This window comes from Spermophilus citellus (assembly GCF_964194105.1).
Source record: "Spermophilus citellus genome assembly, chromosome: 2".
In the NCBI taxonomy this organism is placed as follows: domain Eukaryota; kingdom Metazoa; phylum Chordata; class Mammalia; order Rodentia; family Sciuridae; genus Spermophilus; species Spermophilus citellus.
The window spans coordinates 138130831-138377495 of NC_138183.1; the positions used below are offsets into that span (position 1 = coordinate 138130831).

The window sequence follows — 246665 nt, forward strand, 5'->3', positions numbered from 1 at the left end:
TTTATTAGTTCTAGTAGTTTCTTTGTAGACCCTTTTGGGTCTTCTAGGTATACAATCATGTTGTCTGCAAATGGTGATAATTTAAGTTCTTCTTTTCCTATTTTTATGCCTTTAATTTCTTTTGTCTGTTTAATTGCTCTGACTAGTATTTCAAGGACTAAATTAAATAGAAGTGGTGAGAGAGGACATCCCTGTCTTGTTCCAGATTTTAGAGGGAATGCCTTCAACTTTTCTCCATTCAGAATGATGCTAGCCTGAGGCTTAGCATAGATAGCTTTTACAATGTCAAGGTAAGTTCCTGTTATCCCTAGTTTTTCTAATGTTTTGAACATAAAGGGATGCTGTACTTTGTTGAATGCTTTCTCTGCATCTATCGAGATGATCATATGGTTCTTATCTTTAACACTATTGATGTGGTGAAAAACATTTATTGATTTCTGTATATTGAACCATCCTTGCATCCCAGGGATGAATCCCACTTGATCATGGTGCACAATTTTTTTGATGTGTTTTTGTATTCGATTCGCCAGAATTTTATTGAGGATTTTTGCATCTAGGTTCATTAGAGATATTGGTCTGTAGTTTTCTTTCTTTGAGGTATCTTTGTCTGGTTTCGGAATCAGGGTGATGTTGGCCTCATAGAATGAATTTGGAAGAGCTCCCTCTTTTTCTATTTCCTGAAATAACTTGAAAAGTATTGGTATTAATTCTTCTTTAAAGGTTTTGTAAAACTCCACTGTATACCCATCCGGTCCTTGGCTTTTCTTGGTTGGTAGTCTTTTGATGGCTTCTTCAATTTCATTCATTGATATTGGTCTGTTCAAATTGTGTGTATCCTCCTGACTCAGTCTGGGCAAATCATATGACTTAAGAAATTGATTGATGTCTTCACTATCTTCTATTTTATTGGAATATAGGTTTTCAAAATAATTTCTAATTGTCTTCTGTATTTCTGTAGCATCTGTTGTAATATTGCCTTTTTCGTCCCGTATGTTAGTAATTTGAGTTCTCTCTCTTCTTCTCTTCGTTAGCATGGCTAAAGGTCTGTTGATCTTATTTATTTTTTCGAAGAACCAACTTTTAGTTTTGTTAATTTTTTCAATAGTTTCTTTTGTTTCAATTTAATTGATTTCCTGTCTGATTTTAATTATTTCTTGCCTTCTGCTACATTTGCTATTGTTTTGCTCTTCCTTTTCTAGGGCTTTGAGATGAAGTGTGAGCTCATTTATTTGTTGGTTTTTCCTTTTTTTGAGGAATGACCTCCAGGCAATGAATTTCCCTCTTAAAACTGCTTTCATTGTGTCCCATAGATTCCGATATATTGTGACTGTATTTTCATTTATCTCTAAGAATTTTTTGATTTCCTCCTTTATGTCTTCTGTAACCCATTGATCATTCAGTAACATATTGTTCATTTTTCATGTGATGTAGGATTTTTCCTTCCTTCTTTTATCATTGATTTCCAGTTTCATTCCATTATGATCAGATAAAATGCATGGTATTATCTCCACCCCTTTAAATTTACTGAGGGTTGCCCTATGGCATAATATATGGTCTATTTTTGAGAAGGATCCATGTGCTGCTGAGAAAAAAGTATATCCATTTGATGATGTGCCGCAGTCTGGCTGGGCACAATTCAGGAGCCACTTGTCAAAAGAAACAAACTTTATTTTTAGAACTACAAACGCCAAACAAAACAGCTCCTCAGGAAAAACCCCTCAGAGCCCAACTGCCACCACCGGCTTCCCACAAGCCTCTCACCCCCACACAAACCTCACCACCTCCCACAATCCTCCTGTTCTTGAGGCCGATTGGCTAGATTGTGTGGGCGGAGCCAAAGAAGTCCCCCAATGAGCAGCTCCGTGGAGGAGCCAATCAGCTAGATGTTGCTGGGGCCGCTGTGAGCCAATCATCAGCTGGCAGTCTGAAGGGCAGGGAAACAGCCCAATGAACATCACCGCAGAGGAGCCAATCAGCTAGATGTTGCTGGGGCCGCTGTGAGCCAATCATCAGCTGGCAGCTGGTTGCTGGCAGCTGGAAGTTTGCTGGGGCCCCTTTGGCTGTGGCTCTCAACATCTCCCCCTCTCTGTTTAAACAACAAGCATGTGGCTTGGGGACCGTGCCTGCCTTAGGTTGTCCAATACTACATATGGTCCTTACCCGTCTTCGGATGAGCTGACCTCAGGGCGTCAGCCTCCTGTCTTAGGTTGGTACCATTGTAATTGGATCTTACCCGTCATTGACTACCGGTCCAGTATACAGCCACACCTGTGGAGAGGTCTTTGTCATGACAAGCAGAAGGGAGGAAGATACACCACGCCAATTGACGGCTCTTGTTGGAAAAATTGTACAATCGATGACATCATCAGTATAAATACTCCAACACTACCACAAGTCGCTGCACCAACAGATAGTTCACAATGCATACAAGTGAGTTCATAATGCATACAAGTGACACATAGTTTAGGCAAGTTCTGCAAGCAGTTCAGTGATGGCTATTGCAGAAACTGTAGATTAGTTTTATCTTTGTCTTCACCGGCACTGGGATGAAGATAGGAATTCTGGCAATAATGGCTAAAGAAAAAATTATGTAACATTCCAGAAGGCACTAAAAGAAAACAATTTTCTTAACAATTTACATTATCTTGAAGAGAAAAGAAAACAATTTTGTTAACAATTTACATTATCTTGAAGAGGATTATTAAATATAATGAAAAGGAAAGGTGAAAGTAAACAAACAGATCTGTTAACCTTAATTTTTGTTTACATATTAAAACAATTCTTAATAGTTATTTACCCAATTTAAATTAAACCATTTAAATCACGTGAATAAAAAAAAATAAATTTGGATCCATTTTTTCATGAGCGCTCATCATATATGATATATGGACATACGTACATTCAAACATATAACACAAAACACAAGTGTGCACACATAATATAATACATATAACACATAACATAATAGTAAAGGCCTTATAACTTTTTACAGGTGAAATCTCCATTGCAATGTTTAAAACTCTATAGTCAAAAAAAAAAAAATTGAACTGATCAGCAAAACATTAACTTAGGTCTGTATGAGCTCAAAAACCAAAATAGAACTTCATGATATGGGAAAGGGCAATAATAAAATAGATATTGAAAAAAGCATCCTGGTTCTGTCGCAGATGTAAGGATAGCTAAATTGGTGTTTTGGATATCAGCTGTTATGGATTTGAGCCAAATCATCTTCTTTTTGGTCTGTAGAAATCGCTTTAGTTAATCTCTCTGGAATCCAAATCGGCTGCTGTTCTCCCTGTGGAAACACACAAACAGGCCCCCGACTCCAGACAATCACTGGGTCAGGATTTTAGTTAATCTTTCCGGAACCCAAATCGGCTGCTGTTCTTCCTGTGGAAACACACAAACAGACCCCCGACTCCAGACAATTACTGGGTCAGGACCTTTCCATTGTCCTGTTAGAATATCTTTCCAAAGTACCTTGGGCTTATGTACATTTTTTGGACACATATGCCTTTCTGCAGCACTAAGTCCTGATGAATCCAAATTTAAAAAGTTTAGAGTAAAAAGGGTTATTTTAAGTATATCTTTGGGGAATATATACCCCTTCCCAATTCCGTCTTTTTGCTTTAATAAGTACATTTTAATAGTTTGATGAGCTCTTTCAACTATGCCTTGTCCCTGTGGATTGTATGGGATTCCTGTTATATGAGTAATGCCAAATGATGCGCAAAATTGTTTAAAAGAGGTAGAAGTATAACCAGGGGCATTATCTGTTTTTAACTGTTTTGGAATGCCCACAGTGGCAAAATTTTGTAAGCAATGAGCTATAACATCTTTAGTTTTTTCTCCGGCATGAAGGGAGCCCATCAAAAATCCAGAAGAAGTATCAACTGTAACATGCAAATATTTTAATTTTCCAAATTCTGGCAAATGTGTGACGTCCATCTGCCAAATATGGTTAGGTATCAATCCTCTAGGATTGACTCCAAGATTAACTTGTGGTAAAAAGGTCACACAATTTTGACATTGTTTTATTATTTGTCTAGCTTGTTCCTTAGTTATTTTAAAATGCTTTTGTAAAGTATTAGCATTGACATGGAACCTTTTATGAAAATTTATAGCTTCTTCTAGTGTAGAGAAAATATGTATGTCATGTGTAGTTTTATCTGCTAAATCATTGCCCAAACTAAGGGCTCCAGGCAATCCTGTATGTGCCCTGATATGTCCTATAAAGAATGGATCTTTTCTGTCCCAGATTAAACTTTGTATAGTGGAAAACAAAGAGAAAACAGTAGAAGAAGGTGAAATCCTACCAGCATCTTCAAGGGATATTATAGCATTAACTATATACTGACTATCAGAAAATAAATTAAATACAGAATCTTTAAACATCACAAAAGCTTGTAATACTGCATTAAGCTCTACCTTTTGAGCTGATTGTTTGGGTACTAAAAATGTAAAAGTTTGATCAGGTGTAACTATTGCTGCTGTACCATTATTTGACCCATCAGTGAATATATTTGGAGCATTCATGATAGGTGTTTTTCTTGTCATTTTTGGAAAAATTACAGGATGCAATGACCAAAAAGACAATAAAGGATTAGATGGTAAGTGGTTATCAAATGAAACATTAGATTTGCACATGATTATTGCCCAAGTATTTAACTCATTAGCTAATTCATCAATTTGATTCATAGTATATGGAGTAATAATTTTATTGGGAGAAATTCCAAATACTCCCTTTGCTGTTTTTATTCCTTTGAGTATTAATTGTCCTACAGCCTCAGGATACCTAGTAAGAATAGTGTTAGGAGAATAAGATAAATGTATCCATAATAATGGACCTTCTTGCCAAAATACTCCTGTAGGAATATTTTTTGTTGGTAGTACAATAAATAATAAAGGCAAACTTATATCAATTCTATCCAAAAGCATATTTTCCATATATGTTTCAATGATTTTTAATGCCTTTCTTGCTTCAGGCGTTAACATTCGGGGTGAATTTGGATCTGATGGACCTTTTAAGATATCAAATAAAGGTCCTAATTCTCCTGTTGGAATACCTAGATAAGGCCTTATCCAATTTATGTCTCCTAATAACTTTTGAAAGTCATTAAGTGATTTGAGTTGATCTACTCGTATTTGAATTTTTGGTGGATGGACCATGGCTGAGGATAATAGAACTCCTAAATAATTAATTGGAAAATTTAATTGTACTTTATCTATTGCTATCTCTAGATTATAATTTTTTTAATAAATTTGTAAGTGTGGCATAACATTCTAGCAATGTGTTTTTATCTTTGTGTGCTAATAATACATCATCCATATAGTGAAATATTTGTAGTTCAGGATTTTGATTTCTAAGTGGCTGGATTACTTTGTTAACATAAATTTGACACATAGTTGGGCTGTTAGCCATCCCTTGAGGGAGTACTTTCCATTCATATCTCTGATCAGGACCTTCATGATTTAGTGCAGGGATAGTAAATGCAAAACGTGGACTATCCTCAGGATGAATTGGAATTGAAAAAAAACAATCTTTAATATCTATAACTAAAACATACCAAGTTTTTGGCAAAGCAGACAATTGAGGAATCCCTGATTGAGCAGGTCCCATAATGACCATTTCATTATTAATGGCTCTTAAATCTTGCAATTATCTCCATTTACCAGATTTCTTTTTGATGACAAAAATGGGAGTATTATGGGGAGATACAGAAGGTTGTATATGTCCTTCCACTAATTGTTGTTTGACCAGATCATGGGCTACTTGTATCTTTTCTTTAGTCAAGGGCCACTGAGGAACCCATACTGGTCTTTCTGATTTCCATGTAATTTTTATTGTCTCAGTGGCCCTTGGTGAAAATCCAACCCATGTCTGTCTGTTCCTTGATCTATTTGTATTGGTGCTGCTAAACCTTGTTCTTGTTTTTCTAATCTTTTTCCTTTCCTAAAACCTTGTCTAGCCATAATAGTGGGTGCATTTTGATTGATGTTATTTGTTAATGTCAAACCTAATTGATCTAAGACATCTCGTCCCCATAAATTTACGGGAAGATGATCCAATACATATGGCTGTATAGTTCCTTCACATCCTTCAGGATCCTTCCAATCTAATACCATTGCGCTTCTATAGGGATTAGTCGCCACTCCTAGGCCTCGAAGCGTTTGAGTGGCTTGTTGTAATGGCCAATGTTTTGGCCATTCTTGACGAGAGATGATGCTAAGGTCTGCACCTGTATCCAGTAGCCCATTAAATTCATGTCCTTGAATATTTAGTTTTAGCATGGGGCGAGAATCTAAATTTAAAGAAAGCATAGCCCAATCTACACCTGTGGAGCCTAATCCCTTGGAACCTCTTTCTACAGCATGACTGGAAAATTTATCATGTAGGCTTGGAATTATTAGTAATTGTGCTATTCTATCTCCTGGTGAAATTATTGATATACCCTTTGGAGAACTGGCTATAATTTTTATTTCACCTTCATAATCGGGATCAATTACCCCAGGACTTATCAAAAATCCTTTTAGAGTAGAAGAGCTCCGTCCCAATAATAAGCCTACTGTTCCTTTGGGAAGAGGTCCTTTTACCCCTGTGGGAATGATTTGAACTCCCATCTCTGGAGTTAGTACTGATCTGGTGGAGGCGCAGATGTCCAACCCTGCACTCCCTCTGGTTTCTCTGATGAGGGATCTGATGGACAATGTGTCCTGGGCACTACCCTGATGGGGTTGCTGGGTTCCTCCAGTGCTCCGTATATTTGTGGTTTGGGACCCCGGAGCATTGGGGCCCCCTGTCCGTTTTTGGCAACGGAGCCCGATGCCTTTGTCCACGATATTGTGGATAAACACCTTGTCCTTGTTCGTTTTTTAATGGAGTACCCTCTATGGTGGTTTGAGAACGGTATTCATTAGCCCAATGTAATGGAGTACCCTCTAGGGTGGTTTGAGAACCGCATTCATTAGCCCAATGTCTCCCTCTACGGCATCGTGGGCAAATACCCGGTATTCTACTCCTTTGATACCTAGTTTTGTTAAACCCTCCTCCTATGGGGCAATTCCTTTTAAAATGTCCTGTTTGTTGACAATTGTAACATGTTCTTGGCCTGGTATATAAAGCCTGTTTTACTGCAGCTGCCACAATTTGCCCTTGTTCATTAATGTCTCTGGCATCTAAAGCCTGTTTTACTGCAGCTGCCATGAGTTGCTCTTTTTCATTAATGTCTCTACATAATTTAATATATGTATTTAAATCTTCCTGTTTCCATGGTCTAATGATATCTCTGCACCAACGATTCACTTGGTCATAAGCCAGTTGTTTTATTAATGGCATTGCTTGTTCTGTATTCCCAAAAATTCTGGTAGCTGTTTGAATAAGCCTATCTACAAATTCAGCGTAAGGTTCATTAGCTCCTTGTATTATCTTAGATAATTGACCTTGTAAACCTCCATGTCCTTGTAAAGTCTTCCATGCCTTAACTGCATCTACAGCAATTTGTGAGTATACGCCAGGATCATATGCAATTTGTTGCTGCGGATCCTCATAAGGTCCCTTTCCTAACAACATATCTATATTTCTCTGAGAATAACCAGCTGCTGCATTTCGCCTAGCCGTCTCCTTGCAAAATTCCTCATTGGCAACCTTCCATAACAGGTATTGTCCTCCATTTAGCACAGCTTTACACATATTAGCCCAATCTGCTGGCGTCATGCTTAAGTTGGTAATGGATTCGACTAAGCTTACAGTGAAGGGTGCTTGAGGACCATAGGTTGTTACAGCCTCTTTTAGCTCCTTTACTGTTTTGAAATTTAAACCCTGGTAAATTCGCTGCCCTCCTACCTCAAATACAGGGCATACTTGAGATCCTGTCTCAGGATCCCAACTATCAACTGCGGGGGTTGGGAGTCTCCTAGCATATGGAGGTGGTGCTGTTGATATGTCCTCTGGTGATAGAATGCTGTTAGTAGCAGTCTCCTGTAGAGGTTATGCTGATGGTTGGACACTTACGCTCTCTGATAGAAAGGTGTTATTAGCAGTCTCCTGTTGTAACTTTTCCCCTGATGGCTTTTTCTGCTCTAAACTTCCTTCCTCTGACTCACTAGCTCGAAAGACCTTCTCTTTTACTTGAATCTTTATGTCTTCTCCTTCCTCTACCTTTGTCTGAACTGAAGGCTTTGGACAAAGTAAACCAGATACGAACGTCCACAATGGCAATGTGCCAACTGGCAGAGTCCCTGGGTTGTTCTTTTCTATTCTTTTTAAATCTTCACCATGATGGTTCCATTGTGATATATCTAACAACTCCTCCTTAAAAAGCCATGGGCTACATTGTTGTATTGTATCAACGTATGCCCTGACTGTTCTTGATTTTACTGCGATGCCTCCTTCCTCTAACAATTTACTTAACAGTCTTTCGGTTTGTTTTTTACTAATTGCTGATCCCGTATTTCTACTATAATACAACCCAACAAGATAACCCCAAACAAAACTGAGACAGAATGAAATAAAAATGGAACCACACAAAATCATTATGACAGCCTTTCTATCCTCCTGACATGTGCATCCGTCCTTTCTCCCTATCTGTTCCTCAGACTCAAATAGTTTTTCCTCAGACGCAAATAGTTTTTCCTCAGACGCAAATAGTTTTTCCTCAGATGTGAGCGGTTTTTCTTCTGTCTCACTCATCTCCAGGGACAGGCAATTTAAAACAAAAATGAAGCAAAACAAAAGAGGAATCTTAGAATGGCTACCCATCCTCTCGCCCTGCCCTCAGGGGCGAGCAGTTTACTTAACCTCAGTCGCTCCCCGTGCGAGCCACCAAATGCCGCAGTCTGGCTGGGCACAATTCAGGAGCCACTTGTCAAAAGAAACAAACTTTATTTTTAGAACTACAAACACCAAACAAAACAGCTCCTCAGGAAAAACCCCTCAGAGCCCAACTGCCACCACCGGCTTCCCACAAGCCTCTCACCCCCACACAAACCTCACCACCTCCCACAATCCTCCTGTTCTTGAGGCCGATTGGCTGGGTTGTGTGGGCGGAGCCAAAGAAGTCCCCCAATGAGCAGCTCCGTGGAGGAGCCAGTCAGCTAGATGTTGCTGGGGCCGCTGTGAGCCAATCATCAGCTGGCAGTCTGAAGGGCAGGGAAACAGCCCAATGAACATCACCGCAGAGGAGCCAATCAGCTAGATGTTGCTGGGGCCGCTGTGAGCCAATCATCAGCTGGCAGCTGGTTGCTGGCAGCTGGAAGTTTGCTGGGGCCCCTTTGGCTGTGGCTCTCAACAATGATGGTTGATATATTCTATATATGTCAGTTAAATCTAGGTTATTGATTGTGATATTGAGTTCTATAGTTTCTTTATTCAACTTTTGTTTGGAGGATCTGTCCAATGGTGAGAGAGGTGTGTTGAAGTCACCCATAATTATTGTGTTGTGGTCTATTTGATTCTTGAATTTGAGGAGAATTTGTTTTATGAATGTCGCAGCACCATTATTTTGTGCATAAATATTGATAATTGTTATGTCTTGTTGGTGAATGGTTCCTTTTAACAGTATATAATGTCCTTCCTTATCCCTTTTGATTAACTTAGTCTTGAAGTCGATTTTATTCGATATGAGGATGGCCACCCCTGCTTGCTTACGAGGACCATGTGCGTGGTATATTTTTTGCCATCCTTTCACCTTCAGCCTGTGTATGTCTTTTCCAATCAGATGTGTCTCCTGGAGGCAGCATATTGTTGGATTTGTTTTTTTAATCCATGATACCAGCCTATGTCGCTTTATTGGAGAGTTTAAGCTATTAACATATAGAGTTACTATTGATATATGGTTTGTACTTCCAGCCATGTTTGATTATTTATCCTTTTTTAAAAAAAATTTAGTTTGTTTCTCCATGATTATCTTTCCCCTTGCCCTCTGTCTTTACCGAGGCACATCCCACTGATGGTTTGGGTTATTGTTTTTCATTTCTTCCTTGTGTAGTGTTTTGCTCAAAATGCTTTGCAATGCTGGTTTTCTGGCTGCAAATTCTTTTAACTTTTGTTTATCATGAAAGATTTTTATTTCGTTGTCATACCTGAAGCTTAACTTTTCTGGATACAGAATTCTTGGTTGGCATCCATTGTCTTTCAGTGTTTGAAATACATTGTTCCATGACCTTCTTGCTTTCAGTGTCTGTGATGAAAAATCCGTTGTTAACCTTATTGGTTTACCCCTGAATGTGATCTGCCTCCTTTCTCTTGTAGCTTTTAATATTTTCTCTTTGTTCTGTATATTGGATATCTTCATAACAATGTGTCTTGGCATTGGTCTAGTGTGATTTTGTGTGCTCGGTGTCCTGTATGCATCTTCAATTTGTATATATGTTTCCTTTTTTATTTCTGGAAAGTTTTCTGTAATTATTTCATTCAGCAGGTTACTCATTCCCTTGGTTTGAATCTCTGTACCTTCTTCTATCCCGATGACTCGTAAATTTGTTTTTTTTATGTTATCCCATAACTCTTGGATTTTTTTTCTCATGATTTTTTACCAGCCTTTCTGAGTTGGCTAGACTCTTTTCAAGATGATATATTTTGTCTTCATTATCTGACATTCTGGCTTCTACTTGCTCCACTCTGTTAGTGATACTCTCAATTGAGTTTTTAATTTGGTTTATCGTTTCCTTCATTTCTAGAATTATTGTTTGATTATTTTTTATAATCTCTATCTCCTGATAAAGATGCTTAACTTCTTCTTTTATCTGTTTATGTAATTCATTCTCAATGTGTTCTTTCGCTGCTTGAATTTGCTGTCTCGTATCCTCTTTAAGGTTCCATTTCATCTGTCTAAGGTATTCCTTGAGTTCTTTATATGACCATTTTTCTGATGACTCTAGGTCCTCCTGAATATTTAGGCTGTCCTGCATTGTTGGTACTCCTTTTCTTCCTTGCTTTTTAATGCTGCTCATGTTACTTCTTGTTCTGTTTGACTGCTGAGTTACTGTTTACTCCTATAGATTTATTTGATGCTGTAGCCGCAGGTTTCAATGAAGTTATCTCCTCCGCCGCAGTCTGGTGACGTCAGTTCTCTGCCATGGTGGTATCTCTTGCAAATGGCGACAGTTTGTTTCCCTTTGCCGGGTGACCAATGCAATGGGTGGGTCCTTACTGTCTCTCCCAAGCCCCATTTCAAACCTGTGGCCACTACCTATGAAGGCTCGGTTGGCATTTACCTCCGTAGGATCAGAAGGGCTGACCAGTTGTTTCAGCAGGATGGATTAGTGCTGAGACACAGCTGTTTGTCTGCGGGAAGCAGGCAAACGGGAGCTTGAATTCAGCCGATCCGGGCTCAGTGTGTTCTGAGAGGCCCAGACTGTTCGCCCCAGATCCACGTCAGCTCAGCATTGCCTAGTGATCCTGAGCAAACAGAATTTAGATTGTTTACGACTCCCTATGCCCGCACAGCTAAAGAGGTCAGAGACTTGACCTCTCCGCGCCCGCCGCCATGTTGGAATATCAGTTTTGTAGTTTTCATTGTAGAGGACTTTCACTTCTTCTGTTAGATTTGTTACATTGATTCCCAAGTCCCCCCCCCACACCCACTCCTAGGCTATTGTGAATTGGGTAGTTTCCTAATTTCTCTTTCAGTGGATTCATCACTGATGCATAGAAATGCATTTGATTTATGGGTATTGATTTTATATCCTGCTACTTTACTAAATTCATTTATTAGTTTTAGAAGTTTTCTGGTGGAATTTTTTGGATCTTCTAAATATAGAATCATGTCATTGGCAAATAGTGATAGTTTGAATTCTTCTTTACGTATTTGTATCCCTTTAATTTCTTTCTTCTAATTGCTCTGGTTAGAGTTTCAAGGACGATGTTGAATAAAAGTGGTGAAACAGGACATCCTTGTCTTGTTCCAGTTTTTAGAGAGAATGCTTTCAATTTTTCTCTGTTTAGAATTATGCTGGCCTTGGATTTAGCATATATAGCTTTTATGATGTTGAGGTGTATGTTCCTACTATCCCTAGTTTTTCTAGTGTTTTGAACATTAAGGGGTGCAGTATTTTTTAAAATGCTTTTTCTGCATCTATTGAGATAATCATATGGTTCTTGTTTTTAATTCTATTGATAAGATGAATTGTGTTTATTGATTTCCATATGTTGAACCAACCCTGCATTACTGGAATGAACTCCACTTGATTGTGGTGCACTATCTTTTCAGTATGTTTTTGTATGTGATTTGCCAGAATTGTAATGAGAATTTTTGCATCTATGTTCACCAGGGATTCTGAAGTTTTTTTTCCTTTATGTGCCTTTGTCTGGTTTTGGTATCAGGGTGATATTCGCCTCATAGAATGAATTTGGAAGTGTTTCCTCCTCAACTATTTCATGGAATACTTTGAGAAGTATTGGTGTTAATTCTTCTAAAGGTCTTATAGAAATTGATTGAGAATCCATTAGGTCCTGGGCTTTTATTGGTTGGTAGGATTTTTATGGCATTTTCTATTTTATTACTTGAAATTGATCTGTTTAAATTGGGTAGGTCTTTCAGTTTGGGTAGGTCATATGTCTCTAGAAATTTGTTGATGTCTTTGATATTTTCTATTTTATTGCTGTATAGATTTTCAAAATAGGTTCTAATTATCTTCTTATTCAGATGTGTTCATTGTGATCTTTCCTTAGACAGGGTCTCAATGAGTTGCTTAGTGCCTCACTTTTGCTTAGGATGGCTTTGAACTTGCCATACTCCTGCCTCAGCTCCAGAGCCTCTGGGATTACAGGCATGCGTCACTGAGCCTGGCTATATAACCATTTTTAAGTATGCTATTTCGCTAGGTGAAAAGATAGATTATGTGAGACTCAATGGCACAAGCCTATAATTCCAGCAACTCAAGAGGGTAAGGCAGGAAGATCATAAGTTCAAAGCCAGCCTCAGCAACTCAGAGAGACCTTATATCGAAATAAAATAAAACAGCTGGGAATGTATCTCAGTGGTGCTAGAGTGCTTACCTAGCAAACCTGAGACCCTGACTTCAATCCTCAGTGCTGGAAAAAAAAGAGTTATTATAATGAGTTTATTTAATATGATCCTATTTTGAAGAGGATCTGAATGTGAATGTGACTTGTATGAATGTCCATGTGTCTTCTTACAAAAAGATTTAGGAGAAAATATATATAAAAGGTCTTGCTAGTAGTCAGTGAGATTTAACTATATTTAGTATATTTGGATAAATAGAAAAAAAATAATAGTTTAAAAAGAGAAAATAATATATAACTGCAATGTAACAGAGACAGTCATGAGTGAATGAGTAGTTCCACCTCAGATTTGTGAGAGAAGGCTTCATGGACAAGGTGTCCTTGGCTTGGGAGAGGATAATCAGAGTTGTTTGTTTTCCTGTTTCTGCCCAGCTTGGATCTCCTCTTCCATGTAGAAATAAGAAACATTATGATGAAGGTCTAGGCCATTTCCATAAGCCTTTCAGCCTGTTTGCTTGCTGGTCATAAAATATTCATGCCAATTCATTTTAAACCAGATGACAGGAAGTGGAAGTTTAGAGCTGCCCAAAGCTCACTCCACCACAGCTTCGATCAGTGTCCAGCACAGTCACTTTTCCACTCTTTTGCTCATCCCTTGACAGTTGGGATTTCATCCTCATTTGCAGTGGCGGTGACATTCCTGGGTGTTAGATTACCAGCCCTTTCCATTTCCTTGGTTACTATCTTGGATCTTTGAACAAAGAATCACTTTCAGTTCACATTTTTCTAAACTTGGTTTTAGAAATTATGCAGCTTCTTACCCAAGGGCCCTTGGCGGGGGGGTGGGGGGGTCTTAAATAAGTACTGATACAATCTAGTCACTTTTTGGAGAAGCTGACAGTGTAACAGAACTGGATGACCCTGCCTTGATTTGGAAATAAAACTTAATTAGTGGTCAGATGCTAAAGAAATGCAGATTTGGAATTTGAGGACTGGCATGAGCGCTGGGTTAACAGGGCAAGTCCTGGTTCCTTCTGTAAGGAGCTGTGTGACTTTGGACATATCATAAGGTGCTTTTGTTATTTCAGCTTTAAAATATGACAAAATGAGGTTCTGAGGTCACAGTACAGTGAGGGAACTTACACCAGCCTCCCCCCAAAATGTAATGGGGGCACTGAGAGGGGGTGGTGGGCAAAGTGGATGAGCATTTTAAATGTCAAGAGTTATCTATTATAGTAAAAATTAGAAAAAGGTATATAAACAGCACCTCAAACCTGTGACTTCATGGATATTTGTATGTAGAATGGTTATAAGTATAAACTGAGTTGTTAACATCCCCTTTGTATCTACAGAATCCATTTTCAGTTGCAAGACTACCTTTCACTAGGCGCGGGCGGTGGGGGGCACAGAAAAGAAGCTGTAGAAATTTTTTAAAATAATAAAAATCCCTTAAAAATAAAGTTAAACAAGAATATATGAATTGCTTTGGAAAAGTTAATGATAGTAGAAGCAACCCATGGATATGGTAAAAAATGTGATGTTGGTGCCCAAATTACTGCATCAAGCCTTGGATGGATCACTAAGCCTTATCGAGCTACAGTTTTCTCAGCTGTAAAAATCTCCCAGGGTGTTTATGAGGATCATGAGATAATGTCTGCAGATATTATCAGCTCAATGGCTGTCACTTAGTAGGGACTCAAATGTATGAGTTTCCTTTTCTTTCCATACCCTCTTTTTTTTTTTAAGTTAAAATAATATCTGTGATAGGCTGGTCGGTTTTCTTATTTTCCAGATGAGGTAGCAGATCCCAACTGGGGAAGGACAGTCAAAGGGCTGAGGTTGCCTGCTCTTCACTCGGCCAGGCTCAGGTGTAGCCAGTGAGGGCAAAGATCAGACCTCAGACCCAAAGAGCTTGGGGAAACTGACCAAGCTGAGAGAACGAAATAAAGCAACCAAGGCAACAATCCTGCTCTACCACCAGGGGCCAGAGAGGGAGAATCATAATCTGCTGGGCACTGAGTACTTTTAAATTGTATGGATTTGTATAGCCCCTGCTCTGAAAAGAGCTGAACTCCATGTATACAAGAAAATAAGTTTGGAAAAGTATCCCAGAATGTTGGAAGGAAGTATGTTGAGGTTGCAGCCCTTTTCTTTGCTCTATTTCTTCTGGTTTCTTAGTGGCCTTTCACAGATTAACATCTATGAAAAATAAACATAAGTGCCCAAATGATGGGAAGGCTCAATTTTCTGTCCTGGGAGTTGGGCACCATTGGCATCCGGGCTTGCAACATAACTATTAATTACCATGCTTAATTTTTTATGATCACACTTCATTTTCTGAATAGTTCCCTTGCAACCCATGACCATTGGCAATTTCCTCTGCTCCATGGGATCATGGAGAGTTGGTAGCCAACATTAGGTATAAAATCAGTGATGCATTTTAGTCCAGAGGACTCAAGGGATTAATTGTGATTGTCTTCTTGTTTTGCAGATGGAAATTTTGAGAATCAGAGAGGGCTGGTGATCTCTCAGACGCTTGGTCAGTAGGTAAGTGATGATAAAAGACAGTCTGAAACAAAATATGCTTCTAAGCTCTATGACCTAACCTCCGCCAGACCCAGTGGCTCCTGTTTTGTGACTTTTCTATTTTGCACAATTCAAGTAAGGAATAAGATGAGCTGGTTTGAGGCCTTTGCAACATTGTGTGCACTTGTTTCTGGTTGTTCCCTTCGTGGAGTTGGAATGAATGTTCAAGTCGAGTTTGTGAAGACCTCCTAGGCATTGCCTGGCCTGTAATGGGACTTTTCCTGGGAATGGTAGACCCATTAGATTCTGGCCTGCACTGTGGCTGGTGTGACACTCACTGACTGTCCCTGCAATAGACCTGAGTGTTTGATGAATGTAGCACTGATCCAAGGGGTCAGAGGGTGTTGACCTCAGCCCCACAATGACCTGCTCTGTGACCTTCAGTACACAACTTCATGCAAGGTTGCCTTCATTTTGCCTGCCTTCTTCCCAACTGTTTTACTACAGAAAATTTGGTGCTAGTCTCTGTTCCAGGTACTGGAGATGACAAGCTAAATACAGCATAGATTTTGCCCTTGAGGAGCTCACGGCCCAATGGCCCCTTTCCTTGATAGTTTCTCATTATGAGAATTTCTCACATCTGCTTTGGAGTTTGTAGTTGGTGGAGTGTTTTGTGACCTTCACAAAACTATGTAAGATAGAAAGAAGTTGTGACTTCCATCCACAGAGGAGAGACCCGCGGCTCAGGTTGGCCAAGGCTATCCAGGAAGTAGGACTCAGAGCTGGACTCCAGATCCTTGCTAACTTCAAGGTTGGTTTCTAATCCCAGCAAAAGGTTCCACCTGACAGTTTTAGCATGTGTGTTTGTATTGCTGTGCCCTAACCCTCAGCAGCAGGGATGAGGTTGGGGAGACAGGCTCTTGGGTGGAGCCCACGTTGATATGGGAATAATTTTCTGCAAGTCGTTCTTTCCCTGTCTAGCTGATAGGTGCAGAAGTAATGCTTTGCCTCCCTGGCAATAAAAGCAGCCATCGGATCTGGGTGAGTTGGTAACCAGAGGGAAATCTGCCCAGGGCCAGGGTTGCCTCCTCCAAGTGACTGGAACTTAACATATCAGAGAGAATCTGGCGGAGGAGGAGGGCGCGTCGCCGGCGTGGGACCTGGACCTGCCAGGACGCGGCGCCGAGTCGTCCACGGCGCCCGCGCCGAGGAGTCCGCGGCGCCCGCGCCGAGTGGCCCCCGCCGCTCGAGTGGCCCCGAGGTCCCTGGGCGGCTGAGTGTGGTTTCGCCGCCGCCGCCAGGCCCGCACCGCCGGAGCCCCGCGGAGCCGCTGCCTGAGACGGAGCCCAGGCCTGTGATTGAAAACATCAAGTCATGAGCCAAGGTGGAGGGAATCCATCACGACTTCAGCGGGAGCAGTAAGGCTGCAGCCCCAGGTGCACGGCTCTATCGGCCCCATCTCCTTCTCCTCTCCGCCTCTCCGCCTTGCTTCTCCCCAGCCGTCTCTCCTCCCAAGCTCAGTCTCTAAATCTAGATTTCAATTTCTTTCCCCCACCCCGCCCGCTCTCCCGCGTGTCCGGTACCCGAGGCGCCGCCTCCCCTCCCCCAACCCGCACCCCCTCTCCGGGTCCCGAAGGCCGCTGCCGCCGCGGCTGCTGCCGCCGCCTCCCACAGAGCACCATAGAACAGACTCTTCACCACGCGAATGAGCTGCCGAATTAAATGAAACAGCTGATAAGATGAGAGACAATTTAAAATCCAAGTGAACCGAGAACACGCACTGAGCCCTGATCCGCTGAATTCAAACTCCCGGTCACCTGCTTCCCGCAGACAAACAGCGATGACTCGGCATTAATCCATCCGGCTGAAACAACTGGTCAGCCCTTCTCATCATACGAAGGTAAATGCCTACCGAGTCTTCATAAGTAGTGGCCACAGGTTTGAAACGGGGCTTGGGAGAGAAGGACCCACCCGTTGCATTGGTAGCCCAGCAAAGGGAAACAACGTCAACAGACTGCTGTGGAGGAGATAACTTCGTTGAAACCAACAGCTACAGGTGTGTGATCCCACAGCCTTCCCTCTCCACACATCGGGAAAACCTTAAGGGCCACTCCCAGCTCTCCCGTAAGGGCCCCTCCCAGCTCTCCCACGAGTGCTACAGCCAGCCCGAGGGAATCAGAGGTGGTGCGGGCCCCGCGGCGCGGATCTACCGCTCCCACCAGGGCTGACTGCTGAGGTCTCTTGCACCAGCTACGGGGAAGTGGATACCGGAGGGCAAGTAAAATCTGCTGAGGATTCTCAGCCCCAAGCTCTACAAACTTAGGGTCTGAGGGAATGGCAAACTGGAAGAGTGTGCCCGGTCGTTCATGAAAACAGGGCTCCTGGGAGCAGCAGACCTGGCTTGTAGCCAGTATTGTGGTGAGAGGGGCCTGGCTAGAGAAAAAGTGGGAAGTGACTAGACACAAGAGAAGGCCCTAGACACTCAGGATTGGAGACTCGCCCAGTCTGGGAGGAGCTGCTGCACAGTGATTGGTTCCCGCGTATTGACAGGAGAAACTTGGCCTGGTGGACAAAGTGCCACCTACTGGAAGAGAAGTTAATCAAACTCTAAGACGGCATTTATTAGGTTTTTTTGTTTTTGTTTTTGTTTTTTTTTTTCTTTTTCTTTTTCTTTTCTCTCTCTTTTTTTTTTTTTTTTGATTTGGGTTTTTCTTTCAGTTGCATTTTTTTCTTTCCTGTTGTTTAATTAATTTTTTTTTTACAAAATATTTTTTTAAAAACTTTTTTCTACTAATTTTAATTTAAATTTCTTTTAATTATTATTAGTATTTTTTTTCATTATTATTATTTTTTTAATTATTATTATTTTTTTTAATTTTTTTTTCTTTTTTAGTTCCTATTTTTTTCTTCTTTAGTCTTTTTATTTCTCTTATCCCCCCTTTCCTTGAATTCTACCTGCCTACTCTCATTCTCTTTAGTGACTTCACCCCTTCCCTTCAAATACCTTTCCTCCCAAACATCAAATTAATTTATAGGAGTAAACAGTAACCCAGCAGTCAAACAGAACAAGAAGTAACATGAGCAGCTTCAAAAAACAAGGAAGAAAAGGACTACAAACAATGCAGGACAGCCTAAATATTCAGGAGGACCTAGAGTCATCAGAAAAATGGTCATATAAAGAACTCAAGGAACACCTTAGACAGATGGAATGGAACCTTAAGGAGGATACAAGACAGCAAATTCAAGCAGTGAAAGAACACATTGAGAATGAATTTCATAAACAGATAAAAGAAGAAGTTGAGCATCTCTATCAGGAGATAGAGATTATAAAAAATAATCAAACAATAATTCTAGAAATGAAGGAAACGATAAACCAAATTAAAAACTCAATTGAGAGTATCACTAACAGAGTGGAGCAAGTAGAAACCAGAACGTCAGATAATGAAGACAAAATATACCATCTTGAAAAGAGTCTAGCCAACTCAGAAAGGCTGGTAAAAAATCACGAGACAAACATCCAAGAGTTATGGGATAACATGAAGAAACCAAACTTACGAGTCATCGGGATAGAAGAAGGTACAGAGATTCAAACCAAGGGAATGAGTAACCTGCTGAATGAAATAATTACAGAAAACTTTCCAGAAATAAAAAAGGAAACATATATACAAATTGAAGATTCATACAGGACACCAAGCACACAAAATCACAGTAGACCAACGCCAAGACACATTGTTATGAAGATATCCAATATACAGAACAAAGAGAAAATATTAAAAGCTACAAGAGAAAGGAGACAGATTACATTTAGGGGTAAACCAATACGGTTAACAATGGATTTTTCATCACAGACACTGAAAGCAAGAAGGTCATGGAACAATGTATTTCAAACACTGAAAGACAATGGATGCCAACCAAGAATCCTGTATCCAGCAAAATTAAGCTTCAGGTATGACAACGAAATAAAAAACTTTCATGATAAACAAAAGTTAAAAGAATTTGCAGCCAGAAAACCAGCATTGCAAAGCATTTTGAGCAAAACACTACACGAAGAAGAAATGAAAAACAATAACCAAAACCATCAGTGGGAAGTGCCTCAGTAAAGACAGAGGGCAAGGGGAAAGACAATCATGGAGAGACAAACTAATTTTTTTTTTTAAAAAAAGGATAAACAATCAAACATGGATGGAAGTTCAAACCACATATCAATAGTAACTCTGAATGTTAATGGCTTAAACTCTCCAATAAAGCGACATAGGCTGGTATCATGGATTAAAAAAACAAATCCAACAATATGCTGCCTCCAGGAGACACATCTGATGGGAAAAGACATACACAGGCTGAAGGTGAAAGGATGGGAAAAAATATACCACGCACATGGTCCTCGTAAGCAAGCAGGGGTGGCCATCCTCATATCGAATAAAATCGACTTCAAGACTCAGTTAATCAAAAGGGATAAAGAAGGTCATTATATACTGTTAAAAGGAACCATTCACCAACAAGACATAACAATTATCAATATTTACGCACCAAATAATGGTGCTGCGACATTCACAAAACAAATTCTCCTCAAATTCAAGAATCAAATAGACCACAACACAATAATTATGGGAGACTTCAACACACCTCTCTCACCATTGGACAGATCCTCCAAACAAAAGTTAAATAAAGAAACTATAGAACTCAATACCACAATCAATAACCTAGACTTAACTGACTTATATAGAATATATCAACCATCATCAAATGGATATACTTTCTTCTCAGCAGCACATGGATCCTTCTCAAAAATAGACCATATATTATGCCATAGGGCAACCCTCAGTAAATATAAAGGGGTGGGGATAATACCATGCATTTTATCTGATCATAATGGAATGAAACTGGAAATCAATGATAAAAGAAGGAAGGAAAAATCCTACATCACATGGAAAATGAACAATATGTTACTGAATGATCAATGGGTTACAGAAGACATAAAGGAGGAAATCAAAAAATTCTTAGAGATAAACGAAAATACAGACACAACATATCGGAATCTATGGGACACAATGAAAGCAGTTTTAAGAGGAAAGTTCATCGCCTGGTGGTCATTCCTCAAAAAAAGAAGAAACCAACAAATAAATGAGCTCACACTCCAACTCAAAGCCCTAGAAAAGGAAGAGCAAAACAACAGCAAATGTAGCAGAAGGCAAGAAATAATTAAAATCAGAGCGGAAATTAATGAAACTGAAACAAAAGAAACTATTGAAAAAATTAACAAAACTAAAAGTTGGTTCTTCGAAAAAATAAATAAGATCGACAGACCTTTAGCCATGCTAACGAAGAGAAGAAGAGAGAAAACTCAAATTACTAACATACGGGATGAAAAAGGCAATATCACAACAGATGCTACAGAAATACAGAAGACAATTAGAAATTATTTTGAAAACCTATATTCCAATAAAATAGAGGATAGTGAAGACATCGATAAATTTCTTAAGTCATATGATTTGCCCAGACTGAGTCACGAGGATACACACAATCTGAACAGACCAATATCAATGGATGAAATTGAAGAAACCATCAAAAGACTACCAACCAAGAAAAGTCCAGGACCGGATGGGTATACAGCGGAGTTTTACAAAACCTTCAAAGAAGAATTAAAACCAATACTTTTCAAGTTATTTCAGGAAATAGAAAAAGAGGGAGCTCTTCCAAATTCATTCTATGAGGCCAACATCACCCTGATTCCGAAACCAGACAAAGACACCTCAAAGAAAGAAAACTACAGACCAATATCTCTAATGAACCTAGATGCAAAAATCCTCAATAAAATTCTGGCGAATCGAATACAAAAACACATCAAAAAAATAGTGCACCATGATCAAGTAGGATTCATCCCTGGGATGCAAGGATGGTTCAACATACGGAAATCAATAAATGTTATTCACGACATCAATAGACTTAAAGATAAGAACCATATGATCATCTCGATAGATGCAGAGAAAGCATTCGACAAAATACAGCATCCCTTTATGTTCAAAACATTAGAAAAACTAGGGATAACAGGAACTTACCTTAACATTGTAAAAGCTATCTATGCTAAGCCTCAGGCTAGCATTATTCTGAATGGACAAAAGTTGAAGGCATTCCCTCTAAAATCCGGAACAAGACAGGGATGCCCTTTATCTCCACTTCTATTCAATATAGTTCTCGAAACACTGGCCAGAGCAATTAGACAGATGAAAGTAATTAAAGGCATAAAAATTGGAAAAGAAGAACTTAAATTATCACTATTTGCAGATGACATGATTCTATACCTAGAATACCCAAAAGGGTCTACAAAGAAACTACTAGAACTAATAAATGAATTCAGCAAAGTGGCAGGATATAAAATCAACACGCATAAATCAAAGGCATTTCTATATATCAGCGACAAAACTTCTGAAATGGAAATGAGGAGAAATACTCCATTCACAATATCCTCAAAAAAAATAAAATACTTGGGAATCAACCTAACAAAAGAGGTGAAAGATTTATACAATGAAAACTACAGAACCCTAAAGAGAGAAGTAGAAGAAGATCTTAGAAGATGGAAAAGTATACCCTGTTCATGGATAGGCAGAACTAACATCATCAAAATGGCGATATTACCAAAAGTTCTCTATAGATTTAATGCAATGCCAATCAAAATCCCAACGGCATTTCTTGTAGAAATAGATAAAGCAATCATGAAATTCATATGGAAAAATAAAAGACCCAGAATAGCAAAAGCAATTCTAAGCAGGAAGTGTGAATCAGGCGGTATAGCAATACCAGATTTCAAACTATATTACAGAGCAATAGTGACAAAAACAGCATGGTACTGGTACCAAAACAGACGGGTGGACCAATGGTATAAAATAGAGGACACAGAGACTAATCCACAAAGCTACAACTATCTTATATTTGATAAAGGGGCTATAAGCATGCAATGGAGGAAGGATAGCATCTTCAACAAATGGTGTTGGGAAAACTGGAAATCCATATGCAACAAAATGAAACTGAACCCTTTCTCTCGCCATGCACAAAAGTTAACTCAAAATGGATCAAGGAGCTTGATATCAAATCAGAAACTCTGCGTCTGATAGAAGAAAAAGTTGGCTCCAATCTACAGATTGTGGGGTCGGGCTCCAAATTCCTTAATAGGTCACCCATAGCACAAGAGTTAACAACTAGAATCAACAAATGGGACTTAATTAAACTTAAAAGTTTTTTCTCAGCAAAAGAAACAATAAGAGAGGTAAATAGGGAGCCTACATCCTGGGAACAAATTTTTACTCCTCACACCTCAGATAGAGCCCTAATATCCAGAGTATACAAAGAACTCAAAAAATTAGACAATAAAATAACAAATAACCCAATCAACAAATGGGCCAAGGACCTGAACGGACACTTCTCAGAGGAGGATATACAATCAATCAACAAGTACATGAAAAAATGCTCTCCATCTCTAGCAGTCAGAGAAATGCAAATCAAAACCACACTAAGATACCATCTCACCCCAGTAAGATTGGCAGCCACTATGAAGTCAAACAACAACAAGTGCTGGCGAGGATGTGGAGAAAAGGGTACACTTGTACATTGCTGGTGGGACTGCAAATTGGTGCGGCCAATTTGGAAAGCAGTTTGGAGATTCCTGGGAAAGCTGGGAATGGAACCACCATTTGACCCAGCTATTGCCCTACTCGGACTATTCCCTGAAGACCTTAAAAAAGCATGCTACAGGGATACTGCCACATCGATGTTCATAGCAGCACAATTCACAATAGCTAGACTGTGGAACCAACCCAGATGCCCTTCAATAGATGAATGGATAAAAAAAATGTGGCATCTATACACAATGGAGTACTATGCAGCAATAAAAAATGACAAAATCATAGAATTTGCAGGGAAATGGATGGCACTAGAGCAGATTATGCTTAGTGAAGCTAGCCAATCCCTAAAAAACAAATACCAAATGTCTTCTTTGATATAATGAGAGCAACTATGAACAGAGTAGGGAGGAAGAGCAGGAAGAAAAGAATAACTTTAAACAGAGACATGAGGTGGGAGGGGAAGGGAGAGAAAAGGGAAATTGCATGGAAATGGAGGGAGACCCTCATTGCTATACAAAATTACATATAAGAGGTTGTGAGGGGAATGGGAAAATAAACAAGGAGAGAAATGAACTACAGTAGATGGGGTAGAGAGAGAAGTTGGGAGGGGAGGGGAGGGGGGATAGTAGGGGATAGGAAATGTAGCAGAATACAACAATTACTAATAGGGCATTATGTAAAATTGTGGATGTGTAACCGACGTGATTCTGCAATCTGCATTGGGGGTAAAATTGGGGGTTCATAACCCACTTCAATCTAATATATGAAGTATGATATGTCAAGAGCTTTGTAATGTTGTGAACAACCAATAAAAAAGTAAAAAAAAAAAAAAAGAGAGAATCTGGCAAGGTGGGGGGGGGGAGGGATACAGCCCCCTTCTTGTGCGGTGACCCTGCCCTGCTGAAGACTGCTGCTTCCCACCAAAGCTTAATGATCCTGGACTAAAGAAAGCTGGTAGCTTCTGCCTTTGCAGAGCTGCCTTGCCTCAGGCGCAGCGTGGAGAATGATAGGGATCAGAGGCTGTGCTGTTTGTTTATGTGGAGGACAGCTCCTTGTGGAGGAAGTTCTTGGATTGCCTCAAAGTCTGGAATTTCAAAGGGTGCAGAACTAACCTCTGGGACTAGACCTGCTGCAGTTTGTGTGTGTGCAGGGAATGGTGGCATCCTTGAGGTAGATATGCCTGGAGTGTGGGAATGTAAAGGATGGCAGGATTTGTGGGCAATGTGTGAATTTGTCGGAATGGGGTGTGTGTGTGTGTGTGTATGTGTGTGTGTGTGTGTGTGTGTGAGAGAGAGAGAAAGAGAGAGAGAGAGAGAGAGAGAGAGAGAGAGAGAGAGAGAGAGAGAGAGAGAGAGAGAGAGATCCCTAGGAAGCAATTCTTATGGGAAAAAAATAAAACTTGCTAGTATTATTTTTCAGCAGGACCCCAAAATAGGCTTTAAATAAGTCTCATTAAACTCTTTCATGACTAGGGGAGGCTGGCCCTTCTTTCACTCTGGCTGGGATCACCCAGTTCTCCCTGGCCATCTTCTTTGGGGTCAGATAACAATGTCGGTTATTTGTTTTCATCTCTCCAAAGCCCTTCCCCCTCCCTGCCCTCCACAGCCCCCACTCCCACCCCAGTGCTGTGTGATCTCTCCACCTGCCCCTCACCTGGACCTCAACAGGGACAGGGGCTGGTGTTGGAACTGACAGATAATAGCTGCTGGAGTGCCCTGTGTCTCTCATTGTCCCAGCAGGGAACTTTAAGGTCTTTGTGCAGGAGGTACACTGAGCTGGGAGTTCCGGGGCACCTTCCTTTCCCTGAGGGTCACTTATGGTTGCAGATGCTCGGCAGGACTGTGTGTGTGCAAACCCTTCCCTTCAAGGGTTCGGTTTCCTCTTGTCCGACATGGGAAGAGGTGAAGTCCTGTTGAAAGGCAGGTTTCACCCTAGACTGCAAGCAATCTGCCAGGTCTCCTGAGCAGAGCCGTTTCCCAGAGTGATTATCTTTCCTGAGCTGAGAGCCAGGTGCTCTGCAACAGGAAGCCAGGCAGGCTTAGCAACAGACTTATCAGGCTACGCTACAAGAATGTTCCTTCGTGTAAACAGGTCTGGGTCTGTACACTTCTGTTCCTCTCTCTGCATTGGCTCAGCTCTGAGGCTGGTGCATCGTGATTCACAGGGCTCCTTCGCAGTGGTAAAGCACTCCCTGAGGTGTGCGGCTCTTCTGCATCATTCTTGTTCCTCCCCACACAGAGCTGCAAGTGGCTGAGTGTGTAGGAAGGACAACCAGTGTTTGTGGTCACCACAAAGAAGCCACTGGCTCAGGGTGGGCGGCGGACAATTGTCCCCCTGGGGTGCTCATGACTTGTATAATATAGCAGGCCTTCATCTGAGTCCTAGTTTGGCCTTTATTGAACCAATTGACTCAACATTTTTCTCCCGTCATTGCAACCTATTGTTGAAGATGTGTCATTCGTACTGCTGTCTAGTCAAGGGTGAGTGGGAATTCACCATCATCCTGCGTCCATTCTGCTTGCCAAATTACCTGTCTCAGAGCTGCTGCAGCTGACTAAGGGATGAGGTGTCTTTCCTGAATTCACAGAGGCAATAAAGGGATTAGTGGGGGCCATGACTCTTTCAGCCTCAGTTTCTTCATTTCTTAGGTAATAGGTTGTAGGATCGATTAATGATAATCCACAACACAAAGGAAAAGACTGATACACAGCAGGAGTAATCGTAGTAGTAATGATGACAGTAATGATAATGCATTATTTTGTGGTACTGTATATTTCTTAAGGTTCTTTTATATTTGATTCTCTCAGCAACCCTGTGTTAAAGGCAGGATTGGGATTACTCTCTCAATTAGACAGATGAGGAAATTGGGGAAAAGAGAAATGTGATGTGACTTGTCTACTGCCAGCTCAGAAGGCCTGGTCTGGAGTCAGCATAAGCCATCGTGGCCACAGTGTGGGCTTGGGGAAATGCTGGCTTGGGGATGCCTGGTAGAACCAGAGCATCCAGCCTGGTTGGAGCAGGAAGTACTTCCTCCCCAGACCCTTCTGCCTTTTATCCACCTTGGTCCTGAAGAGCCTGCTGTTTGGAACATTCTGCTTGGTTCTTGTCAGCAACTGCACCCTAGTGGTCATTCTCAAGTTATCGTGGCTACAGTCTTTGGCTCGAATTGGCTCTAAACCAGAAAAGCCACCTGGGCATCAATCCTGTCACATGCCCCAGGTGAACTCGTTGCCTGACTTCAAAACTTCCTAGACAGATTCTCGAGGGGTGGGAGAAAGCAGCCACCCAATATCTGCCTTCTATGTGCTCTTAGTCACTGATCAAAAATGCTCATTCAAACACTCTGATCAATAGACATTTAGTAAGCAACTGCATGTGCAAGGTACTCTGGGGATAGGTATATATTTTTTTCTAACTTTTATCTTTTTCACAATAACTAAGTTTCAAAGAAGTTAGTTAACATGCCCAAGATTACATAATGATTTAATAAAAATGCTGGGATTTGAACCCAGATTCTAGGGCTAGAAAGCTTACACTTTGATTTAAATAAAGCATGTAGCACAGAGTGGCTAGCAAGAAACAGTGGTCATTTATTAGTGAGAGTTCTTTTTAAAAATAATCATTAACAAAGCACTCACCATACTACATTCTAATTGTTGGTTCTTTGTGGTTCTCTTCCACTGGACCATGCAGTTCCTGAGGGTAGAAACTGGCAGATCCAGCCCCTAGCAATGTATATGTTTTATAGCAACTGATCAATAAATGTTTGAATGGTTAACAATATTAATAATGAGTGAACTATTGACTACATGCTAGGCATAGTGCTAAGTGCTTTATGTATAGTTTTGGGTCTCTTAACTTTGGGATTCTGAGAACTATTCTGAGAACTGTGAGGTTAGGGAATTTCATCATTTTGTGAACATCATCAGATATATTTACACAAACCAGGTGGTCTCAGTCAATCAAGGGACACAGTAATCATGAGATGCATAAAGCTGCTGCTGGCATGACACAGCATGCTGTTTTATGGTAAACTGATCTCTTGTAAGTATTACATTCTAAAATCATGTTAAAATACAGTATAGTAATTACATAAACCAGTAACATCATTGCTTATTATCATGATAAAATATCATGTGCTCTACATAATTGTATGTGCTGCACTTCTATATGACTGGCCGTGAAGTATAGATTTTTCTATACCAACGTCATCATAAATATGTGGGTAATGCATCATGCTATGATGTGATAATATTTATGTCAGTAGGCTGTAATAACTTTTTATTTTCTATGTGACCACTGTCTGTCATTGATAAAAAAAAAACATCCTTATGTGATGCATGATTATATTATTTTGCTTAATTTTTACAGCAACCCTATAGGATACTAAAGAAAAGGTGTTGGAAGATTTTTGAGTCACTTTACCAGGTTGCATGGCTGGCTGAAGTGGCAGGACTAGGAGGGGATCTGGGCTAACTGATATAAGATTTGGTGCTCAGTGGATATCCTGTGTCGTTCAGATGCACTAGTCTCCCCAATTGTCCCCATGTACTTCATAGCCACAGCTGATTCTCATGGCTCCTTCCGTAAATTCCTGTGAAGCTGTCACTCAAATGCAGGACCTGCTAATCTTGAGCTGTATGAGGTTTCCATGGAGAAGAGATAAAGCTAGTGAAGGCTGGAGATTCATAATCATATATGAAAAACAGAATGAAAATCCACTAACAAAACTAATGGGAAAGGGGTGTCTTTCCCCGGTAGTAGATTCGATTTGTAAGATACAAGTGGGGGCAAGGTCAACGTCAAGAGGCACAATCTTTTGAGTTCTGTGAACAGTGGGGAAGTATTTCAGCAGCATTCTCTGGTGTAACTTTTGGTTTGGCAAGTCCACCACAGCAAACTCATTGGTGGGTGAGACTGAATGAAAGGGAAAGAACAGTCTTGGTGCATTGCTCTCAGGGGAGGGCCTTTACTTCTAGTACCTTCCCACTGGACCTCATGGACCAATGACTTGTTTCATCATGTGGAGCTTCATCTTATGCAAGCCTAAGAAATGGTACTCTAGTTTCCATGCCACAAATAATTGACCCCTTGTGACTTTGTCCAAAAGGTAGCAGGAGCATATGCTTTCTGTGAAAGTAAAGCAGCAGACAGGTAGATCCAGCTGGGAAAGAGAGGGGCTAGGAGTGGCTCTGGGGGCTACCTAGACAGAACAAGGATTCCGATGGAATTTCTGACAGGCCAGAGCTCATGTTGCATGATTCCAGGCAACATGCTGAATCCTGGGGACAGCAGTGAGGAGCGCTGGTGCCACCGTCTATAAGCACAAGCACCTATCTTGTGAGGCTGCAAATGAGCACTCCTGCCAAAGGGAAAGGTAAGAAGAGTAACTTTCTGACAGTCTATCAGTTGGAGCCTCATAGGCATGTCTTCAGGTAGAATCAGGGCTTTGCTGTTTTGGAGGCTAGTCCTGTGCGCCCAGGGCGGGTGATGTTGCTAGGTCTTGAAGTTGGACCTGGAAGGTACTTACTCTTTTCTGTACTCCAATGGCTTTTGAACTATGCTCTGCAGAGCCCAGGGGGTTTAGGGAATCCTCTCTGGGACTTCCATATGAGATAAGCAGACAATTCTCTGTTGACTCCTGTCCCTCCAATCTGTGGCTCCTCTTCTGTTTGCAAACTGGGCTTCCTTGCTGCCAAGGCAAAGGTTCAGCCAGGATGCACCCCAGGGCCCTGCTGTTTGCAGCTGATGTTCATTTTCACTGCAGTGTCTGATCTGATTGGTCACTGCCTGTGCCAATCAGTTGTTAAATATTTTGAATTTTACTATTCCCTACAAGCCTTCCTTTGTGCAACAGAGGGATGGCCTGTACTAGCTGCATCCTAAAGTAGTACCATCTGCAAGGGTCCAACCTTGAAGCCACTGCTGCACAGAGCAATGGTCGCATTATCTTTGAGAAGTGCTTATCAGTCCATCTTGGGGCCACAAAGTCACTGTTCATGTGGAGGTGGTGACTTTTCTATTCCATCCCTCCCCCTATTAAAGCAAAAGCTGGATTTGGTTGCAGTGGCAGATCTGGGAACCTGAATCGGTCTTTGCTCTCTCAGCCCCTGCATGTCTCTTTAGCAAGCAGGTAGCACCACGGTTTATCACCTGCATGTGAACTTGACTCCCAGACTCACTCGAATGTGATGTTGAGAACAAACAGTCTTCTCAAATGAGCAGGAAATGCCAGCTTCTCTGGCAGAATTCTACACCGGCATCTCCCACTCTGTCAAGAAAGAAAGGAAGGAAGAAAGGAAGGAAGGAAGGAAGGAAGGAAGGAAGGAAGGAAGGAAGGAAGGAAGAGGGAGGGCAAAAGGAATAGCAGAGGAGATGTTATATAAAGGAAAGTATATGCACTTGTCACTCAGGCAGGCCAGGATTTATGTCCAAGCTTTGTTCCTCATTAAGCCATTTGACCCTAGAGAATTGGTTCAATCTCTTGGTCTTAGTTTCTTGGTCTATAAAATGGGAATGATGATAAAATGGCATTTATTATTTACCATGTACCTGGCAGAATTTTAAGCATTTAGATGATAATCTCTACATTTAGATAATAATCTCTACTAGATAGCATTATTCTCTCTTCATCCAACAGATTGGGAAATTGAGGAACAGAATGACTGATTTTTCTAGGTTAACATAAATGGTAGACATGGAGTATTACGCAGCACTAAAAAATGACAAAATCACGGAATTTGCAGGGAAATGGATGGCACTAGAGCAGATTATGCTTAGTGAAGCTAGCCAATCCCTTAATAACAAATACCAAATGTCTTCTTTGATATAATGAGAGCAACTAAGAACAGAACAGGGAGGAAGAGCAGGAAGAAAAGATTAACATTAAACAGAGACATGAGGTGGGAGGGAAAGGAAAAAAAAGGGAAATCACATGGAAATGGAGAGAGACCCTCATTGTTATACAAAATTACATATAAGAGGTTATGAGAGGAATGGGATAACAAACATGGAGGGAAATGAATTACAGTAGATGGGGTAGAGAGAGAAGATGGGAGGGGAGGGGAGGGGGGACAGTAGAGGATAGGAAAGGTAGCAGAATACAACAGTCACTAATATGGCAGTATGTAAAAATGTGATGTGTAACCGATGTGATTCTGCAATTTGTATTTGGGGTAAAAATGGGAGTTCATAACCCACTTGATTCTAATGTATGAAATATGATATGTCAAGAGATTTGTAATGTTGTGAACAACCAATAAAAAAAATTAAAAAAAAACATAAATGGTAGAACAGACCTCAAATCTAGATGGTTTGGCCAAAAAGACCACACTCCAAACCTCCGTACTTCTCCAGCTTTATCTTGGTGCTGTGTAAGGACTGAGTAGTCCCTCAGGCACATGTCTGGGTCAGTGACTAGAGCTAAGCACACATTCCCTATAGCTGATTCTGTCTGCTTGTTGTGCATTTGGCAGAAATAGAAAAAAAATCTTATTCACTGAGTGCGTTCTATGTGTTTGCACCTATCATCTCTTTTAAATGGCAGTTTTCCTTTTTAGTTTTGGGAGAGGAGAATGGGATAAGCAGCCTTCTGAGTAGTGAGCTCCCCATCAATGAAATGCTCTAAACAGGAATAGGATGGCCACTTGTCCAGGTTGTAGCAGGGATTTGGGCATTGGATTGTTAGATCATCTCCTGAATTCCACGATGCTCTTCAGTGCTCAGTGCAGGATGCAAGCACTACCAAGATCCCACGGGGCCCCACAACAGTAAAAACAGAGGATGGGAGAAGACCCTTGAACTAATTATGATGTTTCAGTGTTCTCCAGAAATACTGCACTGATTTCTGAGAGAGTAGCAGAGGCCAGCAAAGCAGTTTCTGTCTGTGGCTACAATCTGTATAACTGTCTGCCAAGAAACCTAGCTACCGGTCTACATTCTGCAATGAGTTTGCTGTGTTATTTTGAAAATCATTTAACCTCTCTGTACCTTTTATCCAAAAGAAATGACAGTACCCTCAAAGAGTCACCGTGTCTACAATACTTACACATGAGTTGAAAGCATCTTGCCAGTGAGTGTCCTTAACATGTATTTCTTCTCATCCTGCTGACACCTTTGCTCTATAATGATTCCTAAAAGTGAGCTGTGGATAAAGGCTAACTATCTCTCTTAGGGTTACAGGGGGAGAGGAGGAGTGATTGAAATGAGAGGAATGGAGCCAACCTAGCCTTTATAGACTGGAGAGCCTCCAAGTCTAAAGCAAAACCTCACCTCTGACATAGGCAAAGGAGAAAGAAGGATAAGAACTTTGAGTTTCCTTGCTGCCAAGTTAAAAAGAGAAGACTAATGGACTATGTGTTTATCTCATTGGCTAATGGTGAGTCTTCATTGAAGAGTAAGTAAGCACAGATGACAAGCTATTAGCTAGGCAGAGAGGGGATAGCTTGTGCAGGAATGCAAATACATAATGTATTAGGTGGAGTTCTCCAGGGCCAGACTTTGGGACAGAAATTTGCATGCAGAAAGTTAATCAGTATGCGCTCTTAGGACCAACACCTATAAGGGGGCAAGGGAAGCAGGATTGGGTGGAGGGAAGAGTTGAGCTATAGTAGAGTCACAACAAGGACTTCCGCTGGCCCCGCTGGATCACTGGAGCTAGGATGACCCTTCACAAACCCCACACTAAGTCAAGGGCAGTTGGCTTTACTGCCCACTGCAGTGACAGCTGTACACTGCCACCAGGTGACAGCTCTCTTGGACTAAGGGTCATTCCTGGAGAGGGACTCTATTGAGAGCGGTCAGCAGCCAACAGCAACAGCCCCCAAACTGGAGGAGTGAGTGCCTGACTCCCCAAGGGGGAACCCGGCTGTAACATGACAGCATCCATCTCACATGGCCCACAGGCTGCTGGTCTTTCCCTCCTCCCCACTGCAGATACCGCCAATTAAAACAGCCTCTTTACCTTTGCATCCAGAAGAGGTCTTGGAACATTTTCAAATGCAAGGCTCCAAATAAATGTTACCAATCAGCTGAAATTCACTTGTGATAAGGAACCCATTTGCTACTTTACCCTCTACATCTGTAGGAGACATTTATTAATGGTGTAATAATAGGTCTTAAGTGTTATGATTGAGCTTTCAAGATCGAACAGCTGGTAGACCTTAGAGAATTTCCCTGGTGCGTCTACTGGAAGAAGCTATTTTCTTATATTTTCCCTTATTATGCCCTCTGACCATTTTGAGCACTAGCTTGTTTTCTTCTGTCTCTACTAAGTGCTGTTTTCCCTTGATTTATTTCTTTTTTTCCTTCTTTTCTTTTCAACATACGCTCTCTTGTCATCACACTCTCATGTCAATCATCAACAATCCTGTGATAAACCTGTCCATCTGAGTAGCTTCTGTAGCCTCCCTAACAATACATTACATCCATTTTAGCTGAAGAAGAAACTGAGACTAAGAGAGGATATCTCATCTTTGCTTCTTTTAAAAGACAAAGACAGCTTTATCTTTGGTCTATGGGTCCCTGAGTTTGTGTGCTTTCTTCTCTACCTTTGAGATGTGTGTGTTTGTTGGGGGTGGGGGTGATCTTGATGGATCTCCTTATTGAATTTTGCCTGGCTTGGATTCCTACAAGCTCCTCTTGTGAATCCATCAGGTCATTGTGAATCACTGCAGAGTGCTCTCCCTGCCCAGGGAGGTTACAGAGTTCTGGGCACAGCCTGGACCCTGAGCCTACAGTGTTCTGTTTCATTCAATTCTGGAGATATTCCAGTGAAGGGAGGCTTTAGGATCACAGGCTCACTGTCAGGAACAGTGCACTGGGACTAACACAGAAGCCAAATAATGGTCTGGTTATGGCTTTTGATAAATGAGACTGTGGTCAGATCAGCTGGCCAACTACCAAAAGCTTCGCAGCATCTCTTGGGGGGGGGAGGCTATTAGGGTCTCTGGGCAGAATGCCTATGCTCTGATCTGTCATCCTCCTCCCAGAGAGATATTTTAGGTAAAAGAAGGTCTCTTGCCTTTGCCAAGGGAAGGTTCCATCAAACCCAAGATTAGTTAGGCTGTTGTTGAGGAGGATCCACTGAAGCCCCAGTTCTGTGTCAGATATTAAGCTAAACGCTTTGGGACACACACACAAATCAGTGTCCCTACCCCCCTCACAATTTGGGCCTGTGTCTTTGTTGTGTGTGTGTGTGTGTGTGTGTGTGTGTGTGTGTGTGTATACCCTTTAACTAGCAGACATGGGCCCCACAGGTCTGTAATGTGTTACTTTTGGGCTCTCACGTCATGGTCTAAAGCGCCGGGTGCAGAATCAACAAACTGACCATGAGATCATTGGAGAAGTATTTATTAGACACTGGTGATCCACAGAACATACTTCCTTAAGGAATACATGAAATCCTTGTTGGATAATCTAGGGCCAAATGGGTCCAGGGGTTCCGTCTGACCTGCTTTCTCACTGGACACCCAAGAGGAACAAGTTACACACTTAATAACCTCCTTCCAGCCATGACTTGGGGAGAACTGTTTATTTTCTGGCACCTCACTTCTGCACCATCTTCCTTCCTCATGGTAGAACCAAAATTTTCCAGAAGAAGAGGCAGTTGAGTGGACGGGGTTTGGCCCCATGTGCTGGCTTTTGACCCTTCCTTGACTACTTTTCTGAGTTGTAAAGCAGGGTGATCATCCTTTCCTTGCTGGCATCCTCTGAGAATTGCACGTGAGGATACATATGGAATTCCACTACTGAACAGCCATGGGCCAGCATAAGGATTTGTGGTTCTGGATTCTGTCTTTCTTCTATCAGTTTTTGTTTCCTGGTCTGGGCTCCTTCACCATAAGCTCCCTTCCCAAATTCAGAAATATATTTTGTCTATGCACATAGCTTTTCCAACCAGCTATTTATAAACATCTTCACCATTACCCTTCCCAATGAACTTGTTTTAGTTATCTATGTGTCTGTCTTCCTTTCTAAACACCAATATATTTTAAAATCTTGGTTCATTTCTATCCCCCGTATACAACAGATGTTCCATAATTGTTTGAATAAATAAATGAAGATGAAGGGGAATAAGCAATATGGGCACTGCTGCATATCTTCTCTGGGTATGGAAAGCCACATACAATCCTCACAGCAGCTCTGGGAGGTTGGTGTTATGCCCACTTCTGCAAAAAGGAAACTGAGATCCAGGGAGGTGGAGTCACATACCCAAGAGCACCTACCTAGTAACTAGAAGAGAAAGGAAGAACAGACTCAGGCCTCTGGACTCAAAAGCTAGGGCCCATTTTCTATGTTGGGCTCTCTCTACCCCTCTCCTCTGTTCACATTATTATCGCACAAAACAACATTAATACAACAATAACGGGAAAGGAAATAAAATCACCTTCCATCTAACTACTTTTAGCAAGTCAGCTGTTTCCATTTTTTCCCACATTCCCTACAGTCTCTTTCTTGCATATTTTTTACAGCAGCATTATTGAGATATAATTCACATGCCATAAAATTCACCCTTTTAAAGAATACAATTCCCTGTTTTGTAGAATAATTACAGAGTTGTGCAACCATCACCACTATCTAATTTTAGAACATTTTATCACCCCTCAAAGAAACTCCATCCTCACTAGCAATTGCTCCCCATTCTTTGCTCCCCCCAGCTCTGGCTACCACTAACCTACTTTCTCTATGGACTTGGCTATTCTGAACATCTTATATAACTGGAATCATACAAGATGTTGTCTTTATTCTAGTTTCTTTCTTTTAGCATAATGGTTTCAAGGTTTGTTCATACTATAGCATGAATAAGTATTTTTTTTTTCCTTTTTCTCTCTCTTATATACACACCCTGCATTTTTTTAAACTGTCTATCAGTTGGTGATGGACATTTGGGTTGTTTCCATTTTTTGACTACTACAAGTAATGCTGTCACAAACACTTTTGTATAATTTTTGTGTGCATATATTTTCAACTCTTTTGGATATAGGTCTAAGAGTGATATTGCTAGGTCACGTGGTAACTCTGTGATTAACATTTTCAGGAGCAGGCATCCTGTTTTCAAAGGTAGCTGGTACCACACTATAGAGTCCCACTGGAAATTTATGAATTTTCCAAATTCTTTTACATTATTTATTTCCAAAATTCTAAAAAAAAATTCTGTAGTTGTGTATGGACAGCATGCCTTTATTTTGTTTGTTTATTTTTATGTGGTGCTTAGGATCAAGCCCAGTGCCGCACACATGCTAGGCAAGCAAGCATTTTGCCACTGAGCTACAGCCCTAGTCCTCCAAAATTTTTTATTATGTCTTCTTTTAGACACCCCTGTGGGTTTGAGATGGCATCTCATTGTAGCTTTAATTTGGATTTCCCTAATGACTCATAATGTTCAGCATCTTTACATGATTATTGTCAATTTAAAAAATCTCTTTGAAGAAATAGCTATTTAAATTCTTTGCCCATTTCTTCATTGAGTTGTCTTTTTATTGATAAGTTATAAGGGTTCCTTATATATTCTTGATACAAGTTACTTATCAATGATTTGCAAATATTTTCTCTCATTCTGTCTTTCTACTTTCTTGATAATGTCCTTTGTAATACAAAAGTTTTTTTTTTTATTTTAATGAAGTCCATTTTTTTATCTAATTTTTTTTCTTTTGTCACTTAAGCTTTTGGTGTCATGTCTAAGAAGCCATTGTTTAATCTAAAGGCATGAAGATTTATGCCTGTTTTTCTCTAAGAGTTTTATAGTTTTAGTTCTTACATGTAGGTCTTTGATTCACTTTAAACTAATCTTTTTATCTTGCATGGTGTTCTCAATTCAACCTTATCCTTTTGTATTTCAATATCCAGTTATTCTAGAATTATTTTTTCAAAATATTTTCTTTCCCACTGAATTGTTTTGGTACTCTTGCGCAAAATCAATTGACCATAAATATGGAAGTTTATTTCTGGATTTTCAATTCTATTCCATTGATATGTATGTATGAATATGTGTATACACATACACCACACACACACACACACACACACGCACACACACACGCACATGGATATCCTTTTGATTACTACTTCATAGTAGTTTATAAACTATTAAGTGTAGAAATGTAGATTTTCCAAACTTCTTTTCAATATTTTTTAGTTTATGTATCCTGTGCATTTCCGTATAAATTTTAGTATCCCATTGTCAATTTCTATTTGTAAAAATCCAGGGGGATTTTGATGAGAAATGTATTGAATCTGCTAGTCAATATCGCCATCTATACAATATTAAGTCTTCCAGTACATGATCTATGATTATGGCATAACTTTTCATTTATTTAAAACTTTCAAAATTTCTTTTGATGGTGTTTTATAATATTCAGAATGCAAGGATAGTACTTTTTTGGGTAAGTTATTCTAAAGTATTTTGTTCTTTTTGGATGCTATTATAGATAGAACTGTTTTCTTGGTTGTATTTTTGGATTGGTTATTGCTAGTGGATAAAACTATAATTATTGATCTTATATCCTGCAACCTTGTTCAACTTGCTTATTAATTCATAGTAGTTTTTAAATAGATTTCTTAAGATTTTTTGGATGTATAAGATCTTATTATCTATGAGTAGAGAGAGTTTCATTTCTTCTTTCCCCTAATCTGAATGTTTTCATTTATTTTTCTTAGCTAAATTCTCTTAGACGTTTCAGTCCAATATTGAATAGAAGTGATGAGAGCAGACACCTCATTTCTAATTTTTAGGGGAAAGTTCTCAGTCTTTGACAATTAAGTATAATGTTATTTGGGATTTTTTTTCAAAGAGGACTTTTATCAAGTTGAGGATTACTTCCTTTCATAGTTTTGTTGAGTTGTGTGTGTGTGTGTGTGTGTGTGTGTTATGAAGGAGGGTTGGATTTTGTTAGTTTTCTGCATCTATTGACTTGATCATGTATGTCATTTTTGTCCTTTGTTGTCTTAATATGATGTATTACATTGATTGGTTTTTGTTTGTTAAACCAACCTTACAGATCTTGATAAATCATAACTTGGTGATGGTGTATAATCCTACATGTTGCTGTTTCAGCTCAGTAGTATTTTGTTGAGAATTTTTCTGTCTATATTTATGGGGGACATTTTTCTATAATTTTTAAAAAATGATATCCAGGTCTGATTTTGGTATCAGAATCATAAAATGAACTGGGAAGTGTTCCTCCCTCTTCTATTTCTTACACGATTTTATAAAGGATTAGTGTTAATATTGCCTCTTTTTTATAAACTTTAAAAAGTGCTGATGAGCATAAAGCTTATGACAGCTTACAGTTATGTCTTTTCCCTTGTTCACATCAGAAAAAGAATCTATGAACCCTAGAAACTTGGTAGTGGATTGAAACTTGAAAATTTCCCTGTGGGGGACAGTGAATTTCTTGACACTATGCTAGAATAGGCACTGAACACTGAGGACCAAGGGTGGATAGAACAGGTACAATTTTTAACATTTTAAACATTTGAACACAAATGCCTAGATGGATGCTCCTTTGAAGCAAAACTTTCTCCTCCATAACAGATAATAGATTGGCCTCTCCACCTCATGCTGAACAAGACCAATGCTCATACCATTATCTCCCCTGGAATCCATCCTTGTCCTTCTAGAACACCAAAATATCCACCAGTATTAATAGCTCGCGGCATCCAGGAGGTTAACAAAAGAGTCCAGTGTTTGTTTTTGTTGTTTTTTAATATGTGAAATTGCGTCAAGAATATCCCTGGCTGAAATTGCTTGCAGCAGAGAAACAAAGAGTCTGAGATTACATCCTGAAATGCAGCAATTTCACTACAGTACAGATAATGATGTCAATCCTGAACACTTCTAAATGAGAGAGGCTTAGAATTGTGGCCATCCACTCATTCATACAGTGACTTCATTAGTTAATTCTGCAATTATGTATTAAGCCTCTTTCCTGTGCCAGGTCCTTTACTGGAGTGTCTGGTCACACAGAAAGGAATCCATCTGGCTTGCTGCCCCAGAGGGGCACTCAGTCTTATGGGGGGCATATTGGACTCTATTCATTGACTCACAAGCTTGAACATGGCTATAACACAGGCATGTAAGGGAAGTCACAGGAATGTGGCAGTAGGAGGGATCAAGGATGAACAATGTCAGAAGAAAGTGGTCCACACAGAGTCTTAAAGGATGCAGAGGAGTTTGCCTACTGGACTATGGAATAGGGCCATGGGGCACAAGCAGAGCCAGGAAGGCAATAAGAGTGGAGTCTATCTGCATATTCAAAGACATTCACAAGAGCTTAGAGGAACTTCTGGAAGGTGATATGGAGAGGCCCAGTGGACAGGTCTTAAAGGACCTGTATACTTTGTGAAGGAGTCTGCACTTTCCCCTGGGACATTAAAGATTTTAAGGATTTGAGACTTTGTCTCAACAGGAGTCCAGTGGTATCAAAGCAGAACTAAAATAAGATCTGATAACAAAGGCCAGGTCTAGACTTTGGAGAATCTTACTTGGATGGAATGTGGATCTCCTGGAGCCCTGTCATTGAGCACTGCCCACCCCATGGCCTTCATCTTCCCTTCCATTGCCCTAGAAAGGCCATCCCAGGTCACCAGGAGGTAGGACTTAAAAAGGTTTAATTCCAGCAGAATATAGAGATGCATGCTTATAATCTCAGTGACTGGGGAGCTGAGGCAGGAGGAGTTTTTGACAAGTCTCAACAACTTAGTGAGGCCCTGTCTCAAAATAAAAAAATGGAAAAGGGCTGGGAATGTAGCTCAGTGGTAGAGCTTCCCTGAGTTTGAACCCAATACAAAAAAAAAAAAAAATTAATTCTGATCTCAACTATTATTTACAAGCTGGGGCCGATAATACTGAGCCCCACTTTTCTCATTGGTAAAATAGGGACATTACATTAATGCTGCTTCCTAGATTTTTGTGACAGTGAAATGAAAAAGGGCTCTCCGTATTTTTAAAGAAATCCCTACCAATTGGACTGGAACATGAGTCCTAGTCTGTAATGGATGTGAGACCATCAATGCTGAGAACTAGTCACCCACTGGCTGCTTAATCCTGGACAAGTCATTTAACATTTAACTCTCTGAGTCTCAGTGTCCTCCTCTGTGGGATAAAAACTCCCTTTGCAGGTTGCAGAGGGTAGTAAGCATGAATGATCCCAGGCATGTCCCTGGTATTGAGAAAGTTCTTTAGAATCTGTGTGTGAACAAGGAAGCCCTGCTTTTTTCAACTGTGGGGCGTCTGGAGGGCTGGGCTGTGTCCCCTTCATCTCTCTATAAGCAGAGCCTATTGCCACGCTTAACCTGCGAAGACAGTTCAGTGTTTCTGCAGTTGAATTTATTTCCAGCTCCCAACCCTTTACTCATTCCACATTTCTGTCTAGTTGCTAAAATAATTGACTTTGACCTTTTAGAAATCTAAATAAATCAATAGAGAAAGAAGATTTCAAATCATTGCATTTTATATACCTTATTTTATCCAGTGGACCAACCAGGTATTAATCCATTTGGGGCTTCCCTAAGGGAGTGGGCAGGGCCCATGGCTTCAGCAACCACTAACCCAGCCTGGCTGTCCCAGTTTCCCCAGCAGAACAGCAGTGCCACATCTCTTGTGCATTGGGGAGTTAGAGTTTAGCCTGGGAGAGATGTGTTCTTAATGATGCTTTTATACCCAGGGGCATCCCAAGAAGAGAGCTTTGGGAAGGTGAAGTGGGGTAGGAGGCTGCGGGAGTCACAGGCCAGAGGGCAAAATGTGAAGGGATGGGACTCACACCCTGGAACTTGACTCTAGGGAGGGCGTGTGTTTTTGCAGCAGCCCTAAAGACAGTTTTAGTACAGAGTGTGACCTAAACTTGCTTCCTTCCTCAGTCTGGTTTCCATACCTGCCACCCACTGCTTCTTGTATTTCCACCCAAATGAAAGAAGCAAGCTAAAGTACTCACAGGCCCAAAGCCAGGCCCTGGAGCTACAGTACACTCCTTGCCTAGTCTCCCACCAGTGTCACCTACTGAATACAAGACTTTGGAATGAGTGAGCCATGGCTGGCCCCTGGAGCTGGTCCCTGTGGGAAAAGAGCCACAGAGAGATGAAGGAAGGTCTTTGGGAGCCCTTTGGAGGCTACAGTGAACTCTGACTTAGGGAAGAGAGAGGTAGAAGGAAAGAGCTTTGAAAGCTGCAAGAGATCCAAGTCTTAGTCTGTTTGTGCTATTATAACAAAACGCCTGAGAGCGGATAATTTATAGAAAGTAGAAATTTATTTCTCATGATTCTGGAGGCTGAGAAGTCCAAGACGCAGGGGTCAGTATGTTAGGTGTCTGCTGAGGGCTGCTCTTTGCTTCCAAGGTGGTACCTTGTTACTGGATCCTCTAAGGTGAATGGATGTTGTGTCCTCACATAATAGGAGGGAAGAAAGGCAAAAGAGTCTAGGTAATTTCCTCCTTTTATAAGGTGCTCATCCATTCATGAGGGCAGAACCCTCATGAATAAATCACTTCCCCAAAGCCACACCTCTTAGGATTGTTGCATTGGGGATTAAGTTTTGACATGAATTTTGAAGGGACTCAACTATTCAAACCATAGAAAGTGGGTATTTGAGGTGCATGTTGAAGGGTGAAAAGTGATTTTCCAGACATAAAAGGAATTGGAGAGTATTCCAGGTACAAGGAAAGTCTGCCCAGGTCTCATACCCGGAAGGCTCCAGAGTTTTGAAGAAATGGGATAAAATTCAGTGGAGCAAAAACAATAAATGTTGGGGCAGGAATGGGGACGGTGTGGGGACATGAAATTTTTCCTAGTTAGGAAAAGCCTGTAGGAGAGTGAACTCCATCCTGTGAGTGGTGGGGATGCCAGATAGACCAAGGAAGGTTAACCTTAAGTAGCCTTGAATTAATTCATTAAACAATCATCTGTGAAGCACTTCTTTGGTCCCCTGTTGCTTGACTCACTCTGGAGTGAAGCAGTTGGACTTGACCCAAGGAAGCTTATTCTCCATCACCCTGCCTGCCATCCTCTCCTTAATACCATCTTATCTGCTGCCCCTCTCTTGGAAGTCAAGCACTACAGTTGTGTTGCTCATTTTCTGCCTGGGTACATGTGCCAAGGGCTTCTGGGTAGAAGGTGATTAGGAAATACATAAAAAATGAACCTCTTGGCAATTTAGAAAGTTCGCTGAGGTCCTCCAGAGCCCAACAAAGAAGTTCCTAACATGATGGACTTCTAGCTTGCAAGGACCACCTTCCCTGGACCCATGCGGAATCTAAGACGTGCAGAGAGCTGATCCATAGCTGTGAGTGTGTCAGACATTGGTGGTTATGCAAATATCTGCCAGTGTAGACACATGTATATGTGCCTGCTCCACAGATGTGTGTGTATAATCTTGGATGTGAATGTTGGGTAGCTCTGTGTCCCTGGGCCCCTGTACACTTGTCTGGTTATGCTCCTGTGGACGTGTCTGTGAGAGTTCCCTTCAGACTTGGTTGGTTCTTGGAAGATACAGAACTCCTGCCTCACCTTTAAAACAACCCTTTTGTTTGTGATTTCCTGATGGTGACACTGTCGCCACGCTCGCCTGTCACTTGTGCACATGCACACACATACCCAGCACCACTTGGGAGTTGCCAGCTCTGAGAAATTCCTGAGAGACTGCCATGGGCCACTTGAGTGGGTTGCTAATGGGCCTGCCTCCTTCCTCAGAGAAATGGTCCAGGAGGGTTCTGGAAATGAGATTTTAGTATCAGCTTAACTTCAATAAAATACAACAAAGATGGAGTGGGAAAAGAAGTTGCTGCTTCAGATGCTGTTCTGGTGGGAAAGTTCCTTGTCTTGAGTCTTGGAAGAGAAGCCTTCAGAGAGGTGCTCAGGAGCTGACAACAGCTTCCTCAATACAGGCCCGCCCTGGTCTTGGGTTCTGAGTCTCTAATCCACATGCAGATGGCCATGTAGACTGCTCTAGAGGGTGCCTTTTTGCAGTTACCAGAGAATAAGCCTGTGTGACAGTCATCAGTCAGTGTGTCCAGCCAGACTTATTTTCCTGGTGGGACCCAACTTAGATCTTTGTGTTTCTAGACTCTCTCAACTGTCTTCATTGGTATCAGCAGCACCTAAATCCTTTGGCCTTGACTCCTTGTTGGAACAAGAAGGTAGGAAAATAAACAACAGAACGTGACAACATGTGTTACCACCACTCCCTTCAGATCTGCTCTCTCCTGTCTTCTCTGAGAAAACCTGGGAAGTCAGAGAATCTCATTTGCACTCTGCTGCCTTAGGCAGAATTAGGCTTGTTGTTCTCTTTTACTTTGTAGAGAGGAGTTTCAACCAGTGAGCTGATTAGAAGGCTGCTCTGGGACCTCCTGGTCAGTACATGTGCAGTTTGCTCTCTGAGCCAGGATGGAGAACTGGCTGTCAAAATAAAGAAGACCATCAGAAACAATACAGACTCTCAGAGGCAGGGCCAGAAACACTTCTGGGGTCCCTTTATCTGTACCCCAACCTAAGCTCAGATAGCCTTATCAGTTACTCCCAATAGGCCTGCCAATAGCCAGCTTGGAGTTCAAGTTCCTGACTCCAAAGCCTGCTCTCTGTCTCCCTGGCCCTAACTCTGTGCCACAGAGAGGTAGCCTGCTTTCACCATATTCAGAAGATTCTTGCAGGGTTGAAGCCAGTGGACCTGACAACATGATGAAAAACGGAGGTTTTGGAGTTACAAAGCGCTGAGTTCAAATCCCGTCTTTGCATGACTAGTCATGTGTCATAGGATAAGTTGCCTTCACTCCCTCCAGTCTCAATACCCTCATCTGTAAAATGAGAGCAATAACCCTCCTCTCCCCCAGGGCTGCTGGAAAGATTCAATGAAGTCACTTGTGCCAAATCTGTAGTAGTATCCCTGGCTCAGAGTAAATTATCAACAAATGTTATTGCCCCCTCCATCTGGAAGCTGACAAATTCAATTAACCAGAACCACCCATTTCCACCCCCACTCCCACCTGTTCCCCAGGCCTCCCAGTTCACAGAATCATGAATCTTGTGTTTGAAAAAGAACTCTATAAATCACCTGGCATAGCCCCTGGCATGGGGAGCTCTCGTGGTACTTGTTCAGTGTGTTCCTCAGTCTTGCTGGCTCAGCCTGCCTTACTATAAGCAGAATTCCCACCAGCACAGCCAAAAAAAGGGGATGATGTTCTCGGTAGATTCCACAAAAGAGCTAATATTAGCTGGGTAAGAGGATGGGGCTGCACCTATATTTAGAATCTGTGTCTTCAGCTCTTTCCTGAGGCTGCAGAAACAGGGGATGGAGAGAGGGGTGTTTGCCAGGGCAGGCAGAGCAGCTGGGCTGGGCCTCCCTGCCTCAATGCTGCTTCACTTTCTCTCTCCCAGGAAGTAGGAAGCAGAAAATGGTCACTGGGGAGGGTGGGAGACTGCAAGCAGGTGTCCAAAAAGCAGCAAGGTATACAATAGTGACAAAGGTCTTTAAGGCTCCTGTCAGGACACCAGAGCCCTTGGAACAGGGTGGTAGGGAGGCAGAGGCATGTGCTCTGGAACCTTCTACTCTAAAGATGGTATCCAGAGAGATACTGGTTTTGTCCTCCAGCACATGCTTCATATGGAAGCCCAAGTGTCACAGGACACTGGGCTCAGGCCAGAAGGGATATGCAGAAACTTCTGGCTCTGATGTGTCCCCAGGAGTGGTGCTTTGCACATGCTCTCTCACAAAGTATCTGCCCTTCCTTTCTCTGCTTGATAAACCCCTCTTGGGGCCTTGCTCCAGTCTTCTCCCTGTGACCACTTTGCAATCCTTCTAGCCCCTCTATGTAGGTAAGTCAGTCAAGTACTTCTGCCAAGCAGACATCAAGGTGCAAGGCTCAGGGAGAGCAGAGCGTGAGCAGGTCCCATTTGTTCTACAGTGGGTCCCATTGTGCAGGGCACACCCTGAACAGCCACACTGATGGCCCTGATATTCCGCCTACATGCAAGTACTGTGTTCTCAACGTGTGCTCTGCAGGTTCCTCGGCCCTTATCACAGTGTCTAGCCACCAAAATGAAGGCCACAGCTGAAGTCCCATGGCTTTGGGGCTAAGTAGGATGACCAGTGGCCTAAAGTCCAGCCTAGGTTCTGCTCCTATAGCTGGAGGAGTCCCAGCAAGGAGGTTTCACATACCCCCTTCTCTATTTTCCCATTCTTAAAAGGAGGGGGTGGTAAATCAGATGATCTCCAGGTCTTTCAGCCTTACAGTCTATTTATCTGCTCATTTTTAGGTGGCATGATGAAAATATAATCAGAAAAGCATGTGTGTTCTACCCTTCCCCCAAATAAAGTCCACATGATCCAAAGAGAAATAGAAATTACTTATGATTTTTCAGAGTCTGGCTTTCCCCTCATTGGCTCCCCTCTTCTGGAGTCTTAGGCTAGACCAGAAGGCCTGTCTATACAGGATGCCAAGGATTACCTGTCACCCAGGGAGGACTAGCCCAACTCTGCTTTGCCCTCAGGCTGTGTCTGCAGCTGTGGCATTAGGATGGGGCTGGGGCTGCAAGTTTCCCCAAACATGAACAAGCCTTTGGAAACTTTAACAAGTCAACAGCCCCTTTGGGACACGTTTTCTGGCATCACGTCACTGTCTTGAAATGGTTACTGGATAGAGTTGTCTGTCTCGCCTTTTCCTTCTTGGAGAGATGGGCAAGAATCAGGGAAGTGCTGGGGGGGCGGAGCCAGGGCAGCAGCAGGAGGAGGAGGAGGCCTGGGGTAGGTACCTGCCTTGAAGAGCTGTGTTTTTGCAGCCACTTTCCTTGTTTGCAGGCAGCAGCCTGCAGGGTCTCTTCCATCTCAGAGTGTAAAGCACATGGTTGGGCTGGCAGAGAAGCAGCCTGGCTCCACCTGGCCTGCAGGCACTTTTTGCACATAAATCACTTGAGAGCAGTCAAGGTGTCCATGTAAAATGTTTGCATGTGGTTTGTGTCTGAGCAGCAGAGGCACCCAAAAGAGAAAAGAAAAAGAAAAGGTTGAGGGATGTAAAAAACAAACAAACAAACAAAAAACTGCATGCACAAATATATTGCTCACACCTACCCAGCCCCTGGAGACTTCTTTGGGGATTGTTTGTTCCTAAGAATAGATTGAAACTTGGTGATTTTTAGAATCAGAGAATGTCAGGGCTGGGTGGAATGTAGGAGATTATTCAGTCTGGAGGATTTCAAGCTTTTATTGACCACCAAAGCCTGTCTTCAAAGAGAATTTTATAGGGGCCCACACTGTATAAAATAGAGCAAAGCAGTGCTATTCCAGATAAAGTGGAGAAGAGAAGGGAGGGGGCAACTCTGGACTCCCTTGAGCAAAGGGAAAGCCACTGAGCTCTCCAAGTTCCCTCTAGGAGACTGAGGGCTACAGTGATCTCCTCACCAATATCCCATGGCCAGTGAATGGAGAGGCCCAGATGGAACCCAAAGCTAAACTATGGGAAAGGTTGTTTCACAGCAGCAATGAGATGAAAATACAGTTACCCCTCAGGATCTGTGGGGGACTGGTTCAGGATCCCAGCCCTTCATGGATGTCAAAATCCATAGAAGCTCACATTCCTTCTAAAAATGGCATGGCATTGGCATATAACCTGGACATATCCTCCCGTCTACTTGTGTACTCTAAATCATCTCTAGATTACTTATAGTACCTAATACAATCAGTGATTATACTAGATTGTTGAAGGGTTAATGAAAAGGGGGGTGCCGCAGTCTTGGCTCGGCACAGAATCACGAGCCACCACACATCTTGTAGATTCAAACAGCAATCTTTATTCCCAAACTCACACCGGCCTCTACACACGTTCTGGGGAAATCCCAGTTCTGCCGCTGCCCAATTCACCTACCCCACAAGGCTTTCTTTTCCAATACTTTCTGAATCTCACAAGAACTCAACCGGAGCTCAGGTAGCAGGAACACCCTATTTCCAGCAGCAATAATCTTCAACATCCAACTTCCCTAAAACCCATATTGTCTTAAACCGGGAACGCCCTAAACCCAAGGACCGGGATACTCCCTCAAACCTGATCAGCTCTAAACCCGGATCCGCCCTGGTCCTTGAGCAAGGTCACCTTACATGCAATGTCAACAGTGAAATTCCAAGGCAAGTCCATTTAACTTGGGGTACACTGGCAAGGAAATTTCGATGCGTCATTCCTACTTGGCAATGGCCCTCAGCAGGGGGGAAAGTCTGTACATTTCAGAATGGATACAATATTTTTCCCCAAATATGTTTGACCTTTGGTTGATTGGATCTGCTAGTGCAGAATCTAGGGATACGGAGGACCACAGTGCTGCTTCCTTCTGAGCCACATCAGCCATCTTACTATCACAACAATCTGCCATGTTATGTAATTAAGACCCTCCCAGCAACTTATAGTGGGATCATCAAATGCCACAGCTGGTTTTTAATCTGCCCACTGCTTGGGACTGGGGTTTCACCAGGGGAGAGAAGGAAGGTGGCCTGGTGAGTCCCACTTTCTAGTCCACCAGACTGGCTCCTCTCTTACCTGTTTGACCAACTGTATCTTGAAAAACATAAAAGGAATGAAGGGAGTTACTTCAACTAAACAAAAAAGCATGAAAACCTCCCATTATGTTCGGACTTCTTCAGCCTGATTTACTTGACTCCATGGAAAGAGGCTGAACCTTCTATGGAAACTGAATCAACGAACAAAACTGCTATCTGTTAAATCACTGCAGGCCCAGCATTTGTCATCTTAGCAAACCTGAGAAAAAGCCTGATGCCTCTTCAAAAGCCAGGCATGTGGATTTGTAAGCAAATGTAGAGTCCTGAGGGGGACCTCCTTCCTTTTGTCCTTCCTTGGTCCCTGCCACCCATGTAATTGTTCGCATTTGACCTGTTTAGGACCTAAGGTAACCTCTCCCAATACTCCCACCCAACCTCACATTTCCTGCCCCTGGTCATTTCCACTTCTCACACACTGCCTATGTCCCCTCTCCAGTATGGGGTGCGCCCAAGTGTTAAATCTTTCTGACACTGAAGAGGTGGCCACCATTCTTCCCTGTGAGTGGATACTGGGTCTTAAGAGTTATGCATACCCTGTGCCCTTCCAGCCTGCTGGCCTGGACAGCCTCGCTCCACTCCTCCCTCCAGGGCTCACAAGGGTCTTCATAACCTGTTGCTTTAAGTTCTGTTCCTGGTATTAATCTCATAAGCTCATGTCTGGTGGTTTGATCTGAGCTTGTCTGAAGAGTTCAGTGCCTTTTCAGCTATCAGCAAGGTGGTCAGACAGCCTTGGGACAGAGGCCTTTGGAAATGGCATGGCTTGGTGGAGACCACAGGCCCAGGTTTCTGGTAGAGCTTTTGACATGTGCTAACTGGGTGACTTCACCTCTGAACAGCCATTTATTTCTCTTAAACATGAGTAATATACATAAAAAGACTATTTTGAGAAGTGATTGAAATAATTTAAGGGAGGTGGCTGAGCCATACTGAGGACTTAGTGAATAGCCATTCCTCTCCTTCCAGGCTCCAGGGCACCAGCAAACCCATCTCCTGATTTCATGTAATTTGATCCAGGTAAGAGCTCAGCACACTCTTTCTACAAGTTCTATTCAGTGACTCACCAGGAAAAAAGCAGTGGCCAGCAGTAGTAGTGGGGTGGGAGTGGGTGGGCACTATATTTATCACATATGTTTGATTTTAAGACCAGTAATTTAATACTTTAGTCACTCAAGTTGGGATGTATCTTATAGTTGAAGGTGGGTCATCTGGCATTGCTGTAGGAATTTTTTCCCTTTTTCAATGGTTCATGAAATTCTAGTGTCTTATTGTTTATGTAGCTATAATTGACAACACCTTCAACAATTTGATGAAATTGAGTGTTAACAACTTATCATCTTCCAGGAACAATTCTGGACCAGTTCATAGCAGCTATTTAATCAATGCAACAATTATGGATACCAAGGATTGATAGCCTTTTTTTAAGACTGAGGATCTGAGAGGTATATGGTCTTGGCCAAGACATGGATTTATTAAAGGGTGGAATCGGGATTTGAGCCAACATCTGACTGATTCCAAGCCTGTGCTTTTATGGGTGGATGTGTGACTAGGAGAGGCTGGTTTCTCTTTGCTTCCTAGGACCATCTCTGAGCAGATCCATGTCCATGTCCTAAAGTATGATTCATTTGAGCAAGTACAATCACATATACTTAGGGTGTCTCCTGTGCAAGCTTTGGAGGGTCACTAGTAAACAGATACTTGTGAATTAAAGTCTAAGAAATCCAAACAATTAGAAACACTTAATAGGTGTTTTAATAAAACCCTACAGAATGCTGTAGGAGCATGGACATATGGATAATCTGGACCTCAACTTTTCACTCTATTCCTAGGATTGGGTTTCCTTTTGAAGATTTTTTAGATCACTTACTCCAAGCAATTAACAAAGATGTGATATGTCAACTACTTTCCCTGTAAATGAGCTATGATGCTTGGTAATTTCCCCAGCTTCATTATTGATTCCTTAGATGAGAACTATCTTTAGAAAACATGGAACACTCCTGGCATTCACCACCACTTCTAGAAAAATGGCTCCTGTACCACTTGCCTTGGAATGAATGTGTAACACACAATAGAGATTCCCTTAAAACCATCTTGTTCATCTACAAATCAAAAGATTGAGAGGTAGCTGAGCAGAAACACAGGAATTTTACCAAAGCCCTCCAAGGACAGTATCTTCTAGAAGAGCAAGGAAAGCAAAAAGCAGGGAATTTTTTTGTTTTGTTTTGTTTTTCACTTTCTAAAATCAAGGAAATCCTTATAAATGACTGCAAAATAAAATAATATAGAAGGTCTTATAGTAAAAAGCAAATTCCTTCCCCAGACCCAGACCTCCTCTCCAGAGGCAACCACATTTAACTACTTTTGTTTTTAGTTCTTCTAGTGGTTACTTCCACATCACTTAAACTGCTCCACAATGATGTATCAGTTTTACACTCCATCCATTGCCTTCCTGCTGGGTCAAATGAAGGATTAGCTTACTGACATCCCACTTCCTTTCACAGTGCACATGTAATTAGGAGTCAATCTAGATCACATTTTTAGTTCTTCTTTTGGTTACCTCTGTAATTCTAAATAATGCAATTAAATAGGAATGGTTTTGAAGGGTCAGTTCTTCCGCTGCATGTATGTCTCTAAAGCTTCTCTTCCAGTCAGGGGAAGCTCTGCAGAAAGGCTCCTTATAGGAAGAATTGTTGTATAGCACCTGAGAGGTCCTCCTCAATATTTTTAGGGGGATAGCTAAATTAATTTTTTATTATTGCTAATATTTTTCTGGTTGCTTTATATATCTTAGTTACCTTCTTCTCTTGTTCATCTTTGTGATTGGATAGCTTTTGGTTTTGATAAAATTTAATTCTTTTTCTCCTTAGTGTATCTAGTTTTTTTTTTTTTTTTTTTTTTTTTTTTTTTTTTTTAGTGTATCTAGTTTACTAATGACTTTGTAATTTTGATTAATTTCATGGTGGTAGGTATCATTCTTCCACTTCTAATGCAGACTCCCTTAAACATTTCTTGTAACACTGGTCTACTGGAGATGAGATGCCACAGTTTTTGTCTCAGAAAGACTTTATTTCTTCTTCAGTTCTATGGGATAATTTTGCCAGATATAGTATTCCTGGTTGGTGGTTCTTTTCTTTCAGGACTTTGAATATCTCATCCCATTCTGTAAAGTTTCCACCGAGAAATCTATTATTAGTCTAATGGAGAGTCTTTTATATATATCTTGATGTTTTCTCTCTTGCTATTTTAAAAATCTCTCTTTTTCTTATACTTTTGACAGTTTAACTGTAATATGCCTTGAAGAGGATTTTTTATGCCTTATCTGTTTATTTTTATGTGTTGCTGGGGATCGAACCCAGTGCCTCACGCATGCTAGGCAAGCATTCTAACACTGAGCCACAATCCCAGCCCCAAGGATCCTTTTTTGCTTAAATCTATGAGGAGATTTTTGAGCTTTCTGGATGTAGAGTTCTGTATCTTTCCCAAGATTTAGAAAGTGTGTTCTTAGAAATCATTTCATTAGATAGGTTTTCTATGCCTTTTCCCATTTATTCTCCTCATAATGTATAACTATTAATATATCAGCTATTTTCTTTTTCTCATCAACCCATGAAAACAGCTTTTTGGTTCAAATAAATTTCAGTCAAAAAGTTCAATAAAGCAAAGGAAAAGAAAAAAATTACTCATAATGTACATATTTGCTTAATGATGTTACAAGAGTCTTATAGACTTTTTTCATTCTTTTTACCTTTATTTATTTCTTTCTTTCAATCTGATTGGGTTTTTTCAAACAATCTGTCTTAAGGGTCTGATTTTTTTTTCACTTATTGCCTTCCTTAATTTCAAAGTTTCTGTTTTGTTCTCCTTTACAGTCTCTTTGCTGAATCTTTTCATTCATATCATGAATTCTCTTTATAATCTCATGGGTATTTTATGTTTCTTGTATCTCATTAAGTTTTCTTAAAATAACTATTTTGGATTCTTTTTCAGGCAGTTCATTGATTTTTCACCCTCTTTGGGGTCTGTTCCTAGGGAGTTACTGTGTTGCTTTGGAGGTATCATGCTACCTTCTATTTTTATATTTCTTATATCTTTATGTTGATATTTGTACATCTGGGAGATCAATTGCCTCTACCAACTTTATGAGGTAACTTTCAATAGTGAAAGAGTTTCTCTTGGTGATGTGTCCTGGGGTATCAGTTGGGTAGACCTTATTGGTTCTGGTTCCATTTGGGTACTTTAATATTGTGTGGCTTCTTCAACTAGAATCAACTGCAGCAGTACCTGCAGATAGCTCAGTGGTCTACACTGTGAGCATTTTTGGATGGCTCTGATGGTTGGGCTGCAGGTCTCTTTGGCAGGCTGGCAGGTGACTCTGGGTATGGTTAGCCTGGATGCAAGTATATGAAGCTTATCATTCTGCAAGTCTCATGGAAATGGTGTCACGCTCATGGACCCACACAGGTATGGCACAGTGTGCCTTATAGCAGGGCAGGGGGTCTGTCATTATTTGAGGGCTGTGCAACTGACTTTGTAGAACCTCTGAGGCTATTCTGCTCAGGGTGGGCTGCCAGATGTTTTGTGAGGAAGGATGGGCAGTGGGGCTGTCTATCTGATTCCCAGAGTTTTTGTGGGCTGAGTCACTCAGTGTTGACAGCCCAGGAAGCTTCATTAGTTCTTCATCGTGCCTTATATCATAGGTAGTGATCTGGAAATCAAAGCTCACACTTCTGCCTTTCAGAAGGTGCCTCACTCCTAATGTTGTAAGGAAAGTGTTGACTATGGGACTATTGGATTGCATTAGAACACATCTTGCTAAAGTTAGGTCTTAGCTAAGGGAGCTTGCTCATCCCACAAAAGGATCTCAGAGGTCCTTTATTTTTTCTTTCGAAGAGACTAAGGTGCAGGGAGATTAGCCTGATGTAGCCAGCTTTATAAACTATTTGGAGAATGAGCAGGGCCTTGCAAATGTAACACAGGAAGTGCTACATTTCCATTGCCTTCCACTGGTCCACAAATCTGGGACTCCAGAGCCATCCTTGGGCTACAGAGGGACTAAGAGTGAAATTCAGAATTGGTTAAAATTAATTTTCCACCTAGTCCTAGAGTTAACCAAAGTCATAATAATTAAGTTGATAAAGCAATGAAATGTTAGCAAGAACAGCACTGTCTTATATTTTGTGTATGTGTGTGAGTAGGTGAAAAATCATTAATGCTAAGTTTAACTGCTAAAAAATTTTCATCTTAACTTTTAGAAAAGAAAAAACAATTCATTAGTTACCTAGAGTATATAAAGTTCTGAACACTGAGGATATAGGAACATTTAAAATATTCACGAATTTGGTACAATTTCAATAAGCAATCACTACGCATCATGAGTAATACAGGGAATCTTGGAGAGACAGCCTGAGGCTGAGGGAGTCACAGAGGACTTCCTGCAGGAGATAGTGCCTACAGAGTCTTGGAGGATGGATAGGCATTTGACTGTGAAGGAGAAGATACTGAAGGTGCTCTAGCTAGAACAGGAACAGGAAGCAGAGGTGTAGTAGAAGTGAAGAGTATGTTGGGGTTAGGGTTGGAGCCATGGTCAGTTGAACACAATGAGAAGAGATAACCTGGGGAGACAGAAGGACCCAGAATTCAGTGAAAGCCTATGTGCCCTGTGAGGTGTTCAAATTTGATCTGATGCAGATGATACCAAGTCACTTAAGAGAAGGGAAGAATAGTAATTAGATTAAAAGTATAAATATAGCATATTTAATTGTATATAATTTAGATACCATATATTATGGTAATTAGATTACAGGATTAGAAACTAGATTGCTTTGGCTACAAAATGGCATAAAACCATTTGGGGACGGCTTTGGATATCACAGTCCTGTTGCACACACTAGGTGCCAGCTATGCTCCCTTGACAACAACCCAAATCTTCCCTGTATGCTTTCAGAAGCCTCTTGGGGTGGAGGGATCATTCCAGAGTCATGAAACAGAAAGAAGCACAATTTCAAGGTTCTTGCATGTGGCCAGGCAAAGGGGAGATGCTGATCAGAAGGAGGGTGGTGCTGGGGAGTAGCAGGTATGGAGACAGAGCCAGGAGCCAAGGGGGGTCCTGACCTGGTAGGGCCTGTGCCCAGGCCTGTGCTTCCTGGAAGGTGGGAAAGGAACCTGCTGCCTGTAGAGACAGGAAGGGAGGAAGTAGGGGACAGCAGGACACCCACAGAGCTGCAGGGAGAAGAGAAAGCCCAGAAGCAGTTAATCCTGCTGGTTGAATTGTTTTTACAAACGACACTCTAAAATCAAATAGATGCAATAAAAACACAGTGGCCTTTTCATTAAACATGCCACAGAGGCCCCTTGTTCAGCAGCCATTGTCAATCAGATCTGGGCCATTGTCTCTTCCCCCAACCCCCTATAATTGGCATCTGTCTGGAAGAAAACAAATAAATACCAGGTCGGCATTTTAACTAGGGCAGCAAGGAGTGGGGGTGCTGCTTTTCAGAGTCTGCTCAACAACACGGCAAGTGAAGGCCTGAGGAGGCCTGTTCCCACTCAGGTGGGGCCTTCAGGTATAGCTCCTCATTTCCCTCCCCGAAGAGGCTGCTTGGATCTTTGCCCAAAGTTAGTGATCCTGAGACCACCTTATACTGTTTTCTGTCTACAGAAGCCTCTGGGAAACCATCTGTAGGAAAGCCTTATCTTTTTCCCTTCAGGAAGTCATGGGAAAAATAAGTGGACACATTTTCTGTCTGACTTTGGATATAACCACTTAATAACAGCAATTTAGCACTCTTGCTACAGATGGACTGATGCTAACGTAGTTAATTAGTAATAACATTAAAGTGCTGTGATTAACTAGTAATAATAGCATGTCATAGCATTTTTATTTAAAATGCTTTTTTTTTTTTTTTTTTTTGTGAGCATGGTTGGGATGGCAGGGGACCCAGGGCCTCACACATGCTGGGCAAGCACTCTGCCACTATCCCCAGCCCATAGCACTGTTATTAACTAAGAATTTTATAATAGATTGTTAACTACTACCTTGTCCCGTATATTCATGTAAGTTGTTTCTTATTATTCGTAGTAGTTATGTTGTTTGAAACAGACGTGAACACTGAATTAGTGAACATTGAGCCATTGCTTCTAGGGGAAAACAGGGTTAGGGTCCTGCTCACCTCTGGTCACTACATTTTCATCAACCCATCAATTCATTACCATTTCATGTGCGTTTCTATTTAAACATAGCTTATTTAACATATTTTTTGATTCACTGACATTGAACACACAGCCAATAGCCCAATAACGCATGTCTGAGTGAAGCTGATCTCGTGCATGAATTTTCCCTGTGAGGCACACTGTGGCTGGCACATAGGAACACTAGACGGCACTTCAGCACTATGCTTGAGGGATGTTTTACACTGTGAAATCACCAAAAAATGAAAAACAAACAAACAAACAAACAAACACACAAAAAAATATGAAAAGCATGGTACTAAATAAACTGTGACAAGGACCCTTGTCTCTAGTAGGAAAGTTGAAACAAGAAGCTGGCAGAGAACTGCTGTGCTCAAACTCAGCTGGGAATGTCACATTGGGTGACATTAGCTTTTTATCCCTCTGTGCACAGTCACAAATGACCATGAGAATATTGAGTCATTTGGGGATTACAAATAAATATAATGAACAAGCAAATTCACAAATACATTTTAGGGGAAAGGTACACAGGGAATCCATAAACAATGAGGACTGAGTTAGTTCTCACTCATGCCAATCATTCCCATATTTTGGTAGAGGAAGCAAGGTTTGAAGAGATGAAGTGAACTTACAGTGTCTGACAGCTAGTCCATAGTTCAGGGTCAGTTCACTTAGCCACTTGTTTTTGTCAACAAAATTTTATTAAGATACAAACATGATTCATTTACATATTGTCCGTGTCATTCATTTTGTGTTAAAATGAAGAGCTGAGCAGTTGCAAAGATCATGTAGCCCACAAAGTCTATATTATCTACAGTTCAACACTTTAAGGAAAAGTTTGCTGATCCATGTATTACTGCAAATTTTCTAGGTCTCCTTTTCCCTTCTGTTTCTCTCTCTGTTTCTCTCTCTGTTTCTTTCTCTCTCTCTCTCTCTCTCTCTCTCTCTCTCTCTCTCTCTCTCTCTCTCTCTCTCTCTCAGTTCAAAGTAGAGAAGTTCTCTTTAGTGAGTGACTGTGCTTTTTATAAGCAGTTCAGTTTTCCCTCTTAAACACTGGAATTTCACAACTGAGTGTTTCCTTCTTCACACTAATGTTGAGAAGCAAAAAAACTAAAAAAGCTAGGGATTCTTCACATTCATGTGATGAAATAGAAAGGATCATCTATCTAGGTTTACTTAGAAGAAGGTGAAATTTTGCCAGCACAGTTAAAAACATGATCAATTTATAGGTTATACAGACATCTGGAACTTTTCAGTGAGGAAGTGCTACATCTGGGGCAGGACCTGGGTTCTGTAGGAATTCTAGTTTTCCCTAAGGAGACAAAGACCTACTTTCCATGAGTCATCTTTTTTTCTTTTAAATCAACTACAATTTATTACAAACTTGAATTCCAGATACTTGGATAAGTTCTATCCATACCCTGAATCATTCCTTCTCTATGGCATGTACTATAAGGTCAAAAGAGGCCATACCATGGAAGTAGATACGATGATCCTCTTTTACACAAGAGGAAACCAAGAATCAGAGATAGTAAGTGATTTTTCCTAGGTTCCAAACAAGAAAGTAGCAGATTTGCAATTTGAAGCCAGACATTTCTGACTCCAAATCTTAATCTCTGTACTCTACTCTAATGTCCTCTGAAGCTTACCCAGCATTGCCCTTCATCCTCTGGCTCAGATTTAGCACCATGGTCTGAGCAGTGAGGCTTTCCCGATATCCTTCTCATGTTGAGACATTCATCTTTGAATTTAAACAGAGCAGGTGGCCTCTGCAGAACATTGTGTGTGGGGACTATGTCAAGAGAAGACACAGAGATTGCAATAGCCCTGGTGTTGATGTGATGAGGGAGGACCAGACTCCAGTGCTGGCAGTGTGGATGCAGACACTTGGCAGGGGGGGAGAGATGGCTAGGAAGTAAAACTGACCAACTGAACAACTGATGACATGTGGATGGTAAGAAAGAGTGATGGGGGGAGGCAACAGGGTTGTCTCTAGTTTCTGGATGGTTAAGTAGGTGGATGGAAAAGTCAGTCACTGAAATTGGAAACAAGCGATTATAGAGAGAAGACAAGACTCCTATGAGAGATCCAAAATGTACCCTGCGAGTGCTTAGCCCGTCACTCAACCTGGTTCGTATCTCATGACTTAATGTGTGTGCCTGTCTCTCCCACAAAACTTGGTGATACTGAATGGCAGAGAGCCTTCAGTTCAATGATCCTTCATTCATGGCTACAATGGCTTCCATTTACTTTTCTTTTGATTACTCTTTTTAGTCAATCCTGAAAGTCTTACCAATCTCCTTAGTCACTTCTGCTATGCCTGTAAGTAAAGCAAAAGCCTTGCTTTGGTCAATTCAGAGCCTCCTCTGTCTCCATCAGAACTAATAAATAGTGGCTGTCACTCTGTTATTGCACCTCCTAAACTCTTTAGTACTCAAGCGAAGGGTTGTAAAGACTCTGTTAAGGAAGTCTCTAGTGAGAGCTGTAGCAAAGATCAGGGCCTGAGTCTTGCAGAAGGATGGGCTCTGGGCATAGGAACTTCCCCTGCCCTTTCACCCTCTTCTTCTGCAGCCATGCTTATGAAGACTCATTGAACATCTGGGATCCACCATGTTGTGAGGAACATTTTTACACTGGCCTGGAAGCTCCATGAGAGCAGGCATTTTGTCTGTTTTGCTCATTGCAATATTCTCTGTGCCTAGACTGTGCTTGGTATGCTTGGTACATAGTAGAGGTTTAGTAAGTATTTGTTGAGAAAATAAAGACACCTCCCTTTGAGAAGAAGGATCCATCCATTCATCCAACATTTTGCCAAGCATCTGTCAGATCTTGAGCCAGGACTTGGGGCCACAAAGAAGAGAACACCAGTCCTGTACCTAAGAAACCTTGTGAAGGAGACCAACTGGTCCAGAGATCACACCCATTCCTGGGAGAAGCATGGCAATGGTGACCTGAGCTCAGTGACAGGAGGGACAAATTAGAGTGCTACTGACTCTATCTGCCATCAGGGAGGGCTTCACAGAGGAAGTAGCAGTTTCTCTGGGGCTTGAAGGATGAGAAGCAAATGAGAAAGGCATCAGAAAGGGAAACTTTGAGGGAAAGAACGGAGACAGTTTCCTGAGTCATTTACAAATAACCACACCCTGGGCAGAGGGAGGGAGTTAGGAACAGGTGGTGTGCCCTCCTAGCCCCAGAGGGAGACTAGTTTTTCTCTGAATCCCTATCCCGTCTCCACCTCTCATGTCTCATTATCATCCTACTTGAAGATGAGAAGGAAAAGAGAAGACAGGAGAATGGAAATTATTGGTGGCAAGAAATGTTGAAAATAAATCACACACAACATAGACATGTGTGAAAAATAAATGAAGGCAAGCTGACATCAGAGCAGCATTTTCCAAATGGAAATAAAATATTTCAAATTTTCTAACAGAGATTTTGTGTGTGTGTGTGTGTGGTGCTGGGGATTGAACCCAGGGCCTTGTACATGCGAGGCAAGCACTCTACCAACTGAGCTATATCCCTATCAAATAGGCACATTTTTAAAAGGGAAAGAAACAGGTGAGACAGATCAGTTTTAGTAAGGTATTTTATTTTACACAATATATTCAAAATTTAAACATGTAATTAACTTTAAAATTTGTAAATGAAAAACTTAGTCTGTGAAATGAGATATGTATTTTACATGTGCCACGTATTATTAGTTGGAACTAGCCATGCTTCCAGGGATGAACAGCTAGCTACACGTGGGCTGTGGTGACAGCATTGGACTATGCCGGCCTAGGCTGTCTTTATTACCCAAAGTAAAACTGAAGAATCAAGGACTGTGTGGGCTCCATGTGTTCACCCAGTCATTCTTCTACAAAGCACTTATTGAATGCCCTCTGTTTGCTTGATCCAGTTAGTGTTTACTGATTGCACAGTCAATGTTTGATTCAGTTAGCACTTACTGAATGCCCACCACTCATGCACTTGAGGCTTCCACAGGGAAGTCAGCAAGGAATGGCTGCTTCACCAGGAAGCAGCCCATTTGATGAATTATGGGCCATTGAGCTAGCCATCTGACTGGGACTAGGGTCTGTTGGTTATCAGGGCTCTCAAACTGGAGGTTGAGGGTGGTATGTGCCCTGTGCTTTTTCCGGTACTGTATCTTAAACAACAATCCAGCAGGTGTTGTGTTTCTACTCAAGACAGCATCTTTTGCCCCGTACCTGGATGACTTCTCTTACTGGGTTACCTGTGGGGCCTCTGGGGATAGTTGTGTACAAGAACCCTGGATGGGATATCTTCTAGAAATCCCAAGTGTTGACAAGTCTAAAGGCAGGTTCACAGAGGCAACCAGGCATGGCTTGCAAATTTCTTATGTTCTGGAGTCACCAGGAACCCTTCTGAAATACACTCTTTAGATATCACCCTCCAAGATTCTGATTCAGCTGGTGTGAAATGGGGGTGAGGTACAAGTACTTTGTAAAAGTTCTTCCCAGTGCATTGGTTCAGTTTCCAACACAACCACTGGGAAGCTGCTGCCCAGAGAGGCTGGATTTTTTGGCCAGGGTCTTGCAGTGCACCATTCTCCGACCTCTCCAACCACCCGTGTTTTCTCCTAACAACACCTAGGGCCAAGGACCCTCAGAACCCTCCTTGAATATTCAGGAGGCACTGCCACAAACCAGAAGCTTGGAGCAAAGGGACAGGAATCTATAACTGCTGTGTCGCCTCTTCACCAACAAAGCTCTTGTCAGTTTACCACTCTGGGAAGATTGCCAGCCTCAAGTATTAATAATAATCCCTTTGTTTTTTAAATGCCTTATAATTGCATAAATAAAACCTACTTTCTCTTCTTCAATGGTAATGAGTCTTATTGGACTGATTGGTTGATTAATAGTACTCTAATTCCTCCAGTGACAAAACACAAAGGCCAAGCGATGGATGCTGGCTCTGGTGGCTTGGAACTGTGGAGCAGCTGTTCCAGCCAGTGTTTGCAGCTGCCTTGGTAGCATGGGGAGAAAGGTGGCACCCTTTCTGCACAGTCAGACACTGGTAAGGAGGGGCTGCACTCAACATCAGGAAAATGGCCCCTGCATCTCCCATTGGGATACTGCACAGCAACACCTTTTTCTTCCCATTACACAATGTTTGTTCTCTGAGAACCTATGGAAGATATTTCTCTGGCTTAAATAATGGTGCTTGTCCTGGGTTTTTAGACATTAGGAATTGCAAAACATTTCAAAACTGATGCTGTTTACTGCTTCCTGTTGGCTGCCAGGAAGCTCAGAGTCAAACCTATATTCCACCTGCAACAGGTATAGAGGTGTCCTCAGCATACTTTTTATGTACTACCAGTAGCTCCTATTTATAGAGCATTTAGTGTCTACTCGGACTCCTGGTACCTTCCTTTCAGCAATCAGCATATTCCTGGAAAAACTGGAACACAGAAATCACTTTTGTAAATCAAGCCATGTTTTCGGTGCCCTTGGGGAATACAGACACTCATTTGAAACAGATTCCTGTATTGAGAGTAGCGACCTCCTTACTCCACCGTGTTCCTGCTGTTCACCATGTTCCTACAGAGGACGCCAGCTGAGCCCAGCTGCTGCCTCTGAATTGGCTGTGAACTCGGCTTCCTTTTCCTGAGCCCTGCAAACCCCATGCTCTTGCTACAAAGCACAAGGCGGAGCAAAGCCCAGATGGGGGCCCACCTTTGTGGACAGCTTTGCACTGTCACGCACTGGCCTGGAGTCAAAGGGAAACGGGAGGGCTTTTATTGGTCATCTGCCTCCTTGCAATGGGTGCCTGATAGATAGCAGATGGAGAGACATGGGAGTTAATGAGGTCTGCGTTCTGGCCAAATGCTTTCCATCTTCCTCTCGCCACTGAGAACACTGGAAAAGAATGTTGTGCTGGGCAGGCGGTGAGGGAGAATTAGAAAAGCCAAGTTTTCACCAAAGGTACTAGGGACGGGAGGATAATAACCAACACAAATTCAATTCAACTCTTTTTGGTGAATATTTATTAAGTGCCTTCTACATAAGTCACCTTTATGTCTCATCCCATTTATTCCTGAAGGATATCAATTTTCTCCTTTTATAGCCAAGATACTTAAGACTCAGAGATGTTGAGTAATTTGTCCAAGATTACACAGTCAGCCTAAGACTTAGCTGGGTTTGAATCTAAGTCTCTCTCTTGAATCCTAATGCACCAAGCGACTTCTCTGAGAAGCTCTACCCCTGGTAGTGCCACACATTCCTTTTTGAATTGTTTTCAGAGTTACACCTTGAGGTCTCATTTCCAAAGCAGCTCTTGCTGTCATGAGGAAATGGGGGTGGGAAAAGGGCTGATCATCAAAGCATTAAGGGAAATGTGTAGAACGAGCCGTTTACACTTATAAAATTCGTTTTCAGTTCTAGCCAGGGGTAGTAGTAATTTAATCATCAGGGCTGGCGTCCACTTCCTGGGGGCTCCCCGCACAGAGACAGATGTTCTTTGTTGAATCTGGTGATTTTCAAGGAAAGGTCCAGATTGGAGTGTCAGATCAATGGCTGGTCTCCCTGAACAGAGCTCGTAGAAGAAACTGGCCAACACAAAGCACTTCACACTGCCGCAGCAGCTTTTTCTTGCTCTTGTGGCAGCCCAGGGAGATAGGTATCATGACAGGTCCCATTGTGTGGATGAGAAAACTGAGCCTCTTGACTCTCCAGGGTTGAGTGCACACCTATCATATCTTCAGGGGACACAGGCCTGGCGCCTGGCACATACTGGATTCTTATGCACTTTCTAAACTTCAGATTCCAAACTCTGAGGGTTTATCTTCCCTCATGCCCTCTCCACTTCTGGAAAAAAGTCATCTATCTTGTAAGTCCTGTTTTCCAAAGATCAGAAAATCCTTGCAGGGCTGTGATGTCATGTTCCTCCACAGGCCCCTTTGGAGTCCCCATGGACCATGCATATAATTTGCTTTCATCCACCAAGAGGCTAGAAGAGACCAAATGTCGGCAGCATAACATCTTCGGAGGAATACTAAGCCCTGCCCCGGTATTTGTCTCTGGGGGTCAGGGAAGAAATTCAAGAGGTTGTAGAGGAAGAAGGCACTGGCTTTGTTTTGTCAAGATCTGTGCTATTAAATGGTTTCATCCTTAAACCCATACACCCTCCACCTGAAGAAAAAATAATCCAACAAAAGCATAAGCTTCCTGGTCTATAGGACCACAGAGCATTCTCTCTCTCCCTCTTGCACTCTGGCTCTCTCCCTCTTTCAGTTTGTGTATTTCCAGCCCAGCCCCCAGACTCAATGGTGGGCGGGAAAAGTCGTGCCCAGGGGTCACTGGGGTATGAGGCTCTATCCTGGGAGAGTTGAGATGGGGTTTGGATTCAGAGCTAAACCAAGCCAGTCAATATAAGACATTGAAACCTAAGAAGAAAACTAGACTCATTTCCTTTAGCCTTTCAGGGGATCATGGAGAACATTAACAGAAGAACCAGGAACAGAATTGGTGCCTAAGTAATGATGGTTGCATAAGCCCCTTGCCAAGAGCTGGGTGCAGGTTTGAGTGGTAGAAACATTAAAGCATTTGGGCTATGGCAACTCAACCCCCTTGCACAACTCTGTCACTAGCTCCATGGCCAGGTACTGCATTATCCTGGGACTGAGGCCAGGGTTCGCAGTGAGGAGATACTGCCTAGGGGCTTCCCATGCACAAGGTCCAGTTTACAAAGCTCATGGCAGAAATGACCTACTAGACAGCTTCCCACCACATACCTGCCTCATCAGACAGGAGCACTGGCCCCTGTACCTCATGGCAAATTTTTATTCAATTATAGCCTCTTTGGAGCCCAGGTGATTACAAATTGACCTGGCTGTGCTCTCTAAGCTGTCTCATTTTCTTTTTCTTTGGTTCTAGAAAGGAAAATCCAGTCTCAGGAAATGTCATTTTCATAGCCAAGTTATTCTTTGATCAAAGGGTCACAGGAAGAGGAATGGCAGGGCTGGGCAAGGCTGGGCATGGTCTGGGTCGGAGTCCCTCCAGCAAGTCTACATCTGCAGTGGGGGTGCTGGGAGGAGCGAGAGACCCTCTGGTGATAATGAGGGCATCCTAGAAGAGCTTTGAGCCAGCACCAGGAAGTACTCTGTCTGAAGAGGGAGGCGGGAGTTGAACTAAAGCAAATGGCGGTTCCCTGAATCCATAATCCTATTTCACTGCATGAGGCACAGGAGCTGCCAGCTGGGCCACAAGGAAGAATAAGGCAGCTCTCCACCTTCCCTGGAGGGCTTCACTGGATTCCAGTGGGTTTTCTATTCTATGATCATCAGTCAAATACCTTCTTTAACTGTAGTTTATTCTCTAAAATCAAGCAAATAGAAAGGATTTGTAGAGTGATTGTGAAAATTAAATAATGCATACAAAATATATCTAACACATTTGCAGGAATAAAGAGAGTTCATCAAAGGGCTGCTGGCTTGGAATGTAGCTCAGTGATGAATTTCTTGGTTCAATTCCCAACACTGAAAAAAGAAAGAAAAGAAGGAATGAAGGCAGGAAAGAAAGAAAAAAGACCAGACCTGACCTCTGGTAATTTCAAATGGACCAGAGAAGTGAAGAAAAACATCCCTGCGTGCACAGCTAGTGAATGGTAAAGCCAAGTCTGAAACTCCACTTCAGCTGCTCATCTTGGGCTTGTTTCTTTTCAGTTGAGCATGAGGCTTACCTTGACCCGTGAGTGGATGCCTCAATCTATGGACTCAGTGCAGGATCACATGCTTTAAAAGAGACCAACAGTTTTGCCTGGACCTCCCTGGTTGAAATAACTGCATCTGCCTAAACCCCCGGCTCTGTTAGAAGACAAGGATTATGTGATGTGCTGGGAAGCCTGGCCGTCTATTGGTATTTAATGGATTCACTGTCAGTAAAGATTTTGTGGGGCAAGAAGCTGATAGGATTTAGAGATGTAGGCAGGAAACTTCTCACATTTGAAAATGTATATTTTACAAGTCAAGGCCACTTTTGCCTCCTGCAAATTTGACCTCATGTAATAAAGCCCTGTCCTGGTCCTCACAGATGAAGGACCAGAGGTGGTGTAGAGTTGTTGCAAGGGGCCAACCTTTGCTTTCACAAAGACTTGAGTTGGAAAGGAGTTCCCACAGCCCAGCATGGAGAAGAAGAGAGACGGAAGGAGGCAATGCTTCTGAGCATACATCATGCCAGCTCACCTGGACCAATGTGAAGGCGCACTGGTTCTCTCAACCCTTTGCATGGTCCACAGGAGTGTGGGTGTTATCCTATTTAACCCTATTTTACACATTGAGGAAACCAAAGGTCACCAAGGTTACATGTTGTTTTTTTTAAAAGAGAGAGCGAGAGAGGGGAGGGGGAGAGAGAGAGAGAGAGAGAGAGAGAATTTTTAATATTTATTTTTTTTTTAGTTCTCGGCAGACACAACATCTTTGTTGGTATGTGGTGCTGAGGATCGAACCCGAACCCACGCATGCCAGGCGAGCGCGCTACTGCTTGAGCCACATCCCCAGCCCGGTTACATGTTTTTATATAAGGGATCATCATCAGTTACTGATAGAAAGGCCTGTTCAACTCCAGAGCCCTTTCCATCTAGGCATATGACAAGCCACCCAACCTCTATCCTCCTTTTCTCACCAATGTAAGGGAGATAACATTAATTTTTCCACTCACCCAGTCTGTATCAAGTGACCCTTCACCTCACAGGTGTCTGCAGGAAGAAGGCTAGAATTCTTCAACCTGAGCAGGCTCATGTTTTTCAGGCTGTTTGCACCCCCGATACTGGTGGATTCTCAGATGACAAGCCTTTTGAACATCCGCCAGGATCTCAACCCTTCTAATTAAAACCACATTATCCGTGATGATTCTTAATGATAGCATTTGTGGAGTCGGGATGCTCTCTGGTCTCAAGTTCAGTTTTGAAATTTTCCTTTCTGAACAGCACATGACATGGCCTTGATAATGGGTCAGGTGGAGATTCTATGTGACCTACTTTGATAGCCTGTGTGTTCTCTTTTACTTCAGAAACCTCTACTTTGGGAGGCTCATCCTGCCTGGCAGATTGTTTGGTGCACAGGTGTCAAAGATACAAGTCAATTATTTCTAGTTTATTATTATTATTATTATTATTATTTAAAGAGAGAGTGAGAGAGAGAGGAGAGAGAGAGAGAATTTTTAATATTTATTTTTTTTTAGTACTTGGCGGACACAACATCTTTGTTGGTATGTGGTGCTGAGGATCGAACCCGGGATGCATGCATGCCAGGCGAGCGCGCTACCGCTTGAGCCACATCCCCAGCCCTCTAGTTTATTATTTTTATTTTATTAGCTGGGGTCTCCTCATCCTCCACCCTTCCAAGGTATAAGTGGAAGGAAGCGAATGGATTAGGACTCACCAGCCATCATCACTATTAGGCTTCAGGGGGCACTTCTGGCTGATGTCCATTTCCTCTAGCTGAGGACCCTGACACCGGCAGGCATGTGGTAAGCTCCAGGCTCTAGGTTCACCTAAAACTGGAAGAGACTGAAGAACAGCATCCTAGGTAATGTGTCTGCAGGAATTGACCTATTTTCTTTACTTCTGAATAGGTTTGAAAAAGTTTTTAAATAAGCTCTTTAAGAAATGGCCTAACAGCCCTTTGAGACATACCATCTAGTCGAGAGGCTACTAGGCTTTTCACTTGTACCTTGGAATGGTGGAGCTTGAAGAACCCACAGCCAAGGCAATAACAATAATAAACTAGTTGACATGTATTTTTGACACCCATGTCTCCAACCCCCACCCCCCGAGGTTAGTGCCTCCTATTGGATCAACCCAACCACAAAGATTTTGTGGGGCAAGAAGCTGATAGGATTTAGGGATGCAGGCAGGAAACTTCTCACATTTGAAAATGGATGTTTTACAAGTCAAGGCCACTTTTGCCTCCTACAAATTTGACCTCATGAAATAAAGCAGAAGGAAAGGAATACTGCTGCTATTACTCCAAACGGCCAGCATCCTGGGCTCCAGAAAAGCCAGGAAAGGTAGAGCAATGTGCCAGCTTAGTAGCCTCTGAACTGTGGGCCCCAGTCTCATAATGGAGGTCTAGTTCCTTAGTGCACTGACCAAGGCCCACTGTGATTGGTCCTCATATTCCTTTCCAGTCCACCTCCTCCCACCTATGCTTAGAAATGCTGAACTACTGGCATTACCTGAACATTATCCTTCGTCAGGCCAGCTCCCCTGCCTGGAAAGCCTCTGCCTTCACTCACCACCCTGTCTCCATATCCCTACCATGCCAACTCCTACTCATCTTTTGAAACACAGCTTTCTGGAGGAAACCTTGTGATTCTGGTGAGGTGAGGTGCAGTCCACTCAGCTCACACTATAGCAGATTTCCTGCCATGTCTTGCTCATTTTGGCCACTCCGTGTGGGCTAGGACAGAGTAGTAGCTTAGTAATTGTGCCATGACTAGGTGGATGGATGAATGAGGATGTAGAAGACCTGAGCTTCTACCTTACTCATCAGAAAGTCCCAGAGCCCATTGGCAGTCATGAAATCTGAAGGTGGACCATGTGAGGTTCAGAGACCAGGCAGGAGCTTTAGGAATTGGAATCCAAGAGGCAAAATAAGTGCTCAAAGGCTGGATTCCTACTGCATCCAGACAAACCTGGTAAGGACAATCTTAAAGACCCAATCTTCTGCATCCTTTCCACTCTGAGGTAGGACTTCCCATTGGTTCTCTTGTAGTTGTTAGCATCTTGCAAATTCTTGCTGATAGGTTGGTTTCTCAGTAGTTCGATGCAGTTGTCAAACCATGCTCTAGTGTTGGGAAACCCTGGCTTGGGATTCCAGTTCTACTGATTCCTAGTAATATGATCTTAGGCAAAGAGATTATGCATGAGGTTGTTAGGGTCGATGTTCTTAGGGAGTAGCATGGAGAGATGCTTCTACTCTTATGGAAAATGAGGGCATTGAATGAAACGATAAAGCTAAGTGCAGGAAACATGGTACACTTCAAAGGGGCCCCTGAGGAGAGTTCAACAAAAGGCAGGTTGTCCAGACACCAATAAGGGAAGCAGAGCACCCCAGGATTAGCCACAGCAGGACCATCCACCACACCCAGGACTAAATGGGAAGGGGTGGGAGGAGTTACTATTCAAGAGCTGTAGCTACCGAAGATGCTGCAGAGGAGCCATGGCCTTGGGTAGAGGAAGAAGCCCCTGTCAACCTGTTAGCAGGGAAAAATTGGGAATAAATATTCTAGCTCTGTCTTCTCCAACCCCCTGAGGTTAGTGCCTCCTATTGGATCAACCCAACCACAAAGCAGAAGGAAAGGAATAACAGCCAGCATCCTGGGCGGCAGAAAAGCCAGGAAAGGTAGAGCAAGCCCTTCAAACCCAGCTCTGTCAAGTTCTCAGGCAGGGCTGTCATTCTCTCTTCTTATCAGTCCCTCCACCTTGACAGAAAAAGGGATGGAAGAGAAGATCAAAGGACTCTGAGCGTGTTCTTTATAGGTCCTCACAAGAGTATGTTAGGGATGAAGTTGAAATGGGGAGAAAGAATAAAGGATTTTTAATTTTGATTATCTGTGGATTTCTTTTATCCGTGTTATCTCTTTCCACCAGTAGCTGGGATCACTGACACCTCATTGCCTCCTTTAACTTTGGCTCTTCGAAGTGCTGAATGCACATCAAAGGTGCTTTTGTAAGGAGCTATGTGCCGTCATTTTTAATTAATTTTAGTTTTATTTTTACATTTGATCTAATAGAGTCAAATGAATCTTTATTGCTCAGATATTCCTAACTGGCTGAATAGGTCAGCTTTCCAGAAGGAGTTCTCTGAACCTCTTTGCATGTATAAATAACTTCCGTTAGCAGATTCCAGGCTCTATAGAAGACCTGGCTTCAGGGATCTGAGAGGGACACTTGAGCAAGGTGTGGGAAGCAAAGGCTACCTGGACCTCATAATGGCAGCATCCCAGGAGGCCCTTCAACGGGTCCTACTGACTGGGGGTACTGTGCTGGTGCTGAGCGGAGAAGGAGACAGAGGGATACCCATGTTGGCATCTTACAACTCCATGGGAAAATAAACTTGAACACTTGGGTTGAAAATTTAGCAGCTACCTTGTTCATTCTTCCTGAACCTACCCTAACTGTGGGAAGATTTTCCCCATGCCCATCCCTGCGTGGTAACTTAAAGAGCTTTCCTGTCACTTGTGAGCCATGCTTCGTAATCCCTGCAGGACCCTCTTACTGGGCTTTGTCCACTGTTGTCCTTGGATCCCTGCCACTTTGTGCCACCTGGAAGTTGCCTGATGCCCCTTCAGTTCCCACCACAGCTTTTGCTTTTAGGGCTGCATACAAATCCATCTGTCCTGACTTCCACCATCTCCTTCCTCGTCCCAGTTTCTTCTTTTTTCTGATTATCCCCAGGACAGAACAACCCTGGCTTGTCAAAGAAACCCACTGGAGTAATTCAAGCTCCTCCCTTCCTAGGACTCCACCCACCCACCCCACCCCTGCCACTGCCCCTCCATGTTTGATTCTCCTCTCTTCCAGCCTCTGCTGCTTCCCTGTCACCTTGCCTGCATGGCACTTGAGCAAATAATAACAAACTCCTAATATTATAGTCTGGCTGGGATTGTGGCTCAGTGGTAGAGCGCTTGACTAGCACATCTGAGGCACTGGGTTTGATCCTCAGCACATAAAAATAAATAAATAAAATAAAGGTGTTTTGTCCATCTACAACTCAAAAGAAAATTAAACAAAAATATTGTAGTAAGTTGTGACATTCGTTAGATTTTCTTAACATGTGAAAGGGTAAGAAAAATAAAAGGAATCTTTATACTTGCTGCCCTGGTAACTCCTCTTGTATAGGGGTGCAGAGGGCAGGGTTCAGGGTCAGAAAGAGCAGAGTTCAGAAAGATGCAGGGGAACGTAAGCTCAGATCAGCTTCCTAGTTGTCTACAGCTGACCATGGTAGGGGAGTTTCTTATTATTCCAAGAAAAAGAAAAGGAGAAAGTTTAGATCTGTGTTTTATTTACATCAAAGAGATGCCTCCATCCTCTGTTCTCTGCCCAGCATAGCTCCTGGACTACATACTGGGGATTATTTCACTATGGCTACCTACAGAGCTCACTCATTCCTGTGAATTGCTGTGTACTTGTCCATTGTTGGAATGTACCAGAGGTTGGTTGCACACACCTACTTAGGCATTTCTAGTTTTTTTGCTAGTATGGATAACTCTTTAATAAACTTGTAAGTCTATATTGGCATATTTTAGAGTGTGGTTATAACTGGAGAATAATTTTCTAATAATCAAGTGGATGGACCAAAATGTTTTTAATTTTGATGGATATTCCAAATTGTCCTGCAAAAAGCTTTCCCAGTGGACATCAATAATCTCTGAGAGGGCCCTTTCCTTTGGGCAAACAATGGAAATTCTCAAGCTTTTGTATTTTTGTCAACCTAACATGGAAAAAAATGGCATTTTATTGTTTTTTTGATCTGTATTTCTTTAATTATCCATGCAACCAAACATCTTTTCATATGTTTATTAGCTGTTTGTATTTGTTCTTCCCTGAATAGAATGTTTTTATCCTTTGTCTATTTTTCTTTCTACTGGATGGGAAATAAATTTTAAATTGTTTTGTGAAATCAAAAGCAGGATCCAAATCTCAAGTATTTCATCACCGATTTTATTTCAGTTTGTTTTGAGATGCCAAATCAAAGGGGGAGGGATTAGGGTCTAAACGTCTTTATATTCTGCTGCTTGAACAGGGGACCCTCTCTACCCTCTCAGCATGGCCTGTCATTCCCACACCAAGTAGAACAAGACAATGAATTATTTAGGATCCATCAGGTCAGAGGGAAAGCTATACCAATCAAACCGTTCTCTGGCAGCTGCTAAATACCAGGCACTATGACACAGATCGGCTCTGTGCCATCCATCTAGATGAGGGCTTCACCAACTGCTCACTGAGAACCTCTGGAGGTCCCATCATTGACACCATCTGATGGACCATGAAGGTCACCAGCAAGCCAAGGAGAAGTCTGACAGGCTGTGATTATTTTCCACTCCAGGGCAGCATGGTTTTCGTCCCCTGGCATGAAGGGGACTCATCTTCTGGGCAAGTTCTTGATACAGCAGAAACCTCCTAAAGGGGAAATGAGCCTCTTCCGGGACTTTGACGTGCTTGACCAGCCCTATATGGTCAGATCCTGAGGGTGAGTTTGGGTGAGTACAGGTGATGAGCTAGGCCCCGTAGATGGGTTGTTATCAGTTTGTCTACTCATTCATCTGTTCTTACATCAATACAATAAACACTGCTGAGATGCAGTTTGGTAAAGGTCTTAAATGTTCAGGTATTAGAAATAGGGTAAGTCTTAGTTCTTAAAATTTACTTGAGTGACACTGGGTAAGTAGTGTTCCTTCTTGTGGCCTTTGGGTTTTCCTTATGGCAAAATGGGGTCAGCAAAACCCACTACGGAGCTGCGTAGTTGGTTGAGCAAATACATGTATTAAGTAACTGTTGCCACAATCGTGCTGTATTAATGAGCCACTTGAAAATTCAGAGACTTAAAATGATAATTTATTCCTGCTCATGAGTCTGGGAGTCAGCTGAGGTTTGCTGATGGACAGTGGGCTTGCAGGGTTTGGCTCCAGTCTGCAGGGGGTGGATCCAGGGGCTTCATGAGATTTTTCCTCCTCCCTGGACCAATGAATCAGCAGGGGGCGTATGCTCTCATGGCAGTGGCAGGGGAACAGAGGACAAGCTCCACAGTGGAAAGTCATAAGTGTTTCCACACATTGTATCTATTAGCATCCTGTTGGCCAAAGCAAGTCACATCACTAGACCAAAGGTTAGCAGTATAAGGGTATGCACTCTGCCTCTAGTAAAAGTATTGAGAAGTCCAGGGCACAGAGCACAAGGAGAACTGTGAAGAATCAGGAATGATCATGCAGTCTGACACTCAGGTAGCTCCGGGCACCCAGCAAGTGCCCTAGTTTTCTGGCAAGTGCTCCAGAGAGAACAACTTGACAGAACTGTTCCTCCATGGATGACTGCTACCTCCTGAGCTGCTTTCAATCCATGATTCTCTTTATTTCTTCATTCTTCATTTTTCAGCTTACCAAACATTGATCCCTTTAAGACAAAGAAAGGAAACCAACACTGAGAGCTTTCACTTTTTTTTTTCTTTGCTACCTTTTGTCCATAATTTCATGTCCCTGGTCAGTTTGGACCATCCTCAGCTCTCACTTCCTCAAATCCATCCTCTCCTCCATTACTCCCTCTGAAATTGCCATGAGCTGTATATTGATCTCATTTATCCTCCTTTGTTGTAACGGATCTGTCCTGTTTTCCATCTATTCCCATGTGCTGCATTATGGGAAATTTCCACAAACCTATTTTTGAGTTCCCTAAATCTCCCTTTAGCTGTACTTAATCTGCTATTTCATTCAGCGCCTGAATTTTAATCTTAATGACTGTGGATGTTTTGTTTTTTTTTTCATTTCTTACATTTTACTTGGTTATTTTTCAAAACTGCTTTTATGTTTTCATAGTTGAAAGAACATAGTCTTGTTCTTTTAATATAATTTTATCCCTTCATTTATCTTTTTAGTCATTTAAATACATCCATAATCTCTCAGATTATTTTAGTATTTCAAGGGTGTTAGCTTCCTTGCACCTGCTGGGGAAGAGTTCTTGGGTGATTTATCATTTTCTGTAAGCTCATCTCCCGTTTCTTTTGCTTTGTTTTTTCCAGTGTGATTTTTCTACCTGCAAAGTTATAGAAATGCCCCTACAGAATCTATGGGACTATTTTCTGCCAGATTTGACCAAACACCACAGAAGAAGGTCCACTGGTTGTGGGCTGTCTTTCATGTTAACTTCTTGGTTTAGGGTGCTAGTAACTCATAGGTATTCTAAATTTGGACTTCAGAGTTTTTCTGTATTGTGGAAAAATCTTTTTCTCTATTCAAACACCTGAGCAGAAGCAAATTTCTAGTGCTCCTATGTGGCTGGATAGACAGAATCTCATACTTAGAGGGAAGAAAAGCTTCCAAGATCCAGGCCTTATGCTGGGATCTTGGCACTCTTTTCTAATTCTCTGACTCACATGATCATGTGGTCATTGATATATCCAGGTCTACATGTCATCTGTGCTGGAGGGGCCACCATGGTGTCAGATTTTTTCACCTAAGGCTCTAGTTAATTATCCCTTATTTGATTTTTTTTTCCTTTCCATTTCATTTTGTCTCAAATTTCTGGATGGTTTGATGGGAAGGGAAAGCCATACATCTAATCCTCCATATTGCCAGAACCCAACACTTACAGCTTCTCAAAAACCACTAATGGGTCCTTGTATTTTAAGCTTCTTCCCAAGACATTGCCCACAGAAATACATGTTCACTGAATAATTGACTAGCAAGGCACCTGTTGGATTTAAAAAGCAATTGAGAATTTAAGCTCTGCCTAGCAAGTTACTGTCTAGAGTTGCCTTCTATTGACTCCTGTAATAATTAGAATTTCAATTATTCATTTTCAATTAGAAGCATGGCATAATGATTACAAATGTCATTAAGAAATTTAATTGTGTCTAATGTTAGATTGATAGAAGGCAATATTTTCTGGGACAACAGGCATCCTCAATTAAAAGAGCAAAAGTTATAGGGAACTTTTGAAAAATGCTAAAAGGAATGTAGAGCCGTGGGGTTAGCCTTCAGTGGCACAAGAATGTGTGATTCTGTTTTCTAGTTAAGACAACAGTATGCAGTCTGATAACTCCCAGGTGCAACATAGAAAGTCACTACCTATAGCCTTGGCAGGTCACTTCAATCCGAACAGAAACAATGGCCGTGTGGCAACAGAAGAGACTTAAGTTGACTTAACCAAATTCCATTTGTGCCCGCCTGGTGCCTAGTGCCTTGCTTAAATCTATGCTTAGATTGCCTCAGTCTCACAACCACCTTTCTAGGCATTTTCTTAGATGAAAATTAGTGGAGACACAAATATCGTATTGGAAGTCATTGATGCATAGCAATGGTTTTAGTAATGAATGAATGATGGTGCAACTCATGCAGACAGGAATTGGTTACTCAGCTCCAACTCTGTCAGTTATGGGGACAATCAGCTTACATACATTTCTTGATTTTGTCTTCCAGTTCACTTCCTGAGATTACTCCTGTCGGAACCATGGGGGAAACTAGCTAAGAGAAGCTGGGTAAATTGCTCAAGGCCACAGAGCTAGAGAGTAACAGTTGTAAAATCTGAACCTGGATCTTTGTTGTTGTTTTGTTGTTGTTGTTTTGTTTTGTTTTGTTTTTGTTAACACTGTGTATTGAGAAAGCAAGAAAGTTGGAGTAGAGTTTTGAAATAAAGCAGATAGATGTTTTGATATGTTCATGTAGCTCAGGGATTTTTGTTTATTCGTTTTGCAGAGGGGTTGAGGGCGCATAATTCCAATTTTTCAGGAGAATTTCACATGGCTGCATTTGCTGGATAGATGGATTTGAAATATCACCCAGCACTATACTTGGCATATAGTAGGGGCTTAATAAATACTTAATGACTTCGTCATTCATTAGTGATTCAGTTGCTAGCTGAGGGGTCACACTAATTTCTTTTAAAAGATGGACTAGAATCATGATTAAAAAAAGCATGGGCTAGGTTTGGTATTAGAGAGAACTTATTTTCAAATCTTGGCTGTTGGTGTTTACTAGCTCTGTGCCTGTGACCAGGTGAATGAAATCTTTCTGTGCCTCAGTTTTCTCACCTGTAAAATGGTGCACTTAGAATAGTCTGTACAGATAGTAAGTACTAGATAAAAGTTATTGTTTTGTTGTAAGCACTCAAGAAAATGGGGCTTATAATTAACAATTGTCATGCATGCCACTAAGGTTGTGTTAATGATGCTGAAGATCAGGTACAAACCTAGATCCCACAGGTAGCATCATCAGGTTGAAACTCAGACCTTCTTCCTCTTTCCCTGTATTTCTTTCCTACTTTTCTGGAAACCTGGTAACCATTTTCTGATGTCCCAAAGAGGATGACAGGGGAGGAAACACATCAGAAGGAATGGGATAAGAGAGGGGAGACTTGTCTTCTCACAAAAGGAACAAAAATGGCCCTTTATTCAAAGTCTCTGCTGAAAGGGAAAAATCCTCTGCAGAAAAAGTTGACCACATCCAATGGAAGATGCTGTGGTTTCCATGGCAATTAATGGTGTTAAGTGCACTTCATAACTGAGAGGTCTCTGTGAAGGTGCAGGAGGAAGAGAGAGAAAGGCGTGCATGGTTTTTTAAAAATAGTATTTGAAGGTGTTTTTTTTTCCTTGAAAATCCTTTCACTGCCTCGATTGGGCAGGAATTTGATTTTCGAATTCTTGGGAGGATGTGCAAAATGACTTTAGCAACAGAATTAGAGATACAATTGAAACACCCAAAGTAGGCTTTCCTTGAGGCAAGGAGGACACTTCTGAAAGAAGCTTCCTACCTTTACTCCAGAGCTGTCCTCCAGCCCTGGTGGGAATTCTCTAACCATGGTCCCAGGCCACCAAGAGAAGGCTTCCCTTGCTCTAGTGCCCACAACTGTGGGACCTCAGCAGAGAGAAGTTTGCAGGACCCCTGCTCTAACTCCCAAGTCATGGAGGCCACTAAGTAAAAAATTCGTTAACCAGTACATACTTATGAAATGCCTACTGAGTGCCAGGTACTTTGTTTGGTACCTCTACACAGGTATTTCTACACAGGTACCTCATGTAATTCTGAAGAGAATGAGAGTCCCTCCTTTTGGAGGGGCCTGAGCCTCAGAGGAACTTAATGAAGTTCTACCAGGGACTCTGACACTTTTAGGAAGGTCACCACCAAGCTCCGGAAGAGCTTTGTCATCTGGGGCTCTTCAGTCTTCAACAAGACAACAAGTTTGACCCTGTGCCTTTATAAGGTGCCATAGGACAAACTGTGGAGGTAAGCAGGGCTTCCATGTCCAGACCAAGGTATAGGCCATTCTGCTGCCATCACCCTTCACCTCAGTTTACTTATCTATGAAGCAGAGATGAAGGAACACATAACCTGAGGCAATGTTCAAGTGCTCTGGGAGTCCAGAAAATTCCCTCATCTTAGTTCAGTCCTTTAGTTCTAAAACACATTTCTGAAGAATGTGAACCTGGTGGGGAAAAGGGACATTTAGTATAATAGAAATGGCACCAGAGCATCGCCTGGGACAGATGTGGGCTAAATCCTGGCTCTGACACTTCCTGGCTGGGAGACACTGAAAACATTCACATATTTCCACCACCGTGGAATAAATTATTAATGGCTACATTGCAATGCTTTTGTAAGGATTAGTGATAATGAACATAAACACCCAATGTGGGATCTGGACCCGCCAGGTCCTCAGGAAGCTGTAGCTGTAATGACCATGATTTCTGCTGTCAGAAACAAAAGACGGGGCCTCCGGGCCACTCTCCAGTGGAGGCCTGGAGTCAGCCCACCCTTTTGGTTGGCCAAATTCTATCTGCCCGGTGCCTAAATGTTTCAGATTAGATGGAGATATTCTAGAGTCCCCATTACAGAAGAAGCCTTGTCTTTTTGTTTTGTGGCTTTTGAATTTTTTATTGTGAAACACAATATTCATACAGAAAAATATATGCACATCTATTGCCCGGTCCAACAAATAATCACAAAGTGAGCACCTTGTCGCCACTGCCCAGGATCAAAACAGGACATTTATGATGCCCTCGGAGCTTTCTTGAGCCCCTCCCAAGAAACAAAGCTCTCATTGTCCCTCAGCCCATCCTGTGGGTGGCCACCACCCACATATTGCTTTTCTTCATTGTTTCAACATCTACCTTGTGACCCAAACAATATAACTGAGTTTTCCTGTTTCTGTACTTCCTATGAATGAAGTCACACCATGCATAGTCCTTTCTGGCCATCTTTGCTCAACTCCATGCTCTTCAGGTTCTTTCCATGTGTGCATAGTTCAGGTTGTTCCTTTGTGATATTCCATTGAACGAGTCCAGAAATTATCCATTCCACCATTGTGGGGGCATGTTTTCAGTGTAACAAATGATGGTGCTAAGGAAATTTCTGTACAAGTCTTCTCGGTATGCCTGTCTGTTTACACCTAGGAATGAAATTGCTGCTTCCTAGGCCTGGTGTCTTCAACTTTGCTGAACAACACCCAATTATTTTCCAAAGTGCATTGCCTTGTCTTTTTGTTAACTTATGCTGTAGATGAGACAGTCTCAGAGAGGCCCCAGTTTCTTCGCCTTTAAAATCTGAGAAATAGAAGTCCTCTAACAAGGTTCTCATAAAGATAGACTAAAATAACATTTTTGTGTGTGTTTAGCACATGCCCAGCACAGAGGAGGGTCTTTCATACTAGCTAACATTTATTGAGCACCCACAAATGTGGCCCCTTTGCCCTTTCTGTGCTTATCTGTGGATTTGCACCTAAAATTATGTAAAGACTTAATCTCTTCCTCTGCTTTCTTTCTCTGTTTCAGATTTAAGGTCCTCTACCCCACTACCATGATACTTTTATTTTTCTTTCTTCCTTCCATCTTTTTAAAGTATTATGATCTATGTGCTTATCATGTGGCATCCGATTTAACTTGTTCAACAATGCCATGATACCAGTTCCATTATCACCCCTGATTTTTGGGTGAAGAAACTGAGGCACAGAGAAGTGATGTGACTGGCCTAGGTCCCCCGATAGTAAGTGGTGCAGTCAGGGACCCTGTGTCACCTTCTTTTCCAGGCAGGGCAGCCAGCTAGCGCTCTGCATGAAGGATATTTGCCTACCTATCAGCCTCCTAGTTTGGGTTTGGTTATTGGAATCTTGGCTGTCACATTACAAGGTTCCCTCCTTCAGTGTGTGTAGATAGATGAGGAGACTGAGAAACGTTATTAAGGCTGTCAAATAAGCAACAGTTGTGGGGCTCTCCTGCTAATCTGCAGTGACTTAAGAATGCGGGGATACTGCATTCACCCAGCCCAGAAAATTCAGTCCAGTAGGAAAGCAGTCATGACTGTAAACAGTTGTCATAGGAGGACATAGTTTTCTGAACTCAGAGCTGACAATAAAGGGCCATGAAGTTTAAAGTCTTTCTGCCTAGAGAAATCCAGGTAGGCTTGCTGGAGGAGATGCTCTTCAAGGCCTCACTTCCCCTAGATGCCTTTTGCTGGGACAGGGTAAATCACTTTATAGAAGACTTTTTCTCTAGGCAGCCACCTCTGGGGGCTCTGCCTTCCTTCAGCCTGGAGGTCTCTGGTTGCCTAAGAAGAGTCCCAGGCAAAGACTACACTCCTTGCTATGAGTCTTCTTCCCTGACTTCCCTTCCCCCACCTCTCCCCAGGTCTGCAAGGGACACAGGTTTGTGAAAGAGATGACTGTTTGTTTTATAACAGGAGCTTAACATGATTCATTTCAGATTCCCCAAGGACTTTTGTAAAGTTTGGACTGAGTCATAATATATTTTTTATTAAACTCCAAGACCCAACAAGCAGGAAGCTCTGTTCGACAACATAATATAACTGATGTACTGCAAAGCGGCTTTTTATGGGTGAGTCCTCAAGCTGCTCCAGAAATCCTCTGGCCTCTCCTATCACCGGCTGATTCTGGAGGGAGATTAAAAGGGTTTGGGAGACTTGTCATTTCACACCCCCCCCAACCACCACCACATGCACACACGTACACATATATAACACACACGCACACATATAGAACATGCATGCACATGCTGTCCCTCTAAATGCCACAGTTGAAAGTTGAGAATCTTAGGACAGAGTGACCCCCATTCCAGACCCTTCCAAGGGCCTAATATGTTCTGCCAAACACAGAAAGGCCCAAAGGGCAACATTTGAGCAGGGAAAACTGTTCCCCACCCACCCAGAGAGTGTAGGGTTATAATGTAGGGCAATGATTCTCAAAGGGTGGTCCTGGGTCAGCAGCAGCAGCGGTGGCAATAGCTGCATCACCTTGAACTTCATTAAACACAAATTCTGAGGCCCTATCCAATACTATTCAGTCACAAGCTCTGGGGTTGAACCTAGCAATTTGTGTTTGAAGGGGATTTCCAGGAGATTTTGGTGCTTGCTAAACTTTGAGAACCACTGGTACAAGGGGCCTTCTACTCAAAGTATAGTCTCTGTACCAGCAGCCTCAGCATTGCCTGGCGACTTGTTGGAAATGCAGACACTCAGCCCTACCCCAGGCCATACAGAATCCATATTTTAGCAAGACCTCCAGTTGAATCCCATTCATATTAAAGTTTAAGAAACACTATTGTAGCCACCATTGGACTTAGGGATCTCTGCTGGGCACATAACTTCTGAGCCTTATTCTCTTGGCTGGACCCTGGATTGGTGCGTGGGAACTCTGTGCCCACTCCTGGTTGAAACCAGGGTTGGAGGGATATCTGCCTCCCACAGCCCAAGCCTCACAGAGGTGCATAGAACCTTCCTTCCTGCTTCTCCCTGGTAATCGCGTGACCTCTTGCTCATCGGACCCTCACCCTCTCTAGTGACAGGGGCTGTATTCTTGCAGCCCTCCCACTGCTTGTGTTTCTGCTCTTTCTCATGATTAAATATCCCCTGGAGCACATTGCTGAGGTTCTCTGATTGTACTGTGGAAAAGCTCACATGATTTTCACTTTGAAGTGTTTCATTTCTTTGTTTAAATCCAGCATTGCCCTCTGATTGGGGCATATCCAGTGACCTTAGAGTACAAATCATAAAGAGTTTCTCCAGGACAATTTAAAATAGACCCCAGAGTCCACTGTATGGGGATGTGTTTGAGTACAGCTGTTAGGTACGCACTCCTAAGCCTTCCCAATGCATGGTGGTACTTTAAAAAAGGAGTCTTGATGAATTGCTGAAATGAACTAAGAATAACCTCAGCAGCACAGATACCTCCTCCCCACTTTCCTGCCTCCTACCATGTCACAGATCTGTGACAAGGGGCACACAGTTGACTTAGTGCCCCATACCTAAGGTAGTGAGGCCAGAACTAAATGTGGGTCTCTAGACAGAGAAGGGGTGAGGGGAACGGAAATCCGCTATTCCCTCCTGCAGCCACCGAAGGGAAGTTAGAGGAACAAAATACTCCCAGCCTCCGGGCCCCAGACAAGCAGTTATTTCCCTTCCGGGAGCGTATGGTTTAAACATGTATCCAATCAGGGGCTGCCTTCCTGCACAGGGAAGCCCTTGCAGACTGTTAGTCAGAAAAGTAGTTTGGAAATAAGATTCAAGAACCTTGAAAACGCCTGTATCCTTTGACCCAGTAATTCTACTTCTGGGAATCTGTCCTAAGAAAATAATCTGAAATTCACACAAAAACGTGTCCACATGGTTGTTCACAGCCGCTTTATTTACCAGGGAAAAATTGGAAAACCACTAAATGCTCCACTTCAGGGAATTGGTTAGGTAAATTATGGTTCATTCAGAGAAGGGAATATTTTGTAGCCATTAAAAATGATGTTTACAGAACTTTTAATGACACGGGGAAATGTTTATGGCATCCTATCAAGCACAAAAGGCAGGATGTAAAATCCACACGTGCAGGCTGATCTCAGCCATGTGCAGCAATTATGGGGAAATGGCAGGAAGGAAAAGCACCCGCAAAAACTATTCAGAGTGGTGGTCTCAGGATTGTACGACCATGGACGATTTTTCTCTTTTCTTTCCACTTTTCTGGGGTTTTTGTCTACATTTGGAACCTATCACTGATCAGCACCAGGTATTTATTTGAGGCAATGAAACAAAAAGCAGCATTAGCCCATCAGCGAGCAAGGAATGGAACAGCCGTCTTTCCCTCCTGAACATACGTTGCTTCTGAAAATAGAGGGAAAAATAAATAAACATTATTTTCCAAACAAGAATCCAATCAAAATAAATAAATAAGGCATCCCTGTGGAGGAAGGCTCCTGTTCCTACAAGAAGTGATTGCCTGTTTCCAGCTTATCATTTTTGGGGAATCTTAGAAAACCAACCACTGTGAAATTGACTTCTTACTGATTTTAATTGAGATGGTTCCCAAATGCAAGGATCAGAAATGAAATTCAGACCGGCTGCCGGGGCAGTCAGTGACCCTGCACTGTCCCAGGTGGTAGAGGAGCTAACAGGGGTATCTCACAGTTCCAGGTCCCACTCTCGGCCTTTCAGGGGTAACTCCGAGGTCCTGCCACCCATTGGCTGAGAGCTGAGTGCCAGTTGATCTCAGGGGACCTGGGCCAGCATGTGGTTGGGCATTCACTCCCCAGTACCGCCCCACATACACTCTCTCACATGCAGACACATCGGGGTATTTCCTTCCCTCTGCACAAGGTATGTAACATTTTGTGATGTTACAAGAAGGCGCCACATTTTAGTGTGTACTTTAAATCCCACAAGGACCTAAGAAAGTGTCATCCAATCTGCTTTACAGTGTAGCAAACTCCATTAAGCATTCTTCCTTCCACCTGCTTGTGTAGCTCATGTGATTCAGGGGGAGCCTCTCTTCACTGGGATCCCCTTCAACTTTGGAGTGACTAGTTCTCTTAATGTTCCCTGCAAGCAGAGTGCCCAGGATAGTCTCAGCGTTCCTGCCACCTTTTCCTACTTGACACCTTGGTATCTGCTCTCTTTTCCTCTCATCCTCCTTTTCGGTGTCGCCCCGTCCCCCCTTCCAGCAGTCTACTGTTGGACACATCCATGGCTTTCTCAACAGAAAAATATAACTCTTCTTTGCCTAAATCCTGAAGACCTCCCATTTCATGTCCAAACAGGCTCATTATTGCTGCTCTCCCCCAACCCCCGCAAAGAGTTTTCCCTTAAAGATACACTCTGATTTCTAGCCAGTCAGCATCACTATGGCCAGTATTTTAATACCACTTTGCTTGTATAAGCTGCTTCTGGCACTGTAGGCTGTAAAATGGAGGTAATAGTGGAAAACATCTGATGTTAAAATGAAAAGGGCTAATAAATAAGAAAGGAAATAAAGCAAACTGATGTGATATAAAATCATAATAATACAATGAGCTATTGTAGGTACTCTAATGAGTTTGAAAATCTCTGTGAGACAGGCGATTTTCTGAGAAAATGTAAGTGACTCAAAGAAAAATTTTAAAAAATAAAAATAAAAATGATGCTATAGGCAAGTAGCATGTTTAAAAATGTTTTGATGGAATTATTTGTTTTAAACAGGTCTCAAGTTAAGAGGGTTTAATGGTGTCTAAGTCTCAAAGAACAGAATTTCTATGTGGGTTACATAGTAGACAATCTTTGGGATCAGAAGGTCTGAGTTTAAATCCTTAACTAGTTGTGTGATCTTGGGTATGATACTAAATCTCTCTGAATCTCAGTTTCAGTAGGAATTCAGCCAAGGAACTAGTAATGGTAAGACTGAATGGTCCACGTGTGCTTTCTGGAGGTGCTGGCCTGTGATGGATTTGATGTATCTGCCATGGTTACAGCTAGCCTTTCATGTTTTTATTGTTGTTGTTGTTGTTTTGTTTTTCATTTTTTAAAAATTTGTTCTAATTAGGCCTTTCACATTTAAGGGATGGGTTCATACATTTAAGGGATGGATTTGCAAGTTGCCTGGCCAGAGTTAGAATAGGGTCCATTACATGGAAGTGTCCAGTCTGCAAAAGCACTGTTATTCTCTATGGGCTATCTGCAGCAATACTATGTTCTACATATAGTGGTCCATTCAATCCTTACAACAACACTGTAAAATAGGTGGCAGTATCACCCGATCTGAAAGATAAGGAAACGGAGGAAAGCCAAGCTAGAGAGTGCCTCTCCCATGGTCACATAGCAAATCTAGGATTGGAACTCAGGCAGTCTTCCACAGAGTACTTGGCGACCACAGCCTTTTGTTCCCACCAGTGTCTTGCATTTATAAAGCACGATATCACAGACTTCTGCTTATGTGATCACGGCAATAGTGTTAGGTGCTCTTTTTTTTTTTTACAAAGGGGGAAACTAGAGAGTTCTGAAGTGACTTATCCAAAGTCCTACAGAACCTTAGCTCTGGGCTTGGCCATTACTCTCTTTATACCTGAGCACTCGGAGCCTCAGTTTCCTCATTCTTGGGATGGGGATAAGGATGCCCAGCTTGCCAGGCTAAGGTGAGGATGGAACATGTGAAGCCTTTAGCAGGATCCCAGGAATAGCAAGTGTTGAGTGGATTTTGGTGATTGCACTGTCATGGTGATCATTATTGTTCAATGTCGGTTAGCTCCCTTTGCTCTGTGATGCACAGACCCTAGCAATGCACCCTCCTACCAGAGTTAACCAGTGCTCCGTGTCCTGGTCAGTACAAAGGCACTAGAGTCAATACATCTAGGTCTTTGCTACCTCCTAAGTTTGTCCCACACTCTGTGATTAGCCTCTCTGAACCTCAGTTTTCTTCTCTATAAAATGAAAATGATAACATCTGTCTCAAAGGATACTTGGGAGAATTAAGTGAGCAGATGTATTTTGAAAGTGCCTGACTCAGAAAATGCAGCAGCAAATATGACTTCCTTTCCCTTCTTTGGAAGTGTTTTTCATGGAGCAGAGCCATGCGTTTGATAAAAAGCAGACATTGCAGGCTCTCAGCTGTGTTTCTTCAGTAGGAGTTTTCAAGGCTCGTCTGCTGTGAAAGTGTTACCTGAGCACCTCCTATGAACCCAGGGCTAGGTGGGGATGCAGAGGAAACATAAAATATGACCCTGTGACATTTCACCTGTGGCTTGATGGGATCCGATGCTGGTAGGAGCAGAGCTGCCCCTGCAGAGAGAGCGCTCACCTGATAACCCAACTCTTGAGTCCTGTATTAGTCACCATTATACAGAGAAATGGAACCAATAGAGAGAGATGTGAAGAGATCCTTTATGAAGCATTGATTCACACAATTATGGAGGCTGAGAAGTCCCACCATCTGCAGTCTGCCAGGAGGCCCAGGAAAGCCAGTTATGTAGTTGCAGTCCACCCAAGGACCTGAGAAAAGATATCACTGGTGTTTGAAGACAGGAGAGGATAGCTCTCTCACATGAAGCAGAGAACAAATTCACTCTTCCTCTGCTTTTTGTTCTGTTCAGGTCCTCATGGGATTGGATGATGCCCACTCACATTGATAGGGACATTGATGATGACAGTGTTTACTTAGTCTGCAGATTCAGTGCTAATCCCCTCCAGAAACACACTCATGGACACACCCAGAAGTGTTTTATCAGCTATCTGGGTACCTTCAGCCAAGTCAAGTCAACCCATAAAATTAACTATCCTCTGAGTCCCCAGGTCAGGGAGAGCTTTCAAGGAAATGTTTCTTTTCAGGTAGGTAAAGTAATACCATCTAGACAGCCCTCCCAAACTGTTAGCTGCATATTAGTCTGCAGGGACTAATATCATAACATAATTAGTATAGCAGTGCTCCCAGCTTAATTAAAAATGCTGCATATGAGGGGCAGTTAATGAGAAATGCAAGGTTTGATGATTCAGAACTGCTGAGATTTAGCAGTTTAGTGGGCGTAGCGAGGAAGCATTGAATTTATTTCCTTTTGCTGTTCTCTTTGTACATCTGGACAGGAAGGGGTCTGAAAGGAATTGCTCACAGTATGTACAGTTAGCGAACTTTGATTATCTGGAGGTCCCTCGGCTTTCTGCAGCACTGCTGGGGGCCAGCCAAGCAGGAAACAAAAAAAGCTTTGGAGCCCACAAAAAAACATTTCAATTTGTGCACCAGTCTTTTGCTTTTCTGATAACAAATCCACTCAACCCATACTTGAAAGCTATTTGTTGATGCTTACTTTATGCAAAATTTTAATAAGCAAGGTAATCTGATTTTTCAAGCATTAGCAGAACAGCAGACACTCATCTGGCCCTGGGGGACGGGGCCTGGAGAGATGCCTGGCTCTGCACCCGCATCGGGTCAGGAGCGGTCTCCCAGGCACAGGGTATGTTTTGAGCACAGGAGAGATTACTATGTAAGAATCTCTACTCTTAAGGGGCTTACAGTTTAGGAGCAGACAGATGTTGTCTCAGTCAAGGATCTTGGGTTCAGACAGCAGAATCTATTCTGGCTAGTTGGAACAGAAAAGGATTTGGTACAGGATATTAGGTGGCTTGCAAACTTTCCAGGAATGCCAGGGGCTCAAGCTTAGATGTTACAGAACTAAAGGAGCAGCTAGCACGTCATAGGACTGTTGTGATGGAATCCCCTTTGTCCTCCCTCCTGGGACTCAGAAGTCTAGGAACTAGACAGTGGAACCTACACCACTCTGTCCAGAACAACAAACTCCTCCACCAGTGTGCTGGCAGGCAGGTCTCATTTACCTGAGCATACTCACCAGCTACAAGAACACACAGCCTCCACAGCCTTGCAGGATCACCAGGAGGGATGCTGTGTCCTTGACAGTTGTCCTCCCCATAGACCAAGAGGGGGTGGAAGTGGGTGTTGAGAGTGAGTATTTGGGGTCTGCTACAGATACAGCAGATGATTGGTGGTCAGCAAGACACATCCTGTTGTAGAAGCACATTCTGAGGGCTGACTCAATGCTGGATGGGACAAAGGGGACACAAAAGGACACCTATGTCTATGTGTAGGGGAAATGGAGAGACTCTGGGGATGGAACCCAAACATGCTCTTCTTCTGAGCTACATATTCAGCCCTTTTTCTTTTATTTTGAGACAGGATCTTGTTAATTTCAGACTGGTTATAAACTCATGATCCTCCTGCCTTGGCATCCAAGGACTTGAGATTTCTGGTATTGGCCATTGTGCCCAGCTGCTGTATGTACCTACTTCTTATCCAAAGAGTCAAACAAATCTCTGCAAGTTAAATGAAAGAATGAGAAGAGGGCTGGATGTGGTGGCATTAACCTGCAATCCCAATGACTTGGGAGGCTGAGGCAAGAGGATTGCAAGGTTGAGGCCAGCTTTGGCAATTTAGCAAGACCCTACCCCAAAATAAAAATAAAAAAAATATAAAAAAGAACTGGGGATGTAGCTCAGTGGTAAAGTGCCCCTGGGTTCAATCCTCATTACAAAACAAATAAATAAATAGGGAGAGGGCCTACAGGAGGGTGCTAGTAAGAGGAAAAGGTCATTTCCACAGAGCCTCAGGCCAGTGCTCAGTGTGGAACATGACAAACTTGCTATGTGTTTGTGTGTTTGTATACTTTTTTATATCCATAGAGTCACGTTCTTATATCTATGCATAGGCTGTCACTATGGCTTCTTTCCCATTTCCTTCTCTGGCTTTCCATTCCCTTTCCTCTGCCTTCCCAAACTTTCCTGGCCTGAGTTCCATTGGAATTTGTTGATTTCATTAACAAGATCATTACCATTGATGCTGATTACTGTCATTAGTGTTATTGTTAAGGTCCCAGCTTCCCCATCCTGGTTACCTACCACACATCAGGTCACACAACCAGGAGAACGCAGGAATTCTGACTGTCCCCGTGTCCCTAGGCCTCAGCCCCACATCTCACACTTGGTTCTCTACAGTGGATCCCTCTGCCTTTTGGAATTTAATTAGAATGCTTCTCCGGGGGAACTCTGGGAAGGTTTCTGATCTTCTCCTCTTAGTATTATGACAAGGCCACATGGCTTACCCGAGCCCAACACCAGCTCTTCAGTTCCGGAAATCTTTATTGCTGCAGCAGGTGTTTCCATCTTGCCTTGCCAGTCCTCCTGGCCAGCTGCCCTCCCACAAGGGAGAAAAGCCCCCCACATGTTCCACTGGCACAGATATGGGACGAGGCTTCCTGGGTGCACTGTTTCTTTTCCTAAGGGAAAAACCAGCTTTGGGAAATAAGCCCACCTCCATTCCCACGTAGCAATTATGTGCATAATTACATTCCACCAGGTGTCACTTAAGAGGGTGAAACCCATTAAGTGTTCAAATGAGAAAACAGAAAGGAGCCTCTGAGAAAGCCCAGGAATGGTGCTCTCTGCAGGGGTGGAGGGAGTGAGCAAGCAGAGGTTTCCTGAGTGTCCACCAGGCCCCTGCTTTCCTTTAAGTGATGGCTCAGCCTGAGCATGACCCTGTGTGCAGGGGAGAGTAGGCCTGATCTGAACCAGTGAGCAAGCTGAGCTTAGCCCATGCAGTGGATCTCCCAAGGGCTGCCAGCCACAGTGAAGAACAGCCTTTACAGGAAGTGCACACACATAGCACTCTGTGGTCCATTTTAAATTCATAGAAGAATAAACCTTCTCTTTCTTATTTTTTTTTTCTTTCTCCTAACTTTCAGGGTACCCAGCACACAGCAAGTAACCAATAAATACATGACAGTCTTTGTTTTCCTCCCCCTTAGTACTAGGGATTTAATCCTAGGGCACTTTCTCATTGAGTTATATCCCTAGTCCATTTTAGTTTTCATTTTGAGACAAAATCTCACTAAGTTGCTGCTAAGATACTGAGGCTGGTCTTGACCTTGCCATCCTCCTGCTTCAGCCTCCCGAGTCTCTGGGATAGTAGGTGTGTGCCACAAGTCCAGCATGATAGGCTTCTTTATCACCATTCTCTCTCCATTGCTCTAATGATGAACAGAGTTCACAGGGAAAGAAGATCTGAGGGAAGAAAGCACCAGGCACAGGCAAGCTTATTTAAATTGACATTTACAATGGCTGCTGTAGACCTCATTTTACAGATGAGGAAACAGGCTCAGAGAAAGGAAGGGACTTACCTGAGGCCACTGAGGATTTGAACCCAGGTCTGCCCAACTTCAAAGGCTGTTCTCTTTGTACTACACTGAAGAGCCCCCTTTGGGGTGCGTCCCATGCAGAGCTGACTGTGTGTTCTCCTGTCAATGCCATGAGGGAGGAACGTTCAGAGGTGTCCAGTTCCTCGGTTCAGTCATATTGAGAGAGCCCCTTCCTTCCTGCTCACCAAAAGCTCCATACCCAAGCTGAGTCAGAAGAGCCTTCTGCTTACTCATGTGAACCCTGTCTTTGGGCCATCTTGATCAAGCTTTGTCCACTGAAGTTTCACAAAGGGCCATCTGGAGATTCAGTGAGAACACAGACTAGAGGCCTGTCAGCCTGCAGACCTGCAGACCTGCTTCCTCCGTGATTAAGCCAGACTCACCATCTCCTTTCCCTACTCACACCCCCACCAATGTGAAGTGACACCTGGGTCCCTGTCTTGCCTAAGTACACACACTGTGCCCTGTCCAGAGCTGGGGGTCAGCCTCCTCCCAACATCCCCTGACCTTTCCTCACCGGCATTTACCAGGTTCACTTAAGTCAGTGTACCAACATGGCTCCAATCCCTGCCTCCTTCCCACCTCCTACCTCCACCATCATCTAGATCACTGCACTAGTTTCTCCAGAGACCTTTATATCTCCCTTTCCGTTCCCATCTCCCACACAGTTATGGGTTAGACTTGCAAAACATTTATTTTATCCATCCAACCAACAAGCTGTCTAACCTTCCATTCATCCAGTAAGTATTTGTAGAATGTATATGTTTGCTGGGTCAGGTTTCATGCTGGACTTGGGATGAATGCAAATTTAGATAAGAAATGGTCCAATCTGTAGTGTTGAAGAGATAAATAACCAAACATCTGCTCAGGTGGAAGGCAACCCTAGGAAGGGTGTCCTACCTGGCCTAGCAGCCTTGGTGGAGGCTTCTGGAGGAGGTGGCTGGGGCGGGGCCACTGTGCACACACAAAAGCCTGACCCTGCGTTGAAGTTTGACGAACTTCAAATACCTGTCGAGGTTAGAAGGAAGGGTGCTTGCTGCAAGTGTAGAGGCCAAATCTTAAGGAGCCTTGAATTGCTGTTGGCAGTGGGATGCCCCTGAGGGCTTAATCCAGGGAGCAGATGAGCAGAGACCTCTTAACATTCCACCCGGCCTCACTTGCGCCCCCTGGTGAGCTTTTGTTCATTTCCACCCTCCAGCCAGTTCACGGATGAACCTCCTTTTCTGGGTGACTGGGGTTGTACCTGATCAACACTTTTATTCTCCTAAACACTGCTCGTGCATAAGGGTCACACTCAGAGAAATCCCTTTTTATTCTGTGTCTATTGCTGTCACAACATGGCTTGAATGTTAGCACAATTCAAGAGCAAATCATCTGGGATGTGCTCAGCCACTCCTGCCTCCCTGCCTCAGCCTATCCAGAGTGCCCTACTGGAGGGCCCAGTAGGAGCTGATCATAAACAGGCCAGCTGCTACCTCCTGCTCTTCTAATCATCTATGGGAGAAATGGAAAACCCACTCCTTTTCTTTGCTGAATACAGATGGGGTCAGTGTATCTTGGGTTTGGGAGTCAGGAAGTAGAGGGGCTCAAGCTGGGGGGTACCCATGTAGGGTTCCTGAGCCTAAAAAATTTCCCTACCTTGCATATTCAGGCCCCCCGCTGGCCCTCTTTTTTCACCTATTGCCAGTCTGCAGCCTCTGTTCATGTCCCCTATATGTTCCTGCCTCAGTAGAAAGCATGACCCGAAACCCTAAACCACTGGGTTGAAGCCCTTGGCTGTGTAACCTTGGGCCAGTCACTCACCTCTTCTGAGTTTTGGGTTCCACCTTGAATTGTGTACAGGGCTAATGTTCCCTGCCTTACTTAAGTCTCAGAGCTGGGTGAATCAAAAGTGTCAGTAAATGTGGAGAAGCTTTCTACATGTCACAACTGCCCTCAAGTAGGTCTCATGATCCCTATTTCCCAGGTAAGGAAATAGAAAACTGAGAGGTGTTAAAAAAAGTTTCCAAGCTAGAAAGAAAGTGGGTGCCCTGATGTAAGGCCCTGCAGCTAGAGATCATGTCTGTTTATTCACCCAGTATATTAGACAGTGTGACTAGTTTATAGTAAGTGCTAAATAGGTATCTTCAATGACTACCTCTAAAGATGGTAATCTTTCAATTCATCTCCAATCTTTTAAATTTAAAAGAAAAAAAATAAGCTTACTAAGTAGGTATAAAGGGGTTTTTTTTGCTCTAATTTTTATTTCTTTGATTACTAGAGAAACTGAACATTTTTTCCATGTGTGTATTCAGTCAACACACTTCTTGCATAACTGGCCCCTGCCCTTTACCAATTTATTTTGGGGCAGAGTACTAAATACTTTTCCTGATCATTTGCATAGGTTCACTATTGGATGGATAATAACCTTCTCCTATCTTCCATGCTACAAATATTTATCCAGTTTGATATCCTTTTAAAAAAAGTATGTCCTTTTTACTTTGTTTTCTTTCTTTCATGTTTTGCAGAATTATAGAATAAAATTAATTTCGTTCATGATAAGTTGTATCATTAGCATGCCAAAACCCCAGCCAAGATTTGGAAGTGAGTTTCCCCAGGCAACACATACGTCTCTCTCTTCCCCAACGAGCTGGGCAGGTTGAAGGTAGTATCAAAAGCAGACGTGAAGGTAAAAGCAGCCACAGAACGCAGCCCTAAACCCACAGGCTCTTGCTTGGCAGCCAGAAGACAAATCTTCTGTACCATAAACATATGATTGGCTTATGTGTGTTTTACTATACACACGTGGTTTTGATCTTCATCAAAAGGCCTAGTGACATGTTTTTCAAGTTCTCCTTAGTTACGCCCATCTCCCTGCACACTGCCTGTGTCACCCTTGGCCAAATGTCACAGAGTCAGAAAACATGAGACTGGGGTGAGCGGCTGATGAGAACAACAAGAATGCTCTGGGTTTGGCTTTACTGTGGCACCCCGCTTTGCTATCCATTTGTACATGGGTGCTCACAGCCACCAGTGGTAATGGTGTGGGTGACGATAGGATTTCCACTCTCTGGCAAGGGAACTGAAGCCCAAGAGCTTGTCTGTGGTCCCCGTGCCAGCCACAGGCAGAGGCTGGAGCCTTGCCCTGGGGTAACAGAGCTGCTATTGCTTCTGCTTTAACAAATGAATTCCTGAGCCAGTCTTGACCATCCAGTGATGGATGGGGCAGTGTTTTGCACCCCAAGCCCCACTCTTGAAAGAGAAGGGCCTCCCTGCGGCTGTGGAGCTCTTCAGTTCTAAACTTCTAGATATATGTGTCCCTCCAGCCACAAGGAGATGCTCCTCCAGAGAGGGTGAGGTTATGTCTTAAAGAACAAACAGAGACTAATGACAGCATTTCTGGAAATGGCCTTCAGTCCAGGACTTAAATGCCAACTTGGCCATCAAACCTTCCTTCCTTCAACAGAATCTGTCCTCTTCCTAGAAGCTTAGAGTCTATCTGAAGAGAAAGTGTCATACCTCAGTGACTATAAAAGTACACTCCAGCACCCAGCACCGCTGTTCACTCACTCAACAAATATTTATAATTGAGGAGCTACTCTGTGCCAAGCACCACCTAGTGTAACAGTGAACATAAGAGGCCACCATTATGCACTTCCACTCAGCCAGGGAGATAGACACCAAACAAGTGGATTGGCATAGAATGCTGGGATGCTGGAGCCCTGGGGTGGCGAGGAGGATGGTCAGGAGTGGGCAGGAATGTGCAGTGTGGAACAGAGAAATGAGGGGTCCATCCTGCTTGGAGTGGTGGCTCCATGAGGCTCTCAAAGGGAAGCTTTCTGTGCTAAGTAGGCCCTGACTTCTGATAGAGTTTCAGGCAGACAAGGGGAGGAACAGTATTTTTGGCAAAGTAAGAAGCAAAAGCTAGGCTTGGAGTGCTGAGAGGTGTAGGCTTGTTTGGGAAATTGCAAGCAAGTCTGTTGTGGCAAAAAGAAGGAGGAGGGAAATCCAGGACTCGATGCTGGAGAGGTTCATTGTGTCCAGACATGAGGGCTCTGTGGTGTTGCAAGAGCCGAGAACACTGATGACTCTGTAGAGGCTGCTATGACCACAGACCAGGTCTGCCATGGCTGCCTGGCCGAGCTGTTGGCCAGTGGCCCCAGCAGGCATAACAATTTCTGTGAATAAGAAATTGCTAGAAACACAAGGGACACTTCCAAAAGCCTGCACACCCCTCATCATAACCGAGAGAAGAATATTAGATGATGTCCAGTCGTGGGCATCTTTCAAAACCCTTCCAGAACTCTCCCAAACTGTCAAGATTATAAGAACAAATATGAGAAATTCACAGCCAAGAGGTACCTGAGGACACATGAGACTGAATATAATGTGATATGCATGTGGGACATTGGGACAGAAAGAGACATTAAGCAAAAACTAAAGAAATCAGAAACAACTATGGACATTAGTTTATAATAAATAGAAACCAATACTCATTCATTAATTGTAATGAATGAATCATGTTATTACAAGGTGTTATTATGGAGAAACTAGACACCAGGAATAGGACAGCTTTCTGTACTATCTTCCTTAATTTCTTTGTAAATCCTTCACTGGTTTTTAAAAAATGTGAAAGCCAGGGCATAACAAAGATTGGAAAAAAATAAAATGGGGAAACATTTGTAACCCCAAATTTCCTTGCTCCTCCCAGCTCTGGGTATAATTCTTCCCCATCCATCTTGATTCCACCCCCAACAAGGTTTTCAGCCTCTTTAAGGTAGAAATGGCACAGGTGTCCTCATGGGTGGGCACAGGAGGCTGAGAAGGTGGATGGGGACGCTGAGGCAGAGACAGGCTGTGGTGGAGCCTCAGCCCGGGCTTCCTCCCTGGGCCAATGGAGGTTTCCAGGGAGGGGAGGCATGTGGCAGTTCATTAACAGCCCTGCTGTCGCACACCTGGTGATCCTTTCCATTCCTAGGGGAGACATGGTCCGGGAAGCTTGGGTCAGTCAATAAAAGGCCACCTGTGACAAGAGCTTGAGCAGACGCAGGAAGCAAATGCATCAGGGATCCCAGAGCCCTCTGACCTGACTGTGGGAAGCTGACCTCTGCTGTGAAACTGGTCCACACCTGTGGGGCTCATTCCTGTGGACAGCTCGAAAGTCTTTGTCCCTTCCTTTCTGGTGGATTTTCTTTTTCCCTCCTGCCTGTGTCTTTCTGTTTATAGAGACTTTTTTTTTTATGTTCAAATTCTTTTTTTTTTTTTGCTAACAAAAAAACAATGTGCTCTCAGTAATTGCTAAAATGTTCTTCTTTGTATCCCTGACCATCCTCCCTCAGTAAGGAATGCTTCTCCACCCTTCTGAGCCTGGCAGGGCCAGTGCTAACCCTTCACAGTTATAAGCGTCCACAGAGACCAGACCCAAACAAGCCACATCCCAAGAAGACTTCAGTGTCTCACCAGCTCTTCCGGAAGGTGTCTTTCTTGGTCACAGTCCTTTGGGAAAGAGCTGGGTCTCTTTTCTCAGTTCCATTAAGCTAAACTGGCTTTCCTGTAGTAAGGCAGGCCTTGCCGCCCCCAACCTGCCAAAGGATTCCGAAGTTTTACCACAAAGCTGTTTGACATCACTGATTGCCTCTTCCCACGTTCACTATCAATGGATAGCAAGAAATTTACATTCGAGCCACCCCCCCCCACACACACACACACAAACACACACAAACACAGCAAAGATCTGACCTGACCGTGTCTTTACCTTTTTCCCTCCAGGGCTGCTTCCCACCCAGCACTTACTTCCTGCAGGGCTTCTCTGCCATGGTGAGTTCCTGGCAGTTCCTATGGGCTTCCTGGTCTAGGCCATGCACTGGGAGTCCAGGCAATCACTACACCAGGGAACTGCGAGTAGCAGTTCTTTCTGAAGATCCTCCCTCAGTACCAAGTCCAGCCCAAGTCCAGGTAGAAGAATAGAAGCCACTCTAAGTCTTTCAACAAAGAGAATGTAATGCAGAAAACTGACCACATAGTGGGTGATACATCCAGGAAGCTACATGGTACAGGTTGAAGCAGCCCAGGGATCAGTAGGAGCAGGCAGCCACTATCACTTCTGGGCTGGAGGGACAATGAGAGGAGGGAGTATTTCCAGATCTCAGAAACTGGGACAATCCACAGAAACTAGAACCATCTTGTAGGGTGACTGTCAGGACGTGAAACAGCAGAGATCATAGGACTGTTAACGAGCACATTGTCCGAGATGGCACAAGACTAATGGAGAAGCTGGCTGCTCTCTTTTTACTTCCAATCTTCTACCAGTGTCTCTCATTAGACAAATCTGCCTGGAATCCAGTAAGCAAGAGACGCTGAGCAGAGGAGGGTAATATAAGAGAAAGAATCTGGAAACAAACAGACAAATGACTGGCACAGTGTCCAGTCACCCTTCTCACCTGCACCTACATGCCTTTGTTAAAGGCTGTGTGGACCCACCCACCCACCCACTCCAGAAAACTCCTACACTTTTCTAATTTCTCTGATCAAGACACTTGGCATCTTAATAAAGCCATCATGTTCTTATGTGATCTCCTAGATAGAATAAATGTGGGGTGATCAGGATGCTCTTTGGCTTTGGGGAGGGGGTGGTAAGCTCTGCAGCACTCTGTGGTCATCAATCTTGCTTCCGTGTGTAATTGCACTCCTCAGTCCTTTGGAGAAGAGCTGTGTCTCTTTTCTTTCGTAAGCTCTTCCAGGCATACTGGTTCTGCTCATTCTTACAGCCCCAGAGGCTCAGCTATACCTCGAGCAATTATCTTCTGCTCTACAAGACCAAATTCATAACCCATACCCGGCTATCCAGCCACGTTCTGCCTGTGAGGGCCAGAGGGCTGCTAAATTGCATCAAGAGCTTTCAGCTCTTGTCTGAGGTGGTTAATCAGTTCCAGCCTGCCTCCCCTTACATGGCCTTTCTCCTCCTCTCCTAGCTGGGAGCCCTTGCTGCTGGTGTGGGAGCCCTGGACAGAGGCGAATGTGCAAAGGAAAAGTCCAAGGGCAGAACAGAAGAAACAAAGGCCCCTAAGTTTGTGCAGCCAAGAAAACAACAGAAAACGTGAGAAAGGATTTGGGCTGAGCTTTCTTGTTTTGTTTTGGAGCATTTCAAGGGGCCAGGCATGCAGTTATGTTTGGATTGGGAAGAAAGGCATAACTGTGCAGAAGAAAATCCTTTTCAGATTTTATTCTGGCTGTTATTGGATTAAAGAAAGCACCGAGAGGATTACTCTGGGGATGGAGGCTGTTGCAGCCAGTCAGGAGGGGCCCGTCTCTTCCTGGGCCATGTTTAGACAGCATTGGAGCCAGGGGGCTTGCTTGGTCCTTGGTCCCCAGGCTGATAAATACAGCCATAAATGGCTCCCCACTGGGAACCATTCATGTTACTCCTTTTCTTGATTTTCTTGATGGCAATGATGATTATTAAATATTAACAGCAATGCTAGTTAAGATTATTGGTTCAAGGTGGCAGAACCCCAAATCATCCTACTCAGAACAGAGGCATTGTCTGGAGTTGAATCTTCTAGTCAGAGAAAAGGCAGAGATGCAGTGGAATTGTGTGTGGACTTTCAGTTCTGTCAAATTTGCTCTGTCCCTTCTGCCGCTCTGGTCGGCTTCTCTTGGGCTGTGTGCTCGGTTCTCTCCCTGCAGACCAGCTTGCCTCCCTGTGTGAGCTTCCTAGGGCTGCCATAACAAAACATCATAAGCCTGTGGCTTTAGCGACAGAGACTTGTTGACTCACAGTTCTGGAAACAAAAGGTTGAAGTTCAAGATGACAGCAGGGTCCTGCTCCCTGGAGGGGCTAGGGAAGAACTGTTTCAGCCTGACAGCAAGGAACAGAGGAAGCTGGGGGGTCTTTCATTGGCAATTAAATCTCTCCCCATGGTGTTCTCCCTGGGTGCACAGCTGCCTCTGCCCAAATCTCCCCCTTTTCTCAGGAGAGTGGTCATACTGGATTTTAACTTGACTACCTCCATAAAGACCTCATCTCCAAATAAGGTCCCTGTCTGAGGGACTGGGGATTTAGATTCTAAATATCTGTTTTGGAAGACTCAATTAGACCATAACACCCACATGACCCACCAATACCTCTGTTTTTACCTTTTATAATTTTCACTACTGAACGCTACATTCTTTGTTGCCTCCTATTTTCAAAAATCCCAGGAAGAATTCTAATAGGTCCATTTTTAATCAAATTCTGGTCTTCTCAAGGGGAACAAGGGACCCAGAACTACAATTAAGTCACACTTCTTTTTCAGAAAAACCAGTTGATGATGGCCAGGGAGACCGAATTCTTTAAACGCATGGCAATTCTTATAGAACCCATGCACCTGCTGCATCAGCTGATTAATGCTGGGTAAAATCACCCCCCAAATCACAGTGGCCTATAACAGCAAAGGGTTCGTTCTCTCACAGTCCACATCCTGTTTGGACAGTAGAGGTGGTGGGAAGAGGAGGGGTCTCCACTCCTTCAAGTTTCCCAGGGACCAGGCTGAGGCACCACTGTGCCAATCACTGTGCTGGTGTGAAAGAGAATACTGGAAGACATTTCCCTGGCAATTAAATCTTCCACCTGGAGTTGATACAATCCTGCTTACCACTCACCAGCTGCAACTAGTGACATGGCCTTATCAGGGCATGCAGTCTCACTGTGTGCCTAGAAAATAGCCAGAATTTTGACAGAGAGCATAGATGACTCTCACAACCCCATGTTAGGAGAAGTGGGAAAGGGGGGTTCCCAGGAAAAAGGATGGGCTTCACCAGAATGAGATGGGGACCTGCACAGGTAACCTAGCAGGTCATACAGGGCATCTCAGGCCAAGGAAAGAGAACAGGAAGACAGTGTTAGGTACACTGGTTTGGCTGGAGCATAGTAGGTCTGAGGTGAGGCTGGAAAGGCAACCAGGCTGGCTGGTGAAGAGAACTTCTTGCTCCAGGGAGGAGTTTGGATTTTGTCTCAAAGACAGTGAGGGAGCAATAAGAGCTTCAAGTCAGGAATGGCAAGGTCAGCCTGCATTTTAGGAATAGCATTGGCACTCCGACAATATATAGGGTTATGCCAGGATCCAGTGGTACAATTAGCCAGACTGTGGCTAGCGTGTGAGTACAATTAGATGTGATAAGTATGGATGGCTTGGTGGAAATGCTGGGATCTGCACTGTCTCCTGAAGGGCATCCAGGAAGGTCTAGGAACCATGGAAGGAGCGAGGGTCATGGCAGGCTGACACAGTCGAGCAGAGGCCCAGAAGCCTGGGAGGACTCTGGTGGTTGAAAACCAGGGTTTGTGTATTTTCTCCTGAACTTTCAAATCCCAGAATTTTTGATGGTTTACTTGAACATTTTTAATTAGTTAAGTAAGAGCAAGTTTCAAAAAATTGATAAAACTCTCCACAGATGTCACAGACTTCATTAGGTTGCTTTTGAATACCTGTGGCTCTTTAAGAACCAAGTATTTTCTTGGCGCAGTGGTGCACACCTTTAATCCCAGTGAACTTGGAAATCCAAGGGAGGCTGAGGCAGAAGGATTGCAAGTTCAAAGCCAGCCTCAGCAACTTAGTGAGACCCTAAGCAACTTAATGGGACCCTGTCTCAAGATAAAAAATAAAAAGAGCTGGAGATGTGGCTCGGTGGTTAATCACCCCTGGATTAAATCCCTGATACATTTTTTTTTTTTATTCCCCTGCGACACACTTCCTGCCACACATGCAGGCAGAGATTCTGTGCATCTCTCGTGAGAGCCCAGGGCCTTTTCTCATACTCCCAGGCAGTGTGCTGAAGCACCTCCCCACCTGCTCCACTTGACCTTCTCTCTGACAGACGTCCCTGCAATAGCACTAATCCTCAGTTGTTTCAAAGATGAGCCTACACATGGTTCAGATTTTGGCAGCAAACCCTTGGAGGATTCATGAGCCATAGCTTGCCATGGCTGACACTGAGAACCACTTGAGTGTATCAGAGGAAGAAGAGAGAGAATATCAAGTAGAAACCTGGCCACACTCCCCAGATAGATCAGAAAACAGCCAGCGACGTCTACCCAGCTTTCCTGCACCAGCAGAGCAGACACATCCTCACCATGCCGTGTCCTGAGCTGGCTGGGTTGACCCTCTGAGGACCTGTGGATCAACTTTTCCATGCCTTTGTGAATGAGGATGCCCAATTAAAATTCACAGGAAGATTGCAAAAAGGCATCTGCTGACTTTATTTCCCTCTGTGTGCATTAAAAATATTCAGCTGCTCTACACACACAAAAAAAATTCCATTATGCCATGTGGCTCATGAGCTGGTTGTCCAAGTTCAGGGCAGAGAGAAGGTGAGGTGGAAGGGGAGGGGAGGGGAAGGGGAAGACACACTAGGATTTCAACCTGAATCTGTCTTGAGCACGGCATTGTCGAATTTTCTACCCCGTTGACATTCTTTCTGAAGGAGGTGCCATTCTGTGTATTCTGTGTCTGTGATTGAGTCCCTTGGTGAGTTTGTGGCAGGGGGTGGCATGGTGGGGTGTTTGTGTGTGTTTTTCTCTTTACTCTGAAAATTGGAGTCCACAAGCAGCAGCAGCTGCTGCAGCTGCCATAATTAAAATGAAATAACCTGCTTCCTTCAGTCCTTAGGGACAAAGGCATAAGAAAATATCCATATTGTAAATGAACTCAGGAATGTGGTGGATCTTCTTTTGTTTACTTACAACAAGTTCTATAGCTTTGCTTTTTTCTGGAGTCAGAGAGAAAGTAGGGAATTAACCTTTACTAGGCATTTATCCTGACCCCAGGCACTGTCCTGCCTGTCCCAACTGCACAAGAGAGGGTTTGGGTCCAGCTTTCCCCTTTCAGTATCTTGTTGGCCCCCAGATCTCTCCACCTGGTCCGATTTCATTCCGAGAGCTGGAAGGATTGGCATTATTAAGACGTTATTGAATACGTTGGCACATGTAATTGGCTTGGATTAGAAACCAAAGCTCTTAGCAAAGCAACAAGAAGTATTTTGTGCTAATGATTTACATGATAATGAGATGGCTTTCAGAGGATTGGATGTGTTATTGAAGGTGTTGCTTAAAGTCACTCTTCAAACCAGTCTGGGAATTGAAAATCCCAGAAGTTCTGCAGACACCGGTTTATTTGGATCTCAAAATAAGGCATCAAAGGTAGAAGAAGCCAACTCTATGCTGGGAATGGAGATAGTGTCTTGAAGGAGCTCCCAGAATGGTGGGAGGAAAGACATGAAGCCAAGTAATTATAAGACCCTGCTCATAAGGTCAAGGTCAAGGATATAAACAATTTGCTATAAGTTCAGCCTTTTTTCTCCCAAAACCCATTTCATCAGGTGATTTTGTGAGAAGAGCATCCTCACTGAGAATGCCCAGAATTTAAATATCAAATGAGAAGAAGAAATTATTACACTGTCCATTATTATATATGCACTAAGGGTCTGGTATTTGTTCTCTCTAATTCATTATTTTAATCCCTGTTTAATAATAAGAAGACATATGAAGTTTGTCCCAGGCCACATAGCTGGTGACTGACTGAGGTGTTATTCAGACCCACTCTGTTGGCTCTTGTCTGTACACCAGGCTTCGTCTCCCAAACCTACACCCTTGGTTGCCAGGCACAGCACAGGTCTCATCATGTCCCATGTTTAGAATGAGAAAGGTTTTTGTTCCAAAGAAGAAGAAAGACAGTGGGGAGAGCAGAAGCAAGAGGAGCAGGAGCAGGGAGGGAGGGGAAGGGAGGGGGATGGGGAGGGAGAGAAGGAGGGAGAGGAGGAAGAAGAAGGCAAAAGTTTTATTAGCAGGCATCTTAGTGGGAAAGATTTGCAATCATCACCTCCAGGCTGCAGGTGCAAGGACCAGACCCAAGTGCATTTTAAGTCCATTGTAAGCAGCCTTCCCTGAACAGCCCTGTCAGCCCAGAGCATGGAAATGCTGGCTTTCGCACTAATATTCTGCATGGCCCCTGCAGGTTCTGGTATGTCCAAAAGATGTTCCTCTGGATTTCCAAGTTCACTGCTCCTGTCACCACTGCTTAGCCGAGAAGGGAAAGACAAAAGTGAGCACTCCTTGCTAGGGACATGGATGGTTGTCTGCCTCCTTTGAAATTCTCTGCAAGAAATTGAAGTGTTGTTTGAGATCCAACTCCAAGGACAATTTTATCCCCTTGATCTGTGGACACTTTGGGGGAAGCTAACAGAAGCAAAGGGTTCTATGCTTAATTCCACCTGGGCTGTCCCTAAGGGCAGTCCAGGAAAAGATCAAGCTCTACACACTCCAAGGCAGGCAGAAAGTGCTCTGGGAGCAGGACAAGTGTGGCAGGCAGGCAGGTGTCATTTGCAGGGTCACAGCATGCTTTATGGCTCACCTGGAAAGGAAAAGAACATGGCTCAAATCTCATCTCAGCTGCTTCCCAGCTGGGGGATTAGGGACAAGCAGCTTAGATGCACCAAAGCCTCCTTTCCTCATCAGCAAGTCAGAAAGGATAATATGTGCTTCCTGCAATTGTTCAGAAGTTTAAATGAGATCAAAGCACCTATCAGCCTGCCAATACCAGCACCGTACAATCATGAAGTTCCTGTTTGTTATGATTTAGCTATTGTGTCCCCCAGAAGCTCAATGCAAGAAGGTTCAGAGGAGAAATTATTAGGTTGGGAGAGCCTTAACCTAGTCAGTGAGTTAATCCCTAATGGGATTAATTGGGTGGTAACTGAAGGCAGGTAGGTTTGACTGGAGAAAGTGGTTCATTGGGAGCGTGGCTACAGGGTATATATTTCGAATCTGGAGACTGATAGACCCTCTCTCTGCTTCTTGATCAACATGATGTGAGCTGCTTCCCTCTGCCACACACTCGGCCATGAAGTTAAGCTTCATCTCAAGTCCTGAGAAATGGAGCCAGCCTTCTATGGACTAGGATATCTGAAGCCCTCAAATAAATTTGTCCTTCTTTCTAGTTGTCAAAGCAATGAAAATGCTGACTAAAATGCCGCTCCAGGTGTGTCCCTTCCAGTTCCTACTGTGCAAGGCTAGCCAGATTCTGCTAACTAGTTCACATCGCCAATTATGGCACATCTTTGCTCAACAACCCTTGATGGCTAAATAATGACCATTCTCTGACTTGGCATTCAGGGCTCTCATCCTGTCGAGTGTGTGTGACGTCCTCCACTTACCTCTACATAATCCACAGACTCCAGAATAAAAGCACCCTCCTTCTTTGTCAGGGTTTCTCCTCCTGTGCCTTTACTCCATCGTGTGGAGTCCTTGCCCTGTCCCCACACCTAACACCATCTCTGGTGCAGGTGTCTGTCCATGCCCCATCCTCTCTCTAGGCCTCACCTATATCTCTCATGAAATTACAAGCAGTAGAGTTCTTTGTGGCCGTGCCTTGTTCTCCTCGACAGCCTGCAAGCTTCTTGAAGACAGGATTTGCTTATGAGTCATCAGTGTCTCCTGCAGAGCCCCTAAAACTCAGCATAGGAATGAATGAATGAGTGAGTGAGTGAATGTCCTGATCCCTTCCTGACTGAATTTCCTCTGAACAGAGTGCTAGTGTATACATACTTCTAAAACCTTTTCAGCAATCTGTGAGTATTTTGGTATTCTTAATAGTCACCATGATGCTTATGGAAGGTACTTTGAAAAAGAGGAAATTTGAGAAGGAGGACTGAAAAAGAAATAGATGAAAGAAAAAGAGGTGAGGGTCTCATGATTGTACCGCAGCCCATCAGGTCATCTGCCCTGGCTGCTCAGGAGCCTGATCCCCTAGGGTGGGGAATGGATAACCCTGCACGTGGACAGAGCTTGGCAATGGCTCCTGCCTAATAGAGTTATTCTTTGTGTAGAATAATTAGAGTTTGCTGTGAAGAAACATATGAAATATGGGTAAAGCTGGCAAAATTTCACACTTAGGAGAATTTTGCTTTTAATGGGAATTACTAGTCATTCCTCACCTTAAAAGAGACAATAATGACTTCTTAGATAGTTTCCTATGTATATTTGGCAAACATATATTCAGGGAGTTTCTCAAATACTGACTTTTTAAAAAACACCAAGGCTGTGGGGCTTTCATACAAAAAGGCATTCTGTAGTATTTGTGTGTTGATGATGGTATAGTACAGAGAAAAGTTCATAGACTACAACTCCTTGAGTTCCTGTGTTCAAATCCCTGTTCCTCCTCTTGCAATGACCTGAGACAAATGACTTAAAGCTCTTAAGCTTTTCTTTACCCTTCTTTTGAAAGGGATAAGATCTTTTATATTGATTTGACAAACCTTTATTGTATGAGGGTGTTGGCACTGGGCTCCACACCTCCTTCAAGGCACACAGTCCTGTGTTCATCAAATACTCAGTCTCTACTCTGCTCCAAGCCCTGTGCTGCATGCCTGGGTTGCAAAGAGGGCTGATCTGCAGTCCCTGTCCTGGTAGCAATAGGTCCACCTGAGAAAACATGTACATCTAAAATGACTCTAAAAGCTGGGCACAGTGGCACATGCATGTAACTCCAGCGTCTTGGAGGCTGAGGCAGGAGGGTCATGAGCAAGCCTCAGCAAAAACGAGGCACTAAGCGACTCAGTGAGACCCTGTCTCTAAATAAAATACAAAACAGACTGGGGATGTGGCTCACTGCTTGAGTGCCCCTGAGTTCAATCCCTGGTAGCCAAAACAACAACAACAACAAAAAAATGTAATGCAAGACCATGGCTCCTATAACACAAGAGAAATAGAGAAGAAAGGAAGATGCCCCTGAGCCTTCCAGAAGGCTGAGTAGAGGATGTCTGTGGGGCTTAGAATCCCACTCACTTCTAATCTAAATGGGGTGGGGTGGGCAGTCCTGTTTCCCCACTGGTGTGCATTTGCAATGACTTCTGGGGAGCGGTCTGTGAGACAGGGTGTGAGGCATCTTGCCACCTCACTTCAGTCTGATCTCTGTTTTCTGCTTCAACAGAAAGGATTCCACCTTGTCCTCCAGGATCCAATGGCCTTGGAGAGAGGGCTGCAGGGCCCACGGATACTATTAACTCTTCCAAACGTGCTGACATGGAGCCAGGTCAGTCCCCTCATTAGCTCTGACTTTCTGTTGTAAACTGCAAACTGTGGCGTTCATGAGAAATACATCTTGGAATATGAAGCATGCAAACTTTTTGGTTGAAGGCTTTTGCCACTAGGACGCCTAGGAAGTGGAAGACCTCAGCCGAGTGGACTTCTCAGGGAGCAGATGCAAGAAGAGGATTGGTGTGGGCCAAAGGCTGCTAGAAACCAAGCTGGCGACCAGCATGGTGGGAGGTCATGGTGGGCAGGTGTCAGGAGTCCAGGACTTGGAGGGGGTGGAAGGGGGATTTAAGGGAGTGGAAAGGGGCAACATGCAGATCTGCCCAAGAACACAGAGGAAGGGTGGCCATCAGACTCATTCTAGGGTCCAGGAGACCAAATTGCAGAGCCTGGAGTTGCTAGTGAGATCAAAGGCAGAGATGAGAATGGAGTGAAGGGAGTGGAGAGCTGTCAGAAGGCAGATGCTCCAGGGGCAAGGAGGGCTCTCTGAAAGCTTTTCTTCATATTTCTGTGCAGAATAGCAATTATAAAAAGCAGGAGGTGACTCCTGGGTTGTACAGGGAGAGTGCATGATCTTTAAAGCTAGAGAGAAACCCCTTCTACCCTAGAGAGGGGTAGAATCATAAATACAGGCTGATCACCATAATGGAGGCTGAGGAAGCAAGGATGGAGCGAGGGCAGAGGGAGTGTGTCGGTTATTGGAGACCTACTATGAACATACTTGGACCAAGCCCTGTTTCTTATCCTCTGAACAGTCTTGCAAGGTGAAGTATGAGTCTTGTTAGGCTGTGTTATGCTGCAGTAATAAATTAACTCTAGAATCCCAGTGGCTTAACACTGCAAAGTTATATTTCTTACTCATGCTACATGTCTAACCCAGATGGGTGGAGAGCTCTGCTCTGCTAGCATCTCAGAGCCCAGGATTATGAAATCTCTTCTCTGTTATTGTTTGCTGCCTGGAATATGTGGCTACCTTGGTCTCCATAGAAGGGGAGGAAATAGCTGGAGGTGTTGGCTGTTAACTGCTTCAGTCCAGAAGTGACACAGCCCACTGGCCACAACCAATTTCCCCAGACGCTGCCTGATTTCTACGGTTCCCAGGAATGTGGAAAAGACATGGGTATTTGATGAGCCCTAACTGTCTCTGCCAGAGTAGATTTTATTCTTTCCCTTTTGCAGTTCAGGAGAGGCTCAGAGACATTAACTCTCTTGACCAAGGTCTCCCAATTAAAGTATGCCAAGGCTTAGACCTTCCATAACCTCTGCTTCAACTACATATTTAGTTATTCACCAAAGCCAGATCTAATAGTTACCTTAGGCCTGCAAAGAACAGAAACAAAGGGAGACTCTACTCTCTGCCTGTTGTATGTTGTGTGCACACTTCTGTTTAGTGTTGTATGTCTGTATGTGTGTATGTCCATATTTCTTATATGAGGAGCGCTCATGAAAAAATGGATCCGAATTTTTTCTTTATTCACGTGATTTATATGGTTTAATTTAAATTAGGTGAACAGCTGTTTATGATTGTTTTTAAAGATGGTTAACAGATCTGTTTGTTTACTAATTTAAATTAGGTAAACAGCTGTTAAGGATTGTTTTTAAAGGAGTTTAACAGATCTGTTTGTTTACTTTCACCTTTCCTTTTCATTATATTTAATAATTCTGTTCAGGATAATGTCCCTTTAGCATCATTACCAGAATTTCCATCTCCATCCCAATTCCGGTGAAGACTGAGATAAAACCAAACTACAGCTTCTATGATGGCTATCACAATAAACTGTATAAACTGATACATCAATGAATATAACTCAACAAGTAATGCTTAATCAAGGACTTGATTTACTTTGGGAGGAAATGGACGTATTGATAGACTCCTCCAATTTGAACTGCTTGCAGAACTTGCCTGGACTATATATCAGTTACATACATTGTGAAATATCATCTGGTACACCGAATTGTGGTACTGCTGGCATATCTTTGCTGATGGTGTCACCAGTGATGCAATTTCCTTGCCAGCTCACCCCATGTTTATTGTGGTAATACTGGCATATCTTTGCTGATGGTGTCACCAATGACGCAATTTTTCCAAAGGAACCATCAATTGGCTTGGTGTCGTGGCATTTCTGTATCCGCCTCCCTTCTACTAGTGATGGTCTAAAATTTGGGGGCCAACAGAGGTGAGGCAAAGAACCTCACCCCCCCACTGGCACCAAGGCTAAATTTGGGGGCCAACAGAGGTGAGGCAAGAACCTCACCCCCCCACTGGTGCATAGGCCTATCCACAAGCATGGCTGAATGCTGGACCGGTAGTCAGTGACGGGTTGATCTGATTACAGTGGATTCAACCTAAGACAGGAAGCTGACGCCTAAAGGTCAGTTCTCCCATGACGGGTAAGAACCATATGTTAAATTGGACAACCTACCAGACACGGTCCCTAGCCACATTGCTTGTTGCTTAATTAAACAGAAGGGGGCAAATGCTAGAAGCCACAAGCAAATATACGATGTATGGCACCTTTGGTTGTAAAGTGACGCCAGCTAGCCACTGAGATGATTATGTTAAGATTTACATTCATATGGAAATTGGACTCCCGCTGTTCACCTTGGCCTGCTACCGGACTCATGTTACCAGACTCTTGGAGAGTTCCCATTGGTTGGGGAAGGATACTGGGAGGAAATTTCTGGGGGAGGTCCGGGGGACCCCAGGTTCCGGGAGACGTGCGGTTCCGGTGGACGCCCGCGTGGGAGGACCGGGTTTAGCTTGCCGGCGGCGGCTTTTTCGAAATAAAGTTTTGTTCCTGCTTGAGTGGCTCGTGATTCTGTGCCCAGCCAAAACTGCGGCATCTGCCTGAATGGTGTGTAATTGCAAACTGAATTGGATGCCCTGCCATGCAGATGGGTGATGCTGCCACAGATCCTCTGGGGGTTTTAGCTTGTTGTAAAAAGGGACGTTTATTGAAGCATTGGCCAAGTACTCGGTGTACGCATCTCACCTCCCACAACCCCATGAGGTGGTTCTTACAGCCCCATTTTTCAGATAAGAAAACTGAGTATTGCTCAGCAAGGAAAGAGCTAAAAGTCACCTTTCTTGCCCCATTCATGCTCTGTGCAATGATGTCGCAAAAGTAATACCGAGAAGGTCACTGAATCTAGTCCCCACCCCATCTAAACCAAGAAATGTGGTCTCCACTTGTCCCTCTCTGTCTTGGGTCTTCTCTGCCTGGTTCCCCAGTGCCCTGCATGTGTCATGGCTATGGAGATGCAGCCGTCAGCTCTGGCAGAGGGAGCTCCTGGAGCCCCAGACTGGCTTGCTCATATCCCCATGCTGGTGCTGCCCACAGAGCTGAGCCAGCGAGGCTTATCTCAAGCAAGCAGAGAGGACATTGTGTAAATGTGTTAAGTACAGGATCTGAGTCTGGGAGGATGGGGCCGCATCTGAGCCTTGATATCAGCAGGTTCGTCTCCTTGGAAGGTTCTCCCTCTTCTCTCAGCCTCACCTCCCACCAGCCCATCCTTTGCATAGGGTACTATATATACGCTGACCGGGCACTCTGCCCTCTGTTCTTCTCTGTGATCACCTTCTCTGTCCCCACACCAGTCCCAGTCCCAGTCTCAGTCTGGACTATTGTGGTAGCATGGTCATTGGGCTCTGCTTCCCCTTCCCATTGCATCTTGCCCATAGGCAACTGGTACAGCATCACTCAAGTCACATCACTCCCCTGCTCAGAACCCTCCTGTGACTTCCCATCTTACACGGAGGAAGAGCCAATGTCTTCCTCTCTCTTCCATACTTACATGACCCCGCCTGGCTTCCTTTCCCACCCAGCTCTCATGCTTTAGCACTGTGACCTCTTTGCTGTTCTGTGAACAATAAAAACTCTGCTGCCTCAGAGAATAAAGCATAGATACCTTTTTACAGTCTTGGGGGAAAATTCTTCTGGCAGAGGGAATAGCAGTGAAGAGATGGGACGTCATCATCCAAGTGAGCAGAGTGTGGCTGGGCTAAAAGGCCCAAGCTCCTGAATGTTCACTGATCCAGAAGCTGCAGGGGCCAGAGTAGTGGAAATGGGTGGTGGAGATGAGGGCAGGGTCTGCCCAATCAGCCAGTGCAAGGAACAGTCCTCCCAGCCCAGGTCTTCCTGAGACACTCTTCTGTTTGAACTTTAATGCAGCATTTATCTCTATCTGGTGTGTTATGAGTTCCTGGATAAGCTGCACTGTCTATTTTCTGACTTCTCCCATTAGAACATAGGTTCCATGAGGGCATGGACCTACTTTATGCCATGCTCTGCAGTGTTCTTAGGCCTGGCCCATGGTGACCCTCAGACTGAGTGAGTGAATGAACAAATAATTGAACAACACATTTCATTGTTACTTGCTTCCAAGCTATTGCTCCAACCATCCTGCTGCTACCTGTGCTGTGCCCCTTTCCCAGGATGTCCCTGCTGTCCTTCTCCCCCAGAACGCCCTCTGCCTGCCCACGAGGCTGCCTGTGTCACACTGCACAGAATAATCCATCCATGCATCCCACAAGTCCAGGGAGTTTCAAAGTCAAGTACAGCTCCTCGTCTTTGAGCCCCCAGTTCCTGCCACACAGTGAGGACCCAGTTACAGTTCATTGGCCTGCACTGAGTGGACCAGAACTTCATCCAGAATTGCAGCCAGGGGACCCTTCCCTCCTCCTCTGCATGTCCTCTTCACCTGCAGTCAGGTGGCAGAACCCTTGTTGCCAGCTCAGCCTCCTCCAGCTTAATGCCTGCCTTGGAGATCAGGATGAGGAGGTAAATGGGACACTAATGAAATTCAGAGAGAAAACTAAATTGTGAGGTGTTGCAAACAACATGCAGGAGGGAGGCATGATTTAGAAGGATCTCTCCAGAGTAGGAGAGAGAAAAAGGCGTGTAAACAGCCTGAAGTCAGCTTCCCACAGGCCCACCTCCAATTCCAGGATGCATGGTGACCTATAGGAATCCCGTTCACTCTAGGGGCTTCACTTTCCAATCTTTGCATTCCAGACCTTTTAATCAATGGACTCATTTATTCATTCATGCCTTCTGACTGGCTTGCCAAAAAGGATCTTAGTGGATTAACAATTTAAAATCAATCAATTAATGAATTAACAAAGACCAAAAGCATTAAGTGCAAAAAATTAAGGTAGAAAATAAGAAAGAAAACATGAAAATTGAAAAGAGATCAGTAGAATGGAGGAAAGGGACCAGGGGAGGGAGGAAGAGAGGAAGAGGGAAAACACTGGGGGATGGTACTGGACAAATTATATTGCTGTGTTGTGCGCATGTCCAAATGTACAGCAGCAAATTCCACCATCGTGCACAACTATAATACACTATTTAAAAAAATTGTGGGGGGAAAAAGAAAGAAATGAAGAAAATAGTGGAGGAGGGAAGATAAAGAAATGACCAGGGCCACTCCGGAGAAGGTTCCTGAGAAAGGGGTTGGAAACCAGAGCCTTGAGGATGGCAAGGGCCTATGACAAGCCAGTGGGGCCATGGACCTGGAGACTTTCAGGGCTGGAGGAGCCCTGGTCAGATACTGTAATAATGAGCAGTGTTCCAGAGACCTTCAGATCTACTGTTCATTCCCTGTGACAGGCACTGACTGTCTGCTACTTGCCAGGAACGCCACAGGTCATTTTTCCCACAGGGCATTTTTCTCTCAGTACGTCATTAAAGTCTCTCAGCATCTTGTAAGTTGTTCCTTTAAAACTCACTGTAAAGATGAAGCCACTGAGGCACAGGGACACTGAATTATCTAGTTAGCCAACAATGCCAGAACTACTGGATGCTCACATGCAAAGGCAGGAAACTGGGCCCTTCCTCACATCATAGACAAATTCTAACTCAAAAGGAACCATCAACCTAAATGTAAGTCCTAAAACCATAAATCCTTAAGGAGAAAGCATAGGCATAAATATTCATAACCTTGATTAGGCAATGGTTTGGCACATACAAAAGCGGGGAAATGGAGAATAAAATAAACAAATTGGACTTCTCGCAAATTAGAAAGTTTTTTTTGCTTCAAAGAGTATTGTCAAGAAACTGAAAAAACACCCACAAAATGGGAGAAAATATTTGCAAATCATATATCTGATAAGGGACTTAGATTTTGAATACACAAAAAACACAGCTAAGCAACAAAAAGACAAACAGCTAAATTTTAAAGTGGATGAAGAGTTTGCATAAACACTTATTCAAAGACAATACAGAAATAACCAATTCAGACATTAAAAGATGTCAACATCGTTAGCCAACAGGGAAATGCAAACCAGAGACATGGAGTCATTTGTGTGGACAAGCCTTTCTCATATCAAAGTCTCCTGATCATACACCTCCCTGAACTGGGCAAAGAGGTTACAGTGAAGAGAGAGGACCTGCGCTGCCACTGAAGTTTTTCACAGGAAGGAGGAGAGGGAGTGGCCAGGGAGTGGTAGGTCAAGACAGAAGTGTTCAGCCAGGGACGGACTGCAGGAGGCTGTTTTCTCAGTGAAAAGCATAAGTTGCTCTCTGCAAAGAATTTGCAGCAAGAGCTGTACACAGAGTCCTCTGCTGCCTTCTCCAGCACACACCTGAAAGCATCATGCTTTCTGGTTTCAGGACCATTTTACAACTCAATAGTATTGAATACCCCAAAGGAGTTTTGTCTATGTGGGTTGTATCTATGGAAATTTGTCATAGTAGTAATTAGCACTAAAAAAATGCTAAAATTGTTATAAATAAGATATTATTTAACGTACAATATTAAGCCCTTACATTAACATTGAGAACACATTTGTATGGAAATGTTTCCATAAAAACCACAATGTCCAGAGTGGTATTGTCTTGCATTTTGTCAAGTCTCTTCACTGATTGACTTACTAGGAGATGTACCTGTTTCTGCATATAGTCTGGAAACCTCCACTGTGTACTCATGAGAATAAGAATGAAAAGGGCAAAGACGTTACTGTATTATTATAAATAGTTTAGTCCTCATGGATTTTCTAAAAAGGATTGGGGGCTCTCTGGGACCCAATATGTGAGCCAACATGAAAAACTGTGGTTAAGAGGTGAGGTCCTCACTATAGAGCTGAGTGGAGGGTCGGGGGAAGCTGACAGTGAGTGCAGCAGAGAGGAAGAGAAGTGAGAAGAGGCTTAGTGGAGAGGGGACAGGAATTCAGGAATGAGGCCAGGCTGCACGAGGGATGCTGGGGCCTTTGATATGATGTTCTTCTGGCCCAGAATGCTTCCTCCCATCCTGGCCATTTAGCAAAATCCTCCTCAGATGCAGCTGGAAAGTCTTTCCTACCATCTTTACCATCTCAAGGCTGGATGAAACTTCTTTCTACACCTGTTACCCTGGAGGCTGCCACCAGAGTGAGCGGTTCAGCACAAGAGTGCTTGGAGATGGGGTTCCAAAAGTAGGTAGAAGACTTGAGATTCCAAGCAGAGGAGCTGGGACTTTGGGGATTATTGTTAAAAAGTGAGAAGCCACTGAAAGTTTTTTGAGAATATACAAATATATGGGGACATGGTCACCAATAGGCAGATAAAAACCATCCTATACTGATTCTAATTCATTAGCAAACAAAGTAATGTCAGTTATCCAGAAGGAAAAGGGAATGAGAAAAAAGAGGAAGGAAATGGCTAATTGAGGCTCACCGTTTGCCAGGCATTCACCATGTTATCTGTCATAGGTGTCCAGTGGTACATTCATTATCCCCATTTTACAGACAAATAAACAGAGACCTTTTTCTCCCCACAAGGACACTATGGTAGTAAATGATGGAACTGGGATTTGAACTCCAAACTCAAGTCAATTTGCCTGCAATGCCCTTGACTGCCTTTCCCACACTCCACGTGGCCTTGAAGCCATTGGTATGGCCTTGAGTGTTTACTGCTATAAACTAATCTTACATTTTTTGTGTGTTCCTATCATCTTTCCAAGCACATTTATTTATTTATTTATTTATTTTTTAGTTCTTGAAAAGCGTAACAGGAACACCAATAATGCTCCTTTGTTCCACTGTTCTGGGTCTACCATGACAGCTTCCACGTTCACAGTAATCCATGATCCTCGCTGTGGCATGGCTTCCTTCTCACAGAAAACAGGGTCACAAGTGAAGTGCAAACCTGTGATCATTAACTACAGATACTAGTGACTCCAAAAACATCAAGGGGCCAGGCCCTGCCAGAACTGTCTCTCTTGGTTGGGGATGGGAACCTGGGAAGTCAAAGGGATTGGGACAGGTATATATTTCATAGTGTGAGTTTGAACCTAAATGGGAGGCTCTAGTTCCTATAGAAATAATAAGGCAAATAAGTTTCATGAGGCTAAGAGCATATCATCATGTCAATTGAGTAAGGATAAATGAACATTTATTGATCTCTTTTTATGGGTTAGTATCTGTGCTAGGCACATGGTAGGTTTCATCTTCATTATGAAAACCTATATATTTGGGGCTTTAGGAGATAGGAATGTCCCAATTTTCGTGTGATCAAACTGAGACACAGAAACCATTTGGCTCAGGGGTATATAGCTGCCACCTAGTGACGCTGAGGCTTGGAGTCAGGTCTGTTTGTCTCATCCTTTGGAAACACCATCCCATCTTCCACATAGGGAGAAAATGCTGAGTCTGGTCCCAGCAGGGAGCCCTGCAGTGACAGGTCAAGCTGTCCTCAGCAGTGCTGTGGTGTGGCAGCAGTAAGCTAGTGCAGGATTCAGGCTCCGTTCTCCCAGACCATGTCCATCCATCCCCCTGGGCTGTTTCCTTCCCAGAATCTGCACCTTCGGTCTTCACCTACAGCACTCAGGGTGCCCACAAGCCTTCTGTGCCACAGTCATCTTCCAACTCAGTATGTGTTTAATTAACGTTCATGGGCCAACTAAACACTGGATATTCTCAAGGAGGGAGGAGCAAATAACCGGAGGTGAAATCCAAAAGGTGCTGCAGATTGGGCTTGAAACTCAACCTTCCCTGTTTGCTCAAATAAGGAGGCCCTGCAGGGGAATCATGATTTGGTCCCGCCTCCTATGTTTTGGGAACCCAGCAGCTGCCTTAGAAGCTGAGTGTGGAGTTTTCTGTTTGTGTTTGGTACTGGAGATGGAACCAGCTGAGCTTTACCACTGAACTAAATCCCCAGTCCTTTTTTATTTTTCATTTTTGAGACAAGATCTCACTGTTGAGAGTCTTGCTAAGATGCTAAAGTTGGCCTTGAACTTGTGATCCTCCTACCTCAGCCTCCTCAGTCTCTGGGATTATAGGCAGGAGGCACCAGCCACCGCCTACCTGCTGAGTGTGGAATTCTGCCTTCCCTGAGGCCTCAGAGTCTACTTAGCAGAGTGAGTGCAGCCACTGCTGTGGGTGTTGCTGCCCTCCCCAAACCCCTTAATGTGATCCTTATTTACCTATCCCATGTCCTCAGAGCAATGCTGCTGCACAGTCCTGGGTGTGCAGTCAAAATAATCACAGAGCCATTTAGCTATTTACAAGCTGAATGCCTAGTTTATTTCCAAATGGGAAGGTCAGTGTCATTATACTTGGTGGATTCAATTACCAAATCATAGGGCTTGCTTCCTGTTGCTAATTGCTTCTTTGACTGCACACCTCAGTGGCCAGGTTAGCCAAAGCAGCCAAGGTAGAGGCCTAAGGGCCTGTTTCCAAGGCTGTGGACCTCTATCACTGTATTGCCTTGACTTACCTCTGGTGCAAAGGATGTATTTAGACATCTTCCACCTCCCGCTGCTTTTGTGAAAGTTCCCCTGGTGGAAAAGAGCAATGAGTCAACAAGAGGCTCAGGATCCTTTGCCTCTTTGGATTCTAACCATAACGGGAAAGCCAAGAGCACAGAAAACGCTCCAGGGGTGAGAACAGACATTTGTTGAGGACCTATTAGATATCAGCCACTGCACTGGGCATTTCACAGTCCATTTAACCCTCCCAACTCCCTGGTGAGGTAAGCATTGATATTTCTGATTCACAGATGGGCCCAGGCACCTCGGAAAGAGTCAATGATTGTAAGTCACATAGCTGGGAAGTGGGGGAGGCTAGAATTGGATCAAGGTCATCTGCTGAAAAGCCCAACTTCTTCCAACCAGGTTGATGATAAAAACCAGAATGACTACAGCAAGAACTAGCATCGGTGGTAAGCTCACTCTGCCTAACTTGTATTAGCTCATTTAATCCTTAAAAAAGTCCCAGGGTGTTAGGCACTATTGTCACCCCCATTTTATACACGAGGAAACCAGAGCATAGAGAAGTGATTTCAGAAAGAATCGTTCTCCAAAAACGGGTGTTGATAAGTCCCAGCAATCTCTTACTGTTTGCTGCTCTATTATGAATGGCTCATCTAAGCAAAGTCCTTCCTCATAGGACTTACTTAGTAATCATTGGCAATTGATAATTCATGGTTTTCTTGCCACCCCACTTGGGTGGGTAGTTTGGTTGCTATTAGTAAACTATTCTCAGTATTGTCCCATACTCTAAAAAACTCCTAATAGGTCAAAGAATCATAGAGCTGGATTTCCAGAATGTTCAAAGTCAAGTATATTAGAAGGGCATCTAGTGTAGTGGTAGAGAACAGGCTCCAGAACCATAGTGATGGAGTCCAATCTTGGCTTACCAACCCCAAACTCTGGTCAAGCCTCTTACTCTCTGGGCTTTAATTTTTTTAATATGTTAAAATGGGTATAATAAGCCCTTAACCCAATGCACTATTGCAAGGACTAACAAGCATGAAAAATGTATATGATCATGGGTAACAGGTACACCAAGTGCCCTGTGTGGGTAACATCATACAACACAATATGAATTTATAGAACTGGACTTAAGAAGGGATCTAGTTCTAATTTCATTTGCAAATGAGGAAACTGAGGCCCAGAGACCAGAAGTGATTGGCCCAATTTACACAGCATTTTAGTTTTCCATTTCCAACACCAAGGCTTAATATGATAATGTACATCATATTTAGAACAACAGCCTCAAGAAGGCCACACACCAATCTCATTTCTAGAAGTTCTAGTTTAATATCTTTCAATCCACTTTATCTTTTTTGATAGCCTGTTCTTTGCCTATACTTTCACTCTCCTTATGATATTTATTTAAATATTGTATGCACTTATTTTATTTTCTGAATCTGATCATTTCTGTACCCATAGTATTTGTGGTCTGATTCTTTGGGTCACTTTTTCTGCTGCCTATTGCTCATGGTGGCTTGTTTCCTTATGTGTTCTTTTATATTTTGTGATCACTGAAATTTTGTGGGACCTCTTTGAGGCCTGAGTGGAAAATTAATTGTTCCAGAAAGGATTTGTATTTGCTCCTGCCAGGTACCTTGGAGGAACCACCTACTTGGGGACCTCCCCAAGTGCACAGCTTAAATACACTTAAATAGGCAACTTGAACTTTGTGTTCTGTTTTGGTTTGGTTTGGTTTTCTCACAAAAGTTCTTGACCCACATGAGGGCCATTTTATCATCTGGGATTCTCAGGGAATTGTTTTGGGGGTTTTTCTTTCCCTTCTACCATGGCTAGGTTTCTCACTGTCTCCTCTGTGGTATGAGATTATATGTTTTTCTAACGCAACCTTTCACCGGGATTATTGATGTTGTCTTGAGGAGTCTTGGCTTCAGGTGAGGACACCAGTCTGTCTTCCCACCTTTGGAAGAACGTTAGCTTTGTTTCCTTGGTTGGTCCTTCAAACCCAAAAGCCCCAGACCACCAAGGGTTGGCAGATGACTTCAGAATAGCCTCACCTTCAGTATTCTGTAATCTCTGTGGATTTGTGCTATTTCGTAGTTACTGTGACCTTTGAGGATTTCCTTCTGCTTTCTGCAAGCTTAGCTATATATTTAAAAATAGATAAATTGGTTTGCTTGTTTAATCTGGTATTTTTCTATGTTCAGCATTAGGGGAATTCCTTAGGGTGAGTAGGCAGCCATATTACTGGAAATAGAAGTCTAGAGTGGTTACCACTGTCCTTTAGTGATGTGAACATGGGACTTCATCAGTTAGGTTTCCGCTGGTTATTACTGGTTGTCAATTTATCAAGGTTTTGCCCCAAATTCCACCCAGTGCCAAGAGAGCAAAGAGGAAGTTTCCATACTGCAGGCCAAATCCCTGTCTCTCACAATGATTCTGTGATCACAGGCTATGTTTGTCTCAGCCCCAGAGGGGCCTTGGCCACCAGGAACATTACATCTATAGATATTGCCAAATGGAAACTCTTGTAAAAGGTACCCATAAAATACCACATTCTTAAGGCATTCCTACATTCTATTGCTATGATACACCCATCTCAGACTTGTCCTTGCTAGAACATCAAGCCAGGTAAAGCAAAAGCAGCACATGAAATCTTATTTACCCCTTAGCTCATTCATTCCATAAATATTTACTGAGAGCGTACTATGTGCTATGCCTGTTAGGTTCTGGCATGCAGAGATGGATAAGTCTCAATCCTTCTTCTTAGGGGCAAGTTCATATACATAGACAGTGATCACTGAGTTGGGCATTGCTTTGGCAGAACAACACTGGGGACAAAGGGAACTGACATAGCCTCAGGTGGGTGTGCTCAGGCAGGCTTCCTGTAGGAAGTGGCATGTGAATCTAAAGCATGAGGGATGGAGAACAAAACAGTGTAGAATCAAAAAGACCACAAATCACCAATTCCTCTAAAGAAAACATCTACACTCAAAGAAATGGTCCTGCTGGTTTTCCTTCCCCAGTCCTAAGTTATGGGTGAGCAGTGCCCTCTGCCACTCCAAGTTGCTTCAAGGATCACTGGTGTAATTTATGGATTATTGACTGGGGCAGGCTGGTCCCCAAGGGACAAAATTATTTCTTGGGGGTTAAGGGTTAAAAAGAATCTTAGTTATTACAATAGTTTGTGGTTACTCCAAAGAGTCATAGTATATAATAGACCTGTCATATGTCTGTGGTATGGAAATTTCATAGGAAGGGCGATTTGTGGAGAAAGAGTTTGTAAAGGCTCCTTGGTAACTGGGGTAGGAAGAGTTATAAAGAAAAGAAAGGTTAAGAACTCCTGGTGTCATTGAATGAGCCATGCTGTTAACGCTATATGCACTAACGTTCAAATGCTACCTCCCTCATTTAAACCTATATAACTCCGAACAAATTAGCCTCACTGTGCCTTAGTTTCCTGGGCTGTCAAATGGGCTAATAACACCTCCCATCACTAGATTATCTGAAGATTAAATGGAATAGGAAATGTAAGCTCCAGGCACTTGGTGTCGAGTCTATAAGTGTCTCTGAGTGTTGGTGCCCTGCCTTCGCCCAGCCTAGCACACATGTGTTTAGAAGGAGACCACAGCTGGCTGGCTGCTTTTCAGATGGTCTGTGCTGTGGACTATGAACAGTCTCAATAGGAGAGTTCCTTTCTCTGTCACCACCTGCATGTACAGTGCCCCCAGCTCTCAGAATCATCTGGAGAGAGATGGAATGGTCCATTGGGTTATCAAAGATGATGTTTCCTGGCTCTTCCTTCACAGATGAAATTCATACCCAGGGGCTGGGGATGTGGCTCAAGCGGTGGCGTGCTCGCCTGGCATGCGTGCGGCCCGGGTTCGATCCTCAGCGCCACATGCCAACAGAGATGTTGTGTCCGCCAAGAACTAAAAAATAAAAATATTGAAGAAGTTCTCTCTCTCTCTCTCTCTCTCTCTCTCTCTCCTCTCTCACTCTCTCTTTAAAAAAAAAAAAAAAAGAAATTCATACCCAGCCTGCTGAAGCTGAGGAATCCTGGTGGAGGTGAAGCTTGTTACTAATCCTCTCTTAAGGGAGGAGAGTTTGGGGTTTTCCCCAGGTTGCCAATTAATTCAGGGGCCTTGACTTGAGGTCCTGGCCCTTAAGGTCCCCATATCATCATTCAGGGAAGAAACTGTGGACCCTGGTCGGGCAGGGGTGGTATGACAGGAGCAGGGGTGGCAGGAGGCGCAGGGCACAGCAGGGAGAGCGCAGAGAGGGAGGCTGCTGGCCCTGCTCTTATCCTGAGAGTCCTGCTTCCTTCTCTGGCTCCTCACACCCGGGTGAGGGCTGCGTGGTTTAGAATCACCTGAATGACACCAGGCACAAAATAGGCCCTCATTATGTATTTATTGGATAACTAACTCTCTCCTTTTAATCATTAAAACTAGCATTATCATTAAATAATGGGTTATGTATTGTACTGTTTTCTCCTAACCCTCAAAGAAACTCAACTGCTATTTCATCATCATCATTATTCCATTTTATAGAAGAGGAAACTGAGGCCAATAAGGGATAGGACATCGCCCCAGAAAACCAACTTGCAGGGCCAGGGTGAGCAGCTCTCTTGCTTGTCTTCCCATCCTGTCTCATACCTACTCTGCCATCACTGGGCCTTCCTTGGGGTGGGGCTGGAGGCTGATTTGGCTCTGAATCTCATGCCTGGCCCAAGGAAGGGACAGAAGAACTTTCCTTTCCAGCAGTGAAAATGCTTGTCTTCCTCCTTCATCCCTGTCAGAGCCACCCTCCTACATGGCTGCTGTCCTGACTCCTGTCTGGGCCTCTGCAACTCAGGTGAGACAGGCACATCACCTCTGCCACATCACCAACACACAGGAGACAGCGCCCAAACCTGCAAACTAGAGAGTGCTGCCGTGTTCCCCAGCCAGGCAGAGGGTCCCTCTTTCTGACCCCAGCTCTTTTCCTCACAGGGCTGGCTTCTGTGGTGAGGCAGTGTCTGAGCAGTTCATTATCCCTGCACAGAGCATGTCAGGGCATGGGCCTTGCAAATCCAGTGCAGCCTGGAGAATGTTCTACAGTCCCTTGGCCTCCTCTCACCTTGGCCTCTCTCTTCCTCACTCTTCTCACTATCTTCAAAGGAAACACACAGAAAAGACAGAGAGCAGGAGGTAATGAAGAAGAAATGAGCTTACAAAAGAAGAAAATAATCTCTGCTTTGTAAAACCTTGCATTTGGCCAGGGTGTGCTGTGTGCATGGAGCTCCACAGCAGCCCACTGAGGCAAGGGTGCTGTTGCCACCTCATTGGGGAGATGAGCCTGTTTCCAGCCTGGACACCATGGGTTCTCCAGGAGGAGCTGCAAACCCCTCTCCATCCAAGGCCCAGGAAGGGAGGGAAGCTTCTGCAGTTAACTTGGGTGTCAAGTGGCAAGGTGAAGACTTGAACCCAGATCCTACTAACTGCAATAGCCACTCCTTCCCTTCCCTTGTGTGGTGACCGCTCAGAGAGAGGAGAGGGGAGTAGATGAAGGTCTGTCCCTAGACAGTCCCACAGGCCCAGATCAGCAGGAAGCACAGGGGGAGCCTCAAGAATTATATCACCCAGGTTCAGAGAGAGACCTGTCATTAGGCTTCCTGACACTTGTGTCTTGTCTTGGGAGTCATGAGGTAGGCTCAGATCCAGCCTCGCCCATTTGGAGGTGGTACTGATGAGATGGTACAGAATTGGACGAGGTGAAGTTTAGTGGGTCTGTAACACTCTGGGAAAAGGCTGCTTCCTAAGCTGGTTTCACGCACGACTTCTCCAGGTGCCTACAATTATGGAAAGGAGTGTTGCCTAATTCTCTAAAACAAGCTTAATTTTAGTTCACCAAAATGTTAACATGCAAAGAAGAGAGAGAGAGAGAAGAGACTCAGAAAAGAGCTAAAGAGGCCAAAAAATCAAGGTGTTTGTTTGTTTGTTCATTTTTTTCAGAAATGTTAAGGAGGGAGTTAGAGATGTCTCAAAAATAGCATTCCTGGGTGTGCCTGTGGCCCTCTCCACAGTGACTTGGAAGCCAGAACTTCTCATTGGACTATAGAAGCCCCCTTTTTTAAAAGAGTTGACCATAAATGGCAAGGAATTCAGGCTCTGAGTTCAAGTCTCAGTTCTACTTCTGAAGTGTGTGGCCTAGAGCAGGTTACTTAACCACCCTGTGTTTCTATGACTTTGTGTAAAATGATGTAGCAATAATAATAAATAACATTGTTATTGTTGTTTGGATCCCAAGAGCCCTGGCCTAGCGCCCAGCCCTGTCAACACTCTTAGTTTGTGTTAGTGGTGATGTGATTGTTAGCAGCGGTGGCAGTAGCTGTAACAGGAGGTCATCCCTGCCTCTGCAACTTTGCAGTGTTCTTCCCCCAAAGTGGAGAGCCCTCTGGATACTTTGAATTGTCAAAATCCTGCTCATCTTTCCAGCTCTCCCTGGAAGGTGAGCTCACTGGCAGCCTGCCCTGACCCTTCAGGCTTTTTTCCTGGTTCCTTCCTCTACCCCACAGCTTCTGTGACCTTCCCAGCACAGGTCAGCCTTTTCTGGTCACATGAAGGATACATTTATGGATGTCTCAAATGGGAGCACTCCTGACCACAAAATGCCTCCTGATGTCTCAGCCCAGGGCAGGCCCCCAGTAGATATTTATAGCATGGATCTGACTTTGCCCTCCTCTCTCCCCAGCACTAAGAAACTCATAATAGATGTTTGTAAGGATTTAGGCAAAGCTATTCGGTGAGAGGTGTGGGAGGTACCCAGGAAACCAGGGCTCCACCTGTCTCCCTTGCACCTGGCAGAAACAGATAGTATCAGGGCTTCATTGTCTTCCCACTGGCACCAAAAACCCAACCACTTTGACAATTAGAAGAAAGTTCTCAGTCCTTGCAATTGTTGTTCTCTATTCCAGCATTATCCAGATACTTGCTGCAATCCCGGATATTTATCAAAGGACTTCCCAAGATTCCAGATTTCACTCTGCCTCCCTTGAGCACTATCCTGTTTTCTTCTCCCTTCTTTGTGATTTACCCATTTCAGGGCAGCCCACCTACATGCCCAGGGAGGAGAAAAGGCAGCGCCACCAGAGAGGGCTTCCCCTAAACACTTGTCCTAGAGGTGGAGGACTCGAACATCTTTGTTCCAATGGGAGACCTAGAACCTTGAAGCAAGTGGGTACCCAGAACCTTCCAGGTCTGTAGCCTCCGTTGTCCCTCTGAGCCCTGTACTCTGGACTGTACTTTTTGATGGCTACTCAAACCTGGCCCAGCACTACTGGTTCTTCTTTTCTCTCCTCTATTTCAACTGGAAAATAATCTTCATATCAAAAAGTAGAATGAAGAATATACTAAGAATCTGTAGACCCCAAAGAGTTAAAACATTGTAGGTATTTATGAGCTAAACACCGCAATTAGTCTAGATGGCCTTCAGAAGATGAATTGATGGTCCTTCCACTCCATGCTGTTTTATGCTATTCAACACCAAAAGGATTAACTATTGATACATGCAACAACTTGTATGAATCTCCATGAGAAAAGGCCAGTCTTGAAAACTTAGATATTTGAAATGACAACATTTTACAAATGGAGAAGAGGACGACAGAGTCAAGGGAGGAGGCAGGTGGGGTTATAAAAGGGATGCAGAGATCCTTGTGATGATGGGAATGTTCTGTATCTTACCTGTGGTGATAGGTGCACAAACCTGTGTAGGTGATAAAATTGTTTTGAACTTAACACATATGCACAGGAATATAACTAAAACTAGGAAATGTGAATATGATTGGTGGATTGTGTGAATATCCATATAATGGCTATGATAGTATTTCACTTTGGCAAGATGTTACCATTGGGGAAATGGGAAAGTATACAAGGGATGTCTCTGTGTTAGTTCTTATAATTGCTTGTGAATCTACAATTATATCAATATAAATTATAATTAAAAATAAAATATATTACAAGTAACTGTTTAAAAGAAATATTATAGGCACAATTGAAGGCCCCAATGTGTCTTCCAATCTCATTTCTCTCCTTCCTAAGAGGCAACCAGTATCAGAAATTGGTATTAATCATCCTCACAATGTTTTTATACAAGATATTTGCCTAGCATATAATGAGGGCTCAAAATTTATTGAATAAATGAAAAAAATATTAATTCCAGGTGCTTTTGCTTGGGAGAATTATGGTTACTTTCTTTTTATTTCTTTCATTATTTCTTCTTTAATATCAATCATTGCTGTTTAAAAAAGTTTAATTGAGATATAATTGATATATCTTTTAATTCACCTATTTGAAGAATCTAATTCAATGGTTTTGAGTATGTTCATGGTTCAACTACCACGACAATCAATTCTAGATCATTTTCACTACCACCCTCAAGAGAGGCCAAGCCCATTAGCAGCCATTCCAGAGTCCTCTAGCCTAAGCTTCTCCCACCCACTCTGGGTTGCTGGGGTCACCAGCCTTAAGCAGCTCCTAATCTACATGATGTCTCTATGGATTTGCCTCTACTGGACATTTCATAGCAATGGAGTAAAGAACACAGTAGGTGTTCTTTTGTGACTGGCTTCATTCCCTTAGCATGTTTTCAAAATTCATCTGTGTTGTAGTATGTTTCAGTACTTTATTCCTTTTATTGCCAAATGATGTCCCATTGTATAGATACTTTCTATTGTATTTATCCATTCTCAGCTAATGATCATTTGGGTTGTTTTCATTTTCTTGCTATTATGAGTAACACCACTATAATCATTTGTTGGAAGGTTTTTGTATAGTCACTTGTTTTCATGTCTCCTGGGCATATATCTAGGTGTTAACCTTGTAAGGAATTCTCAGACTGTTGTCAAGTGGCCATAATGTTTTACAGTCCCACAAGCAGCATATGGGGATTCCTGTTTCTCCTCATGCTTACCAACATTTGCTATTACCTATCTCTTTGATTTTCATTCAATCATGAGCTTTTGAATCAACTATCCCAGTTTTGCCATTTACTAGTTAGGATATCACAGTTAATCCCCACCCCCCATTTTCTCCCTCTGTCAGATAAGACTAATAATACCCACCTTGCAGAACTGCTGTGAAGATGGGTCAATTAAGACAATGGCTGGTAAGACCTTAGCATATAGCAGGATGCAGTTGGCTATCTTTGGAATACAGTAACTGTGACAGTTTCTTATTATGGGCATCAGATAGTCCATTTTCTTCTTCCTGAGATGCACTTAGTCACCTAGAACCTCCAAGAGCACCTCTCCTTAGCTGACTAGGGGCTAAGCCATGTGCAAGTGAAAAGCCAGGAGAGCTGCCCTTCATAAATGCACAGACCTCATGGTGAGAATCGGAACAGTCTTCCATCACCCCAATCTCCAGATCCTGGTCCTCCACGGGGGGCTGGCCCCCTGGCAGGGTCTTACCAGGCACCCCTCTCCCACCCCACAGGAAGGGAAAAGGGCAAAAAACATTAGCAGGCCCAGTTTCAGAAGCTTCAAATTGGGTCTGAACCACTTGAGTTTATTGAAATAGTTTTTCCCCCTCCTTTTCTTTGGCAAGAGCCCATTTTTCATTCCATCATTTTTGCAATGATCACAAACATTATCTGCACACCCAGCCATTGTATAGGGGAAGAAAAGATGATTGCCTGCTGATTGCTACTGTTGTTCATTTTGGAGATGACTCTATAGATGGGAAGGACACAGCTGTGTGTCAGAGAGGCAGAGAACAGCACAGTTTAGTAATGCCAGGGCATTGGGAGGAAGAATGGAAATGGGGTAGTCCCTCGTTGCAAGAAAGACACAGCAGTTGGAGTGGCAATGGCTCATGGGACAAGGTGTCTGTTCATGACCGTGTCATGACCAGTGCAACAGGAGGCATATCTTTTATGAATACCTCAGGCTCATCATGCCTCCAAACAGACTCAGCATCATCTCTACCTCCAGCCTACTTCCCGAGTCCTCCTCATCTTACTGGGCTAGGATCTTGGTTCTGTTCTTTCCTTTGTCTCAAATATCTAATCCATCACCAAGCCTCAAATGCATCCAGTTCCCAACATAATGTCCCTCCTGGATCTCTGTGCAGCCTTCTCACTGTTTCCTGCTGCTCTGCCTCTAACCTTGCTCCTCCTGATGAGTCATACTCCAGCCTACACTAATCTGCCCACGAAATAAATAAGATCAGGTCACTTCACTTGAAAACCCTACAATGGCTTCTCTTTTCTCTAAGAATAAAGCCAGATGTCCTTAAGCCATTTGCCCTGAATATGCATGCTTCTAAAGGCTGTTGTGATTCTTTGCTACTGCACTGACCATATCATTGGTTTACTTACCTATCTTCCCCATTCACCCCTAGGTTCCCTAAGGGCAGAACTTCTGACTTATGATAGGTGCCCAATGTTTCCTTCCACCTACATTTGAGAAGTCTTACAATTTTCAGAACACTTTTGCCTAATTGTTTCCTTCTTTAACCCTCACTGCTGAAGTACACACAATAGGAGTTTTTAATTTGCATTTTACAAATAGGAAATACAAGACTTAGAAAAGGTAAGTGATGGTTCAAGACTCCTACATAGTAGGCAAATGGCAGAGCCAAACTAACCATGGGTCTTCCAAAGGAGCCATCACTAGAATTCCATGAAGAAGGCAAGGCAGGTTACTAATATCTGCAGTTCATGTAGTGTGGTCCCTGGACCACCAGCATCAACATTACTGTTAAAAATGTATTTGGAGCTTCACCCACAAGATGATAAAATAGCAAGTGTGCAAGCCCACACTTTCCAACTGTCATCTTCCATCCAAGATCATATTCTCTGTGTTGTCTGATGTTCTGTCTCTAGAGTTACTCATGTCCTTAAGTTTCAGTGGTAGGCTCTAATGGACCAGCTAGAACAAAAACTCTTTCTAAAGACTCTCTGCAGAATGGACTTTTTCAATAAGGTCAGAAAACTCTGTCAAACATAATAGTGCCACCCATGGAACATACTCTCTGCCAGGACTGATTAAACAAGGTCTGACAAGCATCTCTCCTGGGTGACTTGGGGTGTTGAGGCAACCAGAATATTAGTCATTTGTAATGCCCCAGGTAGAAGTATTTCCAGGGCAAAATAATCCCTGAGTGTGGATAGAAACTACTAGTGACAGGCAAAAAGTTCAGAGGCTGTGCTTGTGCCTGGAGCAACAGCTTTGTCCTCTCCTGCCCCCAATTTGACTTTGAAACATTCCGTCAAGAATGATCAGTCTGGAATTGAAAGGCATCCATGCACCAGCTGAGCCAAAGAGATGTTGGATGAAAATAGAAGCTTCCCTCAGTGGTTTTGTGGGATGCCCACGTCCCTTAGGGGCACCAAGCATGGCTGCATAGTGATGAGAAGTGAGCCTGGAAAGCCTGCCTACATCACTCTGATGCATGACCTTGGATGACCCTTTCCTCTCTGGACAAAATTGACTATAGTGGTACATCTTTGAGACCCCTTCCTGCACTGATGTGGAGAACTATGGCATGTTCAGGGGTTGGGGGAATGTATCTGAAGAGCTCTGGACCAGCTTTCTTCCAGCTTCAGAATATGAAGTCAATGAGATGTGGTCAGCTAATAAGACAGGACACATGTCAACCCTCAGCAGCTTCAGTTCTCAAATGTGTAGCCTCTGAAAAATAAAGGGATCTATTCAGTATAGTTCTCGAAACACTGGCCAGAGCAATTAGACAGACAAAAGAAATTAAAGGCATAAAAATAGGGAAAGAAGAACTTAAATTATCACTATTTGCGGATGACATGATTCTATACCTAGAAGACCCAAAACGGTCTACAAAAAAACTACTAGAACTAATAAATGAATTCAGCAAAGTGGCAGGATATAAAATCAACACACATAAATCAAAGGCATTTCTGTATATCAGTGACAAAACTTCTGAAACGGAAATGAGGAAAAACACTCCATTCACAATAACCTCAAAAAAAATAAAATACTTGGGAATCAACCTAACAAAAGAGGTGAAAGACCTATACAATGAAAACTACAGATCCCTAAAGAAAGAAATTGAAGAGGAGCTTAGAAGATGGAAAAATATACCCTGTTCATGGATAGGCAGAACTAACATCATCAAAATGGCGATATTACCAAAAGTTCTCTATAGGTTCAATGCAATGCCAATCAAAATCCCAATGGCATTTCTTGTAGAAATAGATAAAGCAATCATGAAATTCATATGGAAAAATAAAAGACCCAGAATAGCAAAAACAATTCTAAGCAGGAAGTGTGAATCAGGTGGTATAGCGATACCAGATTTCAAACTATATTACAGAGCAATAGTAATAAAAAGAGCATGGAGCTGGTACCAGAACAGGCGGGTGGACCAATGGTACAGAATAGAGGACACAGAGACTAAACCACAAAGCTACAACTATCTTATATTTGATAAAGGAGCTAAAAACATGCAATGGAGAAAGGATAGCATCTTCAACAAATGGTGTTGGGAAAACTAGAAATCCATATGCAACAAAATGAAACTGAATCCCCTCCTCTCGCCATGCACAAAAGTCAACTCAAAGTGGATAAAGGAGCTAGATATCAAATCAGAGACTCTCCGTCTGATAGAAGAAAAAGTTGGCTCCGATCTACAGATTGTGGGGACGGGCTCAAAATTCCTTAATAGGACACCCATAGCACAAGAGTTAGTAACAAGAATCAACAAATGGGACTTTCTTAAACTGAAAAGTTTTTTCTCAGCAAGAGAAACAATAAGAGAGGTAAATAGGGAGCCTACATCCTGGGAACAAATTTTTACTCCTCACACTTTAGATAGAGCCCTAATATCCAGAGTATACAAAGAACTCAAAAAATTAGACAATAAGAAAATAAATAACCCAATTAACAAATGGGCCAAGGACCTGAACAGACACTTCTCAGAGGAGGACATACAATCAATCAACAAGTACATGAAAAAATGCTCACCATCTCTAGCAGTCAAGGAAATGCAAATCAAAACCACCCTAAGATACCACCTCACCCCAGTAAGATTGGCAGCCATGATGAAGTCAAACAACAACAAGTGTTGGCGAGGATGTGGGGAAAAGGGTACTCTTGTACACTGCTGGTGGGACTGCAAACGGGTGCGGCCAATTTGGAAAGCAGTATGGAGATTCCTGGGAAAGCTGGGAATGGAACCACCATTTGACCCAGCTATTGCCCTACTCGGACTATTTCCTGAAGACCTTAAAAGAGCACACTACAGGGATACTGCCACATCGATGTTCATAGCAGCACAATACACAATTGCTAGACTGTGGAATCAACCCAGATGCCCTTCAATAGATGAATGGATAAAAAAAATGTGGCATTTATACACCATGGAGTATTACGCAGCACTAAAAAATGACAAAATCACGGAATTTGCAGGGAAATGGATGGCACTAGAGCAGATTATGCTTAGTGAAGCTAGCCAATCCCTAAAAAACAAATATCAAATGTCTTCCTTGATATAATGAGAGCAACTAAGAATAGAACAGGGAGGATGAGCAGGAAGAAAAGATTAGCATTAAACAGAGACATGAGGCGGGAGGGAAAGGGAGAAAAAAAAGGGAAATCACATGGAAATGGAGGGAGACCCTCATTGTTATACAAAATTACATTTAAGAGTTTATGAGGGGAATGGGATAACAAACATGGAGGGAAATGAATTACAGTAGATGGGGTAGAGAGAGAAGATGGGAGCGGAGGGGAGGGGGGATAGTAGAGGATAGGAAAAGTAGCAGAATACAACAGTCACTATTATGGCAGTATGTAAAAATGTGATGTGTAACCGATGTGATTCTGCAATCTGTATTTGGGAAAAAATGGGAGTTCATAACCCAACTGATTCTAATTTATGAAATATGATTTGTCATGAGCTTTGTAAAGTTGTGAACATCCAATAAAAAAAATTAAAAAAAAAAATAAAGGGAGAGGGAGAGAAGTCATTGTCCTCCTGAATCTCTGTATTTCTGACTCCGAAGGACTGTTAAAGGTCATCTCATCCTTTGTATTCTGCCTGTCCAGTCTGGAATCAGTCTCCACTGGTTCTCAAACTTGACTGCACTAGAATCCCCTGGAGGTCTTGTGCAAAACACAGATGGCTATGCTTTGTCCATGGTTTCTGCTTCAGTAGGGATGGGGTAAAGTACCAGAATTCACATTTCTAACATGCTCCCAGGTGCTGCCACTGCTGCTGGTCTGGAGATGACAGGACAAGCCAATTCTCTGCTTCATGGTCCCCAGTGGCTATCCTACCCCTGCTTTCAGGGAGCATGAGTGAGCATGAGCTCACTCCCTCAGAGGCAGCTCCCTCACCCCGTGGCATCTGTCCTATAGATGGAGTTTGAGACCTTTCTGCCCTGGCTTCCACCTACTATCTATGAACTTAGACTTCACAGCAGGTCCCTGTGCTAGAAGGTGAGGATAATAACAGCAGCCTTTTCTTTTCAAGCACTTCACATACATCTTATTGATTCCCTCCACTCATATGGGAATAAAAATATTCTTTCCAACTCACAAAGTCATTGTACAAAAGGACAAAAATGTGGAATCATTTTATAACCTTATAGACTAAGGGTTTGTTTTTACTTTCAAGCTTTGTATTCATCAGCTACAATATTCTTAACAAAATACCACAGACCAGGTAGCTTCAACAACAGACCTGTATTATCTCACATTTCTGGAGGAAAGAAGTCCAAGACAAGGCTTGGTTTCTTCTGAGGCCTGGCCTCTCTCCTTGGCTTGCAGATGGCCACCTTCTCACTGTGTTCTCATCTGGTCATCCTTCTGTCTGTGCTGTGTCCTAATCTCTTATAAAGGACGCCAGGCATCCTAGATTAGAGCCCACTCATATGACCTCATTTTATCCCAATTACTTTTCATCTTCTGAGGTTTTAGAGGTTAGCACTTTCACGTAACAGATTTGAGGGACATAATTCAACCCAAAACAAGCTTCTAATTGAAGTCTGATTAATGCCCAGCTGTGTGACTATGGAGACATCACCTAACATTGCTGAGCCTTGCCTTCTTCATCAGGGCCCAGGTTGGAACACTAATAAGCACAGAGAAAGGATCTAAATAGGGAAGAGAGACATTCCAACTTCCTTGGAAATTGGACTTGGAGAAAAAAGATGACCCAGATGATAGAATCTGGCTGAGAATCAGATCAGGAGGCCCCTTGTCCAGGCATCGTGAAACCCCACCCAAGGAAGAAATCTGCAGAACCACACAGTGCTGCATTGTTCCAGAGCTCTATGCAACCTCTTTGGTGGTAGAGGCCAGAGGCAATACTCTTGAGGAGGTCCCAGGTGCAAAGCTTCACTAGCTTGCACACCCTGTCCCCACTCACCAGTCAACCTGCTGCTGCTAGGGAAGGTCTCCAATCATGGAGCTACCATTGCAATCCTCTCTGAATTCTAGAACTTCCCAGAGATAGGAGGTGTATAGGGTTGGAAATAAGCTAAATATCTATCAATAGGGGAAGCATCAACTTACTTACAGTTTGAGTTTGCCATCATTTATCGTTATTATGCTATCTTGGGCAAAGTACAGCACTTTGCCTTCAAAACAACCCTGTGGTGATGGTGACCATTACTGACCCCATTTCATAAATGTAAATACTGAGGCTTAAAGAGTTCAATGAGCTGCCTATGGCCACATACCTGTGTGCTATAGAGCCAAGGCATGAAACCAGATCTTTTTGGATTGAAGCTTATATTCTTAAGCTCTATACTCTACTCATTGATAAGTCCTGAAGTAGAAGAATATTGAATGATATGGGGAATGCCTTTGATGTGATGTTAAGTGAAAAATAACAAGATATAAAGCACACTATCTCAGTTCTATAAATAAATGTATGTGCAGTGTATATAGACAGGGGAGAGAGCTAAAATCAGTGTTTATTTCTAGATGGTAAGATTACTTTTTGATGTTTTCTGTAATAACTGGAATAAGGAGAAATGGATCTTGTTAAAGGGGAGATGGAGCAAGGTTTTGGAAGGAGACAAATGTTGGTAGGAACCGCTGGCTGTAGCTCTCCCTAGCTATATGACACCGGGCATCCAGCCACCGCCCAGCCTCTGGATCTCTCTGAAGGATTCTGGGACCCATGGCAAGAGACAAGGATTGGGAAGCGCACCTGATTGGGGTTCTATTTTTGAAAAAGGCCTGTGCTGCCATCCCCAGAGACAGAGCCCACTGTATTTCCCTGAATAACCACTGCTATTTTTATAGGGCGCCAATGAACTATGCACCCAGGGAGAAGGGGAGTGGAGCAGCTGGATGCTTCTAGAGACCCTGCTAGTACAGAGCTGGATCTTAGGCTTCTTCTTCAAAAGCCCCTGCCTGGGAAGTTGTTGCTCAGCCTTACTGAGCCCTTGGGGATTCTGTAAGGCCATTGATGTCCTGTAAGCTGGGAGGGCAGGGCAGTGTGGGGCACCAACCTCAGGGGACCACTTTTTACCCTTGCCTGGTGCAGTTGTTATCAGTGTTGTCAGCTCCCAGGACAGAGGAGATATCTGAATTTAATATCCCTTTGCCATGGCAGGGAAACAAGCAGGAAAGGATTACTGTCCAAGAGCAAAGCCTTCAGGACATGTTTGTGAGAATTTTTAGAGATGGGCAGAGATCAATAAAGATCAGAGCCAGGAAGAATCATGGATTCTTAGACTTCAAGGGCACTTCATCCAGCTGCCTTGCTCACATACTGTGTGCAGCCCTGGGACCTACAGTGAAGGGGCACTTCCTCCAAGAGCCCCCGTCCTTCCTAGATATTTGGTTGTTTGCAAGTTTGCACCAAGAGGTCCCATATTCTCAGGCATGTGTAATGATTAATGATAAATAGTGAGGATGGTGAACTTGCGCTGCCTACTTACCACACATCAGGTAATGCCATAAGTAATCCATCCAGATTTTCTCCTTTAATCTTCACAATAGGATCTCAGTCACTTCATTCTAAGTTAGGTACACCATCATTCCTATTTTGCTAATGTGGACAGTGAAACAATGCCTAGCACCTAATAATAATGGTAGCAAGTATTTATATAGTACTCACTATGTTCCAGGCACTTTGAAAGTGGTTTACAGGAATTAATTTAGTTGTTATTAAAGCCCTTATGATCATCTCCAAGTTGGACATGGAGACAGTGAGACACAGGGAAACTAAGCACATAGCTGAAATCCTCAGAGCTTCTAAGCACCATCCCTGGCTCCAGGGCCAGCGGTCCTGCTCCTCACCATCCAGGCCATGTCATTCTACCTGCCTGTGAAAGTGTATATGATGAATATTGGCCCTGCCTGCTCTCTACCCACTTCCTTTCCCTTCATCCCATTCTCTGGCTCTTTGGGTACTAAAGATGGTCCTGTTGAGGCTGTCCCTTTTAGCCATCATGCTTCAGCCTTCAGGTCATTGTCTCATTTGCAGAGAGGGCTGCTCTCCTTTCTGCAGACCAGCTCAGCCCCTGTTTTACCCTTTCTCCTTGTAGCTGTGCTCACCTTTGTAGTGCCCACGGCCCACCTGGGCTCAGAGCAGCAGCTCCCAGAGCAGGACAGCTCCATCCTCCTACTGACTGCCATTGGCTGCTCGGCGCCTGCACAGAGAAGATGCTGGATTAAGAGTGTGTGGAGACAGGGCTAGAAAATGAGCTGGCGTTGTTCCTCTTGGAGGCAAAGGGGTGTGTGAAAGCAGGCTGGGTCTGTTCCCACCAACACCCCAGTTTCCTGAGAGCCAGATTGTGTCCCTTCCAATCATCAAGGGTTTGTTTCCTTATGAAACAACATCACACCCACTTGAGAGGGGATAGTGATGGACAGAGGGGAAGGGAGGGGCCAGAGAGGCTCTCAGCCCTGGCTGCTAGGGAGAACCACCTGGGCAGCTTCCCCACCCCAGCCAATGGAGTAGGAACCCCTGAGGATGGGGCCTGGGCTTGGGAACATCTTATATTGTCAGTTTCTGTAGCTAAGTCTCCATGGATTATGTTTTGGAGGCCAAGCCACGCAAAGAGAAGGAGCCCTTCTTACAAAACACAGGTCCATGTTTCCCTCTTGGTCCACGTGCACTGAAGGCACGGTATGGGAGGCCTGCCCTGCAGGGGCAAGGATGGGGACAGTGGCTTAATGCAGCCCACTGTCCTCCCCACTTTACAACTGCTGTGGCTGTTTGCTGAGGGAACACTGGCAATCATCCAGGCCAGTGCCTGTTAGCTGGGTAGTGGTCTTTTTACAGAGGATACCTAGATTAAGGTCACACAGTAGTTACTCAGGCCTCTGCGAGGAGGTCCAGTCCCTGCTCTGAGGGATCTGTACAACTCACAAGGAGTGAAAGTGTCCTTCCCTTCAGCACAGAGCACAGTGCAAGTGGGAAATCTTCTGCCTTCATGACTAACAAGACTCTGAGGAAAAAAAAAAAAAAAAAACAACAATCCTGACTGGAAGCCTGCTGTATTCTGTGCTAAGATTTAGGAGAAAGCCAGGATTCCCCCCACTGGGTCCCCCAGCAAAACAATGCATTTTAAATGGCTCCAAAATTACTAAGCTATTTCACTGCTTCAGAGGAGAAATAGCTTGGGGGAAGCCATCGGCCCTTTATGCCCTGAACATCAAAACAAAATGCCAAATGGGAAAACGAAATCACAGGAGGTCGGGGGAAGTGGGAGGATTACGTGGGAAGAGCTTGCTGCAAGGCGTGGGCTGTGTTGAACCTGGGATTCTGGGAGGATCTGTGGGAGGCTACACAGCTCTGTGCCCATGAACCCGGCTCTGGGGTCAGATGGAGCTGGGTCAAGACTCAACAGGGAATAATACACCCACGCTGTCATGGCTAAGTGTTACCTGCAAGCAGGAAGGTTCTAGGGGATTTTGGAAAATGCTGATGCCCAGGCCCCACCTTCAGAGTTGCCATTCCATTACCCTGGAGCCCAGGCAAAGCTGCCCAAGTTTTAATGAGCAGAACCTCTATCTAGTTCCTCCCTTCCCCTCCCTCTAGCACTCTCGCTCCTCTGAGTCTTGGACTCCTCCTCTCAAATGGACAGGATGTCATTTGAGGAAATAATAACCAATGCCTTCCAATGAGATGAGGCATCCTCAGTCAACTGTGGTGAGTTGGTGGGAACAGTCCCAGCCTGTTTGCAGTCACAACTTTGCCTCCAAGAGAAACCAGTGCCAGCCCTGGTTTCTAGTTGGCATTGAAAACAGCACTGGGAAAAAGGCCTATGGTTGGCAAGGAGCATCAAGAACTCAGGCTTGTTTGTGTGTGTGTGTATGTGTGTGTGTGTGTGTGTGTGTGTGTTGTTTTTTTTTTTTTCTGAAAACCTATCACCTTTGGATATGACCAAATGCCTTCTATGGGCCTGCACTCACAATCCTGGCCTTGGGGGAGAGGACATTTTCAATCCTGAGACTGATTCTACTGCCATGAGGCTGGTTGGAAGGTTCTAGAAATGTGGGTCAAGTGGGCTTTGGACCAGGCCTATTATAGCTGAGAGACAAATTCCGCAGGACCTGGAGAGGGAGAGAGAGAGATGGAGAGAGAGAGGAAGAGACTCTGGCCTCTAGAATTTTGTTTGATGAATAGCATGGTGAGAGGCCTGGGAACAGGTGTCACCAAGGCCCTTTCAAGAAGAATGCATCCCCCTGAAGCTGCCCTCAGGAGACGTCGTGAAAGATTTCCCAACCTGCACTGGGCTGCATCGTGCATGTTGGTGATGATGGTGCTACCACTGAGGGAGTGACAGCCCAAGACTAACCAGATTCTGTCACTGCTCCCTGAAACAGCTCTGGGAAGGAGGGCTGGTATCCCCATTTCACAGCAGAGAAACAAGCTCAAGGGGCCACCAAACTAGTCCATGCTGAGGCTGAGGCTTTAGAGAATTTGAAGTGTGGCTTTCAGACCTGCCTTCTCATAGGATCTTCTCAGCAAGCCCATACAATAAGCCAAGGAGGGGCCATTGTCCCTGTTGGTGAGGAAAACTGAGGCTCAGAGACACATGGTGATTTCTCCAGTGTCACACAGCTAAGGAGCCATAGTTCAGATTGGTATTCTTTCCCCACAGCAGGTTGCCCTGCCGTCCATTCTCTTACGCCACTCTGGATACCTCGCCAGCTGGGTTGTCCCCAATCTCAAACATTCCCTTTCCTCATATCCCTCCTGAAACCTACCATGGCTGCCATCTTCTAGCTGGGTGACCTTGCTCAGGCTGATTTTCCTTGACTTCTGTGAGCATCCATTTCCATTTTCATTTCATTCCCCTGCAAGTTGGGGAAAGGAGAACCAATCTCCCAGCCGCCTTCTGATAATAAAGGGCAAGCGTATCCCTGGCACCATGCCTTCCCTGGTTTGGTAAGCATCAGGACCCTGCTGCTGATGGGCATTTGGTGGATCACATACATTAATCTACGGAGAGTCCCCACAGAAGCCAACTAGCCCAACTCTACTCAGGAAGCTGAGGACTAAAGGAGACTGGCTCTTGACCAGGGTCACTTAGCAAGTCAAGGCCAGTCCTTGTCTCCTGATTCTTGGCCCAGTGTTCCATGCCTCATCCATGCAGTGCCTGAGGACCTGGGGCGAAAGGAAGTACAAGGGACTAATTCTGAAAACAATCCCACCACCTGAAACCCTTAGAATCGCAGTCGTCCTGATGGAAACAAGCTTCCCCCTGGAAGAGCTCCATGGTCGCCTCTCCAGACCTGAGCTCCAACTGCCTGGGAGCTCTTGGCAGGTAGGAATTTAGCTCTCTGAGGTCCAGATTCTGGATTGGTGACATGAGGGAGTGGATAAGTGAAATCTTAGAGCAGGAGCATGGGGGCTGCTCCAAAAATGGTACCCATTGGCAGGCAGTATTTTTTCTCAGTCCTTGAATACTAAAAAGAAATGGTGAGATGGAAGGTGGTGGTTCTCTCCCCTGGTTTATTCTCCAAAATATCTTTTTTTTTTTTATCACTGAAACACTCTGATGCAGGCTCTGTACTGAAAATCTCTCTCTCTGTCTCATTTTTTTTAAAACTATAATTGAAACTGCTTTGCAACATTAAAAAAAATCTCCTTGAATTGCACCACCTATTCATAATGACTATTTACATTTTTATGACATTCCTTTCAGCCACAGACTATTTTTGTTTGGAGGAGCAGTCTGCATTAGGGTCTCCAAGTTGCTTCTTGAGTGGTTAAGAGATAGTGTTGTATACATTCCAACACACATGCACTCGCTGAATCTAAAAGTAAATACTGAGTATCTCCCTTTTTCTGAGCTCTGTGCCAGCCTTGAGGATCTTAAAGTAAAATAAGTCTTGGTTTTGTTTTCCAAAAAGGGTAAGGAGAGGGAAAAGAAAGGGCTTGTCATCTACAGGGCACAGGCCAAGCACACATTATCTTATTTAAGCCTCTTGTCAACTTGTACCCGTTTACCTGTAAGGGAGCTGAGAGGCAGAAGATAGAGTCAGTACCTATCATAATTTCACTAGTAGCAGTCATGAGGCTAAAATGAGAGCTTGTGTTTAACAAAAAATTGAGGCCATCTTTTAAAATGCTATGGTGGTATCTACCAAATAATACAAATATGCAAACAGAGAGCTACGGTCTATAGGATTTTTTTTCTCCTAAGCTGTACTAGAAGCAGAGAAAAGGAAGAGGCATATATTGCTTGAAATGAAGGCTCCAAAAGGCTGTCCAGGGGGAACAACAGGGTTTCAGTAGAAGAGAAATCATTACTCTCTAATCCTGCTGGATATGGGGAAGCCACATAACAGTAAGTGACCAAATGCCCCCTAAGTTATTTGTCTGACCATCAGTGGCCTGGGGATCCCACAATGCTCTGCGATATGATCCCAAGAACAGGAAGTCTGCTCAGATGGGTCTCTGGCCTGTCAAAGCTTGTAGCACTAAGCAGCTTCTGATATTAGACCATCAGGCCTCTCTTCTATTATTCATGCCAACCATGGAGTCCAGTCAATATTAGCTTTGGTTTCCTTTCAAATCAAAGCAAAATCCATTTTGCAAATATTTATTGTAGCCCTACAACTTACACAGGCACTGCTTATCCAGGGTGTGAAAAGATGGTTAAGACCTAATGTCGGACTTCAGGGGAGTCTCAGTAGATGTGGGAGAGGAGAACTAAGTAACTCTGTGGGGACTGTCCCAGGGCATCATGGGAGTGTTTGAAGAAAGACCAATTGACTCATTTGCTGAGCACTTCCTGCAATCCAGCATGGTGCCAAGGCCTGGGAATCAAAGAGGAACAGGACACGGTCCCTAGTCTTAAGTAGCACACAACCTGCTTGGAAAATCAGACATACGAACACAAAATTATGATTAACTATTGTGTGATGATGAGGTGACTACTGTGGGGACACAAAGAGGGGGACTAACTGCCTATAGAAAAAAAGAAGGGACCTAACATTAATAAAGCCATTACTAAATGCAAGAATTTACATATATTGCATGTCTTCTTAGTTGTTCTTCATAGATTTTTTTAATATAGAGGTAGAAATTGAAACTAATAAAGTAACTTACCCAAGATTACAAATTATAAATATATGAAATTTTGCATTCTGTTTCATAATATAACCACGCTTACAGTCAAAAGAAATAATGTATTAATTGACTTGCCCTTACAAGTATTTTTTAATTCCCTAAAATTCAGCAAGACACTCCACCAAAGAAACAATGCCAATTACATCTATTTTAATATCTGGGAATTTCATACTAATAAATTCCATGCTCACTGGGAACTCTTTAGGATCCCTTCTTCACAAATTCAATAACATGTTTCAAATTTTTTTAGCATGCTTACAGGTAACACGTGCTAACTTTTACCCCATATCTGGGCCTTCTGAGGTTAGGACTTGAATTTGCACTTGCCACACCTATCCTTCTGCTTTAGCCCTGTCTGGGCAGCCATGAACAGACCCCAGCCCTCTGTGCCCCTCCTGCCTCCTCTGTCATTCTGCTTTCCCCTCCTTTGTCCCTCTATACTCTTTCCTCTTTTCCTTCCTCACTCTCTTTCTCCTGGATCCCTTCCTCTTCCCCTCCCCCTTCCTCCTTTCCCTGGCCGCCCTCAGCCACTCCTCCTTCCGCCTCCTCTTCTCTTTCCTTCCTCTCTTCCTCCTTTTCCTTCTGTTCTCCATTATTTCATCTCCACTGGGACTTCACCCAAATCCTCCACTCTAGGGTTCATAAGCCAGGATCCACCAACCCCCACAGAGTCTGTGAACAGCCCCTATCCACCCTTGAACCCAAATCCTTCATTCTGTATTCTCGGGATTCCCACGAGAGGGACAGTGCCCAAAGCCAATCAGTCTTCCTGGGAAAAGTCCTACAGCTTTTTACCAGATCTCAGATACCTGAACTTGTGATGGCTTGTTTCTCTTCTCCATTCCTAGTCTCCAGTTCATAATTCCTTAACTCGCTACAGCTAGTGAGATTCACAATTTACTTATAATTGATTCAAAGATTTGCTGATTATGGAAGAAGGAAGTTCACAAAAAAAACCCTTCTTAAAGAGAACTCACTGCTGGCGAAGAACAGTATCCCAGCAGTTGTGTGGACTAAATGAGGTCTCACAGGTATGTATGGCATGTTGGCAAACAAGAGGTTCCCTCCCTCCCAACTTCTATTGTAGATGAGTAAAAGTGTATATAGTTTGCTAGGGCTGCCATAGAGTACCCCAACCTGGGTGTCTCTAACAACAGAAATCCATTTCCTTCCAATTCTAGAGGCTAGAAGTCCAAAATAAGGTGTCAGCAGGGTTGGTATCTTCTGAGCCCTCTTTCCTTGTCTTGTCAATGACTGTCATCTTTTGGTGTCTTCACATGACTTCGTGTGTGCGTGTGTGTGTGTGTGTGTGTGTGTGTGTGTGTGTGTGTGTGTCCTGATCTCCATTGGATTTGGGCCCACATATACGACCTCATTTATTTTACTTCTCTAGCAATTAGAGAAATGCAAATCAAAAACTACTCTAAGATTTCATCTCACTCCAGTCAGAATGGCAGTTATCAAGAATTCAAACAATAATAAATATTGGCAAGAATGTGGGGGAAAGGCACACTCATACGTTTCTGGTGGGACTGAAAATTGGCACAACCACTCTGGAAAGCAATATGGAGATTCCTTAGAAAACTACGAATGGAACCACCATTTGACCCAGCTATCCCACTCCTCAATCTATACCCAAAGGTCTTTAAAATCAGCATACTATAGGAACACAGCCACATCAATGTTTATAGCAGCTCAATTCACAATAGCTAAACTATGGAGCCAACCTAGATGCCCTTCAATAGATGAATGGATAAAGAAACTGTGGTATATATACACAATGGATATTACTCAGCATTAAAAGAGAATAAAATTAGGGCATTTGCAGATAAATGGATGAAGTTGGAGAATATCATGCTAAGCGAAGTAAGCCAATCTCAAAAACCAAAAAGTCCAGTGTTCTCTCTGATAAGTGGATGCTGATCCATGATGGGGGGGAGGGCATGGGAAAACTGGAGGAACTTTGGGCAAAGGGGAGGGAGGGTTGGGAAGGTGCATGGAGGTAGGAAAGATAGTGGAATGAGATAGACATAATTCCCCTAGGTGCATGTATGACTGCACATACGGTGCGGTGCGACACTACATCGTGTACAACTGGAGAAATGAAAAGTTGTGCTGCAATTGTGTACAATGAATCAAAGTGCATTCTGCTGTCATATATATCTAATTAAAACAAATAATTTATTTAAATAAAAGTACTATCTCCAAAAACAGCCACATTCTGAGATAACAAAGATCAGGACCTCCACATATGAATTGCGGGGAGGGGGCTACCATTCAGCCTTTAATAAATTGCATAGTCCCACTAGTTCTCTGCCTGAGAAAGCAGACAGGAGGGGGGAAGTGCACAAAGCCAATCAATTGAAAACTATTGCATTTAGAATTTGGTCTTAATTCAAACCACTATTGACAGAAGGTTATTTAGGAAGCACTTTCTGGCCGAGCAGATCCAGGATTAATTATTAAGAGCCCATCCATGGGCCAGGCAGAAGTTGTGGACACCATGTTAGCAAGCAGCCAGCCCATGTGGTCGCCTCATCTTCCTGACAGATAAAAAGAAGCTGTGTTTTATTTATACGTGCAGCTATTCTTAGTCTTCCACTTTTTCCTTTATGACCAATGGAAAGGATTATTGTAACTACTCTATTTTGAAGCCCTCTCATTATCAAATTAATAGATAGGGTTCAAGTCATTCCCCTGGAGTTCAAGGGCTGGTTGTATTCACCCCAAAGCACCCTCAGACCATTAGAGTTATTGTATGTAAAACAATAATACTCGGGACAAGACTGGAAAGGAAGGATGGGACGGGAGCAGTAGTGAGACTGCAAAGTGTTTAAAGGTCATTTATAAATAATGCCACTCTCCTGTGAGAGTTTGTTAATAAAATCCTTCCTATAACTTTATCTGCATTGTAAATACATGGTCTGAGGATAATCATTCACCAGAGCCAATGGCCAGAGAATCTGGCTCTAAGGAACTGTTTCAGATGCAATAAATTAGAACTGTGTCCTTAATAATATCCACTGGATACAGGTGAATCAATAATCTCTGTGCATTCAAGAATAGATCCAAAGTAGTTGATTCCAGGAACAATAGCCCATGCTACTTGTTTTGGTACTTCTAGGCAACTTAGGTAAGAAAATCAAGATGATAAAGCTATCTCTGCCCTGATTTCCCCACCCTATCCCCCAGTATTTAATTTCCCCAGATTGCCTGCCTTGTGGATAGTAACCTAAATTATAATTGAAGTACCTTAACTGGTTCTGGGTTGCTAGCATAAAATGAAAAGGAAGGTTCTCCACTGACTAACTGTTTTGCTATATAGTATATCATTTGCCTTTCTAGGACTTATCTTTAAAATGAGGATAATATACATGCTTTATGGGATTGCTGTAAGGATTAGAGAGGAAGTCTGCACAGTGTCCGTGTAGTGCCTGATAGAAATAGTTGTGATTGTTATTACAATAATAGTTGTGATTGTTATTACAAGGCTCTGTAGATGTCTTTGAGTGTTGGAAGAAGTTCTCAGGGGAAGCAGGACCTTGGATCTCTGTCTCCCTGCTCTGGCCCAGAGCATCTCCATTCTGAGCCACAACCACCAGCCTGGAAACTGAGGCTATTGCTAGCTTAGCCAACTACAAGCAAGAGGCTTGGCAAGTTGATGTTATTCATTCAGAACATGGGACTATTATTAAAAGACAGCGTAGTATAAAGGAAGAAATGTAGTTTTGTTGTTGATGTTGTTTTGTTTTGTTTTTTCAGCTTCAGTGATCTGGATTCAAATCCTTGCTTTGTCATTTCCCTTTGGTCACATTATCTTATCTCTCAGTTTCCTCATCTTTAAAAGTGAGATTAAAAAGATTTGCTTCGAAAGATCATCAGGACAATGAAGTTAACTCCTCTACATGTTGAATACACCACATTCAGGCCCTGATTACCCCCTGACCCGGTAACCACCATGCTGTCATCATCATTGCTGTTGAGGATTACCTCATTGGCAACTGTTTCTGGAGATTTAGTGAAATTGTATAAGGAAGAATTTTGAAAAGGAAAAGTTAATGTTCTTTTTTTTTTTTTCTCCAAGCCAATGCACTTTTTTCTAAGGACTGCTAAGATTTATGATTCCATCAGAATAAAGAATTTGTGGACAGACATAGACAACTGCACCCCAAACCTGGGGCAATGGTGCATCACAGTTAGCTTTTCCATCGTCCAGGCAAGAGAGAATGAAACAGTGTAGGCCAATGCTCATGGCAAGTAGTCTCTTTCTGTGGAAAATTCCATAGTGATTGTCTCCTTTTGGCGCCAAGAGTCTCATGGCACTGAGCCATTCGTTGATGATACATTATGAAAAATGACTATTATAACTGGACCGAGTTAACTTACTGCGTCAGCTATGAGCTCTAAGCTTCTGGTCTGTCACTTTTTGACATCATGAGCTTTGAAGAGTTACTTCTTAATAAAGTAATCTATATTTTTTTTTCTTTATTTTAAATGTTTGGATTTCTATTTCAAAAAATATATAGAAAATATAAGACATTAAGGTCTCTATCATTTGTAGCTTAGTATAGGATATTAAGAGTTTTATATTTAAATTTAAATTTTTGGTAAAGTTCATGTAACATAAAATTTAACATGTTAACCATTATAAGTGTACAGTTGAGTGGCATTAAACACATTCATGTTGTTATACAACCATACATCTCCAGAAGTCTTTCCAAATAGAAATACTATACATTAAACAATGATACCTCCCTCTGCCTTTTCCCCAGCCCCTGGCAACCACTAATCTACTTTCTTTCTCTATATACTTGATTATTCCAGGTACCTCATATAACTGAAATCATACATTATTTCTTTTTAAAAAATATATTCCTATCTACATTTTTTCCACATTTTAATTGGTGCATTATAGTTGTACATAATGGTGGGATTTGTTGTTACACATTCACACATGCACACAATATAACAGTGCAATTTGGCCAACACTACTCCCCAATATTCCCACCCTAACCTGGTCTCTTTCCTCTACTGATCTCCTTTTGGTTTTCATAAGATCCCTGCCCCCACACACCTTTCTTTTCTTTTTTCCTCTCTAGCTTCCACATATGAGAGAAAACATACAACCCTTAGCCTTCTGTGTCGGGCTTATTTCACTTAACATAATGTTCCCAAGCTCCATCCACTTACCAATAAATGACATAGTTTCATTCTTCTTTATGGCTAAATAAAACTCCACTGTGTATATAAAACACATTTTCTTTATCCATTCATCTGTTGATGGATACCTAGGCTGGTTCCATATTCTGGCTATTGTGAATTGTGCTGCTATAAACATGGGTATGCATATATCACTGTAGTTTGATGACTTTGATTCTTTAGGATAAATACTGAGGAGTGGTATAGCTAGGTCATGTGGTAGTTTTAATCCTAGTCTTTTGAGGAATCTCCATAGTGATTTCCATACCAGTTGTACTAATTTACAATCCTACCAACAGTATAAAATCTTCTTTTTTCTCCAACTCCTCTCCAGCACTTATTATTGTTTGTATTCTTGATGGCTGCCATTCTGACTGGAATGAGATAAAATCTCAGTGTAGTTTTAATTTGCATTTCCCTAATTCCTAAGGATGTCAAACATGTTTTTTATATATTAGCTGGCCATTTCTCCTTTTGAGAAGTGTCTGTTTAATTAATTTCCCCATTTATTGGTTGGGTTAAGTGGGGGTTTTCTGGGGTTTTTTTTTAGTTTTTTTTTAATATATATTCTATATACTCATCCTTTGTCAGAGGAGTAGCTAGCAAAATTCTCTCCCACTGTGTAGGTTCTCTCTTCACATTCTTAATTGTTTCCTTTACTGTACAGAAGCTTTTTAATTTGTGGAATCACACCCTATTTCTTTTCATACACTATTTCACTTAGCATAATGTCCTCAAGGCTCATTCATGTTGTAACACAGTTTGAATTTCTTCCTGCGTATGCCTGAATGATATTACATTACATGTATGTAGCACATTTTCTTTATCCAATCATCTGTCAATGGTCTCTGGGTTGACTCCACCTTTAGAATGGTGAATAATACTGCTATAAAGGCAGATGTACAAATATTTCCTTCAAGTCCCAACTTTCAACTCTTGAATACACACTCAGAAGTAGCATTGTTGGATCATTTGATAATTCTATTTTTAATTTTAATCTTTTAGAGGAATTGCCAGACTCTTTTCCTTAATAGCTGTACATTCTACATTTCCACCAGCCATACACAAGGGTTCCAATTTTCCCACCTCCTTGCCAACACTTATTTTCTCATTGGTTGGTAATAGCTATCCTGATGAACATGAAGTATAGAGTGAGTGCGTGATTGTTAATTTAAAAAAAGTGATAAATAAGTCCAAACTATACACCTTAGAACAATGTTAACTTCACAGCAAAATTGAGTGGAAAGTATCCAAGGTCCCATATCCTTGTGTCTATACACCTACAACCTCCCCACCATGGACGCTCTGCACCAGAGTGGTACATTTGTTACAACCATTGAACCTACACTGATACCTCAGTATCACCCAAAGTCCACAGTTTGCATTAGAGTTCACTCTCAGTGCTGTATGTTTCATGGGTTTAGAGAAATGTATCCAGTGACAAGTATCCACTATTGTGGTACTGTACAGAATAGTTTCACCACCTTAGAATTCCTCTGTGCTTTGCCTATTCAACATCCCTTCCACAACCCCTGGGAACCACTGACCTTTTTATATCTTTCTATCCAGTAACTCATAACACATCTTTTTATAGGTTTACTTGCCATCTGAATATCTTCTTTGATTGAGATGCTTTCTTATTGTTGGATTTTAGTGCTTTGTATATTTGGGGTAATAGTCCTTTACCAGATAGTCTTTTGCAAATATTTTCTCCCAGTCTGTGGCTTATTCTCTCATTCTCTTGAAATTGTGTTTCACAGATAGAAGTTTTTAATTCTAATGAGGTGCAACTTATCAATCCTTTCTTTCATGGATTGTGCTTGGATGTTGTATCTAAAAAGTTGTCACCAAGCTGAGTATGTTGTTCAAGGTCAGCCTGGGAAACTTAGACCTTGTCTCAAGATAAGATTTTAAAAGGGGTTGAACCACTTGTAGTTCAGTGGTAGAGCTCTTGTCTAGCATGTGTAGAAGCATTGGGCTCAACCATTAGTACTGAAGGAGGTGGGGAGTCATTACTAAGCCCAAGGTCTTCTAGATTTTCTCCTATATTTTTCTAGGAATTTTATAGTTTTGCATTTCACACTTAGGTTTATGATGTATTTTGAGTCAGTTATTGTGAAGGGTGAGAGCTTTGTGGCTAGATTAATTTTTTTGCACGTTGATGTCCAGTTATTATTACACCATTTGCTGAAAATACTATCTTTGCCCCATTGTATTGTCTTTGCTCCTGTGTTGAAGATCAATTGACTATGTTTATGTGGGTCTAGTTCTGGGCCCTCTCTGCTGTACCATGACATTGTCTCTACCTCTACCCACCCCCTCTCTCTTTGGTCCAGTATCACACTGTCTTAATTATTGTAACTTTGTGGAAGTCTTCAAGTCTGAAAGTGCCAATATTTCTTGTATCCTTCTAGATTATTTTGTTTCTTCTGGGTCTTTTCCTTCTCTGTATAAACCATACAATCTATTTGTCAATATCCACAACATACCTTGCTGAGGCTTTCATGGAGATGACATTGTATCTGCTAATTAAGTTGAGAAGAACATATATCTCAAAAATGCTAAGTCTTACCAACCATAAACATGGACATTCTGTTTTGTAGTTTTTCTCTGGTATCTTTCACCAAAGTTTTATAGTTTTTCTCATATAGGTATTGCATGTGTCTTGTTAGATTTATGCTTAAGTATTTCATTTGCAGGGGGGGCGGATAGCAAATAATAATATGTTTTAAATTTGAAATTCCACACATTCACAGCTGGTACCTAAAAAAGTGATTCACTTTTATCTGTAAAATGGGAAAGAACTATAATGCTGATCTCATTAATTGTTGAATTAACGATATCATGCATATGAAGACCCAAGCACTGTTCTTTAAACAGGCTAGAAGTTCCATAAATGCTAACTAAAATTATTACAAACCATTTTGAACACCTACTATATGCCAAGCCCTTAATTGAATCATCTAAGTTGGTCTTCAAACTTTTTATCTGTCCCTGATATTTTTTACTACAAATCTTCAGTATTTGCGAGTATTTAGAAATCATATCCATGATTCATTCCCAATTCATGGAATATACCTGAGGCAAATTTAATGCTTCCTCTCTTAAGATTAGTAAACAAAATAGATGTCCATGTACTGTATTTCTTCCCAAATTCCAACAGACCATCCTAAGCTTTGTGGGCCTTCGGTTTAGCTCACCTAAGACAGAGTTTAGTCAGCGTTTCCTGTTGAGGGCTAGATAGTAAACATCTTTTTACTTTACTGTCTCTCTGTCATCCCTACTCACTGTTCTAGCACAAAAGCAGCCACAGACAATACATAAACACAGGATGTGGTTCTGTTCCAGTGAAGCTTTATTTACAAAAATACGTTTTGGACTGTAGTGTGAAGAGGACGACTTGCTCTGCTATTTAAATCCTAGGTTCCCTCTGGGAAGTACTAAGTCCAGCAGCACTTGTGAATGCTGTGAAGCTGCTAGCAGAGAGGAACTGTAAGGCATGCATATGACAGCCACCTCCAACATGTACAAAGTGCACTCTGTCAAAATCCTGACCATCGCTGATGTCATTCATATCCAAACACTTTCCCAAGCATAGGTGAGCCCTGGCCCTGACTTCCTGTGCCAGCCTGACTTTGCAGGAATGATAGGGAATATTTTATAAGCGAGGGCTTCCCTCTCTGACCCTTTGGAAGCAAGATACACTCTTTCATTTAATTTCCTCTCCTACCTTCTGACCCCTTTGCCTCATCCATATTAAAAGGCTGGGGTCTCTTCTGTGAAATGGTGGGGATTCACAAACAGGGAAATAAAAAAGACTGGTGACTATAGAGAGACGGCTCCTCCATCCACTGGTCTCCCTCATTGCCTATCATGTGCCAGGCACAGTGCTGGACATTAAGGGTGGGCATAGCGGGTGCAGCTATAAATGAGAGGCCATTTCTACCCTTGAGGAACTTCAGGCAGGCTTTCTCCCCTAACACCTTACAATGTCATCATTACAAGGTCCCTGAGAACCTCCAGTTTCCTTAAATTCAGAGGTTGCTGCACAGTGCTCACATGACTCAACCTATGGCAGCATTTTACACACTGATTTCACCTTCTTTCTTGAGCACTTCCTGTTTGCTCAGGGACTCCAGTGTCTCCTGGTTCCGCCTTACCACACTACTCATCTCTTCTTCTGCCGCTGCTAATGGGTCTCCCTCATCCCCAAACTATCAGCACGGGGTTATCCCAGGGCTCAGGCCTTGGACTTCTTTCCACCCTACTCATCCTGGGAGGTGTCAGGTGGTTCAGATCCATCTATATGTAAATGACTCCCTGGTTTTATCCCCCCCAGCCTTGACCTGCACTGAACTCAAATTCATACCTCCGAAGAAACTGGTGATGGCTCTTCTCAAACCTCACACACACAGAACCTCCTCCTGACTCTCCCCTCCCACCTGCCAGCACAAACTTCCTGGGGCAGCACTGTTCTTTATCTTGCTCAGGCCGAGCGCATCAGCATGATGTCTCCTCCTTTACTCTCACATCCCACATTCAATCTACCACCAAATATTGCTGGTTCTATTTTTAAGGGTGAATGAGGGGTCAGAACACATCCCATCACCTTCACACCCCACCTGGCCATTTCTCACCTGGACTATTCCAGTAGCTCTGTATCTGCTCTTCTGCTTCTCCCTCCACCCACACCCCCACCAGTCTGTTTATAAAATGTGTCTGCTTGAAACCTTTCAAAGGTTCCCACCTCAGAGGACAAGGCCAAATCTGTACAACATTTCAAGTGACTCTGCACGGTTGTCACAGAGTGTCCCACTCTGATGCTGAAGGCTCGTCTCCTTCCTCGGTCTTCAGCCCACCACAGTCCAGCTGCACCAGCCTTCTTGCTGTCCCCACAACATGCCACAGGCCCCTTATACCTTAGGATTCCCCTGGGTACCTGTGGGCTTTGCTGCCTCACTCCCTTCACGTCTCTGCCCATGTCACCTCCCCAGAGAGACGGCTCTGATTTAACTGTGGAGGAAAATATTCTCATCCCTCTCTTTCCTCCTTTTTCTGTTGTTTCTCTCTATAACATTTATAAGGTTATGTATTTCTCTGACTTCCACTTTAGACCGAGCACTCTGAATAGAGACTTGTTCAATGGTTGAGCCCCTGAGCTAGAACAGTCCTTAAAGATGCTCCATGAAACTTTGAAGAGGGAGGGAGAGAAGGGAGGGGCAGGGAGATAAACAGCGTGCTGGAGGAGCTCAGCACTGCAGTGCAGAGAAGGGTGTTCTGGGACTAAACGCAGGAAGCCCAAGGGATGGCAGCCCTCAGCTGCCTTCACTAGAGAAACACTGCTTTTATCTTTTTATATGCTGAGCATCAAGATAAATTTTGTTTTGGAGGGAAAGTCCTACCACTTTCTTAAAAATAGTGTTTTAACAGTTCATTCAAAACAATGATTCTAAGCCATCCATGGTGACCTCACCTGTAATCCTACCTATCTGGGAGACCAAGGCAGGAAGGTGGCAAGATTGAAGCCAGCCTGGGAAAGTTAGGGAGACCCTGACTCGAAATACAATAAAAAGGCCTGAGAAAAAAGGGGGGCTAGGGATGTAGCTCCACAGTAGAGCCCTTGCCTAGCATGTGTGAGGCCCTGGGTTCAATCCCCAGCACCACAAAACAAAACCATCTAAGTCATGGGCAGCCACTGGAGGGCTGGGAGCAGGTGAGTGATATGGTTGTCTGCATATTACAAAGCTGAGGCTGCCAGGAGTATGGCAGTTGGAAGGGTTGAAGCCAGAGCACAGAATCCAGCTGGGGGACCATAAAAGGGTCAAGATGGGAGGTGATGACAATGTGAACCTTCAAGTCAAGGAACCAGAGGAGGCTCAGCAAGTTCCCACCTGCTCGTTGACGTTGACAGCGGGATGCTGGTGACATCCTGGGGATGCTTTGGCCCATGCCTTCCCCTACTAGGTGAATAAAATGAATGTGATTGAACTGTACCAAACACAACACTATTATTACCAAGTATATATCATACAGTATATGTTACTATTACTAAATGCTATGACTGTATGCACGTATAAGAACTTATCTCCACAGGTACATGACTATGCATGCAGATTTATGTTGGCTAATTAGATTCACTGAGTCCTTTGGAAGCAGAAGCAGAGTAAAAATGAAGGAGTAAATAATTAGGTGTCAAAAATTAAAAGTACTGTGGAGAAAGAATGGCTTTTACATAGTTTTTTTAAATTGCATTTTTAATATGACTGACTTGGAAAGTTTCTCTCAGAAGATGGTGTTGATTGACAGCCTATATAGTTATTAATAACATGGAGTCAATCTGCAAGGAATACATTAAGTGTTCAGGAGAGAGCACATCTGAAAGGGACTGCCAAGGAGTCAGGCAATAGTCTCAGATTGGGCACATCTTTGTCTTGGTGGGGAGTCAGTGACCACTGCATGGGATTGAAGTCAGTGGTGTGTAGAAGCAGATGGCCAGAGAATCCTAGTCATTCTGCATCACACTGTTTTGAAATGCCAGCCTCCTTCAACAGTAAGACCAGAAGCCATCAGTTAAATGACTGGTCTTATAGGCAGAGCATTCAGCAAACAGTTTATAATCAGAGACAATTAACCAAATCTTCATGAGTGTCTTTTGAATATTAAGATTTCTTAAACTGTGCTTGGTGATTTTTAAAGACACATTTTATTGTGATATTTTCTTACTAGTAAAATTCTACTTATATAGTCTTGAAAACTTAGAAACTACAGGTAAGCAAATGGAATAACAAAACGGATTTGTTATCCTACCACATTACAATAAGCACCATGGATCTTTTGGATCTGTGAACACATACACACACCATTAAAAGACAAACTTTAGGCAAATTAAATTGAACAAAGATTATCTGTGCAAAGAACAATTCACAATTCAGGAAGCCCTCTGAATTAGAAAGAGTTCAGGGAGCTCCTCCCAGCAGTGTGAACAGCAAGATTTTAGAGGTTAGAAACAGAAGCGAAGTAGACAAATTACATGATTGGCTACAACCAGGTATCTGTCTTATATAGGAACCATGGAATAAGTTGGCTATCTGTGATTGACTGAAATGCAGCTGCTTGTTGTACTCCTGAGTTAGGTTCTGGCTTGTTTAAATGGTAATAACATTTAGTCAATGTTAGGGTGCAAGTTAGATTGTAGTTTGTTAGGTAGAACCTAAGCAGCTTCCTCCAGCTTATTTAGCATATTCACCTTTTTATTTAATTTCTAAAAATAATACTATACTCCCACTGAATTTTGTGATCTACTTTTTCATTTTGTGATATATATATCCTTACAAATCAAATTCTTATGTACAGAATCATTTTGTAAGGCTACATAGTATTCTATCATATGGAAAGCCTGAGTTAATTTCCATTTCTCCCTCTGTGTGATGATTAGGTTGTTTACCATCTCCTTCTCCATTCTTGTACTTAATACCACAGTGAGTACTCAGCTCTGGTGTTCAGTCAGCTGGAACTGCAACAGTAACACAGCCTGTCCTGTTTCAACTAGGAATTGCCCATCCTAGACATCAAATATTTTAATATCCTAGAAATGTCTTCCTATCAATCCAAGGATTCCTTGGGATTCTTAATTAGAATTATTAAACTATCTAGGTTTGGGGATAGATAGTTTAATAAGTCTCAGGGACTTCCAAGGCAGCCCAGCAGAGAGGTCACACAGGGAATAAATCCCCCAAGGTCACTTTCCTCCCAAGGAAAGTGGAGCCTCCATCAGGGTCTCTCATTGTCTGCACCCAGCTGGAAGCCAGAGGGAGCCAGTGGACCCAGTGGCTCCTGATCAGCCTCCCAGGGCACAGAACAGGCTGGACAGGGGCAGGTGAGGAGCCCGGATGTACCAAAGTAAAGGTGTGCAGCAGACACAGCCCTAGATGTAGGCAGAGAGAGCAATTTGTATGTTTTAAACCAGTCTGAAGACCAAGGAAGAATGAATTGAAGAAAAAGAGATTAAGGATAGTGAGGCAATTAAATCAAAATTCCAATGAAGTCTGTGCTTGCTGTAGGAGATGCAGGGAGGTATAAGTCAGTACACCCCTCCCCTGGGGGCTTCATGAACTAGGTTTCACATTTGCCACCTCTTGCCAGCCACTCCCAGTAAGGCCCAGAGGCTTTCAGCAGCACCTGGGAGAGGAACAGACAAAGGGAAGATAAATTGATGGGGAGAAATGAAGCCAAGTTAATCTTATGTAACTTACATCCTTATGAAAACTCCTTTTGCTTTTATTTTAAGAAGTGCTATTTACGAATTCTCCAGGGGGTTAAAAAGCGGAAGAGATGGGTTTTTGGTGCGATGTCAATAGAAAACTCTCTTAGCTCCTGAAATAAATGAGGCTTTTGTTTTGGCTTTCTGTTTTTCAAAAAAGGCCATCTGATTTACAAATTGCCTTTCTAGTGACTGATGTATTACCTGTATACGGGGTAAAGGTGGGAGTTCATAACCCACTTGAATCATTCTGTGAAATATGGTATATTAAGAACTATGTAATGTTTTGAACAACCAACAATAAAATAATAAAAAAATTAAAAAAAAAGGCCATCTGTTTTCATAACCATAAATGAGAATCTCTAGCCACCTTTTCCCTTATAACCCTCTGTCTCTTTGCACAAATGACAATATTCCCTTCGTGATTCATTCCTGAAGACATTCTTCTGGGCTAAATGTGGCTGCTAAATTTGTATTTGAGTTTTCACTGGATCCCACATGATCCTTGCTCAGGCGGCAACTGCACTATTACAGCTTGCATTTCTCGAGCCCCAGATTGTGACACCCGTGGGTTGCCAGCGGCTCTGTACCAGGCTTTACACAACTGGTTTCTCCTGTTTCTCAGGGGGTGTTTGAAGTCTTTAAGGAAGCCCCATAAATAGCACCCCTCCCACTACCTGAGTTCTGGACCCCCTGAGGAATAAACAAAGAGTGACAGATGGGGGCCAAAATATCATGTTAATTGTTGATAATGCATAACTAATTTTGGTGTGAGAGCCAGATAGTAATGGGGCAGAGGGAGAGCCAGGCCTCAGGAGCAACAAAAGATGTTGCCCATTGCCAAGAAGAGAAGGGTGGGGCTCAGCTGAGCATGCCCAATTTATTCTTCCTCAGTTTACTACCCATGTCGCTCATTCCTTTATTTATGACTAAAGGGGCAGGGAGAAGCTAGGAGGGACACAAACAGGACTCCCTTTGTATGGAAATTAATGTTAGAAATTAAAATGAAATTTTCTTCCCAGAGTTGACATGGGTAACACAGAAGCTACAGGGTAACTCTTGAGTAAGCCTAGTCCGTAAAATGTACTAAGGACTTATTGATTTTTTATGCTCATTTATTTAATGAATATTTATTGAGCAAAGATCAAAGGCCACGGTAAGTATTTTAGCTTTTGATTCCCAAAATCATAGAGAGCTGCTAGAAGAGTCTGAGCAAGGGGAAAAACTTGATCAGATTTACACTTTTTTAAAAAAAATTACTCTGTTTGCCTTTTGGATAATGGATTATTAGAAGTTTAAAAGTAGGGCAATGGATTAAAAGTCTCTTGCTGCTCTCCAAATGAGAATCAATGATGCTGAATATGAGGGTAAAATCAGAAGAGAAAGACGTAGATGGACACACAGAGCTATAACTTGCAGGTACAGTTGGCAGCATATGCTGATGGATTGGAGTTGGGGGATAAGCATTAGTAAGGCCTGTATTTTTGTTTGAGAAAATGAATGGATAGAGATAAAGACAGGGAGGGACAGGTTGGGGAACTGGTTGAATAAATGGGTCAGTGAATGAAAGATGGAGCCGCTGGTTAGCAGGTCTCCTTTGGAGGCTATAGTGGGTCACCATTCATCCATGTTTGCCTGAGATAGTCCTCGTTTACACCTGCTGACCCCACATAATTATTAAGAATGCTTCCTCTCACCCTCAAAAGTGACCTGCTTTAGATGATAAAGTACTTGGTCATTCTAGCTTAGAGAGAATTTTAAGGATGTACAGAATTGTTGGCAAATTGCTTTGAAATGTGGCAAATGCTAGATAAATGGAAAGCATCCATCAGCATTAACTACATTAATGAAGATTTGTCCAAAAGCTGAATCTTCTTTGCTCATTAACTTACACGATCATTTTAGGTTACGCTCCTCTGCGGTCTTGATTCATCTTCCACCCCATGTGGCTCCCACTCTGGAATGGAACTCGGGCTCCCGTGTTTTCCTCTCCTTCTCTCCCCAGGCCCCCACCCAGTTCATGATTTTTAAAACACCATAATAACTGGCCTATGGGGACCCTCTATTTAACAGAGTCTAATGGTTAATGCTTTTTGCAGATCAAAGGCTTCCTATAGGTATTAACCATTTACTTCCTGCTTGACAGCTTCTCCCTGACCAGGTTTTCCCTCAGTCTGGGAAGAAAATCCTCCCTCATCCTTGCTCACAAAATAATTTGTGAAAATGGAAATATCCACTTTCCTGCAGCCTTCCCTTCTTGAGAATGTCTAAATATACAGTTGTGCCCACTGAGGCTTTAGCATTTCACGCAAATGCCACAGCTCTGAGTGTTTGCTGGGTAAGGCATGTTGATATTTGGAGAGAGACATTTGTGGATACCTGAGTTCCAGCCCCAGTTCTGTCTACCCTGCTAACAAAAATGCTTCCCCTGCTCAGCCTTCTACCTCTTCACTCATAAAATATGGGAAGGGGACTCACTTCTCCAATTGCTTCCACCTTGAACATTATGTCCACTAGGTAAAAGGGAAAAGTACCTCAAGGTTCTGATATTGGTGGAGCCAGGGAATTTGTGTCACAGTCCTTTGTTTCCCAGGCCAAATTTAAAGTGACTTGAGACTTCACATGGAGATTGATGTGAGGCTCTTTGGTTTTCTTGTGGTCCTTTTTTCTGTTTCCCTTCCCCCCAACTCATTCTAGATCTGAAGATATTTACATAGCTGCCCCCGCCATGCACACACCATAAATTTGGTTTCTCAGACATGCCCCACACCCTGCATTAGCTTGCTGGGGTTGCCACAACAAAGCACCACAAACAGAGAGGTACTTTGAACAAAGCCACTGTCTGAAGGCTAGAAGTCCCAGAGCCAAGGGTCAGCAGGTCAGAGGGAGAATCTGCTCCAGGTTCTCCTTAGCTTCTGGTGGTGAACCTATTACCACATAAGATTGAATTCTGAGATACCAGGGGTTAGGACTTCAACATTTGGGGTAGATGCCACTCAACCAGCAACACCTCCCACATATGGAAAACTCTGGTACTATTTAAGCAACTGCTGCCATTGCTTCTATTTTGTTTGCCTCACAGGCAGTCACTGATCCACCATGGTCTGTTCAGTGCTGAGATCCTGATGTAGCAAAGTCTTGCTTGCCCAGCTTCCAATCTAAGCCTGTATGACCCTTGCAAGGAGAGGTATCTTCTTGCCCCTGGTGTTCCCTACTAGACTCTTGAGACCTCTGGACCCCCTGAGCAACAGTCTTCTCTAAAAACACCAAAGTCCCAGTGTCTCAAATGCATGTAGAACAGCTAGAAATGGGAACACCATAAAACCACCAAATCTCTTCAGGGGCAAAGATGTCTAGACACCAGAAACACACAGTCCAGTCCATTCTTCCTTGGAATAGGAGAAAAGTTACATTCCTTTCGATTAATTTTCCCTACCCAAGATGGCTAGAGAGACTTTTTGCTCTACCAGCAAAATGAACCAGTGATAAGTTCAGAGGATATTCTGCTATAATGTAGTCAGAAAATGGTTACTGAGCAGGTACAGTGCTCTGTATGAGTACTGGATACAACGTTGAAGAAGTCAAAGTCCGTGCCCTCAAAGAAATCACAGTGAATGGTCAAGGTTTGAAATAATCAATTAACTCCCAATCTGCCTGAGAAGGGCAGTGATTCCCAAGGTCATGCAGCTAGTACCTTTCTGAATTAGAACTAGGAACCCTGTCTGCCAGCTCCTTGTTCATGTGCACTGTCTATGTGGCTTTCAGCCTGTGGTGTCAGGAGCGGGTTGCATCTCACAGCTCTGAACATACTTCTCCTGCTGGCTGACAAACATCTGCCTTGGCGCTGGTTTGTGACCACAGTGGAATTGGTGGTGGCTTGTGGTTAAGCACTGGTCTCATTATTCTTTGGGGGAGGGGGTCCTAGCGTACAGCCTGACATTGGATCTTGTAAAGAAAACCATCTCCGAAAGCCTGAGCATGACCAGAGATTTGTTAAATTAATAGTCTCTGGGGGAGCTTGAGTTACTGCAGCACAAACGTGCTGATTAAAGAGGCGACTTGCTGGAAGGGGGGGATTCGAGCCCTGGATCTGCAGTCCAGATCTGACACTGGCTCTGAGATGATGGGTAGGTGACTTAACCCCCTTGAGCCTCCGTTCCTTCCCTCTCCTAATCCTCTCGATGCCATGCCCTACTTCCTAGTCTGCAGAGCAGGCAGGCAGCTCTGCTGATCAGTACGGAGCCTGGCAGGGCTCACTCATGCCCCTGAAGTTAGCCTGGGTGTCCCACCATCTTCATTTGCCTGGGCTGGACTTTCAGTTCCAAATTTAGGAAAATCCCAGGCCAAAAGGGGATGGCTCAGTCATCCTATGTCAGCTGGTAGATCAGATGAGGGCTGATCATCATGTGGGGAAAAGGGGTGAGATGAGAGAGGACTGGGCCATGTGCCCCTTGTCACCAAATAGAGCAGCCTGGGCTTGTTCTGAGGTGTGTGGAGAATTCCAAGAGAGCAGGCAAATGTGAGCAAGATCTCTTAAGGCCTAAACTCAGAACTTGCACATCACCAGGGTGGAAACAAGTCATGAGCTTGGCCAGGATATAATAAGTGGGAAAATAGATTCCACCTCTTATAGGAGGAGCTGCAGAATCATACTGCAAAGGGGTGTGAATGGAGGAATGTGGGGGAAGAGTGGGGACGACTTTATAATCAGTCTGCTGTAAGCACTAAGAGCATTGTCTTCTGTCGCAGTCAAACACCAGGCGCCAAAATGTGACCGTGAACAGACCTCAGTTTTGCCAGACCCCCTCTGTGGGTCTTGCTAGGTCTCCCTTCTCCTTAGCCCATGTGATTCCACTAACTGGAGCCCCACTCTTTGCCTGACCAGCTCTTATCCTTGGGAAGACAGTTTTCAGTTTCTTCCTTCAGGAAGCCTTGCCCAGATCTCCCAGCCTGGTTTATTGTACCCTCTACCATACCCCCGGCCACTTAAGAAGGCTCTGTGCTGCCCTGCACCACAGCCCCCCGACCACCAGGTGCTGACACTGGATGTGAGAGTTGCTTGACGTCAGAGATGGTTAGATTTGTTTCTGGGGACAGCACCCATGGAGGGCATGGGGCAGAGCAGGTACTCAGGAGATGGCTGAAGAATGGCTTCAGGTCCCGCTGGAATGGGAGCCCCAGAGTCTTTGTTCTGCCCACTCCACCCGGGGCCCAGACCCCATCACCAGGGTCTGCCTGCAGCAGATGTCAGCATTTCCCTGACGCTGCTTGCAAGGCACAAGACAGTGACCTAACCCTGGCTCCAGCTCAGCAAATCTAAGGAAGCTTTATTTGGTCTTGACGCTGTCTAGGGTGAGAATCTGCATGCAATGACAGTAATGATGTGGGGTGTCAGGCTCTGCCTGCTGCGGTGGTATGACTCATTTTTTCCAGAATCTCTGCATGTGCCCAGCATAGGTTCTGAAGCCACTGTGCTGCAGGCCCTGTGGATATAGAAGGAGCTTTGTTGAGAGAGTGAACAGACAGACCTGGGGTCCACAGCCCCCATCCTTAACCCTACCTCAAGTCTCTGCCTGAACCCTTTCCTTCTCCTCCGCCGGTGGCCCCTACCCTTGCTCAGACCCCATCTCCTTTGCTTGGAGCCTTCCTGAGGTCCAAGTTCACTTTCTAAAATGCACAAGAATGTGCAGACCTGGGATCCATACCACCCAGTGTCTGCCACTCCAGGCTGGGCAGCCTGGTAATTTTCTTACCCTTTCTGTTACTCATTGTCTTCTTTTATAATGAGGCATAATGATGGTACCTACATCTCAAGGATGATTTAAGGACTAGTTGAGATGATATGTATAGAGTTCCTATGTAGAAAATTCCTGATGCAGAGTTAGTGTTTAATATATGTTAACCATGACAGCTCCTCCCTGCCTTGGGCCTTTCAATGGGTCCCCATCAACCACAAGATAACATTAAAGCTCCTTTCACAAAGAGCAGATCTTAGTGCTTCTTCCTGCCTTCTTCTTCTTTTTTTAAATACCTTTATTTTATTTATCTTTATATGGTGCTGAGGATCCAACCCAGTGCCACATACATGCCAGGCAAGCGCTCTACCACTGAGCCACAACTCCAGCCCTCTTCCTGCCTTCTTTCTATGAACTCAGATATAATGCTTGGGAGTATGGCAGCCATCTTGCACTCGGGGAAAAATGTTAAGACATAGCAGAGCTGGAAAGTAAAAGTCCAAGTCTAGAGACTTGATGACCCTGTTGACAGTTCAGAACTACTTTCTCCTGACCACTTATTTCATGAAACAAATAAAGCTTCTATTTATTTAACAGAGTAGTAAGAAGTCCTGGTGTTTATGTCTGACATTTACACTCACCAATGGCCAGTCCCTGTATCCTCTGCAGCCTCTTTCCTGAAATCACACCCCAACCTCCTGTTCCCCGACTTTCTATTCAGGCCCTGCTGAGCTACCAGAATTTCTCCTGCACACAACAGTTTTCGGCTCTTGGCCACGGATCATGCTTTTACTCACGCTCCTTCTGTCTGAAAATTCCACCACTCCCACCTATTTTCCCACCTGGATAACTCCTATTCGTTCTTCAAAACCCTGCTCTGATATTCACTCCTCTACGAAGATGTAACTGACTTCTGCAACCATTCCAGGTATTAGTCCCTACCTGCCTATAAAACTGAGCTAGACCAACTGCATGTGATTCCCACTTCTGCCATTTACAGAACTCCAATCTCTCTGTGCCTCAAATACCTTCATGAATTAAGTGAAGCAAATCCTAGGGTTTTATGAAAAATAAGATAGTGCCAATCACTAAGAATAATCAAAAGGAAGCACTTGATAAGCATTGACTGTAGTCATCATTGTCATTCTCACACTTCCAGGCCTATAATTCCCACTTACTTACAAAGCTCCCAAGGGCAGAGACTATTTGATTCATCCCTGAAGCCCTGCCCTTCACACAGACCTGGATGTCTATGAGGTTTCCTTACTAATGTGGCCTGAACAAGTGACTTCTGCTCTTTGGGGCTCTGTTTTTGCATCTGCTAAAATGGGTTCATAGCAAAAGATTATTGTGAAGATGAAGTGCAACAGCTAATGGGAGCATCTGGCCAGCCTCTGGTATGCAGTAGATGCTCCATCGATGTCCCTTCCCCTTAGCCTCCCTGCTCCCCTCCATTCATCTGTGCAGTTTGGCCAAGAGGAACGCTGTCCTCCCAGTGGGGGGGGGGGCGCCAACTGCTTCTCCCAATGAACCATGCTGCTGCCACCCCTGGAAGGCCCGGGAGCCCTGCGGACAGAGCCCATATGTGTGCACACATGTGCAACTGCTTTCCCTGAAGCACAACTCTGGCCATCAGAGCTGCAGAGTCAGCTGGCCTTGTTTGAGCACAGGCTGCAGATCTCAAGTGGGCCTGGGCCTACCTGACCAGGCTGCGTGGCTCAGCACACTGCATGGCAGATGGAGCCGCTGGTGCATGGAGTGCCCGTTGGGCTCCAGCCGCTGCCTGGGAGTGGGGAGGGAAAGCTTGCAGGGTCTGCCAGCCAGGGCCAGTGAGAAGAGGGCCTGGAAGTCCAACACCCAGATGGGACAGATGACCGAGCATCCAGGGTGCATGAAGGAGGATTCCAAGGGTGGCCTTGGCTTGCCGCTCATCTCTGACACTCAGTTTCCTCACCTCAACATGAGGCAAAGGAAGAGTAAACAAAATATTTTCTAACAGGGAAGCCAGAAAATAATACCCATTTTCCTGGTCTGAATTCAATATTAATTAAGACACAGAGGAGTCAGATAATAATAATAATAATAATAATAATAACAACAAGAACAACAACAACAACAATAATAATAATAGCAGCAAATACATAGCACCATCACCACTAGTTAAGCATTAACCCTTATTTAGACTAATTGTCAAACTGTTCAAAGCACTGTACAATAGTAACTAATTTAATTCTCACTGCAATTCTATAGGGAAGTTATTATTATTATTATTATTATTATTATTATTATTATTATTATTATATTAATTCTATATGGAAGGTACCACCAATTTTCCAGATGAAAATACTAAGGTGCTGAAAACTTAATTAATTTACCCCACATCTAGTAAATGACAGACAGGATATAATGCGCGGTGGTCAGGCTCCAGAGGCCATGATCTTGACTGCCAATTACAAGAGAACCTTTGATGGGGCTCTATATGTGCAGCCAGAGGGGCTTCCTTACAATTCACCTTGAATTAGACGAACGTGGCCATCACCCTGGGGAGAGCAGAGGGGTGCTTGCTGTTTGCAATCTGGGGGTGAGCCAGGTCCTGTTCCTTCTCCCACACCCATCAGTACAATAGTTGTCACTCTTCTCAGAGCCTGTGTTGTTTTCTTAGTGCTGACACAACACACTACCACAAACGTGGTGATGGAAATGTTCCCACGGTTTAGAGTCCACAGTCCACAGTGCAGATATAGCCAGGTGGCTCCTCGGGGGCTCTGAGAGACAGCTCCACTTCCCTGGTGCCAACTCCCTGGTGCTCCTTGGCTTGCCGATGCATCACTTCCATCTCTGCCTCCATCTTCACATGCACCTCTGCTGTGTCTCTTATTCTGTCTCCTAATCCAGAATGACCTCATCGCAATCCTTACTTTACATCTTAGTGACATATGTCCAAATAAGGTCACAAGCTGAGGTCCCCAGGGGACATAAGTTTTGAGGGGACACTATTCATGAAAAAAAGACCATGAAAAAGAGAAATAAGTAAGCGAGTGAGAGAAGGTGAGTGTGAGTGTATGCTTCTAACAAAAGCAACTCCACCAGGAAACAGGATGCGGGCCAAGGAACATTCTCCTTTGTTAGCAGGTATGGCTGCTTTGGTGATGGTCAGAGCAGCCATGGCCAAAGCATGACACATAGAATCCCAGCTGGGGAACAGAGAAGTGCTGCCTCCCGAGGTTCTTCAGGGACCAGGGCTGCTTCTGTCTTGTTCAACCAGGCTCTAGAATATGCCTATGCAACGGTGGGTGGCTACAGAGGGCCATACTAAAGGGCAGGTGGGAAAAGAGGAAGCGCGGGACATCCGGCTTCGACCTCCACTCACACCCAGTGGCCAGAACCTAGGTGGACACAGCCCACTGCAGGGAATCCCAGAAATCTAGACTTTGGCTGAGAGGTCATGTGACCAGCTAAACCCCTGGGGATTCAATTTCCAAATGAAAACCAAGGAGACTAAAGCTGAGGGACAACTAGCATGAAGTATGAGAAGCACCTGGCACACAAAAGAGGTCAGTAAGTGATTATTTCAAGCTTTTGCCATGACATTACTAACCACATTCTCACTGGCCACAAAACCCTATGTTTTCCTCTGACTCTGTCACCTGCCACTACAGGCATCCAAGTCCAGGCTGGGGATCCATGCCTCCACAACCCTGAGCCAAGCCACTTCCCTCCAGACTGCTTAACCTGGATTACACATAGGGGATTGCTGCTCCCCGTGCTTCCCCAATCTCCAGCTTGGCCCTGAACCCCAGGTCACCAAGCCCTGCTGACAGGAGCCTCCAAGTGCCCTGCATCCTGGGACCTGAGCCCCCAGGCACTGCATGTCTTCCCCTGCTGCGCGGCCACTTTCCTGTGTGCTAGAGGAGTGTGTGGAAAGAATGTTCTGGCATTAGGGGTGAAAGTCAAAACAGCAATCACAAAAACATCTGTTCCTGAGCGGAAAGCATCTCCCCTGCACACCAGGAGACAGGCCCCTGCAGCCAGCTGGGTGCTCCAACGGAAGAGAGTTCTGGGTGTGCAGGCTAATGGAGCCAGCCATGAGGGCGGCTCTGCTTCCTGGTAGGGTGCTGCTCTGGGGAGTAGGGAGGAAGAAATGTAGATGGCAACGGGGAAAGAATGAGAGAGTGTGTGGAGAAGAGAGGAAGGAAGGCAAGAATGACTCAAAGCCTGAAGGAATGAGTAAATGAAGAAAGAAATAAGTGAAGAAAAAAAGAGCCACTAAGTGAATGAGTGAGTAAATAAACGAAGAGTCTAGTATGTGGATGAAGGAAGAAGTGTGTGTCCTTGAGTAAACAAGTGAGAGAAATTTTGGTTAAGTGAATATGAATGAACTAGTGAATCACTGTAAATGAATGAGTGCATGATGGAGAGATGGAGAATACAGTGAGTGTGTGAGTGTGTGAGTGAGCAAGTGTGTGAGTGAGAGAGTGAGTGCGTGTGTGAATGTGTGAGTGAGCGGGTTAGAGAGTGTGTGAGTGTGAGTGTGTGAGCAAGTGTGTGAGTGAGCGAGTGTGTGTGTGAGTGAGCAAGTGTGTGAGCAAGTATGTGAGTGTGTGAGTGTGTGTGATTGAGTGTGTGAGTGAAAGTTGAGTGAGTTTATGAGTGTCTGAGTAGTGAGTGTCTGAGTAGTGAGTGTGTATGCGAGCCAGTGAGTAGTGTTTGAGTAGTGAGTGCATGTGTGAGTGCATGTGTGAGTGAGTGTGTGAGTGTGTGAGCATGTGAGTGAGTTATTGTATGAGCGAGTATCTGAGTAGTGAGTGAGTAGTGAGTGAGTGAGTGTGTGAACGAGTGAGTGTGTGACTGAGCGATCCAGCAGTAGAATTACTCTTTTTTCATGGCAGCTAAGCTGGAACAGTGGGGTAGGACTGACGCTCTAGCTTGGGCCCCCAGCAGGGTCCCCCAGGGGCTAGGAGGCCCAAGAACAAGCCGAGCTTAGAGAGCCAGCTATGGCTTATCAGAGCTGGAAGAAGTGCTAGAGCATCAGATCCAGCCCACTCCCCCACTTCACAGATGGGGAAACCAGGGACAAAAGCAGTGCCGAAAAGTAAGGAAATAAGACATTTGAAAACAGTTATTTTAGGGAAGTTGTTTACTCTTTTTAAATTTCAGTTTCCCTAACTTCAAATTACAGAAGTTCATACCTAGTGCATAGGATAAGAAGAAATAAGAAACTGTGCCTAAACTTTTATTCCTTATGGTGTTTGTCTGGTGTTCTCTCAACAGTTTGAACCTGGAAACTGTGGGCAGGATAGACTAGAAAAAGATATAGTCTATAACAAAGAGCCTCCAAACTCAGTAGGGTTGACACAAAGTGAGCAGCCCTTCTACCTTGTAGCTCTACAGCCTTTAAACCATAGTTTCCAAGGTCTCCACAGCAGGAGACCAGTGTGGGGACTCCTGGTTCCCTGAGCCCAGAGAAACACACATCCGTGCCCTCACACTTGTGTAAGGAAGGTGGATATCTGCCTCATAGAGCGGCAGCTGTGTGGCAGCCAGTCTAACCATCCCTACTATAGTGGAATTATTTTGGGACCTATAGATGTGAATGCCAGAGAAGGAGCTCTTCTCTCTCAATTGGGGACCCACGTAAGTGGCTTCCTTGGTAGCCTGGGGTCATCAAAGACTCCAGATTTAAAGTCAGAGTTTGGGAGTCCAGCACAACCAGCTGTCTCCTGGCTATGTGATCTTAGGCAAATCACTCAACATCTCTGAGCCTTGATTACCTTCTCTTTAATAAAAGGATAATAGCCAAGTGTAGTGGCACACACCTATAATCAAAGAGCCTTGGGAGGCTGAGGCAGGAGGATTGCAGGTTCAAAGCCAGCCTCAGTAATTTAGTGAGGCCCTAACTTAGCAAGATGCTGTCTCAAAATAAAAAGGGCCGGGGATGTGGCTCTGTGGTTAATCAGTTAAGCACCCCTGGGTTCAATTCCTGCTACCAAAAAAAAAAAAAAAGGATAATAATTTGTACATATCACAAGTTGTTTGAGGCTCAACTGAGACAATATGTGTGAAATCAATTTCAGAAGTGCAAACTACAATGAGGAATGACTTCATTCCAATCACCTTCCCAGTTCCAGCTTGCTGAAAAGACACTGGCACAGTCAATGTGTCAAGAATCTTGGGTCCTTGGAATTTAATCTTGATTGCAACAACAGGAGGGTGCTGATCTCAACCCTGGTTTAAGACATGGGGACCCAGAGTTCCTTGGAGAGAATAAGTAAATTGCTGAGGTCTTGCAGCTGGCATGAGAGAGCCAAGGTCAAACCCTCGTTCTCTCGTGCAAAGCAAGGCAGGACCTTGCCCAGGTCTGCAGCTGGTGTGAGGACAACCTTGCAGGGGGAATCATTCTCTCTTCCTTAAAGAACCTGACCACAGTCATCCAGTACAGTCAGAAGGCTGAAGGTTCTAGAGGTCTATTTTATTTGTACAAATGTTACAAAGGTAGAGATTCTTACTTTGGATTGTGCACATTCTCCAGAAAGTCTCCAGAAAATTCTAAGTAGGGATTTGACAAAGATGCAGAGGAAAACATCCCAGGCTGGGCTGCTGCGCCCAGGGTCCCTGGGGCCCATGTGAGTGAGGAACCAACTCTGACAGCAGAGGGAAGCTGCCGGACAGGATAGCATAGGCTTTGCTGGTAGAACGAGTGGTGGGATGGGCACTGTGTCTGTCCCCTGGAGCCCGGTCTAGCTAGAATGTGCAGGTCAGGAAGATTTGATGGCAATCTGATTCAGCCACAGTCCCCTGAGTACTTTCTGGGTTGCCCACTGGGGTGCCATGAAGAAAATATTCTGCCCCAGACCTCCTGGAATTCACAGTAGTAGAGCCAAGAGACAAAACCCACTACAACAGCATAGTAGGATTGCAGTAGGAAGCAAGGAACCCTGGGGCCCCAGTAGAGGAAGGTCAGGGGGGAGATTGCAGGAAAGGCGGCTGTGGATTTGTGGGCAAGATCTTGGGAATAGAAGTTTGCAAACTTCTATTCTAGAGAGGGTGCCGCAGTCTTGGCTGGGCACAGAATCACGAGCCAGTCAAGCAGGAACAAAACTTTATTTTGAAAAAGCCGCCGCAGGCAAGCCAAACCCGGTCCTCCCACGCGGGTGTCTGCCGGAACCGTGTGCCTCCCGGAGCCAGGGTCCCGGACCTTCCCCGGAATTTCCTCCTACTATCTTTCCCCAACCAATGGGAACTCTCCAGCAGTCCGGTAACTAGAGTCCTGTAGCAAGCCAAGGTGAACAGCAGGAGCCCAATTTGCATATGAATGTAAATCTTAGCATAATAATACCTCAGTGGCTAGTTGGCGTCACTTTACAACCAAAGGTGCCATTTATATTTTGTTTGTGGCTCCTAGCATTTGCCCCCTTCTGTTTAATTAAGCAACAAGCAATGTGGCTATGGACCGTGCCTGGTAGGTTGTCCAATTTAACATATGGTTCTTACCCGTCATGGGAGAACTGACCTTTAGGCGTCAGCTTCCTGTCTTAGGTTGAATCCATTGTAATCAGATCAACCCGTCACTGACTACCGGTCCAGCATTCAGCCATGCTTGTGGATAGGCCTATGCACCAGTGGGGGGGGTGAGGTTTTTGCCTCACCTCTGTTGGCCCCCAAATTTTGCCTTGGTGCCAGTGGGGGGGTGAGGTTCTTTGCCTCACCTCTGTTGGCCCCCAAATTTTAGACCATCACTAGTAGAAGGGAGGAGGATACAGAAATGCCACGACATTAAGCCAATTGATGGCTCCTTGGAAAAATTGCGTCACTGGTGACACCATCAGCAAAGATATGTCAGTATTACCACAATAAACATGGGGTGAGCTGGCAAGGAAATTGCATCACTGGTGACACCATCAGCAAAGATATGCCAGCAGTACCACAATTCGGTGCACCAGATGATATTTCACAATGTATGCAACTGATATATAGTCCAGGCAAGTTCTGGAAGCAGTTCAAATTGGAGGAGTCTATCAATGTGTCCATTTCCTCCCAAAGTAAATCAAGTCCTTGATAGCATTACTTGTTGAGTTATATTCATTGATGCATCAGTTTATACAGTTTACTGTGATTGCTATCATAGAAGCTGTAGTTTGGTTTTATCTTAGTCTTCACCGGCACTGGGATGGAGATGGGAATTCTGGCAATGATGCTAAAGAGACATTATCCTGAACAGAATTATTAAATATAATAAAAAGGAAAGGTGAAAGTAAACAAACAGATCTGTTAAACTCCTTTAAAAACAATCCTTAACAGCTGTTTACCAAATTTAAATTAGCAAACAAACAGATCTGTTAACCATCTTTAAAAACAATCATTAACAGCTGTTCACCTAATTTAAATTAAACCATATAAATCACGTGAATAAAGAAAAAATTTGGATCCATTTTTTCATGAGCGCTCCTCATATAAGAAATATGGACATACATACATACAGACATACAACACAAAACAGAAGTGTGCACACAACATACAACACATAAGACAATAGTAAATAAAGGCCTTGTAACTATACCTAGGTGAAATCTCCATTGCAATGTTTAAAAACTCCACAGTCAAAAAATAAAACACAGTCAAAAAATAAAACTGATCAGAAAAACATTAACCTAGGTTTGTATGAGCTCAAAAAATAAATAAATAAATAAAATAAAATAAAATAGAACTTTATGGTGTGGGAAAAATGCAATAATAAAATAGATATTGAAAAAAAAAAACAAAAAAAAAACACCTTGGTTAATCATTGCCGCAGATGTAAGAATAGCCAAGCTGGAGCTCTGGATGTCAGCTGTTATGAATTTGAGTCAAATCATCTTCTTTTTCTGTAGAAATTGTTTTAGTTAATCTCTCTGGAATCCAAATCGGTTGCTGTTCATCCTGTGGGAAAACACAGATAGCACCCCGATTCCATACTATGACTGGATCGGGGCCTTTCCATTGTCCTGTTAGAATATCTTTCTAAAGTACCTTAGGCTTATGTACATTTTTGGGGTACAAGTGTCTTTCCGCAGCACTAAGTCCCGATGAATCTAAATTTAAAAAGTTTAGAGTAAAAAGGGTTATTTTAAGTTTATCTTTGGGGGATATATACCCCTTTCCAATTCCCTCCTTTTGTTTTAATAAGTACATTTTAATAGTTTGATGAGCTCTTTCAACTATGCCTTGTCCTTGTGGATTGTATGGAATTCCTGTTATGTGAGTAATACCAAATGATGAGCAAAATTGTTTAAAAGAGGTGGAAGTATAACCAGGACCGTTGTCCGTTTTTAACTGTTTTGGAACACCCACAGTGGCAAAATTTTGTAAGCAATGAGCTATAACATCTTTAGTTTTTTCTCCGGCATGAAGGGAGCCCATCAAAAATCCGGAAGAGGTATCAACTGTAACATGTAAATATTTTAATTTTCCAAATTTTGGCAAGTGTGTGACGTCCATCTGCCAAATATGGTTAGGTATCAGTCCTCTAGGATTGACTCCAAGATTAACTTGTGGTAAAAATGCCACACAATTTTGACATTGTTTTATTATATGTCTGGCTTGTTCTTTAGTTATTTTAAAACGTTTTTGTAAAGTATTAGCATTGACATGGAACCTTTTATGAAAATTTATAGCTTCTTCTATTGTAGAGAAAATATGTATGTCATGTGTAGATTTATCTGCTAGTTCATTGCCCATACTAAGGGCTCCAGGCAATCCTGTATGTGCCCTGATATGACCTATAAAGAATGGATCTTTTCGGTCCCAGATTAGACTTTGTATAGCAGAAAACAAAGAGAAAACAGTAGAAGAAGGTGAAATCCTACCAGCATCTTCAAGGGATATTATAGCATTAACTACATACTGACTATCAGAAAATAAATTAAATACAGAATCTTTAAACATCATAAAAGCTTGTAATACTGCATTAAGCTCTACCTTTTGAGCTGATTGTTTGGGAACTAAAAATGTAAAAGTTTGATCAGGAGTAACTACTGCTGCTGTACCATTGTTTGACCCATCAGTGAATATATTTGGAGCATTTATGATAGGGGTTTTTCTTGTCATTTTTGGAAAAACTACAGGATGCTTAGACCAAAAAGACAACAAAGGATTAGATGGTAAGTGATTATCAAATGAAACACTAGTTTTACACATGATTATTGCCCAAGTATTTAACTCATTAGCTAACTCATCAATTTGATCCATAGTATATGGAGTGATAATTTTATTGGGAGAAATCCCAAATACTCCCTTAGCTGCTTTTATTCCTTTGAGTATTAATTGTCCTACAGCCTCAGGATATCTAGTAAGAATAGTGTTAGGAGAATAAGATAAATGTATCCACAATAATGGACCTTCCTGCCAAAATACTCCTGTAGGAATATTTTTTGTTGGTAGTACAATAAATAATAAAGGCAAACTTATATCAATTCTATCCAAATGCATATTTTCCATATACGTTTCAATGATTTTTAATGTTTTTCTTGCTTCAGGCGTTAACATGCGGGGTGAATTTGGATCTGATGGACCTTTTAGAATATCAAATAAAGGTCCTAACTCTCCTGTTGGTATGCCTAGATAAGGCCTTATCCAATTTATGTCTCCCAATAACTTTTGAAAGTCATTAAGTGATTTGAGTTGATCTACTCGTATTTGAATTTTTGGTGGACGGACCATGGTTGAGGATAATAGAACTCCTAAATAATTAATTGGAAGATTTAATTGTACTTTATCTATTGCTATCTCTAGATTATAATTTTTCAATAAGTTTGTAAGTGTGGCATAACATTCTAGTAATGTGTTTTTATCTTTATGTGCCAATAACACATCATCCATATAGTGAAATATTTGTAGTTCAGGATTTTGGTTTCTAAGTGGCTGGATTGTTTTATTAACATAAATTTGACACATAGTTGGGCTGTTAGCCATCCCTTGAGGGAGTACTTTCCATTCATATCTCTGATCAGGACCTTCATGATTCAGTGCAGGGATAGTAAATGCAAAATGTGGACTATCCTCGGGATGAATTGGAATTGAAAAGAAACAATCTTTAATATCTATAGCTAAAACATGCCAGGTTTTTGGTAAAGCAGACAATTGAGGAATCCCTGATTGAGCAGGTCCCATAATAACCATCTCATTATTAATGGCTCTTAAATCTTGTAATAATCTCCATTTACCAGATTTCTTTTTAATGACAAAAATGGGAGTATTATGGGGAGATACGGAAGGTTGTATATGTCCTTCCGCTAATTGTTGTCTGACCAAGTCATGGGCTACTTGTATCTTTTCTTTAGTCAGGGGCCACTGAGGAACCCACATTGGTCTTTCTGATTTCCAAGTAATTTTGATTGTCTCAGTGGCCCTTTCTGAAAACCCAATTCGTGTCTATTTATTTCTTGATCTATTTGAATAGGTGCTGTTATACCTTGTTCTTGTTCTCTTAATCTTTTTTCTTTCCTAAAGCCTTGTTTAGCCCTAGTAGTGGGCGCATTAGGATTGATGTTATTTGTTAATGTCAATCCTAATTGATCTAGGACATCTCGTCCCCATAAATTTACGGGAAGATGATCCAATACATAGGGCTGTATAGTTCCTTCACATCCTTCAGGATCCCTCCAATCTAATACCATAGCACTTCTATGGGGATTAGTCGCCACTCCTAGGCCTCGAAGCGTTTGAGTGGCTTGTTGTAATGGCCAATGTTTTGGCCATTCTTGACGAGAGATGACACTAAGGTCAGCTCCTGTGTCCAGCAGCCCATTAAAGTTATGTCCTTGTATATTTAATTTTAGCATTGGGCGAGAATCTAAATTCAAAGACAGCATAGCCCAATCTACACCTGTGGAGCCTAATCCCTTGGAACCTCTTTCTACATTACGACTGGAAAATTTATCATGCAGGCTGGGTATTATTAATAACTGTGCTATTTTATCTCCTGGTGAAATTACTGATATACCTCTTGGAGAACTAGCTATAATTTTTATTTCACCCTCATAATCGGGATCAATTACCCCAGGACTTATCGTAAGTCCTTTTAGTGTAGAAGAACTGTGTCCCAATAATAAGCCTACTGTTCCCTGGGGAAGAGGTCCTTTTACTCCTGTGGGAATGATTTGAACTCCCATCTCTGGAGTTAGTACTGCTCTGGCAGAGGAGCAGATGTCCAGCCCTGCGCTCCCTCTAGTTTGTCTGATGAGGGATTTAATGGATAATGCGTCCTGGGCACTACCTTGATGGTGCTGTTGGGTTCCTCCATTGCCCCATATATTTGTGGTTTTGGGCCCCGGGGCATTGGGCCCTCTAGTCCGTTTTTTGGCAACGGAGCTTGATACCTTTCTCCATGATATCGTGGGTAAACACTTGGTCTTTGTCCGTTTTTTGATAACGGAATACCCTCTATGGTGGTTTGAGAACGGCATTCATTAGCCCAATGTTTCCCTCTATGGCATCGTGGGCAAATACCCGGTATTCTATTCCTTTGATACCCCGCTTTGTTAAACCCTCCTCTTATGGGGCAACTCCTTTTAAAATGTCCTGTTTGATTACAATTATAGCATGTTTTTGGCCTGGCATCTAAAGCCTGTTGTACTGCTGCTAAGACTTGCCCTTGTTCATTAATGTCTCTACATAATTTAATATATGTGTTTAAATCTTCATGTCTCCATGGTCTAATGACCTCTCTGCAGCAACGATTTGCTTGGTCATAAGCCAGTTGTTTTATAAATGGCATTACCTGTTCTGTATTACCAAATATCCTAGAGGCTGACTGAATAAGTCTATCTACAAATTCAGCGTAAGGTTCATTAGTTCCTTGTATTACCTTAGATAATTGACCTTGTAAGTCTCCATGCCCCTGTAAAGTTTTCCATGCCCTAACTGCATCTACAGCAATCTGTGCGTATACGCCAGGGTCATATTCAATTTGCTGTCTTTGACCCTCATAAGGTCCCTTCCCCAAAAGCATTTCTATATTTCTTTGAGGATAACCAGCTTCTGCATTTCGCCTAGTTGTCTCCATGCAAAATTCCTCATTGGTAACTTTCCATAATAAATATTGTCCTCCGTTTAGCACAGATCGACACATGTTAGCCCAATCTGTTGGTGTCATGTCCAAGTTGGTAACAGATTCAACCATGCTTATTGTGAAGGGAGCTTGTGGCCCATAGGTCGTTATAGCCTCCTTTAATTGCTTTATTGTTTTGAAATCTAAAGCACGGTGAATTCGTTGCCCTCCTGCCTGCTCAAGTACAGGGCATGCTAATCTTTGGGGTCCTGCCTCAGAATTCCGTCCATCAACTACGGGAGTTGAGGGCCGCTCAGCGGTAGATGGAGCTGTTGGTTGAGTTATGCCCTCTGGTGATAGAACGGAGTTAGTAGCAACCTCCTGTTGTAATTCTCCACCTGATGGCTGCTTTTCCTCTAAGCTTGGTTTCTTTAAATTTTCTTCTGTCTGACTAGCTTGAGAGACCTTCTCTTTTGCTTGACCTAGCGTTTTTTCTACCATAGTCTGGACCTCTAACAATTTACTTAGCAGTTTTTCGGTTTGTTTTTTACTGGATTCTAATCTACTATAAAGGTAACGTAACCCAATAAGATAGGATAAAACAAAGCCAAAACAGAATGAAACAAAAACGGAACAGACAATGGTTGTATCAATTTTCTCTTTCTCAGGGCCGAATAACTTCAAACCTTGAGCCAACCATTTTTCCCAGTTCGCCTGAGAAAATTCTAGGGCTAGGGAGCTTGAAATGAAAACAAAATAAATCAAAACAAGAACACATTGTTTTTCTAAATGTTCACCCATTCTGTCGCCTTCCCTCAGGGGCGAGCAGTTTTACTCACCTCTAAGTTTCAGGCGTTCCCCGTACGGGCCACCAAATGCCGCAGTCTTGGCTGGGCACAGAATCACGAGCCAGTCAAGCAGGAACAAAACTTTATTTTGAAAAAGCCGCCGCAGGCAAGCCAAACCCGGTCCTCCCACGCGGGTGTCTGCCGGAACCGTGTGCCTCCCGGAGCCAGGGTCCCGGACCTTCCCCGGAATTTCCTCCTACTATCTTTCCCCAACCAATGGGAACTCTCCAGCAGTCCGGTAACTAGAGTCCTGTAGCAAGCCAAGGTGAACAGCAGGAGCCCAATTTGCATATGAATGTAAATCTTAGCATAATAATACCTCAGTGGCTAGTTGGCGTCACTTTACAACCAAAGGTGCCATTTATATTTTGTTTGTGGCTCCTAGCAAGAGGGTGTTTGGGCAGGCACAGCCTGAGCAGAATCAGGGAGAGATGGACAACGCACACTGAAGAAACGCCGAGTACCTGGAGGCAAATCCTGGGGCATCTTTACCACGATACCACACCCATCGTGGGAACACTGAAAGCATTTGTTGAATGGAGGTATAGAAGACAGAAAGCAAGCGAGAAGTCAGGGAAGGTGGGAAGGAGTCCTTGGGCTGGTTTCTGGGGGCAGCCAGTATTTAGAGTCAGGGGAGCAGGTCAAGGAAAAAGTTGGGTCTATGGGGACTGGTGGCCACCTCAGGCCTGGCCCAGCTTGCCACACATGTGTCTTCAATCAGTGGGTGAAGAACTTCTGTCTGAGAGGAGCCTTTTGAATTTGTATCAGAATAAGCCAGCTATGGCTTTATCACATGCATGTGATGTGATCATGTGGATCCCTGTGCTGGGACAGCCCTCAGTGACCATCTACTCCAACCCTCTGTTTTTTGTTGTTGTTTGTTTGTTTGTTTTTGTTACCAGGGATTAAACCCAGGGGCTCCTAATCACTGAGCCACATCCCCAGCCCTTTATATTTTTATTTTGAGTCAGGGTCTCTCTAAGTTGCTTAGGGTCTTTGCTAATTGCTAAGACTGGCTTAGAACTCATTATTCTTGTGCCTCAGCCTCCCAAGCCACGGAGATGACAGGTATGTGCCTCTGCACCCAGCTCAACCTTCTGCTTTCACAAGTGAGGCAACTGAGGCTGAGAGAGGAATGGCAGCCTACCTCACGTGAGTCAGTGAACGGATTTAGAATTCCCATAACACTGTGGAATCCTGGGTCTGCTTCTCCCACTGCCGCCTGCTGGCAGCTCTTCCTGTCCCCTCTCTGCCTTCAGTTTCCCTCACTGAAATCCTCACTCTGTATGGCCTGCTCAGGTCCTCCCTGCCAACCTGTCTTGTTTATTCCATAAGCATCTGCTGAGCATCCCCCCACATCATTCCTGGGGGAGACCAGAGAGAAGGTTCTCCCTCCCACCCAAACCCTCAAACCAGATCACATTATCTCAGGCCTTATATACTAAAAAAAAAAAAAAAAAAAAATGCTTATGTGTCTGGCATGCCACCAGACTCTAAGCTCCTTGGGGGCATATTTGATCTTTGTGCTTCCTTAAATTCTTTCTGGAGCAAGGCGGAGAGTCGATGCATAGATTAATTCATGCATTGACTCTTCCCAGTCTGTGCCCAGCGCCCCTCGCAGGCAGGCACACCCTGCATGTGCTGCTCACATGGGCCATTGAACAAAGATGAGAGCTGAGCCAGAAGGGGGGCACAGGGTCTGTGGAGGCTCACAAGACGGGCCCTGAGTCAGTCAGAGGGTAAAAAGGCTTGCAGGAGGAGGTGACCTTCAACTGAGTCTTCAAGGATAAGAAGGAATACTTGGGGAAACAAGGGCCAAGGAGACAAAGAGCTGCATGTCGTTTCTGGTCATGCCAGGATCTTCCCTTCAGCTATCCCCCCCTATGACTCCTCGATGGGGTATGCACCACACACAATAGAAACAGCAGCCAGAGGGGAGCCAAGTGCCACATTGTCCCTGCTGACAAGCACCCAGCAAGTACAATTCTAATACACAGGACTGCTCTGTGAATGCTGGGGAGAAGGAGAGCCTCCCAGGTCACCTCCCTAGGCTGCCAGTTGGGTGGAGCCAGGCCCCAGGCCATTCCCTGTGGAGCCTGCACAGGACAGTGATCACACTAGCCCTTGGTTTTGGCTGGGAAGGCTGGTCATAGCTGCTCACACCCCACCATGTGAATCATGCAGGGAAGAACGTAAGAAAGAGGCTTAAAGTTTAGACATGTTTTAAGTTTAATTAGTTCTGTGGTAGGTGACACATAGATTGGATGAGTGGGGAATAGGTGAATGAAAAGGAGACCGGCAGTGGGGGGTGGTCAGAGAACCCTAGAAATGACCCAGAACCACATCTACATGTTTAAGTCCCAGATTTCAGGGAGGAAAGGAAGGCCAAGAAATTCTTGGAGTAGGAACAAGGAAGGAGAGGAGGGAGAAAGAGGAAGGAAGTAGGGAAGGGACAAGAGGAGGGAAAGGAAGGAGGGAGGGAGGGGCAGAAAAGGCAGACTATCAGACTCAGAAACAACCATCAAATATTATTTAAACATCAAATATTATTAAAGGAGAAAAACAGCCGGTTTCCAGAGCACTCCACAGTCTATCTTGATAGGTTGCGTTGCTCTGGGGTTAATATGAGGAAATAGCATTCTTAAGAACCCATATTAACCTGTCTGTTGTTCTATGGACTGTGACAGCTGCATTTTACATCTTAATGGCTAACCATTTGTTTCACGCCAAAGAGAGAGAGAGAGAGAGAGAGAGAGAGAGAGAGAGAGAGAGAGAGAGAGAGAGAATGGCATTTTTTTTTTTAGCCCAAGAAGCCAGGACTCAGGCTGGAAGCTTTGCCCCAGAAAAGAGGTAGTGAAGCAGAATCCCCAAGTCGGCCTCCAGCAGGCCCCATGAGAAGCCCCCATGTGTCCCCTCTGCCACAGACTCAAGCTCTTTCCTTTCCTCCACCCACTCTGGTTTCCTCTTGGCCTTCCTCTGAACTGCTCTGGTCTCTCTTGGGAGCCAAGCTACTTGCTTAGGTGATAGCCGAGCCACAGTAGCAAATAGCACATGGAAGGGCCCAGAAGCAGGGAAAGGACAGGGAGAGCTTGAGGAGGGACACACTAGACCCACCTCAGGAAGCAGGAGGGATTTGGCCTGAACTGAAATGTACTTATTCAACACGAATTGACTGAAGCCCTACTATGTGCTGTGCACTGGTCTAGAACAGTGACCAAAACAGAAACTGATGAGTGTTCACTGTCCTTGGCTCCCGGAGGACAAAAGTGGGCCTGCCCAAAGGGCTTACATTCAAGCCAGGGAGGGGGACATTGAACATTTGCATAAGGATGAAATCACAGGGCTCTGAAGAATGGAGAGTGGAGGAAACTGGCCTGGTATGGAGTGCCCAGGAAGCGTTCCCAGGAAGTGACTCCAAGTTGAGAGCTGGAGGGGGAGGGGGTCCTCCCCAAGAGAGGACAGCCTTTGCTCCCTGAGCAGAATGTCATGAAAGAGGACTGGTGTGGCTGGTGCTTAGACAGGGAGGTAAGGTCAGTGAGTTAGGGAGGGGACAAAGTAGGAATATAATGTTTATTTAAGATCAATGGAAGGCTATTGAGGGGCTTGAACAGTGGGGAACATAGTCCTTCAGTATTTGGCACAGCCTCCATTTTTCCGATTGTAAAAGCTACCTGGTGAGGCAGGCAGGCCTGGGATCCTCATCCTGGCCTAACAGACCCGACTGCTAACAGACCAGAATGAGTGACTTACCTAAGATCACTAGAACTGGAAGAGTGAAGATGAGGGCCCGGGTCTTCCTTCTGAGGGGCTGGTGAGACAGACTTCATAGACCCTTACCCAGGGTACGCCATGGCACAAAACGGCAGGGGTAACTTTACATGGCATGGGAAAGGCCCAACCCTGTGCCTGGCACCAGCAGAGGCTCACACAATGCCCATGCCCTTTCTCCAGCTGGAGGAAGTATCACCTTGGCCTCACACCCTCCCAGGCCATGTTCATTCAAGCTCCATGTCAGTGGGTGTTAGGTGGATGATTGACTGGTTTCAGGAGGGGTTTGTCAGAGGGGAGGCAAGACCACGCTCTTTACAAAAGTCTAAATCCTTTTTACTAGCCCCAGATTACTCTTCTGAGAGGTCTGCCTCTCCCAGCAGTTGCAGGAAAATGGGGAAACTTCCTGTATGTTCAGCCATTCTGCCTCTGGCCCCCACCGCAGTATTCTATAGGTCAGATAAAGTCCTCAGCAGAAAGAACTCCTGCGGAAATGTATTCGCTCAACGAGAATCTCCAAAGCTCGAAACACTTTTCATATATTTTTCTCATCTAATCCTCATAACAAATTTTTAAGGTAGTTACTCATTGTGAACATTTTTTAAAAGGGACTTAGCGGGATTGTTACACATAGCACACATAACTAGCCAAAACCCAAACATGGGTCCTCTCTGACTCCTGTCTGGTCCCCTCTTAGCTACATAACAGTGTCTCTTTTAGCAACATCCTTTACTGTTGCTGCTCAGAGACATCACAACAAACTTTTCCCCGTGGTGAAGCAAGTGGTAGAAAGCCATCCTGAAGATGGGACCAGTATTCATAGGGAACAGAATCTTCCACAGAATTCATCTATGGCATGTTTTGCCTTGTATGTTTTGCCTATCAGTGGGTGGCTCTTTTTTTCACCAATGGTGAATACCTTTGGGCTTCCCTGAGCATCCACAGGGTGATTTTGGACATTGTGCTGGTCACTGAAGTGTGGATATGGACCCTATTGCAGGCTATCTTCCAGTAGTCATATTTGCCAGGGAGCCCAGAGCTCAGAGTTGTAGTCCCTTTACTGTGGCCTGTCCACTGGACATCAGTAGAAGCACACTAGCCAGCATTAAAATTGTGGCCCTGGAAGGGGCAGAAGAATATGGTCATCTCCCAGCCTCTTATTTTCCCATTCCACTGGAAGGTCGTGTTCATTTGAGCTTTTAAACCAAAAATAAATTATTGTAATCCATTTGCTAATTATACCATGTGAAGTTCTAGACGCTGTAAATTGCAGCAGTGATATATCTAGATGAAGCTTCTGGGAGATTATTTTTAGTGATTCAGAAAGCACTAGATTTCCTAGAGGCTTCATTTGCAAGTCCTAGGAGGGGACAGAAAAATGCATCTGCAAAGCCCTTCTTGCCCTGAGACGGGGAGCTCTTAGACCTCTGGTCCACTTCTATAGAAGGAGGCAGTTGAGGGACTAGTCTATCTTCAAAGCTCCAACTCTCATGTCTGGACTATGGAAACTAGAATTGATCCAAACACCTAGCTCACCCTGGAGAGTGCCAGAGGCCACCATACCATGTCTGTGAGCCGTAGAACAGAGGCCTTTAGAAACCTCAGAAAACATGGTCCCCATCTTCTGATCCTCATCTTTTTGGAGGGTGGAAAGAAAATGGAAGGATTCCATATTTACTTATCACCCTTTTAAAATGTTTTGCCTAACACACTGTCTGGTGCTTTTGTTTGAGTGATCTTTTTGGACCCCCCTCTCCCATTCAAAGCCAATGTCATCTCGTTTCAACAGGTGCTCATTGACATCTATATGTCTAGCACTAGCCTTGTCTCTAAAGATATCTAAGGTGAATTGGACACAACTTCTAGGCCCAAAGAGACCATCGGGAGGTAAAACCTGTGACTAATATATTGAAGTGCTTCTAAAATGCAGTACTAGCCACAGATGATGAAATGATTCATGATAGCCGAGATACCAGATACTTTGGAATGCAGATCCAGGTTCATTTCTGTCTGATAGAGGAGGAAAATCGGAATATTTTAAGGATGTGGAGGCATTTACATTAAGCTTGATGTGTAAATAGGATTTTTGAAAGTGGAGATTGGGTAAGGGACCTAGGCTAGTAACCTTGGAGACTCTCCTGGCCAGATCACACGGACAGCTGTCCTTGACCAATCAGACATTCACAGATGCCAAGCACAGCACAGCCTGTCCCCAAGCACCATGACTTCTAACAAACTTTCTTCAAGTTTAACAGTAGTATGATATATTTTTTTAAAGACTAACCATAAAGAAATCCTTTGGAACAATTGCTTTGTTTGGATGGTTTTAGTATTTAGACTTCTGGATAAACATACTTCTGCTCTATTTATGAGATTCTTGGGTGGGTAGGTGGGTGCATGGTTGGAGGGATGAATGGATATTTTGTTATTTGGAGAGCTTCCATGGCCAGGAAGCACTCACTGGGCTTATGAAGAGCTTTATGGGAAGAGGGACATCAGAATTGAGCCTTAAACAATGAGTAGAGTTTTTCTGCACACAGTGTGGACAGAGGCCTTCTGCTCAGAGGGAAGCAAGATGGAAGCAGGAAGTGCCTGGTGCTGGGGGAGGATGGTGAGTCACAGAAGCCAGGATCTGGGAGGGAAGCATGAGGAAACGCAATGGCTGAGAGCCCATGCTCTGAATTAAATGCATTGTAGTTCGGATCCCAGCTCTGCCACAGGGTAGCCAAGTGATCCTGGGCAAATTATATAACTCTTCTAAGCTTCTATTTTCTCATCTGTAAAACAGATATATTAATAATGCCTACCGCAGGTAGTTATTGTGAAGATGAAGAGAAATACAATTATGTCTAACATAGGATTGGCATGCACTTAGTATGCACTTAATAAATGATAGTTTAGGGTTATTGTTTTATTGAAGCAACTCTAATTAAATTATGGAAATGTCAGTTCAAACCACAGAATATAAAGATGAGGTAGAAAAAGTCCTCGGAGAAAAAGGACAAGAGTCAAGAGACTAGGGGTATAGAAGTTGAGGCAAGTTTCCAGAGGGGAGAGGGGTCCCTGCTGGCAAATGACCCAGAGAAGTCACTGCAGGTTAAGAAGCGGTGTCTGGAATTTGCAGTGACAACATCGTTATTATTCTGAAGAGAACATTCTAGGGGTGAAAGCCACACCACAGGGACTTGTGAAGAGCGTGGGAGTAGAGGAAGTGGCGGTCTAGACAACTCTTTCAGGAAAACTAAGAAGGAGGAAAAGAACTTGGGGTGAGATAGGGGACAAGGTCATGGGAAGGGCTGTATTTAGGATAAAGAATATTAGATCTCGGTTAGTACAGAGTTGCTCTGCCTTTGTAACCCCATGGTCTGTTTGACAGACATAAACATCTCCTCCCCTTCAGGACTGACATTCTGGCACCCACCACCACCCAGCACCTAACCCCCGCCCCGTTCAAGAATCAAACCTACCAAGGTTATGTCTGAAATTATTTCCTGTGGTCGTATTTTTAAAACAGTAGGAATTTTATAATCTTGGAATAAATCTGGTAAGAAATGAAGGAGGCTTTGCACATCCTCTGTGTTGGTGAGTGCAAGGTTAAGTGATAGGAGGGAGGTAACATGTACGGCTCCCAGCCCCTTTCACAGATGAAGAAAAGGACAGGCAGGGAAGACTAAGGAAACCAGCCCAAGACTACTCCAGAGAAAGCACATTCTAAACACACATGAAGGGTTCACAAAAATTAACTACATCCTAGGTCATAAAATATGTCAAGTTCAAGGAATCAGATTCCTACATAACCACATTCTCTCACTACAGTGTAGTTAAGTCAGAAATCAATAACAGGAAAACACAGTATTTATTAATTTATTTTTGAGAAAACCCCCTATTGAAAGGTGGTTGCAAAAACACTAACACTAGTAACCAATTCATGGGTCAAAAAGAAATGATACTAGAAATTATCAAATACTTATAAATGAATGATAAAAGAAATATAAAAAGTTATGGACTATAGCCAAGGTAGCACTTAGAGGGGAATGTTTGGCCTTAAATGCTTATATTAGAAAAATTAAAGGGCTGAAAATTACTGAATGGACTAAGTATCCAATTCTAGAACAACAGTGAAGATAAATAAAGCCAGTCTGAAGTTGTGCAGTTATAAGTAGGAGAGCAGGATTTGGGCATAGGTAAGACTGGCTCCAAGCCTCACCCACTTCCCACACCATGTACAAGCTTCTCTGCTATTTTTCACGATATGCCCAGTTCCTGGAAACTCCATTTCTCCCTAGGAGTTGAGTAGATGAGCCTTCAGGTACCTCCTGCCTCAAAGGTCGATGGTAGATCTCACACCTGTTCATCTATCCTTTCCCTCATTACCTCTGAAGTGAGCATTTGCTTTGTGCCAGGCACTGTATTGGTTCCTACTTGCTTTGCCTCTCCCTTCTGAGTTCAAAATCCAGCCATCCACCTAAGGGAAGCTCAGCTGCAGCTCCCCTGCCTGCCCCCACCCAGCCCCACCCCCCAAGCTGCCTGAATCTTCTCTGCGGCTTGTCAGATCAGCATCCTTGTCAAAAAATGACTGATTTCTCTCTTGTCTCTTCCAACAGGTAGACTGAAATTACCATGTGTCCAAATTAAAATTGCATACTTCAAGGATTATTTGAAGGACTATTCTTAGACCCTTTTAAGAAGATTTAAAGAAAAGTGAGTTGATTTTTTTTTTTACACTTCAGAGAGTATTCATGATTTAACTTAATGTTATGGGTGATTTTTCCCCTCTACCTCTTAAATATGCACTAATAGGTAGACTTTGTCTCCATTTATTTTATAATAAAGGGTTTTTAAAATAAGAACAATGAGCAAAGAATACAGAATTACTGCTCTAATTATTTTAATTCATTTCAAAGGCTCATGGAATCTTAGAGATAAAAGGGTCTTAGCGGTGTGGACCATTCCCTCCTGGATGCTGGAGAGCTTGACCAACATCCCTGTGGGCCCTGGGCTGTGCTTGGAAAGCTCCCAGGACTGATAGTGAAGTTGATGTCTCCCCACATTTAGGCCTTTTAGAGAGCTCTTCATTATCTGGATTAAAAATCTTCTCCTCCTCACATCTTGCCAAGCCTATTTCTTCTCTTTCAGATCGTTCTAAAAATGGTGGTGCATCCAGAGCATGTCCATCCTTGAGATCTTTTCTTGTTCTTGTTGTTCTAGTAATTCTTCCTAGCTGCACTTCAAGAACAGCTCTTGCTCTGCTCACCTTCTCTCCAATCCAGTCAATGTTTCCTAAAAACAGAGGTGCCATCCTGGAACACAGCCCAAGCATAGCCACTGTCACTTGCCAGGTAGACTCATGAGAATCTGAGGCAGGTAAACCCAAGAAGCAGGCCTGGGTTCCAGCCCGAGCTCCACAGTCTCTGTGCCCTCAGGAAAGTCACTTTGTTATTCTGAACTCAAACCAGGAAGGAAGGATGAGATGATCCCTAAGGTGCCTTGCACCTCCAGAGGATGGTTTTGTTGACACAGAAAGAAGTTGCTGCTTCTCAGTGTCCCAGGCACTGGAGTGAGCCAGGATTTGGAGATCAGTGGGACCTGGGTCCAATCCCAGCTCTATCACTTGCTGACTATGTAGCTATCACTGTCAGTTCTCACTGCTGGGCATTTATTTCTTCACTTATGAAATAAGGATGTTAATACATGGTGCCAAGGATTAAGTTTTGGGCGGAGAAGATGGCGGCGGGAAGTGAGTAAGCCGCTCTGAGCCCCGCGCCGCGGCGTCTGAAAAGATGAGGTAAAGATCATTAAAGGAGATCTGTCGACAAAAACCCAGCACCGTGTCATGATAAGGGCCTAGGTGGAGTGAATCAGCCACTAATCCAGCCAAGGTGAAGGGAGTACAGCAGGACTTCAGCGCGAGCAGTAAGGCTGCAGCCCGAGCCGCCTGGCTCCATCAACCCCTTCTACTTCTCCCTCCCCTTCTCCTCTCCGCCTTTCCACCTTGCTTCTTTCTCCCCAGCCGTCTCTCCTCCCAAGCTCAGTCTCTAAATTTAGATCTCAACTTCTTTCCCCCACCCCGCCCGCTCTCCTGCGTGTCCGGTACCCGGACCGCGTGGCCTGAGGCGCCGCCTCCCCTCCCCCAACCCGCACCCCCTCCCCGGGGGTCCCGAAGGCCGCCGCTGCCGCCGCCGCTGCTGCCGCCGCCTCCCACAGAGCACCACAGAGCAGACGCTTCACCGCGCGATTGAGCTGCCGAATTATATGAAACAGCTGATAAGATGAGCGACAATTTAAAATCCAAGTGATCCGAGAACACGCACTGAGCTCTGGCCCGCTGAATTCAAACTCCCGGTCACCTGCTTCCCGCAGACAAACAGCTATGACTCGGCATTAATTCATCCCGCTGAAACAACGGGTCAGCCCTTCTCATCCTACGAAGGTAAATGCCTACCGAGCCTTCATAAGTAGTGGCCACAGGTTTGAAACGGGGCTTGGGAGAGAAGGACCCACCCGTAGAATTAGTCTCCCGGCAAAGGGAAACCGTGTCATCAGACTGCTGCGGAGATAACTTTGTTGAAACAGGTGTGTGATCCCATAGCCTTGCCTCTCCACACATCGGGAAAACTCTAAGAGCCCCTCCCAGCTCTCCCCTAAGGGCACCTCCCAGCTCTCTTTGTGAGTGCTTCAGCCAGCCCGAGGGAATCAGAGGTGGTGCGGGTCTCGCAAGCGGAAATACCGCTCCCACCTGGGCTGATTGCTGAGGCCTCTTGCACCACCTACGGGAAGTGGATACCAGAGGGCAAGTAAAAGCCGCTGAGGATTCTCAGCCCCAAACTCTACAAGCTTAGGGTCTGAGGGAATGGCAAACTGGAAGAGTGTGCCCAGTCGTTCATGAAAACAGGGCTCCCGGGAGCAGCAGACTTGGCGTGTAGCCAGTATTGTGGTGAGAGGGGCCTGGCTAGAGAAAAAGTGGGAAGTGACTAGACACAAGAGGAGGCCCTAGACACTCAGGATTGGAGACTCGCCCAGTCTGGGAGGAGCTGCTGCACAGTGATTGGTTCCCGCGTATTGACAGGAGAAACTTGACCTGGTGGGCACAGCGCCATCTACTGGAAGAGAAGTTAATCAAACTCTAAGACTGCAGTTATTAGGTTTTTTTTTTCTTTTTCTTTTCTCCTTTTTTTTTTTTTTTTTTCTTTTTTTTTTTTTTGATTTAGGTTTTTCTTTCATTTTCATTTTTTTCTTTCTTGTTGTTTTATTAATTTTTTTTTTTTACAAAATATTTTTTAAATTTTTTTTTCTACTAATTTTAACTTAAATTTTTTTAATTATTATTATTATTTTTTTTAAATCTTTTTCTTTTTTAGTTCCTATTCTTTTTCTTCTTTAGTCTTCTCATTTTTCTTATCCCCCCTTTTTTCTTGAATTCTACCTGCCTACTCTCATTCTCTTTAGAGACTTCTTCCCTTCCCTTCAAATACCTTTCCTCCCAAGCATCAAACTAATTTATAGGAGTAAACAGTAACTCAGCAGTCAAACAGAACAAGAAACAACATGAGCAGCTTCAAAAAACAAGGAAGAAAAGGAGTACAAACAACGCAGGATAGCCTAAATATTCAGGAGGACCTAGAGTCATCAGAAAAATGGTCATATAAAGAACTCAAGGAACACCTAAGACAGATGGAATGGAACCTTAAAGAGGATACAAGACAGCAAATTCAAGCAGCGAAAGAACACATTGAGAATGCATTTCACAAACAGATAAAAGAAGAAGTTAAGCATCTTTATCAGGAGATAGAGTCTATAAAAAATAATCAAACAATAATTCTAGAAATGAAGGAAACGATAAACCAAATTAAAAACTCAATTGAGAGTATCACTAACAGAGTGGAGCAAGTAGAAACCAGAACATCAGATAATGAAGACAAAATACACCATCTTGAAAAGAGTCTAGCCAACTCAGAAAGGCTGGTAAAAAATCACGAGAAAAACATCCAAGAATTATGGGATAACATTAAGAAACCGAACTTGCGAGTCATCGGGATAGAAGAAGGTACAGAGATTCAAACCAAGGGAATGAGAAACTTACTGAAGGAAATAATTACAGAAAACTTTCCAGAAATAAAAAAGGAAACAGATATACAAATTGAAGATGCATACAGGACACCGAGCACACAAAATCACAGTAGACCAACGCCAAGACACATTGTTATGAAGATATCCAATATACAGAACAAAGAGAAAATATTAAAAGCTACAAGAGAAAGGAGACAGATTACATTTAGGGGTAAACCAATACGGTTAACCACGGATTTTTCATCACAGACACTGAAAGCAAGAAGGTCATGGAACAATGTATTTCAAACACTGAAAGACAATGGATGCCAACCAAGAATTCTGTATCCAGCAAAATTAAGCTTCAGGTATGACAACGAAATAAAAATCTTTCATGATAAACAAAAGTTAAAAGAATTTGCAGCCAGAAAACCAGCATTGCAAAGCATTTTGAGCAAAACACTACACGAGGAAGAAATGAAAAACAATAACCAAAACCATCAGTGGGAAGTGCCGCAGTAAAGACAGAGGGCAAGGGGAAAGACAATCATGGAGAGACAAACTAAATTTTTTTTTTTTTTAAAAAAAGGATAAACAATCAAACATGGATGGAAGTTCAAACCACATATCAATAATAACTCTGAATGTTAATGGCTTAAACTCTCCAATAAAGCGACATAGGCTGGTATCATGGATTAAAAAAATAAATCCAACAATATGCTGCCTCCAGGAGACACATCTGATGGGAAAAGACATACACAGGCTGAAGGTGAAAGGATGGGAAAAAATATACCACGCACATGGTCCTCGTAAGCAAGCAGGGGTGGCCATCCTCATATCGAATAAAATCGACTTCAAGACTAAGTTAATCAAAAGGGATAAAGAAGGTCATTATATACTGTTAAAAGGAACCATTCACCAACAAGACATAACAATTATCAATATTTACGCACCAAACAATGGTGCTGCGACATTCACAAAACAAATTCTCCTCAAATTCAAGAATCAAATAGACCACAACACAATAATTATGGGAGACTTCAACACACCTCTCTCACCATTGGACAGATCCTCCAAACAAAAGTTAAATAAAGAAACTATAGAACTCAATACCACAATCAATAACCTAGACTTAACTGACTTATATAGAATATATCAACCATCATCAAATGGATATACTTTCTTCTCAGCAGCACATGGATCCTTCTCAAAAATAGACCATATATTATGCCAGAGGGCAAACCTCAGTAAATATAAAGGGGTGGGGATAATACCATGCATTTTATCTGATCATAATGGAATGAAACTGGAAATCAAGGATAAAAGAAGGAAGGAAAAATCCTACATCACATGGAAAATGAACAATATGTTACTGAATGATCAATGGGTTACAGAAGACATAAAGGAGGAAATCAAAAAATTCTTAGAGATAAACGAAAATACAGACACAACATATCGGAATCTATGGGACACAATGAAAGCAGTTTTAAGAGGAAAGTTCATCGCCTGGTGGTCATTCCTCAAAAAAAGAAGAAACCAACAAATAAATGAGCTCACACTCCAACTCAAAGCCCTAGAAAAGGAAGAGCAAAAAAACAGCAAATGTAGCAGAAGGCAAGAAATAATTAAAATCAGAGCGGAAATTAATGAAATTGAAACAAAAGAAACTATTGAAAAAATTAACAAAACTAAAAGTTGGTTCTTCGAAAAAATAAATAAGATCGACAGACCTTTAGCCATGCTAACGAAGAGAAGAAGAGAGAGAACTCAAATTACTAACATACGGGATGAAAAAGGCAATATTACAACAGATGCTACAGAAATACAGAAGACAATTAGAAATTATTTTGAAAATCTATATTCCAATAAAATAGAGGATAGTGAAGACATCGATAAATTTCTTAAGTCATATGATTTGCCCAGACTGAGTCAGGAGGATATAGACAATCTGAACAGACCAATATCAATAGATGAAATTGAAGAAGCCATCAAAAGACTACCAACCAAGAAAAGCCCAGGACCGGATGGGTATACAGCGGAGTTTTACAAAACCTTTAAAGAAGAATTAATACCAATACTTTTCAAGTTATTTCAGGAAATAGAAAAAGAGGGAGCTCTTCCAAATTCATTCTATGAGGCCAACATCACCCTGATCCCAAAACCAGACAAAGACACCTCAAAGAAAGAAAACTACAGACCAATATCTCTAATGAACCTAGATGCAAAAATCCTCAATAAAATTCTGGCGAATCGAATACAAAAACACATCAAAAAAATAGTGCACCATGATCAAGTAGGATTCATCCCTGGGATGCAAGGATGGTTCAACATACGGAAATCAATAAATGTTATTCACCACATCAATAGACTTAAAGATAAGAACCATATGATCATCTCGATAGATGCAGAGAAAGCATTCGACAAAGTACAGCATGCCTTTATGTTCAAAACATTAGAAAAACTAGGGATAACAGGAACTTACCTTGACATTGTAAAAGCTGTCTATGCTAAGCCTCAGGCTAGCATCATTCTGAATGGACAAAAGTTGAAGGCATTCCCTCTAAAATCCGGAACAAGACAGGGATGCCCTCTATCTCCACTTCTATTCAATATAGTTCTCGAAACACTGGCCAGAGCAATTAGACAGACGAAAGAAATTAAAGGCATAAAAATTGGAAAAGAAGAACTTAAATTATCACTATTTGCAGATGACATGATTCTATACCTAGAAGACCCAAAAGGGTCTACAAAGAAACTACTAGAACTAATAAATGAATTCAGCAAAGTGGCAGGATATAAAATCAACACGCATAAATCAAAGGCATTTCTGTATATCAGCAACAAAACTTCTGAAATGGAAATGAGGAAAAACACTCCATTCACAATATCCTCAAAAAAAATAAGATACTTGGGAATCAACCTAACAAAAGAGGTGAAAGATTTATACAATGAAAACTACAGAACCCTAAAGAGAGAAGTAGAAGAAGATCTTAGAAGATGGAAAAATATACCCTGTTCATGGATAGGCAGAACAAACATCATCAAAATGGCGATATTACCAAAAGTTCTTTATAGATTTAATGCAATGCCAATCAAAATCCCAACGGCATTTCTTGTAGAAATAGATAAAGCAATCATGAAATTCATATGGAAAAATAAAAGACCCAGAATAGCAAAAGCAATTCTAAGCAGAAAGAGTGAATCAGGCGGTATAGCGATACCAGATTTCAAACTATATTACAGAGCAATAGTGACAAAAACAGCATGGTACTGGTACCAAAACAGGCGGGTGGACCAATGGTATAAAATAGAGGACACAGAGACTAACCCACAAAGTTACAACTATCTTATATTTGATAAAGGGGCTATAAGCATGCAATGGAGGAAGGATAGCATCTTCAACAAATGGTGTTGGGAAAACTGGAAATCCATATGCAACAAAATGAAACTGAATCCCTTTCTCTCGCCATGCACAAAAGTTAACTCAAAATGGATCAAGGAGCTTGATATCAAATCAGAAACTCTGCGTCTGATAGAAGATAAAGTTGGCTCAGATCTACAGATTGTGGGGTCGGGCTCAAAATTCCTTAATAGGACACCCATAGCACAAGAGTTAACAACTAGAATCAACAAATGGGACTTAATTAAACTTAAAAGTTTTTTTTCAGCAAAAGAAACAATAAGAGAGGTAAATAGGGAGCCTACATCCTGGGAACAAATTTTTACTCCTCACACTTCAGATAGAGCCCTAATATCCAGAGTATACAAAGAACTCAAAAAACTAGACAATATGATAACAAATAACCCAATCAACAAATGGGCCAAGGACCTGAACAGACACTTCTCAGAGGAGGATATACAATCAATCAACAAGTACATGAAAAAATGCTCTCCATCTCTAGCAGTCAGAGAAATGCAAATCAAAACCACCCTAAGATACCATCTCACTCCAGTAAGATTGGCAGCCACTATGAATTCAAACAACAACAAGTGCTGGCGAGGATGTGGAGAAAAGGGTACACTTGTACATTGCTGGTGGGACTGCAAATTGGTGCAGCCAATTTGGAAAGCAGTTTGGAGATTCCTGGGAAAGATGGGAATGGAACCACCATTTGACCCTGCTATTGCCCTTCTTGGACTATTCCCTGAAGACCTTAAAAGAGCATGCTACAGGGACACTGCCACATCGATGTTCATAGCAGCACAATTCACAATAGCTAGACTGTGGAACCAACCCAGATGCCCTTCAATAGACGAATGGATAAAAAAAATGTGGCATCTATACACAATGGAGTACTATGCAGCAATAAAAAATGACAAAATCATAGAATTTTCAGGGAAATGGATGGCATTAGAGCAGATTATGCTTAGTGAAGCTAGCCAAACCCTAAAAAACAGATACCAAATGTCTTCTTTGATATAATGAGAGCAAGTATGAACAGAGCAGGGAGGAAGAGTAGGAAGAAAAGAGTAACATTAAACAGAGACTTGAGATGGGAGGGAAAGGGAGAGAAAAGGGAAATTGCATGGAAATGAAGGGAGACACTCATTGCTAAACATAATTACATATAAGAGGTTGTGAGGGGAATGGGAAAATAAACAAAGAGAGAAATGAATTACAGTAGATGGGGTAGAGAGAGAAGATGGGAGGGGAGGGGAGGGGGGATAGTAGGGGATAGGAAAGGTAGCAGAATACAACAGTCACTAATATGGCATTATGTAAAATTGTGGATGTGTAACTGACGTGATTCTGCAATCTGCATTTGGGGTAAAATTGGGAGTTCATAACCCATGTCAATCTAATGTATGAAATATAATATGTCAAGAGCTTTGTAATGTTGTGAACAACCAATAAAAAAAAAAAAAAAAAAAAAAAATACATGGTGCCAAGGATCCGTACGGAGATGCACTAGAGTAAGTATATTATATAGCACATAGTACACGGTAGGTAGGAAATGCTCAGTAAATGGCAGTCCCTCCTGTTATTACAGTGATAGAACTCTTTACCTTTATCCATAAGAGAGGACAAGAGGTGGTAGAGGCTCTAATGAGAGGAGAAAAAATAAGATGTGGCATGCTTATTAGGGAGAGGGGAGAAATGTCCACATCCCATAAACTCTCATCCAAACGTAAGCCCAACTCCAGAAAGTTCATGAGGTTAAAGCTCTACTTCTCAGAATCTGACAAGGAGGAATTGGTTGCTATGGAAATATATAGTTAAGGGGAAACTTTCTGAGTGGGTATGCAGAGCTGCATTTCTGCCACAAGTTAGCACTGCCACAGCTCCAGACCTGGACAGCAAGGACTATTGTCCCTGGAATGAGGCTCCTCGACCACCAGCCTGGGAGACCTTGTCAATCATCGCATATTGATATCTGTTCAGAAGACTGGTTGAGAGCATCAGATAAGCAATTGATTGTGGATATAAATGCCCCACAATTTAATGGGTTTTGTGTTATTTGTGCATATGTACTATTTCGATACTTTGGAAATCAGAGGAGAGGTCCAAATGCAGAAATTAAGTGTGTAATGAACCAGCAGACTCCAACCTACAAAATTCTGAGTAAAATGTCAGTGTGTGTGTATGGGGGGGGGCTTGTCCTGGCACCCAACTGTGTGTGTGCACATGTGTGTCTAAGCATGTGTATGTGCATACATGTGTGTCTGTATGTGAAAACCTATGTTCGTTTGAATATGATCACTCTTTACACAGTGCCTAGTTGCCTGTAAGCAGTATTACACAGGAATGAAAAATGGGCCATCAAACCAGTTAATCTGGCTCTTTGATAAACTGGGCACACTTAGCTTAGTTGTGTGACCTTGGTTACCCTATTTGACAAGAGTGGTATAGTTCCTGCCTTCTTGAAGTTTACAGTCTGTGAAAAGGGCTACTTTAAAGTAATAGGAGGATGCTATATTGATTCTACCCTTCACACTAAGAAAGTACCCAGGACATGGGAGAGCCTTCTTCTTGCCAGAGTTTAGAAAATGTCATCTTAATCTATTGGATAAATATTTTTACCAAGATCCCCTGAAAGTATTGTACTTCCTCAAGATCCTGCCCCTGAGGACCCAGGTGCCTGGGTAGATGGAGAGTCCATGTGGGCAAATACAACTCTGGCCTTTCTGAAAGGGCTCATTCCAGAGGGACCCTACACCTCAGATATCCTTCTAAGTCTCCTCTTTCAATTGGTGCTGTGAGGCTAGCAAATTTTAAATCCAAGAGAATTGGAAACAGCTGTCATTTAAGGTACAGAACAGGATTTTTTTTAATTAAATATAGCTAACATGGGCTTTGTTCTCCAGATAGCTACTGACTGTGGATACAGAAGTATCCAGCTAAAAGTTACTTTGATGCCACTGGCTAGAAATGATACCCCATTCAGGGGTGTCCAGACTGAGGAAAAACTGCTCAATTGTCTATTGCAGTGTTTTTCAAACTATGGGTTAGGATCCATTTGCAGGTCATGAAATTAATTTGGTAGTTCAAGATGATCATTAAATAAAGTGAAACAGAGTAACCATAGAGTGAGCAAAGATATTTGCATTGTATTCAATAGAGATTTCTTAACCAAAATCTATATAGGAAAAAAAAAAAAGAAGAAACTCTTATTTAAAAGACAGACATCCTAATAGAAAAAATAGCAAAAGACTCAGATACTTTACAAAAGAGGATATCCAAATAGACAAAAGCATACAAAATCATTATTCTACATGGAATCACAAATTAAAACTACAGTGAAATTCCTCTATGCACCCATTCAAAAGGCTGCAAGGAATAAGATTGCCTTTACCTAGTGTTGGCAAAGACATTGAACCACTGGAACTCTCACACACTGCTGGGTGAGATGGTATAATGACTTTGGAAAACTGTTTGGCCATATCAACTACAGCTGAACATATGCACACAAGCCATTCCACTCCGTGATATAAACCTGTGAGATATGCACACATATGTGCATCAGAGCACTTGGCCATGAGCAGCTGAATGGATTTAAAAGTGTAGCATATTCACATGGTGGGATATTACACACAGCCATACTGATGACCCTCAGAAACATAAACTCGAATGAAAATCCAGGCACAAAGATACTTTATAACTACATTTGATAAAGAATGAAAACAGGCCAAACAAAGTATGTTGTGAGAAGTCCTAGTAGAAGCTACCCTTAAGGGAGGGTCTGGGGTGGCAGAAGGAGCATGAAGGGGCTTCCTAGGATTGTTCTGTATTTTGATCTGGGTCTGTTTACATGGGTGTTTTCAATTTGTGAAAATATATCAAGCTGTTCAATTATAAAAGGTACCCTCTATATGTGTTATACTTCAATAAAAGTTTATAAATCAATATAATGGAGGAGAACATAGAGCCAGTCGTAAGTTCAGCCTTGTAAAGTGAAAGCTGGGTTACCTATCTCCTAACTGTGAATGTTTATGCCAACATGTCCAGTGCACTTCTCACCATGTCATGGGGAGAAAACAAGAGCCACTGAGGGATCCAACTCTCTGCTTTTCAGGAGAAGAATCTGAGACCCAGAGAAGAGGGATTAGGAGCAGAGCTGAGAGAAGCACAGAACTAGGGAGAAGCTTCTAGGTGTCCTGCTGCTACTGAACCTGCTGCAGGACTTACCACCTGTGGGGAAGAGCAGAATGGTGCATTCAGATGGGGAGGCTCTGCTGGCACCCTGATCTTTGAGAGGCAGCCCTATACAAGGGGAGCAATTGTTTTCCCACCCACAGACGGCAGAATCAGGAACCCAGCTACCTCTACAGTGGTCTGGTTCCAGCTCCCCACAACCCCTCCCTCCTCCTTCCTGCTTCTTCCGTCTTGATCTGCTTCCCTCAGAGCTCTGGAAACACCATTGTACCAATCACTTTTCCATTTGTGTGGAAGGCCTGTTGTGCCAACACTATGTGATGGTTTCAGAAGTTGGAAAACTGTGAAGAAAACATGTTGGGAGACTAAGATCCAACGAAGTGATGTTTCCGTGCTGCCTTTGTGCTTTGCTTTGTTACAGAATTGTGAGTCCATTCAGCAGGCTCTTCTGGGGGGGATAAGGGCCTCCAGGGTCCCAGGGCACAAAAACAAGGCAAGATGCAGCCCTGTCTCTGTCAGGTGGAGCTTCCCAGAAGAGGGAATTGTGGTGCAGATTTTATTCATCTTTTTTACTGATACACATAAATATAAAAGTTGTACATGTTAGCGGGGTACCATGTAATGTTTGAATTTGTTTTGGGTTTTTTTTTTGTGTGTGTGTGTGTGTTTTTGTTGTTGTTGTTGTTGATGGACACAATACCTTTATTTTATTTGTTTTATGTGGTGCTAAGGATTGAACCCAGTACCTCACATATGCTAGGCAAGTGCTCTGTCGCTGAGCTAGAAATGTTCGATAGTTGTAACTTTGTGGATTAGTCTCTGTGTCCTCTATTCTATACCATTGGTCCACCCGCCTGTTTTGGTACCAGTACCATGCTGATTTGTCACTATTGCTCTGTAATATAGTTTGAAATCTGGTATCGCTATACCACCTGATTCACACTTCCTGCTTAGAATTGCTTTTGCTATTCTGGGTCTTTTATTTTTACATATGAATTTCATGATTGCTTTATCTATTTCTACAAGAAATGCCGTTGGGATTTTGATTGGTACTGCATTAAACCTATAGAGAACTTTTGGTAATATCGCCATTTTGATAATGTTAGTTCTGCCTATCCATGAACAGCGTATATTTTTCCATCCTCTAAGATCTTCTTCTACTTCTCTCTTTAGGGTTCTGTAGTTTTCATTGTATAAATCTTTCACCTCTTTTGTTAGGTTGATTCCCAAGTATTTTATTTTTTTTGAGGATATTGTGAATGGAGTGTTTTTCCTCATTTCCGTTTCAGAAGTTTTGTCGCTGATATACAGAAATGCCTTTGATTTATGTGTGTTGATTTTATATCCTGCCACTTTGCTGAATTCATTTATTAATTCTAGTAGTTTCTTTGTAGACCCTTTTGGGTCTTCTAGGTATAGAATCATGTCGTCTGCAAATGGTGATAATTTAAGTTCTTCTTTTCCTATTTTTATGCCTTTAATTTCTTTTGTCTGTCTAATTGCTCTGACTAGTATTTCAAGGACTAAATTAAATAGAAGTGGTGAGAGAGGGCATCCCTGTCTTGTTCCAGATTTTAGAGGGAATGCCTTCAACTTTTCTCTATTCAGAATGATGCTAGCCTGAGGTTTAGCATAGATAGCTTTTACAATGTCAAGGTAAGTTCCTGTTATCCCTAGTTTTTCTATGTTTTGAACATAAAGGGATGCTGTACTTTGTCGAATGCTGCAATGGAGGAAGGATAGCATCTTCAACAAATGGTGTTGGGAAAACTGGAAATCCATATGCAACAAAATGAAACTGAATCCCTTTCTCTCGCCATGCACAAAAGTTAACTCAAAATGGATCAAGGAGCTCGATATCAAATCAGAGACTCTGCGTCTGATAGAAGAAAAAGTTGGCTCAGATCTACATATTGTGGGGTCGGGCTCCAAATTCCTTAATAGGACACCCATAGCACAAGAGTTAATAACAAGAATCAACAAATGGGACTTAACTTAAACTAAAAAGTTTTTTCTCAGCAAGAGAAACAATAAGAGAGGTAAATAGGGAGCCTACATCCTGGGAACAAATTTTTACTCCTCATACTTCAGATAGAGCCCTAATATCCAGAGTATACAAAGAACTCAAAAAATTAGACAATAAGATAACAAATAACCCAATCAACAAATGGGCCAAGGACCTGAACAGACACTTCTCAGAGGAGGATATACAATCAATCAACAAGTACATGAAAAAATGCTCACCATCTCTAGCAATAAGAGAAATGCAAATCAAAACCACCCTAAGATACCATCTCACTCCAGTAAGATTGGCAGCCACTATGAAGTCAAACAACAACAAGTGCTGGCGAGGATGTGGAGAGAAGGGTACAGTTGTACATTGCTGGTGGGACTGCAAATTGGTGTGGCCAATTTGGAAAGCAGTATGGAGATTCCTGGGAAAGCTGGGAATGGAACTACCATTTGACCCTGCTATTGCCCTTCTCAGACTATTCCCTGAAGACCTTAAAAGAGCATGCTACAGGGATACTGCCACATCGATGTTCATAGCAGCACAATTCACAATAGCTAGACTGTGGAACCAACCCGATGCCCTTCAATAGATGAATGGATAAAAAAAAATGTGGCATTTATACACCATGGAATATTACGCAGCACTAAAAAATGACAAAATCATGGAATTTGCAGGGAAATGGATTGCACTAGAGCAGATTATGCTTAGTGAAGCTAGCCAATCCCTAAAAAACAAATGCCAAATGTCTTCTTTGATATAATGAGAGCAACTATGAACAGAGTAGGGAGGAAGAGCAGGAAGAAAAGATTAACTTTAAACAGAGACATGAGATGGGAGGGAAAGGGAGAGAAAAGGGAAATTGCATGGAAATGAAGGGAGACCCTCATTGCTATACAAAATTACATATAAGAGGTTGTGAGGGGAATGGGAAAATAAACAAGGAGAGAAATGAATTACAGTAGATGGGGTAGAGAGAGAAGATGTGAGGGAAGGGGAGGGGGGATAGTAGGGGATAGGAAAGGTAGCAGAATACAACAATTACTAATAGGGCATTATGTAAAATTGTGAATGTGTAACCGACGTGATTCTGCAGTCTGCATTTGGGGTAAAATTGGGAGTTCATAACCCACTTCAATCTAATGTATGAAATATGATATGTCAAGAGCTATGTAATGTTGTGAACAACCAATAAAAAAAATAAAAATAAATAGAACACAAAGGAAAAAAAAAGAAATGTTCGATATGTGTATAATCACATTATGCTTAAATCAGGTGAAACATATTTGTCTCCTCAAACAAATGGTCAGTTCTTCATGTGTTGTGCAGATTTTAAGTGGCTTAGCACCTGGAAACATTGTTAGTAGGAAGGTAGATGACATTAGTGGCTTGCCACTGTCCTGTTTATGACCCACCACAAATACATGGGAGCTCCTAACTCAGGTCACATCCCCACCCACACAGGTGCACAGGTAAGGCTGCTAAGGACCAGCCACCAATTCACCTTCTGGAAACTGCCTGAAGTTCCAGGAGTTATAGTGGAGAGAGTATGTGCAGAAAATTGGGGGAGGGTGCAACAGAGATGGGCAGAGCAGATGAAGGGCTTCTGTCCCCAATAAGGAGTGGTCCAGGGGAGGGGGAAAGCTTGTCTGAGACTCAGACGCAGGAAATGCCTGTCGCCTTGGAGACAGAATAAGAGATGCAGGCAGACACTGCTATGAATGTTGGTGCAGTCCTAGAATTTTGTTTTACGGCACTCGCTTATGCCATCTTTGGAGAAAACCTTCAGAGGCCCATTCTGATGTAGGCCAGCCTGAACTCAGGAGCTGGATAGAGGAGGAAGAGAGTCCCTAGCCTCACGGACCTGCCAGTGGGCCAATAGTCAAAGCCCAACACAAACTGGACATAGTAGTTATTATTCTAGGACAAGATGTCCCCAACCGTGTTCTGTGATACATCAAGACTACAAACTTATTTATTTTTTTAAGTGGGAAGATTTCCTTATTGAGTGATCTCAGAGACACTGCACACTGACTCCCTTTTGGTAGATCTCAAGGCCATTCGTAGCACACTAAAGGCTCCCAGCAGGCCTGCAGCGAGAAGTCTAATGTTTCCCAAAATCATTTGCCCCAGAACCCCCTTTTACCTGTCATTCAGATCCCTCTGTTCTTCCGCTGGGAAATTCTGTCCTGGAGAAAGGCCTAAAGGCTGGTTTGGAGCTCTAAGCAAGGAGAGGGGACAGGCTTCCCCAGCGAGGGAAACTGTGCTCCCACTGTCCAAGGCCCAGTCGGAGCCTAGGCACCAGGTCTGGTCACTGTACATTCCCAGGTGAAGGTTGATTAATGGAGGAATGGCTGCCGTGTGTGCCTGGTGAGAAGAGGTCTCAGCAGGGGCAGGAGACAGAGGGTATATGTACCCATGACACTTCAGGGGACGTCTAGCGGTTTCACAGAGCATCTTCTCTCTCTCTTGATTCCCTTCCCCCATCTTAACAGTTTAGGAAAAGGCAACAAGAGGCAGCAAGAGCAGCGTGGTTGAAGGGTATGAGCCAGACAGTGTGGGTGTGGATCCCAGCTCTGTTATTTCCCAGCTGGTTTCTCGGAAAAGTCGCCTTAACCTTTTAATACAGGGCACCCAGGATGGAATGTGTCCCTATGTCTAGGAAAGGACCTGGCTGAAGCGGGGCTCTGTGGAAGCATAGCCTGTCTTATCTTGGCTCCCTCCAGTGGCTGCCTCCAGGGCCTTTGTCTGGGTCCTGAGCAGGTAGTCTGCCCATTGGCTTCCCCTCAGCATGGGGAAGAACCCGGATGAAGCTTCTTCATTTTGGTAGCCAGGGCTGTGGGAGGAAGGCTCTGGTTTTATTCCTGGTTCTTTGTGCTCAACCACACAGGCTGGGTAAGCACCTCCAAGGGACTCCAGCACATCTATTATTAACTTACTGCAAGCAGATGCTGCACTTTCCAGAAACACTTCTGCCTACAGATGCTTTTGTAGGCTGCGTGGAGTTCTCCTGACCTTAATGTTGTCCCTAGCACATGGTGGGAATCAGTCCCTCCTGCCTTGGTCTCCCTAGGGGGATGGTGGACAGTTGTGTAAGTAGGGACACAGGGCACAGGAGGGATCTTGTTAGAACTGATAATGGAGCTAGTGGAAGCTTGTTCTTTAAACCCCTACTTTCAGCCTGCCACCTGGTTTACAGGCAGAAGCCTGGGTATCATCTTTGATAGCACCCTTCATTGTCATCACCCTATACCCTCTCAGTCAGCAAGACCTAGTGATGCCTTCTCCAAAATGTCATGAGGCCAATCCCTTCTCAGTACTATGTGACAATGCAAGCAGCTGTCTTCTTTTACCTTATCTTCTAAGCCCCAAACTCCTAACCACTAAGCTAAATCAGAACCACTGCATTGTGTTCCCATGGGAGACAAAAATGCCTTTAAAAATTACCTGTCAGTCTTCCAGTTAGCTGTTCAGACTATGACTTCTCAACTGGACTGTAAGCCCAAGAGGGTAGCAACCATGTCCATCTTAGCAACCGTGCTAACAAATGTCAGCCTCCTCCCCGAGACATGAACAAGAGCATGCTCTCTTCCTCCTTTCTTCCCTCCCTTCCTTCTTCCCTTTCTTCCTTTCTTATTTCTTTTCTATCTTTTTCTTAATTACAATGGAAAGGGGACTAGCAATCATTTGGTCAAATTGTGTTCCCTGGAAAAAACCCAAGGCTCACTATGGGAAGAAAAGGGAAAGATAGGCAGACACAACTCCCCTCCACCCCCGTCAACCCAGCAGCCACCCTTTCACTCTCTTCGACCTTGGAATTTTATGTTAGATTTTCTTTATGGAAAATAAAAAGTGGTTCTTCTATGATAAAGGGTTTGGATAACATTAATCTATTCTTATACCATCGTTTTTTCAGAGCAAAAATGTGCCAAGTGCTCTACATATGTTCACTCATAAACACGGAAGGTGTTATCCTCAGTTTATAGATCCAGAAACTTATCCCAGAGTAGTTGGGAAATTTATCCATGGTCACACAGTCAGTGTCCAATAGATGCAGAATTCCTATCCAGGATTGTTAGACTCCAGACTTTTCCTATGGACGCCTGCTGTCTCCCATAGACCTGTCTTCTAACAAACAGTGATTCCTGAGCCAACCTCTCAGTCTGGCGTGGCTGCAGTGGCCAAAGACAGATCACTAGGTCTTAATTGGACACCACTTGCTCAGAAGAACAGGCCTTCATTCCTGGGGTTTCCTGGCACTGTGGCTGTGAGATGCTAATTAGAGAGAAATGAAGTCTGTGTCAGCCAGGAAGAACAGGGCTGCTGCAAGGAATGCTCTTTTGTACGTAAAATGAAGCTCAGTGAGCTGGGAGCACTGAGCCCCGACCCCTTCAGTACAGCCTGGGTCTTCCTTCCATGTGTCAAAAATTTCTCCAAATGAAATCCTAGACAAAGTAAGGGCAAGATAACTGGGCCCCAGTTACTTTGCCGCATTTATCTTACCTTGAGCTCCAGCATCCTCTTCCTTTCTTTTGTCCCTAAGCCCAGGTATTTTCACTTCCACTTAGGATGATGTCTGGCTTACTTAAACAAAAAATGAAACTAGAATAGAAGATGGGAAAGCTAAGTTCCTACCCCAGCTCCCTCAAGAACTCCCTGTATGACACTGGGCATGTCATATGGTCTCTCTACATTTCAGTCTCCCCGTCTTTTAGATGAGGGTGTTTTGGACAATATGATCATGCCTGTGATGACATAGTTGAAAGCACTAACTCTGGAGCCATCGTTCCTGAGTTTATAGTTCAGCTCTTCCATTACTCATGTGTGACCTTGAGCAAGCTGCATAAGCTCTCAATGCCTCTGTTTTCTCATCTGCAAAATGGCATAATAACCATGGCTCTCTTCTAGATTTGTTTGGAGATTAGCAAGCAGTGCACTTAGAGTAATGCCCAACATATAGAAGGTCATGTAGTCAGTAACTGTAGTGGTGATTGCAGTTATTATCTGCCATCTCCATTCATGAATCCATACATTGTGGGTCTGCACTACTGTTTGCCTAGAGCATGTCCCAAATCTCCTAGTGGTTAGCACTTATTCTTTTTACTTTCATTGTTGAGAAAATATACAATGACAGAGAGCTGCGATGAATTCAGTAATGTTTTACATCTATGTGTACTCATATAATAGTCCCTATGTTGTGCAAGATATTGATTCATATATAGTCAACACTTGGTGAGACAACAGAGAGTTTCCCAAATCCTGCCAGCAATGATGTGTTCCCCAGTTAGAAATCTCTGAGCTACATTATTGTTTCTTCCAGCATAGTTCTTGCCTATGATAGGCATTAAATTAATGTTTGAATAAACAAACAAGCAATGGATGAATGGACGGAAGAATGGATGGATGGATGGATAAGTATGTTTAACATTTGTTTCTTGATCAAATGTAAGCACAATAATAAGTGTGTGCACATGTCAATGTGTGAGAGAGCATTTGCAGAGAAGGTCCCAGCTATTTCTGTTGCAGGGAAGGAGATGGTCCTAGTTACATATTTTGCATATTCCCCCATCTGTTAGTTTAAAAGGTCATTTTTCACTGCAGTCCTTTCAGCTGTCCATCCTTGACAATAGATAAGCACTCCCTTGCCTCTCCCATGCCTTCCTCCTCCAACAATGAGGGCTTTGTGCTGGGAAGATTGCCTGTGATGCCTCTTTCCCAAGGCCCCAAAGCCTTGTCTGGCTTTTATCAAGGGTATTGATGGGGGAGGGGACCCAGACAGTTGGACTCAGGGAGCTGGGCCTGTGGCCTGGTGCCAGCTGAGCATGTCAGGCCGAGGTAGATAATCAAAGTCGGTTCTGGGATACAGGCAGCCTGTTTACTTGAGCTGGTTATCCAGCCATTTGGACTCACTGCCTTGGAAGTTCTGTGCCTTCATCCAGGCCCAGTAGGGGATGCAAATCTGGAGAAGATGGTTGGGAGAAGTCAGAAGGGTGTGCAGACAGCATGGAAGTGTGAAGAAACTCACCCTATAGGACAAGGGGCTGCTGTGGCTATTGCCTCTTAGGGCTTCAACTCACTAATGAGGTTGAAATACTAACAGCCTGCCTGTACACACACTTACTCAGGAACGCGTTGACTTGGGCTGCTTAATGAGTGTTAGTTAAGAATCTAAGAAAGGTCTGGGCAGGCGCCTGGCTGATGCCTTGTTGATTAGAATACTGAATGTGTCGCCCTGTGAAAGCCAGCAGTTGTTGGAGAGCATGTGCAGTGTGGAGGCTTCCTGAGTAACCCTTACGTTCCCACTGCTTCCAGATGTTTGCATGTCACAAGCTGATCTGGTATGGACTGGTAATGACAGCGATTTGGATAACAACTAGGAGGAAAATGAAAAATTATCACAATCATAAATAATGATTACCAAACCTAGACACCCACCAGAAAACCCACCAACCAGGGTTCTATTGGTTCCTTTGCTTGTTGGTTCTAGTTGCTTTAAAAATACAGACTCCTAACATTTCCTAATGATTCTATTTCTCTAGATCTAGAAGTCCAAAAATCTATATAGTTAAGGAGTATGCTGTGTGATTCTGCTGCCTGACTGAACCCTGGCTTTGGGAATTGTAACTCAATTGGACACGTTGACCCAGAGTGTATCCAACTGCCACTTCCTTAACTGTGTGACCTCATGCACACCACTTAGCCTCAGAACCTCCATTTTATCTTCTCTAAAAATGGATTAGGTAAAATGGTATAGGTGTATGGCAATTCCACAAAAAGAAAAAGAAAAAACAGAATTACTGTATGATCCAACAATTCTACTTCTGAGTCTATACCCAAAAGAAATAAAAGTGAGTTCTTGAAGAGATATCTGCATATTGATGTTCAGAGTACCATAATTCCTAAGCCAAAGGTGGGAGTAACCCAAGTGTCCCTTGGCAGACAAATGGATAAGCAAAATATGGTATATCTATGCTACAGGATATTATTCAGCCTTAAAAACGTGAGTTCTGACATATGCTATAACCTTGAGACATTATGTAAGTGAAATAAGCTAGTCACAAAAAGACAAATACTATGTGATTCTATTTGTGTGAGGCAGCTAGTGTAGTCCAATCCATAGAGGCAGGGAGTGTAAAAGTGGTTGCCAGGGGCTGGAGGGAGAAGGAATGGGGCTTCTTGTCTAATGGGTCCAGTTTCTGTTCTGTAAGCTGCAAGTGATCTATAGAGGGATGGCCATGATGGTGGCATGACAATATGAATTTCTTTTTACCAGTTAACTGTCCCCTTGAAAATGTCCAAGAATGGTAAATATTCGGTTGTGTGTATTTTGTCTCAATTTTTTAAAAAGGGGATTTGGTGTATCTGCCCTCCAGAGTCATTCTGAGGATGGCATAAAACAGCATCTGTAAAGGGCTTAGCACAGTGTCTGACACACAGAACCTATACCAAAGTGTTCCTTTTTCTTCCCTTCATCATCTACCCATTTTCTTACCCAGGGTCCTCTTTTCCATGTTCTTACCTGCACAGATAAGTCTGAAGGGAAGGTGTTATGGTTTGGATGTGAAGTGTCCCCCAAAAGCTCAGGTGTGAGACAATTCAGGAAGGTTCAGGGGAGAAATGATCAGGTTGTAAGAGTCTTAACCCAGTCAGTGATTTAATCCCCGATAGAGATTAACTGAGTGGTAACTGATGTGGTAGGGGGTGGCTGGAGGAGCTGGGAATTAGAGCATGGCTTTCGGTATATATTTGTATCTGGAGAGTTTCTGATAACCATGTGAGCTGCTTCCCTCTGCCACACTCTTCCACACTCTTCCACCATTTTTCTGCCTCCCCTTAAGCCCCAAGGAATGAAGCTGGTCTTCTATGGACTAAGACTTCTGAAACCATGAGCCCTGAAATAAACTTTTCTTCCTCTGTAGTTGTGCTGGGGTCCTTTAGTCATAGCAGACAAAAAAAAAAAAAAAAAAAGTCTGACTAAAACAGAAGGGGAATGGGAAAAAAAAGTTTGGTGATAGCAAATGATGATTTCTCCCATTTAACCTTCACTTACCCTTGGGAAGTTGGTAGTTCTTGTTTTATGAATGAAGAAACCAAGGTTTAGGAAGTTGTATGACTTGCCTAAGATCACAAAACTAAGACAAGGCAGAGAGGGCTGGCCTTACTGACCCTTCCAAGTGGCTTTCAGCCCTGCAGATAGCAAGGAAAGTGGCTGCCACTCTCCAGGGAGAATGTGTAAAGAGCCACAATTGCCAGTTGTCTTGAACTTTGAGGCAGTGAGAAACTTGGTTGAGATTCTTCCCAAGAATCCTTAAGGGAAGTGGAACCTTGATTGAGCCAAAGCTTTGTCTGGTCACCATCACCTGCTAGTGCTCAGAGCACAGCCCCAGAAAGCTCCTCCAGTAGAGGCTGTTTAGCTGTGTGACAAGGCAAGGCCCAGTCACACTCATAACATCAAAACATTAGCCTCTCCTAGAGACTGCAATTGTCTGACACAAGACAGGGTCCAAATCAACCTTGAAAATAGCCACCTGCCTCCTAGGCCAAGCAGGAAAGATGGATGCCCCTCGGGTACAAAGGAATGCAACTGCCTTCACAGCATGTCTAGTTTGTGCCTGGCTCCAAGATAAAGAGAGCTGAGGAAGGGAGAAACCACAAGAGTGCAGTATGGTCTGGACCCCAGGAGTGTGGTGACTGCCAAAGTCAACATTAGGGTTAGGGTTTTATTACAATGCAAGAATTAAATCAGACAGCAAATGAATATCTGTGTTATCAACATCATCATCATAGCAAATTGAATAGCTCACTCAGATAGCTGAATAAAAATGATGATGATGATGATGATGATGATGATGATGATGATAATAGTGGTGGTCATAATGAAATAGGCATCTGCAATAGCTGAACTGCACAGCAAATTGGATTCTCCCCAAGAATAAAAAAATAAATAAAATTTGTACTACCATATGCAGGGTCCATGCTAAGCACATTATACCCATTTCTTCCATTTTTCCTTAAAAAGTCCTTTGAGGTAGAGATGGCCATCTCTGCTTTGCAGATAAGGAAGACTGAGGCCAGGTGATCCTGTCTAAAGCAGCATGGCTGTGTTGATCACGAATGGAAACAGAGGTCTACTTGGCCCCAGATAGTATGTTTCTTTCTGACTTCAGGAGATTTACTATGTCGTAAGTAAATCAGGGTTGATTATGCATTTTCAAAAACAAAATCATTTACTTGCTTTACAGGAGGAGTTCTTTAAAAAGTAGCTCTCACCTAGTACATTTAACATAAAACCCTGATTATAAAGATTCATTTGGGAGAGAGCATTTTCAAGAATAATCCTTCCCATCTGTATGGTTGCGATAGTATTTCACAGCACTGTCATGGGTATTATGTTAAACATCAACTTGACTTACACAAAAGCTCATCACTCTTTTTCTCTATGGCAACACCATCTATTCAGTATCTGTCAGTGGTTAAAAAAGCAGGTGGTGCTGCCAAAGTCCTGAATTTGATTCTCAGCTCTGCTACTTACTGGCTCTGTTAAGTGTGAGCAAGCTTACCTAGCATTTCAGTCTCAGTCTCTTCATCTGTAAAGTGGGTATAAAAGTTAAGTGGGGGTATACATAACAAATGTTAAGCCCTTATCTTCCTGTGCCCCAGAATAAGTGTGGAATGCCACTTGTGATTTTCTATGCTCACCACAAGCTCCTAAGGACAATTTGACTTCCCATGTAGAAAGTTCTGGTAATACTGCTGTAACATACTGATGTTCTGTTCAATCTCAAGAGAACTTTCCAAGCATCCTCAGGTCCTGGTAGCACTTGGAGGCTGATGAATTGGGGTTTCTTGAAAAGCCAAAGTATCATGCTGAGTCCAGGGTGGAGGAAATTTCCCCAGACTCTTCCTGTCCTGTCTGCCCCTCAAGGACCTCATCAGGGTAGAGGAACCCAGAGTCTTGTGGTCAGAGCAGGCACTAGAGATAGCAGGCAGCTTGGCCTCTGAGGTGTGGGTGAGATACCTGGCTGGTACCAGAGAGCAGAACCCTGCTTGCCACTGGAGGCCTTTGCAGTCCTCTTCTCCCATCTCTGCCTCATTTTTCTTGCCTTGCTCACAGGATTCTGGTATCCTGGACAGGCACCTTGGAAGGCCCAAATAAGAGAGGTACCTGAGTCCAGCACAGAGAAACACAAAACCACACCTTCCCTCTTTCATCTGCTCAGCATCCTTAGGAAGAAAGCCAGTTGAATATTCAGATCTAGAATTCAGGAAAGAGGTTGGGACTAGAGACCGAGACTTAGGGTGAAGTCTCAAGAGTACCCATGTGGTCACCCAGGGTGGGTGGGTGTATAGCATGAGAAGAAACAAACAGATGGCGTTTATTGCAATGATTAGGAGGAAATGAAGATGTGACCTGGCCCATGGTAGTGACAATGGAAGGAAAATTACTGAGGTATAGTCAATAGGATGTGGTTTCTGCTGATTGGAGAGTTAGGGAAACAATAAAGAGAGGTGATTCAAGGTTGACTAAACCAGCCCCTTCCCAGCCCCTCCTCTGCCCAGGGGTAGCTGGGCAGGTAGCTTTACCTTTGTGCTACTACTGACCTCCACCATGGCAAACCTCGCAGCCTACTATGATTTTCTATGAATGTGTCAGCATCTGTGCTTCTGTCAACACAGCACTGATTGACTTCTGTTTGGGTTCAGTGAGCCACCCCCCAACTCCAGCCCTCACTCTCTCTCTCTTCCTGTTGTGTTTTTCTTCATAGCACTAACCTGCAAAGATAATTGTTTATTTCTTTTCTATTTCCCTCAGCCAGCACTAAGCTAGGGATAGAGTTGGTCTGCTTTGTTCACAGTTATATTCCTAGAGCCTAGAAGAGGGGTCAAGATGCTTAGAACCCATTTGCTGAATATCTCCTGCCCTTTCACATCCCCAGGTTGAATGTCCCTCATCCCAATGCTGCACACATGGCCTGGCTTGTAATTATCCCCCACACAGCAGTTCAAAGGGTATCTATTGCTCTGCTCTGAATAATTGGACTGTTACTGGTTAAAAACACTGATAAACAGGACCAGTTACGTAAATTGTAGGATACCAGATAAAATAAAAATGTCACACCCTTGTTCAAAAGTTATTAAGAATCTCAAAATGGCCACTGCAAAGCAAAAGCATGGTGGCTTCTGAGCATGGGCTTCATGGGATGCCAGGCCCTGCAGCCAGCCCTGCTGATGAGGACCAGGCCTTAGAAGGCTGTCAATCCCAGGCACTGGATTTATATTTTGTCATGTAGAAAGTAAGCAACAGCAGAAAGATTTTGAACAGAGGTGACATTTAAAGTTTATTTTGTTGTTTCCCCACTATAGGTCATAATCATTGTGAAAAATATGCCCAAATACAGTAAAGTATAAAGCCCTCTTAATCTCCTCCTACTGCCTCTAGCCCTGCAGGCGACCGATCCCAAAGGAGCCAATGAGCATTTGGTTAATTTCCTTCATCTTTCTGAGTTTGTTTTTTTCTATGTCACGGAGTTAAGAGGGCACTTCAGCAACAACTTTGCATCCTGCTTTGTTCATGTGAGGTTGAAAGGAGGAGGAAGGGGACTTTTTAAATACATGTCTAGGGAGATGGGCATGGATACGAGTTTATGGAGTGCTTGGTGAGTGTATGGTTGGTGGCAAGGGACCCAGAGGGAGGTGGAGCTAGTGCCCTGGAACTGAGGAAGCGGAAGTAGAGGGGCACTTTGGAAGCTGGAGCCACTGTGCCAGGAGACTGGCCACAACCCCACACCTTCTCCAATTCCCCTGGCTTGTGGCAAAGAACTTCAGGCCATGTCTTCCAGGTGTTCTGCAAAGTGACACTAAGCATTAGGAGGCATTTCTCACATACATCTTTTTCTGTGCCCCACTCTAAGGCCAGGCCTGTCCGTCCCCTTCCCTAGGGTTCTGGCGCTGCCTGCTGGGCAGCAAATGGGAACCCACCAGAGATCTGGCGTGGCAGGGGGAGGGTGTCTGGTGTGGGAGGCAGATGCCTCAGGGTCTAGTTTTGCCGGTTTTGTTGGTAATCCCCAGTGCCTGGGCTGGCAAAGGAGAGAGTTAACATTGTCATTGGATCCTTAATTGTGCGTTTCATGAATTTTCATGTTTCCGCTTGCAAGCTTAATGTTGCTTTCTCGGTGAGTTTTTTTATACTTGAGCATAAGAGACTTGTAATTACAGAGTGTTGTGGATTGCAGAGAGTGATTAAAATGGATTTCATGAAATCTGAAGCGTCCCCTCCCCCTCCCCCACATCCACACACACCAGTCCAATAGGCAGGGGAGGAAGTCAGACAGAATCCCAAGAAGTTCAGAGAATCGGGATCTGAAGAATATGAATTTTCTTTATGCTTTTTCTCCCTGGATCATGGATCTGCTCCAAGATATCCCTGCCCCCTTCTGTCTTCCTCTCTTCCTTCTCTTCCTCCTCCCCCTCCTGAATGAAGTCCAGCTCTGTCCCTGACCCTCTGCCAACTCTGACCCCAGGGCCAGCTGCTTTCTCACTGCAGAGACCATGAGATAAAGGGAAGGTTTTCATCTGGCTGCTAAGCTTTCATTACCTCCCCAGCCAGACTCTACCCATCCGAGAAGCCCTTCACTGTCAATCAAGGCTGAAGATCACTACAACCAGTGAAGGCCAAGATTCCCATTTTGGATTCTGTCCTCCTAAAACAAGGCAGTGCTGGATGGATGGCAGAGCTGATCTTCTCTACTTTAGTCTGAATTAGGAAGAAGCTGGTTGGTGTTCAGAGGACATTAAAAGAATAAGCAACCGGGCAGTGGGTGGAGGACTTCCTGGAGGTAGAGGTGCTCTGCCTTGAAGAAAGAGGAGGATCCTGGTGGGGTCCCTGGAGAAGGAAAGCAGGGCTGCAGGAATCCAGCCTGGCTAACCTAGAAGGTGACTCCCCAGGAATGATTCCCTTGACTGGTGGGAACCCCATGCATGGACATGAAAATGTGTGCATTCACATTAGTGCTGGAAGCCTTGGGAAGGCTACTCAGACAGGGCTTCCCTGAAAAAGGAGAATGGCCACTGCACCCCAGCTGAGCCAGGCTGTACCTATGTGTGAATTAGAAAATAGTGCCCCCAAGGCCACCAGCTCCGAACCAATGCTCTGGAGCTGTATGTCCTTGAGCAGTGAACAGCCTGCCCCACCCCATGTGGTAGTGAAAGCACCTCTTTTCCTCTCAGATCATACCTTCTCTTTGCCCCCTCCCATAATCATACACTGCACTCCCCTGGATTCTACCTGGGTTTCTAAGAATTACATATATCTCAGAACTCAACCACCCACATTCTAGAATTTAATCATTCATCTGATTGATACACAAGTATAAACAAATTAACAAGCTCAGGTATACTCGGTGTGTGTGTGTATGTGTATGTGTGTGTCCTTTAAATATTTCATAATAGAACTGCTAATGGCAGAACATCACGATTTGTGGTTGGGCAGGGAAATCTACCTCCTCCACCCTGACCTAAGGCAGGGCCCGCTGGCTTCCGCAGCCTCCTCAGCCACCCCACCTCTCCCTGCTCATACCTCACCCTCCTTCCATGAACCTGGAGTTCCCTCACAGATGATATTTCTCGTAATTCCATACCTTGGTTGATCCCTCTGCCTGGAGTGCATCTCTCCCACTATTTGCCATTTTAACAAGTTCCTTCCAGCCAGGATCCAGCCACATCTGCCTCTGAGATCTCCTTGACCCAGCCTTCCATCCATCTCTTCCTATCTGACCCTTGTTTCTGGTGAGGACAGCCACAGTGCATGTCAGGTGCCATATACTATTTGACTCCTAAGCGTGACCTGGGCCTCACCACATCTGTGACCCCTGTGCCAGCACAGGTTCTGGTCCATTTAAGGAGGCTCCAGCAGTGGTTGTTGTTGGGTGGGGCTGTTATCCCTTTGGTAAATGAGTGAACTTAAAAGAAGAAGGAGTTCCTTTACAGCACAGGACCCAGGAAAACGGCCACAGTTCCATAGCCAGAGAGAGCAAGATCAGGGGCTTCCCTGACAGAGCCTGTCTCTCAGACACCATGGCCCAGTTTCCACAACGCCCCTTCAAGAGCAAAGCCTCCATCCTTCCAGGTAGGGACCTGTGCAGACCTCACCTCTTTTTTGCCCTGAGCTTTGGAACTCACCAGAAAAATACATCCCTTTGCATCTGACTGGTCTGTGCTTCAACTGGTGGATCCTGAAGCCATAAAGGGACAGTTCTTTCTGCTCCTAAGCTTGCACTATCAACTGGCTCTGGTCAAAATGTCTAATATCTCCCTCCCACCGCCCGCCAGCAGCACCTGTTTCACTGGGCCTCCTGAGTGCCAGGTCCCAGACTCTAGGTGCCAGGCCAGAGATGCCCATCCAGGGTGCCTAGGATGCTGTGAATGAGTTAGATGGGGTGCTGCCACTCACCCCTTCCGCTCCAGAATGGCTTAGGAATGGCTTTGGGGTCAGACCAACTAACACTTCCTGCTAGTGAATTCCTCCTTATTCTTAGAGTCTAGTTTAAATGTCTTTTCTGACCCCATTAGTTGAAACAGTCCCCCATCCCTCCTTGGCTTAGCACATAGCCATCGTCACCATTCACCAGCCCCATGCCCACTGGATTTTGAGAAGACCCCATCTTCAGCAGCACCCTCAGGGTGGGACCAGGTTTTGTCTCCTGTTGCCAACCTGCCGTGCAGCTGCCTGACCCTTATCAACTCACTGCATACAGAAGGTGGTGACATTGATCTGGCACTAGAACCACCTGCACCTTAGAAGGGTGGCTGGCACCTTGCTTCCTTGAACCTTCCCACTTCCCTGCTCAGCACCGTACATGTTAACATCCCTCTGTGTACAGATAAGCAGCTGCAGCGGGAATCCACAGATGTGGGCACAGTGATGCATGACGTATGCTGGCTTCACAAAATCAAGGAGGTGGAGTTGTCCTAGTCCAGCTGGGTGGCTGAGAGCACATTTTACAGGAGGGTCATTGTGGGTCTGGGGAAGGGCAAGGGAGAGGGAGGAAGAAAAAGAGGAAGCAGGTGGGGAGGCCAGGCCAAGAACAGAGCCAGAGCCCAGGAGAGCTTCACATGAACCTGTTTCTGTGCCGGGTGCACCATGATTACCAGGCTGGGCAGCCAGCACCATTGCCAGCCTGTGAGAGCTGAGGAAGGAGGAGAGTTCTTTTCTAAGTTTTAATCAATATTTCTATCTTTTCCCAATTCCAAAAGTAATTCTTCATAAAGATGTTGTGTCCTTCTGAGGGTATAATTTGGAGGCACATAAGGTCCTTTTTTGTCTTACTGGTGATGTTACTTTTGAACAGTTGGTTAAAGCGGATTGTCAGTCCATGCTCTCCAAGGGAACAGAGCCAAGAGAAGGCATGTGTGTGTTTACATACACACATACATGGAATCTCTCAATATATATATATATATATATATGCATGTTTGTAATCTCTTTACACATCTCAGGCAGGAGCTGATGCTGCAGTCTTGAGGTAGAATTTCTTCTCTGAGAAAACTCAGTTTTTGCTCTTAGGGCCTTTTAACTGATTGGATGAGCCCCCCCACACACACATTATGAAGGTTCATCTCCTTTGCTTAAAGTCAACTGACTTTAGATGGCAACCACACTTACAGCCCACCTTCAAGCAGCATCTAATTAGCCTTGGATTAAACACCTGGGCACTAGATTCCAGCCACAGAGACACAGATGAGAAGCATAGATGGTGTCCAATTTCTCCCATTGCCATTTCCCCTTTGTAACATGGAAGAATTTTGTAGGGAGATCCTTTAAGATGATGCCAATACTCTGCTCCCCCTGGAGTTGAGCATCTACTGCTGATTCCTGCTAGAACATGGCAGTATGTGCTGGGTTCAGTACATAAACAGCTCTCCTTGGAGAAGGGCTCTGGAAAGTGAGCCTCTGATCCCAGCTCTACCACTCAGCTGGCCGTGGCCTTGGTCAAGCTCCCCAACCTTCCTATCCAGGTCTACCTTGCTCACCTGGGGTGACAGTACTTTCCCAACAGCTTGTAATGTCCACTAAGTATAGCAACATGTGTGGAAATGCCGTGTACAAGGAAGGTACCCCACAAATGTGTGTGGCATCAAGGGCCTCAGACAAACACACTCATGCCGTGGTGAGGCAGCAGCCGACAGACCCTGGGCCATTTCCGATGGGGAGGATGGTCTGAGGCCATGGTAGATGTTCCTCGAGGAAAACCATTATGTTCATCATCCTTATCACGGGGTGCAGTGTTGAACCCCACCAAGGGCTGTACATTTTGATAAATGAGAAAAAAATACGCTAGACGTTTACTTTGGGATTAAACAGTTGTCATTTTTCTTCAAGTAACCAATAAAATAGAAGCTATGCTATCATTTCTTCCCAGTTGATGTCCATTTCAGCTTACTTGGCTGCTGCTTGGAAGAGGTAGATTCACTAATCTACTGGAGCAGGAAAAGCAGAAGACAGGATCAGGGCTGTGAGTTCTTGTCCTGCCTCTGCCATTATTTGACACTGTGACCTTGGCAAGTTAGAATCCCTCTTTGAACCTCTGTTTTCCCATCTATAAATCTAAGTATTCACCTGCAGGGCTGGTTCAACCAACCAAGTCACTTGGTTGAACCAGCTGGTACCCGAAAGCATATGCAGCTCTAAAACCCCAAGAGTTGGTGACATGCTCAGTGGCTTCCCTTAGGGGACATTCAGGTGGAGGGAGTCACCTGCCAGGCCCTCTCTTCACATACTGCTCCATGAAGTGCCCCCAGCAGCCACATCAAGGCAGGATTCCACCTGGGACTGCCCATCTTTAGTGCCCTCCTTCCTTCCTGTTAGGCTGGGCTTCCTTTTCAGTAGGTGTCAGCAAAAGTTTAGTGATGGAATGAAGGCATGAGCGAACAGCGGCGCCCCTGGCTCAGTTACTTTGGGGAAGCTCTTCCCCTTCCTACTTCCAGGGCACTGCTTGGCCACTTACTAACTCTATCACTTGTGACTTCATTTAATTTTTCTGGGTCCCAGTTTCATCCGGAGGCTTAAAGAGCACATGTGAAATATTTGCATAGTTGTAGAAATCAGTGCTTCTTAGATTTTGAGATTTCATGGTAATGCAAAATGTCAAAACAAAGTTGCCAATTTTGTATTTTGCTATTGTACAATTAGGACAGAATTAGCATTTCCTAGTGTCATTAATTCAAAATAGTAAGTTGAGTCTGCCCAGCACCAAGGTGGTTCTCTCTGTACATCAACTTGATCTTGTGATCACTCTCAAGATTGAGGTGATATACAATCACCTTGATCTTGTGAACTGCCACTCAGAGTCACCTTTCCCTAGCTAGTTTAGAGCAATAGTTACCAAGACAAAGTCTAGGAATGCCTTAAGGTCAGCACCATAGGACTGAAACCAGCTAGGGGAAGAGGGACCTTCCTTCTTGACCTGCCTGGCACATTCAGTAGACCCCACTAGCTCTGCCCAGATACAATAGAAAAGGCTCAGAACTGGGATCCAGAATTCATAGATTTGAATCCTGACTCTACCTCTTATATACATTGTGAACCTTGGACAAGTCTCTCCTCTACTCTGAGCCTCAGTTAGCTCATCTGTAAAATGAGCTCAATAATGCAATTGGGCCAGTCTCACAACTGCTTTTAGAATTAACAGCAAAGGATGAAACATGGGTCTAGCCTGTGATGCTGTTTACATATGAAGGATCAGCATACTCTGATATCTGACCTCAGTGAAGGTAGTTGAGGGCACAGCTAGGAGGGGTGAGAGTCAGTTTTGATGGTATGAACCCTAAAGGATGATGAAGTCAGTATTTCAGACATCCTTTGTTCCTGAGTTCCCAGATTAGAGGTTTTTACCCAATATCAGACTAGATTTGTTAGAGGATACAGGTAGCATGAAGGTGTAAATTTCAGCTCAACCAGATTTATAAGAAAGCAGTAGCAGAAATGGGAGTTCCACATGAAGTCAAATTATATTTATTGGTTTTATAACAGCTGTTAAATAGATTTAGAAAGAGAAAATAGTGATTTTACCCTTTTGAACTGAAATAGGGGTTAGTTGGTGGCTCACGCCTGTGCTATATCAAATTGTGGGATCCGTCAAGTATAATTATAGAACTTAATTATAAATTGCACCTCACTGTCATGTGCAGGCATTTATCTGTACATCACAAAACTTTTCAAGATACTTTGTTTTTTAAAAAAAATAATGTTTACAACTAAATCCTCAAATGGTGAAGCCACTAGCTCCATGCAATTCTTGGGAAGTGGGCACTTAACATCTTTCCAGGGGTGCTTGGCCCATATGCTAGGACTAAAGATATCTTTCCAACTTGACTGAAATTGGGCAAGTGGTAGAAATGGGCCTGTCTCCTATCCCTGTCTCAACCCCCTCTGAACTTAGCAAAGTCCTTCGTGTACATTAAGATCCCTCACTTAAGAAGTGACCCCATTTCACTCCTCATTCAAAGGCCAGTAACAAGTACATACCCTTTTGACCCAGTGATAACATTTTAACAGAAATAAGCAGACATCACACCTAGGTATTTGCACAAAGATGCTCATTGGCAGTGCGCTTATCTTCATGGGAGGACTAGAACAATCTAAGTATCCACCTGCAGGGCTGGTTAAACCAACCAGGTCACTTAAACAGGGAAATCTAGCAGTGGCCAAGTGTGCATGTGCATATGAAAGATGGTCATCATTTGGGGGTATATTAGAAATCAATATAAATAAAGAGGCCATGTCTTTACTATTTTAAACAAGTGTGTGAGCACACACACATGCAGAAAATGTCTGGAAGGATCACGATGCAGTTAAAGGTTAGTTGTGAGTCTTCTGAATAGTAGAGTCACAGAGGGTCTTTGTTACTTTATTCTTCCTGAAATTTCAGGAAATAAATATATTTTTTACTTCCTTCCAATTTGTTATTCTATTTATTTGTTTGTTTCAATCAGTTCGTTACAGTTACATGTAAAAGCGGAATTCATCATGATAGTTCATCCATGCACATGACATAGTTTGATAAACTTCCCTCTGCTGCTCGCCCCCCTTTCCCTCCCCTCCCCCAACTCCTCCATCCCCCTCTCCACTCTTCTTCTTCTATGCATGCTAGGTAAATGCCCTACTACCAAGCTATACTCCCTACAAAATTTCTTGAATGCCTACTATACAAAATCCTTGCTTTTGAGAAGTTTACAATCTTGTCAGAAAAAGATGAAGAATAAATAATTGGACAGATAACTACCAATGCTGATGAGTGCTGGGAAGAAAATGAGATAGTGTGAGAGACACTGATGGAGCAAAGGGGAGGTGAGATCAACTTCAGTTGGGATGCATGGGAAGACCCCCCTACCAGAGAGACCTAAGAGATAAGAAAAGATAAGTAAGAGACAGATGGGATCTAGAGTAGAAGCATTCTAGGAGAAGGAACAGCTGATCAAAGGCCCTGGAGAAGAAAAAAAAAGTTGTACAATAATGATGTAATATTTCTGTAATGTGAAAACAGTTCCTTTTGTTCAATCCATTTGATTAATTCAGAATACCATAGGACAAGGCTAACTTCTGTTCCAGAGGCCCAGTTGGAGAGCAGTTGGCATAGGCGTGAGGAGCTGAGCTGAGGAAGGTGCCCTTTGTGTGCCCACCTTGACAGATTTTCTAGAAGGGGCATCTCCAAAGAGACCAACTCATGGTTTCATCGTTTGCCTAACTTTTCTTGATTTTAAGCCTGTTATTTTTTAATTTTTGGTTTGTTGTTGTTGTTGTTTTACATTTCTAAGTGCAGAAAACATCTTTACGATCAATGTGTACATTGACAGTGGTGTTCCATTTCCTTATCTCAAGAAGGCTGTTACTGAGTTGGTAGTGCGTCTTGCAATTGCTGGCATCTTAGGACTGACGAAGTGTGGTAAGGTACTCAAGTGATGCTAAGAGGACTGGTCAAAAAGCCTCAGTGGAAACTAGTGTTTTCTCCCAAAAGGGAGTATCTGGGCCCAAGGAATGTATCGGGTCCTCTAGATCTTCATTCACCCCAGAATACCAACTGTGGGCCTGCTTGCAACATGGCCTGGGCAGCCCGCAAGAAGCAATGAGAAAGGAAGACAGACCAGTAACTGGTCAAGTACAGCACCACCAGCTAAATGCCAGTATGGAAAGAAAGCACGGAGGCTGAAGGAACAGAGGTGGCGCCCTCAGTCCTGCTCAGATAGGAAGGAAAAGCTCAAGAAAACATTACAAGGCAGACACTGCAAAACTCATTGGAGGCAGAGAGACAGAGAAGCACAACCTATATGATCAGGGAACAGAGAGCTGTGCCATCAGGCTGCAAGGCACAGTAGGAAGACAGCCTCCTCATCTTGAAGTTATGCTGGGCCTTGATGTGTGTCACAGGGATTGGCTTGGAAAGACTTAGGCCAAGAAGAGACATGGCTGTATCCAGGTTTTAGAACTACTGTGATTCCAATATGGTAGCCCCTAGCCACAGGCAGCCATGTAAGTTAACTGAAATTAAGTAACTTTTTTTGAAATCCATAAGAATATCTGAAAAAAATGTTAAATAAAAAAACTCAGCTCCTCAGTCACACTAGTCACATTTTGAGTGCTCAACAGCCATCTGTGGCTCATTGGCCATATGGACAGTGCAGATACAGAATATGTATATAGTGGCACGAATTTCTATTTGGACAGACTGCTTTAGTGGGATCACTTGAGAAAGGTGGGAAGGAAGGACCAACAAAATAAATTGCAATACCCCTGGGATTGTTGTATACCAGGCACCATTCTAAGTGTTTCACACATGTTCCTTGAACCTTCCCAACATCCCACAGACAGGTGCAGGTCTTCTGGGTAGTAGGAAACTTGGGTGAAGGGACAAGGATGTAGATATCATTTGGCATTTTCCAAACCTTTTTCTAACTTAGCTGTGACTTCTCCTGGCCCCTATGTTATGCAACTTTGTGTTTTTGAAGAGTGGAGAGCTGAGCTGGAGCCTCGGCAGTGCTAACAAGGCTACCCATCTCACCAGCCCACACTGGCCATGAAGGAACTCCCTGGGGGTCCACCACATTTCATGACGAATACCACTCAACCTAGCCACAAAGTTTTTCCAAGTGTCTAACCCAGCTTTCTAACCAACGTCAATTGATGCCTATTTCTTCTGTATATTTCTTCCCCCCAGAAAGTGGAGACTACATTTTAATAATATTAATAACTGCTGTATTTATATGCAGATTACTCTGTACTGGGCACTGTTCCAAGCACTTTACATACAAACCCATTTAGTCCTCATAAGAACTCTCTGATGTAGCTACTATTACATTGTCTATTTTACGTAAAAGAGGAGAGGTTAAGTCACTTGCTCAAGGTTATGCTGTGTCCAAGCCAGGTGGCACCACTAGGATTTGAACCCACACGTTCTGGCCCTGATGTCTGGTTCCCAGCTGTGGTGCTGTGCAGCATCGGTGTAAATCTTCTGGAACTAGAAGACAGCTGCTAAGTGTACTTTTCACCTGTTTTGGCTGGAGTGGTAGGAGAGCTTGAATCTGTTCCAGAAACCCTTGGCTCAAAGTTATGCCCAGTCATAACACAAATGCCTCATATTTTAGGGGCACTTTATGTCATTTTTAGAGGACTTTCCTGCCAGGAGTAGTTATAGAAATAGTCATCCTACAGTTACACCATGTTTTCTAGTTTACAAAGCTCCTTCATTTGCATATTCTTATTAAATCCTCACACCAGCCCCAAGAGGAAAGTGCGGCGAAGAGCATAGTTTATCGCATAACACGAGGAGCCCAGAGAAGCAAAGTCACCTGTTCCAGATTACACGGCCCAGCTGTAGCTATGTCCAATTCTGCTTCCATTGATCAAGAACCTCTTAGCCTTGTCAGTGGGTTCCCAAGTCAAACCAACTCAGAGGTCAAGGCCATGACCCTGTGTGCCAGCCCTGGAGTTGATTAAAATCAAGACCTGGTCCATTATCAGAAATAAATTCAGAATAACTCAAGACCTCCACTTACATTTCACAGACACTAAATTCACAACCACACTTCTTAACATCTGCCTTTTCTCCATCCCTCTACTGCATTTATAGGCATCAGCTTCTGCTCTTGTTTTAAATATTTATTATGAAACTTTTTCATAAATAGTGAAGAGCATTTACATCACATGTGTGTAGAATAAATTCTCACCTAGAAAACAGAACACAGTACTGCCTTCGAAGCCCTATGGACAGCCCAGCCCTTCCCCTCGCCCTACACGTAACTGCCCTCCTGCAATTACTCTGGCTTTTCTTTAGAGACCTGGACTGCTTTTCAACCCTCTCCCAGAAAAGCACACTCAGACTAGGAGTGTGACTCAGGGGTAGAGCACTTGCCTGGCATGCTCAAAGTGCTGGGTTCCATCCCTAGTGTCACGCAGAGAAGGAAGGAAGAAAGAAGGGAGGGACAGAGGGAGGGAACAAAGGCAGGGAGAAAAAGAAAAGCACTTTCCCCAGTCCACTTGCCTCTTGTGCTTCACTTCTTGCTCCTTGCCCTACGTGCCTCTGGCATGACCTGTTCTGGGGGATGGATAAGGACCTGCAGAAAAGGGATAGAGGCCCCAGGCAGACTACTTTTGCAGACAAGGTGAGTAGAAGTTGGAGGATGCTTGTTCTAGATCTTTTGTTCAGTATCTTTAGCAAATGGAGGGGGGGCTTTCTCTCAGACTTACTTCTGAGCAGCATTGTCGCTTGTCACCTGGAACAAGACTTTTCTTCTTGTGGACTCCTAAACTGGAGAAGGACCTGCACAGAATGGGGTTTCTTAAAATGGTCATTTTTTTTTCCTACAGATATACTTACTTTCCTACAGATATTCACTTACTATGTGCCAAGCAGTGTCATAGGCACAGGGGATGATGTGGCATGAGATGAGAAAAATTGCCTGACCTCAAGAAATTTATTATCTAGGGCTGGTCTTCTCCCCATCCCACAAATGGCTCTGATCCTCTCTTCACCCTTTTAGTATGCTCACCATCAAAGGTTGGCATGGAGATAAAATTAGATAATAAATATGGAAGTGTTTGGATATAAAAAGCAAGGCAGATCTTGGATGACCTTACTTGTAGGTCACACTACAATCCTTAAAATGAAGTCACATGAAGGGTCTGGAGCTTTGGGGATGCACACCTGTAGTTCTTTTAGTCTGCCACTAGATGTCAGTGATGTGTCAGACGGGGGTAGCTAAGAGTGAGGAGCTCAGCCAAGTTGTGGAAAGTGCAAAATAACTGCTCAGTGTGCTAAATAACAAGGATATAATATTTGTTATGTCATCTGATGCTCAGAGAAACCCTATTATTTTTATAACCTTATCTCCATTTTACAGATGAGGAAACTGGTATTCAAAGAAGGGAGGAACATAAATGGCAGTCTCCCCCTCCTTTAGAGGGTACCCCAGGCAAAGATTGCTAAAGGGACTACAAAGAGCTCTGGTATGAAGAAGCATTCAACCAGACAGCCCTTTACTGCCACTAAACTGCTGTGGACAATGTCTCCCCCTATGTGGGGCTGCAAATGGCTGTTCAAATGCATGAGAACCAAAAAGTTCTGCAGTCCCCATAGCTGCCTGAGAGAGGTGCAATGCAGGCATTCATCAGGCAGGGGGAAGGGTGCAGGCTGAGCCAAGTGTAGCCAGCAGGGCTGTCTGTTCTCTGCCAGGTGAGTTGGGAACAATGGTTATTGCACGCTTGAGCTTGACATGGTGATTACAAAAGTGTCTTTGGGGACCCGAATTTAGAGAGCATATAGATGATCAGGGTGTCAGCACTGAAGAACTCTAGTCCAGGTCCTTCCTAAACAATCCCTAAGATGCTCTGCTGAAGATTAAAGGGGAAAGAGGGGGAGACTTCAAGATCAATTTATTTGGAGTAAATCTGCATGGAACAGTTCCAATGATCATTCCAATCAATAGGACCAATCATCCACTACCTTGTTTAACTCCTAGGGGAGCAAGGACCTCTGAGAAGGGAAATGACAGAGAAAAAGAGGACACCAAATTTGTGAATTCAGTGTCCAAAGAACATGCCCTGTGGAATGGCATAAAAGATGGCAGGCGGGCCTCGTAATGGGGAGAGTTGCAAAGGGGCACTGGCCCAGATTCCCTGGGAAGAAAATCCCATCAACACTCCCTCAAGCAGAGCCCCTCCCAGAGGATGCCAGAAGCAAGCTGGAGACTCTGGAAATGGCTGAGAGATGGGGTTGCTCAGACAGGAGGAGGCAAGGCTCAGAAGTGTTGATAGCAAGATCAGAATGTCTCTGAGTGGTATCCCAGGCATTGGTTAGTTACCAGGGGGTGGGTTTGGGCTCAGCAAGAGAAATGCTTGCATTTGTATCAGTTTAATGACTTATAAAGCCATTTTTGTATATATCATCTATTCAAATAGTCAGCCTTGAAAGGCTCTTTTTGCCCTTCCTTCCCAGATGAGAAAAGCAAAGGTCAGAGCAGTTCCCTCATTTCCCCAAGTTCTGATGCCAAAATTAGAACCAGATTTTTCTAGATGCAATACCACCTTCTTTTCATGGCTAAAATTGTCCTGCGATGGTGATGGTGATGCTCATGATGCCAATGGCTGTGAGGCAGGGCTCGTGAGCTCTGCTTTGCAGACGCAAGTTCCAAACCCCAGCCAGGGCCACCACTTATGCAGCATGGCAGAGCTGGTAATGGGGAGGAATGAGCTTAATGCAGACTTCAGCCTATTAGCTTAGTCCTCCCTGCTCCTCTTCCTTCCCATGAGCTCCTTATTACCACGGGTGGGGGCAAGTCTGATGCCCTCTCAGCCAGCTTCCCTTTAAGCTGAGTCCTCCCTCCACCAGTGGTTGGGAGAAGATGGTGGCTGAGTCCCTGCTCCCTAACCGCAGTTGCTCTGACTCATGCTGAGGGGATGCCAGCACTCAGGCAGGTGCCTTGCTCAAAGTGCATTCTGGGGGATTGATGAGCAGGGTTTGGGGAGGAGGCTACCAGGAGTCGGAGGCCAGGAAGGGGGGTCCTGGGGGCAGAGTGAGGTGTTTGGCTTGGAGAGAGGGAAGCCAGGAGAGATAAGCAAGCTGGATGTGCTGGGATCAAACAGTGAAAGATGATTCTCACAGAGCCAGAGAAAGGGCGGGGAAGACACCAGAGACCCATACGGAGGGCTTTGAAGGCAGCAGACAGAGGAGCCTGGGCAGCCCAGACCAGGACAGCGCACAATCCTGGAGACAGAGGATTCCGTGAGTTAAGAATGACACATGAGCCTTTATAATTCTGCAGAGCTCTTTGCAGTCATCACCAGCCATGGGATAAACACTTGCCTTCTGCTTCCTGGGTTCAGGCTTTATGCTGCAAGTTTAGTTTCTCTTGGGCCACCATCTTTGTTTTCCCAAACAGTTTGGGTATTTGTATGTTTTATTTGCTTGTGGTTGGTCTGCTGACTCCAAGTTCCGATTCAGGTGGTGTTAATTTATCAAGCCTTCTTATTTGTTTCACATTCTGGTTTTAAGAACTAACAAAATCTGAATGTAGCCCCAATGGGGAGTCTGTGAGTGAAAAATATCATCCCCTGTTGCCTCAAAGGTGGCCAAATGGCACTGAGATGGAGTCACATGTTCGCTGTTTTGTGCCATCCTGGAAATGCCACCCAGTGTGTTTGTTTGTCTATTCTCCACGTAGGACAAAATGGTATTCCCTTTCTCTATTTATTTTTGGAGAAGTTCAAGGGGGAAAGAAATTCCTTTGATGTATTTTGAAGAGGACAGAAGGCAACCTGGATTTGGTGGTGAAAATATAGGACATTTCAGCTTTCAAATGTTTGTGCAAAAGAAGGCAAACTGAACTTCAAGGCTCAGATCCTGAGTCCTTGGCCCAGAGAGGGAGGGGACAGCTGGCCAGGATTGCACTGCCTCAGAAGGTCAGCTGGTGATTTCTGTTGGAAAGTTCTGGGGCAACTTCAGACTCCTTCCTGAATCTGCAATGATGAAAAAGAATTCCTCTTATCCACCATACATAGCTCTAACTGCTTAGTTCTTCAGGGAGCAAGCAGAGGGAGTAGACTGCCGGCAAGGGACTCTGGACCTGCCCTCACACACCAGCCACATCATAAAAAATCAGTCCACCTCTCTCCTCACCATGGAATGGGGGCGACAGAGCCCCTTTTCAAGGGCTGTTGTGAAGACGTGAGATCATGAATAGAAAAGCTACTTTTTTTAACTTAGCACTTATGAGAATAAAATATTTGTGATGGCTATTATTAGATTTGTCACTGAAATCTTATCAGTCATACCCAGGACCAAATGAAGTGTGTATGTGTGTGTATGTGTGTATGTGTGTGTGTGTGCGTGTACACACCAGTGCATGTGTTACACCCACACAAGAATTGATCTTCCAAGAAAAGGGATTTAAATGTGTGAGAAAGGAGCAGATTGTTCCCTTAGAGACTGGAAGATCCTGGGAAATTTTCTATAAGTTGCTGAGACTGTCTTCTCATTGCCAGAATATCCCAAGGAACAGAAGAAAAGCCAGCCAGTGGCCCAGCTGTTGGCTTTGCTGGGCCTCCGTTCCCTATGTTTGGCTGGGCCTATCTTCTGGCCTCCCAGCCTGGCTGGGGGAGGGATATGTCCCAGGGAGTGGCTGCCCTGGGTACCTTCCAGACAGCTGCTTTGCTGTCCTAAAGAAACAGACCGGGGGTAGGGGGTAGGTGTGAAGCACCAGTGGATGGGAGACTTGGTACTTCTCTAGTTTGGATGGGCCTTTAGGATGTAGGGAAGGGGGCTCTATAGGACCCGAACTGATTGATTTAACTGTCCATGTGATGAGCTCTATCTGCAAATCTTCTCTATTACAATGGCAACAGAAGTTCTGCCCAACACTTTGCCAATTCGTCCTTCTCACTCATCTCCTTTATTCACTCCATGTCAACCCCATGCTGGGCACTAAAGGGAGCAGAGTTGTCACAACAGTGAACAGTTATTGATCGCTTATAGCGAACCATTGTGGTTCAAGGGGGGCGGAAAGGCAGTGCTCCTAAGAACGATCCTTGTCACATCAGATCCCTGGGGTAGGTGGCTAGACAGTATCACCATTTTAAAGAATAGGAAACAGAGACCAAGAGAGCGCACTTGTAGAAATTCACACAGCTGGCCAGAAGCAACTTTGGGATCCAGACCCAGGCTCTGATGCTAGTATCCACATTTTTAACCCTTATAGTGTGCATTCTTCTCAATTGAGCCACCATCTGGGCAAAGAAACAAAGAGATGACAATCATATGGCCTATCAAAGAGCTTCATTGGGTTAGCCCAGGCTAGCCTGTTGTTAGAGGCTAAGATATTGCAATGAAAACAGGAGGGGTTAGAAATAAATGCACCCAGGCTGAGCCCCAGCTCAGCTACTCATTAGCTGTGGGTCATTAACCCCTTTGAGCTCTGCAAATCAGATAAAAAGACTTACTTTTCCAGGTTAATAAAAGAAACACTGAGAGCCCAGTGACTTGGTACCTGCTGGGCAAGCATGTACAAATGGCCAAGAGCACTACAGTTGCCATTATTGGACAAAGTTATAACTTGGATGAGCACTGGAGAGTTTGCTCTCCTCCCAGCTGGAAGACCAGGTTAGTCACCTGAGGGCCTCAGGCTGGAAGAGGCCTCAAGAGGCCACCAGGTCCCCAGCTCTCCTGGTAGGCTATTGTCCTGAAGTAGCCCCGGCAAGGGAGCTCATCTTCTTTTATGAAGTTCCCAGTGCTGGACAGAGCAGTCTCTGCTCATCACTTACTCAAACACATGGAAGAGCTTGGATGAATGTCAAGGGTATCATGCTTGCTCTTAATGAGCCAGGTGTGAATTTCATCTTTACTGGTCAAGAAAGACTTGCCAAATGTGGGATACCACACAGGGAGGCCGAGTGGACAAGCAGAGGTGTGTCAGACCTGGGCTCCAACCCTGCCTGCTGCTTGTCACCTGCCATGTTGCTTGTCCTCTCTGGGCTTTCATCCTCCTCCTATGGAAAGAAGAGTACTATTTCCCTTGAAGGGTTGCCATGAGCATTGAATGTCAGCTAAAGGACTCTCTCGACAGAGCTTCCTAACTGCAACCTGGACCCCATCTTCAAGAGTGGCCACGCTGGGTATGGTGGTGCCCACCTGTATTCCCAGCAACTTGGGAGGCTGAGGCACAAGGATCTTGGGTTGAAAGCCAGCCTCAGCAAAAGTGAGGTGCTAAGCAACTCAGTGACACCTTGTCTCTAAATACAAAGTAGGGATGGGGATGTAGCTCAAAGGATAAGTGTCCCTGAGTTCAATCCCCAGTACCCCTCCCCCCACAAAAAAAAAGAATGGCCTGGCCCTGCCTCTTCAACCCCATCTGTTCCCCCATCAGGCAAGGTCAAAATGCCCAGGCTTCTCTACAAGTTCAGACATGGATACATCTCCTGCCATACATGGCTGACTCCAAGCCCTCTTGCAGGACAGATGGAATAGATCTGGTACTGTTCTGGGTCAGACTCCAGACCCATTCCTGGACTAATGCACAGTTTGGGGCTGGTTCAGGCACTGATCTGGGACAGCCTGGAGCCTCTGGCAGCCTCATAAATCAGGCCCCAGTCTTTGAAGCTTCTGCAAGCTCCCTGGGAGCCAAGCAGCCTGATCTTCCTTCAGCAGGAGCTCCTCCCCCAGGGTCTGGAGTCCAGGGAGTGACTGGAGCCTGATTTACAAAGGCCTCTGATAGCAGCAGCCCCACCGGGGAGGGGAGGCCCAGTAAAGAATGAGATTGCCCTCTGACCTGGCCTCCCAGGCTGAGGAGACAGACAGAACTACCCTGAAGGGAGGGTTGCCTCCCTCTGGGCCTTTGTAGACACCATCTCCCAACCCCTACATACCCCTATTAGAATTTGGCCCCACTTGCTTGAAGAGATTCATCCCTTCCTTTCATAGAGGAGCAAAGGGAGGAAACCCTTCCAATCTGGCATCCTGGGAAAGAGGCATGGTAGATGGATCTAGGTCCATATCCCAGTTCTATTATGTCCTGGGTGTGTGATCTTGGATAAGTCTTTTCTCATTCTTGAGCTTCCCTGTCTTCATCTGTCTCATGAATGAATAGAGCTTGGGAAAATGAGCCAGCAGATTTTAAGACATAGCACAGCAGCCCACACATTGTGTGCACTCAGGGAATGTTCCCTCCCCTCCTTTCTCCTTCCTTAGTCCAGCCACCCAAACTTCATTGCTGGGTCATTGTGCAGGCCTTCCAGGCAGAGATGCATGAATTATCCCCTAATTATCCCAAGCTTCAAGACTTGGATTTTCTTCCTTGATGAAAATATTCCGATATTGCACAATCCAATACATTAGCCACTATCCACATGTGGCTGTTGTACTCTTAAATTGTGGGTAGTACAACTGAGAAACTTAATTTTTAATTTTATTTTAATTAGAAATTTAAATTTAATTAGCTACATGTGGCTTGTGGTTACCCTCTGGACAACACAGTCCCAGACCATAAAGAAGACTTGAAGCCTGGTCAGGCAGTAGCTTAGGTCCCTGAACTTGGACAAGTCTCCTCATCCTTCTACACTTCCAGTTTCCTCATAAAGGATAACATAAAGGCTGTTAATAGAACTAAGTGAGGCATCAATGGCCTCATTCAGTACACACTTGTAGATACATGCATGTTCATTTGATTCTTTCCTTTTTATTGAGTTGAGAGCAATGGAGGCCTGAGAGGAGAAGACATAATCCCTGGCTTTGAGACTACTGTCTGATTATTCGGAGAAGCCCAGCATCCAAGAGACAGGGATATGGGAGTGCAGTTTCAACCCTTCCCCCAATGTGTTCAAGCCTCTAAGCCACTCCCAATCTGGCTTGGGCCTCCCTTTGCTTTGTTCCCACCAGGTCTAGTATTTCTGCACGGGACCATAAATAGCTGATTCCAGGATAACATCTCTTCACACTTTTCTGTCTTGGCAGCTTGACCCTTAGCATATATCATGAGATAGCATCTGGTTAGAATCTATATCTGCTACCAAGAGAGGATGGTGCCACCAAGAGAGGATGGTGCCTCCATGGGCCAGGAGACACAGAAATAAGAAAAAGGGAAAGTGGGTCTACTTCACCATCCTTAAAGCTGGTTTGTAGACCACATGGTCCCAAGATGGCCACCAGAGCTCATATTTATGGCAAGAGTAAGAAGCAAACAAAGGGTGTCAGCCATAGCCCTCCTAAGCTCCTTCTACCAGTGACTTCCTTTTTCATCTTATTGGCCAGAATGGGGTCACATGGTAACCAGTAACTGCAAGGGAGTCTGGGAAATTGAATATCTGGCAAAGGGGAAATAGGCCCGATTGACTGTCTTAGTCAAGTCAGAGTATCTCCCCTGGGGCTGAGCATGTTGTTCCCAAACAAAACTGGATTTGTGTTAGCCTGAAAAAGGGGGGAGGGAACAGCTGTTGGGTTGGCTACCAATAGCACCTGTCTCCATCACCACTGCACGGTCAGTACCACTTTATAATTTACCAAGTACTTTTGATTTGTGACTTTGTATGAACCGCCCAAGTTTGTGAGACAGCTCAGGGATTGCAGTCCTTATATTACAGATAAGGAAAATGACATCTTAAAGATAGAGTAACTCCAGGAAACCCTGGAGCCAGGGCTAGGACCCAGTTCTCCAGACCTGCAAGCTTCCTCCTGTGAACTGGGATAAAAGCATCAGTTGAGGGCACCAACCGGATGTCATTTATCTTTGTATCCCAAATATCTACCTCAAGGCCTGGAACAGTAAATGTTTGATGTATCTGTAGTTAATAGATAATTAAATGATTACCTTATTCATTTTTCAACTTGAACCCTGGAGTATGGCATGGGAATGAGGGGGTTGGGCCACCTATTCTTTCTTCAAAATAAGGAAATGATGGGCAGAGCTGAGTCTATGAATGACTCAGTCTTCTGAGAACTCAGTCCAGAAACCAGAGACTGTCCCTCAGGGGACAATGAAAAGATCTCTTGGGAAAGATAAATGAGGAGCCGGGAGCCAGTGACCACTGAGTGGGCTCTATCCACCTCAAAAACAGTTCATCTCAGTAAACCTTCTGTTCATTGTCACAACCATGTGTTGAGAACACCATATACTTACACTTATTACTCAGAAAGTCCATCTGTCCCATCAGACTAGGTGCTCTCAAGGTAGCCTCTGAATCCCATCTGCATCCCCAGGGCCTGGCAGTATTGGGGTGGAGTTGGGAAGGCTGGATATAAAGAAAATTAAAGGCCCATCCCTCGCCTCCTTGCAGAGTTCACTATCATTTGAACAAGAAGATACCCACCTACATAGCAGGCACATTTGTGGAGCACTGAGCTCTCTAATACAGGAGTACTGGGTTGGGGAAGCAGAGGGATGACAAGCCAATGGAGTCAGGTGTCAGGGGAAAGGGAAGGAGGGATCTGAGGAAAGCCCAGAAGGATTGGAGCCTGCATTCCAAAGAAGGAAGGAAAATTGGCAGCCAGATAGAAAAGGTGTTCTAGGTAGGGAGCAGCAGGTACACAAAGATTGGGAGGCAGGAGAGAACAGATGGGCTGTCCAGAGTGGCATTAAGTATAGTATATTTGAAAAACTAGAGTGGAGATGAGATAGGATATATACTGGCAGGCCTCGGGATTGGAGGGCTGTCGGCATCTAGGATTCTGTGCCTGTCAGACATCAATGTCATAGCAGTCAATGGGGAGTCGAACTGCAGATTAAGATTGGTAGGTCTGAGGAGGGCCTGAGAGTCTGCATGACTCCAGTGCCATAGTCATTGGCCACACTCTGATTTGCAAGAAAGGCTTTAGGCAATAGGGAGCCATTAAAGGTCTTAAGCAGGTACATGATTGTAGTCTGATTGCTTTTTTTAGAAGAATTACCCTGAAGGCTGAGAAGAAGCATCCACAGAATAGAGGAATGCAGGTTGGACAAAAGATTTATTTTTTTCTATATCTCCAAAACCTAGAATGGTGTCTACCTCAGAACAGATAATCAAGAGATATTATGTAAAAGGAATAAATTAGCCATTTATGATAGACTTCTTAAATGAGAAAAAAAGGAAGAATGGATGAGTTAAGCTATCCCAGGTTGGTAAACTAATATTATATAAATCCCTCATTTGGGCCAGTATAATTCAATAATGCACCTTGAGGAAGAGGTTTTTCTAACTTTTTACATCTAAATATCTGATTGCTTAAATGAAATCCTAAAGGGAGGCTCAATATTTTAATCATATAAGAAATAATTAGGTGCCCAGACTGATGCAGGGGAAGGGGCTCTGGAACCTGACAGCCCAGTCTGTCCCTTTGTCCCCACAATTCCCACTACATCCTCCAGACTTTCACAAACCAGTTTCCCTAAAATGTCAACCCAAGTGCTTCCTGCTGCAGTCTGGCTGGGCACAAAATCACGAGCCACTCAAGCAGGAACAAACTTTATTTTTTGAAACTGCCGCCAATGCCCCGTAAGCCCCCGGAAAAAATGCCGAGAGGCACAGGACGTTCTACTGGATCCTAAGAGGAAGTTCCTCCTCCGGAAATCCCTCCTACCGCACTTCCCCAACCAATGGGAACTCTCCAGGAGTCCCGTAGCAGGCCGAGATGGACAGCAGGAGTCCAATATCCATATAAATGTAAATCTTAACATAATCATATCATCTCAATGGCTAGCTGGCCTGTCACCTTTCAACCAAAAATGCCATGCATCATATTACTTGGCTGTGGCTCTTAGCACTTCCCTGCCCCAGGCCGGGTGAAGTAGCTTTTCTGCAGATTGTGGATGGGACATACTTGTTTTTAGCTCAGTTTCTCCCCACTACAGAGTGCAGTTCTAGAGGACAGGACCATGAGAGCCCCATCTTGACATCCTCATGGCCCACCTTGGACCTAGGTCAAACAAGGCCCTTAGGAAAAGGTGATGGGTGAGCTGGCTGAGTGAGTCGATAAGACCCAAGAACAGGACTTGAGTTCTCAGAACTCCAGACACAGTACCCCTTCCCTCCTCAGCAAGTGGGGTGATGTGTGCAACACAGCATGCAGGATATGGAGTTGTAATTTTAGAGTATACAGTTTTGGGTTCAAATCCCAGCAGGCACTTACTAACTGTGTAACTTTGGATAAGTATCAAACTTCTCTGGGCCTTAGCTTCTCATTACTAAAAGGAATAGAACAAGTCAGTCTTCCTTCAGAGGGGTACAGCACAGAACAAGTGAGTTCCCAGACGTAAGCAGAGCTTTCTGAACATGCAGCTCTCTCCAGACACCGCTGCTGCCCGCTCTCAGCCTCCCTTGCTTCTGCATAAGTATCTGCACGTTGCATTTAAGCAGGAAGTATCAGTCACGCTGACAAATCTCTGTGCCCCCAGGTGGTGTTCCTAACTAGTTAGAGGTTTGGCATTTATTCTCAACTGCTTGTTGTTATATTTTTCAAATAACCAAGTATTTAAATATCATTAGTCTGATTGTTTCTGCAGATTTGTAGCCCTTGTCCTGCACCAGGGAAATCCTCTCCCAGGCGGGTGTAACCAACAATAGCTGTGGCCTGGGGAAAAACACTCAGAACATTCAGAAAACACTCAAGAGATAAATATAAAAATCACTGAATATATAAGTCAGAGATCACTCAATATATAAATATATATTTAATAGGAAGAGAAGGAAAGCCAATAGGCTCCTCCTGCTTCCTGCCAGGTGGGTGACCTTGGGCAAGTCACTTCACCTGATGGAGGCTTAATTTCCTCAACAAGAATAACACATATTTGCGTCATGCTTCACATTTCAAAGTCTCATCCACCTGCTCAACCTCGATGACCATAGCTGGATCTTCATCACCTCCATGTTGTAGCTCAATAAATTGAGAATCTGTGTGGTGCTTGAGTCCTAGCCTCTTAAAAACCAGAATGAGTTATGGGAAATACTTGTCTGCCTGACACTCAGTTTATATAAAATAGCAAGTAGATGGAAGCAAGTATCACCAGACCTATTGGGTGCCCTGTAAGTGAGAGCAACTCTCTGTGCTATTGTTTTTATATTCTGTCATTTTCTCAGGATCACAAAGCCAGGTCTGAAGCTAGGTCTCTTGAGCCAGATTCCACACTCTTGCCCACTGCCATCTGCCCTACTGAAATGAGGATATGAAACCCACCTCTCAGGACCACAGAGAACTGGCCCATCCACGACTGGCAGTGTCATGTAAACTGTAAACTGTGTAAGGTCCCAGCATTGTGTTTTCTCAAGGTGGCTGGGCTTCTCCTCTGGTGAGGGTATCCATTGCTTAAACCCGAATTTCCTCTAGATCATGCTAAAAATCATTCTCCAGGCCCTTCCCAGTGCCTTCTCAGCTCAAGGCTCTGCCTTAGATACCCTTTTCTCACACTCATGGAATGGAAAGACATAAATATAAAAATCACTAAATATATAAATCAGAGGTCACTCAATATATAAATATATATTTAATGGGAAGAGAAGGAAAGCCAATAGGCTCCTGCTTCCCCCTTAAGCTGAGGAGGCGCATCTCAGGCAGGTTGAGGCAAAATGGGCTGGTGTCCAGCCATCTGGCTCTTTGTGAGGACTGGCCCACTCAGGGGCTAATCCTGTTTTGTGATGCTCTCTTGGAATGGGCACAGAGCCTAAGCCAATTAAAACCCTCTCTTTAAAGGCAGTTCAGGTTTCCCAGAGGGGACAGGCATGCACAGTGACCCGAGGTAATTGCTTCAGGGATTGCTCTCCTCTCCTCCCTTCTGGCCAGAGCTGGAGGGGGACCAGGGCTTTGTCTGGGAAGTCTCCATCACATTCTTCCTCTCCAGGTCCCAGACAGATGACTATGTGGGTCATCAGGAGAGGCAGAAAAGCCGAGATATGAATAATTACCCTTCTTTCAGATGAGGAAGGTGAAGCCCAGGATAAGTTGCTCATGGCATATCTAGTGAGCTGAAGACTGAGATTCAAACTGAAACATGCCTTCTCAAAATCAGGGCCTTTTCTGGTTTTTTTAGAACAAGAGCCAAATACTTGTTACCTTGCATCCCAGCACAGATTCGGGTACATACTAGGTTCCTGGTAAATATTTGCTCAGTGACTAAATGCATGAATAAATAACGCTAAACAGACTTGATGCAATGGTGTGAGTGGGGGAGAAAAATTCAGAACTGCATGTGAGCCAGAGTGAGGTGCTTCATAATAATGATAAGAAGGAGAGCCAAGGAGAGTTGGTTGAATTAGTATCTCCACATGGGAGAGGAGGCGGGGTGAAGTTAGTGAGTTGCCATGGCATGCAACTGGGTGTGACACGGCTGGGATTGGAACCCTTGCTGTCTGATGTCAGAGCCAGTGCTCTCAGTCACCATTGCACTGCTTTCTCTAGGGACAATGTCCCCATGTAAAATGGAAATGGTGGTGATCTTCTCAGCATTGTGGGGTCTCAGTGACACTTGATTTTTTTTTTTTGTTGTTGTTTTTTTTGGTGAGGGGTGTTCTCTTAGAAACACTGTTCTAGATAAATGGGGGTTGTTGCTGGCTAGTGGCAGCTGGGCTGGGTCCTACATCCCATAATCCTTTCACTTCCAGCTATGGAGAAAGCAAGCAACCCACTCCAATCCCCTTCCTGGCTGGAATTGCCTCCAAGACTGGTGTAGTTAATGGAGGTTAACGACCCCAAAAAAGTCGAATTGATGGAGTGACAGGCAGAGTTTCTTAATGAAAACAAATTTAGAGCCATAATCAGGTGAACAGTGAGGATCTGGCCCTGGGAAGGTGGGCTGCAATGACCCAAGTGTTTCATCAGCCAGCAGAAGGGCAAGTGCCAGAGCTTCCCCACAGAGAGGAAAGGCTAAGGGCCCTCCTAGGAGGTAGAAAGGCAGCCTTGGCCACCAAGGAGACTCTGCTAGGGCCACAGAGCCCGCCTGGGGCTTAGACAGCCCAGAGGTTAGGGAGGACCATGGCTGGTCCTTTGCACCTGGTGACTGCTGGAAGGTAAACAGAGCCTCCTCCTCAGTCAAGGGTTCCCAGGCAGAGTGGTAAAGGTCATTATGAGAAGGTTACCTCTATGTGGAGAGCAGCCAGGTAGGAGCAGGGAAATGCAAGAGGGCACCTGAAACCAAAGAATACAGAGTTCAGAGTTCACATCTGTGGATTCCCAGGAGGATCAATCTGACCCAGAGCTGAGGACTGAGCTCTCTAGTGTTACTGTGTTTGCTGGGAGGTTTTTGTGTTTGGCGTGGGCACCCTGTTGAGATTTGGGGCCAGATGGTACAAGTTCATGAAGGACTTGTGCTAACAGGCATCTGTGATCCCAAGCAGTGGGGCTTGCGCTGTGGTATGCTTCTGCTCCAGCTGCGAGCTCCTTTTGATCAGAATCCTCTTAGCATGGGGACTGGCATTCCTTAAACATGTGGAATTCATCCAACAACATTCCCTCCTAACTGTGGGGTAGTTATTCATTTCCTTGTCTCACTCACCCTCGGGATACATGGAAAATGTAAGGGCCGACCTTTGCACTCAGAGTCAAAAGAACTGGGCTTCATCTTCGTTCTGGTTCCTGCCTCTTGCTAGTTGGGTCACCTGGAAACAAAGCCCTTTGCTGCATTGAACTCCAGTCCTTCACCTAACACAGGATCAGTGCAGCTTCTCAGAGGTGTTTGTTCCTTTATTCTTTTTGTAGGACTGAAAGCTTGGGACTCAATGCTGAACAAGATAGACTGTGTCTATCTTGGAACTTGGAGCATAGAATTAAGCAATTACTTAAATATCAATATAGTATTATTATAACTTTAATAAATTCCCCAAAAGGGAGGCATAGAGTGTTTAGAGGAGTTGAGTGCAGTCTCATTAAAAGAGCTCTGGCATCTTAGGATTTCTAGTTACAGTGCCATAATTTATTTGAACCAATTGCTTGCCACTTATGGCCTGTGTAATGCCTTCTTCCCCAACAAGGTGATAGCAAGCTGCTCGGATTCATATTTACCTACCAAATTCATGTGAAAATATGGAAGCAATTTACAAGCTCTGAAGTACTGTTTAACCCTTTGGTAGGTAAATATGAAACATTATTAATCACACAGCATTTTCTCTTGTTTTTTAAAGTGTTTTAATGATCTGAGCCCCAGTTTCCTCATCTGTAATGTGGAAATTATAATACCTGCATCAGGTAGCCATACTATGAAGTATATAAACCCAAAATAGAGTGGTTTAAAGTGACCTTTTATTGGTTTCTAAAGGTCAATCATTTGGGCTGGGCAAAGCTGGGTAGTTAGCTAGTCTGGTCTGGGATCACTCATGTGTCTAAAATCTCCTGCAAGTTTGTTGGCTCAGTTCTAAGTCTCAGCAGCAAGCAGGCTAGCCTGGGCCCCTTCTATGATGGCTGTATTTTTAAAAAAGCAGCAGGAGAAGGCAAGTGCAAATGCTCAAGGGTCTTCCATGCCTCAGATTTGAGTGTCCTTTTGGTCCATTGGCCAATGCAAGATGGCCAATCACAGAGTCAGTGTGGGGACTATACATGGGTTTTAATACAAGGAAGTGTGAGTTCTAAGGACTATTAATATAGCCATCTTTCCTCATACCAACTTCTAGAATTGTCTTGAAAATTTAGTAAGAAATACGGGATGCCACACTCATGGTGTTTGCATTAATATTGGTGACTGAATGTAGTAAATGCTTAAGGATTGGTAGGTAAACATGAATCTGACAGCTTGCTACCACCCTAGGGGTGCAAAAAAGGCATTGCACAGGACATAAGTGGCAAGTAACTGGCCCAAACAAAATGTGAACTATGATGTTGTAACTAGAAATCCTAAGACACCAGAGCTTTTTTTTTTTTTTTTTTTTTTTTTTTTTTTTTTTTTAATGGGACCGGGGATTGACCTCAGGGGAACTCAACCACTAAGCCATATCTCCATCCCTATTTTGAATTTTATTTAGAGATAGAGTCTCGCTGAGTTGCTTAGCACCTCACTTCTTGCTAAGGCTGGTTTTGAACTCGAAATCCTCCTGTGTCAGCCTCCCAAGCCACTGGGATTACAGATGTGCGCCACCGCAACCAGCCACTAGGGCTCTTTTAATGAGACTGCACTAGACTCTTCTGGTGAAACTGGTGTTTTAAAGAGTGACATTGACCAAAAAGAACTTTTTCAGAGAAGAATGGCCCGGATGGAGGCAAGATGGGTGAGAACTGAACTAGGTGAAGGTAGAGAACTATTTATCTTGGACAACAATGCAACATTTGCACCTGTTGTTTAGCGAGTTCTTATTCTGTGTCAAGCATCATGTGAAGTATTTTCATAGATTGCCTCATTTAAGCCTCAAGAGCACTTTATGAGATGGTATAAACCACCCTATTTCACAGATGAAAAAAAAAAAACTGAGGTTCAGAGTTTATTGGCCTAAAGTTGCATAGAAAGTATGTAGTAGGTTCAATGTCCACAGTGAGCTCTGCCTGACTTAAAGCATGCTGACTCAAAAAATCCTTTATTATCTAATTGAAATTTTTATTAAGATAATTGTGACTCATGTGCAGTTGTGAGAAATAATACAGAGATTTCCTATGTACACTTTACCTACTTTTCCCAAGTAATAGCACTTTGCAAAACTATAGTAAGAGAGCAGAATTTCCAACCAGGATATTAGCATTAATACAACCCACTCATGCCTGTCTTATTCAGGTTCTCATTTGACCTGTGTGTATTTGAGTGTGTGCTTACTTTTGCTACCTGACCATATTCATAGGTGAGTATCTCCAGTCAAGGTGGTAAACATTTCCATCACCACAGGTATCTCATGATGTCTCTTACAGCCACACTCCCTGCCCATTCCCTAACCCCTAGCCACCATGAATCTTTTCTCCAGTTCTGAAGTTTTGTCATTGCAAAAATGTTATATAAATAGCATCATATAGCATTCAGTCTTATACAATTGGCTTTTTTCACTCACCATAGTTCCCTGGAGATTCATTAGTATCATTATTTCATTCCTTTTTATCATTTAGTAGTATTCTCTGGTATTCCCCATTTATTAAACCATTTCCCCTGTCAAAGGACATCTGGACCCTTTCCAGTTCTTGGCTAATAGGAATAAAGCATCTGTAAAAATTATTGTATAGGCTTTTGTGTGACTATAAGTTTTCATTTCTGAAGATTAAATGCCCAAGAGTACAATTGCTAGGTTGTACAATAATTGCATATTTAGTTTTTAAGAAACTGCCACACTGTTTCCAAAAGGGTTGAACCCTTATATATTCCTACCGGCAATGTGTAGGAGATCCAGTTTCTCTGCATCCTTGCCAGCATTCAGAGTTGTTGCTACTTTTGATTTTAACCATTCTAATAGGTATGAGTATTAATGCATTGTGATTTTAATTTGCATTTTTCTCATAGCTAATGATAATGAACATCTTTCATGGGCTTGATTGACATCTATATGAGCTCTTTGATACAATTTATATTCATATTGTTTGACCATTTTCTAATTGGAATATTTATTGATGGTTTGTTGGTTGGTTTTACTTATGAGTTTTGAGAGTTCCTCACCTGATCTAGATACTAGGCCTTTGTTGACATATAGTTTGCAAAATGTTCCTACTACTCCATAGCTGTCTTTTCATCCTTTTTTTTTTTTTTTGCTTGTACACAAAGTATGTTCACACCAATTTGTGTCTTCATACCTGTACTTTGGATAATAATGTCCATCACATTCTACCATCATTTCTAACCCCATGCCCCCTCCTTTCCCCTCCCACCCCTCTGCCCTATCTAGAGTTCATCTAATCCTCCCATGCTCCCCCTTTCTACCCCACTATGAATCAGCCTCCTTATATCAGAGAAAACATTCAGCATTTGGTTTTGGGGGGATTGGCTAACTTCACTTATCATTGTCTTCTCTAACTCCATCCATTTACCTGCAAATGCCATGATTTTATTCATCCTCTTAATGGAGCCTTTTGCAGAGCATGAGCTTTAACTTTTGGCAAGGTCCAATTTTTCCTTTCTGGATCATGCTTTGGATATAAAGCCTGCATATTTAATCCCTATGTTCTACAGATTTCCAGAGTCTTGGGAAAAGAGGTCTCATTGGAAAAGAGATCTTATTCTGGGGAGGAGGAATTCTCTTGTTCATTAATTTCTAAAGCATAGAATTAGGGCCAGCATAGAGTTAAGGCTCTTGAAGAAAGCAAACTGTGTAAAGCCAAGTTTAGATGATAGAATGTGTTAGAGCTAAGCTTCCTGTCATCAGAGATACAACAAGGGCTAGCTGGTGTCCATGAATTCTCACAGAAAGAATATGAGCATCAGATGGGGCTTGGGCCACTATGTCCTTTATATTCCCTTCCAAGTCTGAGAATCTAGGAAAATTGTCTTAGAATTTCTCTTGCCTGAACTGGAATTTCTAATAAATATATCTTCCAAAGACCATGCAATTTGAGAAATTTAGAAAGACTTTGGGTGGTTGAGCCAGATGCACCAGGAGGTGGTCAGCAGAAGCCCCCTAGGAGGCAATTACCCTGTTTGGGTGGAATGCACAGAGGCCAAAGGCTGTTCAGGCCAGTCTCCCTGTTCCCTGTTTGGGGCCAACAACCTAGCTGCCTGCCCCACTTCCACTCTAGTAGCCTTTACTCCATTCAGACTACCCTGGAGAATCCCTTTCTTTAAGACACTTACGAGATTTAATTACCGATGGCAAGGTCCTTTGAGGCCTTGGATGAAAGGGTTGGGAGCTGTGCAAGGCTTGATTAGGCGTGTAGAACTCTGGGCACAATTAGCTCCATGAGAGACTGGCCCTGCCTTTATCTGTCTCCAGTTCTGTGTGACTTGCAGCAGCTAATTATTGAAATAAAAATCGCCTGGCCACCCAGCTGCTGGAAAGAGGGCCCGAACATCCATTAAGTCTACCTTTAATGATTGGAAATGGAGCAGCTTCAGGCACTTTGGGTTTTCCATTCATTATGGGCCTTTTTCTCCAACTCTTTGTGATTTGGGTACCTGGAGATATAAGTAAAATTCTGCCAAGGCCACTTCTCTCTGCTTTGCTTCTAGGTGACTCTCCTTTCTGGGACACCAACCAGTTTTGTATGCCATGAGGACCCCTCTTAGCATCTCCCTAAGGCACCTTACAGAACTGCAGGCCCTTGACATTGTACGTGTATGTGTGCACACGTGCAGATTCTAAACCACTGAGCCTCAGCTCCCGCCTCTGTAACACACAAAGTCCTGAGTGGCTCTCTGAGGGCACAGTCAATTTCCAGCTGCACAAATCTAGGCTTAAATGTGTAGGCTTGAGGGAGCAGATTTGTTTCAAATGGAGTGACTTAGAGGGAGCCATAGGAAAGGTCTGGACCCCTGGAAGACAGAGCTCCCAGCCACCTGCACAGGCCATGGAAGGAAGTCTGTCCTGAGTGCTACTGATTAGCCTGTCAACAATGGTATTCAAGCTGCTTTTGGGTTCTCACCAGACAAAGGCAAAGTCAGAGTGTTTTGTAGCTAGAAGGAATCCAAGCATCCAGTGGGATTTCAGAGAGTTGTATGTTTTTATTCACTTTGGTCCACCAGGAATGCTGGGGCCTAAGGCTTTGAGCTCACACCCATGGGGCAGCACTTCTGAGCTTGACCCAGTTCCATCAACAGCAAAAGGCCTGGCTAATAGAGTCACAATAGAGCCTTCCCTTTCCGAACTACCACTTCAGGGAGCAGTACTAAGTGCACATGCACACACACCACCACCCACAAAGACAGCAGCCCAGCCAATCCCTGATGTCCTCCTAGCAGGGAACAGCGTCTCACTGGAGAAACTGATTCTGACTTCTTGATTCCCATCTTTCCTTCCTCTGTAATATCCTCCACGTCAGTTGTATCTGGATAAATGCCCTACCTGGGTTTTTGTGTTAGACAAGAAGCTATTGTACACACAAAGTAGACAATATATATATATATATATATATATATATATATATATATATATATATATATTACTGTGTAACATGTAATATTATAATATTATATCAACAGCCCTGTTCACAGATGAGGAAAATGAGGCCTAAATAGAGAAGCACTTGTCTATACCCCATGACACCTAAGGGTAAACAGGAGGGATTTTAACCCAAGAGTATCTGGTCTCTAAATTCCGCATATATTTTATGTGTTGAGTGCTGTCTGTCCTCTAAAGAGAGAAAAGTTATGTCACTTATATCTTCAATAACTTTCCCAAGATGATCCAGTGATTATCACAAGAGAGGACAGATGAAGAAACTGAGGCTCAGAGAAGCTTGGTAAGATGTCTCTGGTCCCACAGTGGTTCACAGTGGAGCTGGGATTTGAAGTTTTAGAGTTGACTCTAGAGCTGCTGCCTGGTACCATCAAGCTTTACTGTCTGCCAAGGGTATAGGAAGGGAGCGCTAAATTATGGGTAGATCTAAGGAAGACATCTCTTGGTGTCCAGGGTCCACAGTGGAACCCTTTTGTTAGCATCAGAAGGAGGCCTAGTGTGTGTGTGTGTGTGTGTGTGTGTGTGTGTGTGTGTGTGTGTTACTGGGGATTGAACCCAGGGGCACTCAACCACTGAACCACATCCCTAGCCCTATATTGTATTCTATTTAGCCACAAGATCTCACTGAATTCTTAGGGCTTCGCTAATTTGCTGAAGCTGGCTTTGAACTTATGATCCCCCTGCCTCAGCCTCCTGAGCTGCTGGGATTACAGGCCTGCGCCAGCCATTTTAATAGTCCTCCCTTAGGCCCTGAGCTGGGTACTAAAGAATAAAATCCCTCTCAAAGCTGCCTAGATAGGTCCAGGGTCTGTTTGGCTGAAAAGACAGAGGAAGAGGAGGAGTAGCCCCTTTCTACAGCTGCACAGTTTACCCAAGAACTTCCTCCAGGCGGAGGAGTCCTTTGTGAGAATCTAAGTCCCACCATTTCCAGAAGCCTTAACTGTCCCCTGCCTCTCCAAGGGGCTTAATTCCCCTCAGCTCTCTCCTCCCCACCTCAGAGTGGATGCCTAATGGGAACCCCAGGTAATTACAGTCTAAGACCAGGTCTTAGTAGGGGTGGGAGATTAATCAGCCTTCTTACTTCTTCTGATTATTTCTTAGCATGGACCTAGAAGAAGACTTTTTACAGGGATTGGCCCTCAAATAAATTGGGTTTCAGACTTGACCCTTGAATTTTTCCAGAGAGGAAAAATGAGCTCCCTGTTGATGGGGCCAAACTGCAGAAGAAACGGGCCATTTCCCAAGGTGTCATTCATGAAGAAAGTCTGAGTCCTAGCAGACACAAGCTTGTCCTCAGGTCCCAGTGGGTCTGGCTTCTGAGAAAGCCACTGGGGTTGAACTGTACCCAGAGAAGATAGTGTTGGTGCAGGACAAAGGGGCATATGGAGGACATCAGTCAGCACCAGGAAGCTCCGGGTGGTTTTTGGTCAACACAATAGGAGACACAAGGGGGCAAACAAGAGCATTTTTCTCTCCTGTACCCTTGTTTTCTCTGGCTCACTCAGTTCAAGGGTCACCTCCTCCACTCAGCACAGGCCTGGTATTGGCATCTCTCTATCTCTGTGTTGGTTACTGTTTTGTGTCCTTTGTGCTGAAATCACCTGCAGATATGTTTGTCCTTCTTACCACTCCATGGGCTCCTTGAGAACTGAGGCTGCTTCCAAACTACCTCCTTGCTCCACACCTTGCCCAGGGTCCCACAAAGCCCAGTGAGGCAGAAGAAGGACCAATATGGACAAGTCTGGGAGAAAGAACACAAGCAAGGTGAAGCAGGGAATCTAGCAAGAAGACTCAAGGACACAGATTGGCTCCAGTCCCAAAGTGCTATGGCTGCAGCAAAGGCTTCAGACTTATTTTCTAAGATCCCAAGGTATAGAGCTTAGGCCTATGGAAGGAAGGAAGGAAGATGGATTTCAGTTTCATGTCAGAAAGCACAGTCTAGCAGGCAGAGCCATCCCTGGAGGTAACGAAGTCCCCAGTATTGGAGGTCATGCGATAATTCCATGGGGATGGCATTCAAGCATTTGAAGGGGCAAGAACCAGCTGACCTTCCATGTTTCCTGCAATCTGTATGCATTTTCTGATTCTAAGATGCCACTACTTATAAGAGGAATCATTGGTTGAAATGGCTTTGGAAGGAAGAAAGGATAATCAGGAAGCTAGAAATCTCATAAAACCTCCTGTTGTTTAAGGATTTATTGTGTCCTGAGTCCCACACATGCCCAGCCCTTTGAGGGGTTGGGAATCTCTAGTGGGAACTCTCTTGGCTTGGGATCACAGCCATCTGCCCTTTGATACCTGGCCTCTGACAAGCCTCCAACAGAAGGGCAAGATGGCTTCTGTAGGCAGTGGCACCATCTGTCACCTGCCTGACAACCGCTGATTAGGGATGTCCCCGTAGCCAGACTGGGCATGCAGCCACAATCCACCACACTCCCAGGAAAACCTTCTCCCTGGCCTAGTGTGTTCTTCTTTGCAGGGCCCATCAAGAAGCATTTGTGAAAGTCCTTCTCCCAAGTTCAGGTCAGGTGCCAAGTAAGTCATGAGAAGAACTAATATTATTATAAAGCAAAGTGAAAGAACAAGTAGAACACTTAAGCAAATTAGAATATGAATGACCACGTAAGAAGCAGTGTAGATTATGAATGAAAGCTTGAGCCTTGGAGTAGCACAGGTTTGAATCCTGGCTGTGCTAATTTCTTACTGTGGCCAAGATACTAAACCTATTGGAATCCTGGTTTCTGTCTGTAGAATGGGAATGATTTAGGATGTGGTGAGGATTAATGAAGAAATGCCTATAAAGACCTTGCTCTTAGCCACCATTATTAATATCAATGTCTCACTGTTTAAAAGGCAAAGTGAGCCAGGCATGGTGGCACATGCCTGTAATACTAGCAGCTAGGAGGCTGAAGCAGGAGGATCACAGGTTCAAATCCAGCCTCAGCAACTTAGCAAGGTGCAAAGCAACTCAGGGAAATCCTATCTCTAAATAAAAATACAAAATAGAGCTGGGGATGTGACTCAGTGGTCGAGTGCCCCTGAGTTTAATCCCTAGTACTGCCCCCCCCCCAAAAAAAAAACAAAAAAACAAAGGCAAAGCATTACCCCAAACTGACAGGGCCAGAAAAATGCACTCTGGGTGCCACAACAGAGAAAACAGACCTGGGAGTCACACCAGTTCCAGCCCTGGTGTGCCTGGTGTGTTGTGTGAACTTGAGCATCACTTTGCTACTCTGAGCCTCAGCTTCCAAATCTGTAAAGTGGGAATAAGGATGCCTCCTCTGGTTTGCCCAGAGCCCAACACAGCACCTGGCACAAGAATAAGGGCAACCATCTCCTCTACCTCCCGCCAGCTTAAAGCCAAGTCCTCCAAATTGGAAGAACTAAAGGAAATAAAATTTATGGTTTTATACACACCCAGATACTACCCAGAACTTGTATTTTGCAGAACACATTTTAGCTCTGAAATATTTATGGGCCCTTTTTGACACACAAAGAACTAAAAATATCACCCCATGCTTATGTTAAGCAAAACTTATAAAACTTCAGTCCAGCAGGAATTCAGTCAATTTCCTGGCTCATTTCTGGCTGTTCCTGAGGTTGCGAGGTAATCGGAGTGATAACAGCCCCTATTTCCCCCAGGCCTTAGCGGGGCAGAGGTTTCTTGGCAGTGCTGTGCTGTCTGTGGAAGTCTCCCTGAGAATGCTTCAGGCCCCTGCCCCTCCATAAATATCGCTGAAGTCCACAAGAAGGGCCCAGGTTTGCTTATTGAGTTTCTCCCCAACACTGACAGCTTTGTTTCTAGTATCTCTTCCTCACATCTCCAGGAGCCCCACGCCCGCCCTGGTCAGTCTTCCAGGGAAGCTGCAGGCCCCCCAAGGCATCAAGGCCTTTCTGAAAACCAGCTGGAGGGGATCTCCCTCCAGGGTTTCCCCAGCAGGCTCTCTAATCCACATGGACTTTGCATTTTACTGCTCACTGGTATTCTGGAAATTTCTTTAATTCTCTACCAGAGTGCACACTCTCCTCAAGCTCCATCTCCAATCTCTTTCCCTTCCTAAAGTCAGAATTCAGGAGTGACCACCTTCTGTCTGTCCCAGGAGCATTCATCCACAGCATGACCTAGAACAGTGTGCTTCAAACTGTAGGTTGCAACCCACTAACGATTCTACATAAGTAGAATGGAACAGAAAATATCAAATTCCGGGCTGGGGTTGTGGCTCAGTGGTAGAGCACTTGCCTTGTATGTGTGAGGCACTGGGTTCAATCCTCAGCCACCACATAAAAATAAATAAATAAAATAAAACATCCATCAACAACTAAAAAATCATTTTTAAAAAAGAAAAAAATATATCAAATTCCACCCTGTGGCAAGGTTAAGCAGAGCTTTGTGAGATTTTTTGTTTTTATTTTAAAATTTGTAAGTGTAGGTGTGTCCTGAATTGTGACACAAGTGTATTTTCACTGTAGGTCAGAAAGATCTGGAAGCCACAGATCTAGACCTCCTCATACCTCAAAACTGTCTGGCCTGGCTCACCTTTTCCCTGACATTCTTTGGTTCAGTTTTAGATGTCAGTGTGACTGGTGAGGGCCCTTGATCATCTCTCCACCTTTGGCCCACCTCAGCAGGGGCTCAGGGCCTGTGGGTGGCATCCTCTTCTTGTCTGATTTGCCCATTCCAAGAAGCTCCAAGGAGTCAAAAGTATATGTCTTGTCCTCTGATGTCTTGAGATAGGCTCGACACAGCAGGGCAGAAACTTAGAGTTGGGGGTGGAGGGAAGGATGCAGAAAGGGAGGGGAAAGGGGGAGCAGGGGAGGAAGGAGCCTCCTGGGATATGTCCAGCATCTCCTTCAGCACTTAAGTAGGATGAAGGGGACTTAGCAATTATTTATCAAATGAATTAGCCTATAGGACTAGATGTCCACTACTTTTATTGAGGTTTAAACATTTTCTTATGGTTCAAATCTAGACCCAGACACTTGGAACCTTGTGATTTGGAGAAAGTCACTCAATCTCTTTGAACTTGTGGTCTTATTATCTTATTGATAAAATAGCAGTAAATAAGAGAAAGTATAAAATTAGAGAATAACACCTACCTTGCACAGTTGGTGCAGAGACTAGAAATAACATGTACCCAGCGCCCAACACATGAGGAGGTATTCTGTTAACAGTAGTTTCTTTGCTGTTACTGGCTCTTTTCCTATCTGAAATGATATTCTTATCACCATCACAACCAGGTGTCTCCCGGGCCTCCCCTCATTTTCACACCTGTTCCAAGCTTCTAGTACCATCCAAGCCTAACACCACATAAAAGAAAAACAAACCAAAACAAAAATATCAAAATGTGAATTTCAGAGTCAGAGAGTCCTGGATTCAGGTCCCAGTCATGTCCGTTACTGGCTGTGTGAACTTGATCAGCCACTTGGGTCATTCAGCCTGGTCTCTCCAATGTGGAAAGCACTGAACTTTGGCCTCAATACCTTCTGGCTCCTTCCCTCCTCCTGTCCTGGGCCTACTTTCCCTCCCCATTGACAGACAAAACTGACACCCATGTCAGAGCATGGGATGGACTTACAAACCTGCAGTTCATACTTTATCACAGCATTTGTTGCTGATGGTCCCTGAGGCTAACACCACAAGGGTTCAATAAACTGTCACCACAAGGCTCATGTCCTGCTCATCACTGGAGTCCCCAGTGCCCAGCACAAGACTGGTCTGTCACCATATGGAAGTGAATGGTTCTCTGAAGAGAACTCTGTGGTGCTCAAGTTGTACTTGGAGATGAGACTAGAAAACTACCCCTAGAAGCAGGCTAACAGGAAAAGTCTGTGCCGTCTCCTGGGTTTTGCCCATTTCCTTGGGCTGGCCCATTGTCTTTCATGGAAGCCAGTTGCTCATGGTGATTGTAGACTTGAGCTGGAACCATGGCAGGAGCCTTGGTGTTAGCCCGAGGCCTGCCATGATGAAGCTGCTCGATTTTCCTTTAGGCATATATTTATTAACTACTTGAGCCTCCCAGAACAACTTTGTCTGCTTAATTGAGTCTGTCTAGTTACATAATTTGTTGATTAAAAATAAATCAATAATAATGAAGACGGTGGCATTGATAGTAATAATTTTTCCATTCTTTATGCCTATGTAAAACATTACAGTTGACAAAGCATCTGACAAACCCAGCCTCTTGGGGTAAGGGACTTTGCCAGTACCACAGAGCAGAAGGTGGCCAGGGAGGACTGACTCCTAACCTGGAGCTCCTATCACCAGCATGGCAGAGGGCATGGGAAGGAAGTCTCAGAATTGAACACTTCCAACTCTTTATTCTCTTCCTGTGATTTTGGGTAACTATTTAACTTCTCTAAGTGTCTGTTTTTTTTAAATGGGGCCCATTCACAGATCTGGGAAGGGTGAGAACTAAATACCATCATCAAACTAAATCCTTTCCCAGGCTGCCTATAGCAAACCCAGAGTGCGCAGTAGCTGCTGGAGTTATTCTAACGACAAGGCTGGAGGTAGTTGCTCAAAGTCAGCCAGGCAGGAGGAGGGGCAGCTGATCCTGGTCAGCATTCTTACAGAAAACAGAATCCCCCCAGATGGTTTAGAAGAACAGACTCTAACGAAGAGACAGGGTAAGGCAGGCACAGGGATCCAGCCAAGATGGTGAGATGAACAGAGTCGAATATGGCTGGAAACTGGTACAGCCCTGGTCTGGGCTGGTGAGAATGATGGAAGGTATTAGCAGAGTCTAGTATGAGGTAGAGATCTGGAAGAGGAGTCACCTGGAGAGAGGTAGTGTGGACTGAGGCCAGAGTAGAGATCAGGGAACATACCTCAGACTTCTCATATCCCACCTTCCTGCCCACCATCTCCTTCTGGTGCATCCCTTAGGAGATTCCAGTAAATGATGCAGAGTCTTCATGGTATGAAAGAGTATGGGGAATCAGTAACGGCAGGCAGCTCTGGAGGACTGCAGTGGAGGGTATGTCTCGGGGATTCAGAGTGGGGTACTGAGTTTTCTGCAGCAGTGAGAGAAGCAGAGGGAGAGTTAGGAAGGATCTTGAGAGGCCTGGGATGTCATGCTAGTGGGCTTTACAGGCATCGGGGAAATCAGAGGCTAGTGGATGTCTTAGTCCATTTTCTCTTGCTATCAAATACCAAAGACTGAGTAATCTATAAAGAAATACATTATTTCTCAGTTCTGGCATCTGAAAGGCCAGTAACAAGATACCAGCACCTAGTAAATGACTTCTTGATGCGTCTTTACCTGGTGGAGGGCATTGCATGGCAAGAGAGCTCAAACTTGCATGCTTGGGTCTCTCTTCCTCTCCTTCCAAAGCCACTAAACCCATTCTGGGGTCCCAACCCTCATGACCTCATCTAACCCTAATTACCTCCCAAGGCCCCACTTCTCAATGCCATCAACATACAAATTTGAAGATTAAATTTGCAACACATGAACTTTGGGAGAATACATTCAAATCTTAGCCACCGTAGGGAAAGAACAAGCATGTTTAAGCATGGCTATGTGCCACACTGCTTCTGACCCATGGATGGAGACCACAGGGCTCCAGGTGGGCCACCTTCCCCAGCATCCCTCCCAATCTCCTGTCAGGGCCTCCCAGTCTCGCTTCAGAGACTCTTGCCCCAAGGGGACACTTCTCCACTGTTACTCCTCTTCCACCCCACCCTCTTCTTACTCTCACTATTCAATGCCAATTTGAATGTGAGCCATGACTGACCTGTCTATTCAAATAAGTAAATATTTCCTGAATTGATATTAAGATGAAAATATGCAGGGGGTTGGGAGTGGGTAGTCCTGTTATCCCTGCCTCTGCTTTCTGACAAGAAAGCTATGAGTTTGGGGACTGTGTTCTTCATAATTTGTAGTTACTGAGCCTTTGCCTTGAAGCCCGTGTCTTTAGTCAACGGGTTAAAGCTGATGTAAAGAAGTAGTCATCCTCCAGTGTAATCCCTACAGTGGTCCTCGGCCTTGTAGCATAAAATTCTGTGTTGATGTACCTGCTCCAGTTATACCTGATATGTAGCTGGAGCCTTCTAAATTACACCCTTTAAGAGAAAATGTGTAATTTTCTGATGATAATAATAGCTAATATATAGTGAGCACTCATTATGTACCAGGGACCACATACCAGGGGTATATATTGATGCATTTAATCTCCAAAACAACCCTGAGAGTTTGCAGATGAGGAAACTGAAACACAGAGAAGTTAATCACTTATCTGGGGTTGTACAGCTAGTCAGTGGGGAATACATCCTTCTAGCCCAGTCTTTCAGATTTACTTAATGCATATTAACCTACAGGGAACTACCAAGATTTTGTGTTACTTAAGAAGGAATAAAGTAGCTGCCAAACAATTCTCTTCACTTCTTCACTTAGCAGACATTCTGTGGCACTGCGGATGCCCAGCCTGCCCTCAAGGAACTGTAGTCAAGAGGAGAGGCAGACAAGAAAACAAACCATCTAGTTAGCTACATGGGCAATGATGGAATAGTGTGCCCAAAGGCAGAGAGGCCAGAATTAATGTCTGGAAAACACAAGTGGCCCAGTAAGATGGGAAGAGATGGTCCAGATGCAGAAGAGCCTTCATTTTGGCCAAAATTAGAATTCATCGTATTGGCTCAGCAGGATTGCTAGGGAGCATAAGAAGTCAGCAGCATGACCTGGCATTGCCAATTCATCTGGACAGCTTGTAACAGCAATACCATCTAGCGGTTATATTTGTGTGCTAAGTTCAATATCCTGAGGCACCATTCTGGATCTACTAGGCAAAAAACTGTGTAACTCAGGCAGGATACTCAACTTGGCAATTTCTCATCTGTAATTTGCAGATAACCATAATACCCAAATCACAGGGTTGGCATAAAGATTAAAAATGATAGCAAGTGTAATAATAGTTAAAAGTAAGGACTCAATAAATATTAGCTACTAATGAAAGCATATTAGTTGTTGTTAATACTAATTTTATTATTATGAGCTATTAGTGACTAGTTCTAATAATGGCTTTAATAATTCTTATTATGCTCACCTGCATTCTTGTCACTCAGGGGTTGGAAAGGCCAGAGGCAGCAGTTGCCTTCAGGGTCAAAAGCCGGTACTGTGTTGATATCAACTTGGATAGTTATAATCAGCCTTTTAAAATGTATATGAGAATTTTGGCTGGGGATGTGGCTCAAGCGGTAACGCGCTTGTCTGGCATGCGTGGGGCTCTGGGTTAGATCCTCAGCTCCAAATAAAGATGTTGTGTCCACCGAAAACTAAAAAATAAATACTAAAAAATTTTCTCTCTCTCTCTCTCTCTTCTCTCTCTCTTTAAAAAAAAAAAAAAATATATATATATATATATATATATATATATATATATATATATATATATGAATGAAATAGGAAATTGATCAGAGTTCCCTGCTCATGATGCAGTAACTTTTAGGAATCTTTTGTTTGCATCTTATATGTGGGTGTTGGGTCACATGTAAGATATACTTTTAATTCTGGATTTCAGTCAGGAATGTTTGAAAGACCCTGGAGGAAAACTCATCATTACTGGTTTTTCCTGGGGATCTGTTTCTCAGATGTTCTGAAGACCACTGTCTTCCTGACAACCCATCAGGAGACTGAGCATCAAGACAGCAGGCCGTGGGTTGATTTCTGTGTATGCAAGGTCAAATCCCTTGCCTAGTTTCACAGGGACGTACTGAGAATTGGCAATCAAAAAAAAAAAAAAAAGTCATTCATCTATCTATTCACCTTCACTGGCTGTAGGTACAATTGTCTCTCCATTGACACCAGTTTTGCTGCTACTAACTCACCACATGGCCCTAGGCAGAGGACTATATGGCCCTGGGTCAATATTGCTCCATCTATGTCATGGGAATGAAAATAGTTGCCTTTATATACTTCATAGTTTTTATGAGAACCAATAAAACCACAAGTGTTTGCACTCTGAAAGTGTGAAGAACTATAGAGGAAAAAGCCTACAGTAGACACACAGGTCCATGATAAATCCCCCAAAACATCAAATGAAATTATAACCCCCAACCATTTCCTTGCAAAGTGGCACTGTTTACAGGTAGAACATAAGGACTTGTTGAGTGGGTCTAGAGGGTTCTTTTAAAAATTAGACAGAATTTTGCACTGGAGCCAAGCTAAAACCTTGCCCTTAAGAGGGCCTTTGAGGTCTTAGAAGGGAAGAGAGTATCATTAGGCCAAAGGGCTCCCTCATATGTCCACGATCCCAGGCAGAACTTCTACTCTTCAGAGCAAATCTGTTGTATCGGTGTGTTTTGTTTGGCCTGAGAAGTATTTATTATTTTTAAACGGTAATGTTTAAAACTCACACATTTGATATCTAAATTCAAATTTCCAACTTCCCTTAAAACTCACAGGACATCCTCCCACCCCAGGCTCCCCCACTGCAGCATGGGCAGGCACTGGGCACCTGCACCTGAACAGAGTCACCCTACCTGCTGTCATGAGGCCCCACCCAGCACTGAGGCCCCAGGTGCTCTCCACTTATCATGGGGCTCTTGTTCTGCTGTTTCTCTAATAAGACAGTGAATCGAGGAAATGTTCAGTATATCCATGTTGCTCTGAAAAAAAATGAAACAATGGAAAGCCAGAAGGAGAAGGCTCCGGGTTCTAAGAAAATAAGTGTTTCAGTCAGCTTTTTCACCACTGTGACTAAAAGACCCACCAGAACAATTATAGAGGAGGGAAAGTTTATTTGGGGGCTCATGGTTTCAGAGGTCTTCTTCCATAGAAGGCTGACTCCATTCAGGACTCAAGGTGAGGCAGGACATTATGGCGGGAGAGTGTAGTGGATGGAAGCAGCTCACATAAAGATCAGGAAGCAGAAAGAGAGGTCTCCACTTGCCCGATACAAATATATACCCAAAGCCACACCCTCAATGCCCCACCTCCTCCTCCAGTTACCACTCAGTTAATCCCACCAGAGGATTACTTCACTGATTGGGTTAAGGATCTTATAACCCAATCATTTCTCCTCTGAACCTTCTTGCATTGTCTCTCACATGAGATTTTGAGGTGCACCTCACATTCCAAACCATAACAATAAGGATCTTACATATATCTTTTTAGGGACATTCTGCATTCTTCCTGTACTTACCCCTTAACTTAGGGAATTGTTTGCTATCCCAGAGCTCAAGGAAAACATCTGGAAGGAGAAGAGGGTACTATCACAGCTAAAAATTCCCAGATGTCAGTCAAGGGCAAAAGCATCAAGCTGGGAAAAAGAGGAACAGGGATGACAAGGAACTTCCCCAGTAAGATACCATATGCTCCATAGCTAGCCACAGATGCATGGGGCAGGCATTGTGCTCCCAGGTGCTGGTGGTGGTACTGCTGAGACCCATGAGTCTGAAGATGGCTAGATGGAAGGATTCTTACGTAGTAAGAGCTGGAGGTTGGAGTCTTGGGAGAACAGAATAGGAAAACTCAAGATTCAGAGACAACAGACCTGAGTTTTGGTCCTGGCTCTGAGCTCAGTTTCCTCACCTGACACATGAGCATTGGTCAAACAGATATTCTAAGTGCCTACTGTGCCCCAGCCCTGGCTCTAGGTGCTGTGAATAAGCAGTAAGCAAAACAGGTGAGGCACATGCCTCAGGGAGCTTGCCTACTAGTGGAGAAGGCAGGCAAGAAGCAAATAATCACATAGCTACTAGGTGAGGGTGACTATGGGTTGTTTGCTTACAGCTTGACTTCTTTCCAAAACAGGTTGGAGACAGTAATGACATCTGGGGGCATATGATGATTTATTAAGATAATATATGCAAAATGTTCTTCCTGCATTTATTCATTCTTCAGGAGCCTTTAAGAGTTCTGGGTCCTCCCCTGTTGCAGCTGGATATGATGGGAACAGGGTCCAGTTCCAGCCTAGAAGCATTACCAAATGCCAGGACCCTCTGATCTTTGTTGTCAGCTCCCCTAATATCCAGCACTGGAGGAAAGGCTGGAGCATGGTCAGACCAAGTAGCAGAAAGAGACAGGACTCACAACTGGAGGCCCTGGGTGCCAGTGCCCTCTGCCACTGACCAGACAACAGAGGCTTCTCCAGCCTGAGGCTCTTCACCCACTTCAGGGCGACCACCAATCCAGGGGCAGGGTGGTTCAGGACATTGTCACCATGCCAGGTGACAATACTGGCATTGTCTTTACCTCCTGAAGACCAGAACTCACAAGCTTCTTATGGTTTCCTCCACTCCAGACCACCCAGTCCTGAGTGCGGCAAAGACCCAGTTGGTGGATGTGGAGGAGCGAGAGCCAGAAGCCATGGACATGAAGGAGAGGAAGCCTTACCGCTCGCTGACCCGGCGCCGCGATGCAGAGCGCCGCTACACCAGCTCTTCTGTGGACAGCGAGGAGGGCAAAGCCCCGCAGAAGTCCTACAGCTCCAGTGAGACCCTGAAGGCCTATGACCAGGACTCCCGCCTTGCCTACAGTGGCCGCGTCAAGGACATGGTGCCGCAGGAGGCTGAGGAGTTCTGCTGCACAGGTGAGGGTGGGCCAGGCGCAGGTGGGTGCACAGGTGTGCCAAGAGGGAGCTGGGGTCAAACCCCATCTCTACTGGGCATGTAGGCCTGGTAAAAGCCTGTCCTGTAGTTCATTCTTAGCTTATTTAAATTCCTGGCGTAGTAATGTAGCTAGGAGCTGGGCTTCTGCATTAGAAGCTTTAGGTGTTAGGTAGCGATCGATGGCATGAGCTGTTGCCCTACTGCAACGAATTATTGTGAGGACTCAATGGCATGACACTTTTTAGTGATGAACATGGTAACACTTAGTAAGTACAGAAAACTTGGTGATTTGGAGGATCTCCTGGTACCTGATTCCTTCTCCTTCACTTTCTACATGCAGTAATCACCAGCCTGTTCATCCTATCCCAGAACACCTTTCAAATCCATCCGTCTTCTCCATTCCTTCTACCACTTCTCATTTCTGATGATTATCAACTGTCTTGAAGGATTAACCAAAACTATCCCCTTTGCTCAGAGGGGATGATTTTGGTTAATCCTTCAAGACAGAAAGGCTTCCCTTGGGCCTTTCTCAGCACTACACTAGAGTGAGCCAGGGATGGCCCTGTGGTCTGGAGGCTGAGCTCCTAACCTGGCACTGGAGGGCCCTCTCTGCTCAGTTTCCGTCTTCTTAGACTTTCTGTCCCCTGCCTCTCCACACCCACCACTTATGGTTCCACCCTGCTCAACCATTCCCAGGCTGCAGTGGTAGTTGTTTCCCACTCTGGCGCCTTGGGCAGTCCAGTTTTTCTGCTTGCAGAGCCTCAAGCCCTCTCTGAGGCCTGGTATGTGACAACCAGTCCCTCACAGTTCATGCTACACACCCTGATTCTGCCCTATCCCTCTTCCCTCCAAAGACAGGGTCAGTTAAGCACTATTCTGTGTAATTTACATATGTTTTCACAATATCGTTTGATTCTTTCAACAACCCCTGAATCATTTGCCCAAGATCACAGAGGTAAGATGACAGAGGTCACACACACACAGAGCCACTTATGACTTTCTCATTTCTATTCCCTCCCACAGGCCTAAATCCACATCAAAGCTGCCTTGCTAGTAAGGCCACCTCTCAGCCTTGAAAAAGCTCTTAGCTCTTCCCTTATGGCTTAAAGCTCATGCTTTGGCATCAGATGGATCTGGATTCAAATTCTGACTTTGCCATTGTTCTGACCCTTGGCTTCTTCACTGTGCCATGGGATAATAGTACCTAATAGCCAGGTGTTTGTGAGGATTGGTAAGGATGGTACATAATGCACTTGATACCAGAGCCTGGTATGAACAGATGCTTCATAAATGCTGACTACTATTAAATTGCCATCTCTGGGTCTCAGTGAGAGGAAGAGATAAAATATCTCAAAGTTAGCTGTGTCCTGCTTGAGAGAGCTCAGAGAGCCCTTAGCTTAGATGCACCTCTCATCTGTAAGGATCATCCTGTACATTCTCATCTCATGTGCAGGCATGTACAGAGTGGTTCACTAATTACCATCCTGGATCCTCAAAACTCCTTTGAAGGTAGAGGGTCATAGGTTATCACCCATTTTAAAGACAAGAACATTGAAGCCCAGGTGATCACCATCACAAGATTGCACAGCTAGATGTTGAGTGGGGTGGGATGTCAACCCATGTCCTGTTCCTCAAGCAAAGATGCCAAAACGTCACAAAGCAAAACAGAGCACGAGGACTTCTCACATGTTATAAAATAAACCTTCAAGCTCACAAACGAGAGGGGTCCGTGTATTCAACAGGATTCCTGAACTTTTAGATTTGACTCTTACCTTGCTTTTCCTCTAGTCCCAAGATGTTCCAGCTCACTGGTATTAATGCCAATTCTGGCTGCTTAAAAGGGTTTGCAGGGTAAGCCATATGGAAATCAACGCAACCCAGGCTGTTTATGGCAAATAAATTTGATTTTTCACTTAACAGATAAGTCATTTTTTATAACATGTGAATGGCCTCTCTTGAGAAGGCCAGCCCAGCAGAGTACAGACATAGGGTGAGGGCAGGACAGAAGTGGGGTGTATGGATCAAAGGATAGCTAGGGGAGTGCGATATGCAGAGAGGGTGGGAAGCTGGCTGGGGGATGTAGGCTCCAATTTGGAGTTTTCATTTTCTTCGAAGGAGAGAAAAATAGGAGGGCAGATTGTAGTATGCCGCACAGGGGTGATATTCAAAATGTGTAACATCTGGTCTGGCCCAGACCCCCGCCAATCAGAATGTCTGCTTGGCCACTGAGCACAGCCCAGGAACCCCTGCTGTGGAGGGCCTGCTAATGTTAACCATTTATTTAGTAACTGATTGTGGGGAGATTGGGAGGAAGGATTATAGGGAAGGATCTGGAATAGCTAGAGCAGAGGCTCTGAGGCACCAGGTATGTAAAAAGGCATTGGGGGCTTGGGCAGCAGTTACAGAATTTACCCACCATTATGGAAGCATTCATGACTTTGTCCAAATCAAGGCTGTCAGCTTGAAGCACCTGGGGGACAGGCCCAGCATGCACCTCCCACTACCACAGCTTACCCAAGAGCTCTTTCACAGCAGTATACCAGTTGGTCTCTCCTCCCACCTTCAGTCTCCCCTTATCCACATTCAAAAGTACTGTCAGGAAGTGCTTGTTTATGTGTTTATTTAGCTGACTTTTCCTGAGCTCCTCCTCTGCTGCAGGCATGATAGATATTAGACACAGATGACAAGGGGCACAGGCTTAGAAGGCCTCTGCTGGTCCCCTCCCCGCCTTTCTGGCAGTGACTTCCATTTGCCTTTGCAGGCTTACCATGTTCAGCCCACCCTGGTTGCAGGATGCAACCTTTAATGCTTGGGCGTCTGCCTCTGCTGTCTTCCAGCTCTGCTCCTTGCATTCACCTTCATCCTCAGACCTCTCCCCTGAGCTCCCTACCCAGCTGTCTTACTTCCTATATCCCAGAGTCCCCCTATTCTCCCCCACCTTTACCTTCACCCCTCAACCACGTATCTGCTTGCCTCTCCCCACTTGACTGAGCTCTTTCGTGTCAGGGGCCATACCCTACTCACTGTTGCATTTCAGTAAAGGCCAGCTTTGAGTTGGTGCCACCTGATATAAGTTGCTGTCTCCAGATCATCACTTTAATTGGCATATGGCCCTTCAAGTCATTATACACTCCCTCTTCCTTACCCACAAAATACTCCTGGGCATAGTAGACTGTGGAGTAACTTTCAAGAGCAATGAAGGTGTGTTTCCCATGAAGGCAGCATCCCCTTTGTCACTCAGGTCTTAACACCTGGGTAAATAACCCTCATCCACATCTTCTCCAGCCTCAGTTTCAGGCACTTCCAGGCCTTTTTGGATCCTCAAGGGACCCATCTCTGCTGATTCCCCATTGCAGCCCCACCTGGTGAGGGAGAATCAGGGGTAGCCTGTTTCCGTTTTCAGGGCAACTTTCCTTGGACAGGCAGGACCTTCTCCGTTCTAGTACTCTGGGCTCTCCCTACCAGCCAGAAAGGAACTTCTGTTTACAAGGAGACCACTAAAGTCTCATTGCCTAGGCTTCCATCCTGTTCTGCACTTGATAGCAAGTCCTACCTGGAAGGGGCATACTGAAGCTCTCAATGCAATTTAATGCTCATATTTTGAGTCCTTTCTGAACACTGGACTTTGTTCTAGGCACGAGGATTTAGGAGTAAGCACATTGCCTGCCATTGTTGAGGCCCTCTCCAGCAGAAGTGGCAGACAGCTCTGTCTTAAAAGCTCCACCATGCCACAGACTGGGCAAGAACTCTGACAGGGGCTGGGTGGAAGAAGCAGGGCAGTCGGCACAGGTGTGGTATTGAGGAAAACTTCACAGAGGAGGTGCCATTTGAATTGGGCTTTAGTTACAGAGACTTTGGCCTGGTGGAGAAGGGACAGAAGGAGCCCTACAGGTACAGGAAACCTCAAACCAAGGCCTGGGCAGAGAATGCCATGGTAAGCTCAGACAAGGGGCTGCAGGTGGGAGGACTATCCTCAATGCACTAACCAAGATCACCTGTGTTTTCTCGCAGGCACCAATTTCACCCTTCAAGAGCTGGGACTGGGGGAAGTGACACCCCCTCATGGGACCCTCTACCGAACAGACAGCCTCCCCCACTGTGGTTACTCCATGGGGGCCAGTTCTGATGCTGACATGGAAGCCGACACTGTGCTGTCCCCTGAACACCCTGTGCGGCTGTGGGGCCGGAGCACACGGTCAGGGCGCAGCTCCTGCCTGTCCAGCCGAGCCAACTCCAACCTCACACTCACCAACACAGAGCATGAGAACACAGAAACCGGTGAGTGGCTTGCTTGGCCTGTGTCGGGTGTCTGTGTTGCTGGCTAAGGCTGTAATTACAATATTGATTTTCTGTTCCATCACTTGGGACTCTGGTGAAGTTGGTGAAATTGCTTTGCTCTCAGTGGTCAAAAGTCAGAGCCTCTTCCACAGACACTGAAATATCCACCCATCGGTAACATGTCAGAGGTTGGGTTGCTGCCCTTTCCATCTGGATTAGGGAGGAACCCAAGAGGTTGGGTTATTGTTTACAAGGTGCCTACATGTGAGCAGCCAAGGGACACCAGATAGTAAGAACCCATCCCCCATGGCTTGTCCTAGATTCAGTCAACAGTGCCTAGACTGAATCCTGCTCACATTATTTCTGAATCCTGAGCATCTCCAGTATTTTATGTTGATCAAAGAATGGTTTACAAACAAAAACTGGCATTTGGGGCTAACTTGAATCTTGAGGTTTAGGGAGATGTTGGTCAAAAGCTACAGAGTTTCAGTTAGGAGTAAGTTTATATGATCTCTTGCACATGGTGACTACAGTCATTCAGGCTGAGTATCCCTTATCTGAAGTGC

At 43.7% G+C, this 246665-nt stretch overlaps 1 protein-coding gene across 1 annotated transcript; it reads left to right on the forward strand.

Moving 5' to 3' along the window:
• Positions 1 to 15456: 15456 nt before the first annotated feature.
• On the forward strand, positions 15457 to 242689 carry LOC308641596 (teneurin-4-like; the record flags this gene model as incomplete). The annotated part of the gene is made up of 4 exons (XM_081280264.1): positions 15457 to 15511; positions 100427 to 100528; positions 241515 to 241802; positions 242676 to 242689. Exons 2-4 carry the CDS (start codon positions 100519 to 100521, stop codon positions 242687 to 242689), a joined length of 312 nt encoding a protein of 103 aa, XP_081136390.1. The 5' UTR covers positions 15457 to 15511; positions 100427 to 100518.
• Positions 242690 to 246665: the final 3976 nt, after the last annotated feature.